Source organism: Heptranchias perlo, chromosome 5 (assembly GCF_035084215.1).
Source record: "Heptranchias perlo isolate sHepPer1 chromosome 5, sHepPer1.hap1, whole genome shotgun sequence".
Lineage (NCBI taxonomy): Eukaryota > Metazoa > Chordata > Chondrichthyes > Hexanchiformes > Hexanchidae > Heptranchias > Heptranchias perlo.
Window position 1 is genome coordinate 93,352,575 of NC_090329.1, and position 217,645 is coordinate 93,570,219.

General features: G+C 43.0%; 1 protein-coding gene across 1 annotated transcript; it reads left to right on the plus strand.

The window, feature by feature from the left end:
* Positions 1 to 20,798: 20,798 nt before the first annotated feature.
* On the plus strand, positions 20,799 to 201,544 carry map3k5 (mitogen-activated protein kinase kinase kinase 5). The gene is made up of 29 exons (XM_067984803.1): positions 20,799 to 21,535; positions 46,244 to 46,383; positions 51,699 to 51,722; positions 59,509 to 59,702; positions 65,111 to 65,279; positions 70,235 to 70,341; positions 81,823 to 81,993; positions 84,394 to 84,506; positions 93,452 to 93,611; positions 99,505 to 99,658; positions 104,369 to 104,476; positions 104,627 to 104,676; positions 106,433 to 106,528; positions 107,772 to 107,853; positions 115,300 to 115,433; positions 120,446 to 120,573; positions 121,936 to 122,072; positions 125,234 to 125,339; positions 135,422 to 135,579; positions 139,144 to 139,321; positions 142,640 to 142,817; positions 161,645 to 161,813; positions 181,019 to 181,204; positions 185,312 to 185,417; positions 186,729 to 186,981; positions 191,316 to 191,428; positions 195,269 to 195,381; positions 196,697 to 196,773; positions 200,497 to 201,544. The coding sequence occupies exons 1-29, from the start codon at positions 21,145 to 21,147 to the stop codon at positions 200,567 to 200,569; spliced, it is 4,068 nt and encodes a 1,355-aa protein (XP_067840904.1). The 5' UTR covers positions 20,799 to 21,144; the 3' UTR covers positions 200,570 to 201,544.
* Positions 201,545 to 217,645: the final 16,101 nt, after the last annotated feature.

A 217,645-nucleotide genomic window follows, 5' to 3' on the forward strand; every position in this document is an offset into this window, starting at 1 on the left:
GATGGATTTGCAAATTAGATGCCTAAAAGCAAATATTTTTACATTTAAAGTACTTTCCCTACAATTTAACATTAAAATAATTTAATTCAGAATCTTTATATCACCTGTATTTCTGCTGTCATAAAACCTACCATTCAAACTAGGAGACATGATCTGAATACAAGCTTGGAGACAGATAGACTACAACTCCCAGCATGCCTAGTAGGACTACTAACAAGAGTAGGCTGGGATTGGTCTGTTTTATAACCAGCACTTGCACAGTTTCTAAAAGGTAGCACGTAGCTCAGCCAACATATATACTTAAAATATTACTCCCTTTCTGTTTAAAATCAAAATTATGTGCTTTGGAATTTAGTGTCAACTAACTGTACTCCCATTACTTGTCATTTATGTTGGGAAATCGGATCATTTGCCAGTTAAGCCTGTAGGCCTGTGGTTATAAATCCCAGAATGCATAGCAATGCCTCAAACAACTCACAGGAAGTTGCTGGTCTGTTCAACAACTTCCTGTATCCATAGTGATAATGAACTTTTGCTAGACTGTGCATATGAAAATAGTCTGTGAACAGAGTCTTGTTAATGGACCACAAAACAAATTGCTGTCATTTAAATATCATACTTTGAAATAGCTCCAAAATAGGAGTCTTGAGAGAGCTTGTTTTGGTAACTAATAGTAATGTGTGTAATAAGCATAGAATATTCTATTTAAATGGTGAATTAATTTTTGTGACGGATGTCTGGCTATATTATTAACAAGCCTGATTGGAAGTAGATTGCTAAAAATAGAAAACCAGAAACCTAGCAAAACATACTTGCAGCTGCTGGACTAACTTACTGTAAGCTAAACTGCTCAGTTAGATTACGTAATGGTGCTATAATTAGTTGTGGTCTGATCTATTGGTAATTTTTTTAAAAATCAAAATTGTTTCAAATGCAGGGTATTCCAGTTAATGATACATTTGGGTTCTATTATAGTATCATAGAATTTTACAGAACCAAAAGGAGACCATTTGGCCTCATTGCATCTGTGTCAGCTCTCTGAAAGAGCCATCCACTTAGTCCTCTTTCCCCATGCTCTTGTAAATTTTTCTTTTTCAAATATTTATCACTTCCCTTTTAAAAGTTATTATGGATCCTGTTTTCACCATGCTTCCAGTAAAGCATTCCATGTCTAACAACCATCTGCGAAAAAAAAAATTCTCTTACCCTCTCCATTTGTTCTTTTAGTGATTATCTCAAATTTATACCCTCTATTTACCAATTCACCAACCAGTGGAAATAGTCTTTCCCAATTTACCTTATTAAAACCCCTCATAATTTTGAACACCTCCAACAGAGCTACTGCTAACCTTCTTTGTTATAATGATAAGAGCTGCAGTTTCTCTAGTCTTTCCCCACAATTAAAGCCCTGATATCATCTTAGTAACAGCACCCTCACCATAGCCTTAACATTCTCACTAAAGGAAGGTGCCCAAAACTGATGACCTAGAAATTGGATTGCACTGTGCCTGCTTTACAGACATACAACTGGCGCCTAAGAGTCCAATCTAGCGAACGGCATGTGCACGCTCATTCCATGCTGGAAGTGCACCACCCACCATTTTGGTCAAGGCTCCTCCATAGGCATCAAGGGTGCTTTCCTGAAACAGGAATTAGTCCCTTTGCATATGCAAATAAGGGGCCTAACGCCTGTATGAGGCCCCCTTTACAAAATTGGATTGCACACAACTGCAGCATTCACCGTTTATACTGCAGTCAGTTTTTTCAGGCACTTAGCAGCCAAGTCAGTGGTCCTTAAAGGGTCTGCTGGAGGCTGCCACCAGAAAAGTAATTTTGAACTTTTTAATTTACCTTATTGTGGAGCAGGAGTGTTCCTCCTCACTGAACATTAAATCTGCGGGGCGCTGCCAGCAATCACTTGCCTCCCTCCCTATTGCCACCCCTCTACCAAACTCACTAGGACTCTCGAAACGGCCTCATCCATTGTTGGAGTTGTCCGATCTTGCTCCCTTCCGGGACCAGAAAACTGCCTCTCAGGCTGCATCAAGGGCCAGCAGCTCACTGGTAATAAGCAAATGAGGTCAGTAAACCAATTTATCGTGGTCTTGCTGCCAACCTCATTAAATGCAAGTTGTTGTTGTATTAATAGGAACACAATGTTAATTGTATCCATGTGATTTATATCAATTAGTGTTAATTGTATTCAGGTGGTGTGTGTATCAATTGGGGCTCTCATATCCATTTATAAGAGAGCTTATCTAGGGTGTGGTGTTTCTAATGTGGAGCTCTGTGAATAAAGGCTTGGAAGCAACTACAGACCAGGCTCTAGTATTCTATCCTTCACCACCGGGCTATCCATAACCACTATGTGGTTATGTTACTGGACTAATAATCCGGAGACATGAGTTCAAATCTCGCCATGGCAGCTGGGGAATTTAAATTCAGTTAATTAAATAAAATCTGGAATAAAAAGCTAGTTTCAGTAATGGACACCATGAAACTATCGGATTGTCGTTAAAAACCCATCTGGTTCACTAATGTCCTTTAGGGAAGGAAACCTGTTGTCCTTACCTGGTGTGGTCTTTCTATATGTGACTCCAGACCCACAGCAATGTGGTTGATTCTTAACTGCCCTCTGAAATGGCCTAGCAAGACACTCAGTTCAAGAAGGTGGCTCACCACCACCTTCTCAAGGGCAATTAGGGATGGGCAATAAATGCTGGCCTCGCCAGCGACGCCCACATCCCATGGATGAATTACAAAAAACATACAATCACAGAATTCAAGCTTGAAAATGCACTCCCATAATATTCCTGAATATTTAACTTATCCAATCTCTGTAAATCAGTATTTTTTACAATATATTGTATGTCATATGAGATACAACAGTGCATCCTCCGACTCCTATAAGCAATGCCACGAGAGATATGCTAGTAGCACAGAACATTATAAACATCCACGAGTGGGCTAAAGAATGTTACTGAGATTCAGATGAAGTTATAAAAACCATGCATGCTTTACTGTCTAGTAAACATTATCTGAACCTCCTATCACCTTTCACAGTTAAATTATGATTTGGTGTAATTAATGATTTGATGCAGCAAATAATCATATTGTTCAGAAACCTTTTAAATCTATAACAGCATTAGTAATGCATTAATCAGCAACAGTTGTATTTACTATACCTGTAATTACTTTTACATTACATGTTTAGACACTAGGTGCCTCCCAAAAATGTGTACAACCTTGGCAAACAATGTACATAGCTATATTATGCTGCAATAAAATGCCATAATTTAACCACATTCCAAGAGTATTAGATATCATCACTCCTAATGGATTACTTGTAAAATTGCCATTTCAGTTTGTTTAAACAGTAGGGGATAAAGAAGTTTAAGATTTGGGAACGAAGTTATGTATGAGTTTAAAACACTGTCCTTTCATTCTGGGACCAAGATTTGTATCCCACAGAGAGGGGATGAATACCGATCTGTATAAAAATGGGAAAAACTGTCTGGTTTGAACATCATAAATAAATGCCTTATTTTTTGATGTGAAAGAATAAATGTTCAATTGGTATTTTATAAATTTTGGAAAATACTGTGGAAAACAAAGTAACGCTGATGCACCAAGTGTCACTTTGCTGAGGCAGTGTCATGAAAAGGGGAGCACTGCATTCCAGCTAACTTGTGCTACACATAACCAAATGCGAGGTGATACATTTCGGTAAGAAAAATGAGGAGAGGCAATATAAACTAGAGGGCACAATTCTAAAAGGGGTGGAGGAACAGAGAGATCTGGGGGTGTATGTGCATAAATCGTTGAAGGTGGCAGGGCAGGTTGAGAAAGCGGTTAAAAAAGCATACAGGGTCCTGGGCTTTATAAATAGAGGCATAGAGTACAAAAGCAAGGAAGTTATCATGAACCTTTATAAAACATTGGTTCGGCCACAACTGGAGTATTGTGTCCAGTTCTAGGCACCACACTTTAGGAAGGATGTGAAGGCCTTAGAGAGGGTGCAGAAGAGATTTACTAGAATGATTCCAGGGATGAGGGACTTAAATTACGTGGATAGACTGGAGAGGCTGGGATTGTTCTCCTTGGAACAGAGAAGGTTGAGAGGAGATTTGATAGAGGTGCTCAAAATCATGACAGAGTGGATAGAGAGAAACTGTTCCCATTGGCAGAAGGGTCAAGAACCAGAGGGCATAGATTTAAGGTGATTGGCAAAAGAACCAAAGGTGATATGAGGAAAAACTTTTTTACACAGTGAGTGGTTAGGATCGCGAATGCACTGCCCGAGGGAGTGGTGGAGGCAGATTCAATCATGGCCTTCAAAAGGGAACTGAATAAGTACTTGAAACGAAAAAATGTGCAGGGCTATGGGGATAGGGAGGGGCAGTGGGACTAGCTGTTTTTCTCATGCATAGAGCTGGTGCGAACTCGATGGGCCGAATGGCCTCCTTCTGTGCTCTAACCTTCTATGATTCTATGATAACCTGAATGCCTGATTTTAGTATTAACTACAAAGTGGGGGAAATTCTCCCCTGCCCCCAACTAATTTCCTGTCATTCCTGTTCCTTACTTTATTAATGAGAACAAATGCAAAACAAAACTTAAAGGGCCTTTACCTAATTCCTACCGACTCTACCATCAAAACCAACATTATAATTCCATTATTTCTCCCCTACTCTAATGAGGTTGGTGATTCATTTACAGGCACATACAGTCTTCCAGTGCCTAGCCTCAGTGGCCAATCTTCATGTGTGAACCCAGACAGTGATTGTCAGCAAGCAATTTGACTATGGAAAGAATTACAGTTCTTGAGCTTGATTCTGTCCTTACCCGAAGTCCATACATACATATTTTCTAGCAGGGGGTGACTGTACAGTGATTAGGGGCAGAAAGTAACATTCTCCCCTCCATAGCTGGGGGATCCTGATTCTAACCCTAACACCTCCACTGTTGCCCGAGTTGAGATCAGGTAATAGCACAGAACAGAAATCCTATACTAAATCAAAAGCAAAATACTGCAGATGCTGGAAATCTGAAATAAAAACAGAAAATTCTGGAAAAGCTCAGCAAGTCAGGCAGCATCTGTGGAGAAAGAAACAGTGTTAATGTTTCAGGTCAAAGAATTTTATGTTTTTATTTCAGAAACCCTACACTATATGACTCAATGTCACAGCAGGCAATCTTACTGTGTTTACTCTGCTGAGTTAATGTTGGTGTATGGTTCATGCTGGAGTCATTCTGACTTCTATCTGGTGGGTATTGAGCACAATATTCCTTGTACTAGTTTACAGGCCAATGCATTTGAAGTGCATTAAATATGAACTAAAATTAGGTAGTGGAGCCCAGCCACAATATACTGTTAACATTCTTAAGGGACATGGCTGGAAGAAGTTACAAAATGTGAAGGAATTGACTTAACACAGCCAAACTGACCAGATAACAAAAGTGGCCTGGGTTAATGATGGTATCAGCTGCTTTTAATTCAGTCACCATTAACTATCAGACTCAGTAATGTCTTCTAGCCAGTTCCAGAGATAATGTCCTCACTTGACACTCATCAGTTAAACAAAAGTAGTCACAAAAAACAACTGAACACTTTCCCCGCTGATTCAGTGAATTTAGACCATTAGTAGCTGAGCCATGCAGCCTCCCAGCTTCAATCGCTGGTTAGCTGATCTTGCACAGGACCTCCAACCAACACTATACACCAGATACATCGACGACATTTTCTTCCTATGGACCCACGGCGAAGAATCACTGAAGAGACTACACGATAACATCAACAAGTTCCATCCCACCATCAAACTCACCATGGACTACTCCTCAGAATCGGTTTCTTTCTTGGACACACAAATCTCCATCAAAGACGGGCACCTCAGCACCTCACTCTACCGCAAGCCCACGGACAACCTCACGATGCTCCACTTTTCCAGCTTCCACCCCAACCACGTCAAAGAGGCCATCCCCTATGGACAGGCCCTACGAATACACAGGATCTGCTCAGACGAGGAGGAACGCGATGGACACCTACAGACGCTGAAAGACGCCCTCGTAAGAACGGGATATGACGCTCGACTTGTCGATCGACAGTTCCGACGGGCCACAGCGAAGAATCGCATAGACCTCCTCAGAAGACAAACACGGGACGCAACCAACAGAGTACCCTTCGTCGTCCAGTACTTCCCTGGAGCGGAGAAACTACACCATGTTCTCCGCAGCCTTCAACATGTCATCGATGACGACGAACACCTCGCTAAGGCCATCCCCACGCCTCCACTGCTCGCCTTTAAACAGCCACCCAACCTCAAACAGACCATCGTTCGCAGCAAGTTACCCAGTTTTCATGAGAACAGCGTCCACGACACCACACAACCCTGCCACGGCAACCTCTGCAAGACATGCCAGATCATCGACACGGATACCACCATCACACGAGAGGACACCACCCACCAGGTACATGGTTCATACTCCTGTGACTCGGCCAACGTTGTTTACCTCATACGTTGCAGGAAAGGATGCCCCGGAGCATGGTACATTGGCGAGACCATGCAGACGCTGCGACAACGGATGAACGGACACCGCGCAACAATCGCCAAACAGGAGGGTTCCCTCCCAGTCGGGGAACACTTTAGCAGTCAAGGACATTCAGCCACCGATCTTCGGGTAAGCGTTCTCCAAGGCGGCCTTCGAGACACACGACAACGCAAAATCATCGAGCAGAAGTTGATAGCCAAGTTCCGCACCCATGAGGACGGCCTCAACCGGGATCTTGGGTTCATGTCACGCTACACGTAACCCCACCAGCAAAAAAGGGGGAAAAAATTTATATGTTTTTTAAAATTCTCTCTCTCTCTCTCTCTGCCATTTTAAGTTTCTTTCTGCCTGCCTGTGTAAAAGACACAATGTATATCGAGTGTACTGGGACGTGCTGTTCTCCGTGACTGGCCTGTTTGAATAACAACGACACCTTTTGATTGGTGTGATGCTGTCCCAACATCGTATAAGATATGCGATTTGAGAACCTTTTCATTCAATCATCTGACGAAGGAGATAATCTCCGAAAGCTTGTGATTTTAAAATAAATTTGTTGGACTATAACCTGGTGTTGTAAGATTCCTTACATTGATCTTGTACAGGACAGTGTTCGGGGTGCTGCAGGGAAGGGATAACCAGCCAGGATTCCTGCTCTTGATCAGTATTCAATGACTGCTGTGTAGCATTAAGGTGAGAATGAGATTCCCCTCAGCTGTGACAAATAACCTACCTACGCTCACTTAGAAGGTTGACATATGAATAATGACTATTTGGATGAAGCAGTGGAAAGTAACTGGTGATTTGTATCCCAATACAAAGAGAAAATGGTATGGGGGAAATTGGTGAGATTTTTTTTAAATCAACAGAAATAAGTTAAGGAAAAAATTGTAAAGCTATTCTGAATTTTATCAGACTTTGAAAAAGTATTCCTAATGGAATGATGCACCCCTTACTAATTTAATAACTTGTATGTTAGACATTTACTTCATGTACTTTTCATTGAAAATTTACATTGAATCACCTAGCAGTTTTATGATTTTTTTCTTGTCTAATCTCTTTGAGTGAAGAAGTAATTAATGGGATAGTGAATCCATGACTGTTTTCTTCTGCTGTTAATGCTGACCATTGGTTACTTGGATGTAAATAACACATGGAATAAGCACTGCCATTGAATCCTTACTGGGAAGTTCCTTAACCAGACTGTATTTCCCATGTTTTTTTTAAAAAAGCAGTCACAAGACATTCTTGTTTGTTTTTATCTTTTGATAGTGGTTTGTGCAATAAGGGCTTAAATAAAACTTTGGGGGAAAGTATTCAAAACAGGAAGATGGATATATATATATAATTATATAAGCCTAGTTATAACTACAGAAAAGTTAAGTTTTCATTTCTAATTTTTTGGCATGAATTTTTTGTCCCTCAAACTAAGGGATGTTGAAATTAAGGAAAGGAATGCTTTTCCACTTTTCTACTCAGGGTTGGAATCAAGTACCCCTGCGTCAAACATCGCACAGTCAACTAAAAGTAAAGTTCCTCCTGCTCTGCCCCAAAGGTGTCTTTTAGCCCCAAACAGTTGCCCTGCCACACCAATGTGACATTTCTGTTCTCCACATCAGAGATGGGAGGAACTTTGATTCCACCAGTAACTATTAGTAACACACTGACATTGCACCGATAACTTAATAGCAATTCTAGTAACACTCAGCTTCCCTTCATGACCAACAGTAATACACTAGCTCACTGATCCATCTATTACTACCAGTTACATATCATAGTAGGTACAGCACAGGAGGAGGCCAATTGGACCATCGTGCCTGGGCCGGCTCTTTGAAAGAGCTATCTAATTAGTCCTATTCCCCTGCTCTTTTCCCATAGCCCTGAAAATTTCTTCCCTTCAATTATTTATCCAATTCCCTTTTGAAAGTTACTATTGAATTTGCTTCCACCACCCTTTCAAGCAATGCGTTCCAGATCATAACAATTCGCTATGTAAAAAAAAAGTTTCCTCAAGTTTCCTCAAGTCGCCTCTGGCTCTTTTGCCGCTCACCTTAAATCTGCGTCCTCTGGTTACTGGAAACAGTTTCCCCTTACTTTATCAAGACGGTTCATGATTTTGAACACCTCTATCAAATCTTCTCTTAACCTTCTCTGCTCTAAGGAGAACAACCCCAACTTCTCCAGTCTCTCCACATAACTGAAGTCCCTCGTCCCTGGTGCCATTCCAGTAAATCTCATCTGCACCCTCTCTAAGGCCTTGACATCTTTCCTAAAGTGTAGTGCCCAGAATTGAATGCAATATTCCAGCTGCGGTCTAACCAGTCTTTTATAAAGGTTTAGCATAACTTCCTTGTTTTTGTATTCAATGATTCTATTAATAAAGCCCAGGATCCCATATGCTTTTTTAACAGCCTTCTCAATTTGTCCTGCCACCTTCAAAGATTTGTGTACATACACCCCCAGGTCTCTCTGTTCCTGCACTCTTTAAAATTGTCCCATTTTTAGTTTATATTATCTCTCCTTATTCTTCCTACAAAATGTGTCACTTCACACTGCTCTGCGTTAAATTTCATCTGCCATGTGTTTGCCCATTTCACCAGTCTATGTCCTCCTGAAGTCTGTTACTATCCTTTACATTGGTTACTACATTTTTGTGTTTCGTGTTATCTGCAAACTTTGAAATTATAACCTCTATACCCAAGTCCAGGTCATTATTATATATCAAAAAGAGTCGTGGTCCTAATACTGACCCCTGGGGAACACCACTATTTACTTCCCTCCAGTCTGAAAAACAACCATTCAACACTGCTCTCTGCTTTCTGACCCTTAGCCAATTTTGTACCACGCTGTCGCTGTCCCTTTAATCCCATGGGCTTTAATTTTGCTTACAGGTCTATTATGTGGTACTTTATCAAATGCCTTTTGAAAGTCCATATACACAATATCAACCACACTACCCTCATCTACCCTCTCCATTACTTCATCAAAGAACTCAATCAAATTAGTCAAACATAATGTTCCTTTAACAAATCCATGCTGACTTTCATTTATTTGCCCATACTTTTCCAAGTGCCAATTAATGTTGTCCTGGATTATTGTCTCTAAAAGTTTTCCCACCACCAATGTTAGGCTGACTGGCCTGTAATTGCCAGGTTTATCACTCTCCACTTTTTTGAATAGGGGTGTAACATTTGCAATCTTCCAGTCCTCTGGCACCATCCCCATACCTAAGGAGGATTGGTAGATTGTGGCCAGAGCCTCTGCAATTTCCACCCTTACTTCCCTCTAACCTAGGATGCATCCTATCTGGACCAGGTGACTTTTCAACTTGGATACTGACAATCTTTTAAGTACCTCCTCTTTATCTATTTTTATCCTATGCAATATCGTTACTTCCTCCTCCTTTACTCTAGTGAAGACCGATGCAGCCGAAGACATATAGACTAATGCCCTGATATCCTATCTGTAACTAGTTGTGATCCTATAACCTGCTGATATACACCCTGTAACTACAGCCAGAATTCCCCTGCACTGCATAAGGTGCGGTCAGGCTCCCCAGTCAATCCCACTTTTAATAGGCCCCATCTCTCTCCATATCTCCTTGGATTCTGGTTTGGGCTCAGGTTTCAAGTGAAGGTGACAACTCTGAACTGGGAACCTCAGTCAGAGCCGATCTGTACTTGGACTTCACACACACACTGGTCCCCATGCCCACCCCATTCCACAGTCTGAGCTCCAATCCTCCCACACTCAATCTCTCTCTCTTCCCCCAAACCTCCATCCCCTGACCCCCAGTCTCCCTCTCTCCTCTGACCCCCAGTCTCCCTCTCTCCCATGGCCCCCACACTTCCCCCCACCCCCCCACCCCCACCCACCCCCCCACCCCCCCCCCACCCCCCCCCCCACCCACCCACCCCCCCCCACACCTCGACCCTCATTTCCCAATCTCCCTCTCTCCTCTCCCAACTGCTGATTCCCAAGCCTCCCAATCGACTCCCAGTTGTTCCTGGCACACCAGCTGGTCCCGACTCTTTGTGGTTGCACTGACATCATGGAGTGCAGAGGGGCCACTGCTGTGATGGGGAATTTAAAGAGGTTATATCTCCTGGGCTGATAGCAGCATCACTCAGAAGATCCATATACCCATTCTGGGAGACTCCCGAGCAATCCAAGAAGGTTGTCAACCATATGAACTCCATCCCACTCCACTGCCATTTTTCCTGGAGCCATCCGCTGGACAGTCAAGGCATCTGCCTTAATCAAGCTGCAGCATCATTAATCTATGCAAATTGGGATCCTATTATGTACATATGCAATTTTAAGGCCTACTGGGCGGAGAGTGCACTGTTGATGTTCCATTCAGTAAAACTGTGTGGTACAATAGAAGTAGCCTCAATAAGGAAGAGTTAAAATTATTTTTGTAGGAGCAGGAATGCTTCTCTGGGCACCAGAAGAATAACACAGGCCACTGCTGACTGTGATGGGGAGGCAGCCCCAATCAAATTGGTCCCCAAAGCAATCCGGCAGCATGGTAATGAGGCCCTGCCCTCAAAATAGACCAGGTCACCTGCCAGTCACCTGACCTATGGAAAGAGAGAAAGAACTTGCATTTATAAAGTGCCCTACATGATTTTTTTTTATTCGTTCATGGGATGTGGGCGTTGATGGCAATGCCAGCATTTATTGCCCATCTCTAATTGCCCTTTAGAAGGTGGTGGTGAGCTGCCTTTTTGAACCGCTGCAGTCCGTGTGGTGAAGGTTCTCCCACAGTGCTGTAGGAAGGGAATTCCAGGATTTTGGCCCAGCGACAATGAAGGAACGGTGATATATTTCCAAGTCGGGATGGTGTGTGACTTGGAGGGGAACATGCAGGTGGTGTTGTTCCCATGTGCCTGATGCCCTTCTCCTTCCAGGTGGTAGAGGTCACGGGTTTGGGAGGTGCTGTCGAAGATGCCTTGGCAAGTTGCTGCAGTGCATCCTGTGGATGGTACACACTGCAGCCACAATGCACCGGTGGTGAAGGGAGTGAATGTTTAGGGTGGTGGATGGGGTGCCAATCAAGCGGGCTGCTTTGTCCTGACTTCAGGATGTCCCAAATGCCAATGATGTACTTTTTTTTTGAAGTGTAGTCACTGTTTTAATGTAAGAAATGCAGCAATTTGCACACAGCAAGGGCCCACTAACAGCAATGTGATAATGACTAGATAATCTCTTTTTAGTGATATTGGTTGAGGGATACATATTGGCCAGGACACCAGGGAGAACTCCCCTGCTCTTTGAAATAGTGGCGTGGGATCTTTTACGTCAACCTGAGAGGGCTTGGTTTAACGTCTCAGCTGAAAGACAGTGCAGCACTCCCTCAGTACTGCACTGGAATGTCAGCTTAGATTTTGTTCTCAAGTCCCTGGAGTGGGACTTGAACCCACAACCTTCTGACTCAGAGGCAAGAGTGCTACCATCTGAACCGCAGCTACGGACAAATAATTAAAATCTACCCCTTCAACTCATAGTAATACCAAACAATGCCTTTGTTGCCAGCTCATAATAAGTAGTTTTGCCTGGATTTTGTCTGGATCAACTATTATCTCAAGCCCACAACTTTTATAATTATAGTAATCTGTACTCTGGATGGATCTTTGTTTACAGAAACAGTTATTCACATTTTGTTTTGGTTAAATGCTTAAGCTGAAAAACAAAATATCCACCCTGCATGTTTGGTAGTAGAAGTAAATGCACTGCGCTTAATCCAAGATCAAGAGCTCAGACAGACTGAATACAGTCAGCATTTGCAGGTGGCTTGGGATGGCCAGCCAAAAACATCCAAGTTTATCTGCGAACTCAAGAATATACTGTGAATTAAACCTGGCAGTGTCAGTTAGCTGAGTCTGTGCCATAATTACTAGAGCACAGACTGACAGTAATTTATTACATCATTCTTTACAAATGCATTATACAAAATTCAAAGAGATGATCGAGGAGTCTATCAAGTTTTCACGTAATTGTAAAGAGAGATTTGCACACTTACCTGTGTTTTTTCTGATATGACACCATGAATGGAGAGTGATGCTTATGGCTCATCATTCCGATTCATCCTGCTAATAGTGGGGGAAGTGTTCTCTAAGTTAAATGTTTTTCTCAAACTATCTTTAACTTGTAGTTTTAAAGGGGAAATATATCCTACTGAATTGTTCTATAATTATGAAGGTATTGTATATTTTTTGTTGACACTCATCTCAGTAATTTATACTTCAGAACTCGTGATAAGGGATAGATTTAGAGTGGATATTTTGTACAGAAGTTCCATGTCTGTGGCATCACTATTAGGAACAATAGACTGAGATTAATTATCTCCATTCATAATATCACCTTAAGAGGAAACTCTATACAAAATGTCTTCTGCCAGATCTTCTCTGTCCATCAGTTCAACACAATAACCAGAAATGAATAAAAAACACCAGTAAATATTCAGATATATATTGTTGAGCGTCAACCCATTGATCCAGGACACTTCAGCAGAACAATTTTCTTTATGTGACAGTTCTGTAAAATACATTTCCCTTTTAAGAAAACATTTTTGGTTCATAGTTGCATGATGATGGGGCAGGCTTGATGGGCCAGCTGGTCTTTTTCTGCCCGTCAATTTTGTATGTTCGTATGATTGGATCATACTGTAAACTACAGCCTCAGGATGATTTCCCCTTACTTCTGTACTCCAATTTGGTACATAATATAAACAGGTGCTTGGGCTCCATGAGGGTCCAGTGAATAGAGGCAGTGTAGCACCAAGCAATACAAACCTAAAATGGCCCAGCTTCAATTCTTAGTTTGTACTGAGTAAACTGATGTCTTCCAGGGCAGCAGTTGGAGGGCTGCAATTGGCCACAATAGCCCTGGGTTAGGGAGGGTAAAATCAGCATGGGTTTTTGCTCATGATTGATAATCAGTGATCCCTGATGGAACGTGAATATGTGTGGACATTGGGTGAGAACAGGATTGAGCTCTGAAAAGAGGCTCTCTACTCTCCACTAGCCTGTATACAGTCACTGTCTAAGCTCACAGCTAAAGAATAATGGCGGAACAGAGAACTGTCACCAACTGTAGAACGAACCCTCAATGACAGTCAGTGCCTCCTGGAGGAGAGAAAAGGGAGAAAACTGGAAATATTAAAAGGGATGGGGAAATGAACAGTTGCTTTTGTAATAATCTAGCTCATTGCACATATAATCATAAACTATTTGTCAGGATGTTGTCAACCATGCTCCAACTTTGTGCTAATGGTGTACTGGGAAGCAGAAAGGCAGGTGATCAGTAACTAACTTAGTGTAACAACTAACTGCAGGTTAGATTTTCCTTCATACACGTATTTATTATTATTGCAATCCATGGCAATGTATGGAGCATGTAATATTGACAGAGTACACTTATACAGATGAGAACATTTTTCCATGGAGATGAAATGATGAGTGCAATTTTTAAAGAACAATTTAGATATTGAAAATACGTGGGATTTCTGAAAAGTTAGCAATAGTTCACAAACTACTAATCCTCTTTCAGATAGCCCAACATGATTAATTTGTTTAATGTCATGGAATGTGTTAGAAGTTATTACAATCTGACTCAGCATCCCACATACGTGAACTATTTTCTAGTTTCTAGCCTTTTCAAAAACTACAAATCGTCTACACACAAAAATATGAGATCTTTATAGGAAAAGGTTGGTGAGCTACAGGCGCAAATCGCCACGTGGGAATACGATGTCGTGGCGATAACGGAGGCCTGGCTCAAAAAGGGCAGGATTGGGTAATAAGTATTCCTGGATACAAGGTGAATAGGGAAGATAGGGAAGGAACAAAAGGAGGAAAGTTGGCAGTATTGATTAAGGAGAATATTGCAGTGTTGGAGAGAGAGGATGTTCTGGAGGGGTCAAGGACAGAATCTATTTGGTTAGAGTTAAGAAACAATAGAGGTGCCATTACACTACTGGGTGCATTCTATAAGCCACCAACTAGTGGGAAGGATATAGAGGAACAAATTTGCAGGGAAATAACAGAGAGGTGCAAAAGCTATAGAGTAGTGATAACGGAGGACTAATATAGACTGGGATAATAATAATAAAAGGGACAAAGAGGGGGAGGAATTTTTGAAATGTGTTCAGTAGAACTTTCTTGACCGTACGTTTCCGGTCCAACGAGGAAGGAGGCATTGCTGGATTTGGTTCTAGGGAATGAGGCAGGCCAAGTGGAGCAAGTGTCAGTAGGGGAGCATTTAGGGAGCAGCGATCATTGTTTCATAAGGTTTAGAATAGCTATGGAAAAGGACACGGACCACTCTATAAAGTAAAAATGCTCAATTGGAGGAGGGCCAATTTCAGTGGGATGCGAACAGATGTGGCTCCGGTGAATTGGAATCAAAGATTGGCAGGCAAAACTGTAATTGAACAGTGGGCGGCCTTCAAAGTGGAGGTGGTTCAGGTACAGTCTAGGTACATTCCCATGAGGGAGAAAGATAGTGCAAATAAAGCCAGAGCTCCCTGAATGACAAAAGAGATAGAGTAAGATGAAGTGGAAAAAAGGGGCGTATGACAGATGCCAGGTTGATAACACAAATGAAAACCAAGCAGAATATGGAAAGTTCAGAGGGGAAGTGAAAAAGGAAATGAAGGGCAAAGAGAGAGTATGAGAATAGACTGACGGCCAATATAAAAGGAAATCCAAAAGTCTTCTACAGGCATATAAATAGTAAACGGGAAGTATGAGGGGTGGGCTGATTAGGGACCATAAAGGAGATCTATTCATGGAGGCAGAGGGCATGGCCAAGGTACTAAATGAGTACTTTGCATCTGTCTTTACTGAGGAAGAAGATGCTGCCAGCGTCTCAGTACAGGAAGAAATAGTTGAGATACTGGATTGGGCTAAAAATTGATAAAGAAGAGGTACTAGAAAGGCTAGCTGTACTTAAAGTAGATAAGTCACCCGGTCCGGATGGGATGCATCCTAGGTTGCTGAGGGAAGTAAGGGTGGAAATTGCGGAGGTACTGGCCAGAATCTTCCAATCATCCTTAGATACGGGGGTGGTGCCAGAGGACTGGAGAATTGCAAATGTTATGATCTTGTTCAATAAAGGGTGTAAGGATAAACCCAGCAACTATAGGCCTGTCAGTTTAATCTCAGTGGTGGGGAAACTTTTAGAAACAATAATCTGGGACAGAGTTAACAGTCACTTGGACGACTGTGGATTGATTAGGGAAAGCCAGCATGGATTTATTAAAGGCAAATCGTGTTTAACTAACCTGATAGAGTTTTTTAATGAGGTAACAGAGAGGGTAGATGAGGGCAATGTAGTTGATGTGGTGTGTATATGGACTTTCAAAAGGCGTTTGATAAAGTACTGCATGGTAGGCTTGTCATCAAGATTGCGGCCCACGGAATAAAGGGGGCAGTAGCAACACGGATACAGAATTGGTTCAGTGACAGGAGAGTAGTGGTGAACAGTTATTTTTTGGACAGAAGGGAGGTGTACAGTGGTGTTCCCGGGGAGTCAGTGCTGTGACCACTGCTTTTCTTGATTATATATTAATGACTTGGACTTGGGTGTACAGGGCACAATTTCAAAATTTGCAAATGACACAAAACTTGGAAGGGTAGTGAACAGTGAGGAGGATAGTGATAGACTTCATGAGGATATAGACAGGCTGGTGGCATTGGTGGACACGTGGCAGATGAAATTTAACACAGAAAAATGCGAAGTGATACATTTCGGTAGGAAGAACGAGGAGAGGTAATATAAACTAGCGGTCACAATTCTAAAAGAGGTGCAGGAACAGAGAGATTTGGGGTTATATGTGCACAGATCATTGAAGATGGCAGGGCAGGTTGAGAAAGCAGTTTAAAAAGCCTTGGCTTTATAAATAGAGGCATAGAGTACAGAAGTAAGGAAGTCATGATGAACCTTTATAAAACACTGGTTCGGCCACAACTGGAGTATTGTGTCCAATTCTGGGCACCGCACTTTAGGAAAGATTGAAGGCCTTAGAGAGGGTGCAGAAGAGGTTTACTAGAATGATTCCAGGGATGAGGGACTTCAGTTACGTAGATAGACTGGAGAGGCTGGGGTAGTTCTCCTTGGAACAGAGAAGGTTGCGAAGAGATTTGATAGAGGTATTCAAAATCATGAAGGATTTAGATAGAGAGAAACTCTTCCTATTGGCGGAAGGGTCAAGAACCAAACGGCATAGATTTAAGGTGATTGGCAAAAGAATCAAAGGTGACATGAGGAAAAACTTTTTTACAGAGCGAGTGGTTAGGATCTGGAATGCACTGCCTGAGGGGGTGGTGGAGGCAGATTCAATCATGGCCTTCAAAAGGGAACTGGATAAGTACTTGAAAGGAAAAAAACTTGCAGGGCTACGGGGATAGGGCAGGGGAGTGGGACTAGCTGGATTGCTCTTGCACAGACCTGGCGCGGACTTGATGGGCTGAATGGCCCCCTTCCATTCTGTAACCTTTCTATGATTCTAGTTTGAAAATTAATGACAATTCCTAATTACAGCCACAAGTTGTATTTTATACTGTTGTTTCTAATTTAGCTAAAGAAGGGCCTGGGAGGTGGTCAATAATATTTACTTATGTTGGAATCATGTATAATTTAAGGGGACTTCATAAATGAAAAATGGACTCTAAGGGAATCAAGGGATATGGGGATCAGGCGGCAAAGTGGAGTTAAGGTTGAAGATCAGTCGTGATCTTATTGAATGGCGAAGCAGGCTCGAGGGACCATATGGCCTACTCCTATTTCTTATGTTCTTCAATTTAATTGAATTTTCTAAGCCTACCAAGTACAGCATATTGCAGACTATTGTAACGAACTTGATCTCTACAGTTATATCTGATGTGAAAAATCATAATATTGAAAATAAAGTAAGTGATCCGACTTTTTTGATACAAACCTAATGATATACAATCTACCATTTTTATAATACATTACATACATACAATTGCAGAGGAGATCAGTTGCATTTTGTTCCAGAATATATATGAACTACCATACTTTGAAACACACACTCAAACGTTCGGTGCAATTTGGAAATGTTAACCAAATTCCTCTGTATTACACAATGATAAAGTACAGAATATAAGAAAGGACAGTCAGCCCACGTAGCCCACTTCTTTCAACAGACCATGTACAACTTTCACTGCCATAGACTCTCCCCAAATGTCAACTAGATGATATAATAAAATTAATGTCTCCCAGCTCGATATATCCGAGCTGAAGAGTATATAATTGTAGTTATGTCTTAAAAATTGTAATATCTTGTGTTTCTTGTTTATAGGAGCTGAAGGTAAAGCATACTGCCACCTGGATATGTGTGAAAACACAGGATTATAATTCAGTGAAGAAAAGATAATTTTAAAAAAAAAGATTAATATATATTTTGCTTGTTGGATGTGCAGTGTGCTTTTAAAAATCAGTGCCATAAGGATATGTATGCTCTTTGATATATATTAATGACCTGGACTTGGGTATACAGGGTATAATTTCAAAGTTTGCAGGTCACTTGAGACTTGGAAATGTAGTAAACAATGTGGAGGGTAGTAACAGACTTCAGGAGGATGTAGACAGACAGACTGGTGAAATGGGCAGACATATGACAGATGGAATTTAATGCAGAGAAGTGTGAAGTGATACATTTTGGTAGGAAGAATGAGGAGAGGCAATATAAACTAAATGGTACAATTTTAAAGGGAGTGCAGGAACAGAGAGACTGGGGGTGTATGTACACAAATCTTTGAAGGTGACAGGACAAGTTGAGAAGGCTGTTAAAAAAGCATATGGGATCCTTGGCTTTATTAATATGCATAGAGTATAAAAGAAAGAAAGTTGTGTTGAACCTTTATCAAAGACTGGTTAGGCCTCAGCTGGAATATTGCATTCAATTCTGGGCACCACACTTTAGTAAATGTGCAAAGCTTTGTTTTTTTTTAAAGCCTGAAGATTGTAGGAGAAAGACTGAGGGAAGTGATTTCAACAGTTTTGAGGTTGAAGAGATGGGTTTTGAATGGGCTTTTCAAGGCAGCGATGGAGGTGGCAAGGCAAAGGGAGAACTAGCAAGGGGGTTTCAGAGCACAGGATCATCAATTCTGAAAGAGTTGCCGCCAACAACGGTGGAGCAGAGAGAGTAGGGGATAAAGAGTAACCCAGCGTTAGAGAAATGGTGAGTGCGTGTGTGACATGGATTGGAGGAGATCATTAAGGTACAGTGGATTAAAACCACTGAGGGATTTGAAAGTGAGGACAAGAATTTTGAAGTCCACTCTTTGAGACACAGCATGGAAAAAGGTGATGGGACATTGAATGGGTTAGAATGCAGGCTACAGCATTTTGAATAAATTGTAACTTTCAAGAAAACCAGCTGGAGAATATTAGAAAAGTCAAACTTTGAGGTGATCAAAGCATGGCCTAAGGTTTCAGCTGTGGTGGAGGGGTGATGGGACTGGATGTGGGTAATGTTGCAGAGGGGAAAGTGATCTTGGTAACCGAATAAATGTGGGCATGGAAGCTGAGCCCAGGGTCAAGTAGTACATCAAAGCCCGCACCTCAATTTGAGGTGGCAGCTGGGGAGGGTGAAGGAATCTGGGCCAGAAACACATAGGTGCTGGCAGGAGCCAAAGAGGATGGCTTCAAGGAGGATGACTTAATTTTTGCTGCCATCAAACTGGAGTAAACGTTTGCTCATCCTGGTCTTGATCTCCGACAGGCTGTTGCAACACTTTCCAACTGCCTACCAATGGAGGAGGTAGAAAGTTAGAGCTAAATGTTGTCAACATGTGGAAGGTGACCCCATGCTTCTCGATATCAACAAGGGGTAGCATGTAAATGGTGAAGAGGAGGGGACCAAGGATGGATCTCTAGGGTACAGCAGAAGTGACCATGCTGGCGGAGGAGTAGCAGTTGCATTGTGACAGGTATAAGTGGAACCAAGAGACAGCAGTTCCACAGAGGTGGACTGCAGAAGGGAGATGTTGGATGGAGTCTGAGGAGCACTGACCATAATAATATTGGCAAAATAAAGAAAGGGATATTTTCAGCAAGGTGATGTGTAAAGGCTGGTGGTGAGAGGGGGATCGCATATCAGACAACAAACTTTTAATTGTGTTTTATCCAGGTGTAACAATCAGGCCACATCAGACCACCCAGTTCTGATGCTACAGTCTGGTATACTTAAGATCTTTACAACACCAAGTTATAGTCCAGCAATTTTATTTTAAATTCACAAGCTGTCGGAGACTTCCTCCTTCCTCAGGTAAATGTTTCAGGACCTCCTTGAAGGCTTCAAGGAGGTCCTGAAACATTTACCTGAGGAAGGAGGAAGCCTCCGAAAGCTTGTGAATTTAAAATAAAATTGCTGGACTATAACTTGGTGTTGTAAAATTGTTTACAATTGTCAACCCCAGTCCATCACCGGCATCTCCACATCATACTTAAGATCAGTAGGAGACTATAAGTGTCCCTATACAATTATTTTACAAATTATGTCTAAAGGTATTCAATTGTTAAAGTTGTTCCCTCGGTGGCTTAGCTAATTATGACAGCAAGCAGGTGAGTTGTAAAGATCAGGAAAGTCCCAAGTTCAATCCTGATTAATTCTGAGTGACCCGATCTCGGTCAACATAGTAGTAGGAGGTCAGGGTTAGGGAGTGGAAAACTGGCTTAGCAGTAATGTCCTCATGATTGAATAACCTGTTGACATTCTCTGTCTAAGCTTAGACGGTTACTTGGTTGAGTCAGCGCCTACAAAACTGGGTGCCAGAAGACAATCAATATCTTCGGAAGATCAGGAGAATTGGGGGAAATGGTCTTAGTTTGGAATCAAATAACCAAGGATTTTCTGACGGTGCCCTTCAGGAATTCAGCCAAACACAGAAAGGGTGGGAGCTTTCATAAATAGGTCGTGCAAATATTGACGTTTCTGGTCGAGTTACAAATCGCTGTGACAAACGTATTTGTATATTTCCATTAAAAATGACATGCAATATTACCCAAATCATTTCCTATCTGCACCTCTGCAAGAATAAAAAAAATGCAATATAGAAACAAATTTGAAGAATGACGTGAATGTTTGAAAATCCCACGCAGTGCATGTTTAACAGCCGAGTATTCGCACAGCTCCGGCTGCACTGTCCTTTCCCCACGCCTCCTTCCCTTGCTCTACTGCAGTCGGCCATCGGGTTGGATGGTTGTCCTATTTTGGTAATCGGACGGCCCCTAAACCGAGACTTGGGACTGACTCGCTGGTGTTTAGCGAGCTGGGGGGGATACACATACACACAGTGTTAAACGGACGAAGTGCTGTATGTAATAATACACCGAGACACTGTTCGGGGGGGAATCTAGCGCCGTGTCACGAGTTTGAAGTTTGATTTTTTTTTTGGAGGGGGGGAAAAAAAATTAAGGTAATTTCTTTGCATTCCCGGAAACAGCAGAAGATGCAGATGTGGGACCGAGGAGCGATCATTTGAAGTCTCCCAAGTGGGTGAGACGAAGCCCGGCTGGTGCACTGTAGCGAGACGAGTGTTGCAGCGACTGCAGCAGCAGCTGAACATGAGCCTGGACGGGGAGGCGGCAGAAGCCGCAGCGAAAGCAGCCGTTCAAGGCGGCGATGGCGGATTCACCATCCCGGTACCGCTCCTCTCCCCGGCCAACACCACCACCTCCAGTCCCAGCAGCAGCAGCGTCCCTGCCGGTACCTATTGGCAGGACCACACCGCAGCCGCTTCGGCGCCCGCCTTGGTGCAGGGTCCTCGGGTCAAGAACCGGCCAACCACGGTGGTTTATGTGGTGAACGAGGCGGCTCAGCTGCAGCTGGCCGAGAGCTTGGCTCTGCAGTGTTTGAGGGAGGCGTGCGAGAGTGTCAGCGCCGCCCTGCAGACCGTGCCGTTCGAGAAGCTGGACTTCGGGGAGACCGCCGTCTTAGACTATTTTTACAATGCAGGTAAGGTAAGGTGAGGTGAGGGAAGGACAGACAACGGGGCTGCACCGAACTGTCCACGATTGCAGCTCGGAGCTGTTGTAATACTTGCTATGGACTCGTGTCCCCTGCTGACCTGTCCGGTGTGTTCTCGCTGTTTTGGTGAAATTGAAGGCAAAGTACCAACAAATGTGACTTTTAAAAAAAACTTTATCCAGACTGTAACTGATGCAATATTTTGTGCTCGGATAGACAGCTTCATTTGTAGCTTTATATCGCGTGCAATAAGCAGGAGAGCAAAAATTAAAGCAGCTTCTCATTTGAAAGAGACAAGCAGGGTTGTTGTTGATTCACTTGAAACTTTCGGTGAGTCTGGCTGGGTAGCTCTGCTTTATTGCACAATGCATTACACTCTCATAACTATAACTCGAGTAGTGTTGATTTATAAGGAAGACTAAGATTGAACCAGTGTTTAAACTTGTTGCCAGATGTTGTGTGCGTAGATCTGACTGTTCAGTAATAACGTAGCAAATGAATTAATTGTGATATATTGCACTAAGTTCTGGCGATTGATGAAACCATTACTTAACTATCCGCACAACATTCTGTCAGAAGTAATTTGTTGTAGTGCTGGTGTATGAAGTCACTTTGGAGCCATATCTTTTTTTCTGCCCTTATTCCAGATTTAAAACAAGTGTTAATTTTGGTCTGAGTTCTGTGGAGCTATAGAGGTAGCATAGAACGCATTTATATTAAGATACTGTGAGGTTCAGCTGTATTTGCATGAATGATATTGATCTGTGACGACAGTTGGGTGGTGTTGGGTTTTTAATCAATGACTAGATAGACTGTTGTGCTCCTGTATAATGGTGCCTTTCCAGACATCTGGCTAACTTCAGGTCAGGTTAACAGACATATATTTTTCCTCCCAAGTTTTCACACACACTCTTATTTAAACAAATAGCATCTGCGACAGATATGTTAGTGGTGGTGAAGGGGTGTCAAAATAAGACCTTATGCTGGAGTTGAACATGCTTTAGGAGCTGGAGGATAGTTTTTTTATTATTTGTCAGATGTCAACAACTGAATTTTTTTTTCAATACATATCCAGCTTTTGGGCTTTAGATCTGATTTGTTCAGAAATTGATGCATTATGTAAGTACATGCATTTTGAAGTTGGCAAATGACACTGTTTAGGGTCCAGAACCATTTACTGGACTTTTTTCATTAACAGTTCTCTTTTGATAGTTCTTCAGTTTTTGAGCTGATAGTATTTCTTCTTTCCATCACATTGCCTCCTAATATGAGTGCATTCTTGTGCACATACAACTATCAACATGTTCTTATATCAGATTAACTACACACAGAGCAGCATAAACTATACTTTTAAATGGGTGAGGCACACATGGAGAAGGAAGGAAGAAGCTTGAAGAAAAAGCTTTGTGTGATATGACCACATACTAGCTTTTTCAACTCATTCAGAGAGTGTAATTCAGTTCACTTGTAAACGCATTGTGTTACAGGCTTTCACATCTTACTGCATGTGGATATTTTGCAGAATATTTTTCAATAAAAAATTTCCCTTAATATACAGCACATAACTGTTCAAATAATTTTAAATTAAAAATTGAATGGATTTTGCAGTGACATCCAATTGAGACAAGCTTTTAATCTTGGGAAACATATGTCCACTCTGCATCAGCATTCTTCAGTGTGCAAAACCATTGCCACTTATTGTAATATAAAATATTTTGAGATAAATTCCTTAAACTGAAGGCCTGATTAAGGTGAAAGTGTTGGACTCATAACTTGGATTCATCATCATTCAGTCTCTGCCCAATTTTTCATATTGACTTGGTGTACCAATTATTACTATGTGATGGCTGAAGGCTCTGCCACTAATGGTGGCATGGAAGATGGAGAATGCACTGTGGTCTAGATTCTCGAGCCGAAGGTATGAGCTCCGACATGGAGGTTGCAGAGGTTGGATAGAGCAAGGCCACGGAGAGATCTCATATTTTGGAGGATGGGAGTTGGTGGAAGTTGGCAAGGAGTTGGTGGAAGTTGACAAGGACTTGGATGTTTGGTGAGCAGGAATTTGTAGGTGATGGGATGAAGGCTGTAGCGTTCTGGATGAGCTGGAGTTGGTGTTGGGTAGAGCTCTTGTGACTGGCCAGGAACTTGTTGGAAAAGTCAGACTTGGAGTGACAAAGATGAGGTGACAGTAGAGGTAAGGTAGGAGAAGATGCTGATGATATTTGAGATGGAAATAGGCGATTTTGGTGATTAACTGGATGTGCTGTTTGAAGCAGTTCCATTCATACCCATTAAGCATGATATAAGCTACATAAAATATCCTTAAGATTCACTTTTGCTTTAGCAAGTAGAAATTGACCCGAGAGAGAGTTCCACGTGTCACCACCAGATACATAGTCAAAATCTTATGATTTACTTTCATGTATTATACGCTGAAAATATGGGTGTGTGTTAAGCGATGATTTTTGATGACCTTAGACTGCTCCTCTGAACACTACGTTCAAGATAGAGATAATGTGTATCACCTTTTTGTGGGAAGTCTCCCATGTGGTCAAGGTAAGTGTGCACCATCCTTGGGTGCTCTAGAATAAATTCCATCATGTCCTATTCAAGGATTAAAGCTTTTATTTAAAAAAAATAGAAATGTCATTGCTCACTTTTTCCTATGAACCTGAAAACATTTCTCCACTATTCTAGTTACTGTAATGGAAATACTTTGGACATTTTCCATTGCATCCCTTTGACAGATCAGTCTATTGAATGTCAGACTTGGGATTGGACCAGGCAGGGCTTACTCAGCCGTTCAACCTTCTGAGATAGAAAAAATGGGACAAATAGAAGACTGCAGGGACCAGGCAGTGCTTGCCCCACTGTTGTTGTGCCTCCTGCCAGTTTGGCAATGCAGACAGCGATCAGTATACCCACAGGCATTCCGTGGCTAATGGAGACTGACCTCTCATTTTTCCTTTCCCTTCCTCATCCCCAGTAAGCCAGAAAGAAATGCATTGAGAAGTCAATCATTTTTCTAGGGGAAATATTCAGACTCTTCCACACAATTGGAAGTGACTCATGATCATGTTTCCAAATACAGCTCTTGGTCTAGACATGTTTGTACTCACTTGGGGGTAATATTCTGACTTGACTTTTTATGTGAGTAGTTTTAAACATAGTTATGTTGGGAACTGTTCATGGTATGTTCAGTGGAAGCTAGATCTTCAGTCTGTTGAAAAATAGGTCAAGGCACTGGGCATGCACATTGTCATGGGAATTGCTACCCTATTATCAACCAATAGTGTTAGTAAATAGGTGTAGTTACCTACCAAGGTGCATGTGTCATTATGTAGTTGTGTCATTACACCACAACCTTAGTGTTAATGTTCTTGTCATTTTGTAGGTTATTCCCTCTCGGTTTAAATGTTGATATGTGTTGTACAATAACACATCTGTTTATATTCCGTTTAAGTCTGTTATGGTTCTGGCTTTCTCATGACACTTTCTTTCTATGTTTATGGTAGAAAGGCAGTTTCCACAAGTCTCGCATGAACTGAAATCTATACCCTTATACATGTTGTGAGTGAGTTAGTGTACCCTGGGAACAACAATTATGGCATCTTCACTAGAGACCACACAGGATGCCACTACATTCTCCCATCTACTTTGAAAGGTGGCAAATATCAAACTGTCTGACCACTACAGACAATAACTAGTAATTAGATTTATTTATAAGTAAGATAATACACAGAAACAATAAGACACAACAACAACTTGCATTTAGACACCCCAAAGGAACTTCACAGGAGCTTTTTCATACAAAATTTGACATTGAGCCACATATAGAAGATATTAGGACAGGTGACCAAAAGCTTGGTCACAGATGTAGGTTTTAAGGAGTGTCTTTAAAGTACAGCACGAGACTCACATGATATATAAACTGCTTCAAAATATGAGACTAACTTCCTTGTAGTTCTTTGCAGTGGCTTGTGACTCAGCCTCTGGGCCTTATGTGGGAAACAGCTTTGCATGGAGCTCCTATTTGGAGCTTGTGTGAAGCAGATGACTGGGGACTACAACACTTTCCTTCAATTGTATGGCTGTCTTTGATGTTAAAGGAAATCTATTTACCAATCAGACATTTTATCCACGATGGTCTGGCAATTAAGATGGTCAGCGTTTTTTTTAAACCCAAGTAAGAAAGGATATGAACTGCAGTCTCCTAGCTACATGATGACCGATTTGCTTTTGACAGCATTTGAAATCACATTTTTTCAACTGATTGGCATGAGCTGCAGTTAATGCATAACATACGCAAACTCCTTCAAAGAATTGATAATTTGATTGGCTTGCGTTCAAAGGCTATTGGGACTTTGGCCCACATAACCTGACTATAATCTACTTGGCAACATATACAGTGAGCTTCCCTTGGAAAAACTGCAGGCTGAAGCCACTTTTTAAATCACATTTATTCTATCCATTTAAAGTCATATTAAAAATATATCGACTATAAAATCTCCCATCTCGTCGCTATAGTGCAGACTTAGTGCTGTGTGAATTAGGGTGTAGTTATATGGCCATTTTTGTGTTGATGCAAATTGGTTTGGATACACCTCAACACAGAAGTGCCCATGTAACTAAGCGCACTAAAGCCATGCAGCATGAGACCCCCTCTAGGATGCCAGCTCACAGCTGTATGAGTTTGCACCCAGTGTAGTATGGCTCTAGTCTAAGTGAACCAAAATGCCCTACCTGCACATGTACATTAGTGCATCGTCCCATAAATGCAAGTTGTTGCTGTGCAGCAATTGTCACGATCTTTTTATTTGTCTTGTTTCTTTAAGGTATTTTTTTGTACTAGGACACTAATATTGTTATGGGAGTGGTGGCATGCTAGAAGTGCCTGGGCCAGGGAAAGTCAGGCCTGGCTGAGTCAGCAGCCAGTACTAACTCACCTAACGAGTGATTTCCATTCAGGCTGGTTCTGAATGTTTATGCATGGCATGGTCTATGGAATCGCATCTGATACATCGCTGAAATCTATGGAGCAACTGTCTGGTGTAAGGGTAAACCTGAACTAGCAGATCCCTGTGAAGTGAATTACAAGAATTAAAATGAGGCAATCTCTTGCCACATGTAAGAGGTTACATGATCTTTTTACCATTAATATTGACTTGGGAATGTCTTGTTTGCTCCTTACTAACAAAATGTCTGGGAAACATTTTTAAAATTCAAAAAGATGATTTCACACCTGCTGCAATATATAGCAACTGATACGAATACATCTTTGAGGTCAAACACCAAAATTAAAAGGTCAGTCAATTACAGCAGGATGGTATTGTATTGGTGCAGATACAGCAGCGCTATTGGCCTGTAAGTGAAACTGGCCCCACCTCCTTCTCCTCCCTACCACCCGCACCTCTTAAGAGGTTGCATTTTTGTGGTACTGTCAGCGCAATTCCACTGTGACTGTAATATAACAACTGACAGGTATGCCGATTAAATAAATATTGTATCCATCAAGTCCCATTTACTTTCTGTTGATGCTTAGCTATGAATAGAACATTCCAGTATCATTGAACCATAGAATGGATACAGCACGGAAGGGGGCCATTCTGCCTAACGAGTCCGTGCCGGCTCTCCGCAAGAGCAGTCTAGCTTGTCCCACTCCCCCGCCTTTTCCTCGTAGCCCTGCAAATTTTTTTCCCTTCAAATACTTATCCAGTTCCCTTTTGAAAGCCAGGATTGAATCTGCCTCCACCACCCCCTCAGGCAGTGCATTCCAGATCATAACCACTCTTTTTTTAAAAAAAAGTTTTTCCTCCATGTTGCCTTTGGTTCTTTTGCCAATCACCTTAAATGTACGTCCTCTGGTTCTTGACCCTTCGGCTAATGGGAACAGCTTCTCTCTATCTATTCTGTCTAGATGCTTCATGATTTTGAATACCTCTATCAAGTCTCCTCTCAACCTTCTCTGCTCTAAGGAGAACAACTCCAGCTTCTCCAGTCCATCTACGTAACTGAAGACCCTCATCCCTGGAACCATTCTAGTAAATCTCTTCTGCACCCTCTCTCAGGCCTTCAAATTCTTCCTAAAGTGCAGTGCCCAGAATTGGACACAATACTCCAGTTGTGGCCAAACCAGTGTTTTATAAGGGTTCATCAGAACCTCCTTGCTTTTGTATTCTATGCCTCTATTTATAAAGCCCAAGATCCCGTATGCTTTTTTAACCGCTTTCTCAACCTGTCCTGCCACCTTCAATGATTTGTGCGTATTTACCCCTGATCTCTGTTCCTGCACCTCTTTTAGAATTGTACCCTTTAGTTCACATTGTCTCTCCTCGTTCTTCGTACCAAAATGTATCACTTTACACTTTTCTGTGTTAAATTTCATCTGCCACATATCCGCCCATGCCACCAGCCTGTCTATATCCTCTTGAAGTCTATCACTATGCTCCTCACTGTTTATTACCCTTCCAAGTTTTGTGTCATCTGCAAATTTTGAAGTTGTGCCCTGTACACCCAAGTCCAAGTCGTTAATATATATCAAGAAAAGCAGTGGTCCTAGTACTGACCCCTGAGGAACACCACTGTACACCTCCCTTCTGTCCAAAAAAAAATGTTCACCACTACTCACTCTTTCCTGTCACTGAGCCAATTCTGTATCCATGTTGCTACTGCCCCCTTTATTCCATGGGCCGCAATCTTGGTGGCAAGCCTACAATGCGGTACTTTATCAAACGCCTTTTGAAAGTCCATATACACACATCAACTGCATTGCCCTCATCTACCCTCTCTGTTACCTCATCAAAAAAACTCTATCAGGTTAGTTAAACACGATTTGCCTTGAACAAATCCGTGCTGGCTTTCCCTAATCAATCCACACTCATTCAAGTGACTGTTAATTCTGTCCCAGATTATTGTTTCTAAAAGTTTCCCCACCACTGAAGTTAAACTGACAGGCCTATAGTTGCTGGGTTTATCCTTGCACCCTTTTTTGATCAAGGGTGTAACATTTGCAATTCTCCAGTCCTCTGGCACCACCCCCGTATCTAAGGATGTTTGGAAGATTATGGCCAGTACCTCCGCAATTTCCACCTTTATTTCCCTCAGCAACCTAGGATGCATCCCATCTGGACCGTGTTACTTATCTACTTTAAGTACAGCTAGCCTTTCTAGTAACTCTTCTTTATCAATTTTTAGCCCAATCCAGTGTCTCAACTACATTTTCCTTTACTGAGACGCTGGCAGCATCTTCTTCCTTGGTAAAGACAGATGCATAGTACTTATTTAGTAACTTGGCCATGCCCTCAAAAAAAGCAGTGGTCCTAGTACCGACCCCTGGGGAACACCACTGTACACCTCCCTCTGGTCCGAAAAACAACTGTTCCCCACTACACTCCGTTTCCTGTTATGCAGCCAATTCCGTATCCATGCTGCCACTGCCCCTTTTATTCCACGGGCTTCAACTTTGATAACAAGCCCATCATGCGGCACTTTATCAAACACCTTTTGGAAGTACAAATACACCATATCAACCACATTATTGCCCTCATCTATCCTTTCTGTTACCTCATCAAAAAACTCTATCAAGTTAGTTAAACACGATTTGCCTGTAACAAATCCATGCTGGCTTTCCTTAATTAATTCACACTTGTCCAAGTGACTTGTTAATTTTGCCCCGGATTATCGTTTCTAAAAGTTTCTCCAGTACCGAGGTTAAACTGACTGGCCTGTAGTTGCTGGGTTTATCTTAACACCCTTGTTCAGAAAAAGGGTGTTAACATTTGCAATTCTCCAGTCCTCTGGCACCACCCTCGTATCTAAGGATGTTTGGAACATTACGGCCAGTGCCTCCGTAATTCCCACCCTTACTTCCCTCAGCAACCTAGTATGCATCCCATCTGGACCGGGTGACTTATCTACTTTAAGTACAGCTTGCCTTTCTATTACCTCTTTTATCATTTTTAGTTCATTCAGTATCTCAACTACCATCTCTTTTACTGTGACTTTGGCAGCATCTTCTTCCTTGGTAAAGGCAGATGCAAAGTACTCATTTAATACCTCTGCATTCACGCATAGATCTCCTTTTTGGTCCCACCCCTCCTCTGACTACCCGTTCATTGTTTACATGCCTATAGAAGACTTTTGGATTCCCTTTTATGTTAGCTGCCAGTCTATTCTCATACTCTTTGCCCCTCTTATTTCCTTTTTCACTTCCCCTCTGAACTTTCTATATTCAGCCTGGTTCTCACAGATATCAACCTTTTTTCTGCTTCATCTTACTCTCTGTCTTTTGTCATCCCGGGAGCTCTGGCTTTAGTTGCCCTACCTTTCTCCCTCATGAGAATGTACCTAGTCTACCCGAACCATCTCCTCATTAAAGGCCGCCCATTGTTCAATTGCAGTTTTGCCTGCCAATCTTTGATTCCAATTTACCTGAGCCAGATCTGTTCTCATCCTAAATTGGCCCTCCTCCAATTGAGTATTTTTACTCCAGATTGCTCCTTGTTCTTTTTCATAATCTAAATCTTGTGATACTATGCTCGCCGTTCCCTAAATGTTCTCCCACTGACTCTTGCTCCACTTGGCCCACCTCATTCCCCAGAACCAGATCCAGCAATGCCTCCTTCCTCGTTGGGCTGGAAACGTACTGGTCAAGAAAGTTCTCCTGAACACACTTCAAAAATACCTCCCTCTCTTTGCCCTGTACACTATTACTTTCCCAGTCTATATTAGGATAGTTGAAGTCCCTCATTATCACTACTCTATGGCTCTTGCACACCTCTGTAACTTCCCTGCAAATTTGCTCCTATATATCCTTCCCACTAGTGGTGGCCTGAATAATACCCCCAGTAGTGTAACGGCACCTCTATTGTTTCTTAATTCTAACCAAATAGATTCTGTCCTTGACCCCTCCAGAACATCCTCTCTTTCCAGCACTGCAATATTCTCCTTACTCAATACTACTGCCCCCTCCTTTCTTTCATTCCCTATCTTTCCTAAACACCTTGTATCCAGGAATATTTAGTACCCAATCCTGTCCTTTTTTGAGCCAGTTCATCGTTATTGCCGCAGCATCATATTCCCATGTGGCGAATTGCACCTGCAGCTCACCAAACTTGTTTACTATGCTTCATGCGTTTACAAACATGCATTGTAAACCTATCTTAAACCTTGTATTCTCTCTTAGAATGATCCCACCTAATATTGTACGACTTCTTAATCGAATGCGATCTGTCTCTCCCAATCCTTTGTGCACCTTGTTTCTCCTTTCCAATGTTACATCCTGGTGCCCACCCCCTTGCCAATTTAGTTTAAACCCTCCCCCACAGCACCAGCGACCCTCCCAGCAAAGATATTGGTCCCAGCTCTGTTGAGGTGCAACCTGTCTGGCCTGTACAGGTCCCACTGTAAGGTATAGAAACCTACACCACTTACTCCAGATCCGGTCCCAATGCACCAGGAATCTAAAGCCCTCCATCCTGCACCATCTCTCCAGCCACACATTCATCTGCTCTTTCCTCCTATTTCTATGCTCACTAGTGCGTGGCACCGGGAGTAATCAGGAGATTACCACCTTTTTGAGGTATCCTAAATGTAATTTATATTTTTTTTTTAAAAAAGCAACCTGAAAAGTATGTTTGTGTGGTGATAGAATGTGGTTTTCTGTCAATAGATTGAAAACAGTTGTTTTCTATTTAAGGTTTAGTGGGTGGGGAGAGGTCTGGTGACATTTGGTGATGGCTGTTCCGTGGGCTGAGCAGTGTAACCCTCGGTGTGACTTTTAAGTAGTTAACACCAGTATTGTGCTTTAAAAAAGTTATTTGGCATTTATGTAATTGAGTAATAATTCTACTAAAAATAAGAACTAAAAGTTACCAATTGCAAAAAGTACACGAAACTGGATAGATTAGGAAGGGAAAGAGACCCAAGAGTTTTGATGTCACCTCGCTCTTCGGGGGTTTGTTCTTGTTTCCTGTCCCTTTCTCTCTTTTGTCACGCTGTATTGATTTCTCTTTCCAGCTCTATTCCTTAATTTTGGTGTTGCTTATTTTCTCCATTCCTATCCATTTAGTCCCTTCTGATTTGTCTTATGCATGCCTCACTATTGTCCGCCATCATATTAATGTTTCTTGCGGTATGAAAGTGAAACTGGTGAATTTGATCTTTGAAATAATCATAATGGATTTGGGTCGTGAAAGCAAAAATAAATAATTTACAATCAACAGCACCAGTTATGGTCAGTAATGCAATATAAACAACATGCAGTGGCAGCTCTCTAATGTTAATAACAAAAACTATGGAAATGTAAGTGATCTGATAAATCATGCTGGCTGATTACCTTGCTTTTACTCCACTTTCCGGTTCTGGTCTCCAGATTTTAACCTCAAGATTGTTCCTATGTCTCCTGTGGGAGTTCTAATGCTTCCTCCTTCAGTAAATAGTTACTGTATTACCTTAGCTCAAATCTTATGAAAAAGGACTGTTCTTGATTTATAAATTGCATATTCATAATTTTGTAAGTTCCACAAAGCTGTACCTAAAAGGAATGTTGACTGTTCCCAGTTCATTTAAGCAATGGTGTATTCAAATCTGCTAAAACAACTAAATGTGGATTTCTGAGTAACTTAATTCATATTATGTTAGCTGTATGCATTGACACTCCTTTTCAACAACTCATAATTTTATAAATAAAAATAACTGGATTGCAATATTTGAAACCAGATCTTGTATTCTTCCCCATATTTCCAACATTGATTAGGTTCTGGCAATTCTGCTGATTACAGTGGATGCAGTGTATTCTGGGAATTTTGCATTGAATCAAGTGAAGGCTTGCAGGCTGTGCCTTTCTCCAGTATTTCTCTTGAATTCCCTCACATTTATTTGAGTTTTTGTCTCCTCAACTAATAGCCTTTAGATATGGTGTCTGCCACCCTGATATTTTGGTAACACAACTTTTCAAAGGTCGTTGTGTGTGGGTGTAAGGAAACTATTTAATGCCTTATTAAAGCAACCCCAGGCCACTACTGCACTTTATCCAATTTGCTCAAAAAGTTATTTGATCATGAGAAACAAATTATAGTATTTTACATAATATCTCAAAACTAATGTTAAGGCCCAGTTCATATGAGCATTTTCTAAATCTGCAGAATGCCATGTGTGGCTGCCAAGTTTAAATTTACAATTTAATATTTGACCCCCAGAATTTCTACGATGATTATTTGATACAGTATTAGTAAAAACTTCAGTCATAAAAACAGTTTAAAATCTGCAGAAAATTTGCCAAATTGCAACTTTTAAAGAGCCATACGTTAACATATGAGAAAAATGGAAGACAATATCTCCTTTGTCTAATTTGGCAAATTTTAAATTTCTTTCCCTCCTTGCCTACATTCAAAATTAATTTTTTTTAACACACGAACCCAAATTATTTCAGTCCTATGACATCAACTAACACATGTTAAAAGACTTAAATGCTTCTCTTGATACAGTTGGATGTGGCTGCAGGATCTATATGCATTTTCCTACATGACTTCCTTCAACATGTTTTGGCTACACAGTTCAGTGTTCTATCTATATTGCTGCATGCTTCTCTGCAATGATTGAATACGTTCAGCAGTGTGTCTTCCAATATCTCAAGTTCATTGTTAGCTATTTGAACACCATTTATGGAGCACTTATACCTGCCTTTTTCCCCCCTATGTACAGTAATTTATACTTGCTCATATTAAATTTTATCTGCTGTTATTCCATGTCCCCTTATATATCTTACTTAACTGCTCTTGTAGATCTCTGTATGCCTGCTTGTTCAGTCGCCATCCCCTCCCCAGTTTGGTATCATCTATAAATTTACATTGTGCTTCTGAATCTGAGTCGGTATACATTAGGAGTAGGGGTTTGAACACTGACCCCTGGATCACTTCACTCAGCTAATTCCCCTATCCCTAGTATCACTCACTCAATAAGTACCCTCTATATCCAGCTCTTAAGCCAATTTCTTAATAGCAACCTGTGCTGTTCAATGTAAATCAACTAAAAATGAAAATATTATTTCCAACAGTGTATCTCAATGAGCAGAATTTTAATTGCACTGTATTTGAATAGCACTTTCTGTTAATCTTGCACAAAATATCATAAAATTCTGTAAGCAGAGAGCAGAAATTACTTTGGCAGGCTTGTCAAATATGGAATTCAGCTAATGACCGAATGTATGTCAGTTTATGGGGTCTGTGAAGCAGCTTTCGTATTGTGTTAGTGCCGCTAGCTACCAACATGTGGCTTTTACTCAGCCGGTGGCAACACCAAAAATAAGCTTGTCAGAATCACTATGGCGATTGGCTGGTAAGAATGATTTTTAGTGGGCCAGCCCTAGCAAATCTTTCAGGTTTATTTTTGGTGTTGACACTGGCTGCACCAAAGCCACACATCAGGGGCCGATGGCATTAGCACCACACGAGAGCAATATATAAACAGCTTGTTCTGCAGATTTTATGTCAATTGAGCATGGCATTTGCATTGCACAGACAAAGAATGTGCAATTCAAGGTGGCTAACCTTGCCATGTATTGATTCCCATACGTTTCACATGCAGTAAACTTCAAAAACTTTTTTCTTAGGCAGTCTACTGGAGTGCCTTCACATCGTCAGTTTTGGTAAAGGGCCAATGGTATGATTCATTCTTTGAAAACTGTAAAGATTTCACTGGCCTTGGGGTGCCATTGAACAGGGCTGTGTTCTTGCATGTGCAGAGTGTGTATGCACAGGAGTCCACTTTGCTTGTACAGAGAGCAGCTCAAGTGGACAGTGTAACTCAGTGCAGTCGCCTTACACCACTTTCATGTTGAGGAAGCTAGTGTCACATCAGTACTTGAAATACAGCTCTTGCATAAATGATGTTATGCATTACTTTATATTAAGTGCACTTGATAGATTAAAGAGGCTGTCTGTTGCTATATTGTACCTTGAGCTGGTGGCAGACTGCACAGCATCATGTCTGGCCCTGCCCAGGGCGTGGCATCCACGTCATGTATTAACAGTTGTCTTACGACACACCAGTTTCATGTATATAATTCTGGTAACAAACGATACTGTTGCAGGTGCAACATATTCTAAAATCTTAGAAAAGCAGCTTGCTATGAATTTATACTGGATCTGAGAATGAATGCTTCTGACACAAATTGCATCATTGTAATTTCCTTAAATTTAGTTTTCCGAAAATAATTGAGAATACAAGAAATTGGTAAGACTTCAATCAGAATTTTGTTCAACACTTAATTACATACTATTGTTTAAATCTTAATGATATTCGTGTGTGTTTCGGAAGGGATAGTGAGGTTTGATATGTTTCGTCCTTGTAGATGGACACTGTAAATATTGGAAGTGACTGCCGGTTTTATGCTGCTATTCGGTATCCCTTTAACACTAATGTCAGAAGGACAGCACAAACCTACCCATGTCGGTCACTCTGGGTACAAGAGAGTATTTGCAAGATGTGGTTTAATGTTGAATAGGGAACAGTAGAGCCTTCAAGTGCAGCCAGTGTGTAGCTCTCATTTTAACTTGCCTGTTTAGAGTTCTCTTCTTTTTGAAAAAAACTTTGTCTGAAATATCAGCTTTGACTGAAGTGAGTACAGCAATCTGTTCACCGTGATGCTGCTAAGAAAGAACTCTGCAAACTGCCGTTCAGCAGTTCCAGGCAGGAAAATCTTTTGCTTACCACCCTTCTGTCATGGAGCCCTTACCATGGGGCTCACTGTGGGCATTCCCATATGCGTCCTTATAATGGGGAAAGGACAAGAGCAGGAGGAAGATGAGTTGATTGAGGCATGCTGGAGAAGGCTACACCAAAGGAGAAAAACCACCGACTAGGTGGCAGCCTTCCAACAGAGTCTACAGACCATGCTCCTCCCTGGCTCACAAGAATTTGCATATGGAAGAAATGATTAAGTTAGGAAGCATAGAAGGACCTCCATCTCCTATTGACAACTAAGCTACAAACATCCCCTCAAACACTTAAAATCAAACAAACAGCAGACAAACTTCAGAACATAGAACTTGATATTGTAAAGTGGTTTTACTCTGTCCATATATATTTACAGTAAATGTGTTTTTTATTTTAACCATCATGCCTACCTCGATGTCTCTCTTAGCTGTTCTGAAATCAGTGCTGTGGTACCGTGAGCCTGTTGGATAGAGCTGGCCCTCGTCTCAGGGCTTCAGAGACCTGGGAGGATCCTTTAGCAGGCTGTGCCACCATAGCAGGTACGTGGGCATCCTGGTCCTGTGTCCTGAAACCTGCATGAGATAGCATCTGAGAAGGCTGGCTAGGAAGGTCATATTGGCTGTCATTAAGCGAGAGAACGGCATCATGAAGGTGGACACCAGCCACCCAACTTGGGCTGGGACCTGGATCTGAGTACCCACTAATCAGTGGGATGGTAGATTTAATGGTATTTGTTAGATCACGTGGCCCCTGAGATAAGCTGCGCCAGAATCCCTTAATCCGGCTGCCATCATTCTGTATAAATCGTCCCCAAGGACAAGGCCGGTGGTCAAATCATCCATGTGGTCTGGACTGAAAGCCCCTCTGTTAGGGGGATGGTTGCAGATGTTCCTAGTGCTACTATTCACTCCGAATACCGCTGCAATGTGTCAAATCTGCCTCTGATATTGGCACTGGGGATAGAATTGACCTCTGCCTTGACACCTGCCATCTGTTTCAGGTTGTTTGAGATGATCCTCGATGCCTCCATGTGAGTATGATGCTGATCCACAATTCTTTTTAGAGCAAGATCCTTGAGATTTGAGTCTGTGGATTCTGGAGCCTGGCGTTAATTTACGTGGCCCCTCCACTTCACAATGTAAGGTCCCAGTTGCAACGTTGACTTCTCCAGTACCCAAATGTGTTGGGTCTCACCCAGTGAAAAATGCTTATGGTCACTATCTATAGTTCCCCCCCACCCCCTCCCCGGGTGGATTTTTCTGAGCTGATGGATGAGAGAGAAATACGCAACATGGCTTCCGAAAAAAAAAGGTCATGCCTAACAAATTTGATAGTTTTTTGAGGAAGTCACTAGGTAGTGGATGAAGATAAGCCGGTAGACGTTGTCTACCTGGACTTTCAGAAAGCCTTTGATAAGGTACCTCACACTAGGATACTTCACAAGATAGAATCTTGTATCAGTGAAAATTTGATGAGCTGGATTAGGAATTGGCTCCAATCCCGCAGCCAAAAAGTTGTAGTTAACAGATGTGGTTCGGCTTGGAGCCATGTGACTAGTGGTGTCCCCCATGGTTCAGTCCCAGGCTGCTACTCTTCACAGTCTGTATTAATGACCTGGAGAGTAGGGTTGGGAGTATGGTAAGTAAGTTTGCAGATGACACCAAAATCTGTGCAAGGGTTAAGACAGTAGAGGAGTGCAGTCAAATCCAAAAAGATTTAGACGTGCTAGGGGAGTGGGCCACAAATGGCGTTTAATTAGATAAATATAGTGTTATGCATGTTGGTAGGGCCAACACAGAATACACATACAATTTGCAGGGAACAATACTTTTTTTTATTCGTTCATGGGATATGGGCGTTGCTGGCAAGGCCAGTATTTATTGCCCAACCCTAATTGCCCTTGAGAAGGTGGTGATGAGCTGCCTTCTTGAACCGCTGCAGTCAGTGTGGTAAAGGTTCTCCCACAGTGCTGTGAGGTAGGGAGTTCCAGGATTTTGACCCAGCGACAATGAAGGAACAGCGATATATTTCCAAGTTGGGATGGTGTGTAACTTGGAGGGAAATGTACAGGTGGTGTTGTTCCCATTTGCCTGCTGCCTTTGTCCTTCCAGATGGTAGAAGTCGTGGGTTTGGAAGGTACTGTCGAAGAAGCCTTGGCGAGTTGCTGCAGTGCATCCTGTGGATGGTACACACTGCAGCCACAGTGCGCCGGTGGTGAAGGGGGTGGATGGGGTGCCAATCAAGCGGGCTGCTTTGTCCTGGATGGTGTCGAGCTTGTTGAGTGTTGTTGGAGCTGCACTCATCCAGGCAAGTGGTGTATTCCATCACACTGCTGACTTGTGCCTTGTAGATGGTGGAAAGGTTTTGGGGAGTCAGGAGGTGAGTCACTCGCCACAGAATACCCAGCCTCTGACCTGCTCTTGTCGCCATAGTATTTGTGTGGCTGGTCCAGTTAAGTTTCTGGTCAATGGTGACCCCCAAGATGTTGATGGTGGGGGATTTGGCAATGGTAATGCCATTGAATGTCAAGGGGAGGTGGTTAGACTCTCTCTTATTGGAGATGGTCATTGCCTGGCACCCGTCTGCCTAAATTATATTTGCCACCTATCAGCCCAAGCCTGGATGTTGTCCAGGTCTTGCTGCATACGGGCATGGACTGTTTCATTATCTGAGGGGTTGTGAAGGGAACTGAACACTGTTAAATCATCAGCGAACATCCCTATTTCTGACTTTTATGGTGGAGGGAAGGTGATTGATGAAACAGCTGAAGATGGTTGGGCCTAGGACACTGCCTTGAGGAACTCCTTCAGGATGTCCTGAGGCTGAGATGACTGGCCTCCAACAGCCACTACCATCTTCCTTTGTGCTAGGTATGACTCTAGCCACTGGAGAGTTTTCCCCCTGATTGCCATTGACTTCAGTTTTACGAGGGCTCCTTGGTGCCACACTCGGTCAAATGCTGCCTTGATGTCAAGGGCAGTCACTCTCACCTCACCTCTGGAATTCAGCTCTTTTGTCCGTCTTTGGAGCAAGGCTGTAATGAGGTCTGGAGCTGAGAGGTCCTGGGGGATCCCAAACTGAACATCGGTGAGCAGGTTATTGGTGAGTAAGTGCCACTTGGAAGGTGTCGTCGACAGTGCTATCATCACTTTTTGCTGATGATTGGGAGTAGACTGATGGGGTGGTAATTGGCCGGATTGGATTTGTCCTGCTTTTTGTGCACAGAACATACCTGGGCAATTTTCCACATTGTCTGGTAGATGCTAGTGTTGTAGCTGTACTGGAACAGCTTGGCTAGAGGCTCTGGAGCACAAGTCTTCAACGCTACAGCTGGGATGTTGTCGGGGCCCATAGCCTTTGCTGTTTCCAGTGCACTCAGCCGTTTCTTGATGATATGTGGAGTGAATTGAATTGGCTGAAGACTGGCTGCTGTGATGGTGGGGATATCGGGAGGAGGCTGAGATGGATCGTGCACTCGGCACTTCTGCTTGAAGATGGTTACAAACGCTTCAGCCTTTTGCACTCACGTGCTGGACTCCGCCATCATTGAGGATGGGGATGTTTGCAGAGCCTCCTCCTCCTCCCGTTAGTTGTTTAATTGTCCACCACCATTCACAACTGGATGTGGCAGGACTGCAGAGCTTTGATTTGATCCGTTGGTTGTGGAATTGCTTAGCTCTGTTTATAGCATGTTGCTTCCGCTGTTTATATTGTAGCTTCACCAGGTTGGCACCTCATTTTTAGGTACGCCTGGTGCTGCTCCTGGCATGCTCTTCTACACTCCTCATTGAACCAGGGTTGATCCCCTGGCTTGTTGGTAATGGTAGAGTGAGGAATACGCCGGGCCATGAGGTTACAGATTATGCTGAAATACAATTCTGCTGCTGCTGATGGCCCACAGCGCCTCATGGATGCCCAGTTTTGAGCTGCTACATCTGTTCTGAATCTATCCCATTTAGCACGGTGGATGTCCTCAGTGTGAAGATGGGACTTCGTCTCCACAAGCTTTGTGCAACAGATAGATTGGTGAGGATGAGGTCAAGTAGGTTTTTTCCCTCGTGTTGGTTCGCTCACCACCTGCCGCTGGCCCAGTCTGGCAGCTATGTCCTTCAGGACTCGGCCAGCTCGGTCAGTAGTGGTGCTACCGAGCCGCTCTTGGTGATGGTCATTGAAGTCCCCCACCCAGAGTACATTCTGTGCCCTTGCTACCCTCAGTGCTTCCTCCAAGTGGTGTTCAACATGGAGGAGGACTGATTCATCAGCTGAAGGAGGCGGTAGGTGGTAATTAGCAGGAGGTAATTAGCCTGATGCCATGAGATTTCTTGGGGTCCAGAGTCAATGTTGAGGACTCCCAGGACCACTCCCTCCTGACTGTATACCACTGTACTGCCACCTCTGGTGGGTCTGTCCTGCCTGGTGGGACAGGACATACCCAGGGATGGTGATGGAAGAGTCTGGGACGTTGGCTGAAAGGCATGATTCTGTGAGTATGGCTATGGCAGGCTGTTGCTTGACTAGTTTGTGGGACAGCTCTCCCAATTTTGGAACAAGTCCCCAGATGTTCGTGAGGAGGACTTTGCAGGGTCGACTGGGCTTGGTTTGCCTTTGTCGTGTCCGGTGCCTAATGGTCCATTCAGTTTAATTCTTATTGTGACTTTCTGTATCGAGATTGTACAACTGAGTGGCTTGCTAGGCCATTTCAGAGGGCGATTATGAATCAACGGCATTGCTGTGGGTCTGGAGTCACACATAGGCCAGACCGGGTAAGGACGGCAGGTTTCCTTTCCTAAAGGGGCATTAGTAAACCAGATGGGTTTTTACGACAATCCGGTAGTTTCATGGCCACCATTACTGATCGCTTTTTTAAAATTCCAGATTTTATTTAATGAATTGAATTTCCCGAGCTGCCGTGGCAGGATTTGAACTCTAAACTCTGGATTATTAGTCCAGGCCTCTGGATTACTAGTCCAGTAAAATAACCACTATGCTACTAAACCCATATACTCAATACCAAAAGAGGTTGAGTGACAAAAAGATCTTGGTGTTATTGTGCACAGATTACTAAAGGTTCATGACCACTGTAGTGAAAGCTAACAAGGTATTGGGTTGTATTAATAGAACCACTCAGTATAAATCAAAGGAGACCATAGGTTGCTCCTCAGACCGCATCGAGAGTCCAATGCCCTGTTTTGGTTCCCCCACATGGTGGATGGTATCATGGCTTTGGAAAAGATCCAGAGAAGAGCTACAAGAATGATTCCTAAGGGCTTAAAGAACCTCAGCTATTCAGATAGGCTCAAGGACCTTGGTCTATTTACTTTAGAGCAGAGTAGACATAGAGGTGACCTGATAGAGGTCTATAAAATAATTAAAGGGCTGGATAGCGTCCCAATTGATACATTATTCCAGTTTAACAGATTGGGGAGGACCAGGGGACATGAGTTTTAACTATGGAAGAGTAGGAATAGACTAGATGTTAGACAGTTCTTCTTTTCCCAGGGAATTATGAGCCTCTGGAATTCATTGCCAGCTGGTCTGGTGGATGCTGACTCTCTGCCTTCAAGAAGGAGCTGGACCGATTCCTGAATGGGGCAGAGATCACATCATATTTATAAATAACACTTGGTCCATGTGATCTCCTGGACTCATTTCGATCGTCTGAGTGGGTCAGAGAGGAATTTTAGAGAGTATTTTTTTCCCTTCTTGCTTCTGGGTTTTTGCTGTTTTTTGCCTCTTCCAGGCGATTACATAGCTGGAGGGGGAGGTGGTGTGAAGGTGAGAGGTCAGGAGAGAGAAGTAGTGTTTAGCAATGATGTGTGGGGCAGGCTTGATGGACTGCCCATCTATTTCGTATGTTCGAATAGTGATGTGGGTGAGAATGTAGCTGTTAGGGCAGAGGTGGTGGCTTGCTTGCATCTTTCTTCCTGCTCCTCTTCAGGGATATCTTACTTTGGGTTTGAGAGAAAAAAACAATGAAGAGATGTAATAATATTTGGTGGATGTCCCCATTCCGGTTCCTCTCTAACTTTTGAAGATGCCCAATCATGTAACTTACTAGTCTGCTTGCATTCCCAAACCCTCAAGAAAGGAGGGAGACAGAAAATAGGGAACTGCAGGCCTGTTAGCCTGACATCAATAGTACGGAAAATGCTGGAATCTATTATTAAGGATGTTGTAACAGGGCACTTAGAAAATCATAATATGATTAGCCAGACCATAAGAGATAGGAGCAGGAGTTGGCCAATCGGCCCCTCGAGCCTGCTCCGTCATTTAATGGGATCATAGCTGATCTGATTTTTACCTCAACTCCACTTTCCTGCCTTTTCCCTATATCCTTTGATTCCCTTGCTGATCAAAAATTTGTCGAACTCAGCCTTGAATGTATTCAATGACTCAGCCTCCGCAGCTTTTTGGGGTAAAGAATTCCAAAGATTCACGACCCTCTGGGAGAAGAAATTCCTCCTCATTTCCTTCTTAAATGGGCGACCCCTTATTCTGAGACTATGCCCCCTAGTTTTAGATTCTCCCATGAGGGGTAACATCCTTTCAGCATCTACCCTATCGAGTCCCCTCTGAATGTTATATGTTTCAATAAGATCTCCCCTCATTCTTCTAAACTCCAATGAGTATAGACCCAACATGTTCAATCTTTCCTCATAAGACAGCCCTTCCATATCTGGAATCCACCTAGTGAACCTTCTCTGAACTTCCTCCAATGCAAGTATGTCTTTTCTTAAATAAGGGCACCAGAACTGTACGCAGTGCTCCAGGTGTGGTCTCACCAGCACCCTGTACAGTTGTAGCATGACTTCCCTGTTTTTATACTCCATCCCCCAGAAATAAAGGCCAATATTCCATTTGCCTTCCGGATTACCTGTTGCACCTGTATGTTGACATTTTGTATTTCATATACGAGGACACCCAGATCCCTCTGTGCCGCAGCATTTTGTAGTATTTCTCCATTCAAATAATATTTTATTTTTTTATTTTTCCTCCCAAAGTGGATGACTTCACATTTTCCCACATTATATTCCACCTGCCAATTTTTTGCCCATTCGCTTAACCTGTCAATATCCCTTTGCAGACACTTTGTGTCCTCATCGCAACTTGCTTTTCCACTTATCCTTATCAGCAGCAAATTTGGCCACAATACACTCTGTTCCTTCATCCAAATCACTGATATGTATTGTAAATAGTTGAGGCCCCAGCACTGATCCCTGCTTCACCCCACTTGTTTCAGATTTTGAAAATGACCCTTTTAACCCGACTCTTTGTTTTCTGTTAGTTAGCCAATCCTCTATCCATGCCAGTATATTACCCCAACACCACGAGCTCTTATCTTGCGCAGTAACCTTTTTATGTGGCACCTTATCGAATGCCTTTTGGAAATCCAAACATACTGCATCCGTTGGTTCCCCTTTTTCCACCCTGCCCGTTATTTCCTCAAAGAACTCTAATAAATTTTCAGACACAACTTCCCCTTCATAAAACCATGTTGACTCTCCTTGATTTTATTATGAGTCTCCAAACGTCCTGCTACTACTTCCTTAATGGACTCTAGCATTTTCCCAATGACAGATGTTAGGCTAACTGGTCTATAGTTACCTGCTTTCTGTCTCACTCCCTTCTTGAATAGGGGTGTTACATTTGCGGTTTTCCGATCCGCTGGGACCTTTCCAAAATCCAGCGAATTCTGGAAGATTACAACCAATGCATCCGCTATCTCTGTAGCCACTTCCTTTAAGACTCTAGGATGCATGCCATCAGGTCCAGGGCAGAGTCAACACGGTTTTATGAAAGGGAAATCGTGTTTGCCAATTCCTTAGAATTTTTTGAGGGTGCAACTAAAGGGTAAATAAGGGGGAACCAGTGGATGTAGTATATTTGGATTTTCAAAAGGCATTAGATAAGGTGCCACACGAGGTTGTTACACAAGATTAGGGCTCATGGGATTGGGGGTAAGATATTAGAATGGATAGAGGATTGGTTACTGGACAGAAAACAGAGAGTAGGAATAAAGAGATCATTTTCGGGTTGGTAGGCTGTAACTACTGGGGTGCCGCAAGGATCAGTTCTTGGGACTTAGCTGTTTACAATCTATATCAATGACTTCGAAGAGGGGACCGAGTGTAATGAATCCAAGTTTGCTGACGATACAAAGCTAAGTGGGAAAGTAATCTGTGAGGAGAACACGAAGAGGCTGCAAAGAGATATAGACAGGTTAAGTGAGTGGGCGAGAAGGTGGCAGATGGAGTATAATGTGGGGAAATGTGAAATTATCCACCTTGGTGGGAAGAATAGAAAAGCAGAATATTGTTTGGTATTCAAAGGGATTTGGATGTCCTTGTACACAAATCACAAAGTTAACATGCAGTTTTTCTTTTATTCATTCATTGGATGTGGGCGTCGCTGGCAAGGCCAGCATTTATTGCTCATCCCTAAATGCCCTTGAGGAGGTGGTGGTGAGCCACCTTCTTGAACTGCTGCAGTCCGTTTGGTGAAGTTACTCCCTCAGTTCTGTTAGGAAGGGAGTTCCAGGATTTTGACCCAGAGACGATGAAGGCATGGCGATATATTTCCAAGTCAGGATGGTATGTGACTTGGAGGGGAATGTGCAGATGGCGGTGTTCCCATGTGCCTGCTGCCCTTGTCCTTCTAGATGGTAGAGGTCGTGGATTTGGGGTGCTGTTGAAGAAGCCTTGGCGAGTTGCTGCAGTGCATCTTGTAGATGGTGCACACTGCAGCCACGGTGTGCCAGTGGTGGAGGGAGTGAATGTTTAGGATGGTGGATGGGGTGCCAATCAAGCGGGTTGCTTTGTCCTGGATGGTGACGAGCTTCTTGGACGTTGTTGGAGGTGCACTCATCCAAGCAAGTGGAGAGTATTCCATTAAACTCCTGACTTGTGCCTTGTAGATGGTGGAAAGGCTTTGGGGAGTCAGGAGGTGAGTCACTCGCCGCAGAATTCCCAGACTCTGACCTGCTTTTGTAGCCACAGTATTTATATGGCTGGTCCAGTTAAGTTTCTGGTCAATGATGACCCCTAGGATGTTGATGTTAGGGGATTGGCGATGGTAATGCTGTTGAATGTCTAGGGGAGGTGGTTAGACTCTCTCTTGTTGGAGATGGTCATTGCAATTAGGAAGGCAAATGGTATGTTGGCCTTTATTGCAAGGGGGTTGGAGTATAAGAGTAAGGACACCTTTCTGCAATTATATAGGGCTCTGGTGAGATCACACCTGGAGTACTGAGTACAGTTTTGGTCTCCTTACCTAAGAAAGGATATACTTGCCATAGAGGGGGTGCAACAAAGGTTCACTAGATTAATTCCTGGTATGAGACAGTTGTCCAATGAAGAGAGATTGAGTGGAATAAACCTATATTCTCTGGAATTTAGAAGAATGAGAGGTGATCTCATTGAAATATGTTAGATTCTGAGAGGCTGTTTTCCCTGGCTGGAGAGTCTAGAACTGGCGAGTTGCTGCAGTGCATCCTGTGGATGGTACACACTGCAGCCACAGTGTGCCGGTGGTGAAGGGAGTGAATGTTTAGGGTGGTGGAAGGGGTGCCAATCAAGCGGGCTGCTTTGTCCTGGATGGTGTCGAGCTTCTTGAGTGTTGTTGGAGCTGCACTCATCCAGGCAGGTGGAGAGTATTCCATCACGCTCCTGACTTGTGCCTTGTAGATGGTGGAAAGGCTTTGGGGAGTCAGGAGGTGAGTCACTCGCCGCAGAATACCCAGCCTCTGACCTGCTCTTGTAGCCACAGTATTTATGTGGCTGGTCCAGTTAAGTTTCTGGTCAATGGTGACCCCCAGGATGTTGATGGTGGGGGATTCGGCGATGGTAAAGCCGTTGAATGTTAAGGGGAGGTGGTTAGACTCTCTCTTGTTTGAGATGGTCATTGCCTGGCACTTGTCTGGCGCAAATGTTACTTGCCACTTATGAGCCCAAGCCTGGATGTTGTCCAGGTCTTGCTGCATGTGGGCTCGGACTGCTTCATTATCTGAGGGGTTGCGAATGGAACTGAACACTGTGCAATCATCAGTGAACGTTCCCATTTCTGACCTTATGATGGAGGGAAGGTCATTGATAAAGCAGCTGAAGATGGTTGGGCCTAGGACACTGCCCTGAGGAACTCCTGCAGCAATGCCCTGGGGCTGAGATGATTGGCCTCCAACAACCACTACCATCTTCCTTTGTGCTAGGTATGACTCCAGCCACTGGAGAGTTTTCCCCCTGATTGCCATTGACTTCAATTTTACTCGGGCTCCTTGGTGCCACACTCGGTCAAATGCTGCCTTGATGTCAAGGGCAGTCACTCTCACCTCACCTCTGGAATTCAGCTCTTTTGTCCATGTTTTGGACCAAGGCTGTAACGAGGTCTCGAGCTGAGCGGTCCTGGCGGAACCCAAACTGAGCATCGGTGAGCAGGTTATTGGTGAGTAAGTGCTGCTTGATAGCACTGTCGACGACACCTTCCATCACTTTTTGCTGATGATTGAGAGTAGACTTTAGTATCAGATCTTTCGTATTTGAAGCCCAAAATCTGCTCTTTATGCTGTGTGATTCAACAATTTTTTTTTTCTGCGTATTTCACTGTTGTTGTGGCATAAACCTTTTCAGAGTGCCCGATTTCTTGCAGCTGTACTGAGTCCTGTATGTAGACAGAAAAGCTAAGGAAATGTGTGATGTCAAAGGTTTCTTTTACCATATTTGACAAACATGCTTTCTGACAAACTGATGGAACAAATAAAATACACCAAGATTAGTTTTCTAATGTCGATGACAGTGGTATTTAGTCATTTCATTGTCTTCAAAGTGCTGCAGCGGTGCGGAATAATTCCCCCCATAGGTTCCGAATGGATGATACACATCTAAGAATTGGAATTCAGCCAAGTTCCCTCCTCTTTCCTGTTTAATAATTTAATTGTTAAATGGTATTTAACCAGAATTTAGTCACTTTACCATTTGTTTCTCGCAGATATCGCTGTGGTGGAGATGAGTGATGCTTTCCGTCAACCTTCCCTGTTCTACCATCTTGGAGTGCGGGAGAGTTTCAGCATGGCAAATAATATTATTTTATACTGTGATACAAATTCAGACACACTTCAGTCACTGCAGGTAAAGTTAGGTGGCGCTGGCTCATATTTCTCAGTGTGCTGTGTTGTGGGTAATAAATTGAATGTTGCAATGGTATAAAAGGTCGGGCCTGCCATCTCAAAGAATAAACTTGTTCTCAACTTAAAAAAACCACTTTTATTGGAGAATTGAGAGCTAATTTCCACTGATAAGTGAGGGATACTGTCAGTGGTAGAAATTGTTTAGGAAGAAACCAGGAACCCATCCACCATCTGCAAGCCACCACCAGCACCAACTCAACCACCTATTTGATTTATTGTTTGGTATGTTTTTTTCTCTTTCATTTAATTATCATCTTAACCGCCTTTAATGATTTGGTTCTTCTCCTCAAAAAGCAATTTTTCTCCCAACTTTATTTTTTCCACATTGCGATATTGATTTTTCAAGTCTTTTTATTTTCCTCCTATCTCCCATCTATTGTTTCTCCCCAGTTCTTTTTAAACTTTCCCCACTTGTCACAAGAACACTCTCCCAGCATGTTTCTACCTGTTACAGATGAGACTTTTCTCCTTTCTACCCTCAATCCACTTTGGTTTTTACTGCATCTATATGTAATGCTCGGTTTTCGAAGGGTGGGACATTCCAGGTGGTGGGTGGTTTCTCCACTCAAGGCTCTGTGGCACTTTTAGAGAGTACAGGAGTAGTGCATTTGTAACGTAAGGGGCCATTTGACATGGCTACATGCATTGAGCATGTTGTGTGCAGGGAAAACTGGCATATACTGCCCCACTCCCACTTTTGGGTGCTCAGGTAAAATGGGGCCGTCTGAGTACTTAATCAAAGCTCTGCACATGTTTAGTTAGGTGTCTAAATACTGGTGAGAATTCTAAATAGTGGTGAGATTTCTAACGTTAGTAAAGAGCTGAATGACTCTTCAATAACACTGGAACGTTTAAAGGTAGTCCAGTGGATTGCTTGTGATCTTTTAAACCCTAATAAATAAAAATTCAAAAGATTGCTTTACACTAGTTGCCGTTTTGTGGCATTTATGCTTCCTGTTGAATTCAGTGGCAAAGAGCAGAATGCACCCTGTCATATAATTGTGGTGGATTCTATAGGACCTGGAGCTCCAGGTCCTATTACAGAACTGCTTCTGTGTGAAGCGCTGTAATAACAGTGAGTTCCATCAGACTCCCAATTAGGAAACAAACTTTTTGCACAGTAGTTACTGGGCTATCTGATATCAACCGTGTAAGTGTGGGAGGAACGTGGCAGAACACCATTAATAATGCACAGTCCTGTTTGTTTTCTGTGGGTAGTGTTACTGAAGATGACATTAAATTACTTACAATAACATTTTCTAGGGCCGGAGAATATTAACCAAGGGAATAATAAAGGAAAAAACTGCAATTGCTTGAAATCCACATTAGGTCAGTTGGCATCTGTAAAGAGAGAAAAAAAAATAGCATTTCGGGTGTTCACTGTTCATTAGAACTGAACCTAAAAGCGAAGCAGGACATTTAGTAACCTTACTGACTGACCTGTGTAACAAAAACAGAAAATGCTGGAAATAATCAAGTATCAATGTGGAGACAGAATGCATGAATTGCCATAATGGTTCTCTCGCTTGTCCGCCATAACTTTGCTGGAAGAGCTGTAGAAACCATGGAAGATGACGTAAAGGAAGTTATGGCGGACGAGCAGGAGAATCCCCATGGAAATTCACTCCAATTGCAACCTACCTTAACAAACAGCACTAATGTGAGTAGGCACTTAAAAAAAAATGTGAATAATTAGTATTAACTGTCCGACTGTGCTCAAAGTTTAGCACCTACCGACAGTACGTTTGAATGATAATAGTTCTTTAAAGTGCAAGTTAACTCTGAGCCAAATCCTGGGTTGTTCTTACTTGCGACCAAAGCAGAAACATGAATTATAAGTCCTCATTTTCAAGTGTGCCACATGTCTCGACTGGAAAGTTGGATAGCAACATAACTTTCAACTGAGCTCTCTTGTGCTGTGGGTGTGATTGGCAGTTTTACTTCTCGTCGCATTCTTTCTGGTTATTTATCTTATTGCTTTTTCTGGGATCTTGCTGCACGCAAATTGGTTGTCACGTTTCCCGACATTACAACAGTGACGACACTTCAAGAAGTACTTAATTGGCTGTAAAACGTTTTGGGATGGCCTGAGGTTATGAAAGACTCGATATAAATGTGAGTTCGTTGTTTCTTAGGATCGGTATTCCGGACATTTGGGGAAAAAAAACTAAAATCACAAAGTATTTCAAATATTTACAGTAACACATAAAGGAGAACTATGTGTGTTGGATGGAGGGTGCTTTCAATCTAGAATACTTTTTTCTTTTCCCCAACCTCCTCCTAAAGGCTACAAAAATAAATGAACTTTTCTTACCGTTTGAGAAAAAAATTCTACATTTTTGAGATTGAGTGGACTGTTGCATTAGGTGTCTCCGTTAGACGAGCCGTTCCGCTAAGGCACCAGTTATACTACATTACTGGTTAGTCAGCCGTGCAGCGCAAAGCACATCTGGCAAGACCTCTTATGTTACCTGTTTTGTTTTGAATTGCACTGTGCCTTCCCAGGGCAGAGATCTGAGCAAGTATACTTATGCGGAGAGCTCTGCTTCCGGCCACTAAAATTTTTTATGTTTTGAGAGCAAAGGTGGGAGCATTTGCTTTTTCAAAAAATTAGTAAGGACTCTTCAGTAAGTTTATAAGATGCCCAGGAGGTCCAATTGATCACTTGAATACTTTTTAAATGCAGCACGAGTTACACACCAAATGAAGTTAAACATATGCATTGGGCGACAGCCTGCCCAAGAGAGTCTGGAACTGTTACATTCGTTAGCCACTGACTCCATCCCTCTCTTTGGTCACTGTCTTGAGGCTGAACCAGACCATTTGCAACCTTGGCATCCTATTTGACCCTGAGCTGACTTTCCGACCCCATATCCTCCCCATTACCAAGACCGCTTACTTCCACCTCTGTAACATCGCCTGCCAACACCTCTGCCTCAGGTCATCTGTTACTGAAACCCTCATTTGTACCTTTGTTACCTCTAGACTTGACTATTTCAAAGCTCTCCTGGCCGGCCTCCCAACTGACCCACTCTATAAACTTGAGCTCATCCAAAACTCTGCTGCCTGTATCCTAACTCGCACCAAGTCCCGTTCACCTATCACCCCTGTGCTCGCTGACCTACATTGGCTCCTGGTCTGGCAACGCTTCAGTTTTAAAATTCTCATTCTTGTCTCCATGGCCTCGTCCGTCCCTATCTCTGTAACCTCCTCCAGACCTACAACCCTCCAAGATCTCTGCGCTCCTCCAATTCTTGCCTCTCGCACATCCCCAATTTTCATCGCTCCACCATTGACGGCCGTGCCTTCAGCTGCCTAGGCGCTGAGCTCTGGAATTCCCTCCCTGAGCCTCTCCACCTCTCTTCTCTGCGACACTGCTTAAAACCTATCTCCGTGACCAAGCTTTTGGTCACCTGTCCTAATATCATTTTGTGTGGCTCGGTGTCTAGTTTAGTTTGATCACTCCTGTGAAGTGTCTTGGTACGTTTTACTACATTAAAAGTGCTATATAAATGCAAGTTATTGTTTTTGTGTCCAATCTGGACCTGATTTTGGAGTCATATTATCACCTTTGTGTCCCTGCGATGTAGAAACTGTTCAGAGAAATGCAAAAATAGTACAACTGCACTCTCTAAGGTACAGGTCACCCTTTTGTGAGCTTATCATTGTGTTGATCAGCAGATCAGTTTCTATTTCAGTTCTGGATCCTGGTTCTTGTACTTCAGAGGCATAAAAATATTCATAACCAAAAAAGGAAAGATAATATCAGTTGGGGCAGTGGCAGTTTTTTTTATGTATCTTTTGATTTATAAACACATTTTAACACTAATCAAAGTAAAAGATGCTTTTATTTTTTCAGTAATTTTAGTTCTCAGGCATTCAATGTCAAACATCAGTCAGCACCAAATTTAACTGTAAGATTGGACTTGGCAACTAGTGTAGAACAAATTTATTTCCAGCACTGAGTAGCAGGGAAAGGAAACCAAGCAAAGTAATGTCACCTTCCACTTAACATCATTGTGTTTATATATCTATCTCCAGTTCATTTCCTCGTTCTTGGCTTTCTTGCTTTTTTTTGTGTGAATAAAGTATCCTCTGCTTGTGGTCCCAACAAAGTGCTTCAGTCCTAACCTTAGAAGATGACCCCTACTCCATCGGTGCGATACTTTTCCATTTCCCATACCAGCTGTTATGTGCCCTTTCTAAATGAGATTGCCATTTAGGTACATTTTTGTGCTGAGAGTACATACCCACCAGAAATCAGACTGGGATTGCTCAATCTCATTTCACATAGGACTCTTAAAGCTTTTCGTCCCATGGGTCTAGGCTGGATTTGAACCCAGGTGCTAGGGGTATAAGGTTAATGTTTAAACCACTTTTTTATAAACCTTGTTGCATGTGTACTTCTCCCCTACCAAATTGATGAGCTATATGATTATGGCAGAGGGATGAGTGTATTTTTAAAAAAATTAAACATTGTCTAGAATTTTGACCAACTTCATTGGCACAAAGCAGTCAAAATAATGTGGCTCAAGGCAATAAGGAAAAGCAAGAACTTGCATTTATATATCATTTCCTTGGGCAGTCTTCAAGTGCTTAGGAACCAATTCATTACTTTTTGAAGTGCAGTCATTGTTGCCATGTAGGCAAATGTGCAGCCAGGTTGTGCACAGAAAGACCAAGACATTGGAAGAACTCCCTGCTCATCTGCTTAAACCACTGGAATAAATAGATAGGGCCTCATTGTAACATCTTAACTGAAAGATAACACCTCCAACAAAAAATGAATGTAACGCCTCCTGTTTACTCACTAGTGTCAGCCCAGCTATGTGCTCAAATCTTGGAGTGAACTCAGAATCTTCTAATTCAGAGTGAGGGTGCTACCAACTGAGTCAAACTGATTGTTAATTTTTCATAACACTTACAAAAAGTATAAAAATATAATCTGAAGAGTTTTAGCAACATTACATAGACTAGAAAATGGATTTACCTTTACACAAATATGCTTTCTAACAGAAATCTTCAGACCAAGATCATCTCTTATCTCTTAACAGACTAGTTAGTGTAATCACATAATATTGTAATGTTCTGAAATACTGTTGCAACTTTACAGTGATCTTCCTATGTGTGTAAGGGTTAGGTTGAAAGTAATTTTTACCCTTTTAATAAACAGATGCGTGAATAGGTTGAAGTTCGACAATGACAAACTTAATAAGTTTTATATTATTATTGGCTGATTTGTCTTTCTTTTTGCAGGAAATTATTTGTCAGAAGAAAAATGTAAGTACAACTTTTTCTTTGCTTGATTTAAACAACTGTTTAATGATACATCCTGTACTTCTGATATATTTTGAAGCTATTTCCATGTACTTATTGTTATGAAATTTGTAACTTTGTGCATTTATTTTTCCATTCGAAGTTCTTGTTTTGCTTTCAAAAGCATTGTTATAGAACTATTGGTAATTAAAACGCAGGAAGGTAAAGGCGAATTGGGTGGGGTGTATAATGGGCGGCCGATCCGATATCGCCTGTTTTACCCCATCGCCAAGAGTTAAAATTACCTCAGGATATGAGAAAGAGCCTTACTGTCACACAAGTGAGCTTTGATTATGAGCTAACTAATACAGTTCAGAATTAAAATTAATGCGGTAGACTTTTGTCTTTGCTGCCTGGAGGTTAAGCATCACCTGGTCAGAGCGCAGGAAGGAAAATCTGTTGGGGAGGTCTGTACACTGATAACAGAATAAGCTTGATTTTCTTCCCTTGAAATTAATGGAAGGAAAATCCAGTGGGTTCTGTTTGCACCAAATGATCCTCCCCACCAGACTCTCCTTTCAGTAAAGTCGAAAATGTAATCCTACAAGTCACCTCTTTTGAATCTAAACTGATTGATGTCTTGTCTTTCTCCCCTCCGTCTTCCACCACCAACCCCCCCCCCCCCACCAAAAAAAAAATTGTTTAAAGTTTTGATTCCTGTGTGTTGTTCTCAATCTCCCTCCATTCTAACACTGAAAATTAATGCGGTAGACTTTTGTCTTTGCTGCCTGGAGGTTAAGCATCACCTGGTCAGAGCGCAGGAAGGAAAATCTGTTGGGGAGGTCTGTACACTGATAACAGAATAAGCTTGATTTTCTTCCCTTGAAATTAATGGAAGGAAAATCCAGTGGGTTCTGTTTGCACAAATGATCCTCCCCACATTTACCTGACGAAGGAGGAAGCCTCCGAAAGCTTGTGAATTTAAAATAAAATTGCTGGACTATAACTTGGTGTTGTAAAATTGTTTACAATTGAAAATGTGAAGTTAGGGCACAGAGAATTTATAGACCCAGAATGTTTCGGTAATGAAGAAAATGATTTGATGTCGCCTCTGTTTTGGTAGTAGCAATGTGACTTCTGTCGAGATTGCTAATTCACTTTGTATCCAAGTTCACAGGAATAGGTGAACCAAACATGGGAACAGGGAGATTTCCAGATTATGTTAGAAATAGCAAACAGGGAATCTTCCCCAATGGTGGGATTACATCTAGTTTGCCTCACTTATTTGTGCAGTGCTGCCTTAATGGAATTAAAGAATTAAAAGAGCATTTAAATTTTAGGAAAATTACCTCCCGTTATTGATGAACCAATTTAGTTTTATTGTAACTTTTTTTTAAAGGGGTTCTGACTCTTCTTTGACATTTTTAAAGCAGGATATGAGACCGTAACAGTTGCATTTACTACATATCAAACTCCCTTCTGTTTTAAAGGAGTGCTGCATTTAAACTGGAGCCGATACAAATTAATGGCATTGATGTATTGGGCTTTCAAATCCAATTTATAGTTCACTGCCTCATCTCTGAGTGCATTAGAACATAAAAAAACATGGAGTGAAAAAAGACCATTTTGGCCAGTCTAGCTTATTCCTTAACATGTGCAATCTCCCCTTTTGCAGAGTTTACTCAACTCACTTAATTTCCTGAAGGAACATTTTGCAAAGTTTTCTTCCTGAGCCTTAAAGGTAATTGAACAGAATATCTGTCTATCCTTACACCTCCATTAGTTTTTGCTGCTTGGGATTTCTTTTGTAATCTGAAACTGGGCAGGCAGACTGTTAAAATCGGCTGGATGACTTTCCCACTGATGCCCCCCATAAATCCCGCCATATTCAATTTTGACCAGCTCTTTTTTGAGTAAGCAGCAAGGCACCTGCCTGAAGCTGGTGGTGTCCTTCCTTAAATATGCAGATCGGGGTCCGATGACATCATTGGGCCCCAACTTCAATTTTTAACTCTGCCTGAGCAGGAAAGATGTGTGATTTTTATTACCAGGTGAAGATAGTCGGAAGAGGATTTGAGTTTTTATATTTTTCTCGTGGGGCAAGGAGGACCAGAAGTTCTCCTCCGGGCTGGGCAAGGAAAATCTAGGCCTCCCCTGCGCCAGGCTCTTTTCCACCCCCCAACCCCCCTTCCTGAAAGCAAAACCCTCCCAAAATCCCCTCCCCATGACTCACCTGAGTGCCAGCAGGCATCCCTTTGGTGCCAGCCGGTAGCCTCCTATTGCCCAAACTTCTGCTCCGTCCTGCTGATCAGCTGCCACTTCAGACGGGCAGCTGACTGGTGGCATGCAGGTGAGGCCTGGAAGTTTAAATTGTCTGGGCCTCATGTCACTGAGGTCTTGAGGCTTAGCGTTCGCCCAAATCCCGCTCTAGGTTAAAATTATGCACGGTGTGGGCTGACCAGAGCTCTATACAGTTTCAGCAATACGTCTTCAGACTCTACATTTTTGATAACAAAGGTGAGCATTCTGTTTGCTTTGTTGATTCTTGTTCTGTAGTGACAGCATTTGATAACTCGAAAGAGAGCACTTGTTCCAGCTATTAGAAGCTGTCTACTATTAGTCAAAATCAATAAAAGGTCAATTTGGTAATAAAAGTCAAATTAATAATTTTACAAGAATTACATAGAATTTACAGCACAGAAATAGGCCATTCGGCCCAACTGCTCTATGCCGGTGTTTATGCTCCAGACGAGCCATCTCCCACCCCACTTCATCTAATCCTATCAACATATCCTTGTATTCCTTTGTCCCTCATGTACTGATCTAGCTTCCCCTTAAAACGCATCTATTCTTTTTGCTTCAACTACTCCATGTAGTTCCACATTTGCTGAATATTTATAATATGGCCAGTGCTAAAAGTCATGTCAATCTGGAAATGTGAAACAACGGAATTAGGATATTGCATAGTTCAAATTCCATTGTTTCCATATGAGCTAACTCAACCATAGTTGTATTCCTCATCGCGATAGGTGTCCACCTCCTAGAATTGGTATCAGAACGCACTTGGTTGGGTTATAGCACAAATAGGCAGTTTGGATGTTACAGAAGGACCTATGGCAGAAGAGCTCAATACAGATAAATGCAAGGTGTTACGCATTAGATTCTAAAATAAGTTCTCAATCAAATTAAAGTCTAATTCTCTGTCCAGGGTTGCAGTTGATGTTTTGTCTATCCAATTCCTTAGAATGGGTATCTTAATTGGTGGATTGCTTGCTGCCTTTAGCAAACTTGTTTTTATTATTCGTTCACTGGATGTGGGCGTCGCTGGCAACCGTAATTGCCCTTGAGAAGGTGGTGGTGAGCCGCTGCCTTGAACCGCTGCAGTCCGTGTGGTGACTGTTCTCCCACAGTGCTGTTAGGAAGGGAGTTCCAGGATTTTGACCCAGCGACGATGAAGGAATGATGATATATTTCCAAGTCGGGATGGTGTGTGACTTGGAGGGGAATGTGCAGGTGGTGTTGTTCCCATGTGCCTGCTGCCCTTGTCCTTCTAGGTGGTAGAGGTCGCGGGTTTGGGAGTTGCTGTCGAAGAAGCCTTGGCGAGTTGCTGCAGTGCATCCTGTGGATGGTACACACTGCAGCCACTGTGCGCCAGTGGTGAAGGGAGTAAATGTTTAGCGTGGTGGATGGGGTGCCAATCAAGTGGGCTGCTTTGTTCTGGATGGTGTCGAGCTTCTTGAGTGTTGTTGGAGCTGCACTCATCCAGGCAAGTGGAGAGTATTCCATCACACTGCTGACTTGTGCCTTGTAGATGGTGGAAAGGGAGTCAGGAGGTGAGTCACTCGCCGCAGAATACCCAGCCTCTGACCTGCCACAATATTTATGTGGCTGGTCCAGTTAAGTTTCTGGTCAATAGTGACCCCCCAGGCCACCATTGACCAGAAACTGACCGACTGACTTTTTTTTTACCCGGGCCTTGCCCCTTCCAGTATGGATACATTTACTTTCTCCTTTCCGTTTTTATTTTCCCCAGAGGATTCTAACCTCCCTTGCCAGCAGAGGGAACGATCTGTGAACTCGCACCAAAAGAAGGCCACAAAGTTTGGCATTACTGTGGGACTAGTCATTTCACCATCAAATGTAATGTTAACAGCGAGACTGCATGATTGTATGATATAACTATGATCAAGAACTCATTAAGAGCGTCATTATTACTTTCATCATTGTTAACTCATACTATCAACCCTATGTCTCATTCAACCTTTCCCCCGCTCATTTGACACCACTCATTAAGGAAGTATGTCCCCCATTTTTTTTCTTATAATGCGTAATACCTTGTACTTACCTTTATTGAATTTTATCTAATTGCTCTGCTCACTTGAACCTATTGTCTAAATCCTTCTTCTCCCCACCAATTTGGTGTCCTCTGTGAATCTAACCAACTTGCATTGCTTTATTGAATCCAGGTCGTTTATCAAGATCAGAAACAGAAGGAACACCAGCACTGATCCAGGGGCACTCCACTCCCCGGCTCAACATCACTCTCTTAAAATATGACCTACTGCTTCCTCTCTTTCAAGATCTGCCTTGGCTCAGTGGTAGCACTTTTGCCTCTAAGTCAGAAGGTTGTGGGTTCAAGCCCCACTCCAGAGACTTGAGCACATAATTTAGGCTGACACTTCAGTGCCGTACCGAGGGAGTGCTGCACTGTCAAAGGTGCTGTCTTTCAGATGAGATGTTAAATTGAGGGCCTGGCTGCCCTCTCAGGTGTATATAAAAGATCCCATGGCACTATTTGAGGAAGAGCAGGGGAGTTCCCCTGGTTTTCTGGCCAAAACTTATCCCTCAACCAACATTACTAAAACAGATTACCTGATCCTTTATTTCAGTGGGATCTTGCTGTGAGCAAATTGGCTACTGAATTCCCCAACATTACAAAAGCGACTACTCTTTAAAATAACTTAATTAATGTGAAGTGCTTTGGAACATACTGAAGTTGTGAAAGGCGATATATATATATATATATATATATATATACACACACATACCAATTCCTGAACCACTTCCAAGTTTTACCCAGGATAATAATGGCCTTTCATGTGTAACTTTATTGAAGACTTTCTGGAAGTCTCGTTTTATGATAGGTGTTCTACATCATAAGGTTTTCACCCATCTGTGAGTACATGTGTGTGGTGTGTGCATGCACATGCATAAGAAAGAGGAGGGGGTTGGGGGCTTCTTTGCACTGCAACCACTGAACTTCTAGGGGGTGAAATTGACTTCAATGAAAAAGAAAATTGAACGCAGTGTAAAATGGCTGCCGATTCGCTGAGCCCATTTTGCAGGACTGGCGCAGACCAGTTTCACCCCCTCAGTGTTTTTCTTTTGGTATATCTACTCTTTGTAGTCCGAACCTGTGATCATGTTTTTGACAACATAAAATAAGGTTGCAAATAATTTATTTGAGTTGTATTTATGACTAATATAGCTACAAATTTACACCTGGTACCCCTGAAGGATGGCAGTCCTTGTTTTTTGCTCCCAGCGTCTCCATCAAGCATTTCCTGGACAGATATGGGTCGTCTTCTTGCCCTACTATGTCCAGAAAATTTGACGTTTAGATCATGATTCTGCTTTGATGGGGAATCATAGAGACTTGTAAGAAAACATTGAAAGCTTGTAATATAACTTTTTTTTATCTAGATTGCACTGAACTGTAAAATTTGTCTAAAAAGATGAAACTGGCAGACACCAAAACCTCTATTTGGTTCTGAACCACAGACTGGGAGTGTGGGTTTATCCAACACTAACCTGCAATGAGAAATAGATTTTTAAAAATAGAAAATACTGGAAACACTCCTTTGTACATTTGGAAAAACAAGATAACCCACGAAAGCCATTGTATATGGGACATAATTCCCTTATTTAAAATTTACGGTAGCATAAGAATAACACACCACTTTGCACCATTAGGGGCTTCCTGTTTCGCATTTTACTTGACTGATCAGATGAGAATTTGATTCTGCTTAAAGGTCACAAGCAGAATGAGGAAATTGAGGTGACATCTTTATCTTTGAAAGATCACCCTCCAAGGTTTAAATGAAATCAGTAGGTTTTGCTATAATAAAAGAATATTGCATGAGGTTTTTTTGAAGTATCTATGTGACATTTTTTGTAGTTCATAATTTTATTTAATTTTGTTTACAGAAGTTATTTCTGTAGCAGTCTTAATGGATTAGAGCTGAATATTGTACCCAGTTAACAAATACTATATCTGTAGATATATTAGTGAATCTCCCGTGGCATATTTCAACAGGTTTCTTTTATTTGTTACAAACCAATATGTACGATGCTTCATGCTTTATCTTGTCTTCATCTTAGTGTGTTTGTGCTTCCCAGAAGTATTGTGCAATAATGCTGTGTATAGTTCTCCCTTTAAGATCAGTTCATGGGAAGAATAATTTCAAACCTGCTTATACATAATCCATAAATTAAGCTTTACTGTACTTGCAACTTTTACATGTTGCTTAATGGCGGTGTCTAAAATCTTGTTTGTGGTGACTGTTTTAACTCTTGGACATGTGGAATCAGTCTAGTGTTTAAAAAAAAATCAAACTCCTTTGTAATTCACTGCACGGATTAAAAACACATTTTAAAAAAATGCCTCTAACACCAATCCAGAGTGAATCAAAATGCAAGCTGCACATAACAAGACTGCATCTTAAAATGATTTACTTTATCCATTACTAGGAACTAATTTTTTTACACTTAATTGGCTTCTTCCTATGACTGCTTGATGCTTGTCTACATTGCAGAAAAACATCCAACCTGGCAAGTTTACTGAGATCTCTTCACTGTATACTTTCCTCCAGTCTGAAAAACAACCGTTCACCATTACTCTCAGCTTTCTGTTCCCTTAGCCAGTTTTGTATCCATGCTGCTACAATCCCTTTAATCCCATGGGCTTTAATTTTGCTAACAAGTCTATTATGGTGGTACTTTATCCACACTGCCACTGTTCATATACTCAACATCAAATGCACTCCCCTCATCAACCCTCTCCGTTACTTCATCAAAGAACTCAATCAGGTTAGTCAAACACTATTTTCCTTCAACAAATCCGTGCTGACTTTCATTTATCAGCCCATATTTTTCCAAGACCCAATTAATTTTGTCCAGGATTATTGTCTCTCAAAGTTTCCCCACCACCGATATTAGGCTGACTGATCTGTAATTGCCGGGTTTTATCCCTTCCCCCCCCCCCCCCCCTTTTTTGAACAGCGGTGTAACATTTGCAATCCTCCAGTCCTCTGGCACCACCCCCATACTTAAAGAGGATTGGAAGATTGTGACCAGACCCTCCGCAATTTCTACCCTTACTTCCCTCAGTAACCGAGGATGCATCCCATCTGGACCGGGGGACTTTTCTACTTGGAGTAGATTTGTTGTTTGTGAGGACACCTGGACAGTAATTTCCACAATCCCTGGCAAAGTCTCCAATGCCTACCGTACTGTTTCCTCCTCTTAGAGGAAGGCACTTGCACCGATGTTTTGTCCTGGTGGCATTGGGTAATCCCTCTATTCGTCCATTTGAAAATAGTCCTTGTTGCCTGCTGCAACCCCTGTGAAATTCTGTAGTACACTTTTCAGTGGCAAACATTATCTTTATATAATGTATCGAAGTTACCTTTGATGTATTGTTTGGGGAAAAGGAAATGGTGAGGGAAAAAAAAATAGACTTGCTATTTAGTTTTGTAAAATAGGAGGAAATATTCCGATTGTGACGGTGCAACTATTCCTTTTGTTACAGACATCCTGTGGAAACTACAGTTTTATACCATACATGGTGACTCCACACAATAAGGTATACTGCTGTGAGAGCAGCTACATGAAGGGATTGAGTGAGTTAATGCAGCCGAATTTTGAGTTGTTGCTTGGGCCTATCTGCATGCCGTTAGTGGATCGCTTTGTTCAGTTGCTGAAGGTTGCACACATCAGCTCCTGGTAGGTGTTTCTTTACACAAATATCATGTTTCTGCACCAAAAAAAAAAATTCTCCAAGAAAGCCTCCGTATTTGGTGGATTTGTAAAATAGTTTTCAAATGCTTGCATGTTCAGCTATCTGTAAATTATGGATTATCTATTCAATTCTTGCTAGGGTAATAATCCAATTCCAGAGCAGCCAACAGAAACTTTTAAGAACATTTGTTCTTTTCAAGCTTTGAATGAATATCCATGGCAGGTAGAGGAGAATGTCCTGAGATGAGGACTGCTTATCTGTTATCAGTTTTTGTACAAAATTATTTTTTCTTCTCGAGCGTTTATGATTGTAGCAAATCTAGTGGGGGGGGGGGCGGGGGGTGATTTTTAACCCTATCTGTCCTGTGGAGGAAACCCGATGGACGAACAGTTCAAATCACCCAGGTTACTTCGCTGCCCACCAAAAGCTGGCGGGTTCCTTCATTAAATATGCAGATTAGGCTTCAGTGACCTCATAATGCCCCCACTGCAATTTATCTCCAGCCTGAGCAGGGAACCTGACCGTGAATCAGGTCAGAAGAGGATGGGGATGCGCAGAGGTCCTGCAAGGTAAGTTTGTACTTTTCATTGTGGGGCCAGGTGTGGAGCAGGAGTACTCCTCCAGGCCCCACAAGGAAATGCAGACCTCTCCTGCCCCGGACGCTCCATCCATACAGCCTCCTCCACCACCGCACCTCCACAAGACCCTCCTGGAACACCCTTCCCAATACCTACCTGCATGCCAGAGAGCAGTCATGGGCTGCCCTATTTCCTGTAGGCCGGCAGGCACTTCCCGCTCATTCCGGGAGGGAAGTGGACATTAATGAGGCTGGGAGTTAAAATAGCCCAGGCCTGATTTCTGTAGCAGTGGGTGAGTTTCCAACTCACCTGGCCACCCGCCTACCCAAAACCTGCCTGGAGTTAAAATTGGTGCCATATAAAGTTCTGTGACCTGAGCTTTTCTTATTGGGAACCATATTAAATAAACCCAGCAACTATTGGCCAGTCAGTTTAACGTCAGTGGTGGGGAAATTTTTAGAAACGATAATCCGGGACAGAATTAACAGTCACTTGGACGAGTGTGGATTGATTAGGGAAAGCCAGCATGGATTTGTTAAAGGCAAATCATGTTTAACTAATCTGATAGAGTTTTTTGATGAGGTAACAGAGAGAGTAGATGAGGGCATTACAGTTGATGTGGTGTATATGAACTTTCAAAAGGCGTTTGATAAAGTGATTATCATCAAGATTGTGGCCTATGGAATAAAGAGGGCAGTAGCAAAATGGATACAGATTTGGCTCAGTGACAGGAAATAGAGAGTAGTGGTGAACGGTTGTTTTTCAGACTGGAGGGAGGTATACAGTGGTGTTCCCCAGGAGTCAGTGCTGGGACCACTGCTTTTCTTGATGTATATTAATGACTTGGACTTGGGTGTACAGGGTACAGTTTCAAAATTTACAGATGACATAAAACTTGGAAGGGTAGTAAACGGTGAGGAGGATAGTGATAGACTTCAAGAGGATATAGACAGGCTGGTGGCATGGGCGGACATGTGGCAGATGAAATTTAGCGTAGAAAAATGCGAAATGATACATTTCGGGAGGAAGAACGAGGAGAGGCAATATAAACTAGAGGGCACAACTCTAAAAGAGGTATAGGAACAGAGAGATCTGTGGGTATTTGTGCACAAATGTTGAACATGACAGCGCAAGTTGAGAAAGCGGTTTAAAAAAGCATACAGGATCCTGGGCTTTATAAATAGAGTCATAGAGTACAAAAGTATGGAAGTCATGATAAATCTTTATAAAACACTGGTTCGGCCATAACTGGAGTATTGTATTCAGTTCTAGGCACCACACTTTAGGAAAGATGTGAAGGCCTTAGAGAGGGTACAGAAGAGATTTACTAGAATGATTCCAAGGAAGAGAGGCTTTAGTTACATGGATAGACTGGAGAAGCTGGGGTTGTTCTTCTTGGAACAGAGACGGTTGTGGGGAGATTTGGTGGAGGTATTCAAAATCATTGAAGGGTCCAGACAGAGTAAATAGAGATAAACAGTTACCATTGGCGGAAGGGTCAAGAACCAGAGGGCATAGATTTAAGGAGATTGGCAAAAGAACCAAAGGTGACATGAGGAAAAGCTTTTTTACACAGCGAGTGGTTAGGACCTGGCATGCACTGCCCGAGGGGGTGGTGGAGGCAGATTCAATCATGGCCTTCAAAAGGGAACTGGATAAGTACTCGAAAGGGAAAAATTTGCAGTGCTACGGGGATAGGGCGGGAGAGTGGGACTAGCTGGATTGCTCTTGCATTGAGCCAGCGCCGACTCGATGGGCCGAATGGCCTCCTTTCGTGCTGTAACCTCTCTATGATTCTATATTGTAAGGAAAGACCAGCTGGCAAGAAGTAAACATTTGCATTTCTTAAATAAAACGCAAATTGCATTTTCTTCTTTATACTTGGTACCAGGCAGTGCGAACGTTCCAAAATTCAGTGTGTTTTTGTCTGTGCGAATGACATTTATATACTTCAATTCTACACCGTGTTCCTCCATCGAAATCATGTCCTAATGGCCACAGTTTTTTTACAATTATTGAAACGACACAAAACATTAATTTGGTAAAATCCTGTAAATGTAACAATTTTTGAAATGTGTTTTTATCAAGATCTGAATGTTCATTTCTTCTACCGATTTAATGTGTGGAATGTGTTACACTTGTTACAAGATTCATTCATCTGACGAAGGAGATAATCTCCGAAAGCTTGTGATTTTAAAATAAATTTGTTGGACTATAACCTGGTGTTGTAAGATTCCTTACATTTGTTACAAGATAATTGACTTCTGGTATTTTTAGGATTAAGCATGGAGCTCATCAGGACTAAGACAAAAAGTTAACTTTACAGTACAAATTACAAATTTAAAGTTACAAATCCAAAATCTAAACTTAATGCACACTTAAATTTCTTGTATTTTTTTTATGTACAAGCACTATGCAGTAGGGAAGGAGAACCAGATTTTAACTCCATTCTCTGCTGATGTTCCTGCTTGGGCTTCCCCAAGATGAAACTGTGCCAGTCTCAGGGTGCAGCCCTGAACAAAGGCAGAGTGCCTTGCTGATTCGAGGGAGGAAAAACGAGCTTAACTTCTCTGTAGTTAGCTGCTTATCTTCCCAAAGGAGTCGAGAGTACACTGCAGTAGGAGGATATAGACTGCATGTTTATTTTTGGTACAATTGGTTACATTAGTTTTCTTTTTAATTTTAGGGCACAGTTGGTACTGTTGAGCAATTTTTAAAATTGCGTATGTTTCTGTCCCTTCCCTGCCTACACTGTGCCATGTGAACAACCTTAAAATACATCAAATTGTCACTGCCCTTCATGAATTACTTCCTTCCAAACCTATTGTTTGAAAATCCCATTTTATTTGTGTTAGTGAACTCTTGCGATCATAAATATACAGTAGAATAAAATTTCAGTTTTGCAGCATTCACTTCAAAACATCTCGAGGCACTTTGCACAATGACTTACTTTTGAAGTGCAGTGACTTTTGCTAGGTAAGTGGAAGTACGTAATTGGTTGTGAAATGCTTTGAGATATCCATGGTCATGAAAGGTACTTTATAAAATGCAAGGTCGTTCTTTCCTGAAATCATAAAATGGTTACAGCACAGAAGCAGGCCATTCGGCCCATCAAGCCAGTGCTGGCTCTTTGTAAGAGCAGTCCAGTTAGTCCCATTCTCCTGCTCTTTCCCTGTAGCCCTGCAGATTTTTTCCCTTCAAATATTTACCCAATCCCCTTTTGAAAGCCATGATTGAATCTGCTTCCACCACCCTTTCAGGCAGCACATTCCAGATCATAACCACTCTCTGCGTTAAAACAAAGTTTTCCGTCATGTCGCCTTTGGTTCTTTTGCCAATCACCTTAAATCTGTGTCCTCTGGTTCTGGACCCTTCCGCCAATGGGAACAGTTTCTCTTTATTTACTTTATCTAAACACTTCTATGAAATCTCCTCAACCTTCTCTGCTTTAAGGAGAACAACCTCAGCTTCTCCAGTCTGTCCACGTAACTCAAGTCCCTCATCCCTAGTACCATTTCTTATAAACAGTTCTCCTGAAATTGTTCTACAGTGACTTTCTTACTGCAACATATCATTGCAAAATAAAACAAATTGAACATTTTTGAATGGCCAGTCATTCATTAACTCTAAAGCTATTTTGGATTGAAGAACTTAACTTAAATGTCCACATCGAATAGCAGAAGAGGTTACTCCAATTGCTCAATGGTAAATGTACTGCTTAGTATGAGAATGAGTCATAGAGACCAGGAAGGTCTTGGCTTCAGTCACTGGTGTCTGTTGAGTTTGCTGATCGTAGCTGGGGGAGCGGTCATGCCACGACAGATGGTCTCAGCACCTTTGGATTAGTGAGAGGGAAAAATCAGCCAGATTTCCGATCCCTGACCATTAGTTAGTGACCCCTGCTGGATAGTGCACATGTGTGGTCATTGGATGAGGACAGAATTGGGCTCAACTGCAATGCTCCCCATGTTTGAATAGCCTGCCATCACTGCCTCTCTAGGCTCACACGTGAAAAATAACTACTGGGGTCATACGCCAGAAGGTGGCTATAGCCTGTGGAACCGTGGTGCCCCAGCAGGAGTTAACGTTTTCAGGAGAATGGGAGAAAAGTGGAGAATGGGGGAAAAAAGCAAAAGAATTTCAAATTTCTTTGTTAATGACAGCTAAAACAGCTTTGTCCTGCTTTTTTTTCCGAAGATAAATGGCTTGTGCTGTTAGATAGTTATTGTGATTTAACCAGCAGGCTCCATTTTAGAGTTGGAGACTTTGTGCTAATTAAAACAACGTCCTGTCATTTTATTTTTCTGTTAGCTCTTTGTCCCTTGCTGTAACATTAATCCTTCTCCACAGGCTTTCTATAAGAATTACTTTGGCTTTTGGAAATGCAACAAACCACTCTGTGTCATAACTACAGAAAATAACAGCAAGCCAGCCATTGAATGCAGTAGATTTTCCACATACCTCAATCTTGCTCCTCTTCTGTTCATTCTGTATAGCTCTTTTTGCTCTTGTGTATGTATGAGGGGAGGGTCTGTTTTCACATTAGCTACAGTATAACAGTAAATGGTTGTGAACATTCCTCTTGGGTAACAAAATTGGACCAGGAAAAGGCACATTTAAAGTATTCGACAGGAAATGTGTTTAAATGTTTGGATTGAATTACTGGACCTAATTCTCTAAGTCACAAACTAGCCCTTTATGCTGTATAGGATTTTAAAGTAATTCCTTATTGCTAAAATTTAAGTAGGTTTTCAATAGGCAAACTAGTGTAAGAAATAACACCCAGAAGTATGATGTCTGTTTGTGCTTCACAGTCAGTATTTTAGGGAAACCATTCTGAGTGACATCAGGAAGGCTCGTGAGCTTTACGGTGCCAAAGAATTGGCTGCAGAGCTAGGAAGAATAAGAAAACGCCTAGACAATGTTGAAGTTCTCTCCGCCGATATTGTCATTAATTTACTTCTTTCCTACCGTGATATTCAGGTATGTGTTATGTGGCTGAAGATTCCCTGAGATTAGAGAGTTGTTTATATGTTTTAAGCTTGTTTGTACACATTTAAATCGGACTTACATGAGCTTCGTGTTGTGCTTTTATATGAACGTCCTCTTTATATAGACCAGAATTTTGCCTTGAAGTTCGGATTAAATGTTCCGTCCTATAAGAGAAAAATAAAAACTGTACATAAAGGGGTTGAAATTGGCACGTGTTGTTCTTAATTTCAGGGTGCGAAATCAGGGTTAGTGGGAACAATTCCAGGCATGCCCCCCCCCCCACTTCCCCCGGAAGTGTGCCAGTTGCCTAAGTGGCAGTCGGTGACTTCCAAGTGCTCGGGGCTTGCCTAAAACAGGCAGTATGCTAATCAGGGGCCTAACACCTGTTTCAGGACCCAGATGCCACATTCATAGAAACATAGAAAATAGGAGCAAGAGTAGGCCATTTGGCCCTTCGGCCCTGCTCCGCCATTCAAAATGATCATGGCTGATCATCTAACTCAGTACCTTGTTCCTGCTTTTTCCCCATATCCCTTGATCCCTTTAGCATTAAGAAATATATCTATCTCCTTCTTGAATACATCTAATGACTTGGCCTCCACTGCCTTCTGTGGTAGAGAATTCCACAGGTTCACCACCCTCTGAGTGAAGAAATTTCTCCTCGGTTCGAAATGGCATACTCTGTATCCTGAAACTGTGACCCATGGTTCTGGACTCCCCGGCCATCGGGAACATCCTCCCTGCATCTAGTCTGGCTAGTCCTGTTAGAATTTTATATGTTTCAATAAGATCACCTCTCATTCTTCTAAACTCTAGTGAATATAGGCCTAATCGACCCAATCTCTCCTTATATGGCAGTCCTGCCATCCCAGGAATCAGTCTGGTAAACCTTCGTTGCACTCCCTCCATGGCAAGGACATCCTTCCTCAGATAAGGAGACCAAAACTGCGCACAATACTCCAGATGTGGTCTCACCAAGGCCCTGTACAACTGCAGTAAAACATCCCTGCTCCTGTACTCAAATCCTCTTGCAATGAACGCCAACATACCATTCGCCTTCCTAACTGCTTGCTGCACCTGAATGCTCGCTTTCAGCGACTGGTGTACAAGGACGCCCAGGTCTCGTTGCACCTCCCCTTTTCCCAATCTATCACCATTCAGATAATAATCTGCCTTTCTGTTTTTACAACCAAAGTGGATAACCTCACATTTATCCACGTTATACTGCATCTGCCAAGTTGTTGCCCACTCACCCAACTTGTCTAAATCACATTGGAGCCTCTTTGCATCCTCCTCACAGCTCACATTCCACCCCAGCTTTTTGGCGCCTGCAAACTTGGAAACGTTACGTTTAGTTCCCTCATCCAAATCATTGATATATGTTGTGAATAGCTGGGGCCCAAGCACTGATCCCTGCGGTACCCCACTAGTCACTGCCTGCTACCAGGAAAAAGACCCGTTTATTCCTACTCTCTGTTTCCTGTCTGTCAACCAATTCTCAATCCATGCCAGTATATTCCCCCCAATCCCATGTGCTTTAATTTTGCACACTAACCTCTTGTGTGGGACCTTATCAAAAGCCTTCTGAAAATCCAAATACACCACATCCACTGGTTCTCCCCTATCTATTCTACTAGTTACATCCTCAAAAAACTCTAGTAGATTTGTTAAACGTGATTTTCCTTACATAAACCCATGCTGACTTTGTCCAATCCCGTTAATGCCTTCCAAGTGTTCTGTTATCACATCCTTTTATAATAGACTCTAGCATTTTCCCCACTACTGATGTTAGGCTAACTGGTCTGTAATTCCACTGTTTTTTCTCCCTCCTTTTTTAAATAGTGGGGTTACATTTGCCACCCTCCAATCTGTAGGAACTGTTCCAGAGTCTATAGAATTTTGGAAGATGATCACCAATGCATCCACTATTTCCAGGGCCACTTCCTTTAGTACTCTGGGATGTAGATTATCAGGCCCTGGGGATTTGTCAGCCTTTAGCCCCATTAATTTCCCTAGCACTATTTTTTTTTTTTACTAATACTGGTTTCCTTCAGTTCCTCCCTCTCACTAGACCTTTGGTTCCCTAACATTTCTGGCAGGTTATTTGTGTCCTCCTTAGTGAAGACAGAATCAAAGTATGTGTTTAATTGTTCTGCCATTTCTTCGTCCCCCAATTCTGACTGTAAAAGATTTGTCTTCACTAATCTTTTTCTCTTGACATATTTATAGAAGCTTTTACAGTCAGTTTTTATGTTCCCTGCTAGTTTACTCTCATACTCTATTTTCCCCCTCTTAATCAATCTCTTTGTTCTCCTTTGCTGAATTCTAAACTGCTCACAATCCTTAGGCTTGCTGCTTTTTCTGGCAATTTTATATGGCTCCTCTTTGGATCTAATACTATCCCTAATTTCTTTTGTAAGCCACGGTTGAGCCATCCTTCCTTTTTTATTTTTGCGCCAGACAGGAATCAATAATTGTTGTAATTCCTGCACACGTTCTTTAAATATTAGCCGTTTCCTTTCCACCGTCATCCCTTTTAGTAAAGTTCCTTAATCTATCATTGCCAACTCACACCTCATACTTTCGTAATTTCCTTTATTTAGATTCAGGCTCCGAGTTCAGATTCAACTACTTCACTCTCCACCTTAATGAGGAATTCTATCATGTTATGGTCACTCTTCCCTAAGGGACTCCGCACAACAAGATTGTTAATTAATCCTTTCTCATTGCACAATACCCAGTCTAGGATCGCCTGTTCTCTAGTTGGTTCCTCAACATATTGGTCTAGAAATCTATCACGTACACACTCCAGGAATTCCTCCCCCACAGTATTATTGCTAATTTGGTTTGACCAATCTATATGTAAATTAAAGTCTCCCATGATTCTAGGTGTACCCTTCTTGCATGCGTCTCTAATTTCCTGTTTAATGCCCTCCCATACATCTCCACTTTTGTTTGGGGGCCAAAAGACAACCCCCACCAACATTTTCTGCCCCTTGTTGTTTCTTAGCTCCACCCATGCAGATTCCACATCATGATTTTCCGAGCCAATATCCTTCCTCACTATTGCATTGATTTCCTCTTTTACTCACAACGCTACCCCACCACCTTTCCCTTTTTGCCTGTCCTTCCTAAATATTGAATACCCCTGGATGTTCAGTTCCCATCCTTGGTCACCGTGCAGCCATGTCTCCGTAATCGCAACTATATCATACCCATTAATATCTATCTGCGCTGTTAATTCAACCACCTTATTGCGAATGCTCCGCACATTAAGACACAATGCTTTTAGACTTGTCTTTGTAAGATTGCTAGTCATCTTAGTTTTATTTTGCACTATGGCCCTATTTGTTTTCCGCCGTTGTTTTCTCTGCCTTCCGCTATTTCTTCTTCCCTTTCTGTCTTTTGTTTCTATCCTTGTTTCTCCCTCCTCTGTCTCCCTGCTCAGGTTCCCATCCCCCTGCCATTCTAGTTTAAACCTTCCCCAACAGCACTAGCAAACACCCCCGTGAGGACATTGGTCCCGGTCCTGGTCGGGTGTAACCCATCCCGCTTGTACAGGTCCCACCTTCCCCAGAACCGGTCCCAATGTCCCAGGAATCTAAATCCCTCCCTCCTACACCATCCCTGCAGCCACGCATTCATCTGGTCTATTCTCCTGTACCTATACTCACTTGCACGTGGCACTGATAGTAATCCTGAGATCACTACCTTTGAGGTCCTGCTTTTTAATTTATCTCCTAACTCCTTAAATTCACCTTGCAGGACCTCATCCCTTTTTTTTTAACTATGGCGTTGGTACCGATGTGGACCACGACTACTGGCTGTTCACTCTTCCCCTCCAGAATGCCCTGCAGCCGCTCCGTGACATGTTTGACCCTAGAACCAGGGAAGCAACATACCATCCTGGAGTCACATTTGTGGCTGCAGAAATGCCTATCTGTTCCCCTTACAATTGAATCCCCTATCACTATAGCCCTGCCACTCTTATTCCTCCCCTCCTGTGCAACAGAGCCACCCGTGGTGCCCCGAACCTGGCTCTTGCTGCTTTCCCCTGATAAGCCATCTCCCCCAACAGTATCTAAAGCCGAATATCTGTTTGAGAGGGAGATGTCCCCAGGGGACTCCTACTCTACCTGCCTAGTCCTTTTACTCTGCCTGGCGGTCACCCATTTCTTCCTGCATAATCTTTACCTGCGGTGTGACCACTCACTGAACGTGCTATCCGCGATAGTCTCAGCATCACGGATGCTCCCAGTGAATCCACCCGCAGCTCCAGCTCCGAAATATGGTTAGCCAGTAGCTGCAGCTGGACACACTTCCTGCACACATGGTCTCCAGGGACGCTGGTAGTGTCTATGATTTCCCACATAGTGCAGGAGGAGCATATCACGGGTGCGAGCTGTGCTGCCATGACTTGCCTTAGATTTACACTGCGTTCACCTCTCAGACTCTCCTCCCGCTCTCGGACTCTCCTCTTATACTGTGCTCACCTCATGGACTTTCCTGCCTCACCTGTGACGTCGCACAGTAGTTTTCTCTTGTTGCAGGTCTGCTGCTGCTTTTATCCCCACTCTGTCTTCTGCTGCTCGGGTCTGCTGCCGCTCTGCGGAAAAAGTTAGGAAAAGCAAGGCAAAGCAGCACCTCCTTCCCCCACTTCACCGAACTCCCACACTCACCAAACTCTCAGCTGTACACTCTGCGCTCCGTTGCACTCAGCAAAAATTGAGCGGAGCATGCACTGTGCACGTGCTGGAGGCCACTGAAGGAGAGGTAAATTTGTCTTTTTTACTCACCTGAATGTGGAGCCAGGAGGAGCAGGTGGTCTTCCTGCCTCCACAGCGCTGCTGTGGACCGCTGTATTGTATTTGGAATCTGAATTACTTCGCAAGGAATTTCCAACATTAAATGACATTTATTTTATATCCTGTTTTGCTTTTGTCAAGGATTATAATGCCATAGTAACATTGGTGGAGACTTTGGAAAAACTTCCAACCTGTGATCTGGTGGACAATCTTCACATTAAATTTCATTATGCCTTTGCGCTGAATCGGTAAGACATTATTTTAGTGTTGATTCTCGTTTATGCATTTGTCTAGTTAGCTACATGCTCATTTTTTAAATGTCGATTTTATAATTGTAAAATATGTTTTTGCTGTCTCTTCACAGGCCATGCTAGTCTAGTCATAATCTTTTAAAAATAATTGTTGCCTTTTTAATTTATTTAGTAACTGATTCTGTCGGCAGAAGGGTGGTGATTAGTCAATCTATTGCTGCCTCAATCCTTCAAACATAATAGACAGGATTTATGTGTTTATATGAGTGATGCACACACATGTTTACAGGTTCTCTGTAGGAAAACCAGAAGGCCTGTTGGAAGGAAGGCACTTTACTTTCCTGCTGGAGTGAAACTGGGGCGGAGTAAGTATTCTTACTTCATCCCTCCATTCACTCCCAGCTTTTCCACTGTGGGGAAGGAACAGCTATCTCGGAAATCTTGTCAGAATAAATGTACTTGCAAGTTTTTCATTTTTTTTTAAGATGCCCAACCAAATTATTCACTGTGGGGACACAAGTTTTAAAGTTTGCAAGTAAGGAGTAAGAATGGAAATTAGGTGGAACTGTTTCACCCAAAGATGAATAAAGTTGCAGAATAAGTTACCAGGGAAAATCAGTGAAGCATGTGTGTAAATTGGGTCAAGAATACAGTAAATAGTTTCCTGAAGAGAAGTGATCGAAAGATGTATTGAAGGGTGGATAGGTGTATTAACCTCCAGAAAGGAGTAGGCTTCTTGGGCTTTAGTGCTCTTCTTGGAAAAGTTTCTGCATTTCTAAGGTATGGTGTGTAATTTTTTTTCTCACATTTGTGTTTTGTTGTATTATTTATGAAAACGAGTGCTGGCATTGATGTTTAATATTGGCATTATGAAGAGTTGTGAGTACTAATGCTGTTATAACTTTCTTTGTCGAAAGGCTATTTGCTAGTTTTCGCACACTGTAATGGGCTACGTGTGGTACCTGTTTTTTCTTCTTGTGTATAAAATGGCTATTTTTATTTAAGATTAGCAAAAATATCTGACGTAATGAAAGCCATTTTGAAATGTTGTTGTAAATTAGATTTAGTTCAAAGAAGTGCGACCTCTGTTATACTAGTGATGCATTTTGGTAGGAAGAATGAGGAGGACACTTACTGCTTGGATGATAATAGTCTAAACAGGATAGAAAAACAAAGGGACCTAGGGGTGCAGATACACAAATCACTAAAAGTAGCGACACAGGTTAATAAGGCCATTTTTAAAAAAGGCTAATCAAGCATTAGGGTTCATTTCCAGAAGGATAGAATTGAAAAGCGAAGAAGTCATATGAAACTTGTGTAGAATCTTGGTTAGACCACACTTGGAGTATTGTGCACAGTTCTGGTCTCTCTTATAGAAAAGGTGTAGAGGCTTTGGAGAGGGTGCAGTAAAGATCCACATGGATGATGCCAGAACTGAGAGGATATACTTATCAGGAAAGGCTGAACAGGCTGGGGCTCTTCTCTTTAGAAAAGAGAAGATTGAGCGGTGACCTGATAGAGGTCTTTAAAATAATGAAAGGGTTTGATAGGGTAGATGTAGAGAAAATGTTTCCACTTGTGGGAGAATTCAAAACTAGGAGCCATAACTATAAGATAGTCGCTAATAAATCCAATAGGGAATTCAGGAGAAACATCTTTACCCAGAGAGTGGTCAGATTGTGGAACTCCCTACCACAAGGAGTAGTTGAGGCAAATAGCATAGATGTATTTAAGGGGAAGCTAGATAAGCACATGAGGGCGAAAGGAATAGAAGGGTATCCTGATAGGGTTAGCTGAAGTAGGGAGGGAGGAGGCTCATGTGGAGCATAAACGTTGGCATAGACCAGTTGGGCCGAATGGCCTGTTTCTGTGCTGCAGTTTCAATGTAACTCAATATTAGAAATCTCTCCTTTTAGCCACTGATCTTCCAGTCTTCCTGCTGAAAAATCTTGATTTCAAAGAAAGAAATAGACTATGCAAATCTAGTTCTCGTATAGAATTACATTGAAATGACATCACGGAAACTGGCTGTTTGGCTCAACCAATCCATGTTTGTATTTATTCTCCGCACAAGCAGTCACCTTAATTCCATGTACCCGCCCAGCTCCCAAATCCCTATATTCCCCTTTCCTTCAACCACCTATCTAACCTATTCTTTCTTGTTGACATGGTCTCTGCTTAAATTACTTAGTCTGGTTGTGCATTCCATAGCTTCTCAATTCTCTATCAATATCAATCATTGAAAGCAGCCTGATTCTACGTGCTCTGTCCCATTCCTTCATAATTTTAAAGACCTCTATCAAATCACCCCTTAAGCTCTTCTGTTCTAATGAAAACAGCCCCAATTTTTCAAATCTGTCTTTGTATTAGTATTCCCACATACTCCTAATAACCCTTATTATCAACTTCAAACTCCAGTAGTAGTTCAGAGTTTAATTGTCTTGTGATGCTGCCGTATTCTGAGAGTTTTTTCTTTTCTTTCCTAAATTGAAGGTGTGCTTGGTTTTGACTGGAGCAGGGAATGTAGTGACAGAGGCAGAGGGGAGAGGAGAAACCTATTCCTGAACATGAATTCAATCAGATTAACTAATTTAAGCATTTTGTCAGATTGTAACCAATTTTGTCATCAGAGGATAGGTTGCTTTCACATACGTTTAATGGGAAACATATACATGAACCTACAAGTACTTTTTAAAAAAAAAACAGCTCAATAATTTCCAAATATTCTTAAAAACCACAAACTTTCCACCAGTTTAACTAGGATTTATTAGATCTTAACCAAAGCTCACCAGTGACTTCCTTACAATTACAGGATTTATTCAGCGAACACAAATACTTGCATCCATAAATGTTTGCTTGCAAAGTCACTGATGCAAAGTTTTAATTAAACCATAAATGAGTGAACATTTTTCTTTTAATTTAATAAATAATATTTTTTGACTGGTCATCCTAAAATCTGCTTCAAAGATAGGATAATCTTTGTAAACAAAAATTACATCTTGTTTGCATTGTATCCCTCCAGTTGGTTGTCATGGTGTTGGTCTTCATGTTTTGCGAGAGAAGAGAGGTGATTGGCATTACATTATTGAAACTCAAATCCAGATTAGGTGTGTGTATGAATACTCCTATACCAAATAAAATTAATAGATGCATCGTCTGTTTTGTTCTACCACATAAATGCTGCATGTTAACATTTTTCACAACAGAACCTTTTAGTATCTTTTAATATGGTTCATCAAGTTTTGTTTTATTTTAAAACTTTTGTGCCGCCTTACAGTAATGAATCTGTAGCTTCATATGCTGTGGGCAAAAGGAGAAGTGCTGATTAATTAAACTCCACCCACTAATCGTGTGTGAGATTTTCTTTTCTGTGCCCCAGATAGACAAGGTTACAGGCTAAAGGTCAAAGCCAAGGCTGAGCCATTCGGATGCTCGATCTCTTGTCTGTGCGGGGTTAGCTGACCTCACCTGGGGTGGCATTGTAGGTGTTATGCTTAGTCTCTGGGTTCGGGAGGAGGAAATCATTTAAGATCTTGCTCCTGACCACATTCCAGTGACCTCTTCTAAAAGTCTGTATATGTGGATGTGGTTAAGGACAAGTTTGGAGTTGAAATAAGACGATATTCATAAAAATAATGACCACTTGGGCGAGCTACAGGAAGGTACTTCAGACCATAGAATCATACCCTAGCAAGGAATCACGAGGGTTAAATTGGGCCACATACCGCCCAGTTTTCAGCCACTCGGCGGCCTCCTAAGGCCCCAAAATGGTGGGCGGGAAGCACGCGCACACTTCTGACTGGAAGTGTACTGCCGACCAAATTGGATAAGGTCAAACGAGATGTCCTTTACCCGTGCCTAAAGTAGTCCATTTGCTTATGCAAATAGGGGGCCTACGCCTGCTCCAGGTCCCTGCTGTGCAGGCACTCGGGGAAACCAACCCTAAAGATCGTCTATGTAAAAATAAAAGGTAAGTTATTTACCACGATGACCATCTCAAACACTGCCGCTGCCAGACCCGAGATTCCTAACCTCCGACCTCCAGGCCCTGGCCCGACCTCCGATGTCCCTCTTCCCCCGGCCACAAGCTACAGGCGATCCAAGTTAACGATTGTTACCTGATGGGTAAACCTCTCACCTCCAGCTTAATATCTGCTCGTGTGTGTGTGTGTGTCTCTCGTTTTCTCTCCATTGCAACTTTCCTTGTCTCTATTTTATCAGTACTGCCATGGTGATTCTTCTCTTTACTTTCTTCATTTCATACCTTCTCATAGGACCATAGAACGATGAAATTTCTTATCCCTCAGTCTCCATTGCCTCAATAGGCTTATAAAATCCAAACTTGGTATCATCTAATCGCCTCCACGTTAAATTATCTGCATTTTTCTCAACTCTTTTCAATCTGGTTGGTATCATTCACAACAGATCCTAACCCTTCAATTTAAAACAAATAGGCTGAAAACAAACCAAACCAATGATCCCAGGGAGACAGAATTTTCCCTGAATCTTCTGGCAATCTCAGAGTTAATGTATCTATGTTGTAGAAGTACGATTTAATCAGCCAGTGATCTCAAACTAATACTATGTAACACAAAACAAATAGTTTAGACTGAGATTAATAAAATAGGGTATTAATGTTTAAAAGAGAGGGGAATTACATGTAAACAACAAACAAGAACTCACAGCATGTTAAGAGGGCTTGTCCAGACATGTATTTGTAGAGCCAAAAAAAATAATATGCACATTTTTGAAGGGCTTGTTCAATGACATTCCTTTACTAATTATATCAAATTGAGAGCTCCCCTTTTATTGGAGGATGTAGGTGAGTCATAGATGTAGTTGTTCATTTAATTGCAGCATATGATGGGCTCCTGTGGCTTGTTCAGCTTTTTAGGTACAGAATAAAAGATAAATCCAGCCTAAAGCTTTGATTTCAGCTAACAAAATGTATTCATTTGATAGATAAAAAGAAAGAGGATGATTTTAACTCTTGGAAACCGGGTGGGTGGGCAGGTAAAATTGCTCGGGCTACTTACCCGCCCGGGAGTTGCTGGGAGCTGACCATTCCTGTTCTAACCTGCTGCACTGAACAGGTGGCAAGGGCACCTGCCCAAAGCTAGCAGCGTCCTTCTTGCATGTGCATTTCGGGTCCCAATGATCGGGCCAGAAGAGGCCAAACAGGTGCATTTTTAAAACTTTTTTTTTCTTTAGGAGTGCTCCTCCGGGCCCCACGTGGAAAGCTGAGGTCCCCCAATGCCGTGAACGCCCCCCCCACCCCCAGAAACCTGCCAGGCCATGCAATTTTCTACTGGGGAATCAGCTAGCTGGATTTTAAGTGAGGCCTGGAGTAAAAGTAGCTCGGGCCTCATTTCTGGAGCAGTAGGTGAGTTTCTAACTTGTGGTATTCGTACCCACCCGCCCAAAAGTCACCTGGAGATAAAATCAGGGTCAGAAAAGTGCTGTAAACTGAAATAAAAACAGAAAATGATGGAAATGTGCAGCAGATCAGTCTGCTTGTGGAAGAGGATTTAATATTTTGGATGGAACTCTTCATCGTCTCTGAAAGGTTACACTTGAGCCATTAATCCAGCTTTCATTTTCACATGTTGACGGTCCTGCTATGCATTATCGCCATTTTTAGTTCTATTGTTTTCCTCATTTGTTCTGCTTGTACATACAAATGAATCATCCATTTAGGTAGTAGGGAAACACCCAAAGGTTTTAGTTGCCTTTCCAGCCATCTTGATTATGTGTTCTTCCCTATTCCATCCTCAACTACACCAGCAATCTTTTTCTGCTTTGCAGCTGTTGTCTATGTGCACGGGAAAAATATCAGCTTTTGAAATTTTACTTGTTTTTCAGTGAGGTTTAAAACTGGCTGATGCGGCACCACCAGTCCCAGTGGCTTTGTTATTTTTATGTGTTTAGCATTAATTAACTAAGTGAATCTTCTGCGGTTGACTTGACTTCAGCTCTAGCTAATGATGGCACGTGGTTTTAAGATCGCCGTTAAACACCATGGATTCTTCTGTTCAAGTATAAAGCACTTAGGAACTTTTATTTTTGCTCTATTAAACAGATGTTCCAAAAAGATCTACCTTTTTGTTTCCTATTTCCTAAGCATCGCCCTATCCGGATCTTTGAAAGTTGTACTGTGAGCTGACTAGAGTTTCATCTCCTGTCGAGGGAGATTTTGTCTCACTCTTTCCCAATCCTTCTCATGAGACTCTCTTTTTTGTAAACAGCAGTATTACAATCCTTGGCTTAATATCATCCAGCGAAGCTATGTTCTTGAAATTTTTGGCATTCCTCTTGTGGTTTCGACTGCTTCACAAGCTCATACTGATGCAAGAGTACATGTCAATGGCCAAAAACATAATTACAGTGCTAGTTATTGCATTTTTTATACAACTGCATAAAAATAAACTGCTCATTACCTGATCCAATTGACATGTTCTGTTCCTTCGCAGGGACTTTATTGCCGTTCTCCTGTATTTGATCAGCCACAGACAAACTACTACGGACTTTCAGATGGCATTTGATAAAGTACCCCATAGTAGACTTGTTAGCAAAATTAAAGCCCATGGGATTGAAGGGACAGTGGCAGCGTGGATACAAAATTGGCTAAGGGACAGAAAGCAGAAAGTAATGGTGAACGGTTGTTTTCAGACTGGAGGGAAGTATACAGTGGCGTTTTTTATATATATATGTGTGTGACCTGGATTTGGGTATAGAGGGTATAATTTTAAAGTTCGCAGATGACACGAAACTTGGAAAGATAGTGAACAATGTGGAGGATAGTAACAGACTTCAGGAGGACAGAGACAGACTGGTGAAATGGGCAGACACATGGCAGATGAAATTTAATGGAGAGAAGTGTGAAGTGATACATTTTGGTAGGAAGAGTGAGGAGAGGCAATATAAACTAAATGGTACAATTTTAAGTTTGAAAAGGGGTGCAGGAACAGAGACCTGGGGTTGTACGTACACAAACCTTTGAAGGTGGCAGGACAAGTTGAGACGGCTGTTTTAAAAAAAGCGCATGAGATCCTGGGCTTTATAAATAGAGGCATAGATACAAAAACAAGGAAGTTATGCTAAACCTTTACAAAACACTGGGTAGGCCTCAGCTGGAGTATTGTGGTCCGTTGTGGGCACCACACTTTAGGAAGGATGTCAGAGCCTTGGAGAGGGTGCAGAGGGGATTTACTAGAATTTTGTCAGGGATGAGAGACTGCTGTTATCTGGAGAAGCTGGGGTTGTTCTACTTAGAACGGAGAAGGTTGAGTAGATTTGATAGAGATGTCCAAAATCATGAACGGTTTTGATGGAGTAAATAAAGAGTAACTGTTTCCAGTGGCGGAAGGGTCAGTAAACAGAGGACACATTTAAGGTGATCGGCAAAAGAGCCAGAGGCGAAATGAGGAAACATTTTTTTTATGCAGTGAGTTATAATGATCTGGAATGCACTGCCTGAAAGGGTGGTTGAAGCTGATTCAATAGTAACTTGCAAAAGGGGATTGGATAAATACTTGAAAGGAAAGAATTTACAGGGCTATGGGGAAAGAGCGGGGGAGTGGGACTAATTGGATAGTTCTTTCAAAGAGCCGGCACAGGCACGATGGGCCAAATGGCCTCCTTCTGCCTTCTGTGCTAAACCATAACATGATACGATATGATAGCATATTTGTCCCTCAAACAAGCATTCAGTTTAGTAGCATTATGTCAGAAATGCGTTCAGTTACATCCTGAATTAAAAATATGTATCCCAAAATTTATTTTCAAAGCCGTATATAAATGGATGCATTTGTGTGTTGTATAATTTAGTTTTGTTTTCTGGAGTACAAGAAATAAAATAAGGATCTCCATTATCTATTATGGTAGAGCTACTTTGCAGATACGGCATTAAGAAATATTAGAGTACTGTGGAATCTGCTAGAAGTGATCATGCGGACATAATGTTCAATTTTTATATGATGACAAATGTACTTAACTGTAATTTTGAAAGTGCTTACAAGTACTGACCATTTTCCAGAGCTATCCATTTTAGTTTTTTCAGAACGGGATTTTTTACTGGGCATTCATTTGCAGCAAAATCATTATGGTTGTTCATCGGACTTCTTGACATTGTCCTCCTGTGGTAATGATATGGAGTACTTTATCTCGGAATCTCACCACTAAACAACAATTTATGGAAATCTTTTTGCTTCGGAAAAAATAGATGAGTTTTCAGTTGGATGCTTCTATGTACCCTAAAAAATGAGGCCCTGATTTTAACTCTGGGCCAGTTTTGAGCGGATGTGTAGCGAGGTGAGTTAGAAACTCACCCACCAAAAATGAGACCCAGCCCGAGCTATTTTAACACCCGGGCCCCACTTAAATCCCACCAGCCAACTTCCCACCCATTCTGGGCAGGAAGCGGTGAAATATCATGTGGCCCAGAGGCTGCCTGCCTAGACCAACTAACTGTCTGGATCGGCTGCTAGGGCCGTCCCGCGGGGGTCTTGCAATCGGGAACAGGGGGCGGATCTGCGGCTGGGGAGGACCAAGCTTTCCTCATGGGGCCTGGAGAAGCACTCCTGCAAGAAAAGTGCATTTTAAAAAAGTGTGCTTTTTAAAAAGTGGAAGAACTTACCTTTTTTGGCCTCTTCTGGCCCTGATCCATTACCCCTCTAGGTTGGCCTGGTGGAAAGCTCATTGCGGCTTCCCACTCAGTTCATAGAATCATACAGCACAAATTTCCACCAGGCGGGTAGGGTTAAAATTGCCCCTTGAGTCTCGACTGCAGGTAATGGGTGTGAAATTGATCAGTGCCACAATGTAGCCATCGATGCAATGTTGTCTGAGATTGACACAATAAGGACTAGCATGAGAAGTGGGAAGTTGCCCTCTGAAAGGAAAGGTGTCAAAAAAACTTACTTCTTTCTGGGAGGGAAGTTCAACGTCAATTCTTCTGCACCCTCCTGCTTTTTAACTCTGGCTTCCTCACTAACATTATCGCAAAGTGAACGGGCAATTTTAATAATGAGGGACTGGAGGATTACAGGGTCCTATCCCTTCTGTTATAGTGCTTATTTGAATATAACAAGTCATTTATGGTATTTGCCAAATTATTCACCATATCCCGGTTCCTTCGTATTCTAATGTATTCAAGCAATTCAAAACTTGCTACTGTATTTATTACTCCCGGTCTGGCATCATAGAGGTGAGAGGGTGTTTAAGTCAGGCTTCAAGGGAATCCTCAATCCTCGGAATAAATGAATCTGCAGCCTCAGCTGAGAAGTTCACTGTCCTAAGCTGAGATAAAACTCCTACTGACATTTGTATACTGAGTACCTCAAATTAGCAGCAGTTATGGATGTGTCAGTGGTGTGGATCAAGTAGCTCACCTGGCTGAAGAAGTCTTATGGAGATGAGCACGTGTTTTCTGGGAAGACGGTGATGGAAGAAAATACCCATCACAACATATCTTACTGAATTTCTATGTTAATAGCTACAAGTCCTGAAGAGAATTAATTGGTAACAAATAATAATTCTTAAGTATCACGTGATTTTTTTTTTGTTTGTATATTTTGCAGTAGGCCTTTTTAGAGTATGCAACTCGCCAACATTTTTGTGTTGTGTATGTGCAGATGTATAGGGTGAAGTAGGATATGCTCAGTAATTCATTTGTGCCTTTGTTAGAGGTGTGTCTGAAATTGTGACCATTTACTATGTCTGCCTGTATTGAAAGGTCATTGGGCTGTGAAACTATTTTTAGTTCTGTACCATGAAAAATACCTGACGTTTTAGTTTTATCTTTTTACTCTATGTTGTTTTCTTTGGTAGAAGTGGCTAATTGCAGTACGATAAACTATTGTCAGTGGAATAATGAGCCTGAGAACCATTTTGTATCTCAGATATAGATCTGCAGTTCCTATTTCTGCAGACTTGCTTGTTTACATTTGGGAATTCCACATAAACTTTAGCCGTGTTTCCCATGAATAACTTGTTTCTTTATTTGGTTCGCCTTCAGTTCATTGTACTCCATACTGCTGTTAGATGCATCTTAGTAAGGGGCTGCCATCCAAGTGTTAGTTTGTTGTCCAAAAAGACTTAGTTTGGCACAATCCTAAATGTATTGTATAGTCAGCGTATACTGTGCTTGATTCTATCCCGCTGTGAGCGAGGACTTGGCATGAGATTGCAGCATGTTTAAACTAAATTCTAATGTGTAAGAGGTAAATGGCCTACTTTTTGTTTGAAGTTTAAATGATTTTCAAAGCTCATTTGTTTTGAAAGTAGCCAGGCTTTTACATTGGAGACTTGAGATCAGGGCATGCTGGGTTTCTTTGTCTCTGTACGGTTGCCCCTATGTTCAGGTTCTGGCTCTTGGCAGAAGGCCAGAGACGAAGCGAGGTCATCTGTGACAGCAGTATGTAAATTGCATGGTAGTAAAATTGATGGCCTCCAATAAGCTGTGACTTCGGTAGTTGCATTTTGGCTCCTCCTGTTTAACTGCAAAAAATGTGCAACCAACACTTAAGCAGTACAACCTCATAATTCAGAAAATAATGCTACAGAAAATGTTTTTCATTGTCTTTTCTCAGAACATACCCCAGCTCATGGTGGCTTTCTTTTTTTCTCAATGAAAACTTTTTTTTTTCCTCCTGCTACTACTGGCCAAGAAATGCTGGGAAAACACTGCAGCAAGAGTTGTGCTTGCACCACTCTTTCAGGTGGCTTCTTCTTTCTCCAATTTTCTTCATTCCCCAACTCATCTTTTCAAAGTTGGGGGCATTGATCTTCCATATATTCTGTTTTTGCGTTATTTTATTTCTTACTGTGCCTCATGGCATTCCCTAATTGAGGACAGACAGACAAGCACTCATGAAGCCTTTGCCATTGGGTTGTTTAATTTTGAGCTTGGAAATAGAAGCCATGTGAGGTTGGCATAAATTACTTCATCTTCCAGTTTTCTGCTTTTTTTTCCTGAGGTGACCTGGCTGAGATTACATAGGAACATAGGAATGTACAGGACTGGAAAAGACCATTCCGGTCCATCTGGCTGGTCTCAGTGTCTAGGAAATGTCACATTCCACAATGCCTCTCTATCACATTTTTCTGCAGGTACTTACCCAGTTTACTTTTGAATTTACTGGTACAACCAGCCATCCACGGCAGTCCATTCCACATATTCCACCCCCCCACCCCCCACCAGCATAAAGATTGTAGAGACACTCCACATTGCACTGCTGTCTTCAGGTTTCACGCAGAATTTTCTATGTATTAAATTAGCATTAGGCCTGTAAGTACGTGTTTTGAAAGTTGCAGTTAAGACTACATAAAGCTGTAACTTTGAGGAACGTGGTATCTCAGGCAAGCATTTCCCATTATGTGGTATCAGAAAATTGTTTCTAAGTATTTGATTCCAAACAAACTTCTGTAATTTAGCATAACCTACCTATAATTTTTTACATTCTCTTTTTCTCTGTGTAGGAGAAATCTCCCAGGTGACAGACAAAGTGCCATTGCTATATTGTTGCCAATGGTGCAGTCAGGAGAGCAGGTTCCATCTGACATATACTGTCTCTTGGGAAGAATCTACAAGGACATGTTTCTGGACTCTGGCTTCCAGGACACAGAAAGCCGAGATAATGGTGCTTACTGGTAAGCATTCACTCCACGTTATTTGCATTACAGGCACATGATACTTGAACTCAGTTTGTGCAATGAAGACGTAATAATAACTCGGTGACTTTTTTTTGGGTCTGGTGGGGGAAGGAGCCATCATGGCCCCGATATTTACTCGGGCCCTGAAGAGAGCGTGGGGGGTAGGATTTCCAGATGGGAAACCCGGGAGTATGGGTTTCCCTGACAATTTTGACGTCAGGGCGTCTTTTAAATTTTTAAAGCAGGTTTCTCACCCGACTGGCAGCCAGATTGACAGGCTGGCTGCCTGTTTGGACGGGAAAACAGCCGGGGAGCAGATGCCAGTTATGTGGGACATCGGTGAGGGGGGGGGGGGGGGGTGCGGGTAGGGGCCGGACATCGGAGAGGAGGAGGTTGGAGATCGGGGGGGAGGGGGTGGTTGGAATATCGTTGTGGGGAGGGGGGGGCGGCGGCCGCCGAACGGGTGGATGGGGGGGCGCGGTGGGGGTGTGCGGAGATCACGTTTGGGATCGCGACACGTAAGCTTGTTGGGCCTGGAGGAAACACTCCTGCTCCTCCTGGCCCACAAGTAGGCCTTCTCGCCTCCTCTTATGTGGCGTGAAGCAGACGGCCTGGGAATCCTGGCCCCCAGGAGTTAAAAATAAAACACCTATTAGAATGGCGGCGCACAGCCTCCTTAAATGATTTTACTGACCGACCCGCCTCTTGAGAGTGAACTGGTTGCCAGCCTCCCGACCTGCCTCCGTTAAAACCGGAAGTGGGCGGGTTGGGGTCGGGTTTTTTTTTAGGGGCGTGGAAGAGGAAAGTAGAGAAGAAAAAGTGCCCCTTCTCAGATATGCTAAAATTCTTTGTGAATGTTTAATCCCATTCTTGATGTGTGCTTCTGACAGCGTCAACCTGCAGTCAGCTCTTGTATAAACCCTGTGGTTTTTGCACTGCTCTAACATAGGCCAGTTCTGCTATGTGTTCTCGTAGCTAGTTATAGAGGTAAGAATATAAAGAGTAGTATTTATCATTGTTATATAATTGCTTAATTTACTTTTAATAGCAAGCATTCTTCATCAAGCAAAATTTGATTAAGATTCTGTTGTTCACAACCATTTCAGCAGGGAAAAGTAGAAAGGTCCTCAGACAAAGAATCCATAGAGGGGAAAAAAAGTGAAGTGCCCAGCATCAAAATATGATGATCTAGCCGGCAGCTTTAGATAGATGACTTCTTAATATCATTCTGACTGAAATTGCAAGTTGAGCTCCTTATGTATCATGGATGGAGTGTATTGGTGCTGCTGCTGCAATTGGATTTCTATTGAGGGTGGAGGAGAAAACGTTAATGTTTATGTTGACTGCAGTCGCTGTACAATTATAACTACATTGCCGCCTGTATTGCTGAATACTTTCACACACAAACTGACATAAATCTATTTCTTGGATCATTTGTGAAAGCTGATAAGGAAGTGCAGCCTCATGGCTACTGAACCTTTTAAAATGTACATCTACTGTCCACTGCCCTACTTCATCAGTCATGCAAATGTGATAATAACGAAAGAAATAGGAGTAGGCCATACGGCCCCTCGAGCCTGCTGCACCATTCCGTCAGATCGTGGCGGATATTTGACCTCAACTCCACTTTCCCGCCCAATCCCCATATCCCTTGATTCCCCTAGATTCCAAAAATCTATTCATCTCAGCCTTGAATATGATGGGCTTAGCTTTCATTTTGTAGTACATGTCTGTAGGCATAAGTGCCAAACTGAAATCGGAATCTGAAATTACCGAAATTGCACAATTTTGCCTTTTTTAATGGATATGTGAAGTGGATGCTATGATAACCACAGATCGAAATGCATTAGTCCCTTTTTAAAAAAGATACCGTTCACATGTAGAAGGATAAACGTCCCTTTGTGCAGTCAGTATCCTACCAGTTTGCCTTTCTTTATGGCACTCGTGTGGATTTAATTTTAAAATATTATTTAAATCTTTAATCTATCAGTACGCTGCAACAATATCTGGTGGGCTTGCTGGTTTGATGGGGAGGGTGGTAAGCATGTGCCCATGTTTCCTATTTAGGGGAACATGTCCTGATTATCTTAGGGTGCTGAAAAGCTTATGTGCTTTTCTGCATTTATGAGACTAATTTTTGACTTTGTGAATACTCAAATGCTAGCACTGCTGAGACTTCTTTTTTTGCCTAAAAATAAATTTGTAGTGATTATTTCTTAAAGGAATCCCCTAAATAAATACCAGCAATTTTTCCAGTTGGGCCTGTGCATGCTTGCTTATGTTGGTTACATTCACTGATTACATAAATGCTGTAAGGTTTCTTCATGCACTTGGTTTTGAGTAAAGATATTCAACTGAAAATGTAAAGCTTCATTAACATTGTCACCTCTGTTGAAGGTATGGGAAGGCTTTTGAATCTGAGCCAACAGTACATTCTGGGATAAATTTAGCCGTCCTACTCCTCGCAGCTGGACATCAGTTTGACACATCCTTTGAACTGCACAAAACGGGTAATCAGTTTCACTTTTTGTAAATATTTTAATAAACCTGGTTATTTAAGAAGTACTACAATTAGCTGCCATTCAACATCCAAAATGTCAGTTGTTGTTGTTGGCTATAGTTTTTCTTCAAAAGGAGCACTATCTTGATGAACTCTCTAGCAATTGTAACAACATTTCTTTATCAAAGTAAAAAGAGAAACAAGATAGGCAACCTGATTGTGTGCTGGAGTTATACTGGCACACCATGTTAAGACACTAAGAGGCCTGACATAATACTTTCTTGAACCACAGGCAAAACATGGAGATGGAGGAAAATCTGGATTTTTGCCCCTGCACGGGTTCTATGCCTGCCCCAGGTTTTTTTTTGTTGTTGCTGGGTTTGCACCAGGAGTGCAACAGCTTGCGCTGCTTCTTGGGACAAAATTAATTTACTAAACGTATCGAGGCATTCCGGGAGAGTGTCCAAGCTTCTCCGTAAATGGCGTCACTTTGAACCATTGGTGCAGTGCCATTCTGTTGCAGCACAGACCTGCCCGAGCAGATGGCTGCATTGCTGCTGCAACAGTTCCCGGAACCTTTTCAAGGTCAACTCGCAACCAGAAGTGCTACAGGATTTCCACTGACCTGCAGGAGAACCCACTATGTCCAAATTCTGGGGATGGGATCATTGTAATCATCGGAGCAAGTGGCCCATGCTTGACGAGGTGCTCATCCCGATGTGATGCCTGAAAATTGGAGCGACACTTTATGGTTCCAATGGAGGGAACTCCAGGCTCCTTTTAGAGTGAAGAATTAAAAAGCCAATATTATTTTTCTCCTAGCAAGGATCAAACAGGCTGGGCTGAGCTGAGCAGGTAATCGATCCCTAAGCAGAACACAGACTTGACGGACTTGCATTTATACATCGCCTTTCACGACCTCAAGATGTCTCAAAGCGTTTTACAGCCCATGCCTGCTTTTACTGGGCTACAATGAGAGTGTACTGGCCAGAATTCCTGGGAACACTTGAAGTCACACCATGAAATTAGAGGGGCATGCAGAAAACTCGCCCACTCCCCACCCCTCCCCTCGGAATTTGGGACGCAGCTTACAGAGACATTTCAACTACGTATCTTTGTTCGAGATGATTGAGAATATTCTTGATAATTTTATGAAAGATGAGCTCCAGCTGTGTGTAAAATGCATCTGCATAATCAAAAATAAATTTTCTCGACCACATCCGCAGAAAGAGGAAGTAGAAACTATTATCAAGTTTGTGCAGAAGTAAATTCATACCATTCTATATGGCGGCAGAGGAGAAGGAAGATTGGCTCAGGCTGTGATATATTGGGGATGAAGTTCGACTTTGGTGGTGGTGCAAAAACGGGCGGTAGCGCATAGACCACCCGCTATAAACCCTGCCAGATTTTTCTTTCCATTGAAGTCAATGAAAAGTGAAGGCAAATCGGGCAGGGTGTTTAACTGGCGGTCGATCTGCTACTGCCCGTTTTGGACCACCGCCAAAGTTGAATTTCACCCCCATTGTATTTAAAATTTGTTTGTCTGCAGTTGTCTCTTGACCATTTATATATTATATAAAATAATCCCATGAACAAACTAGAGGCTTTACCTTCTAATCTTGATTTTAAAGAACGTATAAGAAAGTGCTGACTCAGAAAAGGTTATTTACCCCATCAAAATTCATTACTTCTACAGAGTAAACACAATCTACCCTATCGTGGGCTGGTATCTGATTATCCCCTGAGGGAAGCTTCTGGAAAGTTTCTCCCCATTCCCACAAAGCTAATTTAGTAAAACTCCAGAAAATCCTGAAAACAAAAGCAAAATGCTGCGGATGCTGGAAATCTGAAATAAATACATATAGTGCTGGAAATACTCAGCGGGTTAGGCAGCATCTGTGGTGAGAGAAACAGAGTAAACGTTTCAGGTCGCTGAACTTCTGTCAGAATTGGAAGAAATTAGAGATTTAACAGTTTTTAAGCAAGTAGAGTCAGGGAAAGAAAGGGGGAATTTGGTAAGAGAGAGGTGGGGAGGAAAGAACAGAAGAGAAGGTCTGTAATGGGGTGAAGGGTAAGTCTCATTAAATGACAAAAGGGATGATGATGCAAGGCCAGGAGGGTGGTAATGGGACAAGTAAAGAAACAAAAGATGGGTCTAGAGGAGCTGTAAATGGCAACAGCAGAACCATTACCAGCACCTGCTATCCGAAAAAATGGGAGCAGTGGTTATGATCTGAAGTTGTTGAAATCAATGTAGTGTCCAGAGGTTGTAAATTGCCTAATCGAAGGATGAGGTGCTGTCCCTCGAGCTTCATTGGAACAGTATAGGAGGCCGAGAACAGAGAGGTGGGAGTGGGACGGAGAATTAAAATTGCAAGCGATCAGAACCTAAGAGTCACACTTGCAGACTGATCGGAGGTGTTCAGCAAAGCGATTGCCCAATCTGGTTTGGTCTCCCCAATGTAGAGGAGACTGCATCATGAGCATCAGACACAATATACTAAATTGAAAGAAGTACAAATAAACCGCAGTTTCACCTGGAAGGAGTCTTTGGGGCCCTGGACGTTGGAAAGGGAGGAGGTGAAAGAGCAGATGTTGCATCTGCTGCACTTACATGAGAACGTGCCGTGGGAAGGGGAGCGGTGTTGGAAGTGATGCAAGAGTGGTTATGCGGAGGGAGCGGTCCCTTCGGAATGCTGAAATGGGATGGGAGGGGAAGATGTGTTTGCTGGTGGCATCACGCTGGATGTGGCAGAAATGGCGGAGGATGATTCGTTGAATGTGGAGGCTGGTGTGGAAGGTGAGGACAAGGGGGACCCTATCATGGTTCTGGGAGACAGGGGATGGGGTAAGGGTCGAAGGCGGAAGTGCGGGAAATGGGACGGACATGGTCAAGGGCCCTGCCGTCCACCCTATCTCAGACCTTCCCTTTCCTCCCCTCCTCTTTCCCCGCTTCCCTCTGCGCCCCCCCTCCACCGACTCGACCCCCGCCCCCTGGCTCTGTACTTGCTTAGAAACTGTTAAATCTCCAACTTCCAGTTCTGACGAAAGGGCATCGACCTGAAACATTGGGGCCGATTTTCGGAGGGGGGGGCGGGCTCTGAAAATTGCTGAAATCTGGAGCAGATTCGGAGCCCAGCTCTAACCTGCTGACTTCCGGGTTCCCCAGTGACGCGTTCGGGTGCGCGCGCCTTCCGAATGTGGGAGTCTCACCGACAATTAAAGCCGGCAGGATGATCATTTACATAGTTTGACAGATAGTTAAAGTACTTGAAATAATTGATTGAGTAGACATTTGGCAGGGGTGCAATTTTGAAGGATCATCAGTGTGTTTCCCGTGCTGTGGGAAACACTCCCTGTTGCAACAGACGTGTTTCAGCCAGCAGTCAGTGGGAGATGCAAATGCTTATTTGACAGGTGGGGAGAAAACCTCATTTATTGCAGCAGGGCACTCTGTCACTTCAGACAAAGTTTTGGCTGCAAGACCTTTGTGTTTTCACTCAAAAATCTTACTTTCCACCCAAAACTCTGCTGTGCAAACATATTTACCTCCTTTGTGGACCCCCTCAAACTCACACCGTCAGGATGGGGGATGCCATGGCTGCATTCACCACTTCATCCGAGGACGAGCAACATCACCAGCCTCACCAGGCACGGTGTCCACCTCCGCCACGTGGAGCTCCACAACACAGTGCTGCGTCACAGGCACCTGGACAAGTGCACGGAGGGCAACAACAGAGAGAGTGACGTCGCAGAAGGCACTACCCTCGCAACAGGGTCTACGGACCGAGGCTCAGCTTCCTGGACCTCTCTGAGGAGCAGTGCATACGGAGGCTCAGAGTCAATCGCCAGGTCGTTGCAGATATCTGCAGGCTCCTTCATGCCGAGCTGCTCCCAGCTTGGCTGAGCAGCATCTCATTACCCATCGCTGTTAAAGTCACCGCTGCCCTCAACTTCTTCGCCTCCGGATCATTCCAGGGTGCCACCAGGGACATCGCCGGGGTGTCTCAGTCGTCTGCATGCAAGTGCATAAGGCAGGTCACCGATGGCTTGTTTTGTGGGGCCTCGCAGTACGTCAACTTCCCCATGGACGACCTCGGCCAGACGGAGAGGACAGTGGGATTCTATGCTGTGGCTGGCTTCCCACAGGTGCAGGGTGTAATCGATTGCACCCATATAGCAATACGAGCACCTCCAACAAGCCAGTACAGTTAATCAACAGGAAGGGCTATCACTGCATCAACACTCAGCTCGTTTGTGACCACCGCAAGAGATCCCTTCACGTGTGCGCCAGATACCCTGGCAGCTGCCATGATTCCTTCATCCTCTGGGAGTCCAACATCCCACCCCTCTTCCACTCACCAAACACCCGCAAGTGCTGGCTGCTCAGGGACAAGGGATACCCCCTGCACACGTGGCTCGTGACACTGCTGAGGAACCCTATCACCGAGCAACAGCATCGATATAATGACAGCCACATCGCTACCAGGTCTATAATTGAGCATGCTATCGGGCTGCTCAAGGTGCGCTTCAGGTGCCTTGATCTTTCTGGGGGAGCGGTTCAATACGCACCAGACAGAATGGGACGCATTATAGTTGTGTTTTGTGCCATGCACAACAGAGAAGGGTGCCGCTTGAGAAGGCCCCATCCACATCTGCCACCCACATTGGGGAGGAGGGGGAGTGGGAGGAGGAGCAGGAGCAACCCATGGGCAGAACAGCGGTTCACCTGGCTGCTCGTGAGGCCAGGGAGTCAATGATATGTGAACGGTTCTCCTAACATCAGACATTGTGAAGAGTCCAGTCCTCACCACCTGGACAGAGCAGCAGCCACACCAGCCCCCCCACCCCTTCCTGCACAAAACAGTCCTGCAACTACACATAGACCCACTGTAGAGTGACCCACTGGGTGGCATCAAGTGTGGGCTTTCATGGTGAACCTCATGAAAGGGCCTTATTACAGAAGCCAGTCAAGCACGGCCGAGATGTGGCAGCAGTGGTGACAATAATAATATTTAATGTGCATTTAACAAAAAGCAAATATAAATAAAAAACGTGACCAACCGTCAAACACCCTTGTGCATTCCCTTTGTGCTTAGAAATAACCTTGGCCTATTGCTTCCGACTACTTCTACGTGGTGCTTCCCCTGTGGCTGCAGCAGAGGTAGTGGCAGGTTACCCTTGTTCATGCCTTGACCGATTAGATGCTTTGGGCCTACACCCTCTAGTTTTTGGTGCCCATGAAGGCCCCCTCCAAAGACTGCTCCTCCTGCACCTGTGCAGGGGCAGACTCTGCCACCTGGAGAGGAGGCAGCATTGCGGGTACTGGTTGAGAGGCTGACAACGGGTGAGACATGGGGGCGCTTTGAGTGGCGTCCCCACTTCCATGTCCCCTTTTGCCATCATCTCTCCCCTAGGCCAGGCCCACACCTTTCCTGCCACTCTGCTGGACGACAGTTTGGAGGACATGTGTGAAGCCTTGTAAGGCCAGTGCTAGTGTATCTGCCTGCCTATTTAAGGTGGCAGAGTGTTGTTCACCCTGAGTCCGAACAGCCGTTGTCAGGGCCTGAATGGACTCATTTGTGAGCCGTGCTTGAAGCTCCGTGGAGGCTAGCCTTCCCTCCATCGCAGACATTCCTGCACTCACCTGCGACACTATCTCAGAGATGCCCTCACGTCCCCGTGACACTATCTCAGAGATGCCCTCACGTCCCTGTAACAGTATCTCAGCGATACCCTTCCTTACCTGTGCCATCATTCCACTCATGCAGGAATTGGACTCCTCCATCCTCTGTGCAATTGCGGAGAGTGCGCGTGGCACGTGTTCCAGCACCTCTCAAATGTGCTGCTGCCCCTTGATCATTCTCCTTTTAAAGGATGGCCTGCAAGGTTCATCTATGTCCAGCTGAGCAAAGCCTGGAGGGGAGTGCTTCCATCAATGCGGACTCTCCACAGCTGCCTCTGCCACCAATATCTGCTCGTGCTCAGGTGAGTGTTAACTCACCATGTGCGACCCCAACTAACTGTGGACTGGGACGCACCGAGGTGTGTGTATCTGCGCTGGTGGATGGCTAGCTCAGATGTGACAGTTGCACCCTCAGAGGCTGGCAGGTCCTCTGAGGAATCGCCCTCTGCCATCACTGTGGTCGCTGAAGGCCCTGTAAGAGAACAGAAGGCAATATTAAGCATGATCACAGATGTTGAGGTGCTGAAGATGGCAAGGCAGGTTAACATCAATTCATATTGTGTGTGCTGAATGTTAAAGTTCTATCACCAGACGTTTGTCGGGTGCCAGTCTCGGCGTCCCCGACGGACAGGCACTTGAGGGTGCAGCGCAGCTCCAGAACCTCCTGCTCCACGCCTCTGAGGATGACTATCTGCTGCGGCCCCCCTCCGGTCCTCGCCCTCTCCCGTGCATTCTGGGCTCTCTTCTGTAAGGGGCGAAAGTACAGACGCGTGAGTGATTGATGGTGACGTGGCCAACCGATGAATGCGTTGGTTTGGGTGCGGCTGACCGTGAAAGAGATGCATCAGAGGGTGAATGTGAGACAGAGCCATGACATTGTATGAGGATTGGGTTGAGTGGTGGTGGGGTGTCTAATGGGGAGGTGAGGAAGTGGTGAGTAAGTGCAGGTAAGTTGAGGATGAGCTTTGAATGGGTGTGAGGAGTGATGTGATAGTGTAGTGTCGGCAGTGCAGAATGAGTTGGGGGGTGGGGGCGGTGATGTGGAAGACGGAATGTCGGAGAATGAGTAAGTGTACTCACTTTGACTGACCTAGTTAGGTCATTGAAGCACTTCCTGCAAAGGATCCAGGTGTGGGAGATGTTGCTGCTGCTGGTGACCTCCTTGGTGGCAGAGGCAGGCCACTTCCTCCCGTCCGCCAGGTAGAACACATCCTTCTCCTCCACCCCATCTAGTAGCACCTGGAGTGAGGCATCGCTAAATCTAGGAGCAGCCTTTCCCCTGTGCTGCTCCATTGTGCTATTTGGGTTTTTGCTCCAGGAGCAGCCATTGGAGGACTGCCCCTTTAAATAGAACTCCTCCAGCTGACAGCCTGTGATGCAGGTCCGCAGTCCGCCCGCTGCGCAGCTTTCCAACGGCAAACCCGGAAGCCACGTTAAGTGGCTCCAATTTACCCATGATCGCATGGGGAACGGATAAATTTAATTGGGCGGGTTACCCACGCGCCCAATCGCTCCCCCCACTGCCATCCCACCTCCCTGCTAATATTGGGGCCATTAACTCTCTTTCTCTTTCCACAGATGCTAACTGACCTGCTGAGTATTTCCAGCAGTTTCTGTTTTTATTCCAGAAAATCTAATTAATCCAAATTAGCTCATCTAAATTTACAATCACCTTACAACAGGAGAGTTATCAAAGAAGAATTTTTAGGGATACATTTCTAAGGATGCAAATGGGGGTATAACTTAGGATAAACTAAAAATAATGAACATACTAACAAGTAGAAATTGCCTGTTGCATCTGATTTCTGGGTGAAAAATAGCAGTTAGGGCGACCAATTTATGGTTGTGATTTCCCACGCGAGATTCCCCCAGACTTCTGCTCAATTGACAGGCAGCAAGAGCTGGCGACTTCCGAGGGTCCAGGGCGCCTGCCTAAAACCAGTGCTGGTCCCCCTTGATTAATCCCTAATTGGGGTCTAACGTCTATTTTTGGATCTCAATGCCAAATTCAGTAAAAACTGGGCAGAGCGTATCCATGTCACTCGTTCTGTATTAAATGTTAGTTACTTGCCATCAAGTCTAACATAGTGTGGGTTAAATAGACAGGTCTTTGTGTAAGTGGTATGACTATACATAAAGTTTTCAAATTTATAGTTGGACTAAAACTACCATGCAACAGATACAAAGAAATGATACTAATTTGTTTGAAAAGATTACGAGGCTCTAAATGACTGTCACTAAATGTCTTAAAACAGCTGAGATAGTTGGTGTGTGTGAGAGACACTTGAATGGCAATGCTGCTGTAGACTAATATGTAACCTGCTGCACTCGTTAATTTGTGAGGCTTTCCCACACCTTTTTTGCATCTTAAGACACTGTGTTATGCTTTGATTCATGGCATCTAGTGTCTCGTTTCAGGACTAAATAAAATAATTACAATTATGAGCTGGGAGTGTCTTATATAGCCCTAGCAATTGGATCCCAGGTGTGTAAAGCAAAACCTGTATTTCTGTGCTTACGGATCTTAATTTGTTATTGACGTGTCACAGTTTTGCTTTTCAGGAAATCAGCTCAAATGCTGTCATATCTAAGTTACTGTGCTTTCATCTTTAGCCAGACCTGCTAGGTCAGCGTATAGTCTGAAATAAACAGCTGCGACTGTACACAATACATTTACTACAATATCCTACTTTTTAGGTAAAGCTTAGGGGGAAAATAAAATACATGTTATTTTCATGACTGCTACTTTCAGCTAAAATAAAAATGATGAGTATTGTAATTTACAAATTTCTAGTTTAAAATGGGTAGAGCAATTGAAGTGTTCTCAGACATCAAGTTAACCTACTAAAATTCAATTGAATATATTCTATTATAAATCCTCTTGAAATTTAGTAGCAGTCATTAAAATTTGGTTGAAAAACAGTAATATGTATCTGTCATCTCTAAGGATATTTTATTTTAAATTGGGAATATCTGGACCCAATAATCTTCGGCATGTAATTGATTTCAAAGCAATCTGCGAATTGAGAAATGTTTGAATATTTTAAGGAACTTCTTCAAAGGTGAACTTTCTGAACTGTGAAATTTGAAACTGAGGCTAAACTGAAAGACTCAGAAGCCTTCAATCTTTCCCTTCGATCAGTCTGGTTAGAATATTCACATGCATCCAATTTTCTTAAGTGAGAAGATCCTTGAGGTTCATTAAGATGACGCACCATACCTGATTTCTATATCTATGCTAATTCTGGTGATCTTTCTAATTTGTGCAGGTGTGAAACTCAGCAGCCTGTTGGGGAAGAAGGGAAACCTGGAAAAAATACAGAGCTACTGGGATGTGGGTTTTTTCCTTGGTGCCAGTATGTTAGCAAATGACCCTCTCCGAGTTATTATGGCTTCTGAGAAGCTCTTTAAACTCAAGGCACCTGCATGGTAAGTTTAGATTCCTGCTGGAATGGAAAAAGAAGCTAGCTCAGTTGGGATTCCTGTTGATATGGAGAAATAGGAGGATTGAGTCAGTTGGGACTTCTACGGAATAGGGAAAATTCAAAGATACGAAGACTCCCATATTTTTGTGATTAGTTATTTTGTGGTGTTGTGGTACAGAGCAACATCATTGAGACAATCCTGCAAAGTAATGAAAAATACCTTCATCTTTGCTTAGTGATGAGCATTAAATATGTATTTATCTTTTTTCATTGACTGTTGCTAATGGAATTTTGCCAAAAGATTTCATGTCCAATATTGCAGCCCTGGTCAAAATATATTTTTTTGTCACTTCTGCCAGAAACTTAAACTGTTTTTGTGCTGGATGCCATTTTAGTTTGGATTCCAGAAAACTGGTATCTATAAACTGAATTCCAGCTTTTACACTGATAAATCCAACTTCCTTATCCCAATGTTTAACTCAGACTCAGGAAAATCTGGGATTTTGAGTCGGCCTCCCATCTCCACCCTCCATAAACTTGAGCTCATCCAAAACTCTGCTGCCCATATCCTAACTCACAATAAGGCTCATTCACCCATCATCCCTGTGCTCGCTGACCTACATTGGCTCCCGGTCCGGGAAGGCCTCGATTTTAAAATTCTGATCCTTGTTTTCAAATCCCTCTATGGCCTCGCCCCTCCCGATCTCTGTAACCTCCTCCAGTCCTACAACCCTCCCAGATCTCTCTGCTCCTCTGATTCTTGCCTCTCGTGCATCCCTGATTTTAATCACTCCACCATTGGCCTTTATCTGCCTAGGCCTTAAACTGTGGAATTCCTCCCTAAAACGTTCCGCCTTGCTATCACTCTCACTTTTTTTAAAACCTACCTCTTTGACCAAGTTTTTGGTCACCTGTCCTAATATCTGCTTATGTGGCTTGTTGTCAAATTTGTTTGATAACACTCCTGTGAAGCGCCTTGGGACGTTTTACCACGTTAAAGGCGCTATATAAATGCTTCTTGTTGTTGCTCCTTGAGTAAGGGTGTTGGATTGAGCAGTATAAACTCCTGGACGCTTTCCAGCAGATGCTGGTTTCAGGAAATCTGAACAAAAGCAGCACCAGCACTTTGCCTTCCACTGAGAGGGACAAACTGAATAGATTGTGCGCTGGGTTCTCCTTTGGTGTTCGATTAACTTCTGAACTACACTAAATTGATATATATTTGCTAATATGGCTTTGAATTCCTTGTTTCTCTTGCAGTAGTGACTTTAATATTTTAATTTACATGTGAATTGCAAATCATTTGTCAGTTTAGACTAAGAAAGAGAAACAGACCTGCCATCTTTGTGACAAAGTTCCAACCTTTATAGATATAAAGAAAGAAATAACTTGCACTTATGTAACGCCTTTTACGACCTCAGGACATTCCAAACCATTTTACAGTCACTTAAATACTTTGCAGTGTCGTCACTGTTTTAAGGAAACGCGGCAGCCAATTTGCACACAGCAAGGGCCCACAAACAGCAATGAGATGATGACCAGATAATCTGCTTTAATGATGTTTGTTGAGGGATAAGTATTAGCCAGGATATCGGGAGAACTCCCGTGCTGTTCTTCGAATAATGCCATGGAATCTTTTATGTCCACTTGAGAGAGAAGACAGGACCTCAGTTTAACGTCTCATCTGGAAGATTGCACCTCTGACAGTGCAGCACTCCCTCAGTACTGCACAGAAGTGTCATCCTAGATTATATGCTCAAGTCCCTGGATTGGGTCGAATCCAAGACCGACTGACAGAGTGGCGAGTGTACAACCACTGAGCCAAGGCTGACACCAATATAATGAGGAAATGGAGATGTCCTGTAACAGTCACAGGACATATATAAGAATTATGCCAGTGGAGAACACTGGTGCTCTATTGCTCTGTGTAGAGGAGTAGGACACCTCTAGGCCACAGCTTGAGTACTGCATACAGTTCTGGTCGCCACATTACAGGAAAGATGTGATTGCACTAGAGAGGGTATAGAGGAGATTTACGAGGATGTTGGCAGGAATGGAGAATTTTAGCTATGAGATAAGATTGGATAGGCTGGAGTTGTTTTCTTTGGAACAAAGGAGGCTGAGGGGAGATTTAATTCAGGTGTTTAAAATTATGACAGGACTAGATAGAATAGAAAGGGAAGACCTATTTCCCTTAGCAGAGGGGTCAGTGACCAAGGGGCGTAGATTTAAAGTAATTGGTAGAAGGAATAGAGGGGAGCTGAGGAGAAATTTTTCACCCAGAGGGTGGTAGGGGTCTGGAATTCACTGCCTGAAAGGGTGATAGAGGCAGAAATCCTCAACTCATTTAAAAAGTATTTGGATATGCACTTGAAGTGCCGTAACCTACAGGGCTACGGACCAAGAGCTGGAAAGTGGGATTTAGCTGGATAGCTCTTTTCCGGTCGGCGTGGATATGATGGGGCGAATGTTCTCCTGTGCCATAACTTTCTATGATTCTATGGCACATATCAAGCCCATATTCTCCGATATGATTTGTTCTGTATCTTAGTTTGCCATTGAGGGAAGGGATCCTAAGATGCCAGGTGAATTGCTCAGGCTATTGCCATGCAAGCTATAAATAAATTAGGATTGCCAACAGGTTTGAATGAAGATCAGCTACCAGTTCTCTTGGCTAGGTAGTTGTACATGATGCTAAAGTCAGTTCAAAAAATTGTAAAATAGTTTTTTAAATAAAGTTATAGTCAGCAAGAGCTTGGTGCAGAACACTTGATATTATTTCAATCCTCTTTATAGATTAAAAAAATTTATTATCCATTATTATATATTCTTACCAAACCCTTTTTTTGGCTATTGTGAATGTCAGCTTAGTGGCTATGTGTAGCACAATGCAGAATAGGCAATTCAAGTCTCTTTATTCATGAAGTACACAGATAGCACAAAGCTTTGAGCATGCTTAACATTATTTATTGTGGTCAGAATATGAACTGTGCAAATTTAGTAGAGTGTTTAAACATTTTTTTGTTTTTAAACTTGAAATATAAGTGCACAGAACATTTTCAAAAATAGTGGATCTCCTGTTGATGTCTCACTGAGTTGGAGAATAATGATGAGCCTCATACTGTACTGTGTGCTATAAGTTCATCTAACGTCATGATGTGGAGATGCCGGTGATGGACTGGGGTTGACAATTGTAAACAATTTTACAACACCAAGTTATAGTCCAGCAATTTTATTTTAAATTCACAAGCTTTTGGAGGCTACCTCCTTCCTCAGGTGAACGATGTGGAAATTTCCTTTTTGTGTGTCTCTCACTTTTTCTCTATATTGCTCTTGCACACTTTCTCATTGTGGTGTCTATAATTCTCTTTGTGAATCACTTTATCACTGTTTCTCCAAATCGCCCCTCTGACTCCCAAAATATCTGTTTGGCTGTAACTTATATTCCTTTACTATCATACTCAATTTCTTTGTTGAAAGCCAGGGTGTGCAGCAAGATGAGGAACCAGGGTTCAGAGATGGGTATCAGAATCTGTTGGAGACGGAGTATCCAGGAGCTGGTGCAAAATGCAAATGTGAGAAAGAAAGTGGGGGTGAGGACTAAAGCCAGGAGGGTTGTATAGGTTTTTGGATTTGGAAACTGATGGGTACAAGTCTGTCAGCACTTAACAGGGCAGCTGACGGGTTGGGGCCTGCACCATTCAAGGAGAGGGGGTTGGTCAGGGTTGGGACCACTAAATGGGGTGCTGCAGCTTGCCAGCCATAAGGTGGAGGCTGAAATCTGTTTGGACTCTGGATGGCAACTTGGCTGGGAATTGCATCACAGGAGGGGATGGGAGCTGGGACCTGCAAAGCCCTGAAGCACAGAACAGGCCCATTGTGGCTGGTGGCACAGAGCTGTGCAAACAGCTAAAGTAGAGGGAAGGCCTGGAGTGAGGTGGCAGAGCCTTAGAAACATCAGCAAGACTGGCTGAAAGGAAGGAAACAAAATTCATGCCAGAGACATAACATTTTGAGCATGCACAGATGAGGCCAAAACCAGCAGCGAGGGGCACAGTATTGGAAAACTTCTTGCTGGCATTTTCAATATGGTATGGGATGAGTCTTTTATAGTTTTATTTTAAAACATGTTTAAAACTTCTAACATGATTCACTTAATAGCTTGTGATTTTTGTTTTTTGTAATCAATAGGACATTTGAGCTGTTCCAGTGTTTAGCTTGATATTTTCCTGAGTCTTTAGGATATCTTTGAACAATGATGCCAGTGGATATTATGGACACATGCCCATATGCAAGATTTTTAAATATAGGTCACCAGTGGTGCAGTTTTGACATGTAAACCTATGCTGTTTAGTGTTTTACAGTGTGTGAAATGACGATCAAGTTATATTACACCAAAGCTCACTGGAATAATCAATTACCTAATTATACCCAAGGGCCATAAAATAAATGAAATGATTTTGCAGATTTGTAACATAGGAACATAGGAACAGGAGTAGGCCATTCAGCCCCTCATGCCTGCTCCGTCATTTGATAAGATCATGGCTGATCTGTGATCTAACTCCATATACCTGCCTTTGGCCCATATCCCTTAATACCTTTGGTTGCCAAAAAGCTATCTATCTCAGATTTAAATTTAGCAATTGAGCTAGTATCAATTGCCGTTGCGGAAGAGAGTTCCAAACTTCTACAACCCTTTGTGTGTAGAAATGTTTTCTAATCTCGCTCCTGAAAGGTCTGGCTCTAATTTTTAGACTGTGCCCCCTACTCCTAAAATCCCCAACCAGCGGAAATAGTTTCTCTCTATCCACCCTATCTGTTCCCCTTAATATCTTATAAACTTGGTAGATTGTTGTAGACTTTGGCCTTACACAGGTGTCATACATTGGTGGAATGGTCTTTGTAGTTCCACTTCAGCCACATAGTTTGCTCATTTAGAAGTCTGCATACCTTTTATACACAGATTTTCCTTTGCACAATATGATTGTTTTACACTCTGTGCAATTTAATTAACTTTTTCCATTCAGAAATGATAAGTCTGCTCATCAATCTATTTTCTGGAAGACAGGAGAAACTCACGTGGGGACGCATGCGAGATTACAGTATCTAGTACACATGACGAGGGGTTTCATTGACAGGGCAAGAAAGAAGCTTGTTTTGTTGCACTCTTATCAGCATTTCTGATTGGAATATAAGAATAAATTTTACAATTCAGCATTTCTGGTATGGAGCTTCATGTGGCATGATCATACATCAGCAATTCAGACACAGAGGCCTGCTTGTCCAATTTATAACCCACACAATTGTCCATCCATAATGTACACTGTTCCAAATTTCGGGTCTACACGAAATATTTTCTCGGATTCAGCGTCACTGGTCTCTTCTGTAAGTGGCCCCCGTGTCCCTTAGGATCAGCAGTTTACTTATACTGCTCAATAGCTAGTCATACGATAGTGGGACTCAGGCCCTGTCAATGAAACCCCTCGTTATGTGTACTAGATACTGTAATCTCACATGCGTTCCCACGTGAGTTTCTCCTGTCTTCCAGAAAATAGATTGATGAGAAGACTTATAATTTCTATCATGGCCTGAGACAGTGCGTAGAATGTAAAAGTGAGGTAAATTTTGACCAAGGAAATATTTCAGGTAAATTATATTAAGATTTTGCTATTAAGTTAAATTCAGCTCACGGGATTGAAAGGGTCAAGTATAAGAAAATCCAGTCAGTTGTTTTGCAATATAACCTTTCCACAAGTTGAAAACTAATGCTGTAAACCAGTGATTTAGCCTGTGCAAAGGACTGATGGATGGGGCTTAAAGGAAAAAAAACTGTTGGCACGATGGAACTGTTTTGCATTCCTGATCAGTTTTTGCTTTGCTGCTGTCTGTATTTCTAGGTATCTAAAGTCTGTTGTACAAACCATTGCTATATACCAACGTTTTAAGAAGCAGACTCCAGAGCAGCCCTCTGAATGTCAGGACCGGATGGACTTTTGGATGGATTTCATTGTTGAAGCCACCAATGAAGATGTGTCCTTGGTTCGATTTCCTGTATGTATTTTTATGAAAGTTTTATTTTTCTTTCTTTAACACACACACACACACACACACACACACACACACACACACACATTCTATTGGTCTACTGGTGACCTCCAACGCTGACCCCACCAGAGCATGTAGGATCAGGAGGAGATCAACTCAATATGGTGCCAGAAATAAGGGGGCCAAATATATCCTGGGAATTTTTAAACATCTTTTGGGGGTCCAAGCCACAACACAAGTCTGGACGCCTTGGCAGACCCCACTCACACCAGTTGGTTGGCTGCTGCAATTCTAGTTCATAATGAACACAACAACTACAACTTGCATTTATGTAGCGCCTGAACATAGTAAAACGTCCCAAGGCGATTCATGGGAGCGTTAACAAACAAAATTTGACACCAAGCCACATAAGGAGGTATTAGGACATGTGACCTTCGTCAAAGAGGTAGGTTTTAAGGAGCATCTTAAAGAAAGAGGAAAAGGCAGAGAGGTTTCGGGAGGAAATTCCAGATGTTAGGGCCCAGCTGAAGGCACGGCCGCCAGTGGTGGAGTGATTAAAATTGGGGATGCACAAGAGGCAAGAATTGGAGATCTCGGAGGGTTGTAGGGCTGGAGGAGGTTACAGAGATTGGGAGGGGCGAGGCCATGGAGAAATATGAAAACAAGGATGTGAATTTTAAATTCAAGGCATTCCCGGACTGGGAGCCAATGTAGGTCAGCGAGCACAGGGGTGATGGGAGAACGGGACTTGGTGCGAGTTAGGATACGGGCAGCAGAGTTTTGGATGAGCTCAAGTTTATGGAGGGTGGAAGATGAGAGGCCAGCCAGGAGAGCATGGACTGGAATTTTGTTCTATTGGAATAGTCCAGTCTGGAAGTAACATAGGCATGGATGAGGGTTGCAGCAGATGAGGTGAGGCGAGGTGAGGTGAGGTACTGATAAAACATCTTTGGGTTTTAGAAAACCCAAAAATGTTTTATCAGTGCATTAAGAACAAGAGGAACAAGCTAAGGAGAAGGTGGGACCTATCAGGGATGATAAGGGTAACTTGTGTGTTGAAGCAGAGGATGTGGGTAGGGTTTTAAATGAATATTTTGTCTCCATATTCACAAAGGAAAGGGATGATCCGGACGTAGTAGTTTAAAGAGGAGAAGTGTGAAATATTGGATAAGGTAAACATAACGAGAGAGGAAGTACTAGAGGGACTGGAATCCTTGAAAGTTAATAAGTCACCAGGGCTGGATGGATTGTTTGCTAGGCTATTGAAGGAAGCCAGGGAGGAAATAGTGGATGCTCTGAGGATCATTTTCCAATCCTCACTAGATACAAGGGAGGTACCGGAGGACTGGAAGACTGCAAACGTAGTGCTATTGTTTAAAAAGGGTACGAGGGAAAGGCCGAACAATTATAGGCCGGTCAGTCTTACCTCAGTGGTGGGCAAACTATTAGAATCAATACTGAGAGATAGGATAAACTGTACTTGGAAAGGCATGGTTTAATCAAGGATAGTCAGCATGGATTTGTCCAGGGAAGGTCATGCCTTACAAATCTGATTGAATTCTGAGAGGAAGTGACAAGGAGGATTGATGAGGGTAGTGCAGTGGATGTTGTCTACATGGATTTTAGTAAGGCATTTGACAAGGTCCCACGTGGCAGACTGGTCAGAAAGGTAAAAGCCCATGGGATGCAGGGAAATGTGGCGAATTGGATCCAAAATTGACTCAGTAACAGGAAACAAAGGGTAAAAGTTGATGGATATCTTTGCGAATGGAAATCCGTGTGCAGTGGTGTGCCACAGGGCTCAGTGTTGGTTCCCTTGCTGTTTGTGGTATATATTAATGACTTGGACTTGAATGTAGGGGGCACGATTGGCAAATTTGCAGACGACACAAAAATTGGCCGTGTAGTTGATAGTGAAGAGGATAGCTGTAGACTCCCAAGAAGATATCAATGGGTTGGTGGAATGGGCGGAAAAGTGGTAAATGGAGTTCAACCCGGAGAAGTGTGAGGTAATGCACTTGGGGAGGGCAGTAAACGGGAATATATTGAGAGGGGTAGAGGAAGTGAGAGACCTTGGAGTGCATGTGCACAGGTCCCTGAAGGTGGCAGTACAGGTAGATAAGGTTGTGAAGAAGACATATGGAATGCTCTCTGTTATTAGCCAAGGTATAGAATACAAAAGCGGGGATGTAATGATGGAACTGTATAAAACGCTGGTAAGTCCACAGCTGGAGTATTGTACGCAGTTCTGGTCACCACATTACAGGAAGGATGTAATTGCTCTGGAGAGAGTGCAGAGAAGATTTACAAGAATGTTGCCAGGGCTTGAAAATTGCAGCTACGAGGAGATATTGGATAGGCTGGGGTTGTTTTCCTTGGAGCAGAGGAGGCTGAGGGGAGACTTGATTGACGTGTACAAAATTATGAGGGGCCTAGGTAGAGTAGAGAGGAAGTACCTGTTTCCCCTTGTGGAGAGTTCAAGAACTAGAGGACATAGATTTAAGCTGATTGGCAAAAGGATTAGAGTGGACATGAGGAAAAACTTTTTTACCCAGAGGGTGGTGGGTGTATGGAATTTGCTGATTGAATTGGTGGTAGAGGCAGGGACCCTCAACTCTTTTTAAAAAGTACCTGGACCTGCACCTCGAGTGCTGTAAGCTGCAGGGCTATGAATCAGGTGCTGGAAGGTGGGATTAGAACGGGCACCTGGTTGTTCTTTGAGCCAGCGCAGACACGATGGGCCGAATGGCCCCCTTCTGTGCTGTATCTTTTCTACGGTTCTATGGGAGCGAAGACGGGCGATGTTACGGAGGTGAAAGTATGGGGTCTTGGTGACGGAGCAGATATGTGGTCGGAAGCTCATCTCATAGTCATATACGATGCCAAGGTTGTGAACGGTCTGGTTCAGCCTCAGACAGTGGCCAGGGAGAGGGATGGAGTCGGTGGCTAGAGAACGGAGTTTGCGGCGGGGACCAAAGACAATGGCTTCAGTCTTCCCAATATTTAGTTGGAGGAAATTTTTGCTCATCCATTACTGGATGTCAGACAAGCAATGTGACAAATGAGAGACAGTGGAGGGGTCGAGGGAGCTGGTTGTGAGGTGGAGCTGGGTGTCATCAGGGTACATGTGGAATCTGACGTTTTTGGGTGATGTCGCCGAGGGGCAGCATGTAGATGAGACAAAGGAGGGGGCCAAGGATAGATCCTTGGGGGACAGTGCAGGAACGGGAAGAGAAGCCATTGCAGGTGATTCTCTGGCTACAGCTGGATAGATAAGAATGGAAGCAGGCGATCGCAGTCCCACCCAGATGGATGACGGAGGAGAGGCATTGGAGGAGGATGGTGTGGCCAACCATGTCAAAGGCTGCAGACAGGATGAGAAGGGATAGTTTACCATCATCACAGTCACATAGGATGTCATTTGTGACTTTGTTAAGGGCCGTTTCAGTCCTGTGAAAGGGGTGGAAACCTGATTTGAGGAATTCAAACATGAAGTTGCGGGAAAGGTGGGCACGGGTTTGGGAGGCGACAACACGTTCAGGGACTTTGGAGAGGAAAGGGAGGTTGGAGATGGGGTGGAAGGACAGAGGAGTCAAGGGTGTTTTTTTGGAGTAGGGGTGTGATGATGGCAGATTTGAAGGGGAGGGGCACAGTACCTGAGAAGAGGGAAGCGTTAACAATATCAGTTAACATGGGGGTCAGGAAGGGAAGTTGAGTGGTCAGCAGTTTAGTGGGAGTAGTGTCAAGGGAGCAGGAGGGAGGTCTCATAGTCAAGATGCGCTCGGAGAGAGCATGAGGGGAGATAGGAGAGAAACACAGTTAAGATGTTGTCCTCTCACTTTAGCAGCAGATTTGTCTGAGTAACAATATGAAACCTTTGTATATAAGGACTATCACAACTCACCACAATGTATTTTGGAAATATTTACACTGCAGTTATTGTGCAATATTGCACCAAGCCAATCCTGTGTCTGCTGTCCAGAAATGTTTTTATTTCCAGATGAGAGGATGTAGCACTGTCATCAGGGAAGAATAAACTAGCTCGAAGCAGAATACCAATGTCCTTGCAGAAATATACATGTGTACAGTTGAGAGTGAGGACAATGAATAAAAGATTATGCCAAACGGTCATGTCATGCTCCCCCCCTCCCCCCCCCCCCCCCCCCTGCAAGGGGTTAATTTTCACCTTAAACAATGGGGCAATAATCTGGCAGAGAGGATCCCCTATCAGTTGTAGAAGCTGCTTAATTTTTAACCAATTGAAATCAATGGCAGGCAATCCACTCTGCCAGGTTACCACCCAGTTAACAAAAGTGAAAGTTTGCCCCAGCATTTGTCAGTGGCTGGTAGACAACAATGTACTTGAGCTGTTTTAAGATTAACTAGCTGAATCACATTGGATTATAAGATCTGTTGGATGCTAACAAACTAAACATGTTACATTTTTTAGTATTTGATAAGTGATTAACATGAATACCTGTGCGAATGATACTCATTAGTAATTGTACATATGTGCCTACCAATAGATAAGAACTTGGTAATGTTGACATTTTCCAGGTCTATTAGGGTGGCGAGCCTGGGCCATGGTATTTGTTCATGCATTGTCATTAATCTACAGATAAAGGAGTGTTTGGTGTACACAAACTCTGGAATCACTTATGATGAAGCTTTGAAATACTGAAAAAGTTGTCCTTTTTTTTATACTTGATATGACAGGCTTTAATCTTGGAGCCAACCAAAGTCTTCCAGCCTGCTTATTTATCCATAAACAATGACGCAGAAGAGAAGACAGTATCTATTTGGCATGTTTCACCAAATGACAAGGTAATTTATTGAACATGTCATAAAAAGAGCATTAAATTAATTTAATTCCTCAGTATTCATGACATTCATAACCCTCTAGCTATAACATATGTTTGTGTTTTTTTTTTCTCCTCCTATGGGTCCAATGTGTTGTGGATATGTGTACCACAGAAAGGCATATATGAATGGAACTTCAATGCTGCTTCTATCAGGGGTGTGAGGTCAGTGATTGGCTGGTATACTTCATACACAACAAGCCTTAATGCCTCTGTGATTTATGTCATATATGCAACATAAAAACTAGGTACAGTCAGTGTAAAAGTTCTTTCTGTTTGGAAACAATGGTAATTTTTTTCATAACCTTCACTAGGATACCTTATTAACTCATTTATGGGCGTGTGTTCATCTAGGTTGTAATGATTTAAGTATTGTTCACAACATTTTTTCATTTTAGTGACTCCTGACCAGGTGTGCCATACCAATGGAGTTTTTGGTTTTGGAGGAATGTTGTAATTTATTGTGTAAAGAAGATAATAGAGAAAAGAAAAAGTACACAAATAAGTAGGTTTTTTGGCAGCAATGATCCCCGATTTGATTAGGATAGAAGTGTGTTTCTGGAAGATATAGGCTGGTTAGCTTGGCATTTCATTTAAGAATACAGATTCTTCTAATCATTATAAGCTAATAGTTAAGGATCCTCCAACAACCAAAAGCATAGTAAGTGAAAGCTACTGAGAGACACACCATGCCTTACAATTTACTGATTGTTCAGATTCAAAAAGGAAAATAAAATCTGATATGCTCCTTTTCAGAGTTGTTAGAAGTGGATTTGACAAAATACTTCACAAGAGACTAATGGCAAAGGTACATGGAGTTAGGACAGAAGTAATAAAATGGATCACATGCTTGTTAGATCTTTCATATTATTCAAACTAGGGAGAAGTGACTAGTGGGCTCTTTTGCGTCAATCTTTGCAATATCTGTGGACATTTTACAGTCTTTCTAAATAATCTAGACAAGAGGATTAGGAGCAAAAGAAACCAAAATTGATGATTTTAGCAAAACTGCTACAAGCTTCCAAACTAATAACAGTAGAAGATGAATTGGCAGTAAACTTGGTAAGAGGCATTTTTTAAAAATTAGATAGATTTGGTGCTGCCTTCTCCCAGAAAAAGATTGTAAAGCTAGCAAATTTCGGTTAAGTGTATTAATTGCACTTCCCTCTACTTGCTACAGTTTGCAAATGGGCTGAGAGAAGTAACAGAGAGTAATACTGAACAACATTTTTGTAATGAATGAGTTAACAAGGTGTGGGTGACGAGCACTGTGTGAACTGGTGAAGAGGAGTTCAGAAAGTGTGAACATAGGAACAGCAGCAGGCCACTCAGCCTCTCGAGCTTACTTGGCCGTTCAATTCAATCATGGCTGATCTGTATCTTGACTCTATCTACCCGCCCTGGTTCCGTAACCCTTAATACCTTTGTCTAACAATCTATCAATCTCAGTTTTGAAGTTTTTAATTGACCCAGCATCAACAGCTTTTTGGGGGAGAGAGTTCTAGATTTCTACTACCTTTTGTGTGAAGAAGTGCTTTCTGACATCACCCCTGAATAGTCTAGCTCTAATTTTAAGGTTATACCCCCTTGTTCTGGACTCCTGCACCAAAGGAAATAATTTCTCTCTATCTGCCCAATCCCTCCTTTGATAATCTTAAACACCTCAATTAGGTCACCCCATAATCTTCTATATTCAAGGCAATACATGCCTAGTTTATGCAACCTGTCCTCATAATTTAACCCTTTTAGCCCCTTATTGAATGTGAGTGTAGTTTAGGTAGTTCTTTTTCATGTGATCTGTTACCCAAAATCTTTACTTGTGTACTGGTGATTTTAGCAAAATTATAAACTGAATTGTGACCTACTGAAAAAATGTGTGGTATAGGACTGCTAGCCTTAAAATTGTTCTTTAATGTTTCAGTGTTTCAAAATGTGACGAACGTTGTTGCTTCTTGTATGTTCTGCATAACTCAGATGACTTTCAGATATATTTTTGCACAGAGCTTCACTGCAAGAGGTACGTACATTCTGACAATCTCAATTCAATGAAGTCTGCAAATCCTTGTCTACAAAACACGATGTGCAAATTATAGTAAATGATGCCAACTGTAATCAAATAATTAGTTGAGGGTGGGTGCCTGATTCATCTGATTAGTTCCCCCACGCTTAGATAACCTACCTTGAGGCCAGGTGCTTATTCTGTGGGGAATTGCTAAGGAGTGATCTCAGTACTCTTAAGCATGATGTAGTGTATTTGTACAATGCGCTGTGCCATTAGGACTCGACAATTACATTTTTGTGCAAAACACAATTCTAGTTTTCAGTGGGTTAAGGCGTTCATTGGCTCGGTACATTTGTGGCTCTTTCTCTTAAATGCAGGAGTGAGTCATTGTAGTGCGTCTAGATTACTCAGAATGTGAAAACAAAAGTGGTTTTGTTAATATAATTTTTTTTAATTTTCCAATTTAATTACATTCCCAGCTTGATCTATTCAAGATTAAGAACCTTTGGAGGAAAACTGGATTATTGATTTGTTGTTGGTTACTTGGCAGAATATGCAGTTAAATCCTTCTGAGAAATGATATGGAAAAACCATAGAGATTCCTTTGCAATAAAATCCAAAGGCCAATGGTATCAAAATATTTTATATTTTCATGGGATCAAAAATAATTTTGGATTACATTCACTTGACTGCCATTTTTACTAACACAAGTCTTAACAATGCTGGCCAAGTTTCTTCAGTAAATAATAAATCTGGATGTTTTCTTTTTGCACTGTTTAATTGGGAGAGAACTGTGTACATAATTTTACCAAGGCAGTAAAATCGTCACTTCTTAATTATGAGTTGGCTGAGAATATAAAAAGAAACAGCAGTGTAAACCACTGATAATATAATGTTCTTCCATTCTACCGACATCTAGCATGCACATTTAGATACATCTGTGTATAGCACTGTGCATTTCCATTGTCAGAAATGTTTTCACTTACAGGAAATTTATTTTGCTCCTGTAACGTTTGGAATAAATCGAGGTATATTGTTTCCAATGCGAGCGCATATGTAATAAAATGCATAGGATGTGAATTGCAGTATGGTGAGTCAGTATTACCAGGCAGGATTTCTGTTTACAGAATAATAGAATTGGGCTTAATTGAAAGTACAGTTTTAATCATGAAAGTACAGAATACAAATCAAATACTAGTAATGTTAATCATATAAATTCATTGACAGTTAATTTCAATGTGTAAATGTTGGCTTTCAGATTCTGTGAAATGGTGAATTCGATAACAGACGAGGTAGGAAAGGGTGCTGAGGAAGGAGACTCTGAGGGAGACGCGTTGGAGGTAAGTCAAAAATTTTATTAGTGAAAACAGAAAATGCTGGGAACACTCAGCAGGCCAGGCAGCATCTGTGGGGAGAGAAACAGTGTTAACATTTCAGGTCGATGTTATTGCCTTGTTTCTATTGACATGTTGCTCGTTGGAACAGGAGAATAGACCAGATGAATGCGTGGCTGCAGGGATGGTGTAGGAGGGAGGGATTTAGATTCCTGGGACATTGGGACCGGTTCTGGGGAAGGTGAGACCTGTACAAGTGGGACGGGTTACACCCGAGCAGGACCGGGACTGATGTCCTCGCGGAGGTGTTTGCTAGTGCCGTTGGGGAAGGTTTAAACTAGAATGGCAGGGGGATAGGAACCTGAGCAGGGAGAGAGGAGGGGGAAACAAGGATAGAAACAAAAGACAGAAAGGGAAGAAGCAATAGTGGAAGGTAGAGAAAATAAGGGCGAAAAACAAATAGGGCCATAGTGCAAAATAAAACTAAGATGACTAGCAATTTTAAAAAGACAAGTCTAAAGGCGTTGTGTCTTAATGTGCGGAGCATTCGCAATAAGGTAGATAAATTACAGCGCAGGTAGATATTAACGGTTATGATATAGTTGCGATTACGGACACATGGCTGTAGGGTGACCAAGGATGGGAACTGAACATCCAGGGGTATTCAATATTTAGGAAGGACAGGCAAAAAGGGAAAGGAGGTGGGGTAGCGTTGTTAGTAAAAGAGGAAATCAATGCAATAGTGAGGAAGGATATTGGCTCGGAAAATCACGATGTGGAATCTGCATGGGTGGAGCTAAGAAACACCAAGGGGCAGAAAATGTTGGTGGGGATTGTCTATAGGCCCCCAAACAATAGTGGAGATGTATGGGAGGGCATTAAACAGGAAATTAGAGACTCATGGAAGAAGGGTACAACTTTTATCGTGGGTGACTTTAATCTACATACAGATTGGTCAAACCAAATTAGCAATAATACTGTGGGGGAGGAATTCCTGGAGTGTGTATGTGATGGTTTTCTAGACCAATGCGTTGAGGAACCAACTAGAGAACAGACGATCCTAGACTGGGTATTGTGCAATGAGAAAGGATTAATTAACAATCTTGTTGTGCAGGATCCCTTAGGGAAGAGCAACCATAACATGATAGAATTCCTCATTAAGATGGAGAGTGAAGTAGTTGAATCCGAAACTAGGGTCCTGAATCTAAATAAAGGAAATTATGAAAGTATGAGGTGCATTGGCTATGATAGATTGGGGAACTTTACTAAAAGGAATGATAGTGGATAGGCAATGGCTAATATTTAAAGAACATGTGCAGGAATTACAACAATTATTCATTCCTGTCTGGCGCAAAAATAAAACAGGAAAGGTAGCTCAACCGTGGCTTACAAAAGAAATTATGGATAGTATTAGATCCAAAGAGGAAACGCATAAAATTGCCAGAAAAAGCGGTAAGCCTGAGGATTGGGAGCAGTTTAGAATTCAGCAGAGGAGGACAAAGAGATTGATTAAGAGAGGAAAAATAGAGTATGAGAGTGAACTAGCAGGGAACATAAAAACTGACTGTAAAAGCTTCTATAAATATGTCAAGAGAAAAAGATTAGTGAAGACAAATGTAGGTCCCTTACAGTCAGAAATGGGGGAAATTATAATGGAGAACAAAGAAATGGCAGAACAATTAAACACATAATTTGCTTCTGTCTTCTCAAAGGAGGACACAAATAACCTCCCAGAAATGTTAGGGAACCAAGGATCTAGTGAGAGGGAGGAACTGAAGGAAACCAGTATTAGTAAAAAAAAATAGTGCTCGGGAAATTAAAGGGGCTAAAGGCTGACAAATCCCCAGGGCCTGATAATCTACATCCCAGAGTACTAAAGGAAGTGGCCCTGGAAATAGTGGATGCATTGGTGGTCATCTTCCAAAATTCTATCGACTCTGGAACAGTTCCTAGAGATTGGAGGGTGGCAAATGTAACCCCACTATTTTAAAAAAAAAAGGAGCGAGAGAAAAAACAGGGAATTACAGACCAGTTAGACTAACATCAGCAGTGGGGAAAATGCTAGAGTCTATTATAAAAGATGTGATAACAGAACACTTGGAAGGCATTAACGGGATTGGACCACGTCAGCATGGGTTTATAAAAGGGTATTCATGCTTAACAAATCTACTGGAGTTTTTTGAGGAGGTAACTAGTAGAATAGATAGGGGAGAACCAGTGGATGTGGTGTATTTGGATTTTCAGAAGGCTTTTGATAAGGTCCCACATAAGAGGTTAGTGTATAAAATTAAAGCACATGGGATTGGGGGGAATATACTGGCATGGATTGAGAATTGGTTGACAGACAGGAAACAGAGAGTAGGAATAAATGGGTCTTTTTCTGGGTGGCAGGCAGTGACTAGTGGGGTACCTCAGGGATCGGTGCTTGGGCCTCAGCTATTCACAATATATATCAATGATTTGGATGAGGGAACTAAATGTAACATTTCCAAGTTTGCAGACGACACAAAGCTGGGGTGGAATGTGAGCTGTGAGGAGGATGCAAAGAGGCTCCAATGTGATTTAGACAAGTTGGGTGAATGGGCAAGAACATGGCAGATGCAGTATAACGTGGATAAATGTGAGGTTATCCACTTTGGTTGTAAAAACCAGAAAGGCAGATTATTAACTGATAGGGAAAAGGGGAGGTGCAATGAGACCTGCGTGTCCTTGTATACCAGTCACTGAAAGCGAGCATTCAGGTGCAGCAAGCAGTTAGGAAGGCGAATGGTATGTTGGCCTTCATTGCAAGAGGATTTGAGTACAGGAGCAGGGATGTCTTACTGCAGTCATACAGGGTCTTGGTGAGACCACATCTGGAGTATTGTGTGCAGTTTTGGTCTCCTTATCTGAGGAAGGATGTCCTTGCCTTGGAGGGAGTGCAACGAAGGTTTACCAGACTGATTCCTGGGATGGCAGGACTGACGTATGAGGAGAGGTTGGGTCGACCAGGCCTATATTCACTAGAGTTTAGAAGAATGAGAGATGATCTCATCGAAACATATAAAATTCTAACAGGACTAGACAGACTAGATGCAGGGAGGATGTTCCCGATGGCTGGGGAGTCCAGAGCCAGGGGTCACAGTCTCAGGATACGGGGTATGCCATTTAGAACCGAGATGAGGAGAAATTTCTTCACTCAGAGGGTGGTGAACCTGTGGAATTCTCTACCACAGAAGGCAGTGGAGGCCAAGTCATTAGATGTATTCAAGAAGGAGATAGATATATTTCTTAATGCTAAAGGGATCAAGGGATATGGGGAAAAAGCGGGAACAGAGTACTGAGTTAGACGATCAGCCATGATCACTTTCAATGGCGGAGCGGGCCCGAAGGGCCGAATGGCCTACTCGTGCTCCTATTTTCTATGTTTCTATGATGTTTCATAGAATGATGCAGCACAGAAGGCACCCTTTTGGCCAATCTTGCCAAATCGAGAGAGATGTCCAATTAGTCCCACTCCCCGCTCTTACCTCATAGCCCTACAATTTTTTCCTTTTCAAGCGTACAAGATTTCAAGATTTTGTTCAGGGATGCAAGCAAGTCAACTGCAACAGGTTGGATGGTTTTAGAATGTGAGACTCATACTGCTTGACAAAAGAGGGATTTGTTCATGAGAAGAGTTGATTAGAGGATAATACCAGCTGTGGCTTAATACCTTGATCAACGCTTTAGAGAGGGGATTCTGAGTATTTCTGGTTTTTCAAATTAATTTCATTCACATTTTCTCAGTTTTTGGAGATCTCTATCAGTTCCATTTTTCTAAATTTATGTCCTTTGCTTTTGTTCAGTTTTGTAGTGCATAATCCATACTGAATGGTACATGTAACTAAAGTCATCAGATTCTCTCTCTAATTTTTGATTGGTCCAAACAAAGCATTATCCTTTCTTGCACATTGTTACCATTTATTCAACCTTTTTGCAGCCTCTGTCACTTGTACTGAACTTGATCTTAGCTTGGACTTGCCTAATATGCTGCAGATAATTGGTGATGTCTGCATTTAGGAGAGCCATTTACCTACTTGCCAGTAACACCTTTCCCATCACATGCATTTGTAACCATTTTTCTTTCAAACTAAAATGGGGAAGATTAAAGAACCAGGGCCTGACAAAACAATGTAATGCAGCTGAAATGTTGCAGATTGATGCAGTCCATATCGTGGTTCAGTGAGGTTAGGGTTATTACTATAAATTGCCTGAATTGTACCTTTTTGAATAAGCACAGCAGAGAGACGACATACATCTGGGGTTAGATTTTGTGCTGATCTGAATGTCAGCCAGTATAAACTGAGGTTGGGCTCATTCATAAAATATCTTTCTCTTTTCTAAATATTGGCCAGAAACATTTAGAATTCCAAATACATTTAGAATTAATTTCTACACCTTTATATCTGAGAATCCGGTGACTGGACAGTCCTAGACAATGTCATGATGGTCTCTCTCCACTACCTTCTTCACCCCTTTCCATTGAACTTTGCAGCTGTAACATTGTTATTTTACTGTGAGCTTCCATTTTTTAAGATTTGATGGCACGATGTAGGTCTGCTGAAGGATTTGGTTGAAGGATCTTGAACTGAATGGGGTTGACCCTTGTGCAGCCTTGCACAGTATGTGCTCTTGATCACACCTCTGATTTGTTATCCTGCTGTTTGAGTTTTTGCATCAGAACCTCGACTTGTGGTGACAGATTTTGTAGGTAATTTTAAAAATGATTAATGGGTTTAAGGCCTACAAATGGGGATAAACATCTGTTTGAAAATATTTAATGTCTTCTTGTTGCAACTCTTCAATCCGTGGACTTTCCATCAACTGATTGTGGAATTTATTAAAGTAAGTGCCCCCACCCGGAGTGTGGTTTAAGCTCTTTTCCTGACATTTGCATAATCCACTAAGAGTGGTTAACAGTGAGGTGTTATTTTTAAAAATTGTTTTGCTTTCATATGTGTTCACAGTTAATTATTCTGTTTCACTTCCTGTGGGTTTTTGGTGACACTTCATTTCTTGGAATATGAGAAAGCAGCATTTTTACCTGTCCAAACTACTTACTCAGTGTAATTTTTCCATGAGTATCTTTTGGAAAGAGCGTAAAGGGAAATAAAAGGCGCCTAAAGAGCAGGAAAAAAAACTAGATTAGGTTATGTAAGAATTGCTATCAAATTTGCTTAAATTGTTAGGTATAGTATGTGAAGACAATCTATTATTGGCTATTCCATAGCCTCATGACTGTGTAAAGAAGTTGTTTTGCTCTTTGTATCCATTTAATCTTGTATCCATGACCACTCATTCTAGACCTCTCAAGTACCGGAAACAGTCTACTTCTATCTACCCTGTCCCATCCTTTCATAATTTTAAACACTTCTATCATATCTCCCCATAATCTGTGTTGCTGTAACGAAAAAAGCCCCAATTTTTTAAGTCTTCGTGTTTGTATTTCTTCATCCCAGTGAATCAGCATTGAGCCCTCCCTAAAGTCTTGTATAGCGAGGAACCCAATACTGTACACAGTGCCATAACTGAGATCTTATTGTTTTATATAAGATCACTATTACCATTTGGCTTTTATATTCTACACCTCGTGATAAAACCTAGAATTCCGTTAGCTTTTTTTTACAGTCGCATCAACCTGAGGTGCTATTTTTAACGTCCTTTGAACCTGTAACTTCTGCTCTTCCACAGCACCGAGCCTCCTTCTATTCAGAGTATAATTACTGCTGTTATTTTTTTACCAAAATGAATCACCTCGCACTTAATGACATTGAATTCCGTCTGCCACTTTTTAACCCATTTTCCACCATTTGATCAATATCCCTTTGCAGTTTATTTTGGTCTTTTAAAGAATGATCTATTCCTACACTTTGATGTCATCTGTAAATTTTGACATCACTTCCTCTCAGCCTATATTCAAATAATTCATGTATACAGTAAACAGAAGTGGCCCCAGAACTGAAGTCTGTAGGATACCACTGCCCACTTCCAATCACTCTGGAAAAACTGCCCTTAACTCCTACTCTTTCCCTTCTAACCACTTTGTTTTCCAGTTTGCAATTCTCCCCCTTAATCTTGTCTAATAATCTCTCGTGTGAGTTAACCAGTTACCTATTTTTGGCACACACTCAGTCGTGCTCTGAAGTATCAGTCTAGATTATATGTTCAAATCCTAGAGTAAAGTTTGACTCCACAACCTTCTGACTCAGGCAAGAGTGCTACAAACTGAACCAAGCTGACACTTTTTCAAAAAGGCTGTATTTGGACCTAATTTTGCCAAATGTACATGCAAGATGACTTACTCGAGATTTATTTATTTACGCACCCTTGTGGATCTGCTGTGGTGTTGCTGGTTGAAATGTTTATATGGTGCTCAATTTTAAAATTAAATTGTGGGGGCTGCGAAAATGACAAAAATCCCTAGCTGGTTCGGAAGCCAGCTCCAAACCCCAACTTCCGAGTTTCCCACAGACGCAGCTGTGTGCGCGCGCGCTTCCCGAATCCGGAAGTCCCGCCGGCAATTAAAGCTGGCAGGATAATAGTTAAAGAACCAAATGTACCTCATTGACTTTTACTTCTGACATATTAGGTAGTGAAGATGATTTTAAACTTACCTGAGTGGCTTTCCTACGGCTTCCAATTCACGCCTGGTGAAACCGGGCATGAAGGGCCAGATCAGGCAAAAATAAACTAAATAAAAAACCGTTGCACAAAGTTGTAAAAAAAAACAAAATAAACCTACCTTTCCACCCTGCTCTGATGTCCCTCTCAGCCCTTGATGTGTCTCTCTGATCTTCCACTCTTCCACCCCCGCCCCGATCTTCCACTCTCCTTCCCCCACCCCCGATCTTCCGCTCTCCTCCCCTCCCCCACCCCCCGATCTTCCGCTCTCCTCCCCTCCCCCACCCCCCGATCTTCCGCTCTCCTCCCCTCCCCCACCCCCCGATCTTCTGTTCTCTCGCGGATGATGTCTCTATCTCTCTCTTTCTCTTCTCCCCGCCCCTCGCCCCTCGGTGTTGCAGCTCCTGTCGGCAGCCAGCCTTTCAATCAGGGGCTGCCGGGCGCGAATCCCAGAAAGAACTTTAATCACCATCAATTACATCGCGATCAATTTGGAAGAGGTACTTTTTAAAAATTCGGTTTGCCACGTGCATCTTCATTCTCCTGCCGCTGCCAACCCACCACCGTTTCAAAATTGAGCCGCTAGTGTTTTCGCATTGTGACATGTTGACATACAGATTTTCCCACTACCAAACCACGACACAGGAGCTAAGTTAATGTTTTCAGGGGGTATGCAATATACACCAAGATTATTAATATTTAGATTTATTAAGCTGTAGAAGCAATGTAAAATCTCAAAGAACAAAAGTAAACTCAGTGGAAACTGCAAGTTGAATACACTTATTTTTTTTCCCATTTTGTGTCTGACAGTATGATTACGAATATGATGAGAATGGTGAGAAGGTTATACTGGGTAAAGGGACATTCGGAATCGTTTATGCAGGTCGAGACCTCAGCAATCAGGTCAGAATTGCCATCAAAGAAATCCCGGAAAGGGACAGCAGGCAAGTAACTGAGTGCCTTGAGAGAGGAAACAATTGTCCATGAAAACTGCATGTATGAAGGATAATGTGATATGAGATTGTTTTTCAAGCAAGGAATCCTAAGGTCACAGCATGCAGAATCCAAGTGGCCTCGCACTTGGTAACCACTGCTTTTTTTCGTGACAGAGGATATACTGAGTAGTGCCATTAGCAGCAAGATCTGAGGCTGAAAGTGCTAGATTTAAAAACTCAAGAGGTACTGGATGTTGCCATGGTTTCAAATTCTACCCAGACTGATGGGGTGAAAATCCCTTTTGTGTGACGGTCATGCATGAAATGAGTTTGGGCAGTCTCTCCTGCTCATAGGCCCGCAGCACAAAAGTGCCCCTAATTGGCACTAATTTGCCAATCTCGCTTAGGCTGCAGCATGGTATGTGTGGGGAAATGAAAAATCATCATACTGGTGCAGTGAGGGATTCTCATCCAAGGCTGGGGCCGATGCACATTGGGGTAGATTTTCAGATCTTCAGTGCTTGGGTGTAAAGTGTTGATTGGGTAAGGTACAGAAAGGTAAATTGGGAGGGGAGGATCACAGGACTGTAATGCAGCCCACCCGATTTTCTTTCTGTTAACTTAAATGACAATTAAATTGGCCGGGCTCCATTACGATGGTGCATCCCGCCAAACCCAGTTCATTTTTCCGTGCTACGTCCGGTTGATGCTTTCCACCCAGGCACTGAAGACAAAAATCTATTCCGTTGTTGGGCAGAGCAAAGTGAACTAAACAATGCATCCAACCATGCCAAGCCTGACCTGGGATGCTATCAATGGTTTATCGCCAATGCTGCCAGCTTTTCAGTGGTGGTGCTGAATCCAGCGTGGAAAGAAAGAAAGGGAAGAAATTAAGAACTTAAGAAATAGCAGCAGGAGTAGGCCATACCCCCCTGGAGCATGCCCCGCCATTTAATAAGATCATGGCTGATCTTCGACCTCAACTCCACTTTCCCGCCCGATCCCCATATCCCTTGATTCCCCTAGAGTCCAAAAATCTATCTATCTCAGCCTTGAATGTACTCAATGACTCATCATCAACAGCCCTCTGGGGTAGAGAATTCCAAAGATTCACAACCCTCTGAGTAAAGAAATTCCTCCTCATCTCGGTCCTAAATGGTCAATCCCTTAACCTGAGACAATGCCCCCTGGTTCTAGACTCTCCAGCCAGGGGAAACAATCTCTCAGCATCTACCCTGTCAAGCCTCCTCAGAATCTTATGTTTCAATGAGATCACCTCTCATTCTTCTAAACTCCAGAGAATGTAGACCCATTCTACTCAATTTCTCCTCATAGGACAACCCTCTCATCCCAGGAATCAATCTAGTGAACCTTCGTTGCACCGCCTCTAAGGCAAGTATATCCTTCCTTAGATAAGGAGAACAAAACTGTGCACAGGTGGTCTCATCAAAGCCCTGTACAATTGTAGCAGGACTTCCTTACTCTTGTACTCCAACCACCTTGCAATAAAGGCCAACATACCATTTGCCTTCCTAATTGCCTGCTGTACCTGCATGCTAACTTTTTGTTTCTTTTACGAGATCACCCAAATCTCTGAGCACCAACATTTAATAGTTTCTCACCATTTAAAAAAAAAAAGTCTGCTTTTCTATTCTTCCTACCAAAGTGAATAACCTCACATTTCCCCACATTATACTCCATCTGCCACCTTCTTGCCCACTCACTTAACCTGTCTCAATCCCTTTGCAGACTCTGTGTCCTCCTCACAGCTTACTTTCCCACCTAGCTTTGTATCATCAGCAAACTTGGATACATTACACTCAGTCGCTTCATCTGAGGCATTAATATAGATTGTAAATAGCTGAGGCCCAAGCACTGATCCTTGCAGCACCCAACCAGTTACAGTCTGCCAACCTGAAAATGACCAGTTTATCCCTACTCTCTGTTTTCTGTCCGTTAACCAATCCTCTATCCATGCTAATATGTTACCCCCAACCCCATGAGCCCTTATCTTGCGTAATAACCTTTTATGTGGCACTTTATCGAATGCCTTTTGGAAATCCAAATATATTACATCCACTGGTTCCCCTTTATCTACCTTACTAGCTACATCCTCAAAAGACTTTAATAGGTTTGTCAAACATGATTTCCCTTTTATAAAACCATGTTGACTCTGCCTAATCATATTATTTTCTAAGTGCCCTGATACCACTTCCTTAATAATGGATTCCAGCATTTTTCCGATGACTGATGTCAGGCTAACTGGCCTGTAGTTCCCTGTTTTCTCTCCCCTCCTTTCTTGAATAGCAGTGTTACATTTGCTACCTTCCAATCCGCTGGGACCGTTCTAGAATCTAGGGAATTTTTGAAGATCAAAACCAACTTGTTTGTATATAGCACCTTTCACAACATCAGGATGTCTCAAAGTGATTTGCAGCTAATTAAGTACATTTGAAATGTAGTCATTATTGTAATGTGGGGAAATGCAACTGCCAAATTTCACACAAAAAGGTTCCACAAACAGCAGTAAGATAATAGAATCATAGAAAGTTACGGCACAGAAGGAGGCCATTCGTCCCATCGTGTCCGTGCTGGCTGAAAAAGAGGTCTCCAGCTTAATCCCACTTTCCAGCACTTGGTCCGTCGCCCGGTCGGTTAGTGCACTTCCAAGTGCACATCCAAGTACTTTTCAAATGAGTTGACGGTTTCTGCCTTTACCACCCTCTCAGGCAGTGAGTTCCAGACCCCCACCTTCCTCTGGGTGAAAAAATTTCTCCTCCGCTCCCCTCTAATCCTTTTACCAATTACTTTAAATCTATGCCCCCTGGTCACTGACCCCTCTGCTAAAGGAAATAGGGCCTCCCTATCCACTCTATCTAGTCCCGTCATAATTTTATGTACCTCAATTAAATCTCCCCTCAGCCTCCTTTGTTCCAAAGAAAACAACCCCAGCCTATCCAATCTTTTCTCGTAGCTAAAATTCTCCAGCCCTGGCAACATCCTTGTCAATCTCCTCTGTACCCTCGATAATGCAATCACATCTTTCCTGTAATGTGGTGACCACAACTGTATGCAGTACTCAAGCTGTGGCCTAAGCAATGTTTTTTGTACAGTTCCAGCATAACCTCCCTGCTCTTATATTCTATGCCTTAGCAAATAAAGGAAAGTATCCCGTATGCCTTCTTAACCGCCTTATCTACCTGTCCTGCTACCTTGAGGGATCTGTGGACATGCACTCCAAGGTCCTTTTGTTCCTCTACACCTCTCCGTATCCTCCCATTTATTGTGTATTCCCTTGCCTTGTTTGCTCTCCCCAAATGCATTACCTCACACTTTTCTGGATTGAATTCCCATTCACCACTATTCTGCCCACCTGACTAGTCCAATGATATCTTCCTGCAGTCTACAGCTTTCCTTCTCACTATCAATCACATGGCCAATTTTTGTATCATCTGCAAACTTCTTGATCAAGCCCCCCACATTCAAGTTCAAATCATTAATATATACCACAAAAAGCAAGGGACCGAGTATTGAGCCTTGCGGAACCCCACTGAAAACAGGCATCCAGTCGCAAAAACACCCGTCAACCATTACCCTTTGCTTCCTGCCACTGAGCCAATTTTGGATCCAACCAGCCACTTTCCCTGGGATCCCATGGGCGCTTACTTTTTTGATCAGTCTGCCATATGGGACCTTGTCAAAAGCCTTGCTAAAATCCACGTACACTTCGTCAAACGTGTTACCCTCATCGACCCTCCATGTTACCTCCTCAAAAAATTCAATCAAGTTAGTCAGACACGACCTTCCCTTAACAAATCCATGCTGACTGTCCTTGATTAACCCGTGCCTTTCTAAATGATGATTTATGCGGTCCCTCAGAATTGATTCCAATAATTTGCCCACCACCGAAGTTAGACTGGCCTATATTTCTCTGTCTATCTCTTTCTCCCTTTTTAAACAACGGTACAATGTTAGCAGTCCTCCGGCACTATGCCTGTAGCCAGGGAGGATCGTAAAATGATGGTCAGAGCCTCTGCCATTTCCTCCCTTGCTTCTCTAAACAGCCTGGGATACATTTCATACAAGCCTGGCGATTTATCTACTTTCAAATCCCTTAATACTTCCTCACTCACTATGTTTATCCCATCCAATATTTCACACTCCTCCTCCTCCTCCTCCTCCTTAACTACAATCTCTGCATCGCCCCCCTCTTTTTTGAAGACAAATGCAAAGTATTCATTAAGAACCATACCCACATCTTCCGCCTCCACACACAGGAGGCTCATAATGACAAGACAATCTGTTTTTAAGATGTTAGTTGAGGCATAGATGTTGGCCAGGATGCTGGGAGAACTCCCAAATCTTTCACATTCACCTGAGGGGGCAGACAGCCTCCGTTTAATGTCTCATCCGAAAGACAGCACCTCTGACAATGCAGCACTCCCTCAGTACTGAAGTATCAGCCTAGATTATGTGCTCAAGTCTCTGGAGTGGAGCCTGAACCCATGACTTTCTGAATCAGAGGTGAGAGTGCTGACACCTTGACTTGGTGGTAGTAGTAGAGTGTTAGACTATAGGATTGTCTAAAAATCTTATCAACACTGTATTGCTGGCTGAGCAGATTTAATAAATCCCTAAACGAATAATTTCCTCGCTAAGATTTGACCAGCTAATAACATTTTGAGCAAATGTGCTATGCTAACAACACTGAGATCACAAAGTTGACATCTTTCTACTGTGGCATCAGTGGCATTCTCACCAAAGGCCTTGTGCCTCAAAGATAAATGCTGACAGCCACAGGTTTCAAATTTACAACCCACTTAAAAACATGGGATCAAAAAGGTGCTTTTTTTCAAACTGAAAAAATTCCTTAGGCTACATGGGCTCTGTTTCTGTATATAGATTATTCTACCCCAATCTTTTTTTGCTAACTTAAAAATGAGGTGAGGAAATGTTTATTTATGGTTCCTGTGTTATTAAGAGACTGACTTGCTGCTATGTTTCTATCAAAATGTTTCCAGGTATTCTCAACCCCTCCATGAAGAAATTGCTTTACATAAGCATCTCAAGCACAAGAACATTGTGCAGTACCTGGGCTCTATTAGTGAAAATGGTTTCATTAAGATCTTTATGGAGCAAGTTCCTGGAGGTATGTTTGTTTATATTCCATTTAAAATGGAGTGTTCTGAACCCCAGATCACTATCGTCATCTGAGTTTTAGAAAAGTTTTGGATGTGCACAAAAGAACATGACAATTCTTAAATTGAATGTCATATCACTAAATATTTTTTTTTAAAGTTGCTCCGAGGCGGGTGAAGCATAAAAGGTTAATTTCTATGTAACATTTCAAAACATATTAGTTTAAGAAATAATCTTTACCATATTTTTTTGAGAGGATGTGGCTCCTGTTTTGACTTGGGACAACTATGTAGTAAACTTTTGTGACCACTCACATACATATACTTTAGATTGGTATGTATTTAACTAGTGTTTCATCATACAGAAAGATTCTCCATAGGCAGGTGAAGCTCGAATGGTTAATGTTAGTATACATTTCGAAATCAACAATGGATTCTGGTCAATATGGTTGTGTCAGCAACACTCAGTTGGTAGAACACTCTTGCCTCTGAATCAGAAGCTTGTGGGTTCCAAGTCCCACTTCAGGACTTGAATGTGTAATCTCGGTTGACATTTCAGTGCTGTACTGTGGGGTACCCTGTACTTTGGACTCTAGGGGAATCAAGGGATATGGGGATCAGGCAGGAAAGGGAGTTGAGGTCGAAGATCAGCCGTGATCTGATTGAATGGCAGAGCAGGCTCCAGACCTTATGGCCTACTCCTGCTCCTATTTTTTATGTTCTTATGTTGGAGGGCCCTATCTTCCTACTCTGGTAAACTTAAAGATCCCATAGCACTATTTGAAGAAGAGCAGGACGTTCTCTTGGAGTCCTGGCCAACATTCTTCCCTGAAGTAGCGCTACCAAAATATAGATTCAGCTTGTTTGCTGCTTATAGGACCTTGCTGTGTGCAAATTGATTTGCTGTACTTGCCTACAAAGCAAGAGTGACCAAACTTCATAAGTATTTAATTGGTTATGAAGCATTTTGGAACATCTTGAGAATGTGACAAGGCTGTGTACTTAAATGCATTTCTTTCTCTTTATTTGCATTAATGTGAATGCCTTTGGTTTAAAGCACTGGCTGAAAATAGCTTTTCTGACCCTTTAGGGTGCTAGACTTAACATATTTGATGCATAATCTGGTAAAATTGGAACATGTGCCATTAATTTCCACAAGGGTTCTCCTGATCGTCCATTGTAACTTCAGCGGAAAATCTGCGGAAATCCTGGAGAAGCAGCGTAAGCTGTCTTTACGCCATTTTTCTGAGGTTTCCGCAGATCTTGCATGAATGATTGGGAGAATCCCCATTGAAATTCAACCCCATTATGTTTTTCTAGACGTAAGTGGTCATTTTTACTAATGGTTTTTTTTTTGTTCTATGAATGAACAGGCAGCCTTTCTGCCCTCTTACGATCAAAATGGGGCCCCTTGAAGGATAATGAACAGACCATTGGATTTTATACCAAACAGATCCTGGAAGGATTGAAATACCTCCATGACAATCAAATAGCACATAGAGATATAAAGGTATGGTATGGTATGACCAAGGAGCAATAAATAAATTTGCATCCTGAATATTTGCATTATTTCCTGTTTTCAATGTAGTTATTCCTCATGGTGCAGTTTTTTTTCTTAATTGGGAAAGGGATTGGTTTGTACAGTGAATTAGCACAATTTCATTCACTGCTGGGACCGGGAATTGATTGTTAAAATTCCGATGTGAAATTAGTTTGGAGAGTCTCAGGAATTTTCCCAATAGGCAGAGGCCTATAGTACAAAAGCTACCCAAAATTGGCATTTTCATTCAAAGATGAAATAGGATGCCATGTGGGAGAAGTGGAAACATTCATGCTGGTGGAGTAGGGAATATTTTTCTGAGGTTCTTAAGGCACATTTTTGGGGAAGAGTAGAGACAGAAGAGATGTAAATGTTAAAAGGATTCAATAGGATAGATACAGGGAGACTATTTCCTCTGATGGGGGAATCAAGAATGAGGGGACATAATCTTAAAATTAGAGCTCGGCCATTTAGAAGGAAAATCAGGAAGCACTTTTTCACACAAAGTAGAAATCTGGGAACTCTCTTCCCCCAGAAGGCTGTGGATGCTGGGACAATTGGAGCTTTCAAGACTGAGATCGATAGATTTTTGTTAGGAAAGGGTATCAAAGGAAATGGAGGAAAGGCAGGTAAATTGAGTTGAGGTACAGATCAGCCATGATCTAACTGAATGGCAGAGCTGGCCCAAGGGGCTGTATGGCCTACTCCTGTTCCTAAGACAGAGACAGCTTTGCAGATTATCTGATTTGGTATACTTTTATCCACACATGATCGATCCAGACGCTGGGGTTGATTCAGACACTGATCCAGACACTGTTAGGTGCTCCTGGCAGACTGCACTCTATCACAAACGTGACCACAAGCTGACCTCACTTTTCCATCCATTAAAGTTAGTAGATGTAAAATTACGTCCAGCATAAATTTGTGATGGGTACCCGCAGTGGGTGAAAGCTATTTTGCCCAGGCCCTGAAGATTAATTTGTGAGCTGGAATGTTTAAAGTGGAAAAAGTTTTCAACTTTTCAGCACTGAGCTCACTCACTGGGGATAATTTTAACTGTATCAGATCGGCCGCCCGTTATCCATCTCGTCCGATTTTCCTTTCGATTGACTTCAATTTTAAAATTAAAATTTCAAGTTTAGAATTACCCCCACTGGCACTAGCACAGAAAAGGCAGTTCCGGCTTCCATCCACTCGTATCTCCTGGAGTGACAGGTGAAGCCCTCAGCCTTGCCAGGTTCTGACTGGGAAATAAGTTCAAGCTGCAAGGGAAATGGGAACAGTCTCCTGAACTAGCTCACATGTCAGTCCTGGCAGTGCAGCAAAAATGCTTCTTTCCTGCCGACTTTTCTTTAACTAGAAATTCTACCATTGGCTCTGTTGCCAAAATAGCTGATCAAACTTCTTCAATCTACAACAGATATGCTAAATGCAAGCTTAATAATTGGTTCACACTCCACAAGGTAATGGATGACACTGTTGAGAAGTAGAACAATTTCCATTTTGTACCTAATGAGAGCAGCAAGTAGTTCTGTATCAGTGTAACATGGTATGGATATTCTAAGGCCCTTACTGTTTGTCAGGACACAACCCTGAGTAGAGACCCTCCCAGGAAACAATTGCAACCTTAAAAGTTAATATTTTTGCATTTTGTTCCAGTGGATAAAAATGAGGTGGCCACCTTTTTAAAAATGTATTTATTTGAAGTCCTATATGGTGCCACAGTTTATTGTAAATTAAAGAATCATTAACAATGTGATGAGTGTTTTTGGGCACCAACTCAATCAATTTAGAGTGTTGGCAACAGAAATGGTGCCTGACTGGAAATCTGACTACAATACTCGTGTGACTTATGTATTCTATATCTCCTGTCTTTGTCGAAGTGTAGAAGAGCAGTTTGTACTACAGACTCTTTTTTTTTCCACTGGAAAATTGGTAGGACTTGGCCAAATTCCTTCAACTTTAAGCCCTTACCAGCTCGAGAAATGTGAGCCTTTCATCCTATCAATCTGGCTGCATGTGAGCTCAGAGTCCCTTCAGTGGGCCCTTGGTCTTTTCTCTGTTGCTCTTAATCCCCAGGAACATCCTTAGTTTCCCACAACTTTTTCTTCATTTTCTATAATCCTGATTCCCCAGATGTTGAGTTTAGGATTGATTTAATCTAACTTTAAGCTCACACTGCCTGAGTTCAAAGCATATGCCTGTATTTAGAAGAAAAATATTTTTCTTTTAAAAAGGGAAAAGGGTTAAAAAAAAAATAAGCTCGCCTAATATATTTTGGTTACAAAAGGGGTAGAAATTCCAATTCATGATCTACAAACTCTTAAATCGTTTGTACCAAATTCCTGACTACACAACTTTAACAGAGCCATTAACTTGTTTATTTTAAACAAGTCAAGCATTGAAAAGATAACATCATTACCAGTAATTTCTACCTTTGTAGTTTTAACTTTTTCCTTTAAATGAACCAAATTAGAAAATAAACTTCTGTTTCTCCCTCTCTGCCAGGTGTATACCATATTTAGTAAGTAGGGCCAATTCCTGTCTGCTGTTACTTTGGAGTGGGAGATTGAACACACTCATATATTTGGGGAGATTTTCCTCGCTCTGTATCCGGGTGCACTGGATCGCCCGGGTGCAGCAAATATCAGAAAATGGGGCGGGTCAGAGCGAATGCTTGCAAAGGAACCAGGCCTATTTTCCTCCATTTAAGTTACCGGATGGCAGGCCCAGGCACGGGAAAATTTGTTCCCTCTCTCTTTTGCCTGTGCTCTCTCTTCTGTCTGTAGTTTTCTTTCTCTGTCTTTATTTTCCCCCTCATCTGTACCTTGCTGAATACTTGCCATCCAGTCCACTCTTCACAAGTATCGTTATGTCTTTCATGTAAATGAAAATTGTATTTGAAGAAATTATGACTTATTGAAATCCAAAGAGAAAAAGAATAATGTTGACTAATGTTACTTGGCAATCCAAACATCTCATGATTTTTACCACAAATTCATGTGAGGATTTTTGATGATTGTCATATGATGTTTACACTAGAGGTTGGCAGTACTGCTAACAGAAATTAGTTTTGATTTGTAAAGGGTTTTTATTTCCATTTTAAACAAAAAAACTAATTATTTCCCCAGGGTGATAATGTGCTGATAAACACCTACAGTGGAATCTTGAAAATTTCAGATTTTGGTACCTCAAAAAGACTTGCAGGAATCAATCCATGTGCTGAAACATTCACAGGTATGAAGCAGTCATGGGTATGAAGCATTCATGGTTATGTTGTTCTCATGTAGCATGACTTGTGTAATTATCAAGAAATTTCATACAGAAGTTTTTGTTTTTAAAAAAAAGTCAGAAGCAGAACAAATGAGGGAGTAGGCAAGTGAAACACTCATTTAGAAACTGCTGTTGATGGTGAAATGCTGTTTTTTTTTTAAATGCAGGTTTATACCACACAATTGAGAGATGCTATCACTCTGCAGTTTACCTCATCAGCATCCTGCCTGTATTCACAAAAAAGTCAAGTAGCTTGTGAAATGTTACTGCTTGGAGTGATTTTAATACTTTGCTAGCATATGACAGTCCTGCTGTTGAATACATTTTTATCTTTAATATTCCAATGTGAGTTGGCAGTTTATGCAGTTCCACTTATTTTGCCCAGGAGTCACAAATGTAATAAGACAATATAAATCATCTGGCATGAGCCTTGCCAAATCTGAGGATAGCTTGAGTTGAAGACAGCAACAATGGCAGAAACTTGTTTCATAATGTGGGCTACATTTATCCTGTCAAAAAGAATTTTGACTGAACTATTTTTGTTGCATTATTTCATTCAATATACAGACATAACAGAAAATACCAATTGCTTAAACTCAAACAGTTGCTTAAAACAGCTGTGGAAGAACAAAAATGTTACAAGGGGAGAAACGGCAGGATTTCTTTGAGAGTTCCAATGGTGCTTTTTGATTTGGAGGAGGAAGAGCAGTGTTTGAGGGGACAGGAAAAGCAGATGCAGCTACATTGCGGGCATTCTGTCCACTGCTTACCCCAGAACCTGCATTTCTTGATTCGGGCAATCTGCACTAGGGCATGTCAGAAGAGTCCTGTATTTGATGCCTCTGCTTCACAAGGAAGGCTGTCACAGGGACAGTTCTTGTTTGCAAGGGGCAACATGTTCACCACTTTAATTTATAAGGTTCGACAGGGTGAAGAACTATTCTTGGGTGGCAAGATTTGCAAGAGTGCAGAGCATAATAAATGACACGATGTGACTATCCAGGCCTCTCTCACTAATTAAATAGCCTAATAAAGGACATTTACTGTATTAATGTTCAAATGTTGTTTGACTGTAAGATCCTCATCATGCATGTCAATGCCCAATATCCTGGGAGTGCTCGTGATGCCTTCATTTTGAGATTGTCTGCCAGCAAGCACCCAAGTTGTGCCCATTCTGGCATGGATTCCTGGTGAAATATCTAAAATAGCTGGCCCTGCCCTGACCCTATATACTCCAGCAGGGTCAGGAGCAGAGGTAAGTAGGATTCCCACCCCAGTGCACCTACAGAGGCAGAGCTGGTCTGAGGATTTTTGACCCCTTTGTTTCTTAGAGCAGTCATGGACACTGCTGCTGTACAGCCCAGTAAGTGTCTCCAAAATCATTGTGCAACATGCAGCATCAGACGATGTTGCAAGTGGAATTACTATAAGGCAGTGGGATGAGGAGGCCCAGGGCTAACCACTATCAAAGGAAGATGATGAGAAGAGGAGGAAGAACTGGATGAATGAGGCTTGCATCCAGGACACTTACTATTCACAGACAACTCCTTCAATTAAATGCATTATGCAGACCCTGCATATCCAGCCCTGTCTATTTTGTCCCAATGGGTGGCCACTCTACTATCCACTCTGATCCAATCTAAAGTACCATCTAAAGTAAAAAATCTAAAGGGTGAGTGGGCAAATACATGGCAGATGCAGTATAATGTGGATAAATGTGAAGTTATCCACTTCGGAAGGAAAAACAGAAAGGCAGTGTATTATTTAAATGGTGATAGATTGGGGAATGTTGATGTACAAAGGGACCTGGGTGTCCTTGTACACCAGTTGCTGAAAGCAAACACGCAGGTGCAGCAAGCAGTTAGGAAGGCAAATGGTATGTTGGCCTTCATTGCAAGAGGATTTGAGTACAGGACCGAGGATGTCTTACTGCAGTTATACAGGGCCTTTGTGAGACCACACCTGGAGTGTTGTGTGCAGTTTTGGTCTCCTTACCTAAGAAAGGATATACTTGCCCTAGGGAGTTCAGCGAAGGTTCACCAGACTGATTCCTGGGATGGCAGGACTGTCGTATGAGGAGAGATTGGATCGACTCAGCCTGTATTCACTCGAGTTTAGAAGAATGAGAGGGGATCTCGTTGAAACATATAAAATTCTGACAGGGCTAGACAGACTGGATGCAGGGAGGATGTTTCCCCTGGCTGGGGGGTCCAGAATGAGGGGTCACAGTCTCAGGATATGGAGTAGGACATTTAGGACTGAGATGAGGAGAAGTTTCTTCACTCAGAGGGTGGTGAACCTGTGGAATTCTCTCCCACAGAAGGCTGTGGAGGCCAAGTCACTGAATACATTTAAGAAGGAGCTAGATAGATTTCTAGACACACAAGGCATCAAGGGGTATGGGGAGAGAGCGGGAATATGGTATTGAGATAGAGGATCAGCCATGATCATATTGAATGGGGGAGCAGGCTCGAAGGGCCGAATGGCCTGCTCCTGCTCCTATTTTCTATGTTTCTTTGTTTCTACCATACATGCTCATCCCTCCATCTGATGCTAATTTGATATGGCCCTTTTCAAAGAAACACTCTCTGGATTAAAATGAAATAAAGTGCAATTATTTTTTCACCTAAAAATGAAAAGTGCATGTGGCATTAATGTTTCTCATCTCAGTGCTTGCCCTTGATGAGCCTGTATGGTGTATATCGACTACTGCTGCACTTTCTATGTGCTACCTAGAGGGGGGAGCAAATGTGGTGACAGGCCACTGATCGATTGGGGGGCCTTATGGTATGGAGCTGACCTTGTACCTTTTTGTGCAGAATCATGAGATAGGCCTGCAGCTGCTCACACTGCATCTGCTATTACAGGGGTGCAGCCCTGTGATTTCCTGTCTTTCCCCCCCCCCCCCGACCCATATTGTCATGCTTTCTGTGCACAGGGAGCTTATTTAAACAATATGCATATCCTACAAGCCCAGCTGTCTACTCTGTTGGAATCACATCAGTCCCTCAGTACTGTGTCACTTCTCTGACTAGTTTCCTGTGCACAGCTCATCTTTGCAGCAGCAATTATTGCATTCAGATCAACAAGCTCTAAATACTTGTGTACTAAAGTTGTTGCATCACAGTAGCTTATGGTGTTGTTTGATCTAGGAAGTAATCTGAGAGAACTGGATTCATGATAAAGCAGAATCATGAGCTCACATCAGACAAATTCATTTTCAGTTCAAAAATGCATCTTTCTAAATGATCCTAGTATGATCTGAAATAACTTGTGCTTCAATTTGTAATGCCACAGAGTGCCAGGATGTAGGTTTACGACCACTACTTCTACAACTTCAGTTACTGGTCTTCATTTTACCACCTATGCTGTCAGTGAAATCCAGATCTTTTCCTACAAGAAGGGAAGGAAAATTAGAGCAAGTCACTCTTACCCACTATCTGTTGGCCACTTGAAGAGCGGCATGACAGTGGCTTGAAAGCTAGTTGCCTGCGTGCGCGCCCTCTGATTTATATTTGTGCACAGTACAGAGGGATTGTAACACAGAAAAAGGAATGAGAGCTTAAAATGGACAGAAACATTGTAAATGCATTTGTGCAGCTTCTTCATAGTGTTTTCCGTCAACCTTTCCTGTTGTGATTTAAAAATAGCCTACTGATTATTGTTGCGTTCTCCAGAGTAATAGTGTGTAAGTTAAACCTGGAAGAGAACACAGCTGATAAACTGAATTAACATCATTTGTGAAATTTGATGATTTTTTTTCAGCAAATTGCTGGATTATTGCCATTGGTCAGAAAGTGCAGCAGCCATAGTTCCATATCAAAGGGTTGTTTGATGGGAAACTTCAAACAGACACATTTGTTAGAAAATTCCAGTACATGAATTCTGTGCTTCCTGCATTTTAGGCTTCTTGTTTTCTTTGTTCTGTATTACTGCCAAAAATGCCACTGTGAACGTGATGGATGCAGAATAGAGAGCATGGTAATAGTTGATAACTTTTATAGATTATGAAGTGGGATGAACAACCTATATTTTGTATGTGCAGTGTGGGAAGGGGATTATCTTATTTTTAAAAATTGTTACAGGTATAAAGAATGCTTTTCATAAAAGAAATGCAAACAGTCAGTATGCAGTTACAGCAGGCAATTACGAAACCAAATGGCATGTTGGCCTTTATTGCAAGCCGGATGGAGTGTAAGAATAAGGAAGTCTTACTACAGTTGAACAGGGCTTTAGTGAGACCTCACCTGGAGTACTGCGTGCAGTTTTGGTCTCCTTAACTAAGGAAGGATATACTTGCCTTAGAGGCGGTACAACAAAGGTTCACTAGATTAATTCCTGGGATGAGAGGGTTGACCTAGGAGGAGAGGTTGATTAGATTGGGCCTATACTCTCTGGAGTTTAGAAGAATGAGAGGTGATCTCATTGACAAATGCAAGATTCTGAGGGGGCTTGACAGGATAGTTAATGCTGAGAGATTGTTAGAGAGTCTAGAACTAGGGGGCATAGTCGCAGGATAAGGGGTCGGCCATTCAAGACTGAGATGTGGAGGAATTTCTTCACGCAGAGGGTTGTGAATCTTTGGAATTCTGTACCCCAGAGGGCTGTGGATGCTGAGTCATTGAATATATTCAAGGCTGAGATGGACAGATTTTTGGACTTTAGGGGAATCAAGGGATATGGGGATCGGGTGGGAAAGTGGAGTTGAGGTTGAAGATAAGCCATGATCTTATTGAATGGTGGAGCAGGCTCGAGGGGCCCTATGGCGTACTCCTGCTCCTATTTCTTATGTTCTTATGTTTTCATTAAATAATGTGAACTGCCCCTTTCCATGGAGGTGATCGATAACAGCCTTAAAATCATTAAAATGGGGATTAATTTGTACAGCTGTCTCAGCACAAAATGTGTTTTCCACCAATGATTCATGCAATAATACAAACTTTATTTCAGTGACTTGGTTCTTAAACCTAAAAAATGTAAATGTTAACTTTCTATTTTCGGATTTTGCAAAAAAAAAGCTGTTTGTACCAGTTCAGGGGGAGGATTTCCTCTGCACATTGTGTGTAACAAAATTATAGACCTGTTCTTTATAAACCAGTTTGCGAGTTTGTTAGATATAAATCACAGAGGAAATCTTCAATCTTGGCCAGTACAGCAGGTCATGAGTAGACTGCAATCAGAATCTCTTGATTTATAGGGACATTCACAACAGGAACATTTAGTTTCATATATTTATATGTTAAGCAGAAAATGTTTCATTTGTTACCTGTACGTTAATGAGATATCACATCCAAAAATAAGTATGGCCACATTTCTGCCTGGAATATTGTTGAACATTTTGGGCAGTGATTCAAATTCGTTCATTTAGTCATGGTGAGTTTTACAGTAAGGGATTTGTATAGTCAGAGTTCATAATGTTCATACTGAAACTATGGGACGTACTGTGTGTAATAATATTTAATATTTCATTGGGTTGAACAAAATGTTTCTCTCATTTGAGTGTTATGAACTGCGTTCTAAAAACATCTGTCAATGTTTTATACCAAGGCACAGCATAACACAGTTTGCAACATGAATCTATTTATCTAATACTTAAAAAGAAAATTGGCCTCATGTTTGTGTTGCTTAAATTTCATGCTGTTCTTATTGATTGTGACGCAATGTTACCTTAACTTTACTGGATTTTTGCCATCCCCTTGGGTTTAAGGATGGTGCATTACTTTTCACTATTATGATTATAGCTATAGCCGTCACTGAAAAGAGACTACTGCTAAATAGAAACATTACATTTGGCAATGCTTACAGAACATGCGGTGGTTCCAAGATATTTTCAGGTTATATAAAAAAAAATACCGGTAACCAACACCTTAAGTTAGATCATGGGCTCGATTTTCGGCCCTCCGAGCCAGCGGGTTCGTGGCGGGGGGGCTCTGAAAATCGGGGATTCCCGGGGCGGATCTGGAGCCCGGCTCCAATCCGCCCACTTCCGGGTTCCCCAGTGACGCGCTTAGATGCGCAATTAAAGCTGGCGGGATCCCACTTAAACCAATTATTTACATAGTTCAGGTCATTTGCAGACCTGATTGACGTGATATTTTAGGAGGGGTGGGATACTGTTTCCCGTAGTGGGGGAAACACTCCCAGTTGAAATGGACGTGTTGCAGCCATCAGCCTGTGGCAGCTGCAAAGGTCCATTTGACAGGTGGGGGGGGGAGAGACCCTCACTCATTGCAGGAGGCCACTCTGTCACTTTGGACAAAGTTTGGCCTCCACCACCCTCCTCCTAACAATAAAATTCACCAACTTGGAACCTCAACCTCGGTGTGCAGACACATTTACCTTCCTTGCGGACCCCCTCAAACGTACATCTTCCAGATGGGGGCCGCCATAGCTGCAGTTATGACCTCCTCTGAGGACGAACAGCATCACCAGCCTCGCCGGCCACGCCGTCCACCTCTGACACGTGGAGCTCCACAACACAGTGCTGTGACACATCCACCTGCACAGCAGGAGGGAGGGCAACCGCAGAGAGAGATGCGTCGCAGAAGGCACTACCCTCGCTACAGCGTCTACAGACCGAAGCTCAGCTTCCTGGACCTCTCTGAGTAGCAGTGCACACGGAGGCTCAGAGTCACTCGACATGTAGTCGTGGACATCTGCAGCCTCCTTCATGCCGAGCTGCTCCCGGCTGGCCCGAGCACCATCTTCTTACCTGTCGCTGTCAAAGTCACCACTGTCCTCAACAACTTCTCCTCCGCATCTGTCCAGTGTGCCACCGGGGACATCGCTGACGTCTCTCAGTCGTCTGCACAAAAGAGAGCCCTGCAAATACACCTACACCCACTCTGCAGTGACACAATGGGTGGCATCAGTTGTGGGTCTTCATAGTGATCCTCAGGAAAGGGCATTACTGCACAAACCAGACAAGATTTGCAAAGACGTAGCAGTAGTGGTGCCAATATAATATGTAATGTGAGTTGATCAGAAATCAAATATAAGTAAAAACCATGACAAACCCTCAAACCCCCATGTGCATCCCCTTCATGCTCATGACACGTTTGCCTTACACTTCCTACTACACATATGTGATGCATGCCCTGTGGCTGCAGCACAGGTAATGGCAGGTTGGGTGAGGCTGACCGTGAAAGAGATGCATCAGAGGGTGAGTATGAGATAGAGCCATGAGATTATATGAGGATTGGGTTGAGTGGTAGTGGTGGGATGAGTTCTCGCGAGGTGAGTAAGTGCAGGTAAGATGAGGATGAGGTTTGAGTGGGTGTGAGGAGTGATGTGATAGAGTAGTGTTGGCAGTGCAGAAGGAGATGTGGGGTGGGGTGGGGGTGGGGATGTGGCAGACGGAGTGTAGGGGAATGAGTAAGTGTACTCACTTCGGCTGACCTACTTAGGTCATTGAAGCACCTCCTGCAGGTGCGCAATATGTTGGTGGTGCAGGTAACCTCCTCTGCCACCTCGAGCCAGGCTTCCGTGGTGGCAGAGGCAGGCCACTTCCTCCCGTCCGCTGGGGAGAAGATCTCTGTCCTTCCCCTCCTCCTCACCCCGTCCAGTAAGACCTGGAGTGAGGCATCATTAAACCTGGGAACAGCCTTTCCCCTGGGCTGCTCCATGCTGTAATTTTGCATATTTTCTGCAGCATCATTCAGTGGAGGACTGCCCCTTGAAATAGGGCTCCTCCAGCTGACAGCCTATGATGCAGCTGTACAGCTTTCCAGCGTGAAACCCGGAAGCCAAGATAAGTACCTTCAATCAAGCTGCGATTGCGTGCGGAGCACCCCGAATTCACTGGGCACGTTACCCACGCGCCCAGTCGACCCCCCCGCTGCCTACCCGCCTCCCTCCTAAAATCGAGGCCCATGTCTCAGTTCTAAGGCAGTTTTTATTTTTATTAAGTCATGCATAAAATTTGGTAATGAGAAAAACCATAAGCACACTATTAGTAAGAGGATAGTCAAGGTAGGTGTGTGGCCACTGAGAGGCTTGTAGTGGAGAATGAGGGAATGGCGGAGATACTAAATAAGTACTTTCCCTCAGTTTTCAAAGAACATGGATAAAGGGATTGTCGAACTACCAGAGATAATTCAAAAAATAATGTACTAAAGAAGTTACTCAAACTTAAGGTAGACACATCACTGGGACATGATGATTTACACCTGAGGATCCAGAGGGAAACTAAGGAATAAACAATGGAGGTTCTGACTATAATTTTCCAAAAATCTGTTGAAAGGAAAATTGGAAAGTGGAAGGTGGCAAATAGTGACTCTTCAAAAGGAGATGGGAATAAGCCAGGAAATTAAAAGCCACTTAGCCTTACTTCAATTCTCGGTAAATGGAACTAAATTACTAAACACTTAAAGAAACATGAGTTCAACAGGGCCAGATTTGAAAAAGACAGGTCATATTTGACCATCCTAATTGAATTCTTTGAAAAAATGAAGAGAATAGATAAAGGACGTAATTTATATGGATTTTCGAAAAGCATTTAAGAATGTATCACTTAAGGTACACATGACAAAGGTAATAGCACGTGGAATTAAAGAAAATTTGGACAAACGAGATGGTTGGAGGTTGGAAAGCAAAGGGTTGAGGTAAAAGGAAGTTTGCAAGACTGAAAAGATTGGTCGCTGACGGGGGGAGAGGGGGAAGAGAGAGGCTAAAACACTGGATAATAGGGGGAGCTAGGGCTATAGTGTTGCTTAGTGGAGGGGGGTTGGTGATAGTGGTCAGTAGATGAAATGCTACTTAGTGTGAGGGTGGAGGAGATGATATAATTCTCAGTTGCGGGGGAGCAAGTGATGGGGGAAAGGGGGCAGTGGCCAAAGTAGTGGACGAAGGGCTGCTCAATCTGGGGGTGGGGGTGGGGGGATGCAAGGGTAAAGGTCCTGCTACATATGCCAGGATGCTGCATTAGTGGTGATGGAGTGAGTGGAGCTGCCAAAATGCTCCTTGGACATGTGGGGGTGGAGGTTGTTGCTTGGTCAGGGGTGGGTTGCTGTGGTGCTGCTCATTGTGTGAGAGAGCCCAGAAGCTGGTCATTGTTTGGAATTAGAAGGCCCCAATATTTGCGGGTGCGGTCAGTGCCCTAAATAGGAAGTAAGGGCTATTTACTTGGGGAAACTGGACTGTAATAGTGCTCGGTTGGGGCTGGAAGTAGAAGGACAAAACTCTGGCCACTGAGTGGGGATGGGGTAGGGCCAACGTGCTGCTCAGTGACGGGGGCGGGGCAGGTCATTCAAGGGCATAGATTCAGGGGTAACAGCAGTTTAATGGGTGATGGTTGTTAATTGAGCTCCTCGGGCTGGGTGATAGAGCTGCTGAAGGCTCCCACAGGTCCATGTGATGAAGGTCCATTCAGGGGTGGGGCCAAGGTGGAAGATTGTAGTCTGGGAGGACTGTAAAGGACAAAATTATTTGTACAAAATTTTGCATTTAATTGAAAACTGGAATTCTTACATTCCTTTATGCCAACATGGCTGGTGTCTCAAAAACTTGGACTACTCCACAGTGACATTTGATGGCCAGAGCCTGCAACTGCATGCAAACTCGACCATTTTCCTTGGCGTTAACTCTCAGTATACTGCAAGGGCAGTGTTTGGGCTGTCAAGTAATGCTATTTGGCACCCCATTATCTTCAGTCTGTCATGTAATATTATGTTTACAGCACCATCTGGAATCTTGAGAACACACCATCTCTAATATATATCTGGGTGTGAAAGAGAAACAGAGACAGGGAGAGAAAGAAAAAGAAAGTGGGTACCAAATGGAAGCTGCTGGATTGTTGTAATGTCATTAATGACCTTCAGGGAAGGGAACCTGCTGCCACTTACCCAGCATGCTCTACATGTGACTTTAGTCCACACTACATGGTTGACTCTTAATGCTCTCCTGAAGTGGGCGAGCAAGTACATAGAATTTCTATTCAAGAAGGAGGCTTGCAAGTGTTGCCCACATCCCAAGGACATTTTTTTAAAAATTCCAAACAAGCTGGCATGTCTGCACAAGCCTAAATTAATTTTTGCTTTGCTGTTTAGGAACACTTCAGTACATGGCACCTGAAATAATAGACAAAGGACCAAGGGGTTATGGGAAGCCTGCTGACATCTGGTCATTAGGATGCACAATTATTGAAATGGCAACAGGGAAACCTCCATTTTATGAACTGGGAGAACCTCAGGCTGCTATGTTTAAGGTAAGATATTAAGAAGTGAATTTGGCTATTGTACAAACTATTCAAACTTGTGCTAACTAGAAAAGTTTATAGAAAATAGACAGAAGAGGCAGGGTACACAAAGCAGGTCATTCAGCATCAGTGGTGAGAACACTTCAGGCCCCGGCCTTCAGAACTGGAAAAAATGAAATAAAATCAGAACAAGGGGAGAGAAATGATAAAAGATTGTAATTGTCTACAACTGGGGAAAGAAACCTTTCTTGGTATTTTTATTATTCTACATTTGTTTTAACTCCACATACAAATAAGAATCACAATCATCCCATGTCAGAAAATCATCTGCAACACAGTCCCTTTTGAAAATTGATGCTCTGCGTAGGCAGATGACCTTCTTTCTATTTTTCCTTTCTCCCACCCCCCCCACCCAACTTTGCTGTTTCACAGCTTTGTTCTGAGGCAAGTCTTTAACGCACTGTCTGCTGGAGGGAGCTGAGGGACCTACAGAACCAGGCTCCACAGAAAATTCAGGAGCTACAATCTTCCACTATGATCATGAATCTTCTAGCCCTGACTCGTCCCGCTGGCTTCACCTGGTGGGAAAGCCACAGTGGCTTCCCCCTTCAGACCACTGGTTAAAATAGTGTCACCGGAGCCTTATCTGCACATTTAAAGAAGGAACCGCCCGTCTCCGGTAGGTGTCTTTCCTGCATGCTCAGAAGAACAGGTTAAAATTAAAGACTGCAGAATAGAATCGGAACGTCAGCAGGTAAGATTTTAACTGCAGGGTTAAAGTCGCTCCTAGCGAGAGACCTGCAGGCACGGGGTCAGGGGGCGAATCCCAGGCAGAGAAGCACAAGGGTATAAAGAGAGAGACATGAATCGAGAGAAAACTACTGACGCACAGGAATAGAGAAATAACCACAAATACATGGGTAGAGTGAGTTCAGTCATTTGTTGTGAAGGATGAAGTTGATGCATGAATGAGTTGTGCATGAAAGCAAGCTTATTAACTATGTATCAAAATGAAGTAATTTTGCTCCAAACTTTCAGGATCTTGCTGCAGCAAAATTAGGCTGTGATGAAACAGTCCTATCATTCTGCTTTTTAATTAGCAGACCTGAAAAGTGCCATGACACAAGATAATGTTTGCCAACTCCCTACACTTGTTAACATGCGTGAGATTGCATCTGCCACCGTGGCTGCCAACAGTAACGCTTGGTGTAATTTTTAAATATAAGAATCCTCTTCCTTCAATTCGAGCACCTTTTACTGTTAGTTGAGACAGTCTGAAACTTTTTTTTCATATTATGTTTAGTTTCTTTTGTACTCATCGACTGTTTTTCTCTAAACTATGCTATAATCAGCATAGATAAACATGTAGATTCTTCTCATAAAAATTCAAATGATTGAAAAGCATTCTCTAAATTAGCATTCAGTTGAACACTGGACCATTCCTCATCCTACTGGCCTATCTTCATGTGTGAGCCTTGACATTGATTGTCAGCATTATTCAACTGGTGGGGAGGGGACACCTCAGCTGAGCTTCATTGTTTGTTCACCCAACATCCAAATACACACCCTCTCCAGTGGTGGTCACTATATAATGGCCTGGAAATTGTGCTGACCAGCGAACGAACGTCGCCCGCTGCTCGTTAGTTATAAACTCACCCACAAACTATTTGCAGGCTTTTGGGCAGCAACTCGCTTCACTGGTGAGCTGCAAAAAGTGCAGCGGCCTTTCCTGGACTTCTGTGAGCTGTGAGAGCGGGGAAAGCATCTGTCTCTCCCCTCAACCACCTCAGATTGAAGCATCTCCTTGACAAGCCACGCAGTCAGAACCAGGAAGTGAAAGCTACAACAGTGAATTCAAATGTAAAATCAGTTAGAGGAAGCAAAATCAAGAGGGGGTAAGAAATATTGAATTAAGACAGATAAAAGAGAGAGACAGAAATTTTTTTTCAAAAAATTAAATTTTTTATAAATGTCTAACAACAATTCAAATCAGAAGTAATGAGACTCCACATTTTTAAAAGTTAATTTTCAGTGCCAGAGAGGTTGATTAGCAGTCATTAAGATTTACCACGCCGTTAAAAGTTAGTTTAGATCTAAACTGCCCAGCGTACCTTTTCCTGTGTAGATTAGTTTTTTTCCAGCTGGGCAGTGCAGCAACTTCATGCTGGTCCATTCGTTTCACCGGCGAGCTGTCCTTTCAAACGAGCAGGAGATCCCTTAGAGCAACTTCTGGATTTGCCCATTTGGTTGCGCATGCGCACTTGCTGGAAGTTGCTCTTCCATTTGTCCTTAAATAATGGTGAGCGCTGTTCAGCTCTCTGGCCCGGAATTTGCTCCAAAAATAACAATGATCAAGAATACAACTCCTGACTGTTAGTTTTTCTTATCCGTATTCTTCCCCCCGCCCCCCCCCCCCCCCCCACACCCCCCCACCCCAAGACCCACTATGGCTCCCCACTACCATCCCAGCTGAGAGCAGCTAACTGAGCACAGACCAGTGATTGCACCTAAAACATTCCTAGTCTGTGCAATAGGATCAATACAACATGGTAATGATTTTAACCCACTGAGCCATAAGGAAACTTGACCTTTTTTTAAAAAAAACACAAAAAGCACTGCAGTTTAAGTCGTTTTCTGCAAATACACATGTTAACGCTCTGAGGTACTGATGGTAACGGTTGAAATGAGCAAGAAATTCGACAGGTTTTCAAGGTTACTGTTTGTTGGTTACGGCAGTGTTGTCCAATAGAAATCGCTGACTAGCCACAGGTGTTTCATTTCATCAAACTACTTGCTGAGAATGTTGTCTCACATGAGACATGCTAGACCCATCCCTGCTCTCCATCCAGAAAACAGTTGAATGCTGTTTGTCCTTTGCCATAATGTGCGCCGTTAGAGCTGCTCTTATTGGTTGGACATGCTTTCTTCTTTCTGCTGGCTTGCAGCAGTTATTCCTATTGGTCGAACTGACAACGATGCTAGCTTTCCTCTCCAGAGATTATTACCATAGATGGTGCTGAAGTGCAATGTTTTCACCCATGTTACGCATCATTCTAGCAGATAACCAATAAGCAGTAGCCAAAGAAGTAAAGCGCACACAACAATCAAGAAAACACTCGTACACTCTGCTTTTTCAACTTACCATTTTACCAATAAACACACAAAAAGGTTACAGTACACATGCATATGCTATGCCCAACAATGATGTCTATTACTTTTTGTATTTAGTAATCAAATATGCAGTTAGCCACATCTGGATTCTTAATGAACCTTTTTGTGGCTTTTGGTTAATTTATTGGATAACACTGACAGCATTCGAACTATTCAGCCCCTTCGGTTCATTTGCTAAACTGTTTTGATATGGTTATGTTGACTCCCATCAATTACCAAGTCAGGACTTCCAAAATGTATTTTGCCAGAAGCTTGTGAATCAATGAGAAGTCACATCTGAGACACATTTTAACCTAGCAACCATTTCACAGACTTCCCGCCAAGTGGTAAGAGGCAAACGCTTTTACGTCTTTGATGAACTTATGTGCTGTGCGTTAATGACTCACTCTGCCATCTTTGTAGGTGGGAATGTTTAAAATTCATCCAGATATTCCAGAATCCATGTCGCCAGAGGCCAAAGACTTCATACTCCGTTGCTTTGAACCGGAACCTGACCAACGTGCTACTGCTCCAGAATTGCTGTCAGATGAGTATCTGAAGGTAACCAGCAGAAAGAAAAAGTCACAACTAAAACAACAAGGTAACCAAAGCAGAAACACTAGGTTCACATTGTTGTGACATTCTAGCGATTCAAACTGTGGCATCTTTGTGATTCTTTTTAAGCCATTCTTCTATCTCGATAGTGAGGTAGTTCCGTGTGTTTTGATAATAAGAAGTGGGTGCAATACAACTCGCTTGGAAAATTATAAATTGTTTCGAATGTACCACCCATTTCAACCAAATTAGTAAATTAGCATTTTTAAGAATTACATTAATTATTTTTGCTTGAGCAATATTTTACTGGTAACTGTTATTCCCATTTGCAACCTTTTCTTAAAACCATTTTATACAATGAAACAGAGAGGAAATAAACATACTTACACAGACTAACTTATGTGCCCAAGATAAATCGCACTGTTTGAAACGTCAGTGCAGGACTGATGGAGTGCTGCACTGTCGGAGCTGCTGTTTTTTCAGATAGGATGTTGAACTGAGATCTTGTCTGCCCTCTCGGGTAGATGTAAAAGATCCCACTGTATTATCCAAAGAAGGGTTGGGGGAGTTCTCCCAGTGTTCTGGCCAATGTTTATATTTTGATAAGCAATACCAAAAAAAACAGATTAACTGGTCATTCATCTCATTGATGTTTGCTGTGTTTACTTACAAAACAACAATGACTACATTTCAAAAGTGATTCACTGGCTGTAAATTACTTTTGGATGTCCTAAGATGTGAAAAACTTGATGTAACCTTCTTCCTAATGTGAAAAGGCCATTCCAGCTACTTTTCCACTCACTAGGCATCCAGGAAGCATGTTTAACTTGTCAGAATTCAAGTTGATTCGTTTTTAGTACTCTGTAATTTTAAGTGAAATGAGTTTGGAAGGAGCCCTTAGTTAATTTGGTTGTGTCCAGGAAACAAACTGTCCTTGAGATCCAAGGGTTTTGGATACTGTGGCTTGGTGCCAAGTGGGGAAAAAATGTTCTGTTCTTCAGTACGATCATCCCTCCTCTTATTGAACAGAACAGAGTGCATTGCAATTTGCTATTTTTTTTAATCTTGTTTTTACAGAGACCATCCTGTAAAATGGCAAGCAAGTCCATTTTGCCAGGTTTGTAAAAGAAGTAACCAATGATGTTTTGTTGCACTTTTCACCAGCAGACAATCAGTATCACTTGTTAACACAGCTATATTCTAATGTATTGCAATTTTTTGCTATTGCCCAGTCTTTCTCCGGTGGGCGACATAACTGCTCTGATGCCTTTTATTTTTCCTGAAGCGTTTTCATGGGCTGTTCTAGAAAGCCAGTCAAGAACATTTGACATTTTAGGAGCAGGAAAATGCATTTGAAGCAACAAGTCCAAGTCCTTAATGGGTGTGCCAGCCCCATCTTGCCACTTTCTCTTAATCCCCTCTTTTTACAACAAATTATCTTCTTGTCTTTTGAATGCATTGCTTCAATGACTTTCCATATGTTTATTACCCTCTGCATGAGATAGTTCTGCCTGATTTCCCTGTTTACTTCTACTTTCCATATTGTGCCACCTAATTTTTGAACCTTTTATCAATATATTTGGATCAACTTGGTCAAACGCTACTATAATTTTGAAAGTATCTATTCTGCCACACTGATACAGTCACACTGAAGTCTCCAGTCAGGACAAGCCCAACCTCTGTAACCTATTCTCATAACTTAGTCAAATGCTTTTTAAAAATCTTATAATGTTATAACAACTAAATTTCTGTTGTCTACAATTCACTGAATCCATGCGAGCTGTCATTTTTGAAACTGCACTTTTCTAGGAGGTCCCCCACACTTTCCTTAAATACTTTTTGAAGATTTTGATGTTGAAGTGATTGATCTGTGAACACTCCGAAGCCATGACAATGTGGGAGTGAAATTGGTTTTTGACGGTAGCCATCAATGGAAAAGAAAATCAGACGGAGTGTAAAATGGGCTGCTGATTTGTTATTGCCTGTTTTGCACTACTACTGAAGACTAATTTCACCCCCGGTGCCTTTTAAAATTCTTTCCTCTTTTAGATACTTTATTTTACATAATCTAGTTATGTGTTTGTCAGGTAGTGAAAGAAGCAACTATATGAAGAAGACTTAATCAGAGAATACTGGGAGCTTAACTCTCAAACAATATGCAATTTATCCAGTAATAAAAGATGAGGCCAAACTTCTTGTAAATAATTTCTGATGATGTATAAGTTTGTATGACCAGGTGGTTTGTTTTTATAATGTAACTTAATTGGTTGCTATGATTTAATAAGATCAGATATCAGAAATTATTGCTCGATAGCATTTGCAAAAATAACATTTATTATTATTGTTTGACCTATACCTAAAATACTTAGAAAATTCTATACTTCAAATAAGTAAATGAAGGTTGAATCAATTCGAAGTGATCAGTTACATTCCAAGATAACTCTGGGGATTATGGAGAAAAAGCTGGCAATATTAGCCTGATTAAATCATCAAATTGTAGAGAAATAAAATTTGTACTTTGTTTTTTGTTGTAATTTTTTAACATTTATAGATTTTTGCAATTTTATTTTATATATTTGCATTGTGCAAATTATGTTCAGTGAAGAAATATGCAGTTTTTTTAGAATATCATTTAACAGACAGAGAATTGTCTGGTTAGCCTCCAAAAGTGACCTCCATGTATTCGTAAATTTTTTTTAAAAACTGGCATCGAAGCTGAAAAAGTAAAAAAAAAATCTAGTTTGTGAAAAGAAAGGTGACATAATTCGGACAGGAGTTTATCAGAAGGCCCACAATTTAGGCCAGGTCCTGGATCCAAATTTATGAATGTAATTCTCAGCTAATGTCTCAAATGATGCTTAAGGTATGAAGTGCCAAAATAACAAATATTTATAAGCTATAAAATAAGGCAAAATAAGATTAGGAATCAGAAAATAAAGTTCAAAAATATATCCAATTGATGTACTGTATCCAAGCAAATTACACATATGATTCACCTATTGCTTTTTCCTTAATAAAAATAATTTAGAATAAACTTTGAACGGTTGATATCATGTCGTAGTTGCAACTTATAGCACCATCGAGAGCTACCATAGTGGTGATGGTAGTGGGGGGGGGCGGTGGGGGCGGTAGGTAGAGGGAGGAATGGAATTAAAGGGCAGATTATCACTAGGCTGCTCTTACCACTGCAGGAGGTTTGAGGGCAGCTGCATAACATGGAGAGTCATGAATTTGGGAAGGAACGAGATGTAAATTTAGAGAAAGAGAAGCATGTGTACCTGTATTCTTGTTTTGTCAAAAAAGTTGAATGATTAGCATCTGCCAAGATTCTGTTTTCTTAATATTCCATTTATTCCCGATACAGATTATCTTCGTAGCATTTCCCTTCCCGTTCCAGTGGTTGTGGAGGAATTGAGTAGTGGCAGTGAATTTGGCTCAGTTTCACCAGACTCTGACGTGAAGCAGGATCCATTCTTTTTCAAAATGAGGGCGAAATCCTGCATTGAAAAAGAGAGCAAAGGAATTAGACCTTTGCTTCTCAGGTAAATACGATACTGGCATTGTGTATTTTCGAAGCCATTTGGATCCTCTTGAGTATTGTTGATTATGTAGGGGCGAAGGGTGAAATTCTCTTTTCTTAAGATCATTTTCTCTTTTGCTCCTTATCTTCTGTTAGTGCATGGTGTAGTGAAACCATCACCAGCTGAATGAAAAGATGACACCCTACCTCCCATGCATTTACCGGTGCTTGTCTGCAGTTGCTACCTTAGAGAACACCAACTTCTGCTCCCTGCGTTCCCTGGAAAAAAAAATCAAGCAATCTTGTGATTGGCCTAGATTTCCCACCCACTGATTTTTCAGTTCATCGCTGGCCTTGTCCGCCCGCCGCGCCCGCGCTCGCTGGCCTCGTCCGCCCGCCGCGCCCGCGCTCGCTGGCCTCGTCCGCCCGCCGCGCCCGCGCTCGCTGGCCTCGTCCGCCCGCCGCGCCCGCGCTCGCTGGCCTCGTCCGCCCGCCGCGCCCGCGCTCGCTGGCCTCGTCCGCCCGCCGCGCCCGCGCTCGCTGGCCTCGTCCGCCCGCCGCGCCCGCGCTCGCTGGCCTCGTCCGCCCGCCGCGCCCGCGCTCGCTGGCCTCGTCCGCCCGCCGCGCCCGCGCTCGCTGGCCTCGTCCGCCCGCGCTCGCTGGCCTCGTCCGCCCGCGCTCGCTGGCCTCGTCCGCCCGCGCTCGCTGGCCTCGTCCGCCCGCGCTCGCTGGCCTCGTCCGCCCGCGCTCGCTGGCCTCGTCCGCCCGCGCTCGCTGGCCTCGTCCGCCCGCGCTCGCTGGCCTCGTCCGCCCGCCGCGCCCGCGCTCGCTGGCCTCGTCCGCCCGCCGCGCCCGCGCTCGCTGGCCTCGTCCGCCCGCCGCGCCCGCGCTCGCCTCTGCGCCGGCTCTATGCAAGAGCAATCCAACTGGTCCCACTGCCCCACGCTTTTCCCTCGGGCTGTGCATTCCAGATCCTAACCACTCGCTGTATTTAAAAAAAAAGGTTTTTCCTCGTGTCACCATTGGTTCTTTTGCCAATCATCTTAAATCCATGTCCTCTGGTCCTTGACCCTTCCGCCACTGGGAAAAATTTCTCTCTATCTACTCTGTCGAGACCCTTCATGATTTTGAATACCTCTATCAAATCCGCACTCAACCTTCTCTGTTCCAAGGAGAACAACCCCAGCTTCTCCAGTCTATCCACGTAACTAAAGTTCCTCATCCCTGGAATCATTCTGGTAAATCTCTTCTGTACCCTCTCTAAGGCCTTCACATCTTTCCTGAAGTGCAATGCGCAAAACTAGACACAATACTCCAGTTGTGGCTGAACCAGTGTTTTATAAAAGTTCATCATGACTTCCATACTTTTGTGCTCTATGCCTCTATTTATAAAGCCCAGGATCCCATATGCTTTTTTAACCACTTTCTCAACCTGTCCTGCCACCTTCAACGATTTGTGCACGTATACCCCCAGATCTCTCTGTTCCTGTACCCTTTTTAGAATTGTGCCCTCTAGTTTATATTGCCTCTCCTCGTTCTTCCTACCGAAATGTATCACTTCGCATTTTTCTGAGTTAAATTTTATCTGCCGCGTGTCCGCCCATGCCACCAGCCTGTCTATGTCCTCTTGAAGTCTATCACTATCCTCCTCACTGTTTACGACCTTTCCAAGTTTTGTGTCATCTGCAAATTTGGAAATTGTGCCCTGTACACCCAAGTCCAAGTCATTAATATATATCAAGAGAAGCAGTGGTCCCAGCATCGACCACAGGGGAACACCACTGTACACCTCCCTCCAGTCCGAAAACTAACCGTACACCACTACTCTGTTTCCTGTCCCTTAGCCAATTCTGTCTCCATGTTGCTACTGCCCCCTTTATTCCATGGGCCGCAATCTTGTTGATAAGCCTACTATGCTGCACTTTATCAAATGCTTTTTGAAAGTACATATACACCACATCAACTGCATTGCCCTCATCTACCCACTCTATTACCTCATCAAGAAACTCTATCAGGTCAGTCAAACACGATTTGCCTTTAACAAATCCATGCTGGCTTTCCCTAATCAATCCACACTCGTCCAAGTGCCTATTAATTCTGTCCCGGATTATCTTTCCTAAAGTTTCCCCACCACTGAGGTTAAACTGACTGGCCTATAGTTGCTGGGTTTATCCTTACACCCTTTTTTGAACAAGGGTGTAACATTTGCAATTCTTCAGTCCTCTGGCACCACCCCCCTAACTATGGATGTTTGGAAGATTGTGGCCAGTACCCCCGCAATTTCCACCCTTACTTCCCTCAGCAACCTAGGATGCATCCCATCCGGACTGGGTGACTTATCTACTTTAAGTACAGCTAGCCTTTCAAGTACCTCTTTTTTTTAATCAATTTTTAGCCCATCCAGTATCTCAACTACATCTTCCTTCACTGACACTGTGGCAGCATCTTCTTCCTTGGTAAATACAGATGCAAAGTACTCATTTGATACTACATGCAATACCACATTGGCTCCCAGTCCCAAAAGCCTCGATTTTAAAAATTCCCATCCTCGTGTTCAAATCCCTCCATGACCTCGCCCCTCTCTATCCCTGTAACCACCTCCAGCTCTACAACCCTCTGAGAACTCTGCGTTCCTCCAATTCTGACCTACTTGTGTATCCCCGACTTCCTTTGCCCTACCATTAGCAGCTATGCCATCAGCTGCCTAGGCCCTAAACTTTGGAATTCCCTCCCTCAACCTTTCCGCCTCTCCACCTTTCTGTCCTTCTTGAAGACACTCTTTAAAACCTGCCTCTTTGACCAAGCTTTTGGTCACCGGTGTGAATCTTTTTGTCTGATTACAGTCTCGTGAATTGCCTTGGGACATTTTACTACGTTAAAGGCATTATATAAATGCAAGTTGTTTGTGCCAACACCCCTATTTCCTGCTCCCCAGGCCTGCCAGTAGGGATATGCCTGCTCATATGTGGGGTGAACATATTGCAATTAGATGCAAATCAGGGAACTATATCCACTGACATATTTCATGTAAATTGTGTCATTTGAACTCTGTTGGACCCATTCTTCCAGCATTCTCCTGACATTGATGAGATTACCCAGAATTTTTCTTCTCGCACGAGGGTTTACAGAGTGTGGCCTTGCTCAGACTGAAGAGAAGGCACCAATTTTTTTTAATTCAATTTTTGCAGGCAGATCGGAGGCTGCCTGTATTCCCCACACAAGACTCCACCAGCCAATCTGCCATGATTCCCTGATCAGAGGCCGGGGAGCCTGCCTCCAAATGCTAATGATCCTGAAGCTGGAAGTTTGGAAGGGGTTTGGAGCATATCTCTCTGGCGGATAGAATGTCCATCTCTCCCATCCCTCTAGAGATGTGTCCCAATCAAAGGAGGGCAGAAGATCACCACAACTAATATCTATTATTATCCTCAATCCCCTTCTCAAATGAGATTGTCCAGCTCCTTTTTAAAGATGATAGTTGATCCCAAATCAACTACCTTCCCTTGGAATTTGCATCACACATAAGGCAGAATTTTCCAAGACTCCACACCACCAGCGGGCCTTGCATATAGTCGGCAATGTACCATTACAGGGAGTGCATCCACGCTTTTCCAATAAATTGTGTGTGAGGCCGTGCTGGTGGCATCGGGTCTTGGAAAGTTTTGCTCATACACTCCGACTCATAGTTGCTCCTGTCCTTTAAAATCTCCACAGCAGAGGACTGCTTGGTCCATTAGTTAGAATACCGTGTTGCCCTCTCTGGAACCAAGGTCAGCACCCAACGCGGACTGATAAAATAAAATTCACCTCTATCTGCTGGCTGTAGATTTTCTAACTGAAATGAGTTGGAGAGTCAATCGCTAATGGGTGGTCCACAAACAGAGCTGCCCATAATTGTATATTTAGCCCAACGAAATATTGGGAAGGCCGAAGCCATTGTTTTTCGTCCCCGCCGCAAACTCCATTCCCTAGCCACCAACTCCATCCCCCTCCTGGCCACTGAGGCTGAACCAGACCGTTCGCAGCGTTGGCGTCCTGTTTGACCCTGAGATGAGCTTCCGACCACATATCCGCTCCCATCACCAAGACTGCTGACTTACACTTCCATAATATCGCCCATTTCCGCCCCTGCCTCAGCTCATCTGCTGCTGAAACCCTCGTCCATTCCTTTGTTATCTCTAGACTTGACTATTCCAATGCTCTCCTGGCTGGCCTCCCATCTTTCACCCTCCATAAACTTGAGCTCATCCAAAACTCTGCTGCCCGTATCCTAACTTGCACCAAGTCCTGTTCTCCCATCACCCCTGTGCTCACTGACCTACATTGGCTCCCAGTCCGAGAACACCTCGCTTTTAAAATTTTCATCCTTGTTTTCAAATACCTCCATGGCCTCGCCCCTCCCTATCTCCGTAAACTCCTTCAGCCCTACAACCCTCCGAGATCTCTGCGCTCCTCCAATTCTTGCTTCTTGCATATCCCCAATTTTAATTGCCCTGCCATTGGCGACCGTGCCTTCAGCTGCCGAGGCCCTAAGCTCTGGAATTCCCTCCCTAAACCTCTCTACCTCTCTTTTCCTTTAAGACACTCCATAAAACCTACCACCTTGACCAACTGTCCTAATATCTCCTCATGTGGCTCGATGTCAAATTTTGTTTGATAATGCTCTTGTGAAGTGCCTTGGGAACATTTTAGTACGTTAAATGCGCTATATAAATGCACATTGTTATTTGCCTGGAACTAAACTGGCAAACTCACTCAGCATGTCTCTGTTGGAAATGCAAATGTCTCTACTGCATAAATGGTGCAGTAGAAAGGGTGTTTTTCTGAGCTTTTTTTTTAAGGCACATTGTTCTGAAAATTCAGTGGAATATTTACATTGCTTTTAACCTGTGCTGATGTTGCGCTTGGTAGTCTTTGAGACTGATGCTGAGTACAAAAATGAAAGTGGCGTTAGCCACCTTGATGAGTACAAAATTCATCAATATAAAGCCTTGCAGACACAATATAGGAGTGATTTTATGATCGGCTGTTTCTAAGGCGTATAGACTGTGACTATTCATATCTTAAAATTTGTGCTATAAGTTACATTTGGAAAAATGATGTTAGTCACCCATATAATTTATGGGCATCAATGTAATCTCAATGGTAAATGATCATTAATAAATGATGGTTATCTGCTGTTGTAAACAAATCCCCGATGGACAAGAATGCTCAGCAGAATATGCTTCTCGAAGTGTCCACACCGATTTGCACTTCCCTTTTGAAAAGTTCAATCTTAAATTTAAAAAGTAACATTTAAATATATGCATGTATACTGGAAACATGAACTCCCCATCCATGAAATGACCTCCCTTATGGAAGGCTTTAAGGTTAGAATAGGGAGGGAAAATATAAGAAATATTTCAGATATTCAAAGTACACAAAAAATAGTTTCTACGCTTCTTTAATTCAAGTCAATGGTTAGTTAGAGCATGCTTCCTGGAATTATGTTGGAATTAAAATGTTTCATTTACAGTCATGTGATTCATTTTAGAATATGTATATATGAGAATTATGTGCTTCGTATATGTTGGGTGGTACAGTATCGACTAAGTGAGGTCACAGATCATCTTTAGGGAGCATTAAATTATGATAGATAACTTGCATTAAATTAAATGTAGGCAGTTCATTCAGATTTTAGTGTTGGGTTAATTTTTAACCTTCACAAGGTAAGAGATGTCCATGCTTTGGGTGCCCAACATCAGTATCAAACATTCACTCCTAGGTAAGTGCAGCATGAACCAAATGCAGAATGAAACTCTTTCTATTGTGCCTAAACAAAGTAGATTCAACATTTTGCTCAGAAGAATAAGGGGACCACATGCTGCTTGGATAATAAGACTCTAAATGGGGCAGAGGAGCAGAGGGATCTGGGGGTACAGATACACAAATCACTAAAAGTAGTGACGCAGGTTAATAAGGCCATTTTTTAATTAAAAAAAGCAAACCAAGCACTCTGGTTCATTTCTAGAGGGATATAATTGAAAAGCAAAGAAGTTATGTTAAACTTGTACAGAACCTTGGTTAGACCACACTTGGAGTACTGTCAACAGTTCTAGTCTCCATATTATAAAAAGGATATGGAGACGCTGGAGAAGGTGCAAAAAAGATTTACTAGGATGATACCAGAACTGAGAGGTTATACCTATCAGGAAAGATTGAGCAGGCTGGGGCTGTTTTCTCTAGAAAAGAGAAGACCTGGTGGTGACCTGATTTATGAGTATGAAAGGGTTTGATAGGGTAGATGTAGAGAAGATGTTTCCACTTGCAGGGGAAACCAGAACTAATAAATCCAATAGGGAATTCAGGAGAAACTTCTTAACTCAGATAGTGGTTAGAATATGGAACTCGCTACCACAAGGAGCAGTTGAGGCGACTAGCATAGATGCATTTAAGGGGAAGCTAGATAAACGCACGAGGGAGAAAGGAATAGAAGGATATACTGATAGGGTTAGATGAAGTAGGGAGGGAGGAGGCTCGTGTGGAGCATAAACACCAGCATGGACCTTTTGGGCTGAATGGCCTGTTGCTGTACTGTATGTACTATATATTTCTATGTAATTGCAGAAATGCACCTGCAAGTGATCTACAAATGACTTGGCACATAATTTCTGATGCGAATTTGTATTGTTATTAAAATTCATAGACAGAAGGTACATTCTTGATATCTTGACGTAGCATCAACCATGTTTAATTTCATCCTCAGTGTAGAAGAATGAAATTATACGGGGAGAAATTCGACTTGTGCTTAAAGTTGGCTCAATGTCAGGGGAGTGACTGCTGTGTGCGCTGGTCCGTGCTGGCCTGAGGCCCGAGCCAAATTTGGCTTCGGGCCGCATTTAAATGTCACCAGCGATCTGCAAGCGCCAAATGGGCGCCCCACTGGAGCTCACTAGTCGGGGAGGGCAAGAAATCTTACACGGCGCTGACAGGCAACGGGGCAGTGGTTTTTCACAAGCCCAGGAGGAGCACTGAAAATTGCTTGGACATTTTTTTGAGCGGTCTGCAACGAACCTTTTAAGGACTGCTGGTATATGTAGATGGAGCATATGCGGCACAAGCTACCTATTGGTAACTGAATTGCAGATTGGAGTCCTAAACTGATTTGGACCCTGATTTGTATATTTAAGGAGCCCAACACGTTTTTGAAGTGGGCTCGCGGAACAACTAAAAGTCGCCTGAGCCATATGGTGTCTGGCACACTTGTAGTCCAGATCCGTTGTGACAGATCATGCGCAAAATTCAGAGGCCTAATACTAATTTTACAGTCATAAAACAGGAGGCCGGCAGTAGGTTGAATTTGTCCCCTATAATACAGTAATATGAATTTTTTTTTTATATATTCGTTCATGGGATGTGGGCGTCGCTGGCAAGGCTGGCATTTATTGCCCATCCCTAATTGTCCTTGAGAAGGTGATGGTGAGCCGCCTTCTTGAACTGCTGCAGTCCGTGTGGTGAAGGTTCTCCCACAGTGCTGTTAGGAAGGGAATTCCAGGATTTTGACCCAGTGACGATGAAGGAACGGCGATATATCTCCAAGTCAGGATGGTGTGTGACTTGGAGGGGAACGTGCAGGTGGTGTTGTTCCCATGTGCCTGCTGCTCTTGTCCTTCTAGGTGGTAGAGGTCGTGGGTTTGGGAGGTGCTGTCGAAGAAGCCTTGGCGAGTTGCTGCAGTGCATCCTGTGGATGGTACACGCTGCAGCCACAGTGCACCGCTGGTGAAGGGAGTGAATGTTTAGGGTGGTGGATGGGGTACCAATCAAGCGGGCTGCTTTGTCCTGGATGGTGTCGAGCTTGTTGAGCGTTGTTGGAGCTGCATTCATCCAGGCAAGTGAAGAGTATTCCATCACACTCCTAACTTGTGCCTTGTAGATGGTGGAAAGGCTTTGGTGAGTCAGGAGATGAGTCATTCGCCGCAGAACACCCAGCATCTGACCTGCTCTTGTAGCCACTGTATTTATGTGGCTGGTCCAGTTAAATTTCTGGTCAATGTTGACTGCCAGGATGTTGATGGTGGGGGATTCGGCAGTGGTAATGCTGTTGAATGTCAAGGGGAGGTGGTTAGATTCTCTCTTGTTGGAGATGGTCATTGCCTGGCACTTGTCTGGTGCGAATGTTACTTGCCACTTCTCAGCCCAAGCCTGGATGTTGTCCAGGTCTTGCTGCATGCGGGCACGGACTGCTTCATTATCTGAGGGGTTGCGAATGGAACTGAACACTCTGCAATCGTCAGCAAACACCCCCATTTCCGACCTTATGATGGAGGGAAGGTCATTGATGAAGCAGCTGAAGATGATTGGGCCTAGCATGCTGCCCCGAGGAACTCCTGCAGCAATGTCCTGGGGCTGAGATGATTGGCCTCCAACAACCACTACCATCTTCCTTTGAGTTAGGTATGACTCCAGCCACTGGAGAGTTTTCCCCCTGATTCCCATTGACTTCAATTTTACTAGGGCTCCTTGGTGCCACACTTGGTCAAATGCTGCCTTGATGTCAAGGGCAGTTACTCTCATCTCACCTCTGGAATTCAGCTCTTTTGTCCATGTTTGGACCAAGGCTGTAATGAGGTCTGGAGCCGAGTGGTCCTGGCGGAACCCAAAGTGAGCATCGGTGAGCAGGTTATTGGTGAGTAAGTGCCGCTTGATAGCACTGTCGACGACACCTTCCATCACTTTGCTGATGATTGAGAGTAAACTGATGGGGCGGTAATTGGCCGGATTGGATTTGTCCTGCTTTTTGTGGACAGGACATACCTGGGCAATTTTCCACATTGTCGGGTAGATGTCAGTGTTGTAGCTGTACTGGAACAGTTTGGCTGGAGGTGCAGCTCATTCTGGAGCACAAGTCTTCAGCACTACAGCCGGGATGTTGTCGGGGCCCATAGTCTTTGTTGTATTCAGTGCACTCTGAATATCTGTGTTGTAACATGAACCATACTTTTTATAAAAATTTGAAAGTTAAAGGATTAAAGTAATTGTCTGTGCCTAAGTTATGCAATTTATGTGCACAAATTGGCTGCTGCATTTCTCTGCATTACAACAGCGACTGAACTTCAAAAATTACTTCAGTAGCTGTGAAACACTTTGGGGCATCACGAAAGGCACTAGATAAATACAAGTTCCTTCTTTTGTGAATTTATTTTCTAATTCCAAACATTGAAGAGAAAAGAATTATTTTATGTTAAGGATAGTATTAGATTAAAAGAGGAGGCCTATAATGTTGCCAAGAAGAGTAGTAAGCCTGAGGATTGGGAGAGTTTTAGAAACCAGAAAGGACGACCAAAAAATTGATGAGAGAGAAAATAGAATATGAAAGTAAACTGGCAAGAAGTATAAAAACGGATTGTAGAGCTTCTACAAGTATGTAAAAAGGAAGAGAGTAGCAGAAATAAACATTGGTCCCTTAGAGGCTGAGACAGGAGAAATTATTATGGGGAATCAGGAAATGCTAGATGCATTAAACAAATATTTTGCATTTGTCTTCACAGTAGAAGACATAAAAAACATCCTGGAAATAGTGGGGAACCAAGGGTCTAATGAGAGCGAGGAACTTAAACTAATTAATATCAGTAGAGAAAAAGTACTTGAGAAACTAATGGGACTAAAAGCTGATAAATCCCCTGGACCTGATGTCTTACATCCGACAGTTCTAAAAGAGGTCGCTGCAGTGATAGTGGATGCATTGGTTGTCATCTTCCAAAATTCTACAGATTCTGGAACGGTTCCTGCAGATTGGAGGGTAGCAAATGTAACCCCACTATTCAAGAAAGGAGGGAGAGAGAAAACAGGGAACTACAGGCCAGTTATCCGGACATCAGTCATTGGGAAAATGCTAGAATCCATTATTAAGGAAGTGGTAACAGGGCACTGAGAAAATCATAATATGATTAGGCAGAGTCAACATGGTTTTATGAAAGGGAAATCATGTTTGACAAATCTTCTTTAGAGTTTTTTGAGGATGTAACTGGCAGGGTGGATAAAGGGGAACCAGTGGATGTAGTATATTTGGATTTTCAAAAGGCATTCGATAAGATGCCACATAAAAGGTTGTTACACCCAATCCCATGAGCACTTAGCTTGTGTGACATATTAGTATGGATAGAGGATTGGTTAACGGACAGAAAACAGGTCATTTTCAGGTGGGCAGGCTGTAACTAGTGGGGTGCCGCAAGGATCAATGCTTGGGCCTCAACTATTTACAATCTGCATTAATGACTTAGATGAAGAGACCAAGTGTAATGTATCCAAGTTTGCTGACGATACAAAGCTAGGTGGGGAAGTCCTTGAGTAGGACACAAAGTGTATGCAAAGGCATATAGACAGATTAAGTGAGTGGGCAAGAAGGTCGCAGATGGAGTATAATGTGGGGAGATGTAAGGTTATTCACTTTGGTAGGAAGAATAGAAAAACAGAATATTTTTTAAATGGTGAGAAACTATTAAATGTTGGCATTCAGAGAGACTTGAAACAAGAAACACGAAAAGTTAACATGCAGGTATAGAAAGCAATTAGGAAAGCAAATGGAATGTTGGCCTTTATTGCAAGGGGATTGGAGTATAAGAGTAAGGAAGTCTTACTGCAATTGTACAGGGCTTTGCTGAGACCTCACCTGGAATACTGTGTAGAGTTTTGGTCTCTTTATCTAAGGAAGGATATACTTGCCTTAGAGGCGGTGCATCGAAGGTTCACTAAATTAATTCCAGAGATGAGAGGGTTGCCGTATGAGGCGAGGTTGAGTAGAATGGACCTATTCTCTCAGGTTTAGAAGAATGAGAGGTGATCTAATTGAAACATATAAGATTCTGAGGGGGCTTGACAGGGTAGATGCTGAGAGGTTGTTTCCCATGGCTGGAGAGTCGAGAATAGGGGGCATAGTTGCAGGATAAGGGGTCGGCCATTTAAGAGATGAGGAGGCATTTCTTCACTCAGAGGTTGTGAATCTTTGGAATTCTCTAACCCAGAGGGCTGTGGATGCTGAGTCGTTGAATATATTCAAGGCTGAGATAGACAAATTTCTGGACTCTAGGGGAATCAAGGGATATGGGGATCGGGCAGGAAAATGGAGTTGAGGTAGAAGATCAGCCATGATCTGATGGAATGGTGGAGCAGGCTCGAGGGACCATGTAGCCTACTCCTGCTCCTATTTCTTATGTTCTTATTTTCCCGGCTAAATGTTAAGACTATTACCACTAAAATCTGCTCAAAGTTGTCTGTTGCACCTTATAGTTTTCAAGTCTAACAAGTCTGTTTTACATTGTGTCTATAGCACAGGAACAGGCCATTCAGCACAACTGATCTATGCCAGCGTTTATGTGCCTCATGAGCTCCTTCCTCCCTACTGTTAATTGTATGATTTATATCAATGAGTGTTAATTGTGTTCAGGTAGTAAGTATCAATTGGGGACTCTCGTAACCTTTTCGTAGGAGAGCTTATCTAGGGTGTGTGTGTGTGTGTGTGTGTAAGGGGAACCTCTGTGAATAAAGGCTCGTAAACAACTAAACATCAGACTCTAGTATTCTATCCTTCACCACATGACTATCCAATTATATCACCTACTTCATCTAACCCTATCAGCATATCCTTCTATTCCTTTCTCCTTCATGTGCTTATCTAGCTTCCCTTTAAATGCATCTATGCTATTTGCCTCAACTCCTTGTGGTAGCGGGTTCCACATTCTTATCACTCTCTGGGTAAAGAAGTTTCTCCTGAATTCCCTATTGGATTTATTAGTGACTATCTTATATTTATGACCTCTAGTTACCCTCCACAAGTGAACACATTTTCTGTATGTCTACCCTATCAAACCCTTTCATCATCTTGAAGATCTCCATCAGGTCACCCCTCAGCCCTCTCTTTTCTTGAGGAATGAGTCCTAGCCTGGTCAGCCTTTCCTGAAAAACATATCCCCTCAGTTCTGGTATCATCCTACTAAATCTTTTTTGCACCTTATCCGGTGCCTCTATATACTTTTTATAATATGGAGACCAGAACTCTGCACAGTACTCCAAGTGTGGTCTAACCAAGATTCTATACAAGTTTAACATAACTTCTCTGCTTTTCAATTCTATCCCTCTGGAAATGAACCCCAGTCCTTGGTTTGTCTTTTCTATGCCCTTATTAACCTGCATTGCTACTTTGTGATTTGTGTATCAGTACCCCAAGATCCATCTGCTCCTCTACCCCATTTAGACTCTTATTATCTAAGCAGTATGTGGCCTCCTTATTCTTCTTACCAAAATGCACCATCTCACACATGTCTATATTGAAATTCAGTTGCTAATTATATGCCAATTAATCATTTCTTATTTCTGGGCCATAGATAGATTATAGCGTAGCATTCAGATTGAATTTTATCAAAACTATGTAGAAATTTTCTTTTTTGAAAATACTACCATGTTATGAAGTAGAGTTTTATTTTTACTTAATTTCTTGGCATGGGTTCCCACTATAAATTAACACTTGTTGGTGTCAACAATTGATGTTTTGTGTAAGTGTAACCTAATACCTTTTTCAGTTAGTTCCACTGAAAAAACTTGCTTTTTAACATTTTAAAAATTTGCTGTGAAGTACGAATTGAATTTAAAGGAATCTTTAGCACCCTTAAAAGTTCCTTTTGCTGGTTAGCTGAAGTTGGTCCAGAACGATTCCTCTATCTCCATGAGGTGAAGAGCAAGAGATATGTGAGCAAGACAAGTGATGCAGCTCCGTTGTAATCTGATAAAGGAATGTATCTACCCTCCAAGAATGGAATACCCACTGAGCAATTGGATGTCAAAGTGGTACTCCAATGAAACTACTGACTTGTATCGAATATTATGTTGCACAATCGACATTGTACCCTGCCATTTTCAATGCGAGAATGCCAGGTGATAAATAATGCAGCCAAAACTGAATTAGGAACTAATTTGTTTTTTAAAAAACCCTGCAATATTAGGGCATGTTGTTAATCAAGTAGAACCTACTGCATACATTGAGGTGAAAGACAGAAGTTGCTTATAACATTAATTGCATACAATGGTTATGAAATTAAATTTGTGACCCCACAGTTTTTCACAAAACAAAATTCATTTCCACTTGGATGTTTAGGGACTAATAGTCCTCTTAGTGTCCACCCATCAGATGCCACACAGACGCAATGTCGTGGAGGGGCACAGAGTCCATGAAGGGAGGATTCTGCTCAAGTTTCCTCACCAAGGCCATCAAGGCACCCTCTCATGCAGTACCACCCCCCTGGCGGACCCTTATATACTGGGATCGGGTGGTGGAAACAAGAGCATAATTGCAAGATCATTGGCCACTGGAGTCTTCTGGCTGCTGCTCTCCCAGGCCTAAATATTATGCTGGTGGTGTCCCTTTGGGCACCCCATGGGGGCACTGAGAGTAAATTGAGCCAAAAGAGCCAGGAATGGCTCCCCCACATCTCATTGGCCCCCCTACGCTGGGCCTACATCTACTGCAGTTGCAGTTACGCTGATTTTAGGAAATCCTGGGGCATCACTGTGGGGGTAGAGACCTGATGTAATAAGTCCCTGACCCCAGTTCCTCTTTGCTGTGCCTGGGATCATGATATTCTCGAGATGCAACAAAGAAGAAAATCTACCCTTTAAAGTTGCCCACAAACAAAAGCAGATTGTCTAGACAGCTGCTACAACACCTTATATAATTTGCTATAAAACTGCTCCATTTCTATTTGAATAATTAATAAGTTATAATTTTAGAATCATTCAAACATAGTCTGTGATAGGGAGAATGCTAGTAGTGGAAAAGGAGAGGTTTTTGTGCTATGTTTTCAGGACTCTTTTCTGGGCCAATATGTTGCTACTCTAACAAGGAAGGAAGCGCTACTTGACTTGTTTCAGGATAATCAAGTGGAGCAAGTAGGGGGTCTTTTGGGAAACTGACCACAATATAATTGGGTTCAGTTTAAGAATAGAAAGCAAAGTTGATGACCAGGGTACTTGACTGGAAAAGAGTAAATTATAGCAAGATGAAAAGGGACCTTGTCCAGATTATTGTTTGGATTTATCTTCCAGAAGAAATGTTCTTTTGGGGGCACTGGTCCTTAAGGCAGACCGTAACATCACAACATATCCCTTTCTGTGAATTTTTGGAATTACATTGATGTAATTGTAAGGTATGTGGAGGGTAACTAATTGAAGAAAACAAATAATATAACCTAACTTTGGTATTTATTTTTTGGCCAGCCATGTACCATGACAGATGTAGAAATCCATAATCATGTTCAAGTCTCCAAACCAAGTTACTGAAAAATAAACATAGGCAGAGTTTCTATTTGTTCAATATGGAATGCCTACTCCCCTTGTAGGAACACATCCCACTCATTTAAGTCCAGAGAGCTTAGGTGCAGGTTAGCAGATCCAAGGCTTAAGGATTCCCAAGTGTGTTGGAATTTAACCAGCAAAGGCTATGCAGCCTATCAGCACAGAGCACAGCTAAGCTTCACGCTGCTTGTTCAAGCAGGACCACCCGACCAGTTGGGGTATTGGCTTGCAGGATTATCTGGAGCAGAGTGGGAGAATCCCAGCACTCAATAAGTTTGGCCACACTAGAAGGGTAATCATGAGCAGTGTCCTGAAGTATTTTTTTCATTCGTTCATGGGATGTGGGCGTCGCTGGCAAGGCAAGCATTTATTGCCCATCCCTAATTGCCCTTGAGAAGGTGGTGGTGAGCCGCCTTCTTGAACCGCTGCAGTCCGTGTGGTGAAGGTTCTCCCACAGTGTTGTTAGGAAGGGAGTTCCAGGATTTTGACACAGCGACGATGAAGAAATGGCGATATATTTCCAAGTCAGGATGGTGTGTGACTTGGAGGGGAACGTGCAGGTGGTGTTGTTCCCATGTGCCTGCTGCCCTTGTCCTTCTAGGTGGTAGAGGTCGTGGGTTTGGGAGGTGCTGTCGAAGAAGCCTTGGCGAGTTGCTGCAGTGCATCCTGTGGATGGTACACACTGCAGCCACAGTGCGCCGTGGTGAAGGGAGTGAGTGTTCAGGGTGGTGGATGGGGTGCCAATCAAGCAGGCTGCTTTGTCCTGGATGGTGTTGAGCTTCTTGAGTGTTGTTGGAGCTGCACTTATCCAGGCAAGTGGAGAGTATTCCGTCACACTCCTGACTTGTGCCTTGTAAATGGTGGAAAGGCTTTGGGGTGTCAGGAGATGAGTCACTCGCCGCAGAATACCCAGCCTCTGACCCGCTCTTGTGGCCATAGTGTTTATATGGCTGGTCCAGTTAAGTTTCTGGTCAATAGTGATGCCCAGGATGTTGATGGTGGGGGATTCGGTGATGGTAATGCCGTTAAATGTCTAGGGGAGGTGGTTAGACTCTTGTTGGAGATGGTCATTGCCTGGCACTTGTCTGGATGTTGTCCAGGTCTTGCTGCATGCGGGCATGGACTGCATCATTATCTGAGGGGCTGCGAGTGGAACTGAACACTGTGAACATCCCCATTTCTGACCTTATGATGGAGGGAAGGTCATTGATGAAGCAGCTGAAGATGGTTGGGCCCAGGACACTGCCCTGAGGAACTCCTGCAGCAATGTCCTGGGGCTGAGATGTTTGACCTCCAACAACCACTACCATCTTCCTTTGTGCTAGGTATGACTCCAGCCACTGGAGAGTTTTCCCCCTGATTGCCATTGACTTCAATTTTACTAGGGCTCCTTGGTGCCACACTTGGTCAAATGCTGCCTTGATGTCAAGGGCAGTCACTCTCACCTCTGCAAACTTGCCTAGCTCAGGGTATCAGATTACCCAGTCTGTCACAGGGGGCTGACTTAGTTCTAAGTTTCCATCATCGTATATTCCTTTCTGTAGTGTTCAATATAGTTGACCGCATCATCCTCTCCACTGACTACCTCTCTTGTCATCCAGTTCCATGGAAATGCCCTTGTCTGCGTCCTTTCCTACCTATCTGAAAGCAGGCAGTTCATATCCAGCAACAGTTTTCCTTTCCTCCCTGGTACTATCACCTTTGAGGTCTCAAGGATCTATCCTTAGCCACTTCTTTTGCCATATCTACCACTTCATGACATCATCTGCAGGAACGGGGAGACATTCACAGATGTACTGCTGATACACTGCTCTACCTCTCAAATGCTGTCAAACTGTTTGTCTGACATCAAGCCTTGGATGAGGCACAACATCCTGTAGCTCAGCGTCAGGAAGACCAAAGCCACTGTTGTGGGCTCTGCCACAAACTTTGCTCCCTTGTCACTGACTCCATCCCAAACACCAGTTCAGACTGATCCAGAATGTGTGCCGCTGAAGAATCCTGAGTGGGGCATACTCAACGCTAGGAAGTGGGCTGGGGTCAGGGATGTAAACAATCAAGCAGCGGATGGCCAAAAGTTCCAGCCCACTACATTTCCACAAGCAGAGCAGGCCCATGAGAAATTGGTCCCCTTCAAATCTTGCTCCTATTCTGACTCACTCGCACATCGGCATTCATACAACTACACAAACAGCATACAGAGTTACATGTGTAGGAATACATTTCTTGGAGACAACATTGTAACCTTAGTCACTTTGTCATTCTACGCCTGGAGCAGCAGCCTGTCAGCACTGGCAGTGGGCTGGGACAAGGCAGTGCCTCATGGCGAGCTGCATTTCTCTCACCAACCTTTGCAAGCACCAGCACAGCTACAAACATTTCAGAGGATGTATTAAGTGAGCTTGAGGAGGTAGCATCATGTGGGTCATTGACTGCAAGTGAAGAATGACAACTGGTGGTAGCAGTGGAGGAGCAAGAACCTGTTGATCGCCATCAGGGATCTCCTGTATTTTGGGAAACACAGCAGTGTTACGCACTTGTTGCTATAAGTTGGCCTGTGCTGACCAATGCGTCAGTTGATTGTTTAATTCATCCCAAAGAAGTTGCCTGCAGGTTGTCTTGCAGCAAATGCCACAGCTTACCATCTTCCACCACTTAAAGTATAAAGAAGATGGTAGTGGTTTTTGGAAGCTAATCATCTCAGCCCCAGGACATTGCTGCAGGAGTTCCTCAGGGCAGTGTCCTAGGCCCAACCATCTTCAGCTGCTTCATCAATGACCTTCCCTCCATCATAAGGTCAGAAGTGGGGATGTTCGCTGATGATTGCACAGTGTTCAGTTCCATTCGCGTCCCCTCAGATAATGAAGCAGTCCGAGCCTGCATGCAGCAAGACCTGGACAACATCCAGGCTTGGGCTGAGAAGTGGCAAGTAACATTTGCGCCAGACAAGTGCCAGGCAATGACCATCTCCAATAAGAGAGAGTCCAACCACCTCCCCTTGACATTCAACGGCATTACCATCGCCGAATCCCCCACCATCAACATCCTGGCGGTCACCATTGACCAGAAACTTAACTGGACCAGCCACATAAATACTGTGGCCACAAGAGCAGGTCAGAGGCTGGGTATTCTGTGGCAAGTGACTCACCTCCTGACTCCCCAAAGCCTTTCCACCATCGACAAGTCACAAGTCAGGAGTGTGATGGAACACTTTCCATTTGCCTGGATGAGTGCAGCTTCAACAATACTCAAGAAGCTTGGCACCATCTTGGACAAAGCAGCCCGCTTGATTGGCACCCCATCCACCACCCTAAACATTCACTCCCTCCACCACCGGCGCACTGTGGCTGCAGTGTGTACCATCCACAGGATGCACTGCAGCAATTCGCCAAGGCTTCTTCAACAGCACCTCCCAAACCTGCGACCTCTGCCACCTAGAAGGAAAAGAGCAGCAGGCATGTGGCAACACCACCACCTGCACATTCCCCTCCAAGTCACACACCATCCTTACTTGGAAATATGTCACCATTCCTTCATCATCTCTGGGTCAAAATCCTGGAACTCCCTACCTACTGTGGGAGAACCTTCACCACACGGACTGCAACGATCCAAGAAGGCGGCTCATCACCACCTTCTCGAGGGCAATTAGAGATGGACAATAAATGCTGGCCTTGCCAACGACGCCCACATCCCATGAATGAATTTTTAAAAAATACTGTGATTTGCGAGGTGCCTGGAAAGCATCCCATAGTAAGGTAACAATGACTTGCCATTGGGGACTGCACTTGGTGCAGCCTCCAGTTAGATGCAGTGGACCACCCTTAGGTGGTATGAGTATTGATATTGTGGAGACGGAATGAGTTTCTTTATGGTCAGTTTCTCTGTGATATTGGTAACAATGATTCAACTGCTTTCTCATCACATTAGCATTTCCTGTATGGTCTGATCCAGAAAATACAGGCAAAATCCATTAAACATTTGCTGAAAATGAAAAAAAGCATTAATTGATACTGGAAACAGTACCTGAAAAATAAAATATTAACCTTATTCAATATGTTTCCCTTCTGTCCATTTTAATTAGAATTTCAAGCAACTTCCATTTAATATATGATTAGAATGGTCGGAATGGCTGATTGGCGGGAATTATGACCAAATATCAGAAAGTAGAACAGGTCTGCTGATGGCCTTCATTAACGCTACTTACATGCTTAATGACGTTTGTGCACAAAAGGAGCAGGAGTGATTGGCACCAGCAATATAGACCCAACTGGTATATGCATGGGTCACCTTTTCAGTCGGGACTAGGCGGGGGGGTGCAAAGAACCACTAGCTGTACAGATTCCTAGACCCCGCTGACCAGAATTCTGCCGCTGGTACCAACATCACCAGGCAGAAAATTCACCCTTTTAGCTCCACCATAAGACTTTGTAAGATTCAATCACAGTTGCAATCGGTGTTTCCTCTTTAGGCTCGGGTGCCCTTCCCGTTTCTCCAAACTGCTCATAATTCTTTTGTTTTAACCTGTAGTTTACCTGACGATCACTTTGAAGATCACAGTGCACCACCGTCGCCTGAGGAGAAGGATGCAGGGTTCTTCATGCTAAAAAAAGACAGTGAGCGGAGGGCCACTTTGCACCGGATACTGTCTGAGGATCAGGACAAAGTTGTGAGAAACTTGCTTGAATCTCTTATACAGGTAAACACGTTTCCTGCTTTTTAAAAAAAATAATTGTTTATATTTTAAGGTTGTTAAAATTATTTTCACCCTCTTTTTAGATCTTCATTGCTACAGACCAAAAAATAGTCAGGTGGCCTATCGCACTTCTAGTTCCACCGATCCCCCACCCTTGCCAATTCAGTTAACCAGGGTAACTTCCTAATTATTTCTTCCCATTCAAAACCAGCCAGGGCCAATGGAAAATTGCAGAAGATTGTGGCAAAAAATTATTTGAATTTTCCCTCATTTCTTTTGGAGATATTGCTGGCTGGTATGGATATGTATTGGTATTCTCTGTTGCTAAATCTGATTGTGAATTTACATAGAATTTACAGCACAGAAACAGGCGATTCGGCACAATTGGTCTATGCTGGTGTTTATGCTCCACACGAGCCTCCTCCCATCCTACTTCATCAAACCCTATCTGCAATAACCTTCTATTCCTTTCCCCCTCATTTACTTGCCTAGTTTCCCCTTAAAAGTATCTATGTTATTCGCCTCAACTACTCCATGTGGTAACAAGTTCCACATTCTAACCACTCCCTGGGTAAAGAAGTTTCTCCTGAATTCTTTATTGGATTTATTAGTGACTATCTTAAGAACATAAGAAAATAGGAGTAGGAGTAGGCGTAGGCCAACTGGCCCCTCGAGCCTGCTCCACCATTCAACAAGCTCATGGCTGATCTTCTACCTCAATGCCATTTTCCTGCACCATCCCCATATCCCTTGATGCCTTTAATATCTAGAAATCTATCGATCTCTGTTTTGAATACTCAATGACTGAGCCTCCACAGCCCTCTGGGGTAGAGAATTTCAAAGATTCACCATGCTCTGAGTGAAGAAATGTCTTCTCTTATCAGTCCTAAATGGGCTACCCCTTATTTTGAGACTGTGACCCCTGGTTCTAGACTCCCCAGTCAGGGGAAACATCTTCCTTGGATCTACCCTGTCGAGCCCTGTAAGAATTTTGTATGTTTCAATGAGATCACCTCTCATTCTTCTAAACTCCAGACAATACAGGCCAAGTCTACTCAAATCGCTCCTCACACGACAATCCCGACATCCCAGGTATCAGTCTGGTGAACCTTTGTTGCACTCGCTCTAGGACAAGTATAGCCTTAGGTGAGGAGACCAAAATTGTACACAATACTCCGGGTGCAGTCTCACCAACGCCCTATATAATTACAGTAAGACATCTTTACTCCTGTACTCAAATCCTCGAGTAATAAAGGCCAACATATTATTTGCCTACCTAATTGCTTGCTGCACCTGCATGTTAGCTTTCAGTGACTCATGTACAAGGACACCCAGGTCCCTTTGAACATCAACATTTCCCAATCTCTTACCATTTAAAAAAATACTCTGCATTTCTGTTTTTCCTACCAAAGTGGATAAATTCACATTTTTCCACATCATATTCCATCTTCCATGTTCTTGCCCACTTACTTAACCTGTCCATATCCTTTTGAAGCCTCTTTGCATCCTCCTCTCAACTCACATTCCCACCCAGTTTTGTGTCATCAGCAAACTTGGAAATATTACATTTGGTCCCCTCATCCAAAAAGATCCGTTTATTCCTACTCTCTGTTTTCTGTCTGTTAACCAATTCTCAATCCATGCCAATATATTACCCCCAATTCCATGTGTTCTAACTTAGTTCATCAACCTCCTGTCTGGGACCTTTTCGAAAGCCTTCTTAAAATCCAAATACACCACATTCACTGGTTCCCCCTTATCTATTCTACTAGTTACATCCTCAAAGAAGTGAAATTGGTGGGATTCATTTAATTTGAATTAATTAGTTAAAGGGTAAGTCATGTCAGGACAGCCCAGCCCCGTGTTATGCTCTTCCTGCTCTATGTGGGAAATCAGGGACCCTTCCGGTGTCCCTGACGACCATGTGTGCGGGAAATGCACCAGCTGCAGCTACTGACAAACCGCATTGCGGCACTGGAGCTGCGGATGGATTCATTAAGGAGCATTCGCGATGCTGAGAACGTCGTGGATAGCACGTTTAGTGAGGTGGTCACACCGCAGGTAAAGGTTGTACAGGCAGGAAGTAATTGGGTGACCACCAGGCAGAGTAAGAAGAGCAGGCAGGCAGTGTAGGGGTCCCCTGTGGCCGTCCCCCTCTCAAGCAAATATACCGCTTTGGATATTGTTGAGGGGGATGACTTATCAGGGGAAGGCAGCAGCAGCCAACTTCCTGGCACCAGGGGTAGCTCTGCTGCACAGGCTGGGAGGAAAAAGAGTGGAAGAGCTATAGTGGTAGGGGATTCTATCGTAAGGGGAACAGACAGGCGTTTCTGTGGCCGTAAACGTGACTCCAGGATGGTTTGTTGCCTCCCTGGTGCCAGGGTCATGGATGTCACTGAGCGGCTTCAGGGCATTCTCAAGGGGGAGGGTGAGTAGGCAGAGGTCGTGGTCCACATTGGGACCAACGACATAGGTAGGAAGGGAGATGAGGTCCTGCATCAAGAATTTAGGGAGCTAGGTAGCAGATTAAAGAGCAGGACCTCAAAGGTTGTAATCTCTGGATTACTCCCAGTGCCACGGGCTAGTGAGTATAGAAATAGGAGGATAGAACAGATGAATGCGTGGCTAAAGAGTTGGTGCAGGAGGGAGGGTTTCAGTTTCCTGTATCACTGGGCCTGCTTCTGGGGAAGGTGGGACTTGTACAAGTCGGACGGGTTGCATCTGAACCAGAGCGGGACAAATATCCTTGCGGGGAGGTTTGCTAGCACTGTTGGGGGGGGTTTAAACTAACTTGGCAGGGGGATGGGATACAGAGTGGAGCTACAATAGGGGGTGATGTGCAGCCAAATATAGAGAAAAAAACAAGTCAGCTTGGAAGACAGGGCAAATATGTGAGGGCAAGGCTGGATGGCATCTATTTTAATGCAAGGAGTCTTGCGAATAAGGTGGATGAACTGAAGGTGTTGATAAACACATGGGAGTATGACATTGTTGCTGTCACAGAGACATGGTTGAGGGAGGGGCAAGACTGGCAGCTCAATATTCCGGGGTACAGAATCTTCAGGCGAGACAGAGGGGGAGGTATAAGAGGAGGGGGGGTCGCAATATTAATTAAAGAATCAATTACTGCCATAAGGAGGGATGATATATTAGCAGGTTCCTCTAATGAGGCCATATGGGTGGAGCTTAAAAACAAAAAGGGGGCGAGCACTTTGATGGGAGTGTACTATAGGCCCCCAAACAGTCAGGGGGAGATAGAGGAACAGATATGTAGGCAAATCTCAGACAATTGTGCAAATAATAGGGTAATAATAGTGGGGGATTTCAACTTCCCCAATATTAACTGGGATACTCAGAGTGTAAAAGGCTTAGAGGGTACAAAATTCTTAACGTGCATCCAGGAGAGATTTTTGAGCCAGCATGTAGAAAGTCCTACAAGAGAGGGGGCGGTACTGGACCTGATTCTAGGGAATGTGGCCGGCCAAGTGGAAGAAGTGCTAATAGGTGAGCACTTTGGTGACAGTGACCATAATTTGGTGAGATTTAAGGTGGTCATGGAAAAGGACAGGGAGGGGCCGGAAATAAAGGTTCTAAATTGGGGGAAGGCCGATTTTAATAGGATAAGGCAGGATCTGGCCAAAATGGACTGGGATCAGCTGCTTGTAGGAAAATCCGCATCGGAGCAATGGGAGTCTTTCAGAAGGGAGATTGAGACCATACAATGGCAACATGTTCCCGTAAAGGTCAAGGGTGGTTCCAAGAACTCCAGGGAACCTTGGATGTCAGGGGATATACGAGAATGGATTAGGAAAAAAAGGAGGGCTTTTGGCAGATACAAAAGGCTAAAGAAGGAGGAAGCCCGAGAGGAGTACAAAAAGTGCAGGGGGATACTTAAAAAAGAAATTAGAAGATCAAGGAGGGGCCATGAAATAACACTGGCGAGCAAAATAAAGGAAAATCCTAAGATGTTTTATAAGTATATTAAGGGTAAGAGGATGACTAGGGAAAAAATAGGGCCCATTAGGGACAAAAATGGCAATCTGTGTGTGGAGCCGGCAGATGTAGGAGGGGTTCTAAATGAATTTTTTGCATCTGTTTTCACTATGGAGAAGGACGATGTAGACATAGAAATACGGCAGGGGGACTGTGATATACTCGAACATATTAACATCGAGCGGGAGGAGGTATTGGCGGTTTTAGCAGGCCTAAAAATGGATAAATCCCCAGGCCCGGACGAAATGTATCCCAGGCTACTGTGTGAGGCAAAGGAGGAGATTGCGGGGGCTCTGACACATATATTCAGAACCTCTCTGGCCACAGGGGATGTGCCAGAGGACTGGAGAACCGCTAATGTAATACCATTATTCAAGAAGGGGAGTAGGGAAAAACCGGGGAACTACAGGCCAGTGAGCCTAACATCAGTGGTAGGAAAATTATTGGAAAAAATTCTGAAGGACAAAATTAGTCTCCACTTGGAGAAGCAAGGATTAATCAGGGATAGTCAACATGGCTTTGTCAAGGGAAGATCATGTCTGACTAATTTGATTGAATTTTTTGAGGGGGTGACTAGGCGTGTGGATGAGGGTAACGCAGTGGATGTGGTATACATGGATTTCAGTAAGGCCTTCGATAAAGTCCCGCACAGGAGACTGGTCAAGAAGGTACGAGCCCATGGAATCCAGGGTGCCTTGGCACTTTGGATACAAAACTGGCTTAGTGGCAGAAGGCAGAGGGATGGTCGAAGGTTGTTTTTGTGACTGGAAGCCTGTGGCCAGTGGGGTACCACAGGGATCGGTGCTGGGTCCCTTGCTGTTTGTGGTCTACATTAATGACTTGGATATGAATGTAAAAGGTATGATCAGTAAGTTCGCTGATGATACAAAAATTGGTAGGGTGGTAAATAGCGAGGAGGATAGCCTCAGTCTGCAGGACGATATAGATGGGTTGGTCAGATGGGCGGAACAGTGGCAAATGGAATTTAACCCGGAAAAGTGCGAGGTGATGCACTTTGGAGGGACGAACAAGGCAAGGGAATACACAATGAATGGGAGGACCCTAGGCAAGACAGAGGGTCAGAGGGATCTTGGTGTGCAAGTTCACAGATCCCTGAAGGCGGCGGAACAGGTAGATAAGGTGGTAAAGAAGGCATATGGGATACTTGCCTTTATTAGCCGAGGCATAGAATATAAGAGCAAGGAGGTTATGATGGAGCTGTATAAAACACTGGTTAGGCCACAGCTGGAGTACTGTGTGCAGTTCTGGTCGCCACACTACAGGAAGGATGTGATCGCTTTGGAGAGGGTGCAGAGGAGATTCACCAGGATGTTACCAGGGCTGGAGCGCTTCAGCTATGAAGAGAGACTGGGAAGATTGGGTTTGTTTTCCTTGGAGCAGAGGAGGCTGAGGGGGGACATGATTGAGGTGTACAAAATTTTAAAGACCTCTATTAGGCCACCCCTCAGCCTTCTCTTTTGTCGAGAAAAGGGCCCCAGCCTATTCAATCTTTTCTGATAGTTATAACCTCTCCGTTTTGGTAACATCTTTGTAAATCTTTTTTGCACCTTCTCCAGTGCCTCGATATCCTTTTTATAATATGAAGACCAGAACTGTGCACAGTACTCTTCTATTTGTTTTGAAATTATCTACTATCCCTCCTCCTCCTCTCAGTTTATGGAGCTTCTCTTTTTCCACTGCCACCTCCACTTTCACAAAATTTTCCCTCTGCCCTCAGTTTGTGTGCTGCCCTCCAAAAAACTCTGTTGGTATCCCTCTCCTGTCAAAAATCATCCTGCTCCATTCCTGAATTCTCCCTCATCATTGCTGCCAGCTATTATACGATGCTGTATTTCCAGGGGATCAAACTCTATTGCAAGCAATGGCTAGGAATTCTTGATATCCCAAAAGTGGAAACAATGACTGCAAAGTATTTTTCTTAATAGTGGAAAACGGCCTTTTGATTAATTGATCGACATCTTGGTCTCCCTTGCCGGAGGAAGTGTTTTCCCTGAGGTAATGAAAATTGAAGGATAGGCCAACCCATACCTATGACCCAGGAACAGCAATATTACTGTGTACGGTTCTGGTCTCCATATTATAAAAAAGGATATATATGGAGAAGGTGCAAAAAAGATTTACTGGGATGTTACCAAAACAGAGAGGTTAAAACCATTAGGAGAGATTGAACAGGCTTGGGGCCCTTTTCTCTATAAAAGAGAAGGCTGAGGGGTGACCTAATAGAGGTCTTTAAAATTATGAAGGGGTTCGATAAGGTAGACATAGAGAAGATGTTTCTACTTATGAGGGAGTCCAAAACGAGGGCCCATAAATATAAAGACCTGGGAAGAGACCAACTGAAGAATAGTGATTGTGGAGCAAAAGAAACATTTAACACAAAAATGTGGAGATGGTTAAAACAACTTTCTGTAAATACTCTGTGTAAATTTAATTCCAGTGAGATTTTATTTGCCTGAAAGACATGGGAAAACAGTTAGCTGCAGTGTTTTGTTAAGAACTGACATTCCTAATGACCTGTCCCAAAGTCATGTAGCTGAGGGTTGACTATTAGACATGAGCTGGGAAACTTGCCAGATCATCACATGCAGGACATAAATACATCTGCAATTCCACCTGCTTGTCATGTGCATTTAATTCAAACACAGCAAGTAGATGTTAGCAAAGTGCTGGTGCTTACAAAGAGAGGTATTAAAAAGGATTATACAGTGGGCCCCACTTACTACATACTTCCTTGCTTCAATTCTCCACTTATCATGGATAGGTTGGAATGTCCTGAATTGAATCTAGTGGAACTCTCTGGAAATACTGCTCACATATAACGAATAGATTACCCATTTACAAAGTCATTTGAGAGCATTATTACCGTAAAATTTGGGCCATATAAATCTGGAATGGAGTATTTTTTCCCCCTGAGGCCAATCATTTTTAAGCACCGCTCCTTCTCCTCATTGAATAGCTCCTCACATCTTATCATCACTTCAAGCTGTGAGAAATTTGTTTTAAGTTACTCAGTGTGGAACCACTCTCTGGGGTTCCATCTAAATGTGAAAGAAGAGCCTAACGATATGCCTTAGCTCAAGTTGGACATATCGGTCTGTGACTTAAACTCAATCTGAAGCTTAAAAATAGCAACGTTCTTTATCAGAAAAGACTATGAAGTCCATCTGGCCAGTCCCAAAAAGTAATATGTCTCAATTATCCACTACTTCAAATTTTCATTCAAATCTCCCTTAAATTTTCCATACTATTTGCTTCCCTCTATACAGTCACCGCTCTCTGCGGAAAGTAGTTGAATTCAAACTATTCAACAGCACCTCCCAAACCCGCGACCTCTATCACCTCGAAGGACAAGGTCAACAGACGCGTGGGAACACCACCACCTGCACGTTCCCCTCCAAGTCACACACCATCCTGACTTGGAAATATGTCACCATTGCTGGGTCAAAATCCTGGAACTCCCTACCTAACAGCACTGTGGGAGAACCTTCACCACACGGACTGCAGCGGGTCAAGAAGGCGGCCCACCACCACCTTCTCAAGGGCAATTAGTGATAGGTAATAAATGCTGGCCTTGCCAGCGACGCCCACATCCCATGAATGAATTTTTAAAAAACTATCTGTTCATCTTTCCTCATCTAAGTTTGAGCCTGTGTCCACTCATTGTGGAGTTAGTGGCAGTTTCAATCAGTTTATTGTTTGACCACCTCCCTCCAATTTGATGTTATCTGAAAACTTAGGCAGCTTTGTTTCTGTGCCCAGCTCCACATCATTTATGTACAGAACGAATCCGGGAAATTCCTTTCTGACTCACAAAGGCAGTCAAAACAATTTCCAGGAGACCAGCGACCAATGCCCCACCTACATTTTGTATGCTGCGATATCGGCCATAGCTAAGCACTCGTCCAACTCCCCTGCAGTAAATCCATACTAAATGCACGATAGAGCACGTTGACCCTCTGCAAAAAGAAAAACTTATTGATGTCTAGCCCGGTTCAATGCTTGTGTAATGTATGCATGACTTCCCCCATTCCCCCTCCTGGTCTTCCCTAATCTATCCAACTAAAGATAATCTATCTACAGAGACAGAGTCTAATCCTTAATTATTTTAAAGACCTCAATTAAATGTTCTTGCAGTCCAAATTTTCCAAATTAAAAAAAGTCCCACCTCTCTAAGCCTGTTGTGATAACTAAGGGCCTTTAAGCGAGGTATCAGTCTAGTGGCCCTCTTCTGAACCTTTTCCAGGGGCCTCTATATCACTCACCAAGTGAAAGGACCAAAACTGGACACAGTATTCTAGATGAGGCCTAACCAAGGTCTTCTACAAGGACAGCATAGTGCAGTTTGTTTTGTTTTGGATTGTCCGAGCAATACATTCTAATACTCTTATTTGCTTTTGCTATAACCTTACTGATCGTGAACCTTAAGAGATTCATGTACAATCACACCTAACTCCCTTTGCCGCTCAACAATCTTAAGCTCTGAACCCTGCATGGGTATACACATGCTCGAGAAACCAATGAGGGAACAGGCTATTTTAGACCTAGTATTGTGTAATAAAAGAGGGTTAAATCGTAAACTTTTAGTTAAGGATCCTCTGGGGCGGAGTGATCATAATATGATTGAATTTCATATTGAGTTTGAGAGTGATGTAGTTAAGTCCGAAACTAGGGTCTTAAATTTAAACAAAGCCATTTACGTAGGTATAAGGTAGATTTGGAATTGGATTAAAAGATGTAATGGCCGATAATCAGTGGCGAACATTTAGAATCATAGAATGGTTACAGCACAGAAGGAGGCCATTTGGCCCATTGAGCCCGAGGCGGCTCTCTGCAAGAGCAGCCCAGCTAGTCCCACTCCCCCGACCTTTCCCCGTAGCCCTGCAAATTTTTGCCCTTCAGGTACTTATTCAATTCCCTTTTGAAGGCCATGATTGAATCTGTCTCCACCACCCCCTCAGGCAGTGCATTCCAGATCATAACCACTCGCTGCGTAAAAGAGTTTTTCCTCATGTCGCCTTAGGTTCTTTGCCAGTCACCTTAAATCTGTGTCCTCTGGTTCTCGACCCTTCCACCAATGGGAACAGTTTCCTTCCAACTACTCTGTCTCGACCCCTCATGATTTTGAACACTTCTATCAAATCTCCTCTCAACTGTCTCTGCTCTAAGGAGAACAACCCCAGCTTCTCCAGTCTGTCCACGAAACTGAAGTCCCTCATGCCTGGTACCATTCTAGTAAATCTTTTCTGCACCCTCTGTAAGGCCTTCACATCTTTCCTAAAGTGCGTTGCCCAGAATTGGATACAATACTCCAGTTGTGGCCGAATCAATTTTTTATAAAGGTTCATCATAACTTCCTTGCTTTTGTGCTCTATGCCCCTAATTATAAAGACCTGCAACATATCCGCCCATTCCATCAGCCTGTCTATATCCGCTTGAAGTCTATCACTATCCTCCTTGCTGTTCACTACACTTCCAAGTTTTGTGTCATCTGCAAATTTTGAAATTGTGCCCTGTACACCCAAGTCCAAGTCATTAATATATATCAAGAAAAGCAGTGGTCCTAGTACCGACCCCTCGGGAACACCACTGTATACCTTCCTCCAGCCCGAGAAACAAACATTCACCACTACTCTCTGTTTCCTGGACCAGTCACATAAATAATGTGGCTACAAGAGCAGGTCAGAGACTGGGTATTCTGCGGTGAGTGACTCACCTCCTGACTCCCCAAAGCCTTTGCACCATCTACAAGGCACAAGTCAGGAGTGTGATGGAATACTCTCCACTTGCCTGGATGAGTGCAGCTCCAACAACAGTCAACGAGCTCGACACCATCCAGGACAAAGCAGCCCACTTGATTGGCACCCCATCCACCACCCTAAACATTCACTCCCTTCACCACCGGCGCACAGTGGCTGCAGTGTGTACTGTCGACAGGATGCACTGCAGCAACTCGCCAAGGCTTCTTCGACAGCACCTTCCAAACCCGCGACTTCTACCACCTAGAAGGACAAGAGCAGCAAGCATGTGGGAACACCACCACCTGCATGTTCCCCTCCAAGTCACACACCATCCCGACTTGGAAATATATCACCGTTCCTTCATCGTTGCTGGGTCAAAATCCTGGAACTCCCTACCCACAGTACTGTGGGAGAACCTTCACCACACAGACTGCAGCGGTTCAAGAAGGCGGTTCACCTCCATCTTCTCAAGGGCAATTAGGGATGGGCAATAAATGCTGGCCTTGCCAGCAACACCCACATCCCATGAACGAATTAAAATCGCCAATCAGGAGGGTTCTTTGGCAACAATCGCCAAACAGGAGGGTTCCCTCCCAGTCGGGGAACACTTCAGCAGTCATGGACATTCATCCACCGACCTTCGGGTAAGCGTACTCCAAGGCGGCCTTCGAGACACACGACAACGCAAAATCGTCGAGCAGAAATTGATAGCCAAGTTCCGCACCCATGAGGACGGCCTCAACCGGGATCTTGGGTTCATGTCACGCTACACATTACCCCACCAGCGAACAAATGTTATCTGTTTTTAATATAATGGGTCATTTGCTGGCTCTCTCTGCCTTCCGGATGTTTCTGCCTCTCTCTGTTTTTTTTCTCTGTTTTTTTTCCCTGTTTGTTTTTTTGTTGAATGTGTATTCGGGGGTTCTGCAGGTGACACCTCTCTGTCTGAACACGGTGATTGCCTTGGCAACGGGCAGTTGCAGGGGCAGTCTGTAAACACCATGTATTGTTCTATATGTATAAATGCGTAGGCTTCAAGGAGCTCTTGAAACATTTGCCTGAGGAAGGAGAAAATCTCCGAAAGCTTGTGAATTTAAAATAAAATTGCTGGACTATAACTTGGTGTTGTAAAATTGTTTAGAATTAAAAAAAAATTAGCCTATTTCGTATCCATGCTGCCACTGCCCCTTTTATTCCATGGGCTTCAACTTTGATGACAAGCCTATTATGTGGCACGTTATCAAATGCCTTTTGAAAGTCCATATACACCACATCAATCACGTTGCCCTCATCAACCCTTTCTGTTACCTCATCAGAAAACTCATTCAAGTTAGTTAAACACGATTTGCCTTTACCAAATCTGTGCTGGCTTTCCCTAATTAATCCACACTTGTCCAGGTGACTTAATTTTGTCCCGGATTATCGTTTCTGAAAGTTTCCCCACCACTGAGGTTAAACTGACAGGCCTATAGTTGCCTAGTTTATTGTTGCACCCTTTTTTGAACAAGGGTGTAACATTTGCAATTCTCCAGTCCTCTGGCACCACCCCGTATCTAAAGATGATTGGAAGATTATAGCCAGTTCCTCCGCAATTTCCACCCTTACTTCCCTCAGCAACCTAGAATGCATCCCATCTGGACCTGGTGACTTATCTGCTTTAAGTACAGCTAGCCATTCTTGTATCTCCTCTATCAATTTTTAGCCCTCCCAGTATCTCAGCTACCTTCTCTTTTACTGTGACTTTGGCTGCATCTTCTTCCTTGGTAAAGACAGATGCAAAGTACTCATTTACTACCTCAACCATGCCCTCTGCCTCCATGCTTAGGTCTTCTTTTTGGTCCCTAACCGGCTCCACCTCCCTTACTACCTGTTTACTATTTATAAGCCTATAGAAGACTTTAGGATTCCCTTTTATGTTAGCCGCCAGTCTATTCTCATACTCTCTCTTTGCCCCTCTTATTTCCTTTTTCACTTCTCCTCTGTACTTTCTATATTCACCCTGGTTCTCACTTATAATATCAACCTGACATCTGTCATACGGCCCCTTTTTCTGCTTCATCTTTCTCTCTATCTCCTTTGTCATCCAGGGAGCTCTGGTTTTAGTTGCCCTACTTTCCCCCTCGTGGGAATGTACCTAGACTGTACCTGAACCATCTCCTCTTCAAAGGCTGCCCATTGTTCGATTACAGTTTTGTCTGCCAATCTTTGATTCCAATTTACCCGGGCCAGATCCACTCTCAACCCACTGAAATTGGCTCTCCTCCAATTAAGTATTTTTACTCTAGATTGCTCCTTGTCCTTTTCCATAACTAATCTAAACCTTATGATGCTATAATAATTTAAAGAAATAATTCATAATTCTCAACAAATATACATTCCCTTGAGGAATAAAAACTCCACGGGAAAAGTGATCCAACCTTGGCTAACTAGCGAAGTTAAGGATAGTATTAGATTAAAAGAAGTTGCAATGTTGCCAAAATATAGACTGTTGTGTGTCTGGACTTCAGTATGTGGGAGATTGTGGACATTGAGAATGTCCCAAGCGAACACATCTGCAGTAGATGTCTCCGCCTCGAATCTCTCCAGCTCAGAGTCATTGAGCTGAAGTGCGAGTTGGAGACACTCCGACACATAAGGGAGGGGGTGGAGTATCTGGACAGTTTGCTCCTGACCTCGGTCACACCTCGTATAGAGGTACAGGATCAGAATAGGGTTGGTGTGACCGATAGTGTACAGAGTAAGGGGAACCCAGGTGAGATAGAGAACAAGGATCTGCAGAAACTGATCCTATCCAACAGGTACAATGTACCTGCTACCTGTGAGGATAAGGATAAAGACTGTCAGAAGGACAGCCAGAATGCTGACCATGGCACCCTGGAGCAGGAGGCTGTCCAAAGGGAGGAGGATGAGGAGAAGCGTGATGTGGTGGTTGTCGGGGATTCAATAATTCGGGGGAGCAGATAGCATCCTTTGTAAGCAAGATCGAGAGTCCCACATGGTATGTTGCCTACCAGGTGCCAGGGTGAGGGACATCTCGAACCGGCTTGAAAGGATATTGGAGAGGGAGGGGGAGGATCCAGTCATTGTGGTCCATGTTGGTATCAACAACATAGGAAAGAGTAGGCAAGAAGTCCTGTTCAGAGAGTACCAGAAGCTAGGAGCTAAATTGAAGAACAGGTCCTCAAGGGTAATAATCTCTGGATTATTACTTGAGCCACGTGCAAATTGGCGTAGGGATAAGCAGATAGGGGAGGTGAACACGTGGCTAAAGGAGTGGTGTGGGAAAGAGGGGTTCCATTTCATGGGACACTGGCACCAGGACAGGAAGGAGCTGTATCGTTGGGACAGGCTCCATGTGAATCTGGCTGGGACCAGGGTCCTAGCAGTAAGTATAAATAGGCAGTCACAAGCAGTTTAAACTGGTAAATGGCAGGGGGGGGGGGGTAGGGCTCAGGTGGAAAAGGTAGTATAAATAATAATTCTAAAACAAATGGAAAGGAAGAGGGTAGAGTGAAAGGCAGCAATTATGCTTTAGGCTACAGGTGAAGGGAAAAATAAAAGATGTCAAGTAATTCAATTAGGAGAGAGAACTAAAAAATGTGTGAGAAAAACAACATTAAAGCAGTGGGACAGGTTTGGGTGTGTGGCCCAAATAACCATTCTCCATACAAATGCACAGAGTATAAGGAACAAATTCAATGAATTGCAGACGCAAATTCAACTTAAAGGTTACGACGGTAGCCATTACTGAGACATGGCTGCAAGATGGTCAGGACTGGGAACTGAATATACCAGCGTATAAGGTCTACAGGAAGGATAGGGAAACTGGTAGAGGGGGGAGAATAATCTTAGTAATTAAGGATGAAATTACTTCAATGATAAGAGAGGATATAACGAGAGGTAAGCAGGCAGTGGAGACTTTATGGGTAGAATTAAGAAAGAGAAAAGGTTTTAAGACTGTAGTGGGAGCTGTTTATCGGCTCCCTGGTAGCAGCTGTGATGTGTCAGAGTGTATAAGTGCAGAGATTAGACAAGCATGTAGCAAAGGCAGAGTGCTTTTAATGTCTCAGTAATGGCTACCGTGGTACCCTTTAAGTTGAATTTGCGTCTGCAATTCATTGAATTTGTTCCTTATACTCCGTGCATTTTTATGGAGAATGGTTATTTGGGCCACACACCCACACCTGTCCCACTGCTTTAATGTTGTTTTTCTCACATTTTTTAGTTCTCTCTCCTAATTGAATTACTTATTTTTCCCTTTACCTGTAGCCTAAAGCATAATTGCTGCCTTTCACTCTACCCTCTTCCTTTCCATTTGTTTTAGAATTATTATTTATTGGATTAGCAGATGAGTTCATGTGAGAAAGGTAGTGAATTTCTTGAGTGTTCAGGACAGCTTTCTGCAACAATATGTCCTAGAATCAACAAGGGGGCAGGCCACATTAGATTTAATAATGAGTAATGAGTCAGATTTAGTTAACAGCCTAATGATACGTGAACATTTATTTAATAGCGAACATAATATGATCGAGTTCAATGTTGTTTGAAAGGAGAAACCCGTATCGACTACTAAGATTCTAAATTTACATAAGGGCTGACTTCAATGGGATGAGACAGAAACTGTTCACTGTAAACTGGACAAATCTGTTAATGGATAAAATGACAGAAGATCAATGGGAGGTGTTCAAAAAAGAATTTAACATGATACAGAACCAGTTTATACCCCTAAGGGGCAAGAGCTCTACATGCTAAAAAAACAGCCATGGATGACAAAAGAGGTAAGGGACAACGTAAAACTAAAAGAAAAAGCATATAAAAATGCAAAGAACAGCACAGATCCTGGCGACTGGGAGAGATACAAAGAACAGCAAAGGGTGACAAAACAGATAGTAAGAGCTACAAAAAGGGAGTATGAAAAGAAACTTAGAAACTTGCACGGGATATCAAAATCAATACAAAATTTTTTTACAATTATATTAGGAAAAATAGGGTGGTCAAGAGCAATGTGGGTCCCTTAAAATCTGATAATGGTGATATTGTAAATGAAAATAAGGAAATGGCAGACATGTTAAATAATTACTTTGCGTCAGTATTTACAGTAGAGGAAGAGGATAGTATGCCGGACACCCCAAGGAAATTAATTTTGAATCAGGGACGGGGACTCACCATAATTAACATAAGCAAATTAACAGTAATGAAGAAAATAATGGCACTAAAGAGTGATAAATCCCCAGGACCAGATGGTTTCCATCCCAGGGTTTAAAAGGAAGTTGGTGAGAACATTGCAGAAGCCCTAATGATAATCTTCCAAAGTTCTCTTGATTCAGGAACTGTTCCTTTAGATTGGAAAATTGCACGTCATTCCGCTATTTAAGAAAGGTGAGAAATTATAGACCAGTTAGCCTAACATCTGTTATCGGGAAATTACTAGAGTCTATACTTAAGGATAGAGTGACTGAACACCTTGAAAATTTTCCTCTGATCAGAGAGAGCTGGCATGGATTTGTAAAGGGTGGGTTATGCCTGATGAACCTGATTGATTTTTTTGAAGAGGTGACTAAAGTAGTGGTCAGGGGAATGTCTATGGATATTGTTTATATGGACTTCCAGAATGCATTCGATGAAGTCCTTCACAAGAGACTGTTAGCTAAAGTTGAAGCACGTGGAATTGAGGGCAAATTATTGACCTGATTAGGAAATTGGCTTAGCAGCAGGAGACAGAGAGTAGGGATAATGGGCAAGTACTCAAATTGGCAGGATGTGACAAGTGGTATCCCACAGGGATCTGTGTTGGGGCCTCAACTATTCACTGTATTTATTAATGACTTGGATGATGGAATAGAGAGCCATATATCCAATTTTGCCGATAACACAAAAATAGGCAGCATTGTAAGCAGTGTAGATGGAAGCACAAAATTACAGAGGGATATTAATAGATTAAGTGAATGGGCATAACTGCGGCAAGTGGATTTCAGTTAGGCAAGTGTGAGGTCATCCACTTTGGACCTAAAAAGGATAAATCAGAGTACTTTCTAAATAGTGAAAAGCTCAAAACAGTGGAGATCCAAAGAGACTTAAGGGTCCATGTACATAGATCATTAAATGTGATGGACAGGTACAGAAAATAATCATAAAGGCTAATGGAATGCTGGCCTTTATATCTGGAGGACTAGAATACAAGAAGGTACAAGTTATACAGCTATATAAAGCCCTGGTTAGACCACACCTGGAGTACTGTGTTCAGTTCTGGGCACCGCACCTTAGGAAGGATATATTTGGCCTTGGAGGGAGTGCAGCGTAGGTTTACTAGAATGATACCCGGACTTCAAGGATTAAGTTACGAGGAGAGATTACACAAATTGGGGTTGTATTCTCTGGAGTTTAGAAGGTTAAGGGGTGATCTGATCGAAGTTTATAAAATATTAAGGGGAACGGATAGGGTGAATAGAGAAAAACTATTTCCACTGGTTGGGGATTCTAGGGGTAGGGGGCACAGTCTAAAAATTAGAGCCAGACCTTTCAGTAGTGAGACTAGAAAACATTTCTACACACAAAGGGTGGTAGAAGTTTGGAACTCTCTTCTGCAAACGGCAATTGATACTAGCTCAATTGCTAAATTTAAATGTGAGATAGATAGCTTTTTGGCAACCAAAAGTATTAAGGGATATGGGCCAAAGGCAGGAATATGGAGCTAGATCACAGATCAGCCATGAACTTATCAAATGGCGGAGCAGGCATGAGGGTCCGACTGTAATGTATCCAAGTTTGTTAACGATACAAAGCTAGGTTAGAAAGTAATCTGTGAGGAGGACGCAAAGAGGCTGCAAAGGGATAACAGGTTAAGTGTGTGGGCGAGTAGATGGCAGATGAAGTATATTGTGCAGAAATGTGAAATTATCCACTTTGGCAGGAAGAATAGAAAAGCAGAATATTTTTTAAAAGGTGAGTGACTAATAAATGTTGGTATTCTGAGGGATTGGGGTGTCCTTGTACATGAATCACAGAAAGTTAACATGCAGGTACAGCAAGCAATTAGGAAAGCAAATGGTATGTTAGCCTTTATTGCAAGGGAGTTGGAGTAAGGAGGTCTTGCTGCAATTATATAGTAAACAATTTTACAACACCAATTGTAAAATTGTTTACAATTGTCAACCCCAGTCCATCACCGGCATCTCCACATCATGACTGGAATTATATAGGACTCTGGTGAGACCACACCTGGAGTACTGTGTACAGTTTTGGTCTCCTTACCTAAGGAAGGATATACATGCCTTAGAGGTGAAGCAACAAAGGTTCACTAGATTGATTCCTGGGATGATGTTGTCCTATGAGGAGAGATTGAGTAGAATGGGCCTATCTTTAAAATTCCAGAGAATAATGAGAGGTAATCTCATTGAAATGTATAAAATTCTTCGAGGGCTTGACAGATTAAATGCTGAGAGGTTGTTTCCCCTGGCTGGAGAGTCTAGAACTACGGGTCATAGTCTCAAGATAAGGGGATGGCTATTTAGGACCGAGATGAAGAAAACTTTCTTCACTCAGGTTTCTGAATCTTTAGCATTCTCTACCCCATGGGGCTGTAGATGCTCATTGAGTTTATTCAAGACTGAGATCGATAGATTTTTGGACACTAAGGGAATCAAGGGATATGGGGACAGGGCAGGAAAGTGGATTTGAGATAGAAGATCAGACATGATCTTATTGAATGGCGGAGCAGGCTCGAGGGGCCGTATGGCCGACTCCTACTCCTATTTCTTATGTTCTTATGCTTGGTGTTAGCTCCACTCACATGTATATCACTACATTTATCTACATTAAATTACATCTGCCACCCGCAGGCCTATTCCACCTTCACATACACAGAACTTCTGCTGTCAACAAGGTCTGTCATTTCCTTGAAGAATTCCAGTAAATGTGCTCGGCAAGACCTCCCTTCCAAAAATCCAAGCTGATTCTCTCTTAGCATAGTATACCTATCAAGGTACTTCATTATCCCCTCTTTCAAGATGGCTCTAATAACTTATCCACAAAATGCCAGCGCTGGCATAAGTTTAAATGGTTAAGTACAGATTAATTAACCCTGGCACCATTAAGAACCCAACCTGTACTCGTAGCGCAGTCAGTGGGAGCAAATAGCAGAACCCAGGTGCTGCACCATAATCCCCGTCATCCGGCTCCTTGACTGTTCAATTCCATATACTTGGTCGCACGACCCAGCCGGGAGATTTGCAAGTAAACTGAAGTAAAATACACTGCAAATGTGCTGAAACTTCTTAACCTTTGGATCTAATTGATAAGATACTCCCAAATGTAGTCAACCCTGCGTATATATTTTTTTGGGTTAGTCTGATGTCTGATATGCATGGAAACACAGCAAAATGTTTGGGAGTCTCCAAACCAAGCTACTGAAAAATCCACACAGGTCGAGTTTCTATTTGCCTCATATGGAATACACACTTTTCCCCCAACACCCCATAAGGACACGCCTCACCTGCCCAAGTCCAGAGAGCTTAGCTGCAGGTTGGTAAAGCCAACGCATGCGGAGTCCCTGGTGTGTGCAGGCATACTGATAAAAATTTAACCATCTAAAACCACGCAGATTACTCGTACAGAGTAATAGGGCGGAAAAGTGGAGTTGAGGTCGAAGATCAGACATGACCTTATTGAATGGCGGAGCAGGCTCGAGGGGCCGTATCTCCTACTCCTATTTCTTATGTTCTTATGCTTGGTGTTAGCTCCACTCACATGTATATCACTACATTTAGATACATTAAATTACATCTGCCACCCGCAGGCCTATTCCACCTTCACATCCACAGAATTTCTGCTGTCAACAAGGTCTGTCATTTGGTATGTTTCTTGCTGCTTGTCCAGCCGGGACCATCATATTCATTAGGGCATTCATTTGCAATGTTATCTGAAGTAGAGTTTGATGAATCCCAGCCCCTTGTGACTGGTCCGTCCCTCCCATTCCATTAGTGTGTCAGACTGGCTGTTCAATCATCAACAGTGTTATGGAATACTACAGACTTGCCACAGAGGGCCGATTTGGTTCCGAGCTTCAGTTGCCAGGTGTGTCGTCTTGAAGCCATCCATATATAACGAATGTTCAGGGTGGCATTCTGGTGTTAGTTATTTGTGGGGCAGGATACCTGGAACAGATTTTCCTTTCCAGCACTGGGTGAATTGGATTACCCGGACACCAAGCGGAGAGGAAAACTGTCCAAGGAGGGTCGCATGCCCATAATTTTCCTGCTTGAATTTCTATCCGTTAATTAATCGATGGAAAATTGAGCAGGCTTTCTTAAAGGCATGCGATATTCCCTAACCAATTTTCCTTTACGCACTGCACTCAGGTGATCCAGTACAGGAAAATCTGCGCCTATAAATGCATAACTTTACTTGCCAAGTTTTGGAAAGCAAGAAATATATTCTACCTGTTTTCTTAATTCACAGGGTTCTGAAGAACCAAAACTGAAATCTGAGCACATCAGTACACTTGTTGTTAGTTTGCGGGAGTTCGTGCGATCAACTGATCGCAAAATCATCTCAGCCACCCTTTCTAGGCTGAAGCTGGAGTTGGACTTCGACAGCCATGCCATTAACCAGATTCAGGTGGTGCTCTTCGGTTTCCAGGAAGCTGTAAGTTCTCATTTATTTATTTTCATACAAACATTTTTCGGGAGAAAGTTCCGAGGCATGATTTTGACTCCGAGCCGAGAAGGGGGCAGGGGGTTGAAATTGCGGGTGGGAAACCCGGAAGTACGGGTTTCCCGGACATCCTTACAATTTTGACGTAAGGACTTTTTTTTTTTTGTCGTTTTGCCGTCTGACTGACTGGCCTGATTGACAGGCTGGTCTCATTCGGATGGGAGAGCAGCCAGGGAGAGGGCATGTTCAGGTAAATCTTTGTTTGTATGGAATGGGGGGGCGTGGGTTGGCACGGGGATACCGGTGAGTATGGAGGTCACGGCAGGGGGGGCGAGTCAGTCATGGGGGGAGAAATCGGGGGTCAATTATGGGGAGGGGGTCTGCATCATGGTTCACCACGGGGGTCCGCGATCGTTGTGGGGGGGGGAGCAGAGATCGGTGGGTTGGGGGGGGGTCCACAATCGTTGGGGGTCGCTGCAGGTAGGCTTGTTGGGCCCTGAGGGAAGCACTCCTGCTCCTCCGGGCCTACAACCTGTGCCACATCCCTGTTACTTTCGGGCCTTCGCGCCTCTTTTCACGTGGCGTAAACGAGAAGGCCAGGGAATCCCAGCCCCAGGGGTTGAAATTGAAAACTCTGGAAAAATGGAAGCCCGCAGCCTCCTTGAACGGTTTTAATCACTAACCCGCCTCCTGGGAGCGGGTTGGTCGCCCGCCCCTCATCCCGCCCCAGTAAAAACCGGAAGTGGGCGGGTTGGGTGCGGATCCAAAATGGTTGCAATTTTGAATGCCCCCACCCGTTTTTCCCTTTTTAGAATCATGCCCCCTGTCTCTACTGGCTGTGAGGGTCCTATATGAAATGAGTTTGGGCAGTCTCTGCCGAGTTACTAGTGGACATGGGTTTACAAAACTGCACCAAATGTGGTACTTTTAATCAGAGGCCACAGGATGGCTGATGTGAAAAATTAAAAATCACACAGCGGTGCAACTGGCTGTGCTTTTCTGAGGCTAGAGCTGAGGCACATTAGTGATGCAGGGTAGAGTAACACAATTCATCTAAAGATGATTTACCTGGATGCCTGAAATGAAACGTGTTCTATTTCCTAGGAATAATATTTATGACCTTTGATGAGTAAAAACATTTACCCAAAAAATTACCTCTCTTTTTAAAAAAAAAAGGCATATTTATATTAGTTTTATGGATTATTCCACAAAATACACTCAAGTTCCCCTGAAGGCTTAATGGGTAAATGTACTCATTTACTTTTAAATAGGCTCACACCTCCATTAAAATAGCAGGGAGGAATTTGATACGAGCACGTTAAATGTTCACACAATAACATCGACAGCAGTCACTTCTACCCGATGATGTTTTTGTTACTTGCTAGTTTAACTCCATTTCTACCTTACAGTTTAAAGCCTTCTAGTTGTAGTATATTGTAAGTCCTTGCTGTAAGATAAACAAAGTGGTGGATTTTCTGCAACACTACAGCTTGATTTCGGGCGGTAATGGGCAGCTCAAGGTTGGGGGATGGGCCGGGGAGCCATTCTGACACATTTGGGCAAATGTATTCAAATTAGACATTAACGGCGGTAATGTGTCATCCACTGGTTTCCTGTCACTAATATCATAGCATTGTTGGAATGCTCATCCAGCGGGGAGGAGGAGGTTAAAATTGAAGGGCTGCATTGCCTAGCGCAGTTGATCATGGGTTGATTTATCGCACTAAGCAAGGCGAATGATTTTAAAAAAGAAAACATTCCTTCAGCAACATCCATCAACCACACTACACTGCAGCAAGCTCTGGGCCATTTTCCTTGCACACCTCCTCCGTCTGAGGCAGGTGACCTATGGTGGTGTAAAAATGCCGCAGCGAGCCCACCAACAACATCTAAATGAACCGGAACCCCAGAAGATCCACCAGGGTTAGTTCTCACCAGAAATGGGCAGACATAAAGCTCATGCTGCTACCAATCCGGCATGATTCCCACTGATCAGAACGTCTAGCCCAAAAAGTTCAGAGTCGGGCTGACAACCTTCCCGGAATGTCTGGGAGTCTCCCAGAATGGAAGGTGAATCTCCCAAATACTGTTGCTAGCAACTAGGTTGAAAAGTAGAGCTTTGCTTCCTTGCCCACTGAACATGCACAATGTATCTGTGAGGATGACTATACTACCACCGCCCCCACCCCCCCACCCCATGCTTCACGCTTATGCAGTTATGGTTGGTGGACTGTGAGGAGTTATAGCAGTGCCCTAAGACTGATCCCTCACAGCCTCTAACTGTTTCTCAATATTTTATGACACATAGAAAGTGGGGGGAGATGCAGCAAATGTCAGCGAATCACAACAATGAGTCTCGGGTTTATTTCTATTGGAACATGATCCCAGCCATGGGACAGGGATCATTTGATTCGAGTATCAGCTCTTTTTATAGGGATGGGGGCCCTGAGCAGTGGCAATCCAAACATATCCCCAAATGTGGACAGATGTATGATAGTAAATTAACGTTTCATGTTTATAGTGTTATTTTGCGTGTGTGCGTGCGTGTAAAGTTCACATTCAGTGAAATAAGCTTAATCAGCCTTAAATTTTTTTTAAGGAGCCAGCAGTACACACAAAATAATTCCTCCTTCATTCAATCACCACATAGAAATGAATTGGCCATTGTCCAGATTGGAGGAGAATACCTATTAGTACATTGTCCTTTTAAGGGTTTGGCAGCATGAAGTTAGGAATGATATATGAAAAACAGGTGATCTTGTTGAGCCTAATGGCTTTTTCCTTTTTCCAAATGTCATGTTACACAGACATCATTTCAGCACGTTCAAGTTTTTGGGGGGAAGTTGTATTTCCTACTAGCCAGGAGAAACCCCATGAAAGGTGTTACACAGCTTGTTCTTTAGGTACTCAGTTCCACACAACAAGGAAGTTGAACACAAACAAAAGCAAAGCTGTAAGCTTACATCAAGTCAGATAGAGAACTGAGACCATTAGTGAACTTTGTATGTTGAGGTAAAACTGCACTCAAAATCTGTGGAAGGCTATCATTGGCAGCACAGCCTTGTGAGCATGTTTAATCTAACATTTTCATTAATCTGACTTGCCTAGATGTGTGTCAGATTTGTTTTGTCACACATTCTGTATCAAAATAAGAGGGTAACTTGCTCTTGCGTGATAGATTTAAGTGCTTTGATGTGTTCTCAGCTCGGTAAGTATATTTGCAGATGTAATGTTTTACACTTTCATGCCTATTTTGAAGTTAATTGCTTAATTTAAAAAATAAATAAACACAACATCTGTTGTGCTAACCATTAGAACTTTGTCTTCATTCAGATAAGTTTAGATCAACTACAAACCCTCAGGAGGCCTCCATGATTGGAGCTTCACCAATAGATTCCGTACATGATGTATGCTTAACCTTTGCCTACTGTATTGTGACCAGCGTAATTCAATTCTACTTTTTAAATCTGTTCTAAGATCCTTACAGCCTCCATCAGCTTCAGTTTCTTTTGGTGAGAAAAAGGCGAGTCGTAACACAATAAAAGTGGAACTCTTGTCAACCTGCATTTCCTACTCGTGTAGTTTTATGCTAGTTTACACTAATTGTCACAAAGGTGGCAGTGTTCATGTAGATTTTTTAAAAATCAAATGATGAAAAACTTGAATAAAATGAGAAAATGCTGGAAATGCACAAAAGGTTAATCAGCATCTGAAGGAGAATTAATATTACCATTTTGGAGAACCCAGTTCTGGTGAAGTGTTGCATCTAAAATGCAAACCTTTCTTCTTTCGGGCACTGAGTAACTTGCTGTGCGTTTTCTCTTTGTATTTCAGTATTAACAGGGAGCTGTTTTGTATGTTTTTATGACACTGAAAGGAAAACTTCATACTGGTGGTCAACATTGTGGTATAAAAGCACTGTGTACAAGATACACTAAAGGATCTGCATGTTAATCCGACCACCTACATCCAAGCATTTTGATCTTTTTACTGCCCTGCTGCATAGGCTCAATTTTAGTATCATCTTCATTTTCCTGTAGAGATAAAAGAATTAGAGTTAATATTAACAAAAGCTCATTTTTTACTTCTTGACACTAGGTAAATAAAGTCCTGAGAACTCACAATATTAAACCTCACTGGATGTTTGCTTTGGATAACATCATTCGCAAAGCTGTGCAGACTGCTATTACTATTCTTGTACCTGGTGAGTCATTGTTGTTGGAGCAGGTGTCTGGGCTATTTAAGAATTCCATAGTTTCAAGCATCAGTAATTGTGCTCTTCAGAATTAAGCTAACTAGTACTTCCAGTATCACCAGATGTGCAACAAAGAATCTAATAAAATGCTCTTTGGGTGGATGTTTTTTTTTAAAAGATACCTCACTTTGTACGAAATCATATCAGTTAATTAAACAAAAACATTATTTGTATTAATAGTGATTAATGCATTTTTTGTTGATGCTTTTTTTAATAAATTGATTGAGTATATGATAGAAGCATTGGGCAGAACTTACAACTTGGGCGGGGGTGTAAAATGGGCAAGATTGGATCGGCCCCTGATTATACAACCCACCCGATTTCCCAACATTACTCGTTTTACACCCCTGCATAAGTTGAAAGTTCTGACGATTGACTTTTACTGAAGCACAATGGCACAGCATGTTGGACCATCATGGAATGCTCAGACATAGGCTTGTATCTCTGTGGAGAGAAGCTGAGGGGAGGCCACAAGTTTTTCCAAAGGGAAAGTCAACCCAGACTGCAGTTGTGCATTTCACTCTTCCCTGATAGGTGTACCCTATCGGTTCTGGTATCATTTTTTTGCACTTTCTCCAGTGCTTCTATATCCTTTTTGTAATATGGAACAAAGAATTGTACTCTAAGTACATATGCCTGCCTGGCCTACTCCCTTGCGGGGTTGTGGGCCCCTACAGTACACAGGCTGGCGCAGAGGGAAGAACATAAGACCAAGCAATGAACTTCAAATTGATTTTAAAATATTTGATCAATAACAAGTATTTCTAGTTATTTTCACCATGAATTTTTCCTCGAATCTTTTCCCAATTGATCGCCATAACTTCGGCAGAAGATCGTCGGAAACCCCAGATAGACGTGCAAACGGGATTTCTGCCAAAGTTGCAATGGCCAATCGGCAGAACCCCCGAGGAAATTCCTGGCCTTTATTTCTACGCTTAAGTGTTGCAAAAAGTTATCCTTATAATATTTATTATAATTGTCAAGAGATGTCAAGCTGAAAATGTTGATTAATAAGCCAAATATTTTAATATAATACAGTACTTACATAAAGTCCCCCACATATATTTTAATTTGCATAAAGAAGCTATAATTGAATGTACCATTGATTGTCATTGTTCAGGCCAAAAACTCATTTTAGTCTAATTTGAAATTCAAAGGGACTTTTAAAAAAATATCTATAGCCCTTCTGCTGTCAGACAGAACAGTAATGAGTTTATACAGTACTGTATACTGTATTATCTTAATATTGTCTTCATACAGAACTGAGACCACATTTCAGCCTCGCTTCTGGGAGTGATGCTGCAGACCAAGAAGAAGCAGATGATGAGGATGGTGACGATGAAAATCACAATGAGCCATCTCACTCTGAAACTCAACGGCCTACCGCTGTGATGGAGGACCTGATGCCAACCTCAGGTGTTAGCACCCTTAGTTCAACATTGTCTCATGACTCCCAAAATGTACACAGATCCTTGAGTGTGCAATTGGGAAGGCTTAAATTAGAAACCAGCAGGTAAACCTCAGTATCTCATATATTAATAAACTTCGGCAATTTTATTAAGTCTGATCTTACTTGATTTACATGTGTATATATTGAGCTACTTGAGCATCTGAGCCATCATCAAATCCCATTTAGACAAAAAAAGCAATATTTTAAACAGCAAATACTTGGATAGTCACAATCTTGCTACAATTGTTCGATAAAATACTGGAGAGCTTGGATTGTGCAACACGTTTTAAGATGCCTGCAACAACTGGGTGGAATTTACAAGTTGGCAGTCATTGAGTCCTGCAAGGTGCAAGAGGGAGGGATTCAAATTCCTGGGCCATTGGAACCGGTTCTGGGGGAGGTGGGACCTGTACAAATTGGACGGTCTGCATCTGGGCAGGACTGGCACCAATGTCCTAGGGGGAGTGTTTGCTAGTGCTGTTGGGGAGGGTTTAAACTAATGTGGCAGGGGGATGGGAACCGATGCAGGAAGTCAGTGGGAAGTAAAGTGGTGACAGAAACAAAAGGCAGTAAGGGAGAGTGTACAAAACATGACCGGACAGATGGTCTGAGAAAGCAGGTCAAAGACCAAGGGAAGTCTAGATTAAACTGCATTTATTTCAATGCAAGAAGTCTGATGGGCAAGGCAGATGAACTCAGGGCATGGATGGGTACATGGGACTGGGATGTTATAGCTATTACTGAAACATGGCTAAGGGAGGGGCAGGACCGGCAGCTCAATGTTCCAGGGTACAGATGCTATAGGAAAGATAGAGCAGGAGGTAAGAGAGGAGGGGGAGTTGCGTTCTTGATTAGGGAGAACATCACGGCAGTAGTGAGAGGGGATATATCCGAGGGTTCGCCCACTGAGTCTATATGGGTAGAACTGAAAAATAAGAAGGGAGGGATCACTTTGATAGGATTGTACTACAGACCCCCAAATAGTCAACGGGAAATTGAGGAGCAAATATGTAAGGAGATTACAGACAGCTGCAAGAAAAATAAGGTGGTAATAGTAGGGGACTTTAACTTTCCCAACATTGACTGGGACAGCCATAGCATTAGGGGCTTGGATGGAGAGAAATAAGTTGAGTGTATTCAGGAGGAATTTCTCATTCAGTATGTGGATGGCCCGACTAGAGAGGGGGCAAAACTTGACCTCCTCTTGGGAAATAAGGAAGGGCAGGTGACAGAAGTGTTAGTGAGGGATCACTTTGGGACCAGTGATCATAATTCCATTAGTTTTAAGATAGCTATGGAGAATGATAGATCTGGCCCAAAAGTTAAAATTCTAAATTGGGGAAAGGCCAATTTTGATGGTATTAGACAGGAACTTTTAGAAGTTGATTGGGAGAGTCTGTTGGCAGGCAAAGGGACGTCTGGTAAGTGGGAGGCTTTCAAAAGTGTGTTAACCAGGGTTCAGGGTAAGCACATTCCTTATAAAGTGAAGGGCAAGGCTGGTAGAAGTAGGGAACCTTGGATGACTCGGGAGATTGAGGCCCTAGTCAAAAAGAAGAAGGAGGCATATGACATGCATAGACAGCTGGGATCAAGTGGATCCCTTGAAGAGTATAGAGATTGCCGGAGTAGAGTTAAGAGAGAAATCAGGAGGGCAAAAAGGGGACATGAGATTGCTTTGGCAGATAAGGCAAAGGAGAATCCAAAGAGCTTCTACAAATACATAAAGGGCAAAAGAGTAACTAGGGAGAGAGTAGGGCCTCTTAAGGATCAACAAGGTCATCTATGTGCGGAACCACAAGAGATGGGTGAGATCCTGAATGAATATTTCACATCGGTATTTACGGTTGAGAAAGGCATGGATGTTAGGGAACTTGGGGAAATAAATAGTGATGTCTTGAGGAGTGTACATTTTACAGAGAGGGAGGTGCTGGAAGTCTTAACGCGCATCAAGGTAGATAAATCTCCGGGACCTGATGAAATGTATCCCAGGACGTTATGGGAGGTTAGGGAGGAAATTGTGGGTCCCCTAGCAGAGATATTTGAATCATCGACAGCTACAGGTGAGGTGCCTGAAGATTGGAGGGTAGCAAATGTTGTGCCTTTGTTTAAGAAGGGCGGCAGGGAAAAGCCTGGGAACTACAGACCGGTGAGCCTGACATCTGTAGTGGGTAAGTTGTTAGAGGGTATTCTGAGGGACAGGATCTACAGGCATTTGGAGAGGCAGGGACTAATTAGGAACAGTCAGCATGGTTTTGTGAGAGGAAAATCATGTCTCACGAATTTGATTGAGTTTTTTGAAGGGGTAACCAAGAAGATAGATGAGGGCTGTGCAGTGGACGTGGTCTACATGGACTTCAGCAAAGCCTTTGACAAGGTACCGCATGGTAGGTTGTTACATGGGATCCAAGGTGAGGTAGCCAATTGGATACAAAATTGGCTTGACGACAGAAGACAGAGGGTGGTTGTCGAGGGTTGTTTTTCAAACTGGATGCCTGTGTCCAGCGGTGTGCCTCAGGGATCGGTGCTGGGTCTGCTGTTATTTGTTTGATTTGGATGAGAATTTAGGAGGCATGGTTAGTAAGTTTGCAGATGACACCAAGATTGGTGGCATTGTGGACAGTGAAGAAGGTTATCCAGGATTGCAACGGGATCTTGATAAATTGGGCCAGTGGGCCGATGAATGGCAGATGGAGTTTAATTTAGATAAATGTGAGGTGATGCATTTTGGTAGATCGAATCGGGCCAGGATCTACTCCGTTAATGGTAGGGCGTTGGGGAGAGTTATAGAACAAAGAGATCTAGGAGTACAGGTTCATAGCTCCTTGAAAGTGGAGTCACAGGTGGATAGGGTGGTGAAGAAGGCATTCGGCATGCTTGGTTTCATTGGTCAGAACATTGAATGCAGGAGTTGGGATGTCTTGTTGAAGTTGTACAGGGCATTGGTGAGGCCACCATTGGAGTACTGTGTACAGTTCTGGTCACCCTATTATAGAAAGGATATTATTAAATGAGAAAGAGTGCAGAAAAGATTTACTAGGATGCTACCGGGACTTGATGGTTTGACTTATAGGGAGAGGTTAGACAGACTGGGACTTTTTTCCCTGGAGAGTAGGAGGTTTAGGGGTGATCTTATTGAAGTCTATAAAATAATGAGGGGCATAGATAAGGTAGATAGTCAAAATCTTTTCCCAAATGTAGGGGAGTCCATAACGAGGGGGCATAGATTTAAGGTGAGAGGGGAGAGATACAAAAGGGTCCAGAGGGGCAATTTTTTCACTCAAAGGGTGGTGAGTGTCTGGAACGAGCTGCCAGAGGCAGTAGTAGAGGCGGGTACAATTTTGTCTTTTAAAAAGCATTTGGACAGTTACATGGGTAAGATGGGTATCGAGGGATATGGGCCAAGTGCAGGCAATTGGGACTAGCTTAGTGGTATAAACTGGGCGACATGGACATGTTGGGCCGAAGGGTCTGTTTCCATGTTGTAACTTCTATGATTCTATGATCTATGAGGAGATAGCAGATCAGACAATCTGGCATGGAAACCATCTTGCCTGATTCACGGCTGTCCAAATTTTCCAATTATTAATTTGAATTACTGGGAAAATAGGAGGGTTGTGGATCAGTTAAACTGACCTCCACATCCCATTGCCCAATCTTCCCTCCCATTGAGCTGGGAGCAGTAACTCATAAAATATATCTCAATGGATGTGGGTAGATTTAATATTCTGTTTTGTGAAGTGAGTAATCTAAAGACTTGTAACTCTGTAACCTATCTTCTAAATCCCATCTGTATTGGACCTGTTTTTCTCTTGTAATTTAAAAACCTGTTACTAAAGTTACAGCTGGAGACCTTGCACATTGTGAGAATGAACGGGGTCACCGACCTCGAAGCAGAACCTTTCCTGCAAATCTTGCAACAACAATATCTCCATTGTCACTGCTGGTATCATTTTGGGGGAGGGGGGGGTGAGAAATTAATAATGATTGATTATTTAGTTTAAGTTTAGTTCCAGATCAAATGAACTGCTGCAATTGCATAGGTCCTTAAGTTTTACATGAGGCAGGAGTAGCAAACCATGAACGCGACTGCCTGTTGGCAACATTACAATAGCATTTAAATGTCTGTGCTCAATATGTGGTTTCTCCAGAATCTGTCAAGATGGGATGCACTCCCACAGTGGGTGGGAGGTGATGTATCTTCCATTTTTTTATTAAAAGAATAATTTAAGCTCCATTGTTAACCAAAACAAATCTGTACCAGGATAGAACTTGCATTTGGTGCATGTGTACTTTTTTAAACCTTTCAATCTAGCTTGCAAACCAGTGGAAAAGTTTGAGTTAAATATGGAGCTGCATTTTACAAAGCAATGTTAATGGTTTTATATTCATTTATATAGACTTTTAGAAGAGCTTGTTCAGAAGGAAAAGGATTATCAGATTCTTCTTCATCAAGCTATTGGGGAAAAGGACCATGAAATTAAGTTGCTCAGATTGAAGTCACAACCAATAGGTAAATCTTGAGTGAAATGATCCCACACAAAAGCATTGTTTTGACTACACATTTCTTATTTGGCGCAGGTTGTTTAACCTTTTACTCTTTTGATCATTGGTTCCAACCCCTGGCTAAAAAGGGGCGTCTGAAATACGTCCAATCTCAAATTGGAGTAAATGAGGGGCCTAACGTCTGTTTTCGGATTCCTCTCCTGAATTGGAAGGCGCTGAGTAGAGCAGGCCCCAGACCTGCTCTACTCCGAAATCATCAGCGGTTGCTGTGGCTCAGCAGCGCCCACCAACAAAACATCAAGTAAAAGATATTTTTTTAAGTTTGATGTGGAACCAGGGGGAGCAGGAGTGCTCGTGGATGATTGTATTGACATAGAATCATAGAAGTTACAACATGGAAACAGGCCCTTCGGCCCAACATGTCCATGTCGCCCAGTTTATACCACTAAGCTAGTCCCAATTGCCTGCTCTTGGCCCATATCCCTCGATACCCATCTTACCCATGTAACTGTCCAAATGCTTTTTAAAAGACAAAATTGTACCCGCCTCTACTACTGCCTCTGGCAGCTCGTTCCAGACACTCACCACCCTTTGAGTGAAAAAATTGCCCCTCTGGACCCTTTTGTATCTCTCCCCTCTCACCTTAAATCTATGCCCCCTCGTTATAGACTCCCCTACATTTGGGAAAAGATTTTGACTATCTACCTTATCTATGCCCCTCATTATTTTATAGACTTCTATAAGATCACCCCTAAACCTCCTACTCTCCAGGGAAAAAAGTCCCAGTCTGTCTAACCTCTCCCTATAAGTCAAACCATCAAGTCCCGGTAGCATCCTAGTAAATCTTTTCTGCACTCTTTCTAGTTTAATAATATCCTTTCTATAATAGGGTGACCAGAACTGTACACAGTACTCCAAGTGTGGCCTCACCAATGCCCTGTACAACTTCAACAAGACATCCCAACTCCTGCATTCAATGTTCTGACCAATGAAACCAAGCATGCCGAATGCCTTCTTCACCACCCTATCCACCTGTGACTCCACTTTCAAGGAGCTATGAACCTGTACTCCTAGATCTCTTTGTTCTATAACTCTCCCCAACGCCCTACCATTAACGGAGTAGATCCTGGCCCGATTCGATCTACCAAAATGCATCACCTCACATTTATCTAAATTAAACTCCATCTGCCATTCATCGGCCCACTGGCCCAATTTATCAAGATCCCGTTGCAATCCTAGATAACCTTCTTCACTGTCCACAATGTCACCAAACTTGGTGTCATCTGCAAACTTACTAACCATGCCTCCTAAATTCTCATCCAAATCATTAATATAAATAACAAATAACAGCGGACCCAGCACCGGTCCCTGAGGCACACCGCTGGACACAGGCCTCCAGTTTGAAAAACAACCCTCGACAACCACCCTCTGTCTTCTGTCGTCAAGCCAATTTTGTATCCAATTGGCTACCTCACCTTGGATCCCATGAGATTTAACCTTATGTAACAACCTACCATGCGGTACCTTGTCAAAGGCTTTGCTGAAGTCCATGTAGACCACGTCCACTGCACAGCCCTCATCTATCTTCTTGGTTACCCCTTCAAAAAACTCAATCAAATTCGTGAGACATGATTTTCCTCTCACAAAACCATGCTGACTGTTCCTAATTAGTCCCTGCCTCTCCAAATGCCTGTAGATCCTGTCCCTCAGAATACCCTCTAACATCTTACCCACTACAGATGTCAGGCTCACCGGTCTGTCGTTCCCAGGCTTTTCCCTGCCGCCCTTCTTAAACAAAGGCACAACATTTGCTACCCTCCAATCTTCAGGCACCTCACCTGTAGCGGTGGATGATTCAAATATCTCTGCTAGGGGACCCGCAATTTCCTCCCTAACCTCCAATAACGTCCTGGGATACATTTCATCAGGTCCCGGAGATTTATCTACCTTGATGCGCGTTAAGACTTCCAGCACCTCCCTCTCTGTAATATGTACACTCCTCAAGACATCACTATTTATTTCCCCAAGTTCCCTAACATCCATGCCTTTCTCAACCGTAAATGACATCCTGGCAATGACTGAAACTTGGCACTCAGGAGGTGACACCTTGCCTCTTACCAAAGCCTCCCTGCTTGTCAATAATTTCCACTTACTGCCATAGCCCTTATTACCAAGGCCATAAATTTCCACGGAGCTGCTCCTGCTCCACCGCCATAACTTTACCGGAAGTAAGGTGGAAACTCCCATTTGTATGTCTAAACATGACTTTGCCGCAGTGAACTTACGGCAGAGGAGCAGCCGTGAGGAAATTCCCAGCCCAAGTCACACTTTGGTGTCTCCCTCTACTCTTCTGACACTTCCTCCTTTTGAGCACCTCATCTTGTTTTACCCCCTCACCTCCTTTTAAAATCCTCGTTGGTCACACTTCCTAATATCTCTTTCTTTGGTTTGCTTTTCATTATTTCCTTGCACTTCTGTGAAGAACTTTGGGGCGCATCATCTAAGTTGTTCTGCTACAGCTAGAATAGATGAGGTTATAAAACAGGTCATCATGCCAAATAAAGAAATTGTTTGCAATATGCTTTTTATTAAAACTGCGCAAATGGAACAATGGCAGGGCTATGGGGAAAGAGCAGGGGAGTGGGACTAATTGTTAGCGCTTTCAAAAAAGCCAGCACAGGCACGATGGGCCGAATGGCCGCCTCCTGTGCTGTCAAATACTACTACAACCAACCTGTACCGTATCCTCACCTGACATCCACACATTTTCTTACATATGCTCTTTTGGTGTGATAACTCTCTCTTTTGCTGCTATCTGTTTATTTTGTCTGTTTAAATGAATATTATAGTAGCTTATCTTTGTTTCAAACTGAAATTGCAATCTACTATATTTGTAATGTCACAGATTCAAATTTTAGATCATTAAAGATGTACCCTGGGGAACCAGCTGTCCTCCTGGTGCACTCCTGCAAAGTGCAGTGGGAATGCAGCAGAACAAATTAGGCCTTCCCTGCTTGTTACCATGGGGCCATGTTTGGGGTGGAACCACTGCCCCCCTCTAATATGGACAGTGGGGTAAGAGTATGAGTGGCCTGGAAGGTGTGGGCAGGGAACTGTCAGGCTGGGAGTTTCCTTATCACCAGCTTGGCGGAACAATGACGAGCCAGAAGGCTGAGTTAAGAACAGATGTGCAGGCCCGCCAGCTAACAGAAGTGGGGCCCAACTGGAGATCCAAGCTTGGTTTGTGGCCTTGGTCTCCGAGGATATTATAAAAGTAAAGTTGTTTTTTTTTTAGCTTCCTTATAAAGGGGAATGATAGGCACACTGGCAGCTTCTTTTGGGGGAAGAGCCCCAGGACCTGGCACCCTTCACCAGAACGTTTAGGCTCTTCTGGTAATGGGCACTCGATACACACCAGAGGTCATTGGTTGGATCCCAGGTTCTATGTCGGGATGAACTGGCCGCAAATTTTCAGAGCCTAATTACCATATTCCTTAGAATAGCAGAAGATGGTGAATACGTTCAGTTTTTTACAAAGTTAAATTAAAAATCTGAATACTCTTTACTTGGCAATGTGGTTAAACACATCAGTAAGCAACTGTACAGAGGGAATTCAGTGTTCACAAAATTTAAGGTATATGGCATTGCATCTTTAACACTGTAATATTTTGTGTGTGTGTGTGTGTGTGTGTGTGTGTTGCACCTTTTTCAAAATTTGTGTTTCTGGATCCAGCTAAAGTTAGCATTCGTTTCACTGAAGTAAGTTGTGGCCCTCTGATGATGTGCTTCTGTTGACTCCATTCGAGTATCCATTAAGTTCCTGTTTATTTTCAACTTTCTTTGATAGACCTGCCTGTTCTGTCTGTGTGTCACTACGATTCTTCTCCAGTAAATACTGGAGACCCTGATCTTATTGACTGGTTGAGAGAACATGGAGCTGATGAAGATACAATAGATAGGGTAAGAAAGAATGTATTAGTGTACATGTCATCTTCAGGCCACTGGTTTAATGATACACTCCATTCATCTGTACGTTCAACGGGGGGGATTTTAAACTTTTGGCGATAGTGTAGAAGGGGCGATATCAGATTGGCTGCTCATTACACACCTCTGTTGATTTTCCTTTCCATTGACTTCAATGGCTGCTACATCGGGTGCAGAATAGGCCTCAGGCCTCCCTAGCGATGATATGGCGCATCAGCACCTTAAGTCCACAGTGTTTTGACCACCAGTCACTGCATCATCAGCTCCATTTTGTTTGCTTGTAAGTACATACATTGAGATGCTGAATTGCTAAAACAGTCCTACACATGCAACACTGCACACAGGAATTACTGGTGCTGGGGAAGTGGTAGAGTTGCCAACCCTCCAGGATTGTCCTGGAGTCTCCAGGAATTGAAGATTATTCTCCAGGACACTGCTGCGAGCAACTCCGGAGAAAAATCATGGGGGCATAAAATAAAATTGTGTATTTTTCATTTTCTTGGAACACTTTTATTTATTAGTTATAAAAATATTGGAGATGGGGTAAAAAGCTGTTTCACGAACAGTCAAGATTAATCCAGTTGAGTAACAAAGAGTTACCCTTCCAAATTGGCATGAGAAGGCAGTGGGCCTGGAGGATGGACCAATGGCGGGTGTGTGGAGGCGGGACAGTTTGAGGCGGGACGTCATGTGATAAAACCTCCAGGAATACACCCAAACAGAGTTGGCAACCCTAGGAATTAGTTGTGGAAGAGTAAGATTGGATACTATCAGATTTGTCATAGGAAGGTGCTGAGTATAGATTATTACCCTTTAGTAATGTTTGGAGTAGGTGTGTTGCTGTTTTTAATCCAGAAATCACAATGGCTCTAAGTGAACATTACTAAATGAAAGCATGCATACCAAAGAGACGCTGTGGATAGTTGATATCGATGCTGTGCTTTAATAGTTCCATGCTAATATTTACAACTTTCTTCATCTTTCAAATATGATTCCTCTACTTCAAACAAAGATTGTGTAACATGTTTGTATCAGTATTTTATTGCTGGATCAAAATAGTAATTGCCTGAAATCTAGCACACGAGTACCAAAAGCCTCCCACTGTAGAATGTGAAGATGTGGCCAGTATGAGCTCATAAGTGATTCAGCATAAATGCAAATTTGTTATTTTTAATTGTAGTTTATAATCGCATCCCAAATATAAAATTTCTGTAATTTGGCTGTCTGGTATGTGACAAGATAATTATCTTATTGTGACCATAAAGATTTTATTTCTTACCCCATCATTCAGTTTGTGGCAGATGACTATAATCTGACTGACGTTCTCAATTACATGACAAGAGATGATCTGAAGTGCTTGAGGTTAAGGTAATTTATTTGTTTAATCTATACTCCTGTAATGCTGTTCGTGGGTAGTGTGAGACAAGGGGTGGGGAACGGAGGAGTTGGGAAGGTAAGGGAGCAGACGCTGTTGCATTTGCAACTTCCTCGGTAGTTCATAATTTTCATTTAATCTGAACTGTTTTGATTTCCTACATCGGGAAAATTATAAACATCATTCTAATCCTCCTGTAACAGTTTATTCACCACCATTTTTCCATTACTATTGACACCTTATGAATAGATTTCTGTAATTAATTTTTGTATTGGCAGACAGTTTCTTTTTAGTATTCTGATCCTCACACAGGTTCTTCTTTTACAGTTTGAGCAAAAGGTAGGTGCACTTAAAAAGTTATTGTGTTTCATCACTGAGGTGAACAGTCAAACTCGTCAATAATGAGCAGTGGCTCCCATGGCTGGAAGTCGTGCCTGTGCAGAAAGTGGGAATCATCAAGAATGTCTGTACATTGTGACCAAAGAAGCTAGGAAAACATCACAATCACACACGGGCAGAGACGAGGAAAACGGAAAACATTGCATAGTGCATGCACGGAGGCCTGGAAAACATCATGGGGGAGAAATTCAACTCATGGCCGCCTGTTTTTCTGCCATTAAATTGGCGTTAGACCTCTGAACTTTGCTTTGTGATCTGTTGTGCTGGACATCATATTGGCTGAAGGGCGACTTTTTAGTTGTCCAGGGCGCCCGCCTGAAACAGCCGTTAAACTCCTTAAATATGCACATTGAGGTTCTACGCCATTTGTAGGACTCTGAATGCAAAATTCAGGTATAAATGGGTGGAGTGTGCTCCGTGCACACTCGATCTAGTTGTACCAGGTATTGAGTGGCCTAACCAGCAACCCTTAAAGAGATCGCTGGAGATCGCTCATAAAAAGGCTCAGGAAATTTTCAGCATTGTTTGTCGGGCCCAGGAGAATTAGTGATAAGTAGAATGAATTTCAATAGACTAGTAAAATATCAAGTTTAAGTGTGACCCTCAAGCATGATAAAGAGGCACAACAGGGAATTGTTTATGGAAGTCTGTGCTTTACACATTACTTGTGAGTCAGACATTACCCTCTTTCATGTTGTATAATGTATAATATATTTATCAGGGACACTGCTTTATGGTGATTGAATGCAATGAAAATTTCATTGCATTCATAGTTTTATTTTCAGATTCATGTGATGATATCCACATTTGCATAGAAAATTGGTTTGGTTTCTTTATTATTATAATATTTTCTAATATACTGTTAGTTTAGCCAGGTAATGTTTTATTTCTTATCTTTTTTAAAAATCTAAGAACCAGAGGAAATCGTAGGAAGGATGTTCTTAGTTGTGGGAGACATGTGGAAGTATTACAGGGAGGGAGTAGATGTTTTAATCGTGCTCGGAGTATATTTTACGGGTGTAGAGCAGTGGGAGGGGTGTGGTGCGATGTCTGAGGAATAGTAGAATATTGGAGTGTGCGATTATTGAAGGGTTAGACTAGGAGACATGATGTGGAGATGCCGGTGATGGACTGGGGTGGACAAATGTAAGGAATCTTACAACACCAGGTTATAGTCCAACAATTTTATTTTAAAATCACAAGGTTCCCTTTCACTCATTCACCTGACTAAGGGGATAGTCTCCGAAAGCTTGTGATTTTAAAATAAAATTGTTGGACTATAACCTGGTGTTGTAAGATTCCTTACATTAGACTAGGAGACTGATGGATTCCAGGATTTAGGAGTAGTGGTGTAATGAGAGAAGGTGCTCTGGTGTGGCACGTGTGGGAAAATGATCTTGGGAGATGCTGTGCCTGTAGCACAGCATCTCCCACAGACCCATAAGCCTGCAGACAATTTCTAGAATAGAGACAGCGCTTCCCATAGTAGTGAAGATTAGCACAGCATTAAGCTTTTATCTGCCAGCTAGCTGAATGTCAAAAATCACATGGCATTATTCAAGGAAAAGCAGTGAGTTCTCTTGTGTCCTGGCCAATATTCCTCCCTCATCTAACACCACCAAAAAAAAACATTAACTTGTCATTTTTCTCCTTGCATTTTGTGGAAGGTTAATAGTGCAGAATGGCTGCCAGATTTGCCTACACAACAACACTCACTGCCCTCTTTAAAAAAAAAAATTAACTGTGAAGTGCTTTGAGAGCTTAAACAAAGTGATGAGGCACTGTATAGATAAATGTATTCCTTTCCGTATTGTTGGGCCCTGTTCTCTTTCCTTTCAAAACAACTGTCATCACTTCCTTGTTAAAAAGTCCACCCTCTATTTCCTCAACCTACCACCCTACATCTAACCTGCCCTTTCTGTCACAGGTCCTCAAATACACTGGGCATGATTTTAACTTGGAACCGGGAACCCAGCCTGTCCCTAGATATTCACGTGGGGAACCCGGAAGCCAAATGAGTGTATCGCGATCTGCGATCGCAGCTCAATTGAAGGTAAGTATTTGTGCTTCCGGGTTTCCCATGCGCCAGGCAGCCAGATTGACAGTCTGGCTGCTTGTCAGAAGGGAAAGGAGCAGCGAATCAGAGAGGGGAGCGGGAGGGAGGGTCCAGCCAGCATTGGAGTCGGTGTGGGGGGGGTCCAGCATTGGGATCGGCCGATCGTGGGGTCATGTCGTGCCAGGTGAGCTTGTCGGGCCTGGATGAAGCACTCCTGCTCCTCCGGGCCCACAAGCAGTGTAATAAAGGCACTCACCTCATGGATCTGGCCTTTCCCACCTGCTTTCATCTTACGTGAATTGGAAGCAATGGGAAACCCAAACACTAAGGTTAAATTCATTTTACTTTTATAATACATGAAAACTTAAGTACTTCAGCTATTTCAGTGAGGTTACATTGCCCCTTTAAGTATCGTCCCGTCAGCTTTAAGTGGGGGCGGGACTTCCGGGTGTCTATTGTGCGCATAGGCTTGGGTCATACCTGGAAGTAGGCACTTTGGAGCCAGGATGTGGTCCTGCTTCAAAAAGCTATTATTTTCGCCTCCCACCTGCCCCCAACACACCTGTTCTTGGGTGTTAAAATTACCTCCATTATAGCCATCCAATTACAGGTACATCTCTCTCTCCATTTCCCTTTTGAATCCCTCTAGACTAGATTCCCGACCTGCCAACAGCATATGGAATGTCTTGCTCAATGTCACCAACAATATCCGATGCCTGTCACTGTTTCTCCTTGACTCTGCTACCATTGATCCTACTGACCATTCCATTCTCTTCAATCCACCTCTGTAGTACTGCTATTTTTGTAGTTCCACTCCTCTCTGTTCCAACAGTGTCATTATATTTCCACCAGCAGCTTCTCTTTCAATGCTGGCACAGTTACTTCTGATATAACCCAGAGTTCCATCTTTGGTCCCCTATCCTTGACACCATCCAACTCCATCTTGCTGGCACTTGATTCAGAACTATTACTGCAATTTAATAATTGCTAAATGCAATCTACAGAACTTTATGCAAAGTATTCTTAAGTTTTTAAAAATTCTGAATCATTAAGTATCGGGGAAGGGGGACTGGATTGCAATCTAAAGGACTTCTTGTCAGGGCTGTGCTGTTCATCTAGAAAATTCTGAAGCTGCAATAGTTGATTTGGACTATCTCTTGATCCTTAGTTACTTCTCCACAATATACCACGGTTGCATGATTTTGGATGGCAATAATTTTCTGATTGACCTGTGATTATTGTGTTTTTTTTCTCCCCCCAGGGGTGGAATGCTTTGCAAGTTGTGGAAAGCAATCACGGAGAACAGAGAAAAAGTGAATTTCCTTCCCCACTAGGTCATATGTCAAATGTATTGGGACACATAGTAACATCTCTCAATGAGATAATAGCACTTTAAATTAAAATAAATTTGACAATGTAAACATGTGGGTTGTTAATGAGTGTGCTGCAAAAAGCACTGTGTACCTGAAATGCTGACACAATGTACATGTGCTGTGAATAGCTCAGCCCACAACTGTGCAATTTGGAAAACTGTTTCCTCATGTAAAATGACGATATTTAAGCAAGAGAATGATGAAGCTTTTAAATTGAGTCTTAAGGGGTAATTTTCCAACTTCTCATTCCCAGTGGGGAGCCCTGCTCACTGTGAGCATACATTAGATGTTTGGGTGCATGCTGTTTATGATTTACCAGCCAACGGGAAAATGATGTGTAGTGCACGGCCAATCTTCTGATGTACACTCCCAGTGGGTGAGGCTCCCTGCTGAGAGCACAAAACCAGAAAATTGCCTCTTTTACAGTAGTCACATTTAGGTTTCTATTTTGACTTCTTCTACTAACAACTAGGGGAAACCAATTGTGCACTAAATCCTGTTTTTATACCAGAAATCTTTTTGTGTTCATATTGGATGGCGTTTCACTGAACTACTGTTAATGTATGTTGCACACAACTGCACATATTATAACTTTTTTTTACAATATCTGGAAATGTAACCTATTGTTTTAGATGCCTTAAAATATTTCTGCAGTTGAACAATCTAATTTGCAATACTAAATTTGGTAATGCTTATTTTATTAAATGTACAAACGTTATATCTAATTGTCCCAGTTTTTGTAACGTAAATGAAATGGCTTTGTATTGTATAAATACAGTTAGTCCTGTTTACTTTGTGATGGATGTTGTAATATGCTTTAAATCTTAGTGCTACAGTTTACTGTGCATTGCTGAACTTTGTGCACAAATGGCTTGTTCTAAAGCTAAAAAACCATGATAACCACTTTTAGAAATAAATCAAAGAAAATGACAATCATTTGGGTTTCATTTCTTTGTAAATTATTTAAGCACAACATACTTTCAATTATACTCCACATAAATAGGTGTGGTAGGATGTGCATCTGAGAAATTCATCCAGTTTCTATCTACGGAAGCCTTACTTGGGCTATACTTTTATTATTGAGTCCTCCCTCCTTTTCTTCCCTTCTTTTTAATCTACTTACTCCTTTGAATAATGGTGGCATGGTAGACTGCCACTGTGAAGGTATCATGGTTGCTTCCAGGGTAATGTATGATTTGTTTCTTGTGGTCTGAGATCAACAGCTCACCACCACCTTCTCAAGGGGAATTAGGGATGGGCAATAAATGCTGGCCTTGCCAGAGATGCCCACAACCCATGAACGAATAACAAAAACTGCACATTAATGGAATGGAAGCTTTTCCTATTCATGTAAGCCATTGAGGCCCAGATGGCAACACATGTTTTGGATTGCTGGATCTGTCCTCAGATTGTCCCACTTAATACAGTGTTAGTATCATACTATATGATGGAGGGCAAGTCTTTGTCTTCACAAGGACTGTGTGGTGATAATTCCTACCAATGCTATTGTGGACTGATGTGTCTGTGACAGATAGTTGGTGAGAAGCAGGTTAGTTCCTCATGTTGGTTCCCTCACCACCTGATGCAGGCCTAGTTTGTCAGTTATGTACTTTAGGACTCGGCGAGTTCGGTCAGTGGGTACTACCGTACCCGTCTTGGAACATAGGAACAGGAGTAGGCCGTTCAGCCCCTCGTGCCTGCTCTGCCATTTGGTAAGATCATTGCTGATCTGTGATCTAACTCCATAAACCTGCCTTTGGCCCATATCCCTTAATACCTTTGGTGCATAATGAAGTCCTGCACATACGGCAGGATTTTAACTGTGGAAAAACGTGTTTGTTGGGAGCGGGGAGGCATTGAAAATTGCAACAATTTCAGATGCGCCTCCAACCCATCCATTTCCAGTTTTCACTGGGACGTGACGAGGGACGGGCAACCAACCCGCTCCCAGGAGGCGGGTTGGTCTCTAAAACCTTTCAAGGAGGCTGCGGGCCTCCATTTTTTCAGGTTTTGCAATTGCAACCCCTGGGGGCAGGGATTCCCGTACCTTCTTCACGCCACGTGAGAGGAGGCTAGAAGGCCCGAAACTGCGGGTAAGTGCTTTTATAGCACAGGTTGTGGGCCCAGAGGAGCAGGAGTGTATCCCCCAGGCCCAACAAGCCTACCTGCAGCGATCCCCACCTCTCCCCTCCACAATTTCCGCACCCCCCCCACAACGATTGCTGACCCCCCCCACCAGCGATCGCGGACCACCCCAAACTATCGCGAATCACTGCGTTTACCCCCGATCCCAGCCCCCCACCACTTGGTGACTTCTTCCCCACCCCCATGCCCATTGGTGCCCCCATGCCTGCGAGTGCCCACCCTCCCGCATCCATATAATCTAAGATTTATCTGAAGACTTACCTTTTCACGTCCTCTTCCTTGCTCTGCTCCTGTCCGACTGAGGCCGGCCTGTCAATCAGGTTGGCCTGTCGGACTGCAAACCGACAAAAGAAAATAAAAGATGTCCTTACGTCAAAATCATAAGGACATCCGGGAAACCCGTGGTGTTCAACATGGTTGAGTAATGATTTGTCAGTTGAAGGTAGCAGTTGGTGGTGATCAGCCAAGAGGCTTTATGAGGTCTGTGAACAATATTGAGGACTTCCAAAGATATTCCCACTTGTATGTATGCATACCACTGTGCCCTAACATCTGGTGGCTCTATCTTGTCAGTGGGACAGGACATACCCAGGGATGGCAATGGAGGAGTCTGGGCTGTTGGCTAATAGAAGTAATTCTGTGAGTATGACGAGATCAGACTGTTGCTTGATTAGTCTGTGGGACAACTCTCCTAACTTGGACACCAGTTCCCTGAAATGAATAAGGATGACTCTGCAGCGCCAACTGGGCTAATTGCCTTAGTCTTGTACTGATGATGCCTGGGTCGTTGGCGAGAGGTCTGTCCAATTTGCTGCTTCTTATTGAACTTCGTATTGATTGTTTTACAGCTGGGCGGCTTCCTAAGACACTTCAATGGGTATTAAGAGTCACACGGAGCCCAGTGCGGTAAGGGTGGTGGGCTCCTGTCCCTGAAGGACATTAGTGGGAAGAAAAAAGTGCAGTAAAACAGTTTTGTATTGCAATAAAGTGTCAAACACCAGCAGGCAGTAGTGCAACAAAGAGAATGTAGAAAATGATATCCAAAATGCAGACTGACCCTCCTGTTCGACGCCCCCCTCCCCAACTTCAGTAAGAACTTTGGATATAATTGTTAATGGTTAAGCACACCTTTAAAAACAAATTCTCAATAGTCAAAGCAGCAAATCCCAGCAACACCTATTTTAAATGGGCAAGCAGTGCTAACAGAGCGACCAGGTTAAACAACTTAGTGACTCATGTGCAGGAACATTTTCATGTGATTGGCTAAAATTAGGAGCTGTAATCAGGCTCTCAACTTACTGCAAGGCTTCAAAAAAAAGACTGAAAAATTTCTAGTCACAGAATTCGCCACCTCATAAATCAGGCAGTCTGGCTTGCTCGTCCATACAGTGATGACCGCTCGCAAAATGTGTGGGTACTCTCACAGAGGGCAGCATAATATGTGTTTACTCTATATTGGTACATTTATAGTATGTTGTATATTTTCTTTTTGTCTCCATACATATTGCATATGTGTGCTAATTGTATCTTAATTTTTAGTTGCAATTACTTATGGGGTAATTTTAACCTAACCTGCCTGGCAGGAAATTGGTGGGATCTAATTGGCCACACGTTTTACACCCCGCCCAATTTTACTTTCCATTGAAGTTAGGGGAGGGTTTTTAAGAGAGTCTTAGAGGAAGAGGGAGGTGGGGAGGCAGAGTTTTAGAGAGGGAATTCCAGAACATGGAGAGTAGGTGACTGAAGTCACAGCCGCCAATGACCGGATGAAGGTAGACGAGGCCAGAGTCAGATTAACAGAGAGTATTGGGGGGGTGGTTCTAAGTCTGGAGGAAGTTACAAAGCTAGGGAAAGGGGAGGCCATGAAGGGATTTAAACACAAGGCAGAGAATTTTAAATTGGACACATTGGGGGATTGGGAGCCAATACAGTTTAGTGAGGAACAGGAGTGATGAGCAAGTGAGACTAGGTGCAGGATAGGATACGGGCAGCAGAGATTTGGATGAGCTGAATTTTATGGAGGGTGGAGGATGGGAAGCTGGCCAAGAGAGTATTAGAATAGCCGAGTCTGGAGGTGACAAAGGCATGGATGAGATTCCGAGCAGAAGTTAGGCTGAAATAGGCATGGAAGCGGATGATGTTACGGTGCTGTAAGAGGCAGTGTTTGTGATAAGAACATAAGAACATCAGAAATAGGAGCAGGAGTAGGCCAATCAGCCCCTCGAGCCTGCTCCGCCATTCAATAAGATCATGGCTGATCTGGTCCTAACCTCAAATCTAAAATCATGTCCAATTTCCTGCCCGCTCCCCGTAACCCCTAATTCCCTTTACTTCCAGAAAACTGTCTATTTCTGTTTTAAATTTATTTAATGATGTAGCTTCCACAGCTTCCTGGGGCAGCAAATTCCACAGACCTACCACCCTCTGAGTGAAGAAGTTTCTCCTCATCTCAGTTTTGAAAGAACAGCCCCTTATTCTAAGATTATGCCCCCTCATTCTAGTTTCACCCATCCTTGGGAACATCCTTACCGCATCCACCCAATCAAGCCCCTTCACAATCTTATATGTTTCAATAAGATCGCCTCTCATTCTTCTGAACTCCAATGAGTAGAGTCCCAATCTACTCAACCTCTCCTCATATGTCCGCCCCCTCATCCCCGGGATTAACCGAGTGAACCTTCTTTGTACTGCCTCGAGAGCAAGTATGTCTTTTCTTAAGTATGGACACCAAAACTGTATGCAGTATTCCAGGTGCGGTCTCACTAATACCTTATATAACTGCAGCAATACCTCCCTGTTTTTATATTCTATCCCCCTAGCAATAAAAGCCAACATTCCATTGGCCTTCTTGATCACCTGCTGCACCTGCATACTAACCTTTTGATTTTCTTGCACTAGGACCCTCAGATCCCTTTGTACTGCAGTACTTTCCAATTTCTCGCCATTGAGATAATAACTTGCTCTCCGATTTTTCCTGCCAAAGTACATAACCTCACATTTTCCAATATTGTATTGCATCTGCCAAATCTCCGCCCACTCACCTAGCCTGTCTATATCCCCTTGTAGGTTTTTTATGTCCTCCTCACTCTCTACTTTCCCTCCCATCTTTGTATCATCTGCAAACTTTGATATGTTACACTCGGTCCCCTCCTCCAAATCGTTAATATAGATTGTAAAGAGTTGGGGACCCAGCACCGACCCCTGCGGAACACCACTGGCTACTGGTTGCCAGTCCGAGAATGTACCATTTATCCCAACTCTCTGCTTCCTGTTAGATAACCAATCCTCCACCCATGCCAGGATATTACCCCCAATCCAGTGATTCTTTATCTTGAGCAATAATCTTTTATGTGGCACCTTGTCGAATGCCTTCTGGAAGTCTAAATACACTACGTCCACTGGTTCCCCTTTATCCACCCTGTACATTATATCCTCAAAGAACTCAAGCAAATTTGTCAGACATGACTTCCCCTTCGTAAAGCCATGCTGACTTTGTCCTATTAAATTATGTTTATCCAAATGTTCCGCTACTGTCTCCTTAATAATAGACTCCAAAATTTTACCCACGACAGATGTTAGGCTAACTGGTCTATAATTTCCAGCCTTCTGCCTACTACCCTTTTTAAATAAGGGTGTTACATTAGCAGTTTTCCAATCTGCCGGGACCTTTGCTGAGTCCAGAGAATTTTGGAAAATTATTACCAAAGCATCCACAATCCCTACTGCCACTTCCCTCAAGACCCTGGGATGTGAACCATCAGGTCCAGGGGATTTATCCGCCTTGAGTCCCATTAATTTACTGAGTACCAATTCCTTGGTGATTTTAATCGTATTTAGCTCCTCCCCCCCCTAGAGCCCCCCGTTTGTCCACTGTTGGGATATTCTTAGTGTCCTCTACCGTAAAGACTGAAACAAAATATTTGTTCAGCATTTTTGCCATCTCCATATTTCCCACCATTAATTTCCCGGTCTCATCCTCTAAGGGACCTATGTTTGCCTTAGCCACCCTTTTTCTTTTTATATAACTGGAGAAGATATGGAGTTGATATTCGACCCCAAGCTGAACTAAGATGGCAAGGTTGCAAGCAGTTTGGCTTGGCTTACGACAGAACCTGGAGAGGGAGTTAGAATTAGTGGCAAGGATACGGAGTTTGTGACGGGGGCCGAAGATGGCGGCTTTCATTTTCCCAGCGTTTAACTGGAGAAAATTACAGCGCATCCAAGATTGGAGCCCCGATTTTAATTCCAGTGCGGGGTCTGGAGCGGGCATGAAGTGCCCACGATAGTGCCAGCATGAGGCTTGTGCCATTTTAACTCCAGGGCCTCATTACCTTGTTGCAGCATGGAATCCCAGCCGATCCCGGTGGGAATGATGAGGAGGCTGGTGAGCAGGAGGCTTCTGCCAGGGACCCATGGGGCCTGAAGGAGCACTCCTACTCCTCCTGGCCCACAAGGAAACATGAAAGCAATCAAAAATTTTTACTTAACTGAGCCTCTTCTGGCCACAATCCTGTCTGCCATCGGGTTTCACTGGTGCCACGTCACGCTCGGGATGATGTCATCAGAGTGCGGCTTTTACATGTTTATGAGGCTCCTGCCTGCCTGTGGTGGGCGTCTCTTCCGTGTAAAAATCAGCATGGTTAAAATGGCAGTGGGCACTAATGCGTTGGGAACCCAGTGGGAAGTGCCCTACTGCCATTTTGACCACCGCTAGCCCTGTTCCTGCCAGGCAGGCTGGGTTAAAATCGGGCCTTGGATGTCAAATAAGAAGTCTGACAAAACAGGCAATGGAGTAATCAGGAGAGGTTGTGGAGAGGTAGAGCTGGGTGTCATCGGTGTACATGTGGAAGCTGGCCCCACGTCTGCAGATGATGTTACTGGGGACTTCGGAGGTAACAGATTGGAGCTGGATTGATCAGTTTTCGTGTGGAGATGGATTTCCTGATATCAATCCTAAATTTACCATTTATTAGTTTGAACTATGCCCCTTTGTTCTACTCTCATAATTTAATTTAAAGTAATATTTTGGATTTGCTTTTTTCGCTACCTTATCTATCTTGTATACCTCTAAAAACACTCCTTTCCAGGCTGAAAAGCCCATGTCGCTGCAGCATCTCCTCCTAAGTTAGACCTTTGACAGTGGGGAACAACCTTATGGCTCTTTTCTACCACTGCCTCCAGTGCTTGAATGTCAGCTGTATGCTTTGCCGAGCAGAACTAGATGCAGTACTCAAGATGTGGTCTGTCCAGAGCACTATACAGTTTGATCATAACTTTTTCTGACTTACATTCAACTGTTTTGGCTGTGTATTTCAACATTCTATTAGCCTAATTGATTGGTATTCTGCAATTGTTTGACATGTTCAGTCTGGAGCCTACAAAGACTCCAAGGTCTCTTTCCACTTCATCTTAGCTATTTCAACACCGTTGATGGAGTATGTGTGTTGCTTATCTTTCCATCCTATGGGCAGCAGTTTCCATTTATCTGCCCACGTACTTATTTTGCTGAGCTCACTCTGTAATTTTTGAACTGCGTTCTCCGATTCACTGCACCTCCCAGTTTCTGAATCTAGGATGGGCCACAAGCAAACAGTTAATGGAGAAAGGAAAAAGAAAATAGTGCAATTCAATCTAAGATTAGTCGTTTTCTAACATCTATTTGGAATGTGACTCAATGATACTGGTTAGCAGTATCCTGTATAAAGTTAATGTTATACTCTTTCTTACCTGTAGATGATGTGAATGCACTAAAGAAAGTTGAGATGAAAGTACTAAACATAACCAGGACTGCAAAAGAACAGATATTACAATTTTACAAATTCTGAATGAACAAACTGATGTGAACAGTGTCCAATTTACAGACTGTGAAATAACGGACTGCTTTATGAAGTAGAACTTTAAAGTCAATGGCCTGCAAATTCAATCATGCCCATTCCAGCACGTGCCTGTTAACGTTGTCTTAGGCAGCACGTAATAATTGTGCTGTCTGCTGATTATCATCACTCAGGCGTGTGATAGCTACCCGGGCTATTCATCAGCTGCAAGCCTGTCTGAGGGATGGATATTGATGTCTCCGACACCACTTGAGGGCAGCCAGCACCGCTTAAAGGAGAGCTGCGTTTTGGCTGCAGACAACAAGGAAATACTTGGAAGGAGAGAAATGGCTGCTAGACCTGCAGATCTTGCCCCCAGGTTCTCGGATGCTGCCTTGCAGGCCCTGGTCCAGGCAGTAGATAAAGGAGGGACATCTTCTTCCCCCCCAACACCCCCCCCCACCCCCCCCCAGGAGGCAGGAAGCCCTCCAGGCATCAAACGTCGCCAATGGAAAGAGATGGCAGAGCAAGTGAATGCCGGGAGCTTAGTTCCCAGGACATGGCTGCAATGCTGGAAAAAGTTCAATGACTTCCAACAGAGTTGTCAGGGTAACAATACTGCTCTCTTACTCTCTGCTCACACCTGCATCATCTCAACCTCACTACTCACATTACTCCCCTCCCCAGATTCCCTTCACTTCTTACAATCACTGCATCAGACTTCACTACACCTCCTTCTGCTCATATTCACCACTATTGCAACCCTCACTTCCCCACAACTCACATCTGACACACTGCATACCAACGATTCTACCACGACAGGCACATTCTCTGAACACCTCAAGACTGTCACTAACACACTCCCTTCATGCAGGAAAAGGTCGTGTACAACCCCAGAGAGGAGGCTGCCAACAGAGGAGGCCGAACCTGCCTGCACATCCTTTCCTCCTTCGATGAAAGCTGCTGGCTATCACGGGCAGAGGCAGAGTCATGGTCGTGGCAAATGGCAACGCTGGAGGAAATGTCGCACAGGATTTCTTCACACCTTATCCTCTTTTTCCCTTCTTGCCTCTATCTCGCCCTACATACTCTGCATGACAAACAGCAGTTGCATTTACCAGCCACTTCTCTCTCTCTGCTGTCCCTTGTCCGTCTCTTTCATTTCAGGTACTGAAGATGTGGAGATACCTCAGCCATTGGAGAAAGAGGAGGTCAGCCTTCCTGATGATGCAACGTCACTCAATCTCATCCTCGCAAGCACTAGTCCACCGAAGAAGTCGGATGGTCATATACCAGGAAATGCAAGGTGCACTGGGCAGCCTACCAGTGATCCTGTGCACAATGACCCAGAGTGTCACCTCACTCCTGCACTCTGCTCTCGAGCAGAACGGTAGGAGTGCTGAAGCGAAGCCCCAGGGAAGTGGCATTGGCTCCATGGGAGAGGCACCTGCTGTTGTCTCTCATGATGACATTATGCCAGCTATTCGCCACACAGCCAGCTGTGCCAGACTGCTCCAGCCCACGCCAAGATGCTACAATCTGTATCTGAGTCTTCAAGGTCCAGAGCTGCTTAAGGTCACCCTCCATGGCCATCTGAAGTGTCCACAATGGAAGCTCAGCAGCCCTTCCACCTCCCAAACTCTAACTGCTGGGGAAACACTTTAGTGAAAAGGAGCACACAAGACAAGGGCTTGCACAAGGGTGATTCATAATTATTTCTGTGAATTGTTAGAGATGGAATTGAGTTGTTTGATAAATTTGTTTTTTGTTCTTGAATTTGGTGTTGGTGTTTATATTTGTAATGAAGTGAGGGCAAAACCCATAACGCTGGACTGAAGGAAAGCAATCAGATATTGGTAATAAGGATGGCGGTGATAAGGATTGTGGGACTGTTGGTTTATTGGGGATGGGAGGATGATTCATGTAAAGCGCTCTTGGATGAGTTGCTCTCTAAGAGCTCTGGCAGCTAGGGCCGCTGGTGATAGGAACATAGAAAAAGGAGTAGGCCATTCAGCCCCTCGAGCCTATTCTGCCATTCAATTAGATCATGGCTTATCTGTATCATAACTCCATCTACTCGCCTTGGTTCTGTGATCAATGCTTCTCCTCCTCCTCTTCGTGCTCCTCCTCCTGCTGCATTTCTCATTGCCGAGGTAGTTAGTGAGGGCTGATCCCTCATGATGGCAAAGTTGCGGAGCATGCAGCAGATCACCACAAATCTGGATACCTGTTCAGGGGTGTATTGCAAAGCTCCTCCAGAATGGTCCAAGCAGCAGAAGCATTGCTTGAGCACTACGGTTGTCTTCTCAATTATGTTTCTTGCGGCAGAATGGCTCTCATTGTAGGCAAGCTGTGCTTGAGTTCCTGGCAGGAGCCATGAGCCATGTCCGGAGGGGATATCCCTCTTGTCGCCCAGTAGCCAGCCTGAAAATGACAGCCAGCTTGGAATAAAGGCAGCACAGAGGACTGGCACAGAACAAATATGTCATGACTTCTGCCAGGATACTGGGCACAGACCTGCATGATGCGTTGCGTGTGGTCGCAAACCAGCTGGACATTGAGGGAGTGGAATGCCTTACGATTGATAAAGGTACTCGGTTTGTGAGAGGGAGCACACAGGGCAATGTGGGTGCAGCCTATGGCACCTTGCACCCTGAGGAAGCCAGCCATGCGGGCGAAGCCTAGTGCTCATCCTGCTTTGTTCTGTCCACGGGGCACAAGATGTAGGTGTTCCTCCCAGCATAGACAGCCTTGGTGACCTCCCTGATACAGCAATGGACTGCAAACTGTGGTATGTCACTGATATCACCTGCTACAGCCTGAAAACAGCCCCTGGCATAAAAGTTAAGGGCCAAGGTGACCTTGACAGCCACATGCAGTGCTGTCCATGCCCGGGTCCGAGGATCGAGTTGTAGCTGCAGCATTTGTCACAGTTCGATGACAGCCTCCTTCATGAATGGAAGGCACCTCAGACATTGCTATTCACTGTAGTTAATGTTAGGAGAAGTGCTCCCTGAATATCTGCTGTGGATATAGCTCCTGCCCTGTGTCCTCCCCATCCTCTCTCTTGTGGCAGCTGCTCCTGCATTCTGCTGTCTTCCATGCTGCTCCCCCTTGTTCCGCAGCTCCGAAGGCAGCCCTATGAGACCACCTATGACTGCAGTCAAACTATTCATGAGGCAGCCAACAATGGTGCAGCACCAGCAAAATTTCGTTCTGTGCAGACAAACTGAACTTTCCAAAGTCATAAAACATTCCAAGAAACACCCAAAAGGTAACCAGCATGATCTCTTTAAATAGCGATAGTCAGGTGTCCTTCCTGCCCTGTTGCTGGGCGAGTTCAGCATGTGGCAAGTCAGGCGCCTGAACATACCAAAGTTAGAAAAGGGTCCTGCAAGAAGCATAGGACCCTAATTTAAATAACTTATTCAGTGTTTTAAATACTTCTGGCATGCACTCCTGACACCAATAGAGAAGCTGGATATAATATGGCGAGCGACACAACTCTGGCTGGTAATGAGCATGCCCTTCCTGCCCGCCATATTGGAGGCTTAGCCGCCAGTTTAGCACCCGAAAAACAAGCGCGGACTCATCGAATTTCCAGGCCGATATGTGTTGGAATGACTCAGTGGTGTAGCGCTATGGTATATTGCATTGTTCCAGGGAGTAATACAGCATGGACTCATTCCCATGATTTCCCCACATTAAATTCCGGGTCTCAGCTGTGCTGTTGGACTAAGGCGATAGGTTTCATCAACGATTCAAAATTAAGTTAAAAAATTCCTGGGCATTGGAGAACCTAAATGATATTCACCATCTTCTTTTGATGTGAGTCTGGAAATTAATATAAGTGTCCAAGCAGAGGGTGCTCAGTGCTGATTTGTTTGATGATAGGTAAAAACTCTTAATTCCGCTGTTGTTTCTCATCTGTAATTGTTTTTTTCATAAATCCAGAGGTCATTGCCCTTTTACTGTTTGCGCATTTTCTCGTATTTGCCCATTAGAAAAATATAGTTGATCGGCATTATTTTAATCGAATACTAATTTTGATGCAGAATGAATGGTTATTGGGTCAACTGAGATTAAAATATAAAATACATAACTATCAAATCATGTATTTTTTTTTCTTGGGCTGCTCAAAAGAGGCCTTTTTATTTTTATCCTAATGTCCTTGATTCTAGTTTTGCCTTTCAGGGACCATTGTAGTCAAAATCTAAGGGCTGACGATCCATGATCTGTTTGTCGAGGTAGGAGTGTAAAGCAGGCACATCTCTATTTTGAAGTCTAGGTTGTTGGGCTGGGCCCATTTACATTGGGGTTAAGCCCTTTTTCCTTCTGACAAAATTTCTGGTTGGGGTGGAAGGGGCCATTTCCTACATCTGTACTTCACTAGCCCGCACCTGCTAATAAGATAGATGGCCTAACATGTTATAATTCCCGTAATTTTCACCTCCAATAGACATTGTGGGGCCAAAAATCGTCAGCCCTTGTGGTGCACTTCTGCTGTAACTCCGGCAGAGTGCATCCAGAAGGGTTATAAATTAGACTGGAATCCAGGAATGTCGGATTCCGGCCTAACACCGCGGTGGCTTCCAATGGATTTTGTAAAGGGTGGAGCCTCTACCCACTCCTTCGAAGGCCAATGATATCAGGCTTCCCACATCCGGGAGTTCCTGCACCTCAGACCCTCAGAAGAACCCACATAGGATCAGCCAAATGTGAGGTTACCAGGCCATCAAAGGTAGCCACCAGCACAACAACTCTCCGAGAACTCTTCGTTCCTTCAATTCTGGCCTCTTCTGCATCCCCGATTTCCTTTGCCCCTCCATTGGCGGCCGTGCCTTCAACTGTCTAGGCCCTAAGCTCTGGAATTCCCTCTCAAAACCTCTGTGCCTCTCTCTCAACATAACATAGAAAATAGAAGCAACAGTAGGCCATTCGGCCATTCAGGCCTGCTCTGCCATTCAAAATGATCATGGCTGATCATCTAACTCAGTACCCTGTTCCCCCTTTTTCCCCATATCCCATGATCCCTTTAGCATTAAGAAATATATCTATCTCCTTCTTGAATACATCTAATAACTTGGCCTCCACTGCCTTCTGTGGTCGAGAATCCACAGGTTCACCACCCTCTGAGTGAAGAAATTTCTCCTCATCTCGGTTCTAAATGGCATACCCATATCCTGAGACCGTGACCCCTGGTTCTGGACTCCCCAGCCATCGGGATCATCCTCCCTGCTTCTAGTCTGTCTAGTCCTGTTAGAATTTTATATGTTTCAATGAGATCACCTCTCATTCTTCTAAACTTGAGTGAATATAGGCCTGGTTGACCCAATCTCTCCTCATACGTCAGTCCTGCCATCCCAGGAATCAGTCTGGTAAACCTTCGTTGCACTCCCTCCATGGCAAGGACATCCTTCCTCAGATAAGGAGACCAAAACTGCACACAATACTCCAGATATGGTCTCACCAAGGTCCTGTATAACTGCAGTAAGACATCCCTGCTCCTGTACTCAAATCCTCTTGCAATGAAGGCCAACATACCATTCGCCTTCCTAACTGCTTGCTGCACCAGAATGCTCGCTTTCAGCGACTGGTGTACAAGGACACTCAGGTCTCGATGCACCTCCCCTTTTCCCAATCTATCACCATTCAGATAATAATCTGCCTTTCTGTTTTTACAAACTAAGTGGATAACCTCACATTTATCCACGTTATACTGCATCTGCCATGTTCTTGCCCACTCACCCAACTTGTCTAAATCACATTGGAGCCTCTTTGCATCCTCCTCACAGCTCACATTCAACCCCAGCTTTGTGTCGTCTGCAAACTTGGAAATGTTACATTCAGTTCCCTCATCCAAATCATTGATATATGTTGTGAATAGCTGGGGCCCAAGCACTGATCCCTGCAGTACCCCACTAGTCACTGCCTGCCACCTGGAAAAAGACCCGTTTATTTCTACTCTCTGTTTCCTGTCTGTCAACCAATTCTCAATCCATGCCAGTATATTCCCCCCAATCCCATGTGCTTTAATTTTGCACACTAACCTCTTGTGTGGGACCTTATCAAAAGCCTTCTGAAAATCCAAATACACCACATCCACTGGTTCTCCCCTATCTATTCTACTAGTTATATCCTCAAAAAACTCCAGTAGATTTGTTAAGCATGATTTCCCTTTCATAAACCCATGCTGACTTTGCCCAGTCCCGTTAATGCCTTCCAAGTGTTCTGTTATCACATCTTTTATAATAGACTCTAGCATTTTCCCACTACTGATGTTAGGCTCGCTGATCTGTAATTCCCTGTTTTTTCTCTCCCTCCTTTTTTAAGTAGTGGGGTTACATTTGTCACCCTCCAATCTGTAGGAACTGTTCCAGAGTCTATAGAAATTTGGAAGATGATCACCAATGCATCCACTATTTCCAGGGCCACTTCCTTTAGTACTCTGGGATGTAGATTATCAGGCCCTGGGGATATGTCAGCCTTTAGCCCCATTAATTTCCCTAGCACTATTTTTTTTTTACTAATACTGGTTTCCTTCAGTTCCTCCCTCTCACTGGACCCTTGGTTCCCTAACATTTTTGGAGGTTATTTGTGTCCTCCTTTGTGAAGAAAGAACCAAAATATGTGTTTAATTGTTCTGCCATTTCTTTGTTCCCCATTATAATTTCCCCCATTTCTGACTGTAAGGGACCTACATTTGTCTTCACCAGTCTTTTTCTCTTGACATATTTATAGAAGCTTTTACAGTCAGTTTTTATGTTCCCTGCTAGTTTACTCTCCTACTCTATTTTTCCCCTCTTAATCAATCTCTTTGTTCTCCTTTGCTGAATTCTGAACTGCTCCCAATCCTCATGCTTGCCGCTTTTTCTGGCAATTTTATATGCCTCCTCTTTGGATCTAATACTATCCCTAATTTCTTTTGTTAGCCACGGTTGAGCTACCTTTCCTGTTCTATTTTTGCACCAGACAGGAATGAATAATTGTTGTAATTCCTGCACACGTTCTTTAAATATTAGCCATTGCCTATCCACCGTCATCCCTTTTAGTAAAGTTCCCCAATCTATCCTAGCCAACTCACACCTCATACTTTCATAATTTTCTTTATTTAGATTCAGGACCCTAGTTTCAGCTTCAACTACTTCACTCTCCTATAAGATGCTCCTTAAAACCTACCTCTTTGACCAAGCTTTTGGTCATCTGTGCTAATAGCTCCTTATGTGCCTCGGTGTCAAATTTTGTCTGATAACGCTCCTCTGTAGCGCTTTGGGATGTTTTACCACATTAAAGGTGCTATATAAATGCACGTTGTTGTTGAGGAAAGTGATGCAGGGGTGAGGAGTGGTATGAATTCTGTAGGCAGGACAAGAGGGAATGGAAGGAGGTGTGTTGCAGGAGATGAGTAAAGAAGGAAGTGTGTTGACCTTTCCTGATCTAGTCAGATCATTGAAATGTTTCTTACATTGGATCCAGGACCAGGGCATGACACTTCTGCTGCTGACTTCCTCAGCCACCTCTAAGCATACCTTCTTCGTGGTGGCAGCAGGTTTCTTCTTCCTGCTTGTGGGGAACAGCACATCCTTCCTGGCTCTCACTGCACCCAGCAGGACCTCCAGGGAAACATCTGAGAATCTGGGCCCACCTTCTCTCTCTTTTCAGCCATGCCACTGATTTTTTTTACAGTGCTTTCCATTCGACTGCAGGATGTGTAGCAGTTGTTTTTCCACTTTCTCTTACTTTTAATTTGTTTGTTAATTCATTTAGTATCACATTTGCGTAGTCTGCTTTGGTTGAATTTCAGTATGTATTCATCTACTCAAATGTGTTGAACAATCTCCACCATTCCATTTGCTTTAGTTGTTCCTGCAGTTCATTTCTCCCCAGAAGGTACTGATTTTGCTAAGCTACAGTACACAGGTGTCAGCAGTCCTCCAATACTTTACCCAATTGGTCATCCTTTCTACAGATCTAGTGAATTGGCATTCGATAGTGGAATGAGTTCATTACTGTTCCCAACTGATTTCTACAGATGCGCACTTACCCAGAGGGCTCATTGGATAACAATCAGGAGATGAAACCCTGGCTATTTTCTTTCTGCAGCCTAGTTGCGGGACGCTGAGGCCAATTGCATTGCCCTGACTGCGGCTCAGACTGAGGGTTTCTTTAGCATTAAAGATGCTTAAAACATCTGTCACTGCAAAATTACTCAACAAAACATGGCTGGAAGAATTATTAACCCAGTCACTGATTAGATTTAATCACAGAGTTTATCAAGAAGCAAACTTAATTAAACTTCATGCTAATAAGGACTTTGATACAAAAACAAACTACAGGGGAGATTTGAAAGAAAAAAAAAGGCGGAAGAAGCTCAGCAAGTCGGGCTGGGTCTGGAGGAAAATCAGGCTGTTTCCTTTACAGACGTGGGCTCAAACCTGCACCCAGGCGATCCAGTGAATCTGGGTGCAGATCCAGGAAAATCTCCCTTTACATCTCAATGATCAGTAGGAGGGTGGAATAGTCTGTGGTCAGCAGGTGTTGAGCATAACAGTTGTAAATTAGGTAAATAAGTACAATACCAATTTATTATTTAAAATTGATCTTTAAAACTAAAAGGAATTTTTCAGTTTTTCTTTTCAGGAACTTATTTTCAGAAGTAGATCAAATAGAAAAAGTCGGGTGGTACAAATTAGGACAAGCTTCATATCTGGTAGGTGTAACGATCAAACATATCCAAAAGTGAACTTTGAAGACATAATTAAACGAGTAAACACTAAACATCCTGTTTCGAAATCATCCATTCAGCACAAGGCTCTACTATAAAGTAACAGCACTGCAAACCATCTGGTACATAATTGCTGTTGTTCTGATAATAAAACTTAATGCATTTAATTGCAACAGTTGTTACCTATTGTGTCAGCCTTGGCTCAGTGCTAGCACTCTTGCCTCTGAGCTAGAAGGTTGTAGGTTCAAGCCCAATCCAGAGATTTGAGCACATAATCTAGGCTGGTACTTTTGTGCAGTACTGAGGGAGAGCTGCACTGTTAGAGGTGTCATCTTTCAGATGAGATGTTAAAGC

What these genes read in the sequence shown, in the direction of transcription:
- map3k5 (XM_067984803.1), top strand. Translation starts at nt 21,145, where the DNA reads ATGAGCCTGGACGGGGAGGCGGCAGAAGCCGCAGCGAAAGCAGCCGTT. An exon ending in AAACTCAAGGCACCTGCATG is followed by an intron (nt 93,612 to 99,504) that starts GTAAGTTTAGAT and finishes CTGTATTTCTAG; the next exon opens with GTATCTAAAGTCTGTTGTAC. An exon ending in TATTACTATTCTTGTACCTG is followed by an intron (nt 185,418 to 186,728) that starts GTGAGTCATTGT and finishes GTCTTCATACAG; the next exon opens with AACTGAGACCACATTTCAGC.